This window comes from Pseudorasbora parva, chromosome 16 (assembly GCF_024679245.1).
Source record: "Pseudorasbora parva isolate DD20220531a chromosome 16, ASM2467924v1, whole genome shotgun sequence".
Classification (NCBI taxonomy): domain Eukaryota; kingdom Metazoa; phylum Chordata; class Actinopteri; order Cypriniformes; family Gobionidae; genus Pseudorasbora; species Pseudorasbora parva.
The window spans coordinates 5312733-5531908 of NC_090187.1; the positions used below are offsets into that span (position 1 = coordinate 5312733).

At 38.7% G+C, this 219176-nt stretch overlaps 8 protein-coding genes and 1 long non-coding RNA gene across 13 annotated transcripts; 5 read left to right on the forward strand and 4 right to left on the reverse strand.

Annotated features, from left to right (window-relative positions):
• The first annotated feature begins 13250 nt into the window (after window positions 1-13250).
• Window positions 13251-30785, forward strand: prx (periaxin). The gene is made up of 10 exons (XM_067420188.1): window positions 13251-13268; window positions 13954-13963; window positions 15117-15166; window positions 15270-15377; window positions 16057-16182; window positions 17212-17377; window positions 17577-17770; window positions 17908-24430; window positions 24554-25087; window positions 25271-30785. Exons 1-10 carry the CDS (start codon window positions 13251-13253, stop codon window positions 30223-30225), a joined length of 12684 nt encoding a protein of 4227 aa, XP_067276289.1. The 3' UTR covers window positions 30226-30785.
• Window positions 30786-32183: 1398 nt separating this feature from the next.
• On the forward strand, window positions 32184-42345 carry si:ch211-14c7.2 (uncharacterized). Its single transcript, XM_067420299.1, has 6 exons — window positions 32184-32337; window positions 33666-35504; window positions 38646-38845; window positions 40877-40998; window positions 41367-41490; window positions 41744-42345. Exons 2-6 carry the CDS (start codon window positions 33692-33694, stop codon window positions 41870-41872), a joined length of 2388 nt encoding a protein of 795 aa, XP_067276400.1. The 5' UTR covers window positions 32184-32337; window positions 33666-33691; the 3' UTR covers window positions 41873-42345.
• A 3691-nt stretch (window positions 42346-46036) lies between these two features.
• kcnk6 (potassium channel, subfamily K, member 6) lies at window positions 46037-53763 on the forward strand. The gene is made up of 3 exons (XM_067420300.1): window positions 46037-46470; window positions 49894-50289; window positions 52764-53763. Exons 1-3 carry the CDS (start codon window positions 46155-46157, stop codon window positions 52997-52999), a joined length of 948 nt encoding a protein of 315 aa, XP_067276401.1. The 5' UTR covers window positions 46037-46154; the 3' UTR covers window positions 53000-53763.
• Window positions 53764-55811: 2048 nt separating this feature from the next.
• On the reverse strand, window positions 55812-58689 carry sertad3 (SERTA domain containing 3). The gene is made up of 2 exons (XM_067419733.1): window positions 58543-58689; window positions 55812-57286 (listed from the first exon to the last, which is right to left on the reverse strand). Exon 2 carries the CDS (start codon window positions 57278-57280, stop codon window positions 56444-56446), a length of 837 nt encoding a protein of 278 aa, XP_067275834.1. The 5' UTR covers window positions 57281-57286; window positions 58543-58689; the 3' UTR covers window positions 55812-56443.
• A 109-nt stretch (window positions 58690-58798) lies between these two features.
• On the reverse strand, window positions 58799-65750 carry blvrb (biliverdin reductase B). Its single transcript, XM_067419734.1, has 5 exons — window positions 65503-65750; window positions 64553-64716; window positions 61790-61877; window positions 61568-61699; window positions 58799-59502 (listed from the first exon to the last, which is right to left on the reverse strand). The coding sequence occupies exons 1-5, from the start codon at window positions 65585-65587 to the stop codon at window positions 59348-59350; spliced, it is 624 nt and encodes a 207-aa protein (XP_067275835.1). The 5' UTR covers window positions 65588-65750; the 3' UTR covers window positions 58799-59347.
• Window positions 65751-68930: 3180 nt separating this feature from the next.
• On the forward strand, window positions 68931-182604 carry LOC137043856 (spectrin beta chain, non-erythrocytic 4-like). 4 transcript variants are annotated; one of them, XM_067420331.1, is made up of 37 exons: window positions 68931-69295; window positions 86065-86232; window positions 87867-88018; window positions 89373-89546; window positions 98439-98530; window positions 98652-98732; window positions 98844-98959; window positions 100909-101021; window positions 101123-101310; window positions 105289-105406; window positions 106294-106452; window positions 106543-106845; window positions 108431-108581; window positions 110818-111688; window positions 113095-113232; window positions 116373-117129; window positions 123994-124196; window positions 127034-127124; window positions 138007-138153; window positions 160484-160747; window positions 162223-162447; window positions 162530-162619; window positions 165078-165356; window positions 167316-167446; window positions 167693-167897; window positions 168825-169070; window positions 170422-170556; window positions 170668-170912; window positions 172602-172788; window positions 173082-173166; window positions 173256-173452; window positions 174327-175120; window positions 176394-176454; window positions 176531-176790; window positions 177675-177845; window positions 177940-177982; window positions 179594-182604. In XM_067420331.1, the coding sequence occupies exons 2-37, from the start codon at window positions 86088-86090 to the stop codon at window positions 179837-179839; spliced, it is 7863 nt and encodes a 2620-aa protein (XP_067276432.1). In that variant the 5' UTR covers window positions 68931-69295; window positions 86065-86087; the 3' UTR covers window positions 179840-182604. The 4 variants fall into 4 exon arrangements, with proteins under 4 accessions (XP_067276432.1, XP_067276433.1, XP_067276434.1 ...); XM_067420332.1 differs by having other exon boundaries at window positions 177678-177845; XM_067420333.1 differs by having other exon boundaries at window positions 172650-172788.
• A 2904-nt stretch (window positions 182605-185508) lies between these two features.
• Window positions 185509-188828, reverse strand: LOC137043507 (uncharacterized). The gene is made up of 4 exons (XR_010898502.1): window positions 188358-188828; window positions 187910-187952; window positions 187359-187474; window positions 185509-186522 (listed from the first exon to the last, which is right to left on the reverse strand). It is a non-coding gene; the product is annotated as an uncharacterized lncRNA (long non-coding RNA).
• A 237-nt stretch (window positions 188829-189065) lies between these two features.
• Window positions 189066-204357, forward strand: pcyt1ab (phosphate cytidylyltransferase 1A, choline b). The gene is made up of 9 exons (XM_067419655.1): window positions 189066-189259; window positions 190862-190968; window positions 191060-191156; window positions 191250-191366; window positions 191768-191919; window positions 199818-199896; window positions 199981-200123; window positions 200906-201094; window positions 203348-204357. The coding sequence occupies exons 2-9, from the start codon at window positions 190864-190866 to the stop codon at window positions 203537-203539; spliced, it is 1074 nt and encodes a 357-aa protein (XP_067275756.1). The 5' UTR covers window positions 189066-189259; window positions 190862-190863; the 3' UTR covers window positions 203540-204357.
• A 142-nt stretch (window positions 204358-204499) lies between these two features.
• Window positions 204500-215920, reverse strand: mmp23bb (matrix metallopeptidase 23bb). 2 transcript variants are annotated; one of them, XR_010898467.1, is made up of 9 exons: window positions 215311-215920; window positions 213626-213768; window positions 213148-213287; window positions 212852-213019; window positions 210725-210889; window positions 209188-209298; window positions 208886-209012; window positions 206264-206688; window positions 204500-204875 (listed from the first exon to the last, which is right to left on the reverse strand). XR_010898467.1 is itself a non-coding variant. In XM_067419653.1 (8 exons), the coding sequence occupies exons 1-8, from the start codon at window positions 215404-215406 to the stop codon at window positions 206493-206495; spliced, it is 1146 nt and encodes a 381-aa protein (XP_067275754.1). In that variant the 5' UTR covers window positions 215407-215920; the 3' UTR covers window positions 204500-206492. The 2 variants fall into 2 exon arrangements, 1 of the variants encoding a protein (XP_067275754.1); XM_067419653.1 differs by having other exon boundaries at window positions 204500-206688.
• Between the last annotated feature and the right edge of the window lie 3256 nt (window positions 215921-219176).

Consider the following 219176-nt stretch of genomic DNA (forward strand, 5'->3'; position numbering starts at 1 on the left):
TGTAGCCCTACTTAAAGGGAAAGTTCACCCAAAAATGAAAATTACCCCATGATGATTCAGATTTACTCACCCTCAAGCCATCTTAAGTGTATATGACGTTTTTTATTTCAGACCAATACAATCAGTTATATTTTACAAAAAAATAAAAAAATAATAATAATAATAAAGCTTTATAATATCATTGATTGGCAGCCCAAAATTTGAAGCCCCAAACAGGGCATCCATCCATTATAAAAGTGTTCCACACGGCTCCGAGGGGTGAAAAAAGCCTTCTGAAGTGAATCGATGGATTTGTGTAATAAAAATATCCATGTATCTTTCGTAAGCTTCAACTTGCTGAAAAAAACAGTATGACATCAGATGTAGCGTAAGTGTTTTGAACTGCGAGAGGCGTTACACTTGCGTTGAATATGGAAGTCGGTCTGACAGAAAAAAAATATTTAAAGGGGGGGTGAAATGCTGTTTCATGCATACTGAGCTTTTTACACTGTTAAAGACTTGGATTCCCATCCTAAAGATAGACAAAGTTTCAAAAACAAATGTTGGACGTTTGATGGAGTATTTCTTTGTCAAAAATACTCCTTCCGGTTTCTCCCAAGTTTCGGCGAGTTTTTTTCGAGTATGGCTCGGCTTGACGTTAACAAGAGCGGAAGGTCCTTGTATGAGCTGTACGGGCTCTTCTCCCGGTAGGGTGCGCGCGCGTGACTAGAGCGAGAGAGGAAATGCACACCCATAAACACTCTCAGCTGCAGATCCAGTCGTCCGTGAACACTTATGACGCGCCGCGCTCCACTTTATTCTTATTTTTGACATCAAGCGACTTCAACGCTTCAACACAGCATTCCGGGAAGGCAGCGCTGCATTTGAACCGATTTGAACGCAAAAATTACGGGAAGCTTCACAACATTGCGGATTTCCACGGTCACTGCTGTTACATGACTTCAGCAAATCATACCAAAGAAGTGTGTTTTTGACGGAGCGGTACTGCTTTGGAAGCAGCCGGTGAGTAAAACTGCTTCAAATGTCTGTGCTGTTGCTTATCGTCGCGTGAGTAAACATCAGTAAACAACACTATCGCGTGCTTCGTCATTCAAATGCGCTAACGGACTCTATTGTTGTTCTATGTATGACGTTACACTAGTCTGACGTGCAAAACCGTTTTGCTTGCTACTTCTAAGGTTTAGTCGCATACAATAGTCCATAAACCGAATCATGTCCTCATAAACTGAGAGCAAACACACACAAATGTTGACAGGCCACTAAATACAGTACATACCACAGAGACGGACGTCCTGCTGTTGCTGTTTCTCCTGTTCAATTTATTTCAGCTTCCGAATGATTCTGGATCATATATCTATTAGCTGAGCACGATAGCCATGGGTTTCTCCACGCTTGAGGACGTTTCTGCTTTGCGCCCTCGTCATTCTTTAGCTCCGCCCACACGATACGCCTCCAAGCGCTCAGTTTTTTCCGGAAAGACTTGGTACAGCCCATAGTTATTTTATAAATATAATAAAACTAAAGACTTTTTTTGGAGATATGAAGGATGCAATTCTACTCTATAGGTACTCAAGATTGACATGAGATTGACTGAGTGTTTCACCCCCCCTTTAACATTATACATTTTTTGTATAAACTCCAATTATTCATCAGAAAGAAAAAAGTGTTATACACCTAGGATGGCTTGAGGGTGAGTAAATCATGGGGTAAATGATGTCAATGACATCAATCACTTAAAAGTATATTATTTCTGCAATAATTATTCTGTAAAAGTATGCTAATTTGTAAGTATGCTCTTTTTTTCAAAAGAAATACTATAAATATAAATGTACATAATACAGCGCTGACCTTTTGGACACTGCATAAATCAATTACTACATGTTTAGTAAGAGTCAAATTTCTAGATTTAGTCAATGACATGTAAACAAATGTTGATCTTTGGTGTCGTAGCTGTTACTGTATTACATGACTGATGTTTTGACCAATCAGGACTGGATTTATCGATTTAAAAAAACAAAAACAATCATTGCATATTGTCACATGTATCCTTTCACGGGTCCTCTGTCATGGATGTAGAATCTGGGAATCAATGGCAGTTAAGGAAGTGCTGGCAGCTGGAAGTGCTGAGGCCTGTGCCGGTTCGGGCCTGTTTGTGACTGCGTGTGAGGGAATGTGTTTTTCTTTTAATTATATTGTGGAAGCTGTTGAGCTCTGTCTGACAGAAGCCCTGATAGCTGTTTCTCACTAAGCCTGATAACAAGGCCAGGACTAAAGCCACCGTATGGATGAACAAAGGGCAGGAGCTTTAGTCAGGGGCTGCAAACTGCTGACTCTCAGTGCCAGTTAATGCAGCATTCTGCCCTCTGTCTCCCTGTTGTCGGCCTCTGTCCATCCATCTCTTTTTTTTCTCCACCCATGACCACATTCTCGTTCACTTTTGACACCAACATGCCCCCCAACAAAGAAAACCGAATTCACACTCTCTGTTTGGATCCCTGACCCCCTCCTGAATCTGTTTTGCCTCTTTCCCCGAGTCAGTGACCGTCTCCCCTTCATGCTCTCTGGAAGTGATCTGCTCAGAGACCCAGGCAGAGACCCGGCCCAAGGTCTGACCCGTAGTAGTGGTGTGTGTGATGCATGTTCAGTGAGTGTGTATCTCGTCATCTGCCATGTGTGAGTGTCTGCGAGGGATCTTCCGGATCAGCTGGACGCCCTCTTCAGATGCAGGTGGGTTTGCTGACACAATACCCCTTGAGAAAAAGAAGTGTGCTTAATTGAATTGAATGTGCACTTGTAGTGTATACTTCAAATAATGGAAGTATTGTTCATTTTTTTAAGTGATTTAAGAGAATATATTATTGAAATAAAAGGTAGCACTTTATTTAAAAGTGCCCTTGTTACACGTTACATGTACTTACCATAGTAATAACAGTAAATTATTTGTGCATAATTACATGCGACTAACGATACACCTAACCCTATAGTAAGTACATGTAGTTAATCAATATTACCCTGTACTTAAATATATAGTTACACAGTAACAATGACACTTTAAAATAAAGTGTAACCCATTGTTACAGATACATTTAAGAAATAAACTACATGTACTTACTAATACTACTATATTACTGGGTTACGCTGTGGTTTATGGTTAGTTGCCTGTTATTAATACAGTAACTACAAGTAACCTGTGTAACAAGGACATTGTAAAATAAAGTATTACCAAGTTTTACTTTAAAGTACATTTTAAATCATTATGTTTTAAATAAGTACACTTAGTTTGATGTGTTAAACTAACATACTAGCATACATGTAATGTAACTGTAGTGTGTTATTTGGTATTACATTTAAGGTTAATATATTTTAAATGTACTCAATTACAATTTTTTCAATTCAAATGTTTAATTACATATATTTTTAGATACATGACATTGAATAATAGAAATGGCATTAAAGTATTTTTAGGTTACAAAAAATGCTTGTGTTCAAAGACAATAAAAGTAATTATGAAATTCCATATGAAGATGTACTTTAGTCCAAAAAACAGTTAAAATAAATGTACACTTTTTATTTAATTAAAAAATAACATGCAGTTAAGTGTCAGAAAACATAAGATTCAGTTTGCACTTTTCTTCTTTATAAATACTAAGCTAAAGTTTTTTTCTCACACAAGCAACAGCATGTTTAAATTATTCAGCACGACAGTCCATTCATTAATTTAATATACAAAGGATCAGAAGTCCAGTGTTGTTTTGTTGCTATTGAATCTTTTTACCTGCATGCCTTACATTAATTTGTCAAGCACTAGTAGCCTTTTTTAAAGCATGAGATTTAAAGTGCATATGGGTGACATTGGTGTATAATAGGCTCATTATCCATGCAATGTCTAACTAATGAGATCTGCAGGTATAGAAGTGTGTGGCTGCAATACATTGTCCCTGGTTTTATTTTCAAACTTATTTTATACACTGGAATTTGAAGACAGCATGTCGTTTAATGTAGCCTCTCATTAGCTCATTTTAATGTATGCAGTAACACACACATATATAGTGCTAGATCTAGATCAGAAGTTGTTTTGGTGCCATTCTCAGATTTCGAATACATTCAGTTCACACTTAAAAGAACACGCAGACCTTTTGGGACTTTAGCTATTTCATCGTATCCCCCAGAGTTAAACGTATCGTTCTCATCTCTGTGTGTGCCATAACTCTGTCTGACACTCAAAAAAAGCTTAAGCTAGCCTAGCTTAGCACAAAGATTGGAGGTATATGGCTCCAGCTAGCCAACAGCTCAATAAGTGACAAAATAACACCAATATTTTCTTATTTACATGTTGTGATGTGTATAGTTACATCATGTACTAAGACCGACCGAAAATTAAATATATGGCTAGAAACTATTCTTTCATTCCTGCGTAATAATCAAGGAACTTTGCTGCCGTCCCATGGGTGCAGGGCACTAATCAGGAAGTCAACCCATTGACCCAAGTTATGATCAGTGCCCTGACTGCTAAACTAGGGAGCTGATTGAGATGCACACAGTGAACGCAGGTCGTCATGTTGGTTATGTTGACAGAAGTGAGCCTATTTTCAGGCGCTGCCGTGCTGCATAATATAATTGCGACAGAACAAGAATAAGTGAATAAGCTAAAGTCCCAAAAAGTCAGCGTGTTCCTTTAAGTATATTCTTTTAAAGTTCTTAATTTGTGTAGTAAGTATTTGTGTAATACGTTTTTTACAAGTAATACTTCTATATGTTAACAAGGAGGGCTCGACTTAGACACCTTAACGTTATTAATTATAACTTGGACTTACACAATCACAAGAAAATCAACGGAAAATAAAGAGCTAAAATTAGCAATTGCTCATTGAGGGACAAAGAGTTAGCTAATTAATTCATATGAATTTTAAACAAAGGCATTTAAATAAAGATTTTTGTAATTATATTATATAGAATGATGTTTTCATAAATGTAAATAATTAAACCCATTAGTATCACAAAACATCACAGAAATCTTTAAACTAATACTTTAACTGATTTTTGTTGTTTTCCTGCCGGTGATGATGTCACTTCCTGGTGGATGATGTCATTAAGGACTGGGCTTTTTTAGCCAAGTGTATATAAAATATTATGAAATGTGAAACTGAGGACACAAGAAAACCATAATGAATAATAAATAATAAATCATTATTTATTAATTGACAGTTTCCCTATTTCCCTAAATAGTCCTTATTTTCACTTAATTGTGACAAAAGAATGACCTAACCATTGTTTAAACTAATCTGCTCCAGTTTGTCAGCTATAAAAGAAGGTGAAGTTCAAAAGGGAAGTTGTTTACATGGTAAAGGTTTATAATGGGTTATCTCAGCAGGAAAGGAAGTATGTGAGATCTATATTTGCTTATCCTAAACAGGATTTCAGCGATGAATCAATGTCGAAGACCTAGGATATGAATTTGTGTGACAGTATACACAAACATACATTTTTCTTTCCTCTGGCTTGCTTTGCCATGTGATCACACTGCCTGTCTGTTAGTCCATCGGTGTCACATGACGTCTACGGCCAGCTGCTCTGGATTCTTGGCTGTTATTCTGCTGATAGGTGCATTCGCTAATAAACCGGACACCTCACCTTGTGCCAGAGAAGCCTCCCCTCCTCAATCTGAGCCATTATACTGCTTATCCTACTAAACAATAACAGAATTACAACAATGTGAACAGGCAGATGCCCGGCTTGAGGCTTTAAGTGCTGTTTTGACCCTGTCGATCCACCTGCATGTCACGCTGAGGGGCTAATGAATTTTGGCAGCGTCTTGTGACCTGTTTGAGTTGGGCATCACCCCTGCTCGGTTTTTACTTGGGCAGGATGCCTAAAAAACAAGCAGACACGCATCACTGCTGGACAGAAAGCTACTTTAAACTCGAGTGTTAATCTCAAGACAACAGCTGCCAGACCAAAAAAGTGAAACTGATTTTATTTCCATCTTATTTTTGGCTTCAGAGGTCCAAAAATACCTCTTTACGACTTCTTTTCACTATACCATATGTTCAGATATTGTTTGTTTGAGTAGATTTTAATGGTTTCACAGGAAACCTCAGGCCATATTCTTTTGTGTTATGATAGTAAACTGTTTGTGTTCGTACTACCCTGCCAATTGAGACTCTCTAACCCTCATATGGGGCATCCCGCTGGCTTTATCCAATTGGCTTGCTGACCGCCTCCCCTATCAGAGTCCATAATAATACTGCAAATGTCCTGGTCAGTGCGCGTCAGTCAGAGAATAAGCTGGCTGAGAGTAGGGGGGGAGAAAAAGAGAGTTTGTTACTGAGGGAATAATTGATTCTGCACAAGGAAACGCTCAATAAAGGTAGGTAATAGATGACTTGTGTTGGGTTACATTGGGTGGTATTGACAATGACAAGACTCTCAGATTGACATGGACAGCACTTGTACAGCCTAAATATGAATCATGTTTAGGTATTACGCTTGGCTCTTGAATGGAGGATTTGCACAAACTTTAAGATAGTTAAGCTACTTTTGGCGCTGTTATTGTTTTTGCCTGCTGTACATTTCTTTCATTTGTGCTAATCGAGTTATTAGAAGTTCATAATAGAAGAAACTCTCAATGCTGATAACGACAACGGCAGACAGGACGAGTCTTCTAATGCTCCTCATACTTGCTAAAGGCACTTTAGTGTGTGTGTCCCCTGGTATTCCTTATGTTATGTGGGCCAAATGTCAACACAAGGATAGCGATAACAGCAATTGTTGATCTTGTGAGGACATTTTGGTCCTGTTTCTGTGATAGGTAGGTTTAAGTAGGGTTATTGTAGAGAGATAGAATTGTGTGTGTGTGTGTGTGTGTGTGTGTGTGTGTGTGTGTGTGTGTGTGTGTGTGTGTGTGTGTGTGTGTGTGTGTGTGTGTGTGTGTGTGTGTGTGTGTGTGTGAGTGAGATCCTCCTGTATTAGTCTTACACGGTTGCAACAGCTGCAGCTCTGGTCATAAGATCGGTCTCACGGTACTGTGTGGAGTTCATGGCCCAACATGCCATAGTTAAGATAGCAGCATGTGATGTGAGAGTTAAGGACAAGACCCTTCCTACAGAATCAGATTCATCAAGAACCAATATCATAGGCAGTCATTTCATAATGACTTGTATAGTTTTTGAAACATCCCGAACGGACTGACAAGCATCTATGGTAAACTAAAATATACTTCGTCATTTCTGTTGTGTATTAAAAAATATATATTAAATTAAACATTTAAGATGTTGTAAATACAAACATTTGATATATATTAACTTTAAATTAATATTAAATATCAAGTAAAACCTTAATTATGACATTATTACAAAGTGCATTTGTTTACACTTTTATTTTAAGATATCATTGTTACTGTGTAATTACAATTTAAGCACTGAGTAATATAAACAACATTTACTTACTATAGGGTTAGGTTTAGTTGCATGTAATAATGCATAATTTACTGTTAATACTATGGTAACTGCTACATGCTAACAAGGACACTGTAAAATAAAGTCTAACCCTTTATCCTTGACATTTACTGTAATTTGTGGTTAATTACATGCAACTAACTCTAAACCAAACCCTAATTTTAACCCTGCATTCATTGATATTACTCAATAATGGGTTACACTTTATTTTAAGGTGACGTAGTTACATTAAACTTCCTCAAATAAGTACTGAGTAATATTAATAACTACATATACTTATATTAGCGTTTCAGTTTGTTATGCATAGTTAATTATGCATAACTTACGGTTATTATTTACTATAGTAAGGAGCTACATATAGTAATGTGTAACTACTTCACCTTAAAATAAAGTGTTACTTGACACTGTCACAAGGACACCTTAAAATAGTGTAAACATGTATTTTTGTTAAGTGTTAAGAAACGTCATGAAAGTGTACTCTTAAGTGACCTTTCGCTTCATTAATATTGCATTGTGTTAAATTCAGCAAAAGATTTGAAACACCCCCCAGGGGAACTTCTGCTCTAAATGACTGGCAGACTCTGTCAGCGATGTTTGATATGTTTTGATACTTCATGTGCCTACAGCCAGCTCCTCCCAAAACAAGTATGGGAATAATGTCTGTGTGTGTGATACTAGTGCCATTCCTGCCACGTTTCAGGAGTCAGATGTGTTAATGGGACACCGGTGCACTGAGGAGCGAGTCGGGGTTTGGGGGTTTGGAGTCGAGACGCTATAGATAGGCTGTGATGCCGCTAAAATATGCAGACTCTTACACGCGAGTCAGATTCGGTTTGGAAGAGGAACAACCACAATGTTGTTGTTCAGACTGATGCATTTGTTGTGGATGATATGATGTAACTTTCACACATTTTGTCAATTATTATATACAGCATTGCCAAAAAGTATAGGCCTGTGTAGTGTCATTGCAAAAAGTGTCCAAATACTTTGTATATCTTCATTTAGATAGCTTTATCATTATCCTATATTTTTATTGATTTATTATATGCATGTGGGCCAGTGCTGCATCATCACGGAAGTTAATAGTTTGTTCATTTTTAAGCCTTGCCAATTTAAACATTTATGTGCAAGTAGACGTGATAGTAATCCAAAGCGAGCGCCCAGAACGCCACATCTCACAGCACGTGAATACTCCTTCATGTCTACGAGTTTAAACCATAGACATTTTTAAAGCTACACTGTGTAACTTTTTTAGTTTATTCTTAGCTAAAAACACTTAGTTCTTTCAAAAATATATGTGCTCATTAATGTATATTTACTTCTTTCAAGTAATAAAGTATTCTCGTAAGTTTATAATATGCCATTGAAAATACATACGGGTGAGGGGTTCGAATGCCGGTCGCCATGTTGCCCCTCCATCTTGAAAGTACTTTAGCCAAAGAGGGACATACCCGTAAATTCAAGCTTCGCCTTTCGCGTTTTAACACTCGATGGCAGTCATGAACAAGGTTGAACTGGAAGCCATGTTAATCTTGGACTAAATCGGCCACCGTAGGAGTTAAAACGAAATCGGAATTGAGAGGAATAGAAACTAATATTCACTGGATTGTCATATACCTTTACACCGCTAGATGGGGGAAAATATCACACAGTGTAGTTTTAAAAGAAAAAACATTGCGACATGCCTTCACTCTCTTCCTTTGAAGTAAGTGAAGCCATCAGTGTCCAAATATGGTGCTGACATTTCGAGCCTGCACAGTAGTGAGCGTGAAGTGGAGCTGCGATATCAAGGTCTCGTCCTCCAGAAGTTCACAAAAACGTTTTTGGGCACCTCACTTCGCTCAGAGAAGCTCAGCTGTCAATCAACGTCACACACGCACACCACCCACCCCCCGTTTTATAGCATCAAATAACCAACTAAAAACGTATTTAAAATACAAACACTTGAACTAACATCAGCGTGATAAAAATATGACAGAAACCATCTTTAGAAAAACTCGTGCAGCATACTTGCTTTGAATGGACAAGTCACACAAATGTGTCAAAATGCCCCACTACCCTAAACCTACCCAAGAGAGCGTGTCATATATACGCCATAAAGTGCGTATCATATGCACGCGAAAAACAGCGTATCATATGCACGCCAAAATGAGTTTTGGCGTATACATTCCACGACATTGCACACTTGTACTATTTATACGCATTTATGTGTGATCGGGTTGATCTTGCTGAGTATCATCGTAATCATAGTCTGTCATATCTTAAGTGAACATAAACGTGAGAAATTCAATGCATGTGTAACTATGGAAAGCGTGCAGCTCCTGAAGTTACAGCATCCTAATAACATTTTTGGAAGGGCAAGTAAAAATTTGAACCACATCAGTAGAAAAAATAATTAGCGTTGAGACCTGACATTGCAGTGAATGAATTACTTGTTGTCATGTTAAACCAACAGTAAAAAAGTTCCTGGGATATTTGGACCTTGTATCTGGGTTTTTTTTATATAGATATAAAGTGTTTTCTATAAAGTAAAATAATAATGCACCAAATTGTTACAAATTGCTAAATATTAGCGGTATTCAGCTTTTGCACAAATTTAATTAAATTATGACTTTCTTTCTTTTTTTTATTTGGTGAGAAATTCAATTCTAAAGGGAATGGCTAATCATGCATTCCCAAGGCTTAAAATTAACGTTTTGCCATACCTGCCAATGGCTTAAGAAAATTTACTGGCAAAAAACTATTTTTTACCAGCCATGAACATTCACAATTCTCTATATAAATGAAATAAACAGAGCTCTTCAGGCAGGTCTAATAGTGTTCAGGTACAGAAATGTAATAAAGTAGGCTAATTAAATGAAATACACTGCATAGGCTTCATATCTTTTTAACGTTCAAGACTGTAGCAGGATTATTAGGATGCTGTCACTTTAACATCAAATCTGGAAATAAAGCAAAATAGCCCTCAGATGGCATATCCATAATTTATAGCAAAAAATCTAGCATTAATTAGATCTCAGATGGATTAATTAAGTAAGAGATAATGTGAATCCAGCCTGTTGTTATCGCAGAATAAACCATGACAGGGTGATCAGTCGACAGTCTGAGGGGGTTTATTCTGCGATAACTATTGGATATTAGTTGATAGCGAGCATTAAGTTCAAACTAGACAGACATTTAAGGGATACAGTGCAGTCATAACACTTATTACACTATATATTCAGGGGGCCTTTTACCAATGTGGTTAAACGTCAAATTTGTGTCAATACAGTTTCAGGAAACAGGCTAGTTGATTTCTTCAACAATACATCATACTATGGTAGTTACACACCCCTGCTCGTCTGGACTACTAATTACCTTGTTTTTCTCTCAGATTTGGTGTTGGATGTTATATTATCTCAAGAAATATCCTAGTTTCCTGTTTAAAGGGAGGCATTTCCTCCTTGGCCTTGCACACCCTCAGGAGAGGGCAGTCCATCATGTGTACCTCCCCTGAGGCCGGACGTACGTGCTGAGTAAAAAATACTCTTAATTCTGACAAATTGAGAATGGAATATTTTCCTCTGCATATTTTTCACTTGTAGAAGCTACTTTTACCCACACAGATAACAAAATAGATATTTTTACATTTTGTAAATATATCCGTTTCTCATTTCTTTGAATCTGATTAGTCACCAATATTTTTTGCTCTATTTTCCTGTAAGAGAGAAAGATTGTCTTTTTTATCTGAGAGCATGCTAGAAATGAATTGACACAAACTTGACCTCAAAGATGTGCACATGTATTAAAAGTTAATGTTGTGTCTGCAGTAGGAACAACATTTGTTTTTCTAATGTACTCTCAGTTTTGCTCAATTTAACCACCAAAAATGATTTTTACACTTTAGCACATGTTTTATCAATCACAATCAAAACTCGTATTCTGAGCATCCAGAGAGTCTTAGACTGTCAGCAAACCATCCGTGACTTTAACTGAGTGGTTGACGTTATCGGAAACAAAACAAAAAATGCAATGTAAAACTTACATTTTTGTGTGACCCTTCACAAAGTTTATTTTGGACCATTGGAACTCAGGACACATACTTATCCTTGTGTCTTTGTTTGGATTAGGGATGTATAATAGTGGCAACTGCTGGGCTCATGGCATTGGTCAGTTGTAGTTCTTGGGTCAATATCAAGTGCCTATTCTCATACCAAATGATCTTGTGACTGTATTGAATCAACAGCAACAGAATTGCATCCCTGTCCTCTGCTTTCCTTGTAAGTGGCAGGCATGTGTGTTCAATAGGACATAATAGAAAAGAGGAGGTTGAGGCAGTTGGTTTGAATCAGAAGTTAACTTTTTTTTTTATAATTTAATTTATGTGGAGAGAATATTTTAAAAGCTCCGTTTTATATAATCAGTCAAAAGTTTGGCCACACTCAGTGTTGGATTATTTTCAGCATTTTATCAAAACTATTAAAAATACAAATGGAAATATGGAAATTAAAAGTGTGTGTGTGTGTGTGTGTGTGTGTGTGTGTGTGTGTGTGTGTGTGTGTGTGTGTGTGTGTGTGTGTGTGTGTGTGTGTGTGTGTGTGTGTGTTATACACATTATATAATGTAAACAGTAATATCAAAAGTACAGTATTGGCCAAAAGTGATATCCTGAAAGAATATTAATAGTTTTTTTAATAACCCTACAAATTCAATTCAATTATCAAGATGATATTATATATAAAATTCATATAGAAAAACAAAAAGCTGACAGGAAAAAAGCATATAGTCCCTCGTTTCTTGTTTTTGCATGCATTTCATTGCAATATTAAAAGTAAAATAATTGACTCCAAGCACAACTACACAATATGCTCACAAAATTAACACATTTTAAATAATATTTGATTAAAGGGTAAAGATTTTCCTAGACTGGGCATCAATTTTGGCCACTACTATAGGTCTTAGATCAAAAATTAATTAATGATAAACAAATTCAATTAGGTGTATTCTGAAGTGGAAAGTCACATTTTAATCTCCCTATGTATCACTGTTCTCAATATTACGCATCAGTTGGGGCCATTAATCTATGTATGAATTAATGTTTCTTCTTTTCTCACAAGTACATCAGGTATTAAAGGGTTAGTTCACCCAAAAATGAAAATTCTGTCATTAATTACTCTACCTAATGTCGTTCGACACCCGTAAGACCTCCGTTCATCTTAGGAACACAAATGAAGATATTTTTGTTGAAATCTGATGGCTCAGAAAGGCCTTCATTGACACCAATGTCATTTCCTCTCTCAAGACCCATAAAGGCACTAAAGACGGCGTTACAAAGCCCATCTCACTACAGCGGCTCTACAATCATTTTATGAAGCGACGAGAATAGTTTTTGTGCGCAAAAAAAACCCTGAATGACTTATAAAGGGATAACCGATTTCAAAACAAAGCTTTCTGAAGCATCGAGGCATTATGAATCAGCGTATCAATTCATGTTTCAGGTCGCTTGTCAAACCGCCAAACTGCTGAAATCACGTAACTTTGGTGATCCGAAACGCTGATTCATGAGCTCCGAGGCTTCAGAAAGCTGTTTTGAAATCGCTATACAAGTCGCTATTCTGTTGTTGTTGTTTTTTTTGCGCACAAAAACTATTCTCGTCGCTTCATAAAATGATTGTAGAGCCGCTGTAGTGAGATGGGCTTTGTAACGACGTCTTTAGTGCCTTAATGGGTCTTGAGAGAAGATGTGACATTGATGTCAATAAAGGCCTTTCTGAGCCATTGGATTTTAACAAAAATATCTTCATTTGTGTTCCGAAGATGAACAACAACATTAGGGTAAGTAATTAATGACAGAATTTTCATTTTTGGGTGAACTAACCCTTTAATTACAAAACGGAGGCATTCGTTAGCAAGTGATAAGTGCCGTTGTGTTTGACTGATGTGTACCTGGCTTGCCTGTTACATGTATGGCACCATTTGTAGGATCTCTAGAGTTAACAACTCTGTCATTAAAGAAGCACATGTAGGTCAGGCCAGCGCATGTTTATATAAAGATCAGTTATGTGCAGCTCCATTCCAGTCTTCTGTCCACTCCTCTGGACACATAGCATCACTGGGGAACAGCTGCCTTTTTCACTCACAAACAGAAACACACAAATACACACGCACACACACACACACATCCATCCATCCATTTTCCAAACTCTTTTCCTATGTAGGGTTGTGGGGTGTCAGGACGTAGGCAGGGAAACTCTGGAATGATAGACAGTCCATTGCTGACATGCATATACCAATATAATTTTGCCGGATTTTTGCAGTTACTTTTAAAGGAAACCAACAATGTTAACTGCTTTTATTTTATAAAAGTGACTGACATATATAACAGTAGTATAACATGAGTTACATTCATGGGGTTGTGGGACTAAATAAGACAAAAAATAGGAAAGCACCCAGCTGGTACAGTGATAACAGAACACCTGCTAGCTAGCGCTATGTTATGTGTTCCTGTCTTGTGTAACAGGTTATCCAATGTGGGTGTCTGAGCCCATTAGAAATAACCCACTCGCTGGTCTGCAGATCTCTTGATGTTGCTACGCACTCTTACGGCAGAGACAGATACCAGACACCACTGCCGAATGAGGAATGAGAACCATGCAGATTGAGAGAGGACACCAGGCCTACTAACCTGATGATCTTTTTTAGTCTCATAGATAACAACACAGTTGAGGTTTATGCTAGCCAACGCTGAAGACACACATTAAGGTCTGGAAATATCATTCAAAGGGTTTAATACGTTTCAAGAGGATCACGGATCAAGGCTTAAATATTATTTTGCACATCATAACCATGCAAAGAGGGCTAAGCAAGTATTCAGTCATGAAATTAGACCCCCTTTACCCTTGGAATTCAAACACAGCATGTTAGCCACAGAAGACACATTTAAGATGAATTTTACAACCAGGTGTAAACTGTGATGTGTGACAGCAAATCAGAAGCACAAAATACTTCTTAACACCCTTGCACTTAATTATATTGGATGTGCATAGTAAATTGTAGTACTCCAAATCTTTACAGTATTTTTAAAAAACTATGTACAGAAAATATAACATTAATGAAAAGGCAATGTAAGTAATTATGAAATACAAACAAAGATGCACTTATAGTCTTAACCCTTTCCCTGCCATTGATGGAAATTTATGACTTTCTGTGTTTTCACTGTTAAAGAGTAGAGGCACTATTGCACATCTTCTGACTACTGAATTTCCAGATCAAAACACAGGCGAAGAAGCAGCAGAAACAAGCAATAGCATATGTAAAATAACACAATCATCAACATTAAACAGCATATAAAACAAAATTGCCTAATGTTACTGATATGTCGACCGAGGACGAGCTCCAGGACTGAAGCTTTGGGGATGTTGATGAACTCAATCTACTCCATTTGTGTTTTGATCATCGTTCTAAATCTGATCTCATTCACTCATTTTGCTCAAAATGTTGCTTTTTTATGAAACCGCATTTAAGTGTTGAAAAAAAAAAAGCAGAGAGTCTGCATGATATTGCATGTTCAGCTTATTCATACAACAAGATATTCAAGAGGCCATGACATTTTGTGAAAATTATAAAAAATGCTGGCATTGTTGACTGACAGCTGCTGACACTGTAAACTTGCTCTAATTTCAGACTCTGACAGAGAGGAAAGTCATGGGAATACAGAAGCCAGAGATTCACCCGTAGGTAGCCACTTGCCAAACCATTACCACTTTAAAGCCAATAGAAGGTGGCTGTTTTATTTTATTGATCTTATCTCTGCCTTGTTTGCCACTTTACAATTAGGTAAACAGCAAAAGACGCTCTCCCCCCTCAGATAAACCACCCTTTGGCCCTCATCTAAGTACACACCACAGCATCTCTGCTGATGAACAGGACAGCCCAGAGCGAATTGTGAGTATTACAAATATAATTCCAAGCTCTGGGGCTCAGAGTAGGGTATAACCCAGTACAATAGGAACCACCAGTGACGTAAGTGTACGCTGATTGGCAAAATACACACAAAGCACCAGTACCCACCATAAAAAAAGAAGCTGTATACACACACAGATTATAAACTATATATTTACTCCATAAACTGACTCTATGACTATGAAAACAGTGATAGATGGACCTATCAACCTAAGCTAAGGAGAATATCCAACGCAACTTTGAGGTGACCGAAGGAAAAATGATGTATTTCTGCTCAGCTAGCAGCAGTAATATTAGCAAATGCTAATATTTTTTCATACACTGTTTACCTTCTACTTTGTAACAGATATATCTAATAGCATATTAGAAAAGACACTTAAACAGATCATAAACTAATGAAGACGGAGAATGTGAGAGTTGTTTACTCAAGCTCTGGCATGCTCAGCGCTGTCAAAATAAAAGTCACAACGAGTTCCTAATGGCGGTGCCAATGCAACTGGGAAAACAGCCCTAGGGGAACCTTTAGTTCCTGGGGAAACCCTGGTGGCTATTTCCTATTAAGTTGCTAGAACTGCCCGGTGCAAAAAGGGCTTATGTGAGCCAGCCATTTGGAGATGTGGATTTCTAACATCTCAATCTTAATTCCACATTTGTTTCTAAGGTTCAGAAGGAAAAACTTCATGCAGAACTAAAACAAGTTTTGAGTCGGAAGAGAAGCCAGCTTAGAGCCACACAATCCACCCTCACAGACATGGAGGAACCCTCCAACACAGACATTAAGAATGGGGTAAGAAAAAAAGCACTGTTGTGAAATACAGTGTGAAAATCTTAAGCTCATATGAAAATATGATGGTATACCACTCAAAGCAATTATTAGTGCTATGTAAGACTAATAGCTTTTAGAAACCCTTAGGGTGTGTTCACACTTTTAGTTCGGGTTCACTTGTTTCATTGGTAACACTTTACAATAAGGTTCTTTAGTTAACATTAGTTAACTACATAAGTTGACTTGAACTAATAATGAACTGCACTAATAAAGCATTTATGTATTTATTTATTTATTTATCTTTGTTAATTTCAACATTTACTAATGCATTATTAAAATCTTGTCAACATTAGTTTAGCACTGTGAACTAACATGAACAAACCATGAACATCTGAATTTTTAACAGAGGTGTTGTTCATGGTTAGTTCATGTTAACTAATGCATTCATTAATGTTAACTTATACAACCTTAATGTAAAGTGTTACCGATTTGTTTGGTCCAGACCAAAAAATACAAAAACATTTCGTCCTAGAACTGCTTAGCAATCATATTGACATTTTCATCAACGAACCTAAAGGCAAAGGAATACGTTCACAACCTGATTGGTCGGCTTTTATGAAGTATTGCCTATTTTGGGATGGAAATTACTGAACATCCAAAACAAAGCTGTGTGCTGGGCTAAAATTGTGTGTGTGTAGCCTACATATGATGGTATTTTGACCCGCTGAGAACTCGTGAAGAGCTTATAAAATGTGTAAAGGAGTCAAAACAGCCACAGGAATCCCTCCGTCACACACACAAACGAAGACCTGCTGTCATCTTTTCAGCAGTCTCAGCCCGCTTGTTTGGTGCCCACTAGGGTTCGGATGGCAGCATTCACACTTATTCAAATGAACTGCACTTACAGAGCAATCTCCAGGGTTCGTTTTAAGCGAACCAAACATACCAAATGTGAACACATCCTTAGAAACCGTTTTTTGAAATGAAATTACTTATTTGACCCTCACCCTTCACCATTGTGCATTTTTACTTTGTAAATGTTATGAGCAGGTGGAAAAGGAAAACCAGTTGTCAGAGCTCGTGGAAGTGGTTGTTGAAACACAGGCTGAAGTTGGAGCTAGTGGGTACAGTGTGGTGGGTGGAGGAGAGCATGGCATCTTCATCAAAGAGGTCTTGAGAGACTCCCCAGCAGCGAAGCACCTCAGCCTACAGAAAGGTACCCAGGGATTGTATTTTACATTACAAAGTACAACGTCAAATACTCGAGACAAATGGGAGGACCAACTTTAACCTCACAATCTTTAAAAATACACATTTCCATGCTGTATACGGGTGTACTGAATTCATTGTGTTTCCTGATGTACTAAGAGAAATCATGTAAGTTATAAATAATTTTTGATGATGTGTTATTGCAGGAGATCAACTGCTAAGTGCCAGGGTGTATTTTGATAACGTGAAATATGAGGACGCATTAAAAATTCTTCAGTGTGCAGAACCCTACAAAGTGTCCTTCTTTTTGAAGAGGACTGTGCCAGGAAGTGAAGTCAGCATACGTCCAGGTGCACAAAATCTTGAGCTCAGAGGACCTAAGGCCAAGATGCAAAGAATGGTACATGCTGAAATATTGCTATACAATAGAATGACTTTTTGAACATCCACAGTATTTCCCAAAGTGAATTCATATTAATATACAAAAGTAATTACAACAGTAGAAAACTAGAAGGAATGATAAACTTTCTCTTGCAGAGCGTCAAAAGTGTGAAACCATTCAAAGCCAAGAAAAGGAGAGGAGGAAGATTTGGATTGAAAAGACTGAAAGAGAACAAAAAAGCAAGAGCACGGGCAGAGCTGGACATTGAGGGCTTGCCAGGCAAATCAGACCTCAGTCCAGTTGATGTTGAGTTTGTTTTTCCAAAGTTTAAGATGAGGAAAGGTGAGAGGGCCACTACAGATGTATCAGGACATCTGGAGGGCGTGATCGCTAGTAGCAAGAAGAAGAGGAATATCAGATCTCCAAAAATAAAAGCCACAGATGCTGCTCTTGGTGAAAGGAATGTCAATGTTGATGTTGCAACAGATGAGGGAGAGGCCTCTGGAGCAAAGCTGAAGATCAAGGCAAAAGGTCCAAAATTTGGATTGAATTTCCCCAAATTGAAAAAGTCAAAATTAGAGGTACAATCTTCAAATGACAGTTTTGAGGTGAAAGACCTAGAGGCCAAAATTAGGCCTCCGTCAGTAGAGAGTGATTTGAATACGCCTCAAGGCAAAGCTCAAACTAATGTTCCTAATCTTGAGGTTCATGTTAAAGGAAAAGGAGAGGGTCAGGTGATAAAAATGCCGACAATGAATCTGGATGTCTCAGATACAAAGATGACAATCCCAAAGTTCAAACTGCCAAAGGTAAGACTTTCTTGTCATTCTGATGAAATTGATGGAGAGACAAATAAACAAAATGACACATATGAAAATAAACTGAAAATGCCCACGATTGACATCACACCACCAAATGTGGATATGGACTTGCATCTCTCAAAAATGAAGGGCACAACTGAATTCAAAGATGCTGACCTTGACACATCATTGCCAAAGCTAAACCTTGATGCAAAACAAAAAATTGGAGATGACATTGATGGATCCATGGTCAAAGAGCATATGATTTCTTTCCCCAAACTTGACATTGCAGTGCCCAAGATAGAGACATCAGATGTGGACATTGGTCTTCCTACATTAGATGTGTCATTACCAAAGATGGCTGCAAAAAACATTGATACTGAGGGACATGCAAGTACAGGGGTAAAATTTGAAGTGAAAAAAATAGACATATCTCTTCCAAAAATAACGCCCCCTGAGGGTGAAGTCATGGTTGAAGTACCTGAAGCAAAAATGGGAAAATTTCACAAGCCAAATATCAGTATTTCATTACCAAAAGGTAAAGCAGAAGGAGCAAATGTTGACATTTCTTTACCAAACCAAAATTTACAGGGAGGTGCAGATACTGAAGGCCAGTTTAGAAAAGGGGGTAAGTTTAAAATGCCTAGCATAGATGTCTCCTTACCTAATGTGAAATTACCTGAGCATGGTAATACTGAGGGGCCTGAAATAAAAGCAGGAAAATTAAGTAAGCCATCAATAGAAATGTCACTTCCTAAAGGCAAAACAGAGGGAAATGTTGAGGTTGGAGAACTGTCTGGGAAAGGGGGCAAAGTCAAAATGCCACATTTAGATGTTTCACTTCCCAAAATGAAATTATCCACAGGTGAAATCAATACTGAGGACCCAGACAAATTCCAAATGCCATCTGTTGATATATCATTACCAAAAGGAAAAGTAGATGCTGGTGTTGAGGTTGAGGGTCATTCTGGAAAAGCAGAAATGCCCAAAATTGATCTAAAAATGTCATTGCCAGAGGGTAAAATAATTTCTGAAAATCATGATGTAAGAATTTCTGGAGTTGATATTTCATTACCAAAAGGAAAAACTCATGAACACATTAATCTTGAGGTTGAGAATGGAGATAAATTGCAACTTCCTAAATTTGATTTAAGTCAACCTAAGCCCAAATCAGGAGACATTAGTTTTGAAGGGCCTGACAACAAAAGATTCAACATGCCATCCGTTGATGTATCATTTTCAAAAGTAACAGGCACAGGTGTTGATGTCAAGAGACATTCTGGAAAAATAGGGACATTTGATATGCCAAAACTGGATATTAACTTGCCACAAATGAAATCAACGGGGACTGAAATCAATATTGAAGCACCTGAAGTTAAGGGTGGAAAGATAGATACGCCAGATGTTGACATTTCTCTTCCTCAAGGGAAAGTAAAGGGAGATGGCACTGTCAAAAAGGGAGGAAAGTTTCAATTGCCCAAAATAGATCTTTCACTTCCAAGGATTAAATCTAAACCAGTGAAAGTCAATGTTGAAGGACCTGAGTTAAAAGGAAGCAGAGTTCACACACCTTCCATTGACATTACTTTGCCTAAAAATAAAATTGAGACAAACATTAATATGGAATGCCATTCTGGAACAGATATAAAGTTTGAAATGCCAAGAGTTTCACTGCCAAATGTTAAAGCTCCCGAAGGAAAAATGAGAGCTGAACCTCCTCAGATCCAAGGAGAAAAGATAAATATGCCATCAATTGAAATGTCCTTTCCAAAAGGGAAGGTGAAAGGACACACTGACATTGAAGACAAAAATATAGTGGAAAGTAAAGATGGGAAGTTTCACATGCCCTCTATAGATATCTCTCTGCCAGAAGGAAAAGCAGGAGGAGATTTAGATGTTGAAGGACATGCAGGAAAAGGAGGAAAATTTGAAATGCCTAAATTTGACGTTTCCTTGCCTAAAATGAAACCATCAGGAGGTGAAATCAATGTTGAAGGTCCTGATATCAAAGGTGGAAAGTTTCACATGCCCTCTATAGATATCTCTCTGCCAGGAGGAAAAGCAGGAGGAGGTGTAGATGTTGAAGGACATGTAGAAATAGGAGGACAATTTGAAATGCCGAAAGTGGACGTTTCCTTGCCCAAATTTAAACCATCTGGGGGTAAAATCGAAATAGGAGGTCCTGATATCAAAGGTGGAAAGACTCATATCCCCTCTATAGATATCTCTCTGCCAGAAGGAGAAGTGGGAGGAGGTGTAGATGTTGACGGACATGTACGAAAAGGAGGACAATTTGAAATGCCAAAATTTGATGTTTCCTTGCCAAAATTTAAACCATCAGGACGTGAAATCAATGTTGAAGGTCCCAATATTAAAGGTGGAAAATTGCACATGCCCTCTATAGATATCTCTCTGCCAGAAGGAGAAGCAGAAGGAGGTGTAGATGTTGAAGGACATGCAGGAAAAGGAAGGAAATTTAAAATGCCTAAATTTGATGTTTCCTTGCCAAAATTTAAACCATCAGGAGGTGAAATCAATGTTGAAGGTCCTGATATCAAATCTGGAAAATTGCACATGCCCTCCATAGATATCTCTCTGCCAGAAGGAAAAGCAGGAGGAGGTGTAGATGTTGAAGGACATGCAGGAAAAGGAGGAGAATTTGAAATGCCAAAATTTGATGTTTCCTTGCCAAAATTTAAACCATCAGGAGGTGAAATCAATGTTGAAGGTCCCGATATTAAAGGTGGAAAATTCCACATGCCCTCTATAGATATCTCTCTGCCAAAAGGAGAAGTGGGAGGAGGTGTAGAAGTTGAAGGTCATGCAGGAAAAGGAAGGAAATTTGAAATGCCTAAATTTGATGTTTCCTTGCCTAAAATTAAACCATCAGGAGGTGAAATTAATATTGAAGGTCCCGATATCAAAGGTGGAAAATTGCACATGCCCTCTATAGATATCTCTCTGCCAGAAGGAGAAGCAGGAGGAGGTGTAGATGTTAAAGGACATACAGGAAAAGGAGGAAAATTTGAAATGCCTAAATTGGACATTTCCTTGCCAAAATTTAAACCATCAGGAGGTGAAATCAACGTTGAAGGTCCTGATATCAAAACTGGAAAAGTGCACATGCCTTCTATAGATATCTCTCTGCCAGGTGGAAAAGTAGGAGGAGGTGTAGATGTTGAAGGACATGCAGGAAAAGGAGGAAAATTTGAAATGCCTAAATTTGACGTTTCCTTGCCCAAATTTAAACCATCAGGAGGTGAAATCAATGTTGAAGGTCCTGATATCAAAGGTGGAAAGTTTCACATGCCCTCTATAGATATCTCTCTGCCAGAAGGAGAAGCAGGAGGAGGTGTAGATGTTGCAGGACATGCAGGAAAAGGAAGGAAATTTGAAATGCCTAAATTTGATGTTTCCTTGCCTAAAATTAAACCATCAGGAGGTGAAATCAATGTTGAAGGTCCTGATATCAAAGGTGGAAAGATTCACATGCCCTCTCTGCCAGAAGGAGAAGCAGGAGGAGGTATAGATGTTAAAGGACATACAGGAAAAGGAAGAAAATTTGAAATGCCTAAAGTGGACGTTTCCTTCCCAAAATTTAAACCATCAGGAGGTGAAATCAATGTTGAAGGTCCCGATATCAAAGCTGGAAAATTGCACATGCCCTCTATAGATATCTCTCTGCCAGAAGGAAAAGCAGGAGGAGGTGTAGACGTTGAAGGACATACAGGAAAAGGAGGAAAATTTGAAATGCCTAAAGTGGACATTTCCTTGCCAAAATTTAAACCATCAGGAGGTGAAATCAATGTTGAAGGTCCCGATATCAAAGGTGGAAAATTGCACATGCCCTCTATAGATATCTCTCTGCCAGAAGGAAAAGCAGGAGGAGGTGTAGATGTTGAAGGACATACAGGAAAAGGAGGAAAATTTGAAATGCCTAAATTTGATGTTTCCTTGCCTAAAATTAAACCAAAAGGAGGTGAAATCAATGTTGAAGGTCCTGATATCAAAGGTGGAAAGTTTCGCATGCCCTCTATAGATATCTCTCTGCCAGAAGGAAAAGCAGGAGGAGGTGTAGATGTTGAAGGACATGCAGGAAAAGGAGGAAAATTTGAAATGCCTAAATTTGATGTTTCCTTGCCCAAATTTAAACCATCAGGAGGTGAAATCAATGTTGAAGGTCCCGATATCAAAGCTGGAAAATTGCACATGCCCTCTATAGATATCTCTCTGCCAGAAGGAAAAGCAGGAGGAGGTGTAGATGTTGAAGGACATAAAGGAAAAGGAGGAACATTTGAAATGCCTAAATTTGATGTTTCCTTGCCCAAATTTAAACCATCAGGAGGTGAAATCAATGTTGTAGGTCCTGATATCAAAGGTGGAAAGTTTCACATGCCCTCTCTGCCAGAAGGAGAAGCAGGAGGAGGTTTAGATGTTAAAGGACATACAGGAAAAGGAAGAAAATTTGAAATGCCTAAAGTGGACGTTTCCTTGCCAAAATTTAAACCATCAGGAGGTGAAATCAATGTTGAAGGTCCCGATATCAAAGCTGGAAAATTGCACATGCCCTCTATAGATATCTCTCTGCCAGAAGGAAAAGCAGGAGGAGGTGTAGATGTTGAAGGACATGCAGGAAAAGGAAGGAAATTTGAAATGCCTAAATTTGATGTTTCCTTGCCTAAAATTAAACCAAAAGGAGGTGAAATCAATGTTGAAGGTCCTGATATCAAAGGTGGAAAGTTTCACATGCCCTCTATAGATATCTCTCTGCCAGAAGGAAAAGCAGGAGGAGGTGTCGATGTTGAAGGACATACAGGAAAAGGAGGAAAATTTGAAATGCCTAAAGTGGACATTTCCTTGCCAAAATTTAAACCATCAGGAGGTGAAATCAATGTTGAAGGTCCCGATATCAAAGGTGGAAAATTGCACATGCCCTCTATAGATATCTCTCTGCCAAAAGGAGAAGCAGGAGGAGGTGTAGATGTTGAAGGACATGCAGGAAAAGGAAGGAAATTTGAAATGCCTAAATTTGATGTTTCCTTGCCTAAAATTAAACCAAAAGGAGGTGAAATCAATGTTGAAGGTCCTGATATCAAAGGTGGAAAGTTTCACATGCCCTCTATAGATATCTCTCTGCCAGAAGGAAAAGCAGGAGGAGGTGTCGATGTTGAAGGACATACAGGAAAAGGAGGAAAATTTGAAATGCCTAAAGTGGACATTTCCTTGCCAAAATTTAAACCATCAGGAGGTGAAATCAATGTTGAAGGTCCTGATATCAAAGGTGGAAAGTTTCACATGCCCTCTATAGATATCTCTCTGCCAGAAGGAAAAGCAGGAGGAGGTGTAGATGTTGAAGGACATGCAGGAAAAGGAGGAAAAATTGAAATGCCTAAATTTGATGTTTCCTTGCCCAAATTTAAACCATCAGGAGGTGAAATCAATGTTGAAGGTCCTGATATCAAAGGTGGAAAGTTTCGCATGCCCTCTATAGATATCTCTCTGCCAGAAGGAAAAGCAGGAGGAGGTGTAGAAGTTGAAGGACATACAGGAAAAGGAGGAAAATTTGAAATGCCTAAATTTGATGTTTCCTTGCCCAAATTTAAACCATCAGGAGGTGAAATCAATGTTGAAGGTCCTGATATCAAAGGTGGAAAGTTTCACATGCCCTCTCTGCCAGAAGGAGAAGCAGGAGGAGGTTTAGATGTTAAAGGACATACAGGAAAAGGAAGAAAATTTGAAATGCCTAAAGTGGACGTTTCCTTGCCAAAATTTAAACCATCAGGAGGTGAAATCAATGTTGAAGGTCCCGATATCAAAGCTGGAAAATTGCACATGCCCTCTATAGATATCTCTCTGCCAGAAGGAAAAGCAGGAGGAGGTGTAGACGTTGAAGGACATCCAGGAAAAGGAGGAAAATTTGAAATGCCTAAAGTGGACATTTCCTTGCCAAAATTTAAACCATCAGGAGGTGAAATCAATGTTGAAGGTCCCGATATCAAAGCTGGAAAATTGCACATGCCCTCTATAGATATCTCTCTGCCAAAAGGAGAAGTGGGAGGAGGTGTAGATGTTGAAGGACATGCAGGAAAAGGAAGGAAATTTGAAATGCCTAAATTTGATGTTTCCTTGCCTAAAATTAAACCAAAAGGAGGTGAAATCAATGTTGAAGGTCCTGATATCAAAGGTGGAAAATTGCACATGCCCTCTATAGATATCTCTCTGCCAAAAGGAGAAGTGGGAGGAGGTGTAGATGTTGAAGGACATGCAGGAAAAGGAAGGAAATTTGAAATGCCTAAATTTGATGTTTCCTTGCCTAAAATTAAACCAAAAGGAGGTGAAATCAATGTTGAAGGTCCTGATATCAAAGCTGGAAAATTGCACATGCCCTCTATAGATATCTCTCTGCCAAAAGGAGAAGTGGGAGGAGGTGTCGATGTTGAAGGACATACAGGAAAAGGAGGAAAATTTGAAATGCCTAAAGTGGACATTTCCTTGCCAAAATTTAAACCATCAGGAGGTGAAATCAATGTTGAAGGTCCCGATATCAAAGGTGGAAAATTGCACATGCCCTCTATAGATATCTCTCTGCCAGAAGGAAAACCAGGAGGAGGTGTAGATGTTGAAGGACATGCAGGAAAAGGAAGGAAATTTGAAATGCCTAAATTTGATGTTTCCTTGCCTAAAATTAAACCAAAAGGAGGTGAAATCAATATTGAAGGTCCTGATATCAAAGGTGGAAAGTTTCACATGCCCTCTATAGATATCTCTCTGCCAGAAGGAAAAGCAGGAGGAGGTGTAGATGTTGAAGGACATGCAGGAAAAGGAGGAACATTTGAAATGCCTAAATTTGATGTTTCCTTGCCCAAATTTAAACCATCAGGAGGTGAAATCAATGTTGAAGGTCCCAATATCAATGCTGGAAAATTGCACATGCCCTCTATAGATATCTCTCTGCCAGAAGGAAAAGCAGGAGGTGTAGAAGTTGAAGGACATACAGGAAAAGGAGGAAAATTTGAAATGCCTAAATTTGATGTTTCCTTGCCCAAATTTAAACCATCAGGAGGTGAAATCAATGTTGAAGGTCCTGATATCAAAGGTGGAAAGTTTCACATGCCCTCTATAGATATCTCTCTGCCAGAAGGAAAAGCAGGAGGAGGTGTAGATGTTGAAGGACATGCAGGAAAAGGAAGGAAATTTGAAATGCCTAAATTTGATGTTTCCTTGCCTAAAATTAAACCAAAAGGAGGTGAAATCAATATTGAAGGTCCTGATATCAAAGGTGGAAAGTTTCACATGCCCTCTATAGATATCTCTCTGCCAGAAGGAAAAGCAGGAGGAGGTGTCGATGTTGAAGGACATGCAGGAAAAGGAGGAACATTTGAAATGCCTAAATTTGATGTTTCCTTGCCCAAATTTAAACCATCAGGAGGTGAAATGAATGTTGAAGGTCCCAATATCAATGCTGGAAAATTGCACATGCCCTCTATAGATATCTCTCTGCCAGAAGGAAAAGCAGGAGGTGTAGAAGTTGAAGGACATACAGGAAAAGGAGGAAAATTTGAAATGCCTAAATTTGATGTTTCCTTGCCCAAATTTAAACCATCAGGAGGTGAAATCAATGTTGAAGGTCCTGATATCAAAGGTGGAAAGTTTCACATGCCCTCTATAGATATCTCTCTGCCAGAAGGAAAAGCAGGAGGAGGTGTAGATGTTGAAGGACATACAGGAAAAGGAGGAAAATTTGAAATGCCTAAATTTGATGTTTCCTTGCCCAAATTTAAACCATCAGGAGGTGAAATCAATGTTGAAGGTCCTGATATCAAAGGTGGAAAGTTCCACATGCCCTCTCTGCCAGAAGGAGAAGCAGGAGGAGGTGTAGATGTTAAAGGACATACAGGAAAAGGAAGAAAATTTGAAATGCCTAAAGTGGACATTTCCTTGCCAAAATTTAAACCATCAGGAGGTGAAATCAATGTTGAAGGTCCTGATATTAAAGCTGGAAAATTGCACATGCCCTCTATAGATATCTCTCTGCCAGAAGGAAAAGCAGGAGGAGGTGTAGATGTTGAAGGACATACAGGAAAAGGAGGAAAATTTGAAATGCCTAAATTTGATGTTTCCTTGCCTACAATTAAACCATCAGGAGGTGAAATCAATGTTGAAGGTCCTGATATCAAAGGTGGAAAGTTTCACATGCCCTCTATAGATATCTCTCTGCCAGGAGGAAAAGCAGGAGGAGGTGTAGATGTTGAAGGACATGCAGGAAAAGGAAGGAAATTTGAAATGCCTAAAGTGGACGTTTCCTTGCCAAAATTGAAACCATCGGGAGGTGAAATCAATGTTGAAGGTCCCAATATTAAAGCTGGAAAATTGCACATGCCCTCTATAGATATCTCTCTGCCAGAAGGAGAAGCAGGAGGAGGTGAAGATGTTGAAGGACATGCAGGAAAAGGAAGGAAATTTGAAATGCCTAAAGTGGACGTTTCCTTGCCCAAATTTAAACCATCAGGAGGTGAAATCAATGTTGAAGGTCCTGATATCAAAGCTGGAAAATTGCACATGCCCTCTATAGATATCTCTCTGCCAAAAAGGAAACTGACAGAGAGTGAACTTAAAGTTGGGTCAGAGAAGAAAGACATAGACATCTCAGTACCTAAAATGTCCTATGATTTTGATGCTAGGGCCAAAGTTACTGATGCCAAAATTAGTGACTTAAATGTCCCTGAGCCCACTTTAGGTGGTAACATCAGGCTGCCAACTGTGAAAATACCAACTGTTGACATATCCGCTCCTAAAGTTGACCTGGACTTTACTTTTCCAAAAGCAAAGGGCAGCGATAGAGAAAATATTGAACTTCTTAAGGCTGAGAGTGGAAGACCATCATCTGGGGCTAGTTTTGATGTTCCAGATGTCTCTGTAAAAATTCCCAAAATTTCTCTCCCTAAATTTGGCAGAAAAATTAAAAGTGGAGACAAACTAGAACTAGAGAGTCCTGGCTTATCAATAGATTTGGACATAGAAAAAACATCACCATCAGTGGAAACAAATGCCAAAATGAATAAGTCTAAAATTAAAATGTCATCCATTGGAACATCTAAAAAGGATATTGAAATAATTGGACCTGAAGCTGAAATGAAGATAAAGGCAGGCACTGGAGAAATTACAAAACCAGAAATCAGAGTGGAGGGTCCTGATGACAATGTCAGATACAAGCTCAAATTCCCCAAATTCAAGACCACTACTTCAAAAGCAAAGATCAAAGATGTAGAAATGGAAAGGCCTGCAGTGGATAACAAAGGAAAGGTCAAAATGCCAGCAGTTGAGATATCATTGCCAACAGCACATATTCCAGAATGTGAGGTATTGCTTCCAAAAACTGAGGTTGATGTATCTGAAGCAGATATTAGAGGTTATGAGGGCAGTTTAAAAATTCCTAAGATGCCAACTATTGACATATCAGTTCCGAAAGTTGATTTAGATGTTTCCTTGCCTAGGGTAAAACATTTTGTATCAGGAGAGTCTTCTGACTTAAACATTGAAAGTAGTAGAGGCATGGTAAATTTCCCCCATGTTAAAATCCCTAAAGTAGACCTTTCACTTCCGCATGGAAAAACAGGTCACACAGGTCACCATGAGGTGGAGATTGGAAGGGGAAATAAATTAAGAATGCCAGAAGTGGAAATGTCATTACCTCATGTGACAAATGACACATCGAACACTGACATTGATATTAAAGGTGAAAAATTAAAGATGCCAACAGCTGATACATCCCTTTCAAAAATAAAATCTAAAGACATTGCTCCAGAACTTCAGGCAGGTGAAGGAAAAGGTAAAGGAATTGAACTTCCAACAGTAGATATCTCATTACCTCATGGTAAAATAGAATACATTGACACTCTTGAACTGGGAGCATGTGGCAAAGAAGGGAAATCCAAGGTGTCTAATATCAAAACTCCAAAAGTAGATATATCATTAGAAGGACAACAAGAGGATACAGAAAAACAAGGTGGCAATATTCAATTACCAAAAATAACAATGCCTAAAGTGGATATAGCACTACCCTATGGCAAAACAGGTGACGCTGAGGCTTCAGGATCTGTGGAAGTAGAAGGTGGACAACATGAAAAAAAGCCTAATATTAAGAGTCCACAGGTACACATATCTTTACCAGAAGGTAAAACTGGAGAGTCAAATGTTAAAATCCCAAAAGTAGGCCTAGATATGGAAAAGTCAAGACAGGCAGGCATGTCAGTTCCTTCTGCTAATGCAGGTCTTAAGGATGCACATAAAAAGGGTAAAAAGATGAGGATGCCAACTACATCTATAGAGGGCCCTACTGTGGATCTAGAGTTATCAAAACAAGGAAAAAAGAATAAAAAGAAGACTGAACTTCCAGAAATGGATCTTAGCCCCACTGCACCAAAAGAAAAAATGAAAGGGCCCAAAGTTAAAGGATCAAAATTTAATATAGGACTGCCAAAATTAAAAGTATCTGCTTTGGAAACTGACACAACCAAGCCTGGAAAAAAAGACGCTACATTTTTAAAAGAAGGAACTGATGCAAATTTGAAAGTTGATTTACCAGCAGCAAAAATTCCCGAACTTGACTTTGACATTGAGACTACCCAAGTTGACACTAATCTTTCTGAAGGAGATAAAAAGCAGACGGGTAAAGTCAAAATTCCAAAGTTTGGGATACCTCTGCCATCTTTAAGTGCACCTGAAGCTAACATAACTCAGCAATCAAAAAGTCACTCTATAAACGTAGACTCTGAGGTAGAGTACGAGGGCCCACGTATGCCAAAGGTAACAAAAGCTGTATTTGTTATGGTGAATCCACAAACAGAGAGCTCTGCGAGTGTAGGTGGTGAAGCAAGTGCAGAAATTGGAGATGAGAAGCACAAGCTGCCAAAGATAAAAATGAAGCAGAGTTTTGGCAAGTCTCGATCAAATGAAAAGGGAAAAGCAGTGCATTTGGAAGAGGAGGTGGAAACTGAAGGAAAGTCAAAAACTGGTAAGCTTAAATTACCCAAAGTCACATTTTCATCTGGGCACAGAGGATCGTTTGATGTAACACCAAGTGGGTCTGATGATGGAACAAGTCCAAGTCAAAATGATGACAAAGATGAAAAAGCAATGCTTGGAAAGCTTAAATTGCCCAAATTGGAATTTTTCTCACCCTACTCGAAAGATATAGTTCAGCAAGAGGAAATGGAAACAAGCATGACACATCTCAGGAAGGAGACCTCATGGGAAAGCACAGAGAGAGAGACTGATACTTTAGTGTATTCAAAAGCAAGGACTGAAATGCTAGCAGAACGGGAGGGATCAGAGTCCCCAATATCAACAATATCAGCTGGATTTGTCTCCGTAAATAAGAGTGAAGAAAGAGAGGAAGCAACATGGTTCAAAGTACCCAAGGTTACCCTTAGTCCCCATTCTACTGGCATCCTTCACATCACACCAGAAAGTTCTCCCAAACCAAGCAAGTCCTCTCTTCCTTGTTCAAGCGAGGAAGCCTCTGGAGGTTTCTATATGAAGATGCCAAGTGTTGAATATTTGACCCATGAAATGTCCTCAGAGCATTTGATTACTAAATCAGAGGGAACTCTTACTGTAGTGACTAAGACAACAAAGTATACAGAAACAAAAAGTAGCAGTTCTAAACCGTAAGCTTCTCAGTTACAGATTCAGAACTATGACATACAGCTGCTAGTGTAATAATATATTGGCCATATAAAGTGGCAATTGTTTCAGTATAATGTATTATTTATATATTTTAATAATAACAAAAAACACAACTTATGCATAAAGAAAATGTTGCTACAAAAAGAGTATTTTTAATAATTTTAGACCTTATTTTCATGCCACTGAATATTTCTCTGATCAAGCATATTTTGTTGTAGATAAGAAACATACAACACAGGCACAAATCTGTGCAAAAGATACAGTCATTTAGACATATTACTTTTTTTTTTTTGTTGCTTTTATTGTGCAGTCTTAGCACAGTATGCCATTTGAATTGTAGAATTTTACAGCATTTTGGAAATATTGCTTTGCTTTTTTTTGATGCCTGGTTTGTCTATGTGGTTGTTATGGAACTGTTTATTTTAGATGCTGAAATATTTGTACTATTTTTACATATTTATATGCATGATCTGTACAGATAAGACACTAAAGAGGAAGCCTGTGATGTTGAGTATTTTTGTAATGGATACTTTTGTGATAAATTCAAAGTATATATATATATATATATATATATATATATATATATATATATATATATATATATATATATATATATATATACACCAGATTGCCTTTTTCTGTTCAAGAACACTGTGTGAAAAAAAAAAGCAAAAAAAAAAAACCCTTTTTAAAATGAGCTCTTGTGTTGGTGGATTTAGCCTAGGATACATGCTAGGATTATGTATATGTATATTATTTTTAAGTAAGGTTTCATTACTGAACTGCATGTTTGTAATGTGTTGCTTTTCTGAAACCATCATTTAGATGATGCTTATCTCCATCTTATGCAAAAATAGAACACTTAAATAAAATATTAATATTTTAATTTGTTTTACCTAATTATTTCCTGATGTTTATCATTTACATTTTTTTCACACAACTACAGCAGAACAAGTAGTGGTTCAATTCTGAAACTAACATGGCAAACAAAATTACAAACAATACAAAGTTTGTATTTTCTCAAGATTGCAATATACAGTATTACTGAACACATCTAAAAATGTTTTTTGAATGACAAAACTGACCAAATAGTGAAAGCATTAAAAGGAAAAATTACTCAAAAAGTTTATTTCAGTCGTCATGTACTAGCCCTATGTGTTGTGTTGTTCAAACCCCATGTTACTTTCTCCCATGAAAACGCAAAAGCAGACATTTTGAAGAATGTTGTTTGTTTTTGTCCATGCAATTACTTTAAAAAGGACACGAGTTGTTAGGCTATACAACTAAACACCATAAATATCTCTTCAAAAATAGCCCATTTAACTTATGTGTTAAAGGCCTTATAAGTGATTATTTTTATTTTTACGTTCTGCTAAGGAAATGTTACAGGAACAACATGAAGATGGGTAGCCTATATTTTAAAGGTATAATTAAAATAAAAAGCCTATATTTTAAAGTGCACCATCCCTTTAAAAATTAAAATTGAAATATGAATGATTGTAATTATATTTAAAGTGCTTAATATGGTTACCACGTTGCAGGTCTTTGAATTGTATTGAGTGCAGTTGAACTACCATAGGTTTAAAGAAAGAAGTCTACCAAAAGAGTAAGTGCAAGAGGGTTTTAGACACATGGTAAAATATACTTACCGGAACTGACTAAAAGATATCAAATGAATAAGCTCTAATGAAGTATGATGTGTCGGCGCGTGTGCGAGTCTTCTTCGTGCGTAAGCATAAAAGCACTGATATGACAGCGTGCACGCGCGTTAAGCACGCTCGGCTATTGGTCAGCCGATGGCACGCACTAGATTGCGGAGGCTCTGCGTTGCTTTGCCAGTGCGCTATCAGGAGACACGGAGGTGTAGCGTGACGTTCACTTTAATGGAGCACATGAAATGTACATGGGATTAATAGGTTACGCTACAAACCTACGCTACGACGTGGTGATATGGATATCATAATTTCTAGACAGTCCAAAATCCTGTTGAAGGTTAAATCCTTCAGCGCAGCAGCATCTTCACAGCGGACGACAGCTGGAATTGTGTGATTCGTGACATCGCATCAGCTTGAGAAAAATGACTGGCACGTTGTAAAGGTAAGAGGATACAAAGAAACAAAAGATGGGCTATTTATGATTTTAAAAGATTGATATTGGCATATCAAACCACAAAAAGAATCGATGCACATAATTCCCGAGGTTACATGTAAGACAGGCTGCATCTGTGCGGGCAAGAATTAGTTAATGATAGACTCCCGATTTGGTGCAAGTGATGTGACCACGTATTGTGTGTGTAGACTACGTAACGCAGCGTCCTCCGATCATCGTGACATAGTTTGTGACATACAAAATACATTTTGAGAAACAAAGAAATTAATAGTAAAAGTATACAATATAAGATAACATGAAGTATTAGCTAAAGCCTAGGCCTATGCTACTAATAAAATACAAAATCAAATAAAACAGTTTGCATAAAATACAGTCAGTTAGGCTTTGATTACAACCTCTATCTATCTATCTATCTATCTATCTATCTATCTATCTATCTATCTATCTATCTATCTATCTATCTATCTATCTATCTAAACAAACTTATGTTAGATACAATAATCACAATTAATCTATTTGACAGCACTAATATATAAAGAGGTAGGCATATATATATATGTGTGTGTGTGTGTGTGTGTGTGTGTGTGTGTGTGTATAGGCCTATATATATATATATATACTGTATTTATATACTGTATTTATATACTGTACATATATATATATATATATATATATATATATATATATATATATATATATATATATAATACAATTAAAACAGAATGAAAAAAAACTATCTTTTCGTGGTTTGATATGACAATATCTATCTTTTAAAGTATACTTGTAAGTATACAATTAAAATTCATTACATATATTGTATATGTATTTTACTAAATATTACAATATTCAACAATTACTGTGTGTATATAACTATGAAACAATAAACTATAATAGAAATTGTGGTATAAAATTACAGATTAATAATTACAGTACATATTACAGTTATACTGAATACAAGAAAATTATATATTTTCTATTTTAGTATATATATATATATATATATATACATATATATATATATATATTTTCTCAGAAATTGAGAACTGAACGACTGATGTGAAATCCAGAATAAAACACAAAGCAAATTCATTTGAAGTTAAAAATGTATAGTAAATAAATTATCTCTATTTTTATATAAAGCCAATTTTCCGTAAACTAAATTAATATTTGAGCTGGTACTTTTTCTTATTAACCTTTAATGCTCAGCTTACATAAAGATAAATTTATATATTTTATATAGCTGGATGATAAAAGATGTGCCTTAATAAAATATTTAAAGATTTTGACATCCTAAATGTCATTTTTACCCAAAACAGCATCTGATATTATTGCCCCAAGAAGAATGCTGCAACAGAACAACAACAATAACTGTTTGGACATGGCCCATCGGGAGTTATTGCATGAATGCCGAAGAACCAATGTCTCATTGACCAGTGCCCTTGAGTTTGGAGCCATACCCCTGATTAAAGGCCTGAGAGCTTGGGCTGTGAGTGGTGGCTACTCTAAAGCCAGGAGAAAGGCTGCTAATGGATCTCGGGCACAGAGCGCATGCCAACAGCTTCCTGAAAACAGGGTGGGGCAGAGAAGCTGGTCAGGTCAGGCTAGCAGTTGCTATGGGCACACACTAGACGGTTCAAATAGTACAACGAGAACTCCAGGGGTCAGGCAAGGCGGTCTTGGTGCTCTTGTAACTGTGGCCACTTTGAAAGGCACTGAAGGGGGTGGCAGGCAGACTCAGACACGCTGCCTCTTTCTCAAGGCCCAGGGACGAGGCAGCTACATCTGTGCTGTTGGAAACCGAGGGGCTGGGGCGAGAGTCACAGGCCCACGGACTCACACTGTCATTCTTGAGGGGGCAAAAGAAGAGCTTATATGTTCCTCTAGGGGACTGAGGGTGAGCCAGGATGGGACAGACGATGGAGGACTATTTAAGGCCAAGCCCAGGGCCATAAGAAAATGGAGAAAGTGCAGTAAAACAACAGGCTTGGGGGAGAAAAGAACAACGGCTCACGGCAAAGAGGAAATCGCCAATCAGCACTCTGAGCCGGAACATGGTGACCAAAAAAATGCAGTCATTACAGACACCCAGCCTCCAGGTAACACAATAACACAAAACCAGAAAGGTACCAGTGCTAGCTATCCAAGCCAGGAAGATATCAAAGAGTTGGGCAAAGACAAAAGGGCTGTTGCACCCGAGAGCATGGACCTACAAACCTGCTGCTCTTCTGCCAAACCATGTGCCAAACCAGGTGAGCAGGTTGAAGCTGCGATGAGTATTAATCAATCCGATAACTGTTCTGAAATAGATGAAGGATCCAGTTGTGCCAATAGTGATGCACAAGGAGACACTAAGTTTAGTGATCTTGAATCAAATGATCACCAGAACATTCATAACTTTGTTGCTGATGTGCCAAACCTAGGATCACCTGTAGCATCTGACGCTGCTCAGACTAGCTTTGAAAGTCTAGAAATAAAATCCCCCTCTACAAACTGTAATAATGAGTCAAGCATAGGTCATTCTTCCTTTAAAACTCCCTCTGTCAACATTCAGAGGAATCAAGAAACCATGCCAGATGAGCGAATAACGGACCGTGAGAATCTACATTCGGTGGAGCCACGCGTCCTTACAACACAGAGAGACGGATCTCCAGACACAAAGAATACAGTCATGCTGGAGGGCCGCTCTCCAGTGGGTGTTGAATGTAGCATTACACAGAAGAAGTGCAGGCCGCCCATGTGCTCACCTCAGCAGTGGGAGGAATTAATCACTGAGCATGGGGAAGTTCAGCAGTCTGACAAATCCTCTTCACGAGGCTTTAGCACACCAACAACCAATATAACTGTAACCACAATTCACTCCCAGCCTAATCCTGCCCCTACCACCACTGCAGCCATAGCAACAGCCATCCCAGCATTAAGCAGTGGGGAGGTGGGGGCTAGAGGTGGAGATTTGCTGCCTCTGGTGAACTCAGAGTTGCTATCAGAGCCAGCAAGAGTTGACGACTGGGACAAGGTGGCCGCTGACGAGGGGTCTCTTGATGTGGGCGAGGAGGAGGAGGATGAGTTTGGGGCTTTCATGCAGGCAGGTGGGGAGCAGTGGATGCTTAGGTTCGGAGACGTCCAACAGTCCGCTGCGGGAGAGGATTACAACTGTGGTAAGTAAACTGTCTTGAAAGTAGAAAGGTAATAAATACATTTCGTCACTTAAGAAAGGAGGAACAGTAAGTTCTCTTCTGGAGCAGGAACCTGGCTTTGTTTCGGTTTGAGTGCTCAGATAAACATGCAGTCCCAGTGTTACAGTACTAAATAGTCTGTCTGGTTTGACCTGGATTCCTGCAGACCCCCTCGCTTCACCCGACCTCATGTGAAGATATTAATTATTTAAAGCGCTGCTTGGAATTCCTACCCCCTCAACCCATCACTCCCCCTGTTGCTGTGTACCAGCCTATGGCAACCCTCTACAATCAGAGTAAATCACTCACATATATGCAAGCAAATCTTCCCTCTGGGTGACTTAATAATATCTATCATTAGCCATATCTATCATTAGCCATTGCCACTAATAAATGCTTTCCAGTGTGTGTGTTAGAGGTTAAGAATAAGATATATTTTCACACACTGAACACTCAGAGAAACGATCTGCGATCTTCAAGCGATTTCAGTTCAGCTCAACGGATGCGCAGCGTAGGCCTACCTGTGTCTGACGTACTGTAAACTCGCCGTCGCTTTTCTGAGAGCGCTGTGTTTCTCACACACACACACACGCAAAGAGAGAGACACAGGGAGAGAGTCTTAAATACCAAGCAGAACCAATGCGCTACATGCAAACTATATTCCTTGTTGTATTTTCCTGTCAAAACAACAGCGTCCATTTGGTATTATTCCGCTTTTAAGAACAAGCAGAAGATATGCGGTTTCTCCGGTAGTGCGCAAACGGCTCATCTAGAAAGAAATTATAGCCTATATTAAATTTTAAAAAAAAATCTAGTAAAAAAATGCTCATCTATTCCCTTCACTGTTTGATTTCAGCAAGTCAGTTTGAGGGAACACAGACAACGTGATTAATATGCATGAACCCATGCAGCTCATCAAACCTTAGTGCTCTGTATATTGTTATTAGTAGTAGTAGAATTAGTAGTAGTAATATTATCTTATTAATAATTACTGTTATCTATTACTATTATCATTTTTTACAGAAACACAGTGACCAACAATATCTTAAGCACAACCACCAGTCTTAAGTTCAATTAAAATATCTAATATGCATTTATATAATCACGATATATAAAAGTTTGTTTACATGATGTGTGTGTACTGTGTTTATTATATATATTTGAATACAAGTATATATTTTACACACACACACACACACACCCACACACACACACACACACACATATATATATATGCTTTATATATATTTATATACATTTTTTATATATGAAAAAAAATTAATTCTTAAATATATACTTGCATGTGTGCGTATTTACATACACATTTACATACACATTTACATACACATTTACATACACAATAATGATACACAGTACACACACATTTTTTTATTAAGTAAACAAACTTTTATTTTGAATGTGGTTAATTATGATTAATCAATTTTACAGCACTAATATAAATAAAATATTATATCAGTCTGGCAAATAGACAAAAAAATGAACTAGTCAATGACGATTCTATTGCCAAGATGTGCGTAGAGGGTTGTACGGCAGGAGGCAGCGTTAAAAACACATGCAAACACAGGGCCATTGGGCAAGAGGGGAGGCCAATGCCAACGGCAGTGTGTCTTGATGAAATGGCTTGATCAAAATAGAGGACAAACACAGCATTATTTATTCATCTACTATGTCTTCTACCCATAATTCTTGGTCAAAACTGAATGGTTTTCCACTTTATAATCTTATGGGCTTAATTTTTTGTTTTTTGGCAGCCACTGTGTAATCATAATCCACAGGATTACTCCTGCTCTCTAAAAAGGTGAAAACCAAGCAGCTTTAACCTACTTTTTATTTTTGAAATTAGGTCATGTAAGTAAATCTTTTATATGAGAAGTTATTTGTGGAAGCCATTTAACATATCTCATTGGAATAATGTGAGTTCTTGGCTTTTGTGCGTATCTGCAGTGAGTGCGGCTAAAAGGTTAATGCTTCTAGGGTTAGTTCACCCAAAAATGAAAATTAGCTCATGAATTACTCACCCTCAAGCCATCCTAGGTCTATACGAATTTCTTCTTTCAGCCAAACACAGTTATGAAAAATATATTAGCTTTTCCAAGCTTTATAAGGGGAGTGAATAGTAACTTTGATTTTTAACCCCAAAAAAGTGCATCCATCCATTATAAAAGTATAGGTGTGTGTGAATACAGAGTGTGAATAAAGACGAAACCATTTGTTTTGTAGGAAAAATATCCATATTTATAACTGTATGAACTATAAAGCTTGAAAGAGCCAGGGTATTTGTGTTTGTGTGTTGCTGAAAGAAGAAAGTTATATCCAGCTAGGATGGCTCTAGGGAGGATTTTTGAGTATTTCAAGTATTTGAGTAACTATTCCAGTTTCAAAAACCACCTTCATTCAACCTAACCAATAGTGTTAACACAAGCAAACGTGAGATAAAAACACAGTTTCTGAAGCAACCATGCCATTTTAGATTGCTTCTAGAAGTTCTTGAGATCTTTTATCATGACTTGTTTTACGGGACTCATACAAGTGCAATGCCTGGTGAGCAACAAAGAAAGTTTACAATATCAGAAAAGCCAAACATATGGAGCTGGTGATGTGACACCACAATATATTAGTTTACAAATCCTGCTCTCTATGTCTTTTGAGGTCATACCATGCTAGAACCGTGAGAAAAGTCTTTATTAATCATTGATCTGCCCCTGTAATCATAATTTGTGTGAAATGGATTAAAAGTGGTTGGTGTTTCACTGCCACTCGTGATAATTTCACCTGGAAAGAGTGAATTGTACTATATGCTGGAACTTGAGGCACATTTTCCCAAGTGAGCCTATGCTGTACCTTTCAACAAGGGTCTAAAAATAACTAAATATACACTTTGTTCACAGTGCACAAAAACGGAGAACTGAAGTATGAGTAAACACTTTCACTGCCTGTCAGTTATTGCACATGTCATGTTGCTGAGTTTGTGAAACCTTTCCACCGCAGTTAGCAGAAGCTCTTTCCATCAACATAATGACTACTGGCCTTGTTAAGAGATTTTATATTAGATTCAGGAAAATGAAACTCTAAAGACTTACATGAACCCTTATCTCCTCTCAGAGGCATGCACAAGTTCCACTGATGCAAATGAACCTGCATCCTGGGCATCTGATTGGATGGCAGACCAGTCATTCCAGCAGTCAGAGAGCACATGGATTGCCTTCAGCCAGGAGACTGTGGAGCAGAAGACAGTGCCTGATGGCCAGTGGTGGCCTTCTACTGAAAAGCCAAACCTTTCCCTCTCTCCTCTCCATAATGTGGTAAAGATTTATACTCTGTGACAATAATTATTTTTTCAGATTATTTTCAAATATTAAAGGAACTGTATGTAAGAAATGTATTACAATTAATCATAAAATGGTCCTGATATATCACTAGACATTAAGAAATCATGTTCATTTCACATACTTATATCACTGACAACAGTAGTCCGGCCAGGATATTGTCATTATAAAGTTGTTGTTGCAGCCCTCAACTGATGTTGATGTTGACATGTTGTGTTTTGGCCTGAAGCTCCGCCCTCCACCTATCGACCAATCATGAGTCAGTAGTGTTTGGGCATCCGGGTTGCCAGATCTGCTCCAGTTACCACAGCTGCAGCTACAAACGTTCCTGCTGATCCTGCAGCATATCTGGCAACCTCGAGTCAGGGGAGGGGGATCCAATCACATGCTCTCTAGAATCTGAAGCCCCGCCCCTGAAGCTGTGGCTGAAATCAGTCATTTGTTCACACATTCACTATTTTCTACATGCTGAATGACACATAGTGCACTATATAGGTGATAGGGAGCGATTAAGACGTAAATTATAAAAGTGTAAATATGCTTTCCACTGTGAAGGACGCAGCACCAGTCCAGAGACACAATAGCACAGAGCGAATCATATCGGCGCAGACCACAAAACGTACCGGACCCATTTGAATTCTGCACAGAGTGCTATATATTAAAACAATATGGAGGAAAAGCAGTTTGAGATAAAGGGTTAGTTCACCCCAAAAATTATTTAATTAATTACTCACCCTCATGTCGTTGGACACCAGTAACACCTTTGTTCATCTTCATCTTTCAAACGCGGAAGAGAAGACAATGCTGAATAAAGTCGTAGTTTTTGTTATTTTTGGACCAAAATGTATTTTCGATGCTTCAAGAGATTCTAATGAACTAACTGACGTCTCATATGGACTACTCTGATGATGTTTTTATTCCCTTTCTGGACATGGACAGTATAGTGTGCATACACTTAGATACACTCTCAGACTAAATATAAAATATCTTAAACTGTGTTCTGAAGATGAACGGAGGTCTTACGGGTGAGGAACGAAATTATTTTTTGGAGGATTGAGTCATTAATGACATCAATTTCATTTTTGGGTGAACTAACCCTTTAAGAGGAAACTGCGGCTTTACCGAGTTCAGCGGCTCTAGCTGAGCTGTGATATAAACAAAATGCTATTGGCTATTTAAAAAAGGGGAGGGGCTGTTTGATATGTCCTGCCCTGTCTTTCTGTTTCAGTGGAAATTCAACAACACACTGAATAACTCTTAAACTTGGGTATTGAAATTATTCCCGAGCTTCCCAGTGTTAAATACGTCTTGACAAGGCGTTCATGGCCACTTTTAACTAGGAAATTCGTAATTACAATAATTTGTACGAATAATAGCACGTGAAGGCAGCAAAAGTAGGCATATGCAGTGGTGCAGGGATGACGTCAAAAGCCATAAGACAAATTCGCCAGTGGTTCCCTTTAGGTTTTCCTATGGGGTTTATAATTGGGTTTTTCAATTTATTGAAGAGTAAAATGAGGCCTGTGGTAAACATAACTTGGCACAACGTTTTACAAAAATGTTTTACTCTACAATGTAAATGACACTGACCCATATCGAAAACACAATTTCTGAAGCTGTTATTTGTAATTTAAAGAGCAAATAAGTGACTAGATAAGAACGTGTTGGGTGTGGACGGTGTGCAGTGTACATTTTTCATCAAGTTATGATTACCACAGACCTTGTTTTATTAATACATTTAAACACTAGCAGAATAGCAAAATGTCTAGGGTACCGGCGAATTTTACCAAAAATATGTCACAAATATCCCAAAGAGCCATGTGATACAAATTCTCAATCTATTCAAGCATTAATTAAAGGCTTGTTTTATGATTTTACTATCACACTAATGTATCTTAATACAATTCAAGAATGTTGTTGCAAGCTTATGAGTGTTAACTGAAACCTGTTCAGAACTCATCACTGTTGATTTGTTAATGATTATTGATCTTTATTGTTTGTGTGTAGTCAAATGTCTTTCTAGAGGCCTTTCCCTCTGACATGTCTCCCAGTGAAGATCCTCAATACATTCCTACACTAAAGCAGCTTTTGCAAGGACCAGCTGAAAACAGCAATATAGGAGCGCACAAGTATGTTGCATTATTTGTAGATGGGCTGCACTAAATATGCTTTTATTATTTATTGAGCTATTAGGTAATTTTAGATGTAACTCATCAGCTGGTAAGAAAAACATCCTAAATGTGCAGCGCTGGGGAGGAACAGATTGAAAATTAATCATCTATTGCCACCTTGTGGTAATACAAGATACTACTGCATTGCATCAGATTAAAAACAAAGGCCTGACTGTTTTGCATGAAATTCTGTATTTCATCCTCTTAAGATGTCTGAAAATGTAAAAACAAATCTTTCTTTGACAATTTCACGTACAATTATGGTATTTGTTCTTCTTTTTACATGCTATAAAATTCCGAGTTAATCATTTTGCTTTGGCCCAAAGGGAACAGAGCTTACTTGATGGCCTCCAGGATCTGGACCGGATGATTGGTGTGAAATATAAGAGGGCGGAGTCTCTGTCCTGTAAACTTCTCCTTCAGTCAATGCATTTGGAACGTCCCAGCTCTGTGAGTTTGCTGTAATGAATGACGAAAACACTTGCGAAAACTTCCTTGATATCAAAACTGAAGCTTTTGCCACATCGGTTACTTGTAATATTATTTTAAGCAGCAAATATTATATTTACATAGACCTACTAAAGTATATTTACCATAAATAGGGCTTGGTGTTGGTGTATTTGCAGTATATTATAGTATATTTAGCATAAATAAGTGTATATTTTCAGTATTATAACCACATAATCATCATTTTCTCCCTCAGGAATGTGTGACAGTTCGACAGAAGACCAGTGCCAGATTTTCTCCAAATCTCCCAACGTCCAACCAGCAATTGGCTGCAAATGCTAAGAGAAGACTGTCATATGACTTTAACAGAAACATCATGACTTAGTCTCTATATCTGCTGAATCATCTTTGACCTATGCTTCCTTGAAAAAAATGAAGTTCAGGGGAGAGGAATAATACACGCTGAAAAACTGAATTTCCCTGGATTGACTTCTATTCAAGGTTTATTTAAAATGTATTTCTTCTTTCAATGTCTGTTCTCAGTGTCTGGTAGATTCTGTTTCTCATTCAGCTGTGTATCAAGAGACACAAGACAAATATATTGTTTTTCAGTACGTCAGCATATTAGGGTTAAATTAGGACAAATATACTAAAATGTCAAGTAAAAAAAACATTGCCTAATTGTTTAGTTCAGGTGTGAGGAGACTTGTGCGGCATTGAGTCTGGTTATCAAATATGACTGTACGCGTTTTTGTATTGCTTTCAATCTATGGATTACATTAGTTAGGATAAGATATTTTTGTTGGAGAACCTGTAGATTCAAATCTGGCCTGTCACACCCCAATCCCATAGCCCAACTTTCCTGTATGACACAATAAGCAAAAATAAATTACATAAACAAAAACAAACAAAAAAATATATATTTTGATAGGGGGAGAGAGGTTACTTTCTGCTCCCAAAAAGCTCTCCTTAACCTGAAAATTGTCGAAAGCTAGCAAATTTCCACAAAATGTATTTTCATACACCACCTCACAGAGAAATCCATTTTCTTGTTTCCACGTCTTTTCTCCCTGTGATTGAAGTACTAAATATGACACTGTAGTGTACCATTTTTAACTCCTGAAGAATAGAGACCATATTTTCAGAAGTGTTTTAAAATGAATGTTAACATTTTAAATTGAACCTGTAAGCTTGTTTGTTGATTGATGTAATTAAAACACCTTTGAAGGACTGAACAAAGCGGATATCTGAGGGTTTAACCATTCAGTGTTTCTTAAGTGACCTGAGCCGATGTGAATAGTAACAATTTATGAACACAACACATATTTAAAATTGCTGATAAAAGTGCATTCTTTGGTTTCGGTTATGCCATCTAAACACTTAAGGGCATCTCCTTTGGACCGAGATGTAACAAGAGGAAGCGTTGAATTGTTTAACTTTGTCTAACCAGAGTGACTTGGCTTCTTGTTTACCAAGATAATAGTTGACTGTCTCCAGTGGTTCACACTGCTGTCCTCATCGTGAGTTTATATGAGGTCTGTTTACTTAAGTATGGACAATATGAACAGAGACTGCAGCTATTTTTATCCTGTCAGTGACATGTGACTCTCCCTCACTTCTTCACAACAGACTCCATCACGAGTTTGTTTTCTTTCTGTGTTTTTTGTATTTCAAAAGAAAACTATAAAGTAGGATAATTTGGAAACCAATCAAGACTATGTTGACAAGATAGCTGTGTCGTCACGTGTTTGAGGTCTCATTTATATGTCTGAACTAAGTGTGTGTGCAAAAAAATGTCCCATATACTGTAATACACCCTATGCAAATTAATCCAAATCACTGCATCAGTATGTACATAATGACATATGAATAAACTTTTAGAGGCTACCTATAAAACCAATGGCTTCTTAAAGCAAGACACCCCATGGCATGCACAATATGTCATCCACCATATCGGTGTCGGACGATATATGTTCATTTTAAATGTTAACGTTATTGGCCCAATGAGAAAATTTGGCTGATAAGTAATGTAGGGTTATTATAGCTGAGACACTTCAGATGAACACTGTTCACCATGATGGTTTTGAATTTCTTGAAATATGATTGTAATCACTTCAAAAAGTGCAACATGTGCAGCACAAGTCTCTCATATAGGCCACATAAAATGATGAGAACATTAATTGTGTGCTTGGGACATGCCTTTTAATTAGGAGACTTTTGTTTTTGTAATCAGGTTCTCAAAAATTATATACATTTGTATTTAGAAGTTATTGGCTTTAAATATAAATAATTAGTGGTTATCTGTATCAGGCAAAATTCATCCCCTCCCTACACACCAGGTGAATACGTTTTTTTTTTTTTTAAATTAACTAATAAATATCTCCATACTTCCCCATGATTAATAATAAAAAAAAGTAGTATTACACGTTTTCTGAAATGTTATGTTTAAATGTGCAAATGAGGATTTTTTTTTTATAAAAATGTTAAGCTAATTAAATATACACCAATTTGCATAAATATCTAGAACAAAAAACTGAACATTGGATAAAGCCAGGTTTAAAATTCTTGTTTCATTTTTTTTTTTTTTTTTTTTACATCTTTTAGTCAATGTGTTTACAGAGGGGATTTTGAACATCTCTTATCACTTTAAAAAACAGCCAGATACATTTTCACAATTTGTTTAGAAATAAAATGTATAACATCATATTTTATAAATAAATTATATATGAACAATCCCCTCCATAAAAAACCTTCAGATTATAGGTAGGAATGATACTGTACAGATTGGTGTATGTGAGTGCTGCTAAAGTAGAGATTTCTGACAAGAGAAGCAAGAGAAAAAAACTTGAGAAAAATGCATTTAAAGATGTGCTATGTACAGACGCAAATAGGTGAAATGCTATAAAATATACACTTAAAACTGTATTTTGGATGTTTTCTTTCCACTAGTCTGAACACTTTATGAACAGCTAAAAAGCCCAAATTCTCAAAATGATGGAAGCTTGCATGTGTTCGCTATGTATGAAAAATAAAAAAGGTATTGCAACTTGCAATTGTGAGTTATAAAGTCAGAATTGCGAGATATAAACTTAAAATTGTGAGTTACACCCTTAAAAATAAAGATGCCAGGAAGAACCAAAAATGGGTTTTCAGTTTTCACAGTGATGCCATAGAAGAACCATTTTCAGTTCCCCCAAAGAACCGTTTTGTGAAAGGTTCCTTAAAGAACCCTTTTTTCCTAATCATTTTATATTCTAAAGAACCGTTCTGCAATACAAACAACCTTTTGAACAATAGAAAGATTATTTGGATATTAAAGGTTCTTCATGGAACCATACACCCTGCCAAACAGTAATTTAAGAACCTTTATTTTTAAGCAGTGACGCCAGTAACACGTTACTCTAATCGGACTACTTTTTTCAGTAACCTTAGAGTAATCTAACGCGTTACTATTTCCAAAGCAGTAATCATATTAAAGTAACTTATCCAAGTCAATGTGTTACTATATTAGTCATTTTCCTTAGTAAAAAATTAAAATATATATTTTTTTGCTTTCTTCTTGCGTCTCAGGGAGAGTATTTTTTCAGGAAATATTTTTTTAATTTCAACTTAAAATGTCAGGAGATACATTTTTGACGTTACTGTTAAAAATGCACTTCCATTAAAGTGACTGTTGACAAAAAAGTTTGCCATTTCTATGTTGAGGCGGCAGGGGTTTTGTCGGCAACTGCTGAATGTAACTAATAAAATAACTTGTAATCTTATAGTTACTTTTAAAACCAAGCAATCTGTAAAGTAACTAAGTTACTTTTTAAAAGAGGAATCAGTAATCCGATTACTTTTTCAAAGTAACTGTATACACTCTTACAACAGTGTTGCCAAAGTCATGCGAGGTATAAACTTGCAAATGTGAGTTATAAAGCCAGAATTTGCGAGATATAAACGTACAATTGCAAGAAAAGTCAGAAATGCAAAATAAATTTGCTATTGTGAATTATAAACTCAGAATTTCGAGAAAATACAGAATTGCAATAAACACTTGTAAATGCGTGTTATAGTCACAGTTGCAGGAAAAACTCGCTATTGTGAGATAAAAAGTCGCAATTAATTTTAAAAATGTCTTATGCTGTTCCGGAAACAAGCTTCCATACAAATTGACAGATGCATGAACAAATACATTGTTTTTGCTTGTAGTGTCTCACACTTTAAAATACACACTCAGTAAGTTTTTGCTTAGTGATCTCAACATGGTGGAGAAACCCACTCAATGCAGGACAAAACAGCTTTTTCCTAGAAGACTGAAACGACTGATCATTTTAAGACATTTTTTTTGTCAATTTCTGTAGGTTTAATACTTTTTAAAGTACTGAATAGTGCACCTTTAAGACTTTCGTGAGCTCTTAATGGTAATCTCACACAGTTATGTGTATAATGGGTTTCTCAGTTGGGTGTAAATGAAAGAGCTCGTGTGAAGAACGGTAAGTTTGTGCTGCACCTTGCAAACCCCATGTGACTGAGTGAATGAGTACAGTTATTTCCTGGCCACCGTGGCCAACTTTTGTCAAAGAGGGTGGAGAGTTGTTTGAGGAAGGGTGGAGTTAAATCAGTCGAACACATCACTGCAACAAATTGAGAATCGCTTTCATCGCGTTACAGAAGACCCCACCATGTCCACGGCGTTCAGGTCTTGCTTTGTGCTCTGTGGCTTCATCTTAGCGTACATCACTTATTTGATATTGGGAGCGCTTGTTTTCTCTGCCATCGAGCGGCCCGTCGAAGACACTCTGAAATCAGACCTGAACTCCCTGAAAGCCGAGTTCCTCAACCTGAGCTGCATCAACGCCACGGCCCTTGAAAGTTTCTTAGAACGAGTTTTAAAAGCCAATAAATACGGCGTGTCCGTCCTTGAAAATGCCTCGCTCCGGACAAACTGGGATTTGGCGTCTTCTCTGTTCTTTGCCAACACGATGGTCACGACAGTGGGTGAGTTTCACAGGAACAAAGTTGAATTGATGCTGCGCCCGTTTGATACATCCTATCGGATCTTTATACGTTTAGCAGCTCCTTGTAGCTGACGTGAGTGTATTATACTGTAGAACTCCACAAACATTCGAAGTTCCAAACGTTCCAAAGTTCGCCGCCAGAACGGAACATACAGTCTACTGTCAAAACAATAGTCAGTAGCATTTAATAAAATAAAAAAAACACAGACTTTACAAAGACTGTGAACTTAAAATAGCTTTTTGTTAATGAAATTGATTGATTTCTAACCAGTGTTTGGACTGCATAATAAAATATCCTAGCCCAACAGGATGAAAATGGAGCTGGCTTTAATTAAAGCAATTAATTACCATATTTTTATTGGACAAAAATATATAAAATCCGTATTTGGATTTTGCTTATTTGATTAAACAGACCATTTAGATTTATATTTATTGTTCAAATAGAATGAAATAAAGTTTATTCAAATTATAATGAGTTTAGTGGTTTTCTGTAACAAAGGAACATCACAAGCTGGAATTAGATTTTAAATCGAATGTTGAACTAAAGGAATGGTTCACCCAAAAATCTAACTCTCAAGTTGTTCCAAACCTGTATGAATTTCTTTCTGTTAATAAACCAAACGGTTTATGAAACCATTGACTTCCATATAGTATTTTTTCTCTACTGTGCAAGTCAATAGGGTCCATAAACCATAAACTGTCTAGTTCCCCATATTCTTCAAAATTAAAATATCATCTGTGTTGAGAGAGAGAGAGAGAGAGAGAGAGAGAGAGAGAGAGAGAGAGAGAGAGAGAGAGAGAGAGAAAATTATGACAGAATTATGACAGAATTGATTTTTCGGTGAAATAGTTTAATGTCTTGTTTGTTTAGTTTTTTTTACACCGTTTTTTTGTTTGTTTTAAATCTTACTGGTTAAATGACATTGAAGGTTTCCTTTGTTAGATCTAAGCATGTGGTTGAACCGGTAATGGAAGTTAAGCTAGTGTGGAATTTAGGGTGCCTTGTGTAAATAACTTAAATATCTTTCATGAACTTGTGAGGCGAGTTTAATTAGAATAACAAACATGTTTTAGTAGTGGTGCGAACAAATACCACTTCATTATTTCATAAAGTTATAAATGACTCTTCCTGAGTAGTGAGTTTTCATAGTTCAGTGATATAGGAAGTGTAAAAATTTGCATGGGAGGCAGATGCGCTGGCATTCAAATTGCAGTGTGGGTGAGAAATTTGTTTGTGGTTGCATATTACATACAGTTTTGACAGAACGCAGTTCCTTTTGTCAAACACACATTCGACTCTTGAGTTTAGGCATGGTGCAGGCTTTATTTGCTTTAACTGGGCTTCTCGGTTTATGTCCTGTAAACAGTATCATGGGAAATCAATCCTTTGACCTGTTTGTCTGTATAAAGCTTTCCTTTCATCGAGCATGTTAACCTGTGTACTATGTAGCTGACCCCGCTCTGTATTAGATTACACTGAAGAGTTATGCAGTCAGGAAATCACATGCGTTGTATAATTAGCAAGATAATCACACTCATGTATGACTTTCTTCTGTACAACACAGAAATGAGAATTTGAAGTTTTTTTTTTTTTTTTTTTAAATCCATACAATCTAAGTGGGGTCAAAAGTTGTTTTTGAACTCTATTGACCTCCATTGTATGAACATGATGAAACAGTTCAGTATATCATCTTTTGTGCTCCACTGAAGAAACTGTCATACATGTTTATAACGACATGAGAGCGAATGATGTAAGAATCGTAATTTTTGGTTAAAGTATCCCAGATGGAAGTCAGAGCATCTCGCATGAAATCTCACATGAAAATTTTGTACCGTGAGGATATAAGTAATTGTCATTCCTTAATGTCTTTAAAATTGCAGTATAGTTCTTCTGGCTAAAATCAGAAACATTTCTAATTGAAATGAATCATATCAAAACTCTTTGAAAACCAGTTATTTTCACCTAAAGGTGCACCATGTAACTTTTTCATCCACTAGAGCTCGCCTATTCTAAACAAAGGCGTAGTTTCAGTGCAGAATCTCGGGACATGTGGTCTTTCCCTCACCGCCGGTGGGAAAGATTCAGGATAGGACTCGGGCAGAAATCATGTTCATGAATGTGTTTTATTAACGTTACTGTGGTATGAAGCAGAGCAGGACCGAGTGTTGAGGAGCTGAGCACGGCTGCTGGAGCGATTGTTACGCAAACACACGGCTCATGAGCAGCGGGACTTTTATTTTGCCACAGTCGCCGGTGCCATTTCTGCTTTTAATAAAAATACAGCTGTTCATGGTTTGTTCATGTTAGTTCCCATTGCATTAAATAATATTAACAAGATTTTATTAATGCATTAGTAAATGTTGAAATTAACATTAACGATGATAAATAAATGCTTTATAAGTGCAGTTCATAATTGGTTCATGTTAACTTGTGTAGTTAACTAATGAAACTTATTGTAAAGTGTCACCTGTATTTTTCATGTTTATTCGTACTCTAGTCCCTATTTTATTTATTTATTTGGGGTATGTTTGGTCAAGATGTTTGGTCTGGAAACTCACCATTGACAGCTCAATCCGAGGGGCGGATAAACGGTTGTCTTTAAAACTCCCTCTCCACGCGATTGGATAGTGCTACAACCAACCGGAGCAACGAAGGTGAAGTGGAGCTCATTGAAAGATTAAACTTTTGCCGTATCTGGTCAGCTAAACTCCGAACACATCTTCCCTTCTTAAGAATGACTTCAGTGCCGTTCTTTGTTCTTTTCTCAGAGAAAAGCTCAACTCCAAGTCTTCCAGAATCGCGATCAAAGCTGATTCGAAAGACCGCCGCCGTTCGCCAGTTTCTGTGTTTACTAGAAGCACGCAAACGCAACTCTGCCGTCACTATGTTAAGCCCCACCCACCGACTCTATACACGATGTGATTGGCCCAACCAGAGTTTGGCATTTACAGCTCAGAAGTGAATTAATAGTTGCTAGACGACACTCGCGGGAAGATTAGATTTGCTGCCGCTAGGGTGCGTCTAGATTTCTAGGCTAGTATTGTTCAGTGATCATGTTAAAACTGAATAAACATGTCAAAAAGAACATATACTGGCCAATATAAATATCTTAATTTCCTTGAATGCTCTGAGGCACTGTGGCACAGACAACCCTATACATGCAATATAGCTAGATCTAAGTCACTCATATCATTGTTCTATATTGTCATATTGCCCAGCCATAAAACCTGCTCTATGGGCATTATATACATACGTTGAAATGATATAGCCTACTGCTTTGAAACAAAATATATTGTGAAAACCACTAGACGGATAAATTTGACTTGACATGAAGTATCAGTCCCCTGCAAATATTCTTTTTTTTTCTCTCTCTCTCTCTCTCTCTCTCTCTCTCTCTTCTAGGATACGGCCACACTACGCCACTCTCTGATGCGGGGAAAGCTTTCTCCATCGTGTATGCTTTGATCGGCGTGCCCTTCACCATGCTAGTGCTCACAGCCTGCGTGCAGCGCCTCATGCACCCTCTGACCTACGGGCCGATCTCCATGTGCCAGCAGAGGGCAGGCCTGCACCCCCGCGGAGCCAGTGTTGTGCACTTCATCGTACTTCTGATCCTGGTGGTGCTCGGCTTCTTCGTGATACCTGCGCTGGTGTTCAGCTCCATAGAAGAATCGTGGTCTTTCTTAGACGCCTTCTACTTTTGTTTCATCTCCCTCTGCACCATAGGACTGGGGGACTTTGTGCCAGCGGAAAAGCCTGGACAGAGACTCAGAGCTTTGTACAAGATCTCAGTCATGGGTAAGAGACTGGAATCTCCTCGTGTTTCCTTTCAGAGAACTTTTGCTTGAGCTCAAAAAAAGGTGAGAAAGGTGTGAAGGCTTTAACCCAGATAGGGCTTTATAAAGTTTTCAACAGAAAAGGCTATATTTTACAAAGACCTGTATTTAACATAACATCAACTATAAACTTTACAATGTAAACAAATGTACTATTTATTCTATATACCAGTAGTTTAAGTAAATAAATTATTTATTTGTGAATTAATTATTATTAAGAAATATTAATTTCTTAATAATGCTTTTAGAGTCAATATGACCTGAAGAGTAATTTTCATCTCTTAAAGCTACACTGTGTAACTTTTTTTAGTTTATTCTTAGCTAAAAACACTTATGCAATAAAGTCAGAATCCCATGTACTGATAATGTGTCTCGTAAGACTCACCCCTCGGTTTCAAAGACGGCCCGATTACCAAAAATGCCCGATGTCCAACCTGGGCGTCTGGCATTTAGTATAAATGCCTTTCCTGTAGTTCAATGAGTAGAGCATGGCGCTAGCAGCGCCGAGGTCATGGGTTCGATTCCCAGGGAAAGCAATAATTGAAAAAAAATGTTAAATGTGTACCTTGAATGCAATGTAAGTCGCTTTGGATAAAAGCGTCTGCCAAATGCATAAATGTAAATGTATACAGTATGATGCGTATGCCAATACAAACATGATTAGGTATAAGGAAAAATATTAGGAGTAAAAAGTGACTTTCATTGTTGTATCCAAGTAAGTCTCATCTGAATGAAACATTAAAAATGCCAAGCAAAAAATTTCATTGAACAGCTGAATTTGTATTAATGTGGTATAAGGTCAGTTTCTGACCTCACAAATGCTCTTCTTGATGAATATTCCCAAAGAAACACTCCCAAATCTTGTGGAAAGCCTTCTCAGAAGAGTGGAAGCTGTTATATTCGCTAATATAATTGAATCTATCCTAGGAAACATGGATGCAATTGTCAAATTTACTTTCCCCCCCAAAAAAATATTTTATCCATGTGCCTGTCCATGTTATTATTGCTGTGGAAAGCTTATGCATATCATACCAACTGCCAGTGGGCTGGCATACATAATTATTTATATTTATAATATAATATATATTCCCACTCTACAAAGCTCTGATATACACTATATTATATTCAAGGTTTTGGGATGCCTGCCTTTACATGCACATGAACTTTAATGGCATCCCATTCTTAATATAACAGCTATCACCTCTTCTGTGAAGGCTTTCCACAAGGTTTAGGAGTGTGTTTATGGGAATTTTTGACCATTCTTCTAGAAGCGCATTTGTGAGGTCAGGCACTGATGTTGGACGAGAAGGGCTGGCTCTGTCTCCGCTCTAATTCATCCCAAAGGGGTTCTATCGGGTTGAGGTCAGGACTCTGTGCAGGCCAGTCAAGTTCCTCCACACCAAACTCGCTTTATGGACTCGTTTGTCTTTATGGACCGACACTTTGTGCACTGGTGTAGTCATGGTGGTATAGGAGGGGCCATCCCCAAACTATTCCCACAAAGCATGAAATTGTCTAAAATGTCTTGGTATGCTGAAGCATTAAGAGTTCCTTTCACTGGAACTAAGGGGCCAAGCCCAACACCTGAAGAACAACACTTTACCACAATCTACCCACCACCAAACTTTACACTTGGCACAATGCAGTCAGGCAACTACCGTTCTCCTGGCAACCGACAAACCCAGACTTCCCCATCGGATTGCCAGACAGAGAAGTGTGATTGGTCACTCCAGAGCACACGTCTCCACTGCTCTAGAGTCCAATGGCGGCGTGCTTTACTCCACTGCATCCGACCCTTTGCATTGCACTTGATGTAAAGTTTGGATGAGCTGCTCGGCCATGAAAACCCATTCCATGAAGCTCTCTGCGCACTGTTATTGAGCTATTCTGAAGGCCGCATGCAGTTTAGGGGTCTGTAGTTATTGACTCTGCAGAAAGTTGGTGACTTTTGCTCACTGTGCACCTCAGCATGAGCTGACCCCTCTCTGTGATTTTTACATGGCCTACCACTGCAAGGCTGAGTTGCTGTCGTTCCCAATTGCTTACACTTATATTTACCAATTGCTTATAGTTATATTACCATTTAGTAGTGAGGAAATTTCACGAATGGACTTATTGCACAGGTGGCAATCTATCACGGCACCACGCTTGAATTCACTGAGCTCCTGAGAGCGACCCATTCTTTCACAAATGTTTGCTGAAGCATCTGCATTCCTAAGTGCTTGATTTTATACACCTGTGGCCATGGACGTGATTGGAACACCTCAATACTTGTCCCAATACTTTTGGCACTAATAGTGATTATATTATATTATATTATATATTAATTATATTATTAAAAAAAATATTCTACAAAGCTCTGAAATATATCGGCTTCACTTTTAATGTTATTTAAAGTTGTTTAGTTACATGAGTTCTTGTTCTCTTCTCTTGCAGTGTACCTGTTTGTGGGCTTGATGGTCATGTTCCTGGTCCTTCGCACCTTCCACAAGCTAGCAGATGTTTATGGGTGGACAGCTTTCTTCCAGCTGCCAAGCTGCGAGGAGGAAGATGAGGACAAAGCGCCAATAATAGAACGCGGGCCTGATGACGAATCACCCGAGGCTGAGAAAGCCTCAATCAAGCCGCAGGAACCCAGCTCTCAAGTGTCCTACAACTCCATAAATGGATAAAATACTAGATCTTTCCTTATTCACATAAGGTCACTTATTTCACTTGTAATTTGTCTTTAGCAGCTTGCCACTGCAGCACCGCCAAAGTCAAGACTGTCGAGTATGAACGCGTGCAATACAGTACCCCTAACTGTTGGGCAGAACAGCTTCTGATGATATGTTGAAACAAAGAAGCTGAGCAGATTGATCGTTTTCATGAACCAAATGATTTTTTTCTTCAAGACTTTAGTAATGTTGCCATTGCTTTTAAACTGAAAACTTGCTCATTGTGTCCTAAGTGTGAATCTTGTCTTGCATTGTTTTTGTGTAGGATTTATAACTGATGGCTGTTTTCATATTTAGATATATTTCCAGACTTTTTGTTGTTGCTGTTTGGACCAAGACCGCTCTGGACCGTAGAAACAGGAAGACAATGCTGCTGTTTGCCACCCTTCCAGTATTGTATTGTTTATCAAGGAGTGTGAAATGAAGCATTGTTTTCATAGCTAGTTAATGCTGTTTTTATGTCCAGACATGTGGAGAACTTCAGATGCACTTTAAAATTGACTTTTTACACTTTCTAATTGACAGTCAATGACCATTATGCTGGACACAGTCGTCTTGTCTTTTATTGTACTGTACATTCATCAATTATTCTTTGTATTTTTGCCGTTGGATGGTAGGGAACAAAAAAGGGTGCCTGATATTCACGTCAGAACAAAAGGTGTTTTAAGAAATGCATGCAGAAAAATCAAATAAAAGCTGTTTTGATAATCTGTGATGTTGTATGTGCTTTGTTAGGTTTGATGAAATGCATCATGAGTCTGTAGCTGTGGAGTTATAGGAAGGTTTCCCTTTACACATGCTGTTTTATTCTTTTTAAGCACTCAATAGCCAATATAGTGTTGGAGGTTACACACCTTTTTATGTGCGGCCTGGTGACTAATCTTTGTTAGTTTGCGCAGACTGAATGGGTCATTGACTATGGATTTGAGGTCTGGAGTGATGAGTTGAGTTTTGTGTGGAATTGTGTTTGAGCGAATCAACTGGAAGATTCATTTGTGTTTGGTTCAACCTCAAATTCTATATATTGGTTACTTATGCCAATGCCAAATGTTGGTTTCAATCCGTGTAAATCTTAGGTGAAATGAATTGTTCTCTTTCCCTGTGTGAGTAACAGTCCAGAGGAGCCCCAAAGAGGCTTAACCCAGTGATCGTTTGGGCTGCAATACCATGGCATTCCCTACTGTGCTTGATGGTTGCGTCACTGCCAAGGACTACCGAACCATTCTGGAAAACCATGTCAACCTAATGGTTCAAATATTTTACCCTGAAGGGGCTGCCGTGTATCAGCATAATACACCAATACACACAGCAAGACTTGACAGAATGGTTTGAAGAACATTAAAGGGGTCATGAATTGAGAAATCAACTTTCCCTTGAGCCTTTGATATAAAAAAGGTAATGGTAATATAAGAATATCCTATAAGTTTCAGAGCTGAAAACTTCCCTGTTTGTAAAAGAAAAGCTTTTATAGACATCAGGCCCTGAAAAGGAGGCTCTCTAATCAATGAGGTATTAGAAGGGGTAAACGCCTGCTTCTGTAGCCCCGCCCACCGACTCGTGGAGCTCGTTTGTATACAAGTCTCAGGTCGACACTGGATTTGCAGACATAATGAGATTAAAACACAATACTGTCTCTTCTATATTGGATACGACAGGAATGGTGCAGCACACTTATGTGAGTAAAACATGTTTTTTTATATGCGATAATATTGCATTGTTGCAGATCGTACTGATTATGTGTATGTACACGTGTCTAAGCATACCAGCACGCTGTCACAGGCTGGAGAATCCCTCATTTGTTGTTTCATTGCGATTAGGGATCAGACTCCCAGGGCTCGCAAAGCCCAACATCCCGGAGCTGTGTTTTGCAGGTCGGTTAATCTTAAATAGTGAAATAAAAATAATTTCTTGATCTCCTTTGAGTTTGAAGGGCGTTCACGTGTGTGTGGTTCGCGCTTATATCCACCGATCGGGCGGGCCAGGTAATAAAAAAATAAATCAATTGTAGGTGGATGAGAGATAAATCATTGTGTTTGTTTGATAAATACGGGTTGAGAGCCTTGTCAGATAATTATTCCAGCCGCTTTCAAATCAATCCCTCCCTCACGTGAACTGAGTCTGACAGGGGAGCTGAAGCTCATGAAATATGCAAATCTTATCCAAATCCTAGCCGTGGGCGTTTACTTCTAAGTAGTCCAGTGCGGCACGCCCATCAGAACCCAGCGTTCAGGAGAGAGCCAAACCAGTGTAGAAAATAGCCTATTACTTAATAGATATTGTGTTTTTGAATGTAAAAACCAGATTTTAAAAATCAGACAACAGTATAAAAAAATTAAAAAGGCAGTTCATGACACCTTTAAAGTGAATTTGAACATCTCCCATTGCCTGCAGTCACCAGATATATTATTGCATCCCGTTATTTGGAAGGTGTGAATCAGAAAGTGTTTCCTCCACCAGCATCACGTCAGTGATATATGAAATTATAAACCCTTTAAGGAACATTTCCTAAAGAATCTAATGGCTCATCCTTGTCCTCTAGAGTAGACTTTTAATGGTTTGAGAATGGTATGGATGTCTTATTTTGTAATCTGCTAGAAGTTCCAGTAAGTTTATTGTTGGAATTTCTAAACGCCTTTCATACCATGAAACCATTCCTATTCAAATATTAAGTCATCTACATAGCATTTGGCATTTGATTAAAAAGGCGTTTCACTCGTGATTCACTTTCTTAAACAAATTCCTCATTTAGCCACATGATGTCATCAAGTAGCACTTTATTTGAAGTATAACAATAGTATACAAAGACAGATAATATTCACATTAGAATTACATATTGTCAATAGTAAATATTTTGCATAGGCATCTCCATGCCAGTGTATTCATAATGCTCATGTACGATAATAACTGCATATTATATGACCTTTAAACTAAAAATATACACACTCATATTTTAATGACCGTAGTCAAAATCCAGCAGGGGCACTCTTAAAGATAACCTGCAAACGACATATCAAAAAATATCATTTTGTTTAGGTGGAAAGTGCATTATCTTAGAGAACAATATAATTTTGAAAAGTACAAAATATATATAGAAACATTTGTAAAAACTTCAAAATAACTGTTTAAAAGTCCTGTGGTCCTTTTCTGTACTGTTAATTGACACATCCAGGAATGAATCTTCAACAGAACCGAACTAGAAATCTGTATTCCATCAAGAGGACTAATGACTGCTATTAACTATCAGCTGACACTGAACATGACAAGTTGGTAGAAATGAGGTAGCAAATCATAATCGTGTGGAGAACAGTCTTGTTCAATCCCTTGTTATATATCAGTGAAAATGTCATCAGTACACCTTTAAAAAAGAAAGTTTATCATCAAATAACTTTAATATCATAATCAGCTCTGCGGGTACGTTCGCATTAGGATGTCCATAACATGCTCTATGTCCTGGATTTCCCACGTGGCCTGACCACGAGAGTCTAAAGATGAGGAAGAGGATGCTGAGGGAGGTTTGGACAGGGACGGTAGACACTTCACTAAATCGTCGGCTGTGACGGAGAAGCCTTGCAGAAGATTCACCTCCGGTTCAAACACAGATGTGTCGATGTCCAGGAGAAGTTTATCTAAAGTTACATCCTGAGGATAACCTGGATACGCCGCCTCTGTTTTGATGGATGGTCCCACGTTGGATGTTTTTTCAGTTCTTGAACTCGACAGAGGATACTGTGTGAGCCTAACATCTCCTGTTAGATTCTCTATAGGGCCGAGCGGAGCCCGCTGAGGCGCACACGGCCCCTGGCCGGCATCCATAACTGTATCTAGGTCTTTGAGAATGGCAGAGATGGCTGAAGATAGAGACAAATCGTCTTCTGAAGTCCAGGCCATGAAGCCGTCCTCCAAATTTTCAGCATTCAGCGAGAAAAGAGGTGCATCATGTTCTGTTGGAGGGGACCCTATGGGAAAACCGGGCTCTGACCCAGAGTGAGTTTGTGATTTAGCAGTAATTTTTACAGTGGACAGGGACTCTACCTGTGCCCGGACCTCGGACTGAACCTGCCGCAGTGTGTTGTTGATAAGAACCGAGTGCAGTAAGCTGGGCTCCTTGAGGGCCTGGTCCCGATGGAACTTATCCATGGAGATATCCAGCACAGACTGCAGCTGATTTTCCCACGCTGCACCTCTTCCCTCGTCCTCCCTGTGGAGGAGCTTACGCTTCTGTCCTTTGGCCACCATTTCACACTGCAAAACAACAGTGAGTTTGAGTTTATTGTGCAAATATAAGACATGTTGAACTGCCCCTAACATTAAACTAAATATATAAAATACATCAAAACGAACAGACACTTCGTACAGTTGAATAATATGCCTGCTTAGGAACAATATACTACATATACTTTTAAATTGTAACATATTTAGATACAGGTTCAGCATGAGCAGGATGATGTTGCATCAGCTAATATTTGCTAATTAGCCAAAAAAACTGCAAAATGACTAAAGAGGCCATCTTACCGCACTACTGGGTAAGCGTTATAACTAAAACCTTTTAAACAATATGTTAGCTAAAATAAAATATATAAAACAAACATTTTATTTCAGCAAGTTCAACATTTATCATTTTAATGTACTAAATTAACTAAAAGTGAAATAAAAACGAATACAAAAATGATTAAAATGACAAAAACACAAGAGAATAAACATGAAGATATAAAAATAAAAAATGATTAAAAAATAATAAAATGTATAATAGTATCTCAATTATTATCATTGGGCATACTATTACATTTGCAACAAGATGATAGATAGATAGATAGATAGATAGATAGATAGATAGATAGATAGATAGATAGATAGATAGATAGATAGATAGATAGATAGACATGTGTTTTAGCATGTGCAGGATGATGATGCATCAGCTTATATTTTCTAATTAGCAAACTAAATTGCAAAATGACTCAAAGAGGCCGTCTTAACCCACTACTGGATAAGGGTTATTATAAAGAAAACCTTTAAAAAAAAAAGATGTTAACTGAAATAAAATATTTTAAAAAAGCAAGTTCAACACTTCTCATTTTAAGTGATGTACTAAAATTAACTAAAAGTGAAATAAAAACAATTTTTTAAAAATTATTAAAATGACAAAAACAACAGAATAAAAATCAAATATATTATATATATATATATATATATATAACTAAAATCTTTTAAAAAAAGGTTACCTGAAAGAAAAATAATGAATATTAACTGAAAACAAAATATATAAAACATATTTTATTATTTTTAATTTACTTATAATTTACTATTAACTTATTTATAACACTTCTCATTTTAATTTCGTTTAACTTGATGTACTTAAATAACTAAAACAAAACGAATTTAAAAAAAGAATAAAGCATAAAAACAGTTACACAGATAGATTGTGTAAGCAGAAATCGGTGCGCTAGCTTAGCACGGTGAATAACTACCCACTGTTACTGTCTGCATGACGTTTCACTCACCTGTAAAGTATGTATACCAACTCCAAAATCGATGTAACTATTGTTAGTTAAACAGACATTTGACCCCTAAATTACAGCATATAACGCTGCTGAAGACTCGGAATCGTTTGCTGGAATTTTTTTGTCCCGCCAGTGATTCAATTGGTTCTGACGTCAGGCGCAACTGGAATGCTGGGTATTGTAGTGTAGTACTTACTAGTTCTTAAAGGTACAAGTACCTAAAGAGGTTAAAAAAAAGTTCTACACAACATAATAATACACATAATTAAAAGCATATTTATTTAAAAACAGAAAACTACATTATTAAGCAAAGACAGTTTAGATTTTAATTAAATGTTTCTTAAGGCAAAACAAAAAGAGAGGAATTCTTTAATCCAGCCATCTGATTTTCAGTAAGTACAAAACATTTAAATAAAGTTTTAAACTATGATTAACTAAAAGTACACTTATTGCTGGGCAGCACATGTGTTCATTTAAAACAAAAAAAGCAATCAGAATCAGATTTTTAAGTTTCTCTAATATTTGACACTAGCATAATTAATCATGGCTGACTGTGAATAAAACATTTCTACAATAGCATCAGTCGCAACCTGTTTCTTCAACTGCAATAATAACAAATGGTGCTCACTGCAGAGCCAAATGACATCCAGCTCTCCTCTAATGGGTGAAGCTTGACCTAGTCAGGGATAGGGTTAGGGTGTGGATATCAAGCTCCACCCATTGTCTCTGCAGTGAACAGTCATTTTTGGACAGTGCAAAATACACAACATTTACTGACAATAGATTAAAAAAAGGCCTGAGTAGATTAACTATAGTCTCCACAAACTCCAACTGTCTTTCCATCCCATTCAGAAGTGGAAAGGCACTTCACAAAGAAATGGCCCAGGTCATATTTGGAGATGACTCTTCCTTTTAACATGTTCTCAGTCACAGTGTATTTTTCTGTCAAAGGCTTGTCATCTAGAAAGACAACAAAATGACATGTTCTTAAACATACAGTATTTCTTCATAAACTGTTATAAATATAACTATATACAGAGCCCTCCACAATTATTGGCATCGCAAACTTCTAAAAATTATCCTTTTTTTTTTTTTTTAAACAACATTGAACCAAAATGCAAAAAAAGAGAAAAATCCTACCTTTCGTTTAAGTACATTACTTTGGTGAAAAAAAGAAAAAAAAAAGAAAGAAAAAAATCACAGATTTGGAAAAAAAAAAAAAACCTTGAAATCATGTGTCCCACAATTATTGGCACCCCTGATACTTTGTTCCACCCCCTTTTTCCAACAAGAGATCACTGAATCTTCTCCTATAACATTTCACAAGATTGGAGAACACAGAGAGAGGGATCTTTGACTATTCTTCTTTGCACAATCTTTCTAGATCATAGTGTCCTGGGTCCTCGATTGGGTTGAGGTCTGGGGACTGAGATGGCCATGTGAGGGCCTTGAGTTTGTGACTGCTGAACCATTTTTGTGTAGATTTTGCCACATGTTTTGGATCATTATCCTGGTGATGATGACCTATCTTCAGCTTTCTGGCAGAGGCCATCAGGTTTTTATTTAAAATGTCCTGGTAGTTCAAAGCATTCATAATGCCATGCAACCTAACAAGGTTCCCAGGGCCTTTGGAAGAGAAACAGGCCCACAGCATCACAGATCCTCCATACTTCACAGTGGGCATGAGGTGCTTTTCGGCATACTAATCTTTTGTTTTACGCCAGACACACTTAGAGTGTCTGTTGCCAAAAAGCTCAATCTTAGTCTCATCTGACCAAAGCACACGATCCCAGTTGAAGTCCCAGAACCGCTTAGCCTCCCAAACAGCTTGTTGGCATGTAGAGAGCATCTGATGGTTGTTTTGGAGACTTTGTGACCCAAAGATTCCACTCTTTGATGCAATTCTGTGACAGTGAGCTTAGGACATTTTTTTACTTCACTTACCATCTTCCTCACTATGCGTTGTGGCAAGATAAACTTGGGACCTCTTCTGTTTGTCACTGATTAGTTGTTTTAAACTCCTTAATGATTCCTCAAACTATAGATACGGGGAAGTTAAGGTGAGTGGCTATTTTCTTGCAGCCATTGCCTGACTTATGAAGGTCGACACACATCTGCCTTTCTTGAATGGTGTGGTTTCTTGTCTTTGCCATGTTGACAAATGGGTGAGAGAATTAGGCCTCTGTGTCACATCATATTTATACCCCAGGGAAGCAGGAACTCATGAATTACTAATTAAAATTTCCTAGATACCCTAACCAACTTTAGCAACTACATAAAAATATATTTAGAAAAAAATAAATTACATTTTTCAGAGGAATTGTTAGGGGTGCCAATAATTGTGGGACACATGATTTCAAGTTTTATTTTTTTTCCTAAATGTGTGATTTTTTTTTTTACCACCAAAGTAATGTACTTAAATGAAAAGTTGGATTTTTCTCTTTTTTTTCATTTGGGTTCAATGTTGTTTTATAAAAAGGGAGAATTTTTAGAAGTCCATGACCACATCTTAAACATGGGTGCCAATAATTGTGGAGGGCACTGTATAACTGATACAATATAACTAGCCAAAACATTCTAAACATAATTAAAACATGGCAACTCTCTGAATAAAATGTCAATGTAACTGTAAATGTATTTGGTCTCAGACTAGATCTGCTACGCTACTGATGTTGATTATTGCTGATGCTGTATTAGCAGTAGCAAGTATGGACACACTGCTGTGAGCATGTAAATATGCTGCAGCTGCATAAATAGACATAAATCCAGTAGCAGATTTAGGCAGGTGGTTCTGGGGGATGTGGAGGGTAACCAACCAAACAAACAATGAACCAGACTATTTAAATGTTGAGCAAGAAATCTCATTGGCAGCAGGATAAGCAGAAGCCAATCAGCTTGTGCTATGTGGTAATGATGTAACTGCTTGCAGATTGCATGTTAAAGGACCCATCATCCTGCGCCATAGAGTTTCATGACTGAACTAAAATTCATATTTTAGGGATGTCGAACATTTAATGCTCATTACCAGCAATATGTGGAGGCATGGCCGCCACATAGTCCAGTCCTGACTCCTTCAGGACAGTGTACATTCTGTCATGATCTTCAGTGACCGGCACCAGACGAGCAGGAACTCTGGCACGGTCCCACAGGAGGAATGCTGTGAAAAGAGAAAGAGAGAGAGATGGGAATTTCTTCATAAAGTATGCACTTATCCACTAATGATTGGAAACGCCTCAGACATTGATACCTGACATGCATGCAACAACTTTGCGGATTCCACGGGATTTCATGACCTCCAGAATGTTCCGCGTTCCCTCAGACATCATCGTTGTGGGACCAACAAACAAAATTTCAGAGAGCAAGTAAATAATGTGCACTTACTTTACCGGTAAATGCAATACATTCCTAATGGATAAAATCAAGTCTATCCAACTTTTTTACTCTAAGATTGTGTTCACACTTGTAGTTCAGTTTGCCTAGTTCGTTTGGGCCGGACCAAAAAAAACCCCAAAAATATTTAGTCCTGGTCCACTTATGTTCATGTTGGCATTTTTAACACCGAACCTAAAGGCGAAGAGATATGTTCACAACCTGGTTGGTCATCTTTTATAATGTATTGCCTATTTTAAGACTGTGTGCTGGGCTAAATGCACTCATTGGCCCTCATTTATCAATCTTGCGTAGAAACGGGTGTATATGTTGGCGTAAGATTATGCTTACACTCCTCTCATCGCCTGATTTATGAAGCTGTGCGCACCTCTGCAGTCCAGGTGTATGCAATACCTGCCCTTGATAAATGCGGTGGCTGAAAACGATCGTCATTAGAATAACACGCCCCTATATATTCAAGTCTCCGCCTCCCCCGCGCCCTCATTTTACGCCATGGACAAACAGAAGATGGCAAAGAAGCGAAACTTCTCCGACGTGGAGATCGGGCGCGCTCAATCATCTCACTAGTCCACTAGTCAGGGCACTGATTAGGACATAAGACAATGGGCTGACTCCCTGATCAGTGCTCTGACTACTGAACTATTGAGGTGATTGAGACGCGCCCATCGAGACCATCACCAGGGAAGTGGAAAAAACCCCCGAAGAGTGGGAATAAAGGCACCTACAAAAACAAAATATGGACACAAATAACGAGTACTGTTATAGTGTGGAGGTTGAGAAGCGCACTCCAGCAGTTTAAAGCTGTTTGGATGATAAATTACCGTCACAATGCATTATTTTACAGTACGTTTTGAAAAAATTAGCATTTAATTTCGTATCACGGCACATGTATTGGGGTGTACAATAGTGATGATGATGTGGAGTAAGATTCATTCACATTAATAATTACATGACAATTTGTAAGATTCTTAGTATTATTATGATTATTATTCTTAATGACACTTGTTATTTAGAAGAAGAATGTTGTTTTTATTGATTTTATTATTATTTAAAAGAAGAAGGTCATTTTTATTATTTTGTCAGTCTGAATTATTTTAGTCCCAGTGCGTGCACAGCTGCCGGGCCAGGCGGGCCTGAAACGTCAGATAAAGCGCTCAGGCTCGCGACTGGAGGAATACATATGCCTACAAATCAAACGCTTTGGTAAAGTCACACAAATTAAACATTGACGTTCATGTTGCACAAAAATAAACACTGAATGTTGTTGTTGTGGTTTTTAACAGTGGGTCATATAGCAGATCTTGCCAGTGCGTTTTGTGGTGTTAGGAATTGCTTTTCTGCACATTTTCCCACTAACTCAAACGTGCGTACACCACCTCCTGAGCTGGCGTAGGATTTGAGCGCGCCGTACGCCAACGTCCATATTGATAAATCTCAAAGTCACCGTGGGTTTGGGTGTACGCAAGGTGTACGCAGGAAATTTGCTGTACGCACTTTTGATAAATGAGGGCCATTGCGTATGTAACCTATGATGGTATTTTGACCAGCTAAGAACTTGTAAAGAGCTTATAAAATGTATAAAAGTCAAAACAGTGGCAGGAATCCCTCTGTCACACACACAAACCAAGATCTGCTGTGAGGAGACGAGGTGATGCGAGCTGTGATGGGCAGCATCACAAATATGATGAGAAAAATCAGGTAAGCATTTGTAAGAATTGTCCATTTTAGGGTCTCATCTTCGTGTTTTTGTTTCATTTGTATGTTTTTGGTGTCGTGTTCACATTTCATTCAAACCGCAGCAGAGTTTGCTTGGAGAGATCCATCTTTTTTTTGGTCTACTTTTTTGGTGCACACTAGGGTTCAGATGGCAGCGTTCACACTTATTCAAATCAACCACACTAACAGAGTAATCGCACCCTAGGGGTGTGTTCACACTCGGCATGTTTGGTTCGATTAAAATGAACCCTGGAGTGATTGCTCTGTTAGTGCGGTTCATTTGAATAAATGTGAACGCTGCCATCCAAACTCTGGTGTAAACCGAATAAGCGGACCGTGACCACAGAAAAGAAAGTGTGTTTTCAAACATACTGGTGCGGTTTGAATGAAATACGAACACAACCCAGACCAAAGACATGTGAATTAATCAAAACCGGGACATGTCACAAGATGCGACCTAAAAAGGACATAATGCTCACACACTCTCATCATAGTCGTGATGTTGCTCATTACGGTCTTCTCACAGCAGATCTTGGTTTGTGTGTGTGATGAAGGGATTCTTGCTGCTGTTTTAACATGTTCTCAGCTGGTCAAAATACTATCATATGTATTTATTTATTTATTCCAGCACACAGCATTGTTTTGGATCTTCAGTAAGTTCTGTTGTGAAATACATTAATATACATACACATAATAAAAGTATTTAGACCAATCAGGTTGTGAACATACAGTATCCCTATGCCTTTAGGTTCGGTATCTTTACGTGAAGTGAACCAGGAATAGGACAAGTGCTGACCTTACTTAAAATTTTGAGTGAAATACATTCATATCTTGTAATGGTGTGTATATGACCAAGAACAAAAATATTTACATTAGTGAATTTGTTTTTAGGTTAAGTGAACTCACTGAGATCATTTCTAGTCCCCAGAATGATGATGACTGCATCCTGACCCTCCAGGGTCTTCTTGACATCATCTTTGTTCAGAACGTCGCCCACCACCACTCTGGAGGCCTTGTGGTCTGGAGGAAGCCTTGCAGCGTCTCTCACCAGCACAGTCACATTGTAACCTGCAACAGCAAATAACCGGAGACATGAGAAGATGAAGAATTGGTCAGATAGGTCATGCAACTTTTGCCATGTCTGTTTGGTCAAGATGACCATAAGATTTCCCAACTATCAACCAAATTAACAATCACGCTAAGTAGAGTCAAAATAATAAATTTTTATTCTAAAATCAGCTCATATGATATGATTAGATGATTAGACAATCATCATTTTCAAAAGACTGCACACTGCTCACACAAATTGATCACTATTTTAGCACTAATTTGTATGATATTCATTGAAATTGCCTGCCTTTATATATTCATATATATTTACTCTAAACAAAAGTGACAATAATCCAACTAAAGGGGAGGCAAATGGATTAAGACCTCTGCAATGCCCAGATAAAAACAGACAAGAAGGTTTATGCTTATCTTTAAAATGCATGGTATGACTCAGCAGATTAGTTATTATGCATGACTAAGAAGTTTCATAAACGTCTCGTGATCTCAATGCATAAAGTTGAAGCAAAATATTTCAGCAAACAAAAATATCATTTTAACAACGAATTAACCCACAGAAAATGCAAGTTCAACATATTGTTAATATTCAACTCTTATGCAGACAATGTTAATCCTTTTTTCATTCACTAACGTTATATAGCACAACTTTCGACACAACATTTTCTATTACTTTGCTAGGTCAAAGACAGTTGCTGCACTGAAATATTGTGAAGCACAGGAGAAGAAGAAACGTTTAAAATAACAGCTCTTTTCCAAATGTCATTGTGTAAGACAGTAAGAGTCTACCTGCGGTCACTGCAATAGGTAAGGTCGCTAACCCCGTCATCCCCGTGCAGCCGAATATTGCCACATTTTTAATAGCATCAGACATATCGACGAGTAGAAGGTGTTTGGTCGATTCCACCTGGAAAAAAGAGTTTAATGTTAACCCCACGCTGGGCTAAGGCACTAGCAGTATATCTAGCTGAAATCCTGATCGTTAGTGTCAGTGCAGTGCTGTCATGTAACGCCTCTTTAATGAAAACTAAAGGGGCGGTTTTTTGTCCCCACTAGATTTCCGATAAGCCCCGCCCTTGATCTGATCTCTGTTTGCTGTTGTTGCTACAGCTACATGAATGACTTCTGATCTGTCCAATCGCTGAATGCTTATAGCTAGCACTAACCAATCATAGCAATCAATCATGTCAAAGGCGGGTCTTGTCGGTGGGTGTGAATGAATGTAACCAAACCATCTGTGATGTTGTAAGTAACACACGCCTATAACTGAATAATCGAGCTCCTCCTAAAACGTTTTTAAAGGTAAAATGACTAAATAGCTAACTAAAATATCCTATATCATTTTGTGGTTTTTGAACTTTTTTTTAACATTTAAAATAGTTCATTTTAATACCATCATTTATAACTAGCTATAGGTTACGTTAGCATAGTTTTGTGCTACTGTTCATATTGTTAAATGTTAATTAAGGATGGGTTAGTAAATTACATTGTATAGGGTACAACAGGGCTAAAGATACACCTTATAGATACCCCCCCTGTTGTTCAAAACCCATAAGACTTTAATTTGTCTTTGGAAGATCTTTTTGAATAAATTTGTGTCCTTCAAAGTGGCACAACAACCTTGATGCATCAAAAATGTGTTCATAAAGAGATCGTAAAACTAGACCAAATTTTCTGAAGAGACTTGATCGCTTTACAGTATATGATGAAAAGATTGAATTTAGGCTTTTTTTCACATTATAATAAACAGAACCTCAACCGGACCTGCTTGATGCACAAGAGCAAATCTCATTGGTTCTTGCTGAATCTCAAACGTGCTAACATGAAAATGAACCTCACTGGTTCTTGCACAAGCGTAGACGCTTAAGCTTCTGTTTACCACAACTAGTGTGTGCGTTGATGAATGTTTATGTGAATAAAAGCCTAAATTCGATCTCTTCATCATATAAAACAGTCTCTTCAGGAAATCTTGGACTAAACTGCCCAATGCATATGGATTATCTTCATGATCTCTTTGTGAAGTTTCAGTGTCAAAGTGCCAGTGTCGTAGCTGTCAATGGAGGAAAGAAATCTCTCCGATTTAATCAAAAGATCTTCATTTGTGTTCCAAAGATGAATGAAGGTCTTACGGATTTGGAACGGCATGAGGATGAGTAATTAAAGAAATGGTTCACCCAAAAAAAATTATTACCCCATGATTTACTCACCCTGTCATCCTAGATGTATATGACATTGTTCTTTCAGACGAATACAATTAAGAGTCATATTAAAAATGTCCTGGCTCTTCCAAGTTTTATATATAATGGCAGTGACTGTTTTTGAAGTCCATAAACATCACACGGCCCTGGGGGGTTAATATAGGCCTTGTGAAGCAAATCCACGCGTTTGTGTAATAAAAATATTAATATTTAAAACTTTATAAAGTAAATTATCTAGCTCCCAGCGAATCGCTTTCTGTGTTCAACTTACGGAAAAAGTGTAGCCTCTCACATTTCAAAATGCTGACGCTACGTCTGACAACATTGCACACTCTTCTGATGTAGCATAAGCATTTTGAACTGATTTTCATTTTTGGGTGAACTGTCTCTTTAAAGAAAGTTCTGAGGTGAATGTTTGTGCCATCTAGTGGTTTGAAGGAGAATACAGTCAAACTCTACATTTACCTCGTTATACCATGCTATCATGTTTTGGTTCTTGTGTATACAGGTCATAGTTATATAGGCTATTTGATGATAATATGATAGGTGTATATACCCTACCAAACTACTGGAATCTGCTTTATTCAGTAGCCCATAATAATGTATGATAAAACAGGTGACCACATGTCAAGATGACTGATCCTTGTGAAAAAAAACTATAATTGAAATGTGCTTAATTGAAATCTTAAAAGTATGCTTAAAAACAGTTCTTGCAAATAATAGTATAATAATAATGGAGTAAAAGGCCACTTAAGTGTACTTAATAAAATTAGAACTGCATGGCTGTTTCTTAACACACTTGAGTACACTTTTAAAATTTGCACTTTGTAATAACATCAAATTAAAAGTTTTACTTTAAAGTAGCCTAAATTTTAAAATTAATATTTAAAATAGTATTTTTTATGCTTGTAGTGAGTTCAATGCTACATTAAAGTATTTTTTTTATTGTAGCCTACGAATAGCAACACATATAATTTGATAACAAATATATTTAAATGCTTAAAATACAAGTATCAACAGAGATTACATTAAAGGGGTGGTTCCGTGTTTTTTTTTCCAGGCTTGGTTGTGTTTATGGGGCGCAGTATAACATGTCTTAATACTTCTTTTTTTTTTCTTATATTTTACCTTTATTCCACACCGCTGTCTCCACTGTACTTTGAATGCCTCATTTGCTTCCTGCTTCTATAAAGCCCATCCCTCAGAAAAACGCAATGGTCTGGTTAGATGGCCATATGTAGATTCCTGTATTTTTATTGGCTGAAGTGCCAAGCACAGGTTGCCGGAAACGCCACGCCCCTTACCATTACGGGCAGAAGTCACATCTGCAGTGACTAGCAAGGGTTTATGATGTCACCAACCCGGGAAGAAGCTCGTTGTAGTCCAAACCGGACGTTTTTGTAGGCAATAAACTGCCATAACTTTAAAAGACAATATCTCCGTTTGCATTGAACTCTCAGCACTGTAACTTTGCAGACACTGTTTATGCTCAAGCAGCAACTACAAGCACTAACTAAAGTTAAAAAAGTGAAATCACATACAACCACCACTTTAATGTATATTTTAATTTAATGCATTATATATATATATATATATATATATATATATATATATATATATATATATATAGATTAGACAGTAGGCTACATTTGGACCAAGACAAAATATTAATTCAAAATTATAATTAAATACGTAATTTTGAAATTGCATGTAAATATCTAAGTCCATGGGCTAGTTTTAGAGGGGTTTGGGGCATTTTTTTATCTACCCAGTCAGTGAGACAACCCAGCAAACCAGTGTAGGCTAATTCATCCTAATCTAGACCGATATTTTGATAAGACTGGTAGTGTAAAATTGTAATCAACTTAAATTAATAGCAACAGGAGGCTATTGGAAGTCCTCACAAAAAGATAAGTGTACCAGTGTGTGTGCGTGTGCGCGCGCACGCGTGGCTTCCCCATCACTGCTGTATCCTCCGCGTTATTGAGAGCGCAGAGAGAGAGAGAGAGAGAGAGAGAGAGAGAGAGAGAGAGAGAGAGAGAGAGAGAGAGCGGGCGCGTGTATCCGGTGCACGGGATATCCGAGCACACCGGCGATCTTACCGAGCAAGCAAATCTGGCCTCAGACACATTTTGAATGTGATGCGTGTGACATCACCCTGTAAGAAGCCGCGTACTGACCGGTGGCATCGAATGTACCGACTGCCGTTTTGCGCCACGCATCCCCTTCTTCTCCTCGCATCCGCGCGCCGTGTACCTGACTGAAGTATGCCAGAGAAAAGAGACAGCGCTGAATCCATCCGGGATTATTCATATACCGCATGAGAAGCATTTTACTGCATTGATCTGTGGAATAATCATTCATCCTCAGGAGTGTGTGTGCAGGTAAGGACGCAGTGAAGCGCGTATGTCTGTGCTGGAGAACAGTGATTCACACACACATTGTTGTAATGTCCGTTGATTCCTGTATGGTGAATGCAGCGACCGGCCTGTGCTGGCCACACACTGCAGTCATTTCTGGGCCGTGTCTTGAGCACATATTTCACTGTCGCGTGTCTGTGGTGCTGGAGTGATTATTTTAAATGTCAGCTGCGTTTGTTTTGTGTTTAAGAAAGGCCTGGTATTCATATCTGCACGGTGCTGCATTTTCCAACACACTGCACATTGGACCACACTGAGGAAAGTTGCTTGTAAGCTCAAATAAGTGGCTATGTAAAGTGACAGGCCTGAATGGAAGGGAATATTAAATAGGTGGCATGAACATTAGAAATGCAAAAAGCGCTGGGTGTAAACGCTGATGGGAATATTGGTCAACAATGCGGTAAAGGCATTTAAGAAATACATCATCCATGCTATTGCTGCACCTACAGCTCCAATCATAGTAGAGGAGCAGTGTACATTTTGTGTAAAACATGAAACACTTGCTGTCATTCATGACCTGTCTGCAGCATACAAAGAATAGACAGAGGCGAGGATGTCTAATTTACAGATATTAGTTACTATCTGAGGGGAGGACATTTCAGTCGTATTAAGGTTAAATGCAAACAGTAGGTTATGTTGGTGTCTGCATTGACCATGCATTGCAACCTTACTGTATAGTATTTAGACTGCAAAGGAGGCACAGAAGCTGCACCTACAGCAGCATATATGCCACAGAAATGTCTAATTATACTACTCATCTATTTAAGAGCCCATGAAATCAAACATTTTTTTTTTTTTGGCTTTTAGTATGAATAGTCTTACTGTCATCTATAAGCGAGTGTGCTTCAAAACAATGACAAAATTCACATTTTAAAGATATAAGCAATTAAAACGTAGTCTCTCACTTTTGCCAATATTGATCAATAATTGTTCACGCTGCACTTTAGGATCTCATCGGATTTTATGTCTAATCAAATGCTATCTAGAATCTGAAGCCCCGCCCCCCAAATTTAAATAGACGCTGAAGCTTAAAGGGATAGTTCACTTTGAAATTAAATTCTGATATGTTTTAGCTTACCTCATGGGCATCCGAGATGTAAGAGTATTTGTTTCCCCAGTAGTTTCAATTTTGATCATTTTAGGTCAAACCGTTCTTGTCTGTGCCTCACATAATGCAGGTCTATGGTCACCACCTCAAAGAGCATACACAGAGAAGTCCAAATTAAAGAATCCCCCATCGTAAGTACACACTGATGGCCTAAGACACGAAACGAGCGGTTTGTGTGAGAAAACGAACAGTATTTATATCGTTTTTACCTCTTGTACACCACTACGTCCGACTGATCCGAGGGCGCGCGTGCGTGTTTCCTGTTGAGACATTCGCGCATTCTGGCTTTAGTCTGTGCCAGCGCGGAAAGCGCCGGAAGTGGATCTCTCGCGCGTGTACGTCTTTGTTTACACAGAAATACTAACAGACTAAAGCCAGAACGCGCAAATGTCACAACAGGAAACACGCACGCGCGCCCTCGGATCAGTCGGACGTAGTGGTGTACAAGAGGTAAAAACGATATAAATACTGTTCGTTTTCTCACACAAACCGCTCGTTTCGTGTCTTAGGCCATCAGTGTGTACTTACGATGGGGGATTGTTTAATTTGGACTTCTCTGTGTATGCTCTTTGAGGTGGTGACCATAGACCTGCATTATGTGAGGCACAGACAAGAACGGTTTGACCTAAAATGATCAAAATTGAAACTACTGGGGAAACAAATACTCCTACATCTCGGTTGCCCATGAGGTAAGCTAAAACATGTCAACATTTAATTTCAAAGTGAACTATCCCTTTAAGCTAAAATCACTCACTTGTTCACACATTCACTATTTTCTACAAATAGTGGTGAATGGCACATGATTCAAACAGTGTGAATATGCTTTCCATTAGGGTGAATGAACTCTGGTTTCACGTTAGTGTCATGCAGCAGAGCACACATAGTCTACTCCGGTCCTGAGACACGATAGCACAGAGCGGATAATATGTTCGAGTCTCCAAGTAAGTATAGCTGCAGACCGGAAATCTCCAAAATTGGCCATCAACTCCAAGGGGGTAATCTAGCACTTGGAAAGCGTTCCACCCCTAGGGGCGGCCATTGCTAACCAAGCCATCACCTGCTGTTAGCATCCCATTGACTCCCATTCATTTTTGAGACACTTTGACAGTGAATAGCTTTACATCTGAGGCGTTTAAAGACTTCATTTGTCCATTGTTTATTTCTAAAGAAACACGACAATGCATAAAAGGCTCCATTACCTTGTATCTTACACTATCGCCCCGTAGAAGCTGTTTTTGTAAAAATAGGCTATTGATTGCGTCATAGAGAAATTACCACAGACAGAAGGAGACGCTTGCATGCAATCTTTTACTGTCTACGAGACAGTGGAGACATACAGTGGGGACGTGGAGACATAAAGTCCGATAAAGTCAAGGGAGAAAAATGGGGAGAAGCCCATAGTGAGCCAAAAGCAACGGGACAAAACATTTAAACAACGTGATTTTAGATTTCACTTTCCACAACTACTAGAAGACTTGCAACTGTCAGACAGGTTGCTCACGTCACATCTACGTCGTCAAGCTCAGTCTGAGCCTGCGCAGTTCGCTCAGCCATCAGGAAGTGAGTGCTTCTAATTGACTTCACAATTTGCCGTTGAAGTCTATGGGAACGCTCTCTTCATTTCTTTTACTGTCTATGGTTAACTCCAAAAGTGGGACGGGACGTTAGCCTTTTGCTCTGGCTTCAGTCAATTGACTTGCATTTCAAAATACAAGTTTGGAAATTAACTATTGTTTCCCTTTGATCTAAAATAAAAAGTTATAAAATATGCTATATAAGTAAATATGATTAGTGAGAGAGCAGTCCGAAGCTTGTGGCCAGTGGTGTTTGGACTGGAGTTTGAACCTTTCCATGAGCCTTCCCAGTGCAGGGTGTGGGAATGTTTTACTCTATCGCCGTGTTTAAGGAACTGATGTGTCCCGGGGCTCGAGATTCGCAGTGTAGAAGGGCATAGTGATGCTGGGTGCAGCTAAAAAGGTTCCATTATCCAGTGAGGTTCGGTTGGGGAGTTACGTGCGGCCCGGCTTGGTGATCTCATGTCACATGATCTTAATAACTGCTCATCTCCTGAAATGCCATTTTCTTTAGCTCTATTCAAACCCCTCCCTGCAGTCAATTTCACTGGTTAAGGTTAGGGTGTAGGGTAGATTTAGGGTAGATTTAGTATTTGTTTTAGCATAGCATTGTGTAGGAATTAGGAAATCAGCAGTGTGATTGACATGAATCTGCTGTTGGGAACTGTTTGTGTGGAACTAGATTGGGGGCAAAATAATGCATGCGTGTCATGCATGCAAGCTATTTTTGAGCTTCCACCCCCATTTGGAGATCTCCAAGCTGCAGCTATACTCTTCTCCGAATCGGCTCAGAACACAAAACGTATCTGACCCATTTGAATTCTGCACTGAGGAGATTAGGAGGAAACTGCAGCTTTACTGAGCTCAACAGCTCTTGCCAAACTGTGATATAAATTAAACGCTATTGGCTGTTTTTAAAAAGGAGATAGGACTTTTTTATAGGCCAATTTATACAGATGCACTGAAAGTTGAATGTATGCCGTAGCTACGTCGTAGGCTGTGTATAGCACGCGTAGCCTATTACGTACCTTGACGTGCACCTTTCCAAAAATGTAACGAGTCAATTCTACGCGGGCCGCAAGCGATGTGATTGGTCTGCCAGAGCCCCTCCTTAAGGGTACACATGCTCCCTCTGCATGTGCAACTGAACATCGACGTGAACAAAGACGCAGAAGCATAAATGGAAAGCATCTTGTAGCCCACGGCGTAGAGGCTACGGCGCAGGTCAGACGGAGAAGCATAAATAGGCCCACTAAAGTTGACTTAATTTCTTATTGGAAATTAAGTCAACTTTAGTGGGCCATTAAATGCAGCACATATAGTAGGTGGGATAAATGGAATTATAATAACAATAATAATGTTTTAAGATTATTTAAAATTGGTTAATGAAAATATAAAACAATGCCAAAAAATGACAATAAAATGCATATATTCAATTAATAATCAATCATTTTAATTTAAAAATAAAATTTTGAAATTATTATTTGTAAATTTAAAATATTAGGGACTGTTTATAGGCACCAAATGGTAATATGAAACCAAATGTCAGGGCATATATATGTGTCATTATATATGTTAAATGAAAAACAAATATGTCATTTATTTTAATAGTTATGCAATATAGATTTGTTGATTGATGATGTACAACTGTGCTTAGAATACAGAGCTATAATTTTATTCTTTGCAACAAACACTTACTTTTAGTTTTAAATCCAGTTGGTTTGACGCAAATGCATAATTTTTTAAAATAAGAGGTGTATGCATGTGTCTTTCACAGTGACAAGATTGAAGGCTATAGTTTTATTATTAGCAATGGATTTTGTAACAACAAATGTCTGAACTGCGAGTACAGTGTGATGTCATAGGCCTAACGCTGAAGGCTGATTTACATTCCTGCTTTGGACCTGCGCCGTAACCTCTACGCCGTGGGCTACACGCTGATTTTCATTTATGCTTCTGCGTCTTTGTTCGTGTCGACGTTCTGCTGCACATGCCGAAGGAGCATGTGTACCCTTAAGGAGGGGCTCTGGCAGACCAATCACAGCATTTGCGGTCCGCGTAGAATTGACGCATTGTTACATTTTTGGAAAGGTGCACGTCAGGGTACGTCATAGGCTACGCGTGCTACACACAGCCTATGATGTAGCTACGGCATACATTCGACACAGAAGTATAAATTGGGCTTGACTGTGGTGCTGACGTTTACTTTTGCACCTTCTAATATTTTGTCTTTTAAAATCAATCAAATCATATTGGGTTTCTGAAATTCTAGTCAAAGAGATTTGTGTATGTAGTCCAGTTCTTCGGATGTCATTGATCCCCAAGCAGATTTTTCAGTCAAATAAATTTAACAAGATGTCTGCATTTACTTTATTCAATCAAGAAATGAAGGAAGGTGGCAGCAAGCGGAGAGAGAGAGAGAGAGAGAGAGAGAGAGAGAGAGAGTCCTCTGCCCAGGGAGTGACGGCCTTCATGTTAATGCAGCATGGCATGATCTCCCTCAGGTCCTTCTCGGCTCTTCGAGGACTGGATCACTTTTTTATCCCCCTGAAAGCAACCTTACAGTCTGGGAAGAAGCACCAGCTCCTGATCTATATCTGACCTATTTGAGTTTAAATGTAGAATGTCCTTTTTAAAGGGCAATCGCCGTTCTTCGTTGAGGCAGATTCTTCCGTCAGATTATCCTCGTCCAGCCCGTCTGTCCCTCACTCACACATTGTCTTGAAGATGGAACCTGATTTAGGAACATGAGGATGTTAATGCAAATGTATCCTATTATGCTTATATATTGACAGTGAGGCGACAGGGTGGCTGATAACTGCTGCTTTGATAAATTAAAAACAGCTAATTAATTATAAGCAGCGTCCAGACAGAACCGTCAGTATTTGTTGTCAGCACAGATTACAGATGCACTGAAAAAATTATACTTTGTTTGGATCAACTTTCAACCTACATAACCTCTTTAAACCTTTTAACCTCTGTCTGATGATGAGTTTTTAAGGCGCGGTTCCTTAAAGGGTCATGAAACCCCAAAACACTTTTTTTGAGATGTAAACAGATATGTATAGGCTGCACATCATTGAAAACACTAAGGGTACTCATTAATGGTATTCATATGTGAAAATAGTTATTTTTGCATTTTTCAGAGCGATTTCTGTCTTCCGGTTTGAAAAGCTTAGTCGGAGCAACGTCACAAATGCTGACGTCGGCACGGCCTTTTCGGCCCAAGTATGGGGTGCTGGGCACATGCTGACGTCGACCGCTCCGAGCGATTCTCGATATATATTCACGACATAAAGCTCATTCAGTCCAATCCCTGCGCTGTAGTATGCGTACAAGATAATTTAGTTAATATGCATGAGACAGTCACTTCTGTCAGGCTCGTCTTACATCATTATTGTAGAGATATGGTGGGGAAGTTTTGGAAGCAGCGTGCGGAAAAGTCACGGAGGAAAGCTAGGCGTTGTGCTGATACGAAATAACGTAAAGGGCGCCGAGCAAGCTGTAACCGGCGCCGTCTGTGGAAGCCTTTGCTACAAAGGCTCGGTAAAGTAAAATTCACCTGAGGAATCGCACGCCGAACCTCCAAGCGTTGACTATCTATGTCAGGAGTGCAAAATAACCAATCTGTAATCTGTAGGCTAATGAACAAAAGCCACGTCCTCTCCGTTTTATTTGTGGTCACTGCCATGCACTAAACCGCTTGTGTTCGGGCTCTTAGTGAAACAGTGTGCTGCATATTTGGACAAATATAGATTTAGCTGCCGAGTGACCGTGCGGATCGTCACGGCAACCCAGCGCGCGTCGCTCTGTGCTTCAGATGCGCGGTCGAGACTAGCCTCAAACCCCTTCGCTTTTACCCCGATCTAGAATTACACATCTCTATCACATCGCATGTTGGGTGGTTCACGTTCTCTTATCACGTCGGCGCGTTGTTCATCTTGCCAAACAGCGTGCATATTTGGACAAATATAGTTTTATCACGTTTGCAAAATATTTCGTCATGCAGAATAACATTTATTTTCATTTCTCACTGAATTATGCTGGTTTGAACTTTGAAGAGCTGAATGATTTGCGATCTCTGCTGCACGCCACTCATAGCTCTCTCGTTCGCTGTACTCATCCCTCATTTAATCTCACTGTGGTAAACTATGCCAACGTGAACCAAGAACATGTCTCAGAACCGCTGTCTGCTGCTGCTATATCTCTAATCTTAATGCACCTATACTGACAGACACTCCCCTATTTATGCAAACCATTCCCTCTTTCCACACAATACCATCCCACCTTTTCACAGTCGACCACTCCCCTTTTAACAAGCTTTTTCAAATCGAAGGTGTGAAAAAACACCGCTGCAGCAGGGGGGTTTCATGACCCTTTAAAGGCTTAATTGTCAGTAAACGGCCACTGTTATGATTGGTTAACGTCATTGCATAGGAAACACTATCAACACACACTAGCTATTGCACATAAGTACGTTTTTTGAAAACATTATCCATATGAAACTGTCATTTACAGATAAAGCGTTATGAACTCATTTACTCGCGGTTTGTGATGCAGCTGTCAGATGCTGTACAGTTGGCTGCTTTGTCTGTCAACAATAGTTTCTTTGTGAACTCTTCATTACAATGACAAACAAAATGCTCTGAACAAACATATAATCCTCTGACGGGATCCGGAACACCATTTAAATTAACCATCCACTGGTTCCTGATGCTGGGATCGTTCTGAAGCCTGTACCAACAGAGCTGTTCAAACTGGATGAGTCAAAGATAGCGATCGTTCCTTTGTGCTTCCATTTACTCTTCCATTTGTTTTCTCGTTGGCAGACTCAGGCACAGGCATCTATATACTTTATCCAGTGTAGACAGTGTCAGTGTTTATAATGGGTTCTATTTGCTTCAGACTAGATGCTTGCATTTAGTGCAGGCAAATGTCAGTTTAAGCCAATAAATGCCAGTGGGTGGGGCCTGTGGTGCAATGATGTATAACTATTCATTAGTGTCTTGCTCTGAAGGCAGACATATGCAGATGAATTTGCTTGTGTGAAGTCACAGATCCCTCAATATCCCCAAAAAAAATTTTTAAATGAGGAGGATGTTTTAAACTGAAAATTGCAGGATGTTTTATTGGTACAAATATATTTTATATGTCAAAACAAAAGGTCAATGTAAATTGGATTTCTCATGTTAGGACCCCTTTAATATTAACAAAAAACATTCCTAAGACACTACAGTATAAAACATATATTTTTTAATTTTAGTAAACCAATCTTACTGTACACCGTTTATCCAACTGATTTGTCCAATGTATTTGAATTGACAAAATAAAAAAAAAGTCATTTCTACTTTTGGGATGCAAGTTAAACTAAAAAAAAAAAAAGCTAAACAAAATATAGTAAGTTATAGTAAGAGTTTTTTTTTTCAGTGTATTTTTTTTTTTTTTTTTTGGTCAATGTTTAATTATCTTAATATAAATAATATACTTAATATAAATAAAGACAACTTCAAAAGACCTTAATGGTTATTGTGTGGTATTTTTACAATACGCATTACATTTTCTGTTATGTCCTAAAAAACACCACCAGAAAAACTGGCAACTACACTGAGGAAGGTCCAGAGCACAGCCAAAGCTGTATAATAACGAGCAATGCCCTGCAAGAGACAGCAGTAGAATAAAGCCTTCAGCTGCTTGATTTACCCACCTCCAAAGACAAACAAGCCTTTTCAACACATCTGCAGTCCATCAACCAGAACTACTGATTTTGCCTTAAACCTCAGAAGATAAGTGACCCGAATCAAATGTACTCGTTGTGTGTGTGCGAGTGTGTGGTGTGGTTGTGTCTGATTCTTTTTTAACTGCTTGCGAGGAGTGGAGTTAATTGTGAATGTGTGAACGCCTGAAGTCTTGTGCTTCTCTCACAGATGTGTTTGTTTGTCAGAGAGAAACACATGCCAGTTAGATCCTGCAGTCTGTCATGTCCGTGGACACCAGGTGCCGGAGAGGAAAAACGGCCCAATAGGCCCAGTAAGAACAAGAGAGCCTGACATGAGGTCAAACTGTTATTACTGGTGCAGAAAAGTTGGAAAGGAAACCCTGGGTACATTATACTGTTATCTGATACAGAGGTTGTGTAAAAGATACATTGCAAATTTGTTTCATACACACGCAGAAAAAAGATACAAGCTGTCACTGGGGCGGTGCCCTTTCAAAAAGTAAACTTCTAAATCATACATTTTATTACCTTTTGAAAGGGTACCACCCAAGTGACAGCTTTTGTACCTTTTTTTCTGAGAGTGTACCTTAATTTGTGTGTAGTTTTAGTCTATTATGTGAAAGCTTGTGAAAAGACAAAACTGTACTTAAAGATAATAAAAATGGCCACCTAAAGAGAGTACACTTTCATGACTGTTTATTAAAGTGTTAGTTCAGCTAAGAATGAAATCTAGGTCCAAACTCATAAGACCTTCGTTCATATTCAGAACACAAATTAAGATATTTTGATGAAATCTGAGAGCTTTCTGAGCCCTTCATTGACAGCTACACAATGACCACTTTCAAGAAAGGTAGTAAAGACATTATTAATATAGTCCATGTGCCTCCAGTGGTTCTACCTTAATGTTATTAAGCAAATACGTTTTGTGCACAAAAAACAAACAAAAATAACGACTTTATTCAACAGTTTGTTCTCTTTCGTGACAATCTGTTCTCTTTCTCTTCTACTCGATTCACGAAAGCACCACAAAGCATGCATGTGGTGCTCAGCCAATCGTGAGCCGCCGTTCTGCTGTAGAACCCAGAAGCGCTGCATTGTGTGAATAGCGTAAGAGAGTGACAGGGAAGAGAAGAAATTGTTGAATAAATTCATTATTTTTATTTTATTTTTTTAATTTTGCGCACAAAAAAATATTCTCGTCGTTTCATAACATTAAGGTTGAACCACTGGATTTCATCAAAAATATCTTAATTTGTGTTTTGACGATGAACGAAGATCTTACGGGTTTGGAACGACATGAGGGTGAGAAATTAATGACAGATTTTTTTTAATGGGTGAACTAACCCTTTAAAGGAGCTATTTGTTGAAAATATACCTTTTGTTATTAGCGACACTGGTGGCCAATAAGTGAACTACAGCCAGCAACTTATTGCTCGTGCTCACACTCGCACTCAACGTTCTTTTTCATTCTTTGCTTACAAGTAAAAAGGAGTCAAAAATACCTTTGCAGTGATATACTATTAAGAAACATCCCGACGCCGTCCATGCTGCTGAGAGCGATGAATATGAATATTTAGATGAATATGTAAATGTGTGCTGAATATGTAAACAGAATAAACACAACAAAAATGAAATGGTGAGAAAACAGCAGTTAAGAAAGTATCTCATCATAGTGATGTGGATTTGTTTACACAAGCTCTGCAATTCACCGGCATCGTGTCGAAAAATGAGGTAACTAAAATAGCACTGTTCATTTAAGTACAATATGTTTGTCTCCTGAATTATATAGATCTGGCTATCTGAGACTATAATTTGAATTAAACCCTTTTCTTTGCATGACACATTAACATTCAAGGACAGAATAGCTCTGTTGCTATTATCCTGAACATTGTATAAGCATTCATTTCATAATGTGTCATAGAACGGAAGAGAGGCTCTTGGGAACATGCATAAACAATTGAATTCTCAAACATTGATTTGTCTCTCAGCCAACTGATTGCAAAGGAAATGGCTGGATTTTTTATTTTAGTTTTAAAAGTGTCTTCATTGCTTTCATCCAGAGCTCAAAATGTCAAGTGAGGTTTTTCTAGGTTGGGATGTAAACTAAAGGCTACTTGGCTGTATAAAAAGGTCAATAAGATCATATCTGATCATGGTTTTGACAGAATGTAATGTAAACTAAATAGTATTAGCTATAAGCCCCGTGAGTCGCGACCTAGCTTCAGTAGGATAAATGTCAACATAGAAGGAAGCAAAATAATTTTTGTCAAACCATTTGGAAATTGACGCTTATGGACTTTGCTGATGGAACTGATGGAATAACTCTTGTGCCATAATATGGATATATGTGGGGAATGGGATGTTACAGACAGGGTTTCTCTCTGATGTGCTTGGTTGTCTGTCATCCCACATTTAATCAAATGAGGTTGCTGAAGGATCTAAGGGTTCTCAAAAGCAACCTGTGTGTGTGCATCACTTTTACGAGAGCAACCATACATCTGTGTTGTTTCATTATTAATTAAAAAAAAAAAACGATTTAATTTTAATAATCATTTATAATTAATAGTCATTTATGTAGAAATGTAGTCATTTGATTTATAATTTTTATTCATATTATTTGATTAACATTTCTCATTTATTCATAATTTAATTTTTTTTAAATATGATTTAATTTTAATAATCATTTATAATTAATAGTCATTTATGTAGAAATGTAGTCATTTGATTTATAATTTCTATTCATATTATTTGATTAACATTTCTCATTTATTCATAATTTTATTGCTATTAATTTATAATTTTCTATATTATAATTTTCTTTCTATTGTTGTTTAAGCTTATGATTGTGTGGTTTCACAGAATGTGGAATATTTGTCTTCATGAATAAGAGATAATTTCCATTTCAAGGTTGTATGGGATGTTGTTGTGAAACTGCTTTGTAACCACCCTTGTATTTGTAAATCTGAGCATTGAAACATCAACTAAGATTATTCAAGAAACCAACTCTGCTCATTGTATAATAACTATCACTTCGTCTCCTGCTTTCTGCTCTTCTTGTTTAGTTTTTTTTAGTTTTGAGAACGTTGTCATCTGTACACGAAAAACCTGATGGAAAAACAATAGCGTTTTTAGTACATCATTGTCGTGGAAATATACCACCATTTATATCATTCTGTTTTAGGTTGGTTTTGTCCAGTTCCTCTTTGCCTGAGAGTATGTTTACATGACAATAAAGTAGCCTACTAAAAACTGAAAAGTTAGCATTTTCATTGTACAGGCGCTTATTTTAACATTTAAACTGTTAACCGTTTATTTTACTCACGTTTTCACAGTTTCCACTATTAAATATTATTAGGCTTTTTTTGCCGCTCAGTCTGGCTGAGGGGGCGTGTTCTGGAGGGAAAGTGATGTTAATGCATAACCTTTATAGACTGAACACGTAACACGCATGTGCATGATGTCACCGTTTGCACCAATTTGTGTTTTTTGTTGTTTACATGGGGACGATAACTGTATTGTAAAAACCTTGTATTTTTGAATCCCATTTTCAAAAGCTTGTGTTTTCAGGCCTTGAGTTGAAAACGGTCATGCAACCTTTCCTGTCATTGTTAGTTTTACATGGATGTTAGAGTTGCACACCTGTTCCATGTTAAGGAACACTGTAGATTAACTGAGCAGTGTTGATTAACTTCCTGTGTGTTTAAGACCTGAGTGTTCCTTGTCTAGTTCTAACGTTATGTTCAAGCGTGTACTTTGTAGTTCTTTGTTCGTCTTCTTGCTTCACATGTCTATTTTTGATTATTTACTGCAGCTTACTGTAACAACTCTCCAATGGTGAGACTCCAATGCTTGGCTTATTTCACAAAAAATTTGCTTAATATGATAAGAAAACTTCCATATGTCTCTTACCCATTCCTTTGAAACTATCTTTGGTATCTCTCTGTCATTCCTTTTGAAATAAGGTGTATTGTGTCTTGGGTGTATTTGAGATTTTTTATTTTTTATTGTTTGTTCTAAAAATGATTTTTAAAGTGTCTATTTTGGGTATATTTGTGTTATGAATACGTTCTTAAATCAAATGAAAATTCAAAAGAATGGGCTGAGTGGATTGTTTTTGTGGATTTTACTTTGACAAAAGGGAAGATGTCAGCATGTCTAAAAGACATGAATTCTGTTTTGCATAAAACACATGGTCTGTATACTGTACCTCCCCATTAAATCTCACGAATCTGAGAAATTAGGACACCTGTAAAACACTTCCATATAACAGACAAGTGCATATATATTAGATTTTGGACACATACATATACAAACATATATTTACAATACAATGGCATAAATTTATCACACAAAAAAATATCTTCTTATCTATTGATGTGCCATTTGGAATATCTGTCAGGAGGGTGTTGAAAACAACCCACTTTGTGTGTGTGTGTGTGTGTGTGTGTGTGTGTGTGTGTTATGGGGGATGGTGCCAGTGAGATTTTGGGTTTATGAAAACTGGGGGAGGGGAGCGCTATGCATTTTGTGCTGCATTCACTCGAGACAATAATGACTGACTTCTCAATGAACGTATAAGGCAAAAGAGCTGATCACACCTGTCAAAGAGTCTCTGCGTTTGTTTATAACACGAGAACAGTGACTGTATGGATAGAAATTCATATAATTGCACATATGACACACAGCACACCAATGAGGGTCTGGTTGTTCACCGGCCGGCAGTGTAAAGGGTTCTGGAAGGGGGATGGGGTGAAGGATTAGCCTCCTAAATGAATTAGAAATTCATTCATACTAAATTCACTTATCAAGACGCTGAGGAAAAAAGCTCCCTTATATCGGTTGTGAAGAGTAGGTGAATTTGACCCAGTTGTTCTGTATTCCTGTAAAAAGGTCACTTGACGTCATCCTCTCATGAAGCTACTGTACATCAGCTTGAGGGGAATTGGAAGTTATTTGTTGTGGATTCAAAGGAATATCTGTCTCATATAACAAATCATTCCGGTCCTGGATGCTGAATAGACTCAATACAGAGTTTCTGTGCTACAATAGACAACATAGTAGGCTAACATTCAAAACACCTGTTAAGTTAGCTTTCACAGCACACAGGCTTACCTTAGTTTACATGTCAGGAACCATGGTTACATTCCAGTCGCTCCATAGTGGACTTCACACTGACAGGCTATTGAGCCATTTCAAGTGAGACTTAAAATTATAAGAAGATTTTAGGATCAGTCCGATCTTCCCTGTTGAAATATTTTTGGTTATGCTGGTTAGGTATGTTTTGAAGCATGGCAGCTGGTTTTAACTGGTCCTTAGTTAGTCATGAGCTGGTTTAAGCGGGTTCTAAGCAACTAGCTCCAACTCAGGACCAGCTGCCATGCTTCAAAACATACCTAACCAGCATATGCTGTTTTTTTCAACAGGGTTTTATTTTATATTTAATTATTAGTCATTGCACACTACCTCACAACTACTTGAAGTGAGTAAAATAACATTAAAGCTGCAAGCAGCGATGAAAGGCCCCTCGCACCCGGGCTTTAGGAAAACAAAGCATGTAGGCAATATGAATTTAAGTATATAAAAATAGTCATTTATATTTGCCAGCTGGTGGCGCTATGACTATAACCTATAACTACATTTTGGCTTGTAGGTGTCTTCAGGCCAGGACTATTATCAAATGTGAAGTTTGGGGCAGATCATACATGCTTGTTACAACAACTTGCTGTTTTGAGGCGTAACTCGCATACGTTAGCACTTAGCCAAGTGTTGCATGATTTAACGTGTTTCTAGCATGTTTGGTATTTCATGGCATATTTAAATGCGTTTCTGGGAGTGAAATGCAGTGTAAAGCATGCCATTTCCTGTGTCCAGCAGGTGGCACAATGACTAACTGAATATTGGCATGTAGATGGATGGATTCAGACCAGGACTTTTATCACACATGTGAAGTTTAGGGCAGATCAGACATAAGCTGTGTCTCATTTCAGAAGGCTGCGTCCTCCGGAGGTCGCATTCGAAGGCTGCATACGTCATAAGGCCGTCTCATTTCAAAAAAGTGAGTAGGGCACTCCAAATGCGACCTTCGAATGCGTCCTTCTTTCACAGGAATTCGGAGTGTGCATGAGGTGTAGCCTTCACGGCTGGAGATAACCCACAATTCTTTGCGTCTCCGTTAACAACCGTCATTATTTTTTTAATATTATATGAAAAAACGGCACCACCGCCAGATATACATGCGAGCGTAGGTGTGGTGTTTAAAATAAATAGTTCAAGCTTTTTTTCTTGGTTTTTTTTAAGGTCTATTACCTCAAACAGATAGTTTTGGTAAACAGGATTACAACTGTTTAGTGCATTTTAAACATTTAGAACAGTACATTGCTGTTAAGACAAGAAACATTTCATAGTTATTTTCAAGTTATAAACTGCCGTGAGAGCGCAACGAGGCTGAACTTGTTGGGATAGCAACGTGATACTTCCTGCCTGTGTGTCCTACGAAGGACGTTTAATTCTGATTGAGGACACTCCGTATACTGCATCCTATAAAGGACGTGTCCTCCGGAGGACGCAGCCTTCGAAATTTAACGAAATGAGACACAGCTATTGTATTCCTGACTTACAGCAACTTTCTATTTCATGGCAAAACATTGAATTTTGTTAGGGCGCCATGGACTTCAGCGAATACTCAAGATCTTAACAATTTAACATTGCAAAGTGCTTATGATTAGACTGACCAAATATGATGTTGATCTGTTTAAATATCTCGTAGGTGTTTGTTAAAGTACAATGTCTGGAAATGGGAACAACTTTATCAAATATTCTGTAGAGAATACTAGATAATATTATGTGAATGCACAAGATGTGGCCTCTACAACACATTTATCATAACCCAAAAGTTGACACATTTATGTTCATATTAAACTTTGCAACAGTCATGTTTTGCTGTTGGTGGTATTTTTGTAAAACTTTAACTTTGTGCAACTTTATGTGTGCAAAGTCCATTTAAAGGGTTAGTAAAACTAACCGTATGAATTGAGTGGTTTTATCCAATCTTTTTGAAGAGACATGATTGCTTTATATGATTAACAGATTTAATTTAGCCCTTTATTCACATTTTATTGATTATTAAAGACTGATTTTCACATGGTTCTTTACACAATGCTATATTGTGACCTCAAAACACTTTTGCCATAGTAGTGCATGATTTGTAAACTAATACATGGTTGCAACACATAAACAGCTCCATTCATTTATGTAAGGCTTTTTCTAACAGAAAACTTTCTCGGTAGCTGAACTGGTACAGCATTGCACATGTAATGCAGAGCGCTTGGATAGAAGTTTTGTGAAACATAAGTTATGATAAAAGAGCTCAAAGACTTGTAGAAACAAGCTAAAATGGCATGGTTGCATTAGCAACTTCATTTCCCCTCATTCCCCCTACATTTGCTTTTGTTAACACTTTAGCCCTATTTTAATAATCTGAAGCACAATGACGTGAAAATGATGATAACTGGGGCTGAAACTAGCAAAAAACACTTGCGTCGTGCTTGGTGTCTCATTGCGCCGGGTGTATGATAGGGCCCTATCTGTCAGGTTTTGTGAAGGATTTAGTTTAGTGTAGGTGGTACTTAATATTAGCATGAACCCTTTAATGGCACTTCTCATTTAGAGTAACCGGCTTGAACACCAATCAGTGTAATAAAACGTTGCCAGATTCACGTTCATATGTTTCGGATTGCTTCTAGTGCCACTCACTGGACTTAGAAGGTGTCAAGAAATGTGCCAGAAACAACAATATTTAGCAGTCTATGGATGAAGTAGGGGTTTAGAATGACATGAAGGTGAGTAAATGATGACAGAATTTAAAGTTATAGGTGAACTATCCCTTTAAGGCAAGTTAGTTCACTCGGTGGCCATCTTGGTAATGCTCCATGGGCAGCTACTTCCTAGTCATGCTACAACAGCACTTTTCTACTTGAAGGGGAAACGACTTGAAAATCCAAAACTGCCTTCCAAATTTACGTCTAAATAAGACATGACGAATCAGCAATAAAATCTGACAGCAAAATGTCAAAAATGTATTTGGCTGAAGCCGAAGTTGCAGACGTTAGCTGCCATGTTGAGTTGCCATTTCTTCCATTTATTTGTCAGCGAGTGCCCTGCCTCCCTATACGCTATCTCTTTAAAGCTATATCTCTGTGTATGTGTGCATTTTGTGAACTGGATTCTGTTAGGTGTGTGTGTGTGTGTGTGTGTGTGTGTGTGTGTGTGTGTGTGTGTGTGTGTGTGTGTGTGTGTGTGTGTGTCTGGATATTGACTTTTACTGCACTATATGCAGGGCTGCTTGAGGAAGCAGGCGCGATGGCCAATGCCTCAACAGACCTGGACAATGCTGAGGCCCAGAGACAGCTCAACAACAACAACAGGCCTGCAAGCACAGGATTCTGGGAAACAGAGACCACCAGTGCCAAACTATTTGAGTGCTCTCGCATTAAAGCGCTAGCAGGTACGTGGAAGGTCTCCTAGTTCTGTGGCTGTGAGTGTCTATATGTTGAGCATATATATATATACCATTTACTACAGTTTAAAACTTTAAAAAAAAAATAGTTAGAAATTAATACTTTACCAGTAAATGCTGTTCTTTTGAACTTTCTAGTCATTAATGAATCCTGAACAAAGTTATCACATTTTCCACTAAAATATTAAGTAGCATAATTTTTAAATTTGTAAAAAATGTTATATTATATTGTAATAATTATTTCACAATATTTCTGTTTTACTGCGTTTTGGATCAAATCAATTTTGCATGGGTGGGCCGAAGAGACTTCTTTCAAAACATTTGAATGGTAGCATATATATTAGTGATGCTCTCTTATACATATTAAAATTCTGGCTAATAATACCTGTAATGCTAATGCTGCCTGCTCATTATTTTCTTGTTATGGCTGACAGGTTATAAATGGCTAAATTAAAATTCTGTAACACTTTGTGAAGAATGTGCAGCATGATAATATATTCATTCTTAGATTTTACATTTATGTATTTATGTCTGCTTGAATATTTTATCATGCTTGAAGGTTCAAAAAACAGCCAGTAATGCTCTATTTAGTTCCTGTCTCTATGAAGCCCCTCCTTCTGAAAAGTACAGTGTGTTCTGATTAGTCAGCTGTTTCGGTAATGTGACGCCAAATAACTATGTAAGATCGTGGTTGGAAAAAAAGAGCATCTCTTGGACATGGTGACAAAACACTACTATAGCAACTCAACCAGGCCCACCTTTTTTGTGTATACCTAGGCGGGAATTATCTAAATGTGAAATATTGTCAACTCAAGACTACAATGGCCTCAAGGAGCTCAGAAACAGTGTGCACTGATATAGAGAATAACATTTAGGGGGACTTTGTGCTTTGTAACTTGCAGATATTTTTAATGCTCAAAAAGCAACATTGCACAATTAAGAAACATGAACATGTAAAAAATCATAATAGCTCATCTTTAAAGATTGATTATTTAGTGGCAACGGCAAAGATAATCCAAATGTAAAAATAGGAAAAATGACATTTTAAATAATGTATCCTTAAAGGGGTGGTTGCATGCGATTTCACTTTTTTAACTTTAGTTGGTGTGTAATGTTGCTGCTTGAGCATAAACAGTATCTGCAAAGTTACAGTGCTGAGAGTTCAATGCAAACGGAGATATTGTCTTTTAAAGTTATGGCAGTTTATTGCCTACAAAAACGGCCGGTTTGGACTACAACGAGCTTCTTCCCGGGTTGGTGACATCATAAACCCTTGCTAGCCACTAATGGTAAGGGGCGTGGCAACCTGTGGTTGGCACTTCAGCCAATAAAAATACAGGAATCTACATTTAGCCATCTAACCAATCTAAGACCATTGCATTTTTTGGAGGGATGGGCTTCATAGAAACAGGAAGCAAACGAGGCGTTAAAAAAACAGTGGAGACATCGGTGTGGAATAAAGGTAAAATATAAGAAAATACACCATAATTGTTAAAAAAAAAGAAGTATTAAGACATGTTATACTGCGCCCCATAAACACAACCAAGCCTAGAAAAAAACACGGAACCACCCCTTTAATATAAATATGCATTTTTGTTTGTGTTTTTCTGTGATCCTACCAGATGAGAGGGACGCAGTACAGAAGAAAACCTTTACGAAGTGGGTGAACTCTCACTTGGCCCGTGTGTCCTGTCGTATCTCTGACTTGTATAATGACCTGAGAGACGGCTACATGCTCATCAGACTGCTGGAGGTGCTGTCAGGAGAGATGCTGGTGAGTTCTGTTTAATGATCATAAAAAAACTGCCACAGAAAACACCCGTCAACTTTTTCCCAACTGAAGGTTTTGACTTTCTAAAGTTGTCATGAAACGGAAGTTGTGATTTTTCTTTTCTTCACTATGTTGTTGTACACTTAACGACCACTTAATTAGGTCCACCTATTCAACAGCATGTTAATGCAAATATCTAATCAGTCAATCAAATGGCAGCAACTCAATGCATATAGACATGTAGACATGGTCAAGACGATCTGCTGAAGTTCAAACTGAGCATCCGAATGAGGGAAGAAAGGTGAGCATGGCATGTTTTTGGTGCCAGACTGGCTGGTCTGAGTATTTTAGAAACTGCTGATCTACTGGGATTTTCACACACAACATTTCTAGGGTTTACCTTAGTTTACATGTTACCTTAGAGAATGGTCAGAAAAAAAAAAAAAATTAGTGAGCGGATGTTCTTTGGGAGAAAAAACCATGATGATGCCATAGGTCAGAGGAGAATGGCCTGACAGGTTCAGCTGATAGAAAGGCAACAGTAACTCAAATTAGCACTCGTAACGACTGAGGTCTTCAGAAAAGCATCTCTGAGCGCTCAACATGTGCAGGTTTCTGCTGGTGTAATGGTGAGATGGATATTTTCTTGAGACACTTTTGGTCCCTTTGTACCAACTGAGCATCGTTTACACACCACAGCCTATCTGAGTATTGTTGCTGACCATGTCCATCTCTTTATGACCAGTATCCCATCTTCTGATGGCTTCTTCCAGCAGGAGAACCCATCATGTCACAAAGCTCAAATCATCTGTCTCATTTACCCTGGACTCTCGGTTGATTATTTTGTTAAAAATGCATAATGTACATGAGGAGATTGTTTATATAAGGTATATCACATTATGTATTTTATGTGATTACCTGCTTTTTATACTTCATTTGAACAAATTATTATTGCGTCATTGTTATTTTATATGGTAAAATTAGGTTTATTTTTATTACCACAAAAATCTGATTACTCAATTAATCGTTAAAATGACAGATTAATTTATATACTATTATAGTTTGTATTATTATTTTTAATTAGCTTTTAGCTTTGTTTATTTTTTATTTTATTAAAGCTTTTTAAAGTTTTTTTTTGTAATATTACTATTTAAATTAAATTTATTTTTATTTCAGTTTTAGTTTTTATTTATTTTCCAGTTAGTACTTGGTGTGTCTCAACTTTCAAGTTAACATTTATATTTTTAAAGCTTTATTTCAATTACCAAAACCCTTCTTTTAGCATCTGTGTTATGCTTTATGAATTGTCTTTCGAGGGATGAATATGCTCACGCATTTGATATGTTCTTGTTTTAAGCCTCGGCCCACGAGAGGCAGGATGAGGATTCACTGTTTGGAGAATGTGGATAAGGCTCTTCAGTTCCTCAAAGAGCAGAGGGTTCATCTAGAAAATGTTGGTTCTCATGATATAGTTGATGGAAACCACCGCCTCACTCTTGGCCTCATCTGGACCATCATCCTTCGCTTCCAGGTAAGAGTGGCTTCAGGGTTTTTTGAGACTGCTGCCACCATATCATTTGACTTTACGAGACAGCTCTGTGTAATGAACTCTGGGCCATCTTTTCTAGTATGCTAGTGCTGGTCTGGATTTATGTGATCTGATGTGGTCTGATCTGTAAAGAGGTGGGCATCTTTTGATCTGTGGGGGTGCTTGATCCCTGTCTGCCCTTTATGGCCCCTGTTGGGTGTGTGATCACTGTCTGTGTGGTGCCTGTATGGCTGATTGTCAATACCTACATTACGTACAGATAGATAGCAGTAGAGATGGCAAGATACTGTAGAGCAGGGAGGGGCAACTTTGGCCCTCGAGGGCCACACTCCATGCCTGTAGCTTTCCAGCAATCCTTAAGACCTTGATTAACTTGTTCAGGTGTGTTTGATTAGGGATTAGGACAGTGGCCCTCCAAGACCAAAGCAGCCCATCCCTGCTGTAGATCCAAAGTCCCCGTCCCAAATGACACACTTCATGTGTACTTACAATGGCCACAGTAGACGTGTGGTCATGAAGTCTACAAGACCATAGGATGACCAATTTCTCATTTCAAATTTCAGAAGGGTGCTTGCAAATGCTATCCCTGTTGAAAAAAAGCATATGTTATGTTTTGAAGCATGGCAGCTGGTCCTTAGCTGGTCATGAGCTGGTTTAAGCTGGTCCTAGGATACTAGCTTCAGCTCATGACTTGCCTAAACCAACTCATGACCAACTAAGGACCAGCATAAACCAGTTCAAACCAGCTGCGAGTTTTGCAGCTCCTGGTCCCGATATGCTGTCATTGTGTGAAAAAGAAGAGCTTGGGCAGTCTGCTAAAGTCCTCTTTTGTGGTTGGGCATGAGGCTTTATAAATGATACAATTTTCATTTTTGGTTAAACTTTCACTTTACTCTGATCCAACATCAGCCAAGGGCAACCCTGAGAAGAAGAAGTGCACTGAATTGTATTGAAATTAAAGGTAAATCTTTAAAAAACTTAAGTGTGTACTTAAAGAGGGTAGCCCATAACACACTAAACGTCTTGGCCTGGTTTCAGAGACAGGGCTTAGATTAAGCCAGGATTAAACCTTAGTTTAAAGGGGGGGTGAAACACTCAGTTTCAGTCAATCTCATGTCAATCTTGAGTACCTATAGAGTAGTATTGCATCCTTCATATCTCCGAAAAGTCTTTAGTTTTATCATATTTATAAAAGAAATATAGGCTCTACCGAGTCTTTCCGGAAAAAACTGAGCGCCTGGAGGCGTATCGTGTGGGCGGAGCTAAAGAATGACGATCGCGAACAAAGCGGTGACGTCCTCAAGCGTGGAGAAACCCATGGCTATCTCAGCTAATACAGATAATGATCCACAATCAAATCTGAGGCAGAAATAAATTGAACAGGAGAAACGGCAACATCAGGACGTCCGTCTCTGTGGTATGTACTGTATTTAGTGGCCTGTCAACATTTGTGTGTCTTTACTCGCAGTTTAAGAGGACATGATTCGGTTTATGGACTATTGTATGCGACTAGACCTTAGAAGTAGCAATCAAAACGGTTTTGCACGTCAGAGTCAGACTAGTGTAACGTTATACAGAACAACAATGGAGTAACCGTTAGCGCATTTGAATGACGAAGCACGCGATCGTGTCGTTTACTGATGTTTACTCACGCGACGGTAGCCGACAGCACAGACATTTGAAGCAGTTTTACTCACCGGCTGCTTCCAAAGCAGGACCGAACCTTTATCGCTGGGACCGCTCCGTCAAAAACACACTTTGGTATGATTTGGTGAAGTTCGTGGATATCCACGATGCTTTGAAGCTTCCCGTCATTTCTGCGTTCAAATCGGTTCAAATGCAGCGCTGCCTTCCCGGAATGCTGTGCTGAAGCGTTAAAGTCGCTCGACGTCACCCATAGGAATAAAGCGGAGCGCGGCGCGACATAAGTGTTCACGGAGGACTGGATCTGCACCTGAGAGACTGTTTACGGCGTGCATTTCCTCTCTCTCGCTCTAGTCACGCGCGTGCACCCTACCGGGAGAAGAGCCCGTACAGCCCATACAAGGACCTTCCGGTCTATTAACGTCAAGTAGACCCATACTCGAAAAAAACTCTCCGAAACTTGTGAGAAACTGGAAGGAGTATTTTTGACACAGAAATACTCTATCAAACGTCCAACATTAGTTTTTGAAACTTTGTCTATGTTTAGGATGGGAATTTAGGATGGGAAAAGTCTTTAACAGTGTAAAAAGCTCAGTATGCATGAAAAAGCATTTCACCCCCCCCCCCCCCCCCCCTTTAATTAAGACATTAAATTAACATTTTCCTAGAAAAAAACATTACTGGTGTGCATCTTGAGACAAAGTACACAAAGTGCAAAATGTAAACCTGGTAATAATGTCTGATTTATGCCCTTTTTCACAAACAAGGTTTAGGCTAAGCTATGATTAGGCATTTAAGTAGCTTTTATAAACATGCCCTAGAAAAAAAAAAACATTACTGTTGGGCATCTTAAGACAAAACAACACTGACATAATTTAAGATAATTCAGTGCAAGTTTAGTTAAAACAACTCAAACATGCATTTTAGTCTGGGACTAGCTTAAAGGGGGGGTGAAACACTCAGTTTCAGTCAGTGTCATGTCAATCTTGAGTACCTATAGAGTAGCATTGCATCCTGCATATCTCCGAAAAGTCTTTATTTTTTTAATAATTATATAAGAAAGATGCGCTGTTCTCTTTTTATTTCTCTATCTTACTTAAGACCTTGATTAACTTGTTCAGGTGTGTTTGATTAGGGATTAGGACAGTGGCCCTCCAAGACCAAAGCAGCCCATCCCTGCTGTAGATCCAAAGTCCCCGTCCCAAATGACACACTTCATGTGTACTTACAATGGCCACAGTAGACGTGTGGTCATGAAGTCTACAAGACCATAGGATGACCAATTTCTCATTTCAAATTTCAGAAGGGTGCTTGCAAATGCTATCCCTGTTGAAAAAAAGCATATGTTATGTTTTGAAGCATGGCAGCTGGTCCTTAGCTGGTCATGAGCTGGTTTAAGCTGGTCCTAGGATACTAGCTTCAGCTCATGACTTGCCTAAACCAACTCATGACCAACTAAGGACCAGCATAAACCAGTTCAAACCAGCTGCGAGTTTTGCAGCTCCTGGTCCCGATATGCTGTCATTGTGTGAAAAAGAAGAGCTTGGGCAGTCTGCTAAAGTCCTCTTTTGTGGTTGGGCATGAGGCTTTATAAATGATACAATTTTCATTTTTGGTTAAACTTTCACTTTACTCTGATCCAACATCAGCCAAGGGCAACCCTGAGAAGAAGAAGTGCACTGAATTGTATTGAAATTAAAGGTAAATCTTTAAAAAACTTAAGTGTGTACTTAAAGAGGGTAGCCCATAACACACTAAACGTCTTGGCCTGGTTTCAGAGACAGGGCTTAGATTAAGCCAGGATTAAACCTTAGTTTAAAGGGGGGGTGAAACACTCAGTTTCAGTCAATCTCATGTCAATCTTGAGTACCTATAGAGTAGTATTGCATCCTTCATATCTCCGAAAAGTCTTTAGTTTTATCATATTTATAAAAGAAATATAGGCTCTACCGAGTCTTTCCGGAAAAAACTGAGCGCCTGGAGGCGTGTCGTGTGGGCGGAGCTAAAGAATGACGATCGCGAACAAAGCGGTGACGTCCTCAAGCGTGGAGAAACCCATGGCTATCTCAGCTAATACAGATAATGATCCACAATCAAATCTGAGGCAGAAATAAATTGAACAGGAGAAACGGCAACATCAGGACGTCCGTCTCTGTGGTATGTACTGTATTTAGTGGCCTGTCAACATTTGTGTGTCTTTACTCGCAGTTTAAGAGGACATGATTCGGTTTATGGACTATTGTATGCGACTAGACCTTAGAAGTAGCAATCAAAACGGTTTTGCACGTCAGAGTCAGACTAGTGTAACGTTATACAGAACAACAATGGAGTAACCGTTAGCGCATTTGAATGACGAAGCACGCGATCGTGTCGTTTACTGATGTTTACTCACGCGACGGTAGCCGACAGCACAGACATTTGAAGCAGTTTTACTCACCGGCTGCTTCCAAAGCAGGACCGAACCTTTATCGCTGGGACCGCTCCGTCAAAAACACACTTTGGTATGATTTGGTGAAGTTCGTGGATATCCACGATGCTTTGAAGCTTCCCGTCATTTCTGCGTTCAAATCGGTTCAAATGCAGCGCTGCCTTCCCGGAATGCTGTGCTGAAGCGTTAAAGTCGCTCGACGTCACCCATAGGAATAAAGCGGAGCGCGGCGCGACATAAGTGTTCACGGAGGACTGGATCTGCACCTGAGAGACTGTTTACGGCGTGCATTTCCTCTCTCTCGCTCTAGTCACGCGCGTGCACCCTACCGGGAGAAGAGCCCGTACAGCCCATACAAGGACCTTCCGGTCTATTAACGTCAAGTAGACCCATACTCGAAAAAAACTCTCCGAAACTTGTGAGAAACTGGAAGGAGTATTTTTGACACAGAAATACTCTATCAAACGTCCAACATTAGTTTTTGAAACTTTGTCTATGTTTAGGATGGGAATTTAGGATGGGAAAAGTCTTTAACAGTGTAAAAAGCTCAGTATGCATGAAAAAGCATTTCACCCCCCCCCCCCCCCCCTTTAATTAAGACATTAAATTAACATTTTCCTAGAAAAAAACATTACTGGTGTGCATCTTGAGACAAAGTACACAAAGTGCAAAATGTAAACCTGGTAATAATGTCTGATTTATGCCCTTTTTCACAAACAAGGTTTAGGCTAAGCTATGATTAGGCATTTAAGTAGCTTTTATAAACATGCCCTAGAAAAAAAAAAACATTACTGTTGGGCATCTTAAGACAAAACAACACTGACATAATTTAAGATAATTCAGTGCAAGTTTAGTTAAAACAACTCAAACATGCATTTTAGTCTGGGACTAGCTTAAAGGGGGGGTGAAACACTCAGTTTCAGTCAATCTCATGTCAATCTTGAGTACCTATAGAGTAGCATTGCATCCTGCATATCTCCGAAAAGTCTTTATTTTTTTAATAATTATATAAGAAAGATGCGCTGTTCAGAGTCTTTCCGAAAAAAGCCGAGCGGGTGGGGGCGTGTCGTGTGAGCGGAGCTAAATAATGACGTGTGCTCGCTGCTGCTATGTTGCGTCGAGTGCGTCGTAAAGCTGTGTCATCCCTAACAGCGGGAAAAAAACTTTATTCAAAATAAAAATATGGCTTTTAATCAGATACAGCCATACATCTATGATCCGGAATCAGACCCAGAGGCTGCAGTTGAACAGGAGCAGCAGCAAAAACGACTAGAGCAGGACGTCTCTATGTGGTACAAGTTATACACTAACTATATAATATGCTGAGCGACTTGTGTTATTTACATATTTATACTTGAATTATATCGTCGTATTTTTGTCTTTGAAGGTGTACATGTGGGAAGTGCAGTTGTGCACGTGTGTTTGTGTGTTTACGCGTGGTTTGTGTAGACAGTAAGCGGACTAAAAGCAGTCTCACTCACCCTTCTAACGTTGGGACTGCTCCATCCTTCAGCATTAGGCGATCGGGAAAATCCGGCGTCGAGCTGGGCCTTGTTTATGAAACAGTCGGCACCGAAATGCAGCGAACAGATATAAACATTCGCGCAACTCAGTTGCTGATCCGGAAAAGCAAATTACATCCACTGTTGCCTTAACGCGGGGTTTTGGGGAATCTGTGCAGGACTGTCTTGGTCTGGCAACCAAAAACGCACTTTTTTTGGTGACATTGTTATGTGCACATCACCTGTCCAGCATCCTACAAGCCAGCGCTTTGATGGGCGTAGCCTGTTACTTTCACTCTCTCCCTCTCTCTCTCTCTCCCTCTCTCTCTCTCACGCGCTTCCGGTAGAATTGTCTGTAAGGCCCATACAAGGAAATTCCGCCCCCATTAACGTCAAAGGGGACGCATGATCTCAAAAAACTTGCCGAAACTTATGACTAACCGGAAGTAGTATTTTTGACAAAGAAATACTCCCATCAAACGTCCACCTTAACTTTTGAAACTTTGTCTATGTTTAGTATGGGATTCCAAGTCTTTAACAGTGTAAAAAGATCAGTATGCATGAAACAGCATTTCACCCCCCCTTTAAGCCTTGTCTGTGACACTGGGGGTAAAAGTTTTACTTTACAGTATGTTTTAAATTATCATACCTTAATTATATTTTAACCATGTTTCAAAGACAACAGAAATCATTATTAAATAGCATAGAAAGATGTAATTAAGTAGCCTAGAAATCTAGACACACCCTAGCGGCAGGAAATCGAATCTGTCGCGAGTGTCGTCTAGCCACTCTCAATACACATCTGAGCTGTAAGAACCAAACTCTGGTCAGGCCAATCACATCGTGTATAGAGTTGATGGGCGGGGCTTAACATGATGACGGCTGAGTTGCGCTTGCGTGCTTCTAGTAAACACAGAAGCTGATAAAGGGTGTTCTTTCGAATCAGCTTTTACCGCGACTCTGGAAGACTTGGAGTTAAGCTTTTCTCTGAGAAAAGAACAAAGAATGGCACTGAAGTCATTCTTAAAAAGGGAAGATGTGTTCAGAGTTTTGCAGACCAGATACGGCAAAAGTTTAATCTGTTAACTAGCTCTTCACATTACTCTGGTTGGTTGTAGCGCTATCCAATTGTGTGCTGAGGGAGTTTGAAACTCATACCCTTTATCCCGCCCCTCAGATTGAGCTGTCAATGGTGAGTTTTCAGACCAAACATCTTGATGTGGGTCTGGCTTCTCAGGGTAGTAATTAAGTCCTACTAAAAAAAAAAGCACTAAATTGAGCTAATTGCATTTAATATAAATTTAAACTATAATACATTTTAATTTAAATGTACATGCAATTAAGTGTATGAAAGCATTGCATTCGTTTTACACTTAAATATATTGTTTAAAGTATATTATTTCAATAACAAGTAAGCTAAAGTGTACTTCTTTTTCACAACATATACTAGGATCATCTCGCTCCCATCATCTCCTTGAATATTTTAAAAGAGCTCTGTGTCCATGTAACTACAAAGTGCAGAGCAGCTCTGGGTTTGTATTGCCTGTCATCTCTTGGCTCTGTCAGTAAAGCAGTGGCAGGCTACCCAGAATGCCGTTCGACTGCAGCCCAGTAAGTTGATGCTGTGGTGATTCTGGATGCAGGGACTGAGAGAGGTGGAGTGTCACTCGATCCACCAAGCGTGCCGTAGAGATCACGGGGTGGGGCTGTCGTTCACGTAACCTCTTGTCCTTTCTTGATTCTTTCTCTTCCCCTCTCTGTCGTTCATTCTCCTGCCTCCCTCCTTGATATTCCTCTTTATATCCTGTCTCCATGTATGCCGGAATATCTCTCCGCTCCCCTATTTATCTCATTTTCTACCCTCCCCATCTCTGTTGGAGTTCACTCTGCTCAGTCAGCAGGTAAGGCCTAACACTGCAGCAGCCGAACAGAGCGGGGGGGATTAGGAAGAGGGCTGATGGGAAAGCAGTGAGGCAAACATTATACATTATAAGTCTGTTTACACTTCCTTTCTTACCTTTGTATTTAGCTTCATAGCTACTCTTGTTTTAAGCATTAATCTCTTTAAGTTTTAGTAACATTTATGCTTAAAGAAAGAAAAACCCAACAGTGCAAGAAAAATAAACCTAATTCAAGATATATTATTAGAGGAAAATTCTTCTTATCTAACCCAATGTTGCTTCTCAGGTAAATCTTGTTTAAAGGATGTGTGGACATTTTTACTGTAAAACAAGACTAAAATACATAATTTTGCAGTGCTGTTCTTTGAGGTTGTAGATATTGATCATGTATTGACTGCTTGATGCAAGAAATTCAATATGACGAATGATCTTGGGACACTCAAGAGACAGTGTAGTTTTATAATGTGCTTACACACAAATGTATTTGGGTCTGTGTGTGTGTGTGTCTGTGTGTGTGTGTACATGTTTTTCTGTCCTGGTGGGGAGTTCAACCTGAATGCACACAGACTCATGGGGACTCGGGTCATCGTTGGGACTTAAATTGAGGTCTCCATGAGGAAACAAGCTTATATATCATACAGAAGCAGTTTTTTGAAAATGTAAAAATGCTGAACGTTTTGTGTGATGGGTAGTTTTAGGGGTAGGACGGTTGGTGTAAGGGGAGAGAGAATATTGAGTTTGTACAGTATAAAACCATTACATCTATGGAGAGCCCCTACAAAGACAGTAAACCTTTTTGTGTGTGTGTGCGTGCGTGTGTGGTTGGTCCTGGTAAACAATACATTGCCCGTCTTGCATTGTTTTGGATTTCAGTCCTGTGTTTAAGAAGTCAAAAAGAGGGGATCTTTGCTATGTTTTTGCTTTGGGAATTAAACCCCTCCTTTAGCGTTTACTCATGATTTTTCTTGGGAAGGTGAAGCCATCTCCAAACCAAAACGTCTTTTTCAAACTGCCAAACGTTGACATCTTGAGTGTTCGTGTTCTCTTACAAGCGTAGATGAGTCAGTTTCCAGAACCAATAGCATCCCAAATGACATGGCTCTTGTTTATGGTCCTGGATTGTTGCTACTGTTTACAGTAAAAATAACTTTTTCGAAAAGCTTCAGATTGGGATACTCCATGCTGCTCCTGGTGTACTATCGATTCTTTCAATTCAATATGCATAGGACGTTTTTTGGCTTCATGATCCCATCAGACGTGTGTTAAAGTGTTAAAGATGTTGCTTTATAAGGCGAGTTGAGAAGAAAAGCCAGTGATAGGTCTCTTAAAGAGCATGCAATCTTTCAATGTCTGTGCATTTCAGATTGCAGTAAAATGTTATTGTTGCTTCCCATAACAGATTCAGGTGATTAAGATCGAGACCGAGGACAACAGAGAGACACGCTCAGCTAAAGATGCCCTACTTTTGTGGTGTCAGATGAAAACAGCAGGGTAACTTTTTCACAAACAACCCAGAGACAATCATTTCACATAGTCTTTATAGAAAAAGACATGGTTTACTTACACATGAGAAGTTTTTCATGATAGTGTTATGTGTTTCCTGCTTCTCCAGCTACCCTGAGGTCAACATTCACAACTTCACCACCTGCTGGAGGGATGGCCTGGCTTTCAACGCTCTTATTCACAGGCACAGGTTAGTGGTCAGACAGACTCACACTTACCTCGTACATCATACTGACTTTGCTTTCTTTTATGCCATTCACATCATTGATAGATAGTTGATGTCTGCTTGTATTTTTCACAGGCCTGATTTAATTGAATTCCACAAGTTGACCAGATCAAATGCAACACACAACCTCCAGCAAGCCTTTAACATAGCTGAACAGAGTCTCGGACTCACCAAACTACTAGACCCTGAGGGTAACAAACGCCATTTTACTCTCAAACTGAAATAAAATCCTCTCAGCATTTACTCATCCTCATGCCATCCCCAACGTATATGACTTTCTTCCTTTAGATAAACAAAAACAATGATTTTGAGGAAAATGATTAATCTCTTTGAGTCCCTATACACAGCAATCGTGAGGGTAATCCATACGATAGTGGTTTTCCAAAGTCACTAGAAACTCAGCATTTTAACTGGCCATAATTTTGACATTGATACCATGGGGGGAAACTACCATAAAGATATTTTTTATATATTATCTCATAATTTGGCATCAGGTATATAAGGCTGCTGTCACTTTAATACCATTTTTATACAACACATGCATTTTCTTTTTCAACTGGTTACTAGGGGTGTCCTCGACTAAGGATTTACACATTCAAATCAGAATTGTCGAATCTTTCTATGGTCGACCGATAGTCGAATCATCTATGTGTGTGTGTGAATGGGTTGGGCGGGGCAGGATACTAGTCTACTAATAAACTAAACCTAATAAACCTAAAAAAAATTAACTACCTAGAGAGGAAAAGAGAACTTTGAGTGCGTTTACATGCATGTTCCTAAGCCGATTGTGCCTAAAGGCACACCGCAAACGAATATCAGAGCCGTGTCTCAGGATCTCACACCAGACGCGCACATTATATATGCGCAAGCTCAATTTTGAATCGACTTCTGACAGAAGAGCTGCACGATCTTGTAGCACATGGTGAAATCAGTATACATTGACGATTTGAGGGAAATATAAATTAAATATAAAACCTTGAAATGGTGCGGCAGGATTTTAAACAACTTCCTGAGTCGCCTCGGACAGGCACCGAATGCCGCCACCGGTGTGTGTGTGTGTACACTCATTGAATGTGTTTGAATTTTAAAGGCGCAGCGCGGCCAAGCGCCCTTAAAGGGGTCGCACACCGGACATGAAGCTCCTTGCCGTGCCTGCTTAACACCTGCGAAGATTCGACCGTGAGATCGGTGGTCGAATTCAGCAACGCATATCGATGCATCGAATCCTCGACTATTCGGGGTCACCCCTACTGGTTACATTTACTTAAAACATAAATGGCTGTGTTTAGGAGAATACTCGGCAAGACCAGAATTTTGTCATAATTTTGTGTGTATTTGACTATTTAAGTGCAATAAACAGCGAAAAAGAACTCAGTTTAGTACTCAGAGGCAGCTTTATGTGTGCACACTTTGGGTGTGAGCACAATATCTGCGGAAATGAGTAAAATTGCAATCCCACAGTGAAATTCAAGCCCAACAATATTCATCCGGAGCAAATGCAACGAGTGAGTAAGGGGAGGCGGGTTTGTGTGTTAACTCACTGACGGAGAGATATATAGTAAATAAAATTCAACCCACCGAAGTAGCTAGTAGGATCACTGCGTTAATGTCAAGCCCAGATCTTGACGGTAAACCATATACAAACCTAGCGGCACAGAGGACCGCCACTTCTCCCGCGAGCTTCACAACACAATTAATGCATCTCGTGAACGGTTGTATAACAGTAGACCCAAAGGAATGATTTATATTAGTATTAGAAAATATTAGTATTTTACCTACACACTCCTATCGTTTTGCTTCATAAGACATTGATTCATCCACAGGGATCATGTGATTTATCATCGCCATCGCTTTGTGTGGTTTTTCAAGTGTCACACACTTGAATTATATGAACTGGCATTATATGAACTCACATAGATTGATTATTTTCCTTTAAATGTTTTGTTTTGTTTGTGTTTATCTGAAGAAAGAAAGTCATATGCAATAATTTTTGGGTCAACTATCCCTTTAATACTAGATGAACCTTTAAATGCCCTAGTTTAGAAACTGATTTGATATTTGTTGCTATTGATTCAGCTAAGCAGCTGCACATTTTATGCATGATTTGATCACTCAAAACTATAACTTTTCTCCCATCCAGATGTAAACACAGAGAATCCAGATGAGAAGTCAATCATCACTTATGTAGTATCCTACTATCATTACTTCTCCAAAATGAAGGCACTTATTGTAGAAGGGAAGAGAATTGGAAAGGTAAGAGGTTTTTGTACCTTTTGTTAAATGCATTATTACCTCATTTCAGTTATTGGATACATGCACACTATTTGTCTCGTAACACTTTTGATTTTTTCTAGGTGCTGGACAATGCTATAGAAGCCGAGAAGATAATTCGGCGCTACGAGGCTTTAGCATCCGAGCTGTTAGAGTGGATTGAGAGAACCATGAGCATCATTAGCAACCAGAAGTTTGCAAACTCGCTATCGGGTGTTCAGCAACAGCTTCAAGCCTTTACCACCTACTGCACCATTGAGAAGCCTATCAAGTAAGAGAGAGTAATTGAAACAGGGGTCTGAGTGTTGGCAGACAATCCATGACTGCCAGGAAAATACTCAAACTATGACTGCAAATCATGTGGTTCTTTCAGCCCTTTCTTAAGCTACCATTTAAGGGTACTAGTTACTGTGTTCTTGGACGAAGGTGTGCCTATACCCTTGTGAAAAAGAAGTGTGCTTAATTGTATTGAATGTGCACTTCAAATCTTAGTCAAGTTTTTTTTTTTGACTGAACTTACTTGCAGCTAATATAATATTCATGAAATAAAAGGCCACTTAAAGGGGGGGTGAAACACTCAGTTTCAGTCAGTGTCATGTCAATCTTGAGTACCTATAGAGTAGTATTGCATCCTGCATATCTCCGAAAAGTCTTTATTTTTTTAATAATTATATAAGAAAGATGCGCTGTTCCGAGTCTTTCCGAAAAAAGCCGAGCGGGTGGGGGCGCGTCGTGTGAGCGGAGCTAAATAATGACGTGTGCAGCAGCGCGCTGTGTGTTGAGTCGAGTGCGTCGTAAAGCTGTCATCCCTAACAGCGGGAAAAAAACTTTATTCAAAATAAAAATATGGCTTTTAATCAGATACAGCCATACATCTATGATCCGGAATCAGACCCAGAGGCTGCAGTTGAACAGGAGCAGCAGCAAAAACGACTAGAGCAGGACGTCTGTATGTGGTACAAGTTATACACTAACTATATAATATGCTTAGCGGCTTGTGTTATTTACATATTTATACTTGAATTATATCGTCGTATTTTTGTCTTTGAAGGTGTACATGTGGGAAGTGCAGCTGTGCACGTGTGTGTGTGTGTTTACGCGTGGTTTGTGTAGACAGTAAGCGGACTAAAAAAAACACAGACATTTGAAGCAGTCTCACTCACCCTTCTAACGTTGGGACTGCTCCATCCTTCAGCATTAGGCGATTGGGAAAATCCGGCGTCGAGCTGGGCCTTGTTTATGAAACAGTCGGCACCGAAATGCAGCGAACAGATATAAACATTCACGCAACTCAGTTGCTGATCCGGAAAAGCAAATTACATCCACTGTTGCCTTAACGCGGGGTTTTGGGGAATCTGTGCAGGACTGTCTTGGTCTGGCAACCAAAAACGCACTTTTTTGGTGACATTGTTATGTGCACATCACCTGTCCAGCATCCTACAAGCCAGCGCTTTGATGGGCGTAGGCTGTTGCTTTCGCTCTCTCCCTCTCTCTCTCTCACGCGCTTCCGGTAGAATTGTCCGTAAGGCCCATACAAGGAAATTCCGCCCCCATTAACGTCAAAGGGGACGCATGATCTCAAAAAACTTGCCGAAACTTATGACTAACCGGAAGTAGTATTTTTGACAAAGAAATACTCCCATCAAACGTCCACCTTAACTTTTGAAACTTTGTCTATGTTTAGTATGGGATTCCAAGTCTTTAACAGTGTAAAAAGATCAGTATGCATGAAACAGCATTTCACCCCCCCTTTAAGTGTACTTAAAGAGAGTACACTTTCATGACTTCTTGTTTCTTAACACACTTAAAAATGCATAGTTGTCCAATTAAATGTTTTACTTTAAAGTACATTTTAAACCCTTGTTTTAGTAATATTTAGTTTTACTTTAAAGAAGTACTCTTATTTTGATGTGTTGACTAACATACTAAAGCACATGTAAAGTACTTGACTTGTGTTATTTGATATTAATATTAACTTAATTTATTTTAAGTGGCTACAAATGTACAATTACAAATATATTTAATTAAATATATTTAAATGTAGCTAATGTTTGTCAGTACATTTGATAATACAATTATTTTAAAGACAATAAATGTAATTATGAAAGTACATATAAAGATGTACTTAAAGGGTTAGTTCACCCAAGAATCAAAATTCTGTCATTAATGACTCACCCTAATGTCGTTCCTCACCCGTAAGACCTCCGTTCATCTTCAGAAAACAGTTTAAGATATTTTATATTTAGTCCGACAGCGTATGCAAGTGTAGGCACACTATACTGTCCATGTCCAGAAAGGGAATCAAAACATCATTTAGAGTAGTCCATATGAGACATCAGTTAGTTCATTAGAATCTCTTGAAGCATCGAAAATACATTTTGGTCCAAAAATAACAAAAACTACGACTTTATTCAGCATTGTCTTCTCTTCCGTGTTTGTTTTCAAACCTCAAATAAAGATTTGAACGGTCATGAATCAGTGGATTGATTCATGATTCGGATCGCCAATGTCTCGTGATTTCAGCAGTTTGACAGATGATCCGAATCATGAATCAATACGCTGATTCATGACCGTTCAAATCTTTATTTGAGGTTTGAAAACAAACACGGAAGAGAAGACAATGCTGAATAAAGTCGTAGTTTTTGTTATTTTTGGACCAAAATGTATTTTTGATGCTTCAAGAGATTCTAACTAACTAACTGATGTCACATATGGACTACTCTGATGATGTTTTTATTCCCTTTCTGGACATTGACAGTATAGTGTGCCTACACTTGCATACGCTGTCGGACTACATATAAAATATCTTAAACTGTGTTCTGGAGATGAACGGAGGTCTTACGGGTGTGGAACGACATTAGGGTGAGTCATTAATGATATCAATTTAATTTTTGGGTGAACTAACCCTTTGAGTGGGTCAAAAAGCACTAATTACATTTAATATAAATTTAAACTATAATACATTTTCATATAATTTTGAATAACTTGCAATTAAATGTCTGAAGACAATACATTCAAGTTTTTTCTTTCAAAGTAAAGAATGCTAATGTGCACTTATTTATCACAAGGGTACTGCTGGTTAATGGCAGGAAACCATAACTAGTTAATGTCTGACCACACATAGTGTTCTTGCCGCTTAACATTCTGTTGAGAAAGTGTTTGCATATTCATATCATGAACAAACAAAATCACTAACTCATGTTGAAAATAAAAGATTTCTGGTCGCCCTTTTAGAATCAGCCATTTGCATTTGAACACAAGGTATCGTAACTTTGACTGATGTGTTGATGTTTATTGGATGCCTCTACTCTGTGCGTCATCATGTTTCTGAAGCTCTGAGTTAATTAGTCCGTTTGACATAAAGACCTGTTCTTACTCTTGCTTTCATCAAATATCCCAATCAGGGGAATGTGCTGAAACTTCAGAGAGATGTTACTTTCACTGCGAGTAATGCGGCTTGTTTAACACCAAGAGCCCCATTTTAATGATCTCAGCGCATGGTCTGCACTGAGGGTGTGTCTGAATCAACTTTTCCTAGTTTAATGACGGAAAAAAACGGTCGGCACACCAGGCGCATGGTCCAAAAGGGTTTAACCTAGTCTCTTAATGAGTCATGGATGTGTTCTGGGTGTAACGTGCAATAAACCAATGAGAGTCTCATTTCCCATTCCCTTTAAAAGCCAGTTGCGTTTGCACCATGGCGGATTCGCTATTTACATGCTGGAATTTGCGAGTGAAAATACTGAAAGCTTCTCCAGAGAAATTATTTTATTTTTAATATTTAAAAAAAGGTTAGTGTGCTGCTGTCCTGTGTGTGTAATAAATGTGCACACGCGTTGTGCACCCACCTATAGCCGCATATTATTAACGCACCCTTTAAATAACAAAAAAATAGTAATTCTTCCTCAAAATGCCAACGAGCCTAAACACACCTTGCTTTCAGACTCACGGGCGAACTGATGGGCACGAATGCATTTGCTATTTAAACAACATGCCGCTGGATGTGAAAATATTAACTGTGTCGGGCTGAAACTAGCAAAAAACACTGATGGTGGTGCCTTCCGTCGCATTGCCCCGGGTGTATGATAGGGCCCCTACTGACTGAAGTTGATGTACATTGATAGTCACATACAGTTTGTTATGTAGTAAATATCTGTGCAGCTTTTAGGGCATCTTAGAAAAGGGATTTGTATGACAGATGTCTTGCAGTTTCTGTGGTTATGTATGGTGTTGGTTGTTGTTTTGCCAGATTCCAGGAGAAAGGGAACCTGGAGGTGCTGCTTTTCACCATCCAAAGTAAGCTCAGAGCTAACAATCAGAAGCCATATGTGCCTCATGACGGGAAACTTATCTCAGACATCAATAAGGTTTGTAGCGCTTAGTTAAACTGATTTTCAACTGGTTGCAAAATCTATAATATTAATTCTAATTAGCGTTCAGAAAAAAAAGGTTTTGCTGCTTAAAGGCACCATATGTAAGAATTTTTAGATCAAAATATCCAAAAACTACTAAAATATTTTATATTTTGTTGACTTGTGTACTTACGTTATCCCAAATGTTCCAACAATGGTTAAAATAGCTGCTTTCTCTTGATTTAACCAGCATAACAGCCAGTGTCATTGTGTCGCCTGTCAGTGACATATCTGTGCTTCCTTGATTTACGGTTTTACTTCTGTAGAAGTGGAAACGCCGGAAACATGGAAAGACGCTTTAATATAGTATGCATTTTATTAGACAGATAAGGAACTGTTGGAATACTTAATAAAACTTTAAGTTACCTCCCCCATGAGTCCCACCAGATTGCTTTCCATCTTTGTGACTTCTAGCTACGAAACTTACATACTGTGCCTTTAATATTTTTCTTGAAACTATGATATATTTTTTCTTTAATTAATAGATATTTAAAAAAAGAACAGCTTTTGTTTGAAATTGAAATATTTTATAAATGCCCCTTTCTTGCCTTTAAATCTTGCTGAATTAAAGTATTACTTTCTTTTGTTTTACTGTATTGTAATCAAATAAATGCAGCCTTGGTGAGCATAAAAGACTTCTTCCAAAAACATCTTAATTATTTACTTTTTTTAACTGGTAGTGTATAATATTATAATTTTTGTGAACATTATTAATGGAACTTATTGTTATATTATTGTTAGTTATTCACATTGTAGATTTTTAATGAATTAATTAAAATTATTGTATGGTTATTGACATTGTCCCACAGAATTATCCTTATATTTTGTTTGTCTCATGAAAGGCGTGGGAGAGACTAGAGAAGGCGGAGCACGAGAGGGGTGTGGCTCTTAGAAAAGAGCTGATTCGCCAGGAAAAGCTTGAACTTCTTGCTCAACGGTTCGATCATAAGACCACCATGAGGCAGGCTTGGCTAAATGAAAACCAGCGTCTCGTCTCACAGGTGTGGAGAACGAAAAAGAAAAAAAAGATATGTAGTGAAAAAGATACAATAGGTGAAATATGACTTAATCGGGTGCTGCGTTTCTCCCAGGATAACTTCGGCTATGACCTGCCAGCGGTAGAAGCTGCCATGAAGAAACATGAGGCGATCGAAGCAGACATCTTGTCATACGAGGAGCGCATCAGTGTCGTGGTGGAGCTGGCCACAGAGATGGAGTCAGAAGGGTACTATGACATCCGTCGCATCTCAGCACGCAAAGAAAACATTCTCGGCCAGTGGAGCCTTCTGAAGGAGCTGGTGGTGGGACGCAAATCCCGTCTGGAGAAGAACCTCGCCCTGCAGAAGACCTTCCAAGAGATGGTCTACATGATTGATTGGATGGAGGAGATGCAAGTGGGTTGGCTTCATCAAATTTAGATCTGTGATAAACCACACATATACACACACACACACACACACACACACACACACACACACACACACACACACACACACACACACACACACACACACACACACACACTTTCCATAGGCGTAATGGACTTTACACTGTAAAAAACTGAACATTCTTTACCCCTACACTGCTCCTGCCCCTAAACCTACCCATCAAAGGAAACATTCTGCATTTTTACATTTTCACGAAAACATAATTTAGTATGTTTATAAATCCATTTACATTGTGGGGACCGCTGGCTGGTCCACACAATGTAGGTAATCTCAGGTTTATATTATATTGTGGGGACTTTTGGTAATATACACAATGTAATATACATAATTACACCACATACACACACACCTCTGTCTTTTTATATCAAGACTTCTACTTTCAATGTATGTCACGGTCCTGTATTAAAGGGGTGGTTGCATGCGTTGTTGCTGCTTGAGCATGAACAGTATCTGCAAAGTTACAGCGCTGAAAGTTCAATGCAAACGGAGATATTGTCTTTTAAAGTTATGGCAGTTTATAGCCTACAAAAACGGCCGGTTTGGACTACAACGAGCTTCTTCCTGGGTTGGTGACATCATAAACCCTTGCTAGCCACCGCAGATGTGACTTCTGCCGGTAATGGTAAGGGGCGTGGCGTTTCCGCCGGCAACCTGTGCTTGGCACTTCAGCCAATAAAAATACAGGAATCTACATATGGCCATCTAACCAATCTAAGGCCATTTGGTTTTTTGGAGGGATGGGCTTCATATATAGCCTGACAAGCCAGACCCACATCAAGAGGTTTGGTCTGGAAACTCACCATTGACAAGGCTCTATCCGAGGGGCGGGATAAACGGTTGTCTTTCAAACTCCCTCTGCACGTGATAGGATAGCGCTACACCAACCAGAGCAACGAAGGTGAAACGGAGCTTGTTGATAGATTAAACATTAGCCGTATCCGGTCAGCAAAACTCCAAACACATCTTCCCTTTTTAAGAATGACTTCAGTGCCGTTCTTTGTTCTTTTCTCAGAGTAAAGCTCAACTTCAAGTCTTCCAGAGTCGCGGTCAAAGCTGATTCGAAAGACCGCAGTTCGCCAGTTTCTGTGTTTACTAGAAGCACGCAAACGCAACTCGGCCGTCGTCATTATGGCCCCGCCCACCGACTCTATACACGATGTGATTGGCCCGGCAAGAGTTAGGGGAAAACAGCTCAGAAGGGTATTGAGAGTTGCTAGACGACATTCGCGGGCAGATTAAATTTGCTGCTGCTAGGGTGCGTCTAGATTTCTAGGCTACTTCATATAAGCAGGAAGTAAAAGAACCATTTGATGGACAGTGGAGACAGCGGTGTGGAATAAAGGTAATATATTAAAAAAATATGGTGTTTAAGAAAAAAAAGAAGTATTTAGACATGTTATACTGCGCCCCATAAACACAACCAACCCTAGAAAAAAATCACGGAACCACCCCTTTAAAACAAGCTGCAGTATTCAGGGTGACACAATCGAAACACACTTTTCTTGACCAAAGTGCTATGTTCTCGCTCCAGGTTAAGCTGCTCTCCAAGGACTATGGTAAACATCTTCTTGAGGTGGAGGACATGCTCCAGAAACAAAGTTTACAGGAGGCTGACATCTCTATACAGGCAGACAGAGTTCAAACCCTCAACACAGCAGCTCTCAAATTCACTACTATTGAAGGTGAGTGCATCTTAAAACAGTAGCATGATGAATATTAATGCAGAAACACTCGTCTCAGGTCAAGGTGTGATGGAAGGTTGTGATATAACAGTTACTGGATCTGTTTCTTTCACTGAGATGTCCAGAGACCTCTTCAGGGTAGAGTGTTTAAAATAGTATGACATCTGGAACTTGCAAAATGCTCCACAAGAGGGCTGCTGTTTTGCTCTATTCCATTACACTACTATTTGTGGTTCAGGACTCAACAATAAGGTTTTTTTTTCTGCTGATGCTGTAAAAGAATGATATTGTTTTTAGCTATGTATTTTAAAATATTTACTTTCTTTAGAAAAAAAATGCTACGTTTACAAAGAAGTCTCTTATCCTCACCAAGGCTGTATTTATTTAATCAAAATACAGTAAAAGTGTGAAATATTATTACAATTTGAAGTAACTGTTTTCTATTTTAATATATTTTTAAATGTAATTTATTCCTGTGATTAAAGCAGAATTTTCAGCATCATTACAATTTTCTGCATCTTTCAGAAATCATTCTAATATAAAAAAATTCTTATTAATATCAATGTTTGTGCTGCTTAATATTTGAATGAAAACAATGATCAATTTGTTCCAGGATTCTTTGATGAACAGAAAGTTTTAAAAAAATGTGTTTGAAATAAAACAATTCAGGTTTTTATTACCTATTATTTAGCAGTTGTCTATTATATATATATATATATATATATATATATATATATATATATATATATAATTATATAATTATATTGTTTTTAGCGATGTATTTTCTTATTAGCTATAATTAATAGTAAGACTTTTCAACAAAACATTGTTTTCTTTACAATCTTTTTCCTTTATTTTATTTTATTTTTTACTTTCGCTACCATTACAAAGAAGTCTCTTATACCCACCAGGGCTGTATTTATTTGATTAAAATACAGTAAAAGTGTGAAACATTATTACTGAATTAACTGTTTTCTATTTGAATATATTTTAAAATGTAATTTATTTCTGTGATGCAAAGCTGAATCTTCTGCATCATTCCTCTAGTTTTCAGTGCCACATGATTCTTCAGAAATCATTCTAATATGCTGAAACATTTCATATTATTATCAATGTTGCTGCTTAATATTTTAGTGGAAACCATGATAAAACATTTTTTCAAGATTCTTTGATGCATAGAAAGTAAAAAAAAACAGCATTTATTTGAAATAGAAATCTTTTGTAACATGAATGTCTTTAAAAGTATTATATACCTGAAAATAGCTATAATCTGGGCTTCACTGTGGCTAGCTACTCAGCATTTTTCACTGGACACAATTTTGACATTGATACCATGGGGAAAAACTGCTATAGAGATATTTTTAATATTATTTTATAATTTGGCAGCAGGTATATTAGGCTGCTGTCACTTTAAGACTAGACACATGGATCCATTATACCGTTACACATGCGTTTTCTTTCTCAACTGGTTACATAACTGTCTGTGTTTATGTGAGACTGGCATTTTTACATTATTTTAACTGTATTTGACTGTTTAAGTGCAATAAGCATTGAAAAAGAACTCAATTTAGTACTGAGAGGCAGCTTTATGTGCGCACACTTTGGGTATGAGCACACAATCTGCGGGAATGAGTAAAATTATGCACAATATGCACCATCCCAGGCTGAAATTCAAGCCCTGTAACATCAACAATATTCATCCGGAGCAAATGAAGCGAGTGAGTAAAGGGAAGTGGGTTTGTCTGTAACTCGCTGATGGAGAAATGAGAGAGAGAGAAAGTGCAGCTGGTATCTCTGCGGAAAATTTGTATTAGAAGCATTTCAAGCAAGATATTCGATAAGTTTTGAAAAATCTTTATTTTTTATGAGTACATTGCACTTATTTTATTATTTTAGATGCCTTTTTAAAAGACTACAGTTAATTTTTTTTTATATATTATATATAAAATGTACCCTACCAAAGTGGCTAGTAGAGGGACTGCGTTACACGCCACTGCTAAATTACACTTGCAGTTTGCAAGCCCTGGCTCTAATGTAAATCTATAAATTCATAAAAACTCAGTGTATGATGCAGAACATGCTGATTAATTAGTGTAATTAATGTAGTTTTCTACATTTTCTTATTGGTGCTTACTGCTTATAAGTCAGTCACAAGTCATTTTCTCTTATTTGACCAATTATCTGTTGGCAAATTAGCATTTTATTTCATACAGTTTTATTTCATACTTTGTCTCAGGTTACCAGCCGTGTGACCCTCAGGTCATTTGTAACCGGGTCAACCACGTCAACACCTGCCTAGAAGAATTAAAGCAGTTGGCTGCAAAGCGCCGCTTGGAGCTGGAGGATTCACGCGAGCTATGGGCCTTTTTCCAGGAGGTGGAGGAATCGGAGGCTTGGATCCGGGAGAAGACATCCATCTTGGCAACGCAGAGCTGCGGAAAAGATCTGAGCAGTGTCCTGCGACTGCTGCAGAAGCACAAAACTTTAGCTGGAGAGCTGTTGGCACGGCGTGCACTACTTCAGCAGACCATGAAGAAGGGCAAGCAGATCCTCACCCAGAAGAGCTTCGGTACAGCAGGAATACAAGAGAGACTAATGGAGGCCAAGGCCGAGTGGAAGAGACTGGAGGACCAGGCCACACAGAGGCTGTGTAACCTACAAGAGGCGCTGGACTTTTTTCAGTTCAGCACCGAGACGGACGATGTACTAGCTTGGCTACAGGACACTTACCGGCTCGTTTCTAGCGAGGACTTTGGTCATGATGAGTACTCTACGCAATCTCTTCTTAAAAAGCACAGAGGTGTCCGAGAGAGTATTGATAAACACCGCGTACAGGTGGTGGGCCTTCGGAAACACATGGTTGCGTTGCCGCTGTATTATCGGGAGCTGGATGAGGTTCGAGCACGCATGTCAGAGACGGAGCAGCTCTACACAGAGGTGGCGGAAGTTGCCGTGTTGCGGCAGCAGTGGCTGCATGACGCGCTGGCTGTGTATCGCATGTTTAGTGAAGTGAATGCCTGTGAGGTGTGGATCGATGAGAAAGAGCAGTGGCTGAACAAAATGGAGGTTCCTGAAAGACTAGAGGATGTGGAGGTGATCGCACACAGGTAGGAGCAGGAGTTGCTTGTCTACTTTGACCCCCAAAAATAATTATGAATGTTCAGCGCTCCAGCCAGCAAACCTTTTTCCTGCCATTAAATTTTGCTAGACGTCGCACTGGTGTAAACACCACGTTTCCAAACTGATAAGAGCTTCCATTTATGTTACATGAGAAATGGCGAACGAAGCGAAAGTGAAACGAAACCGCACTATTTGTGTGAGATGCGCGAGCGCCAGCTTAGAGCAGGTTTACTCGTGGGCCGATCTCGATCATGTGCTTCACACTTTCCTCAGCACTTCAAACCTCTAAATATTATCCAATTTCAATGTTTTTTTTAATGTGGTGATTTGTAAAACTAAATGTTTAACGATGTAGGAAAACTAACACAAGACATGAAATGACCACTATAAGCAGATGGCAGCAGAGGAGCCCCTCCCTAATATATGGAAAAAGTAGGTCTCATGTCAAAAAGTCTCATGAAAAACTGCCAAAGCTTTTCTTTAATTCAGTCAAAGTTTTACATAGAAAACAGGTAAAGAGCATCCATTTTATAATCCCTGAAGCTGTCATCAATTCGGTGTGATATTGCTACAAAAAACACATTTAAGAGTACAATATTTACATTTTCCCTATAAAATGGGGATTTGCATGTTACTATTGTTAATAAAAGTTCATTTTATCTGCATATAAATTCAAGCTCGGTGCTTCAGTATTTCCAAACATGCACAATATTATTAGTAACTGCACTTATTAATGCAGAATAATAGTGATTTTATGGTTCAACTAACATTATGATACATTTTCCTCCATGGCTACCGAATCATGTGGTGGTGCCTACCATCTGTAGATGCCCTGATGTTCCCGCTTTAGATAACAAACACATAATTTCACCTTTCTGAGCCATTTTTGCATATCTTGCAAATTTTTTGACACTTTCAAAGTGAAATGTCCAGTGAGTGTCAGTAAAAGTGCGTTCAGTTTTTTCAGAAACAGTCGGTGTACATATCAATGCAGTTCAGATTTTTTTTTTAAGATGAATGCTCTACCGCCTTTGAAAATAACGTATCACCTATCGTTTTAGTATTAACAAAAGCAAATGTGAAATAAAAACACATTTGCTAAAGGCACCATGCCATGTTATTAGGCTTCCACATGTCTTTGAGCTCTATTATCATTACTCACGTTTCACAGGACTCGTACCCGCTCTGCATCACAGGTGCAAGTTTACTACGCTGGAAAAGCCATACCATAGAGCCGGTTATGTGATGCAAACATCAACATGTATTAGTTTACAAATCATGCACTATGGTAAAAGTGTTCTGTGGTCATAACATATAGTGCAAGGAACCGTGTGAAAATAATACTTTATTAATCAATAGTCTACATCTCTTAAGTTGATTCTCTGCATTTTAGGTTTGAGAGCTTGGACCAGGAGATGAACAGCCTGATGGGAAGGATACTAGACGTTAATCAGATCGTCCAACAGCTTTTAGACAGCGGCCACCCCAGTTCCACTGAAGTCAGGGGCTGTCAAGATCATTTAAACAGCAGGTAACTCCACATTATGTACAGTTTCTCTGTATTTAATGGCAAATACTGTAGAGAAAACTTGGAAGTAAAAAATCCATTTTATTTTCTCCTTAGAGATTTTGAAACATTGCACAGAAACTTTTCAAGGCAGGCTTACCACGTAATAAATAGTCACATCAAGCCCTGAAAACTTAATTCATACACACTCACCTGCTACTTTATTAGGTCCACCTGTTCAACTGCAAATATCTAATCAGCCAATCATATGGCAGCAACTAAAGTCATCTAGACATGGTCAAGATGATCTGCTGAAGTTCAAACATCAGAATGGGGGACAAAGGTGATTTAAGTAGTTAAGTACTGATTCTGAGTAGTTCAGACAATGCTCATCTACTGAGATTTTCTACTAGGGTTTACAGAGAATGGTCAGAAAACGAGGAAGTGCCTTGGTGATGCCAGAGGTCAGAGGAGAATGGCCTAACAGGTTCAACTGATAGAAAGGCAACATTAACTCAAATAAGCACTCGTAACAACTGAGGTCTGCAGAAAAGCATGTCTGAGCGCTCAACACGTCCAGCCTTGAAGCAGACGAGCTACAGCAGAAGAAGACACACCGGTGACACTCCTGTCAGCTGAAAGCAGTAAACTGAGGCTACACAGGCTCACCAAAACTGGACAATAGAAGATCGGGAAACCGTTTCCTGGTCTGATGAGTCTTGATTTCTGCTGCGACATTCAGAGGGTAGGGTCAGAATTTGACGTAAACAACATGAAAGCATGGATCCGTCCCGCCTTGTATCAACAGTTCAGGTTTCTGCTGGTGTAATGGTGTGTGGGGTATTTTCTTGGTATACTTTGTGCCCCTTTAGCAAAAACTACAGCCTGAGTATTGTTGCTGACCATTTCCAACCCTTTGTGACCACAGTGTGCCCATCTTCTGATGACTACTTCTAGCAGGATAACGTGCCATGTCACAAAGCTCAAATCATCTCAAACTGGTTTCTTAAACATGAAAATAAGTTCATTAAAATGGCCTCCATAGTCTCCAGATCTCAATCCAATAGAGCAGCTTTTGGGATGAGCTGGAACGGGAGATTCGCAGTAAGGTTGCGCAGTTGACAAATCTGCAGCAACTGTGTGATGATGTCATGTCAATATGGACCAAAATCTCTGAGGAATGTTTCCAGCACCTTGTTGAATCTAAGTCATGAAGAATTAAGGCAGTTTCTTCTTCTTTTCTAAAAAGTTTCTAAAAAGTTTTCTTGTTATTTTGGTTCATTTCTTAAAATTCTTTATTGTTTAAAAAAAAAAAAAATCTCATTGTATTTTTTATGGAGATAAAGGATGAAAAACCAAGGCTGCTATAAAGTCCATCCATCCATCTTAATTATTAAATATAATCATTTTCTGTTCAAATATCTCTGGCCAATAATTAATTTTATTTTTTACTAGTCTTCCATTATCCTGATATGTATTTGCTTTAATTTGATCTAATTTTTTTAAAATTTTGAAATGATTTCATCAAGAAATCCCCGCACGTTTCTGGTACTGCTGCTGTTCATCACTTTTAACACACGGCTCTACATGAGCGTCTTTAGAAAATGGGCTGCTGCTTTCACAAGCTTTCACTGAAACTGGCAAGCTGTGACGTATGTGTGAAAAACTCCAGTGATCCGTTTTAGACCGTCCTTGGCATAAATAGCTTTTCTCAGCGTGCTGCCATCTGCTGTGGCTGCCACACACAGGGCGCGCCTGACCCGGCTCAAAACAGAGCACTATGGGCCGTACCCAAACACATTCACAGCTATTGTGCTCTTTAATATATAATGTCACCGTGTATTTAAAAGAATGCTTTGTTAATGCATGCCCTGTAGCTGCTGTGTGTTTGATTTGTGATATTGTGTCTCAGGCCTTGAGCTGTGGCCCGCCGGTGCACCCTTGAACCGTATTTTTGTGTGTTTGTGTGGGTGGGTCCTTAATGTGTGTGTTATCCAAGAAATGAGTGATTCAGACTGAGTCATGTTTTCTGGAAAAAAGTCAATTTTATGATCTATCATTCCAGGCTACTCTAGATTGCCAAGTGGAATGAAATGGTATGATTTAAATATGAACTTAATAGCGGTGTAACGATCCATCTTTGAGGTCACTATATAAAAATGTGCCGATATCATTAAAGTAAATGATATCATTTGTGATGTAGAGTTTATCCAAGGCTAAGCTTACTGTATTTATAAGTTATAATTAATCCAAAAATGTAAAATCTGTCATAATGTACTCACCCTTATGTTGTCCTGTTTAACTTACAAACACAAATGAAGATATTCTAGTAACACTTTAGAATAATGGTCATTAGTTAACATTAGTTAACTACATTAGTTAACATGAACTGCACTTATAAAGCATATATTTATCTTTGTTAATGTTAATTTCAATGATTAATTTCAAACATTAGTTAATGCACTGTGAACTAACATGAACAAACCATGAATGAACAGCTTTATTTTCATTAACTAACGTTAACAAGGATGAACTAATACAGTAACACATGTACTGCTCATGGTTAGTTCATGTTAGTTGATACATGAACTAACTTTAACTAATGACCATTATTCTAAAGTGTTACCGATATTGTTTATGAAAGCTTTGAGATTTTTGTCCCTCCCTTTAAAGTACATTCCTCTAAAGTTTAAAAGATCCAAAAAATGTCATAAAGGCATTATAAAAATAAGTAATCGAGTGGTCTAATCCGAATCCCAGTCTTCTGAAGAGACACAATGCTCTTTACAGATTTACAACGTCACGCATACTGTAGTAAACACGGACGTTCAAATGCTTGCGTTATGCGTGGAGACAACATGTGTGTGTAAATGCAGAATTAAAATATATGGATGAACCAAACATTTATAGTTTGGGAATAGTCATTCAGATGGTTTATTCTTATATGTATAGTGCATTAATAACAGGAGAGGAATGACATAGCGAGCACCGGGCGAGTCTGTGTGTGTGCGGCTAAAGAGATCCAATGCCTGCATTGGAATAACTTCTGTCATGAGTGTACTAGTATATGCTAGTACAAGTATATTGATGACCTCAAAGATGACCTTTAAATGCAGTGATCAAATCAACAATAGGCTCAATTGTTTTCTTTTTGCACATCTCAGGTGGAACCGAATCGTCGAGCTGGTCGAGCAGAAGAAAGATCACCTGGACTCCATCCTGCGCATCCAGAACTACTTACTGGAATGCACGGAAATCAAATCCCAGATTCAGGACAAACGGAAAGCCATAGATGCCACGCAGTATGTGGGCAGTGACCTGGGTAGCGTTCTGGCCCTGCAGCGGCGTCTCTCCACTATGGAGGGAGCTCTGGCGGTTCTTGAGCCTAAGCTCCTTCACCTTCAGGAAGAGGCGGAAGAGCTCGCCACATCCCATCAGGACAAGGCCGTGGACATCCTGGTTCCCTTCGAGGGCATCAGCGTGGAGTGGGAGGAACTAAAGCGTACATTGCAGGGCTGTGAGGACTCTTTAACCGTCGCTGGTCGGTTGCAACAGTTTATCCAGGACTTGGACTCCTTTCTCACCTGGTTGGTGCAGACTCAGACATCTGCTGCTTCAGATGAGCTTCCCAACGCTTTAGAGGATGCGGAGCGGCTAATAAACCAACATGCCGCGCTGAAGGAGGAGATCGGGAGGTATGAAGAGGACTACGAGCGTCTTCAGGCTGTGAATGAGCTCTTGGAGTCTGAGGAAGCGCCCTTGCCTCATGGAGCTCTGCAGCAATGGCTGCACAAGCTGGATGTGGGCTGGAATAAGCTGCTGGAGATGTGGGAGAGCAGGAGGGAGGTGCTAGTGCAAGCTCACATCTTCCACCTCTTCCTGAGGGACGTCAAGCAGGCTGAGGCTTTCCTCAATAACCAGGTGAATCCCTTCACACCTCTTTATGTCAGTTGCACTGTTGAATGTAAGAAATGTATTTCAATTTATCATAAAATGGCCCTGATATGTCACTAGACTTTAAGAAATCATGTTAATTTCAAATACTTATATCACTGACAACAGTAGTCCGGCCAGGATATTGTCATTATAAAGTTGTTGTTGCAGCCCTCAACTGATGTTGATGTTGACATGTTGTGTTTTGGCCTGAAGCTCCGCCCTCCACCTGTCGACCAATCACAAAGTCAGAAGTGTTTCAGCATCCGGGTTGCCAGATCTGCTCTAGTTACCACAGCTGCAGCCACAGACGTTCCTGCTGATCCTGCAGCATATCTGGCAACCTCGAGTCAGAGGGGAGGGGGAGAGAGTATAGTGATTGTAGTACCATTTTTGGCCACAATCTTACATACACTTCCTTTAAATGTGATTGCTCAGACTGAGGTTGCTCTTTCATAGCTAAGACATCTGAATGGAAGTCTCATTTATGCTCATAACACACACGTGATACATTTTTCCAGGATTCTTTGATGAATAGAAAGTTCAAAAGAGCATTTATTGGAACAGTATAAATGTTGTTACTGTCACTTTTGATTAATTTAACTACTTGCTGAATAAAAGTCTTAATTTCAATAAGTTTTATTAATCATAATTACAGTACCTCAAACTTTAAAATAATTGAGCAGCAAATCAGCATATAATGATTTATGAAGGATCATGTGACACAGAAGACTGGAGTAATGAAGCTGAAAATTCAGCTTTGATCACAGGAATACATTACACTTTAAAATATATATCGCAATAGAAAATGTTATTTTAATTTGTAATAAAATTAATTTCTCAATACTACTGTTACTTTACCTTTTGATCAACATAAATGCAGCCTTGGTGAGCATAAGAGACTGCACAATTCCGATTTGGTGACTTTATCCGATTTTTTTTGACGACCCGCTTGCATCATCTTTTCAAAAGCGACCCGTATCCGATATTTGCATTTACACTGTACACTGGGAAAACAGCCCAAGACGTTCTTAAAGGGATCCCATGGTGTTGAGACTTGTATGGCTTAATATAACATAAATGATGTCTCTTACTGAATTATGTGGTAGAAAACCCATGAAAGATCTACGTTATTTAAAAAATCGATTTTATATTTGGACCATGGGCGGCGCCATTTTGTTTGCGTTCTAGGTTGATGACGTAGAGTGGTTGAACTCCTCAATCAGCTGGCATTACCCGTTGCTATTTTTACCACAACGCAACTCGAAAATTGTTTCAGAGTTAAACAAAACAAATGAATTGCTTTGTAATTGTACTTAAAACACACTCAAACATACATGTGCACACAAACTCACCTACACAAGCCACAAACAGATCGGCGGGCGCGCACACACACACCTGACTGCTCTGTCTCAATCGCATGCATCATCACCAAAACATCCTGCCTCTCTTCCTCACGTTACTTTATCCCATCGTCCTACCTAGATATTTCCCTCTGCTGGTCACATTAGGCATTATAGTTAATCTACTATCAACAGTCTATCTAGGGAACAGGATGTGTTGAACAGGATATCAACACAGGGAATAGATTGAGGGTTATGTATGCGCGCGCAGTGCGTGCGTGTGTGTGTGTGTTCGCGCCGATCTGTTGGGGTGTGTGTGTGTTCGCGCCGATCTGTTGGGGTGTGTGTGTGTGTGTGTGTGTGTGTTCGCGCCGATCTGTTGGGGTGTGTGTGAGAGTCTGTGTGAGAGAGAGAGTTTGTGTGCACATGTATGTTTGAGTGCGTGAAGTCGGACAGCTGTTTGTAAATCGGCTTTACTCGTTATTGCGGTGGAACGTGAGACTGCACTCGAACATGTCCACTATGGTGTCGGACAACACTACAAATGTCCGTCCCTTCAAATAATGCCCTATTTAAGGGTATAGGGGGTCGATTTCAGATTCAGCCCCTGTCGTGGAGACTGAGCAGCCCAACATCTCGATTGAGACAGAGCCTGTCGTGTGCGCGCCCGCCGATCTGTTTGTGACTTGTGTAGGTGAGTTTGTGTGCACATGTATGTTTGAGTGTGTTTTAAGTATAATTACAAAGGAATTCATTGGTTTTGTTTAACTCTGAAACAATTTTCGAGTTGCGTTGTGGTAAAAATAGCTACGGGTAATGCCAGCTGATTGAGGAGTGCAACCACTCTACGTCATCAACCTAGAACGCAAACAAAATGGCGCCGCCCATGGTCCAAATATAAAATCGATTTTTAAAATAACGTAGATCTTTCATGGGTTTTCTACTACATAATTCAGTAAGAGACATCATTTATGTTATATTAAGCCATACAAGTCTCAACACCAGGGGATCCCTTTAACCGGTGAAAGGAAGTAAAACAGAGCGATATGCAATGGACGCAGACAAAATGATTGCACAATGTTTTGCTGTCTGCACTGTTCCACACATCTTTAAAGTCGGCAAAACATTTCTCTCTTAAGACGAGCCCTTGATGGGGTTGCCAGGTTTTCACAACAAAACCCGTCCAATTGCATCTCAAAACTGTGTTAAAGTAGCCCAATTCAGCATGAAAACCGCAGACTTGGCAACACTGGATCGCAGTTTGTGTCCACCTGAGTTGACGTCATTCGCCTCCGTCCTTTTTTCAATGACGTACAGCTCGCATTTACTGGGGGATATCCGATTTGACAGCTTACATGGCAGACGCTAATGCACGCATCCGAATCATATCGGATTTATTACCACATATGAGTGAGGCCTGAATCCGATCTGAGGATATCGGAATTCATGCGTTTTTTTACTGCTTACACGTTCACATGTCATATCCGATCTGTGCCACATGAGAGGAAAAAATCGGAATTGAGTCACTTGAACCATGCAGTGTAAATGGGGCCTTAGGCATAAGTCTTAATGCTCAATTCTGATTTTTTGCTCAGATCTGATTTTTTGTTTGGCTGTTCACATTACCTTTTAAAATGTGGCCTATATCTGATTCCAATGTGAACTGTTTGAGGTTTCAAACTAACCCGCTTGTGCAAAAGAACAATATCAATGACATCAGACACAGCACGCTGTTGCACTAAAGTTCGGGAGGTTATAGAGGAAGTAAGCAAAAATGTTTGTGTAATGGAAGCCATAACATTAATGAGCATGTGCTGAAGAGGAGAAGAACGAAAAGAAAGAGAGCAAAATTGGTTATTTTGGCCTTTTGTCACATTCCTTTGGCATTGAAGCCACATTTTTCTGTGTCCCCGTTCTTCCATTTCGTGTGCTATTTTTTCAAAAACAGAGCGGTTACGGTAGGATCCTTCTAGTGTAGCTTTAATTGAAGTATCTCCCCATATACTAATTAGGTCTAACACCTCACTCTCCCTCCATTGACTCGCTCCATCGCTGTTCTCCATATCTAGTCAAGTTTTTAATGTTACTGTCTGTGTCTGTTGTGTCTAGGGCTAACTCGCCGGCACATAATTGTAACAAATGTCGATATAGATTGACGTAAAATCACATCAAATCCGCCTTGGTTGTTCACACTGCGGCCGCTTAGGAAAAAATCAGATCTGGGTCAGATTCAGGACCACATATGTGTGTGGTCTAAATCTGATTTGAAAAAATCAGATCTGGGCTAGATTTGCGTGTTCACACTACCTCTGAAGAAGTCTGACCTGGTCACTTGTACCCAAAAAAATCAGATTTGGGCCACTTTTGCCTGCAGTGTGAACGGGGCCTTAGAGACTCTTCTGAAACTGGTATCAAAAGATGATCAAAACATAGCAAGTTTGAATACTGCTGTGTCTGCTATAGTGTAAACTAATTTACCCTCGAAAATTAGGAAAAACTCAGGGAAAATGCTCTCCTTAAGGTCTTCTTGCTGTCTAAGAAAAGCAATTGATATATTAAAGGGCTTCATGTATGACTTCTTTTCTGTGGGTTAGAATTAGCTGACAATTAGGAGACAAGAACTGATCTGACTGATCTGATCTTTTCAGGGTCACATTTGTAAATGTCAGTGGCATCAGGGCAGCTTAAGGTCATTGCTCAGTTCTTATTCTGAGACTTTTGCTGCTTTTATGTTAGGTCATCACTTCATAAAAATATCTTAAATGCAGTTTAAATGTCAGAGGACATGCATTTCCTCAACCCCGTCTGGGTGTATGTTAGAAGCTGTGTCTATTCTGGTTGCTAAAAGCCCAGAGTCGCTTTCTGTTGCCTGCGGGCACAGGATAAGAGCCCTCTGAATCCACACTATAATACATATCATCGAGCATGAACGGGTTTGTGCTAAACACACACGGCAGTGGCATTCATTAGCCTCTTTCTTTTCCTTAAGAATGCTTGAGATTCACCTTTCTATGGGAGAACATTGTAAGAACAACTAAACAGCTGGCAGTTATGCTTTTAAAGACTATCATCATCAATATTGTTTTGCTTTATTTAATAGCTAAAAAATATTATTTTATTATAACAAGAATTTGCAAGAAAAATACATTTAAATAGACTGTACTTGTAAAAACAGTGCATCTTAAATATGTAGAATTATAATATAAAGAACATTTTAAAATAAATTAAAATCTGTTCTTTTAAATTGTAATAATATTTCACAATATGAAAATGTAAAAATTATCAGATTTATCCAGCTTAGGAGACTTCTTTTAAAAATGTTTATTTCAAACGTTTGAATTCTAGTTTAGCTACATTAAAATAATTGCTTTGAATGACAGGGCTGCAGAGATGTTAAATATAGTCAAATACAGTTATATTTAGTATACTGTATAATTATGGTAACACTTTAGGGTCCAATTCTCACTATTAACTAGTTGTTTATTATCTTGCATATTACTAGAATATTGGCTGTTTATGAAGCACAAATTAATGTCTGCATAATCATATTCTACGTCCCTTAATCCACCCAATACCTAAACAACTACCTCACTAACTATTAAAGGACAACTCCGGTGAGAAATGAACCTAGGGGTAATTAACAGATGGTTACAGAGTGGATCGTTCTCTGGGATGCGTTTTCATGGAAATCGAATGTAAAAAGTTTTATCTTTAAAAACAGATTAGCTTATAACACTAGTCTATGGGGCACACAGTAGTGAAATTAAATCGCTAGTTAATACCACTAACAAGGCTCAAAATAGCCCCACACTAACACAGTAGCATAATGAGGGTCCCTACATGCAAACTGAAGCATTGAGAACTTTGTAAGAGTACAAACAGTTTAATAAAAAGACACTTTAAAAACATAGTACATTACGCGTTCACGGACAGGCGCCATCTTGGAAAACAGTCTCGACTCATCGAGCCATGAGCGCTCTGCTAAGTGATGAACTGTGACTTGGAATCTCATATGGTCCGTTGTTTCCGGAAGTAAACACTGAACACAACAGAGAAAATAAATAAATAAATAAAAAAATGTCCATGTTATTACATTTCACAAACTTAATTCCTATCGACCAGCTCACTTAGAACAGCGCTCGTGGATCGATTAGTCGAGACTGTTTTTCGAGATGCTGCCTGTTCGTGAACGCGTAAGGCACTATGTTTACAACGTATCTTCTTATTAAACTGTTTGTACTCTTACAAAGTTCTCAATGCTTCGGTTTGCATGTAGGGACCCTCATTATGCTACCGTGTTAGTGTGAGGCTATTTTGAGCCTCGTTAGAGGTATTAACTAGCGATTTAATTTTACCACCCTGTGTCTACCCTATGCCCCATAGACTAGCGTTATAAGCTAATCTGTTTTTAAAGATAAAACTCTTTACATTCGATTTTCATTAAAACGCATCCCAGAGAACGATCCACTCGGTACCATCTGTTAATTACCCCTAGGTTCATTTCTCACCGAAGTTGTCCTTTAATGAGCAGTTATTAGGAGTGTATTAAAGAAAGTCATAGTCAGTAGTTAGTTGATAGTAATTATTGGACCCTAAACTAGTGTGACCATAGTTATATTTAATTGCCAGCTTTGTCTTAAATGCATCTTCAATCTGTAGAATTGACAGTTAGAACATATTCGTGGAGTCATCACAAGTTATGTTCCCATTTGCCTATATTTACTCACATTTTGGAATATCATATAAAAAACGCTGGATTGAAATGTAATTCTATAAATTTGCGTCAAAAACTTATGCGGTTCATTGAGGTTGATATTTTTTTATCTGTTAAGAAGACACTGATACACTACGATGGAAACATATTTACCAAATAAATTCTTTGAATGGCAGCAAAAAACTTGAGTGACTTTGCCTCAACCGAGGATGTGATTGGAAAACTGGACTAACTGGCGGACCAATGGCATTACGGATTTCAAATGCTGCGAGCATTTCAAATGTTGTTTTGGTCGTTCTAAAATGCCTGAGCCAAAGTCTGTCACAAAAAAATGATTTGGTATAATGACCTTTCAGAACTGTCTCAGACAACTGCATTCACAAACATCAGACATTCGAGCGCAAGAACATGACAGCGTTTATTGCACTTGTCTGCGTGCTCTGAGAGGCAAGTCATTAACGATGCAGAAAAAAGTTCCACAGTTTCTTCCCTGATTGCAGCAACTTCCCTTTTTATTATTGTGCCAAATTCATAGGAAGTTAAATGTTGTTCTCGCTGCTTTATTCGCAAATGATTTATGTGATATTCCAATTTTGCATATAATTTAAACTCGTAGCTTTAGAAGGAAACATAGTTACAGAAGAAAATGGGAGCATCAATATCATTTTAAAGTGTTTATTATTGCAGTACAACATTTGCCACTTTTATGGATTTGTTTTAGTCTAACTGATCTGGCCTCATTTTAAATGCTTTCTGTAGATTTGAGCCTATTCTTCTCTCCTCTCCTCTCCCCAGGAGTCGGCGTTGGCCCATGTGGAGCTCCCCACCACAGTGGAGACCGTGGAGGCAGCCATCAAAAAGCACAAGGACTTTACCACCACTATGGAGCTCAACCTGCACCGCATTAAAGCTGTCATAGAGGCGGGAGAGAGCCTCATCAGTCAGAACAACATCTATTCCGAGCGCATTAGAGAGAGAGTGGATCTACTCGCTAACAGGTCAAAACTAAACCCCTGTAATAACATATAAAGGGATAGTTCACCCAAAAATGAAATTGATGTCATTAATGACCCTAATGTCGTTCCACACCCGTAAGACCTCCGTTCATCTACAGAATACAGTTTAAGATATTTTATATTTAGAGAGATTCTGCCTCTTCATTGAAAAGTATTCACAGTATACTGTCCCTTTCCAGAAGGACCAGAAAGGGAATAAAAACATCATCAAAGTAGTCCATATGTGACATCAGTTAGTTAGTTAGAATCTCTTGAAGCACCGAAAATACATTTTGGTCCAAAAATAACAAAAACTATGACTTTATTCAGCATTGTCTTCTCTTTCGTGTTTGTTTTCAATCCTCAAATAAAGATTAAAACTGTTATGAATCAGTGTATTGATTCATGATTCGGATTGCTGAAATCACGTGACATTGGCGATCCAAATCATGAATCGATGGATGAACCAGCGGGATCACTCTCAGGAAACTGGGTGCTAATTGTACCCAAAACTTCCAGGTTTTTCTTTCTTTCTTTTTTTTTCATGTAAAAAATCATATTTTTTCTATATCTGGTCAAGTACAGTAACCTAAATCTATGGTTACAATAGTTATTACTAGTTACAATGTATAAGCATATGTATTATTAATCCATGCAGGACTGGACACCTGTAAACCCACCAAATGTGGGTGGATTTCAACAGTGGCGTGTAACACAGTCACTACTACTAGTCACTTTGGCCGGTGAACATTTTTCAGTTGTAGTCTTTTAAAAAGGCATCTGAAATAAACTAAGTGCAGTGTTGATACTGAAATATCTGAAACTCTTCTAATGCACTTTTCCCTTATTATACACACAAAGCAGCTGCTCTTTCTCTCTCTCATCTCTCCGACAGTGAGACACACAAACCCGCCTTGTTTCATTTGCTCTGGATATTGTTGGTGTTACAGGGCTTGCGTGGGTTTGGACATACTGCGCATAATTTTACTAATTTACGCAGATTATTCAAAGTGCGTGCACTACTTTTTCGATGCTTATTGTACTTAAACAGTAGCCTGACAAGCCAGACCCACATCAAGATGTTCGGTCTGGAAACTCACCATAGACAGGGCTCAATCTAAAGGGACGGGATAAACGGTTGTCTTTCAAACTCCCTCAGCGCGCGATTGGATAGCGCAACAACCAACCAGAGCAACGAAGGTGAAACAGAGCTTGTTGATAAATTAAACATTCGTCATTTCCGGACGGCAAAACTCCGAACTCCGAATGACTTCAGTGCCGTTCTTTTCTCAGAGAAAAGCTTAACTTCAAGTCTTCCAGAGTCGCGGTCAAAGCTGATTCGAAAGACCGCCGTTCGCCAGTTTCTGTGTTTGCTAGAAGCACGCAAACGCAACTCGGCCGTCGTCATTATGGTCCCGCCCACCGACTCTACACACAATGTGATTGGCCCGGCAAGAGTTAGGGGAATACAGCTCAGAAGTGTATTAAGAGTTACTAGACGACACTCGCGGCAAATTAGATTTGCTGCTGCTAGGGTGCGTCTAGATTTCTACGCTACTTAAACAGTCAAATACAATCAAAATAATGTTAAAATGCCAGACTTGGTGAGTATTCTCGAACGCAAACAGTTGAGAAAGAAAATGCATGTGTTACAGTATCATTGATTGATTGATTGATCTGTGCATTCGTTCTTAAAGTGACAGCAGCCTAATATACCTGCTGCCAAATTATGAGATAATATTAAAAATATCTATATATCAGGTTTTCCTCATGGTATTGATGTTAAAATTGTGGCCAGTAAAACCACTAGCCACAATGCATGTGGCCCTGTTACATTCAAATGATTTGGATTCAACAGACCTTGGGAAAAAAGTGTGCTTAAATATATTGAATGTGCACTTCTTTTCAAATCAAAAAAGTATGTTTTTTTTAAAAACTGTACTTGCAGATAACATAATGTTAATGAAATAAAAGGCCACTTAAATGCACTTAAATCACACTTTAAAAAAACTAAACAAACTCTTTAACACACTTACACACTCACACGTAAGTTTACGTTTTAGTAATAATATCAAATTTTACTTTAAATTATGTCCAAAAACATTACATTCAATTTAGGTATTATTGTTTGTTTATCCCATCTAATCTAAATACAGTTTACTTTTACATTCAAATTAAATGAGTGAAAAATATTGATGTATTTTCAAATGGAGAAACTATTTTTATTTTATTTTTTCACATTGTTCTCTGACTTTATCAAACAGGATGACCAAGCTTAGTATACGGTTAATTTTATCTGTAGTGTAAAAGGGACATACGTGATTCAGAAATGGCACCATTTTTTGAAAATGACCTAGTTGTTGTATTGTGTTCAACTGTTTTTCATTCTTCTTTATATCAAAACTTCTAATCTGTTATCACTGAGTATTTGTAATCCAAACGTGTTGCACTTTCATTGTATGAGCAGTGCTGTTGTTCTTCTAAGACGACCTACCACCTGACATCTGCATCTGCCCTTCTTTTCACTGTGTTATAGAACGGGCACCTGCTCCTATAGACAGCGTTGAATTTAAAATGTTTTTTTCCATAGAGGCATAACAAAGAAACTCGCAGAGAATCCGCGGTCAATGATCTGAATGCAGTCTCAGTGAGAAGCGTGAAATTGGATTTTCAAAGCGCATTTGTATATGGAATATGTTATGGCACAGTCTACCTTCTGTTTAAACAGAGACTCTGCTATAAAACACTGTTACAATTCATTGATAATACTTTATTATTATTATTTAGCTCAAATAATACAATAATTTCTAATATTTTCCGTATTTATGTGCACCTCACAGAGGGAGCCAGAACCGTGAACATGCTCAGCAGTGGCTTCATAAACTCAATGACCAGTGGGAGCTCCAGAGGTTTCTACAAGACTGCCATGAGGTAGGATGAGTGCCAACTGAGCACAAACAATACAGACTGTGTCATACTTTGTCTTTGGAAAATGTGTGAAGATTGTGTGAGAGATGATTTTAGAATCAAAAGATTTATGATTCTGTAAGTAAATGATCGGTTTGCACAGATGCATGTGTTGGTACTCCACAGTGCAGGTTTTTGAAAGCAAGACATTTTTTCTTGCAAGTAGCATAATGAAAATATATTGCTATTACAGAGTGTACTAACCAAATGTGAAGTGATAGTGATATGTTGTTTTTTTTCGCGAACTGGTCAAGATAGTCATTTTAATATTCACTTGGTTTAAACTACAGTGGCGTCATTCTGTGTAATCCCGCCCACAGTGAAATGTCATTGGTCCAAAATCCTGCTCCATATGTTTGTATATTAAAATAGTCATATATGTTTGCTTGACTGTGATTGACACAGACTTCAAATTGTCTCTGGAAACTTTGTTGACCCATGTGAAAAAAGTGCACTTAAAGGTACAGTGTGTGAATTTTAGCAGCATCTATATAAAAATGTGCCTGACAGTTTTTTCCGTTATTTAACTAGCAAAAGTGGATTCGGATATGCACTTCTGCGTTCAGATTGCTAAAATAGTGCCCAAAAAAGTCTGAGATCCCATTACTACTTAAAAGAAGTGTATGTAAGATTGTGGCCAAAACTGGTACTGCAATCACTATCACTATATAATATATATTTTATATATTTTTGTGTGCATTTCACCGTTAGAGTTGGTTAGGAAAGGAATGCGGCACAGTTGTTTTATCTTAATTATCTCGTTTTCATATCTGTTGGAAGCCAGAAACAAAATGGAAACAGAGATTCAATTAATCATACAGCCCTAACGTGAGGCATCTTGTTTGTGTCTTGGGATGATTCTGAATAGCTGAGCATTGTGGGTAAATGCTGTGTAAATGCAGTTAAACAGTAGGAGGCTCCCAGTGTGGTCCAAACCTGCAGGTTTATTTGGGCTTTGCTTGTTCTTCCCTTCTCACGTTCAATTATTTAGCATGTCTCCTCATCACCCATTCAGTTGAGAGAGAGAGAACTTCAGCAGTGTGTGTGTGTGTGTGTGTGTGTGTGTGTGTGTGTGTGTGTGTGTGTGTGTGTGTGTGTGTGTGTGTGTGTGTGTGTGTGTGTGTGTGTGTGTGTGTGTGTGTGTGTTCGTTCACTGCAGGGCTCAGGGCAGATTTCTGCCTTCACTAAGAGCTGTCAAACACGTGTGGAGACTGAGAACAGCATGATCAGAGTGTGTTGAGTCAGTTTCTCTTATGCACTGTGGAAATACATCCAGTATATGCAATGCCTTATTGTTTATGAAAAGCATAGGCTGTCGACTTCATAGTAACAGTATATTCAGAATGGGAAGTATTCAGTAAAAATGTTGTGCAATAATTTTGCCATGTGTATGCAGTTTGTATGCATACATTTTCTTTTTTGCATGGAAAACATGAATAACCAAGTGCCTGCTAAAATCTTAAACATCGAGTGCTTACTATATTAAATATTGTATCTCTCAATGCATTGCATTTTGATGAACACGTTTTGTTCATCATGATAACGTTTATTAATTTAAGGGGGGTGGGGGGTGTTTAAAAAAAAATATATTAAAAAGTGTTAAAGGTGGGGTAAGTGATATCTGGTAACCGTTGTTGGTATTTCAAATCACCAAAACAAACGCCCCTACCCCCAAAAGGGTGTGCATATTAATGATCCTCAGCGGTTGCGTCACTTGTGGCGTTATGTTAAGAATCACTTATTTTTCCGTGGAGTTTTTCATGCATGAGATTTACATAAGAAGTAGGAGGCGATGGTGTTTGAGACTCACAGTATGTAATGTCCATTTACTGAACTCGTATTATTTCACTATGGCAAGGTTAATTACATGTTTCATTCTATGGCACCTTTAAGGGCCCTATTTTAACGATCTGAAACGCAAGTGTCAAAGCGCAAAGCGCAAGTAACTTTGTGGGCGGGTCTCGGCGCTGTTGCTATTTTCCCGGCGGGATAAATGGCTCTTGTGCCCGGCGCAAATCTAAAATGGGTTGGTCTGAAGTAGCTTCATTATTCATAGGTGTGGTTTGGGCGTAACGTGAATAAACCAATCAGAGCGGCATCCAACATTCCCTTTAAAAGCAGCTGCGCAAGTTCCATTATGGGATTGCTATTATTCTGGCGTATTTACCAGGCGCACGTTCTTGTAAGAGCAGCCCTTACGAAACAAAAATATATTGCTGTATATTGGAAAATTTCATGCAATACATTAGGCAATATATTCACATATATGGGAATTAATATTTATATCTTTCAATATATTGCAATATATTGAAAGCGGCAATCATTTGTATATTTTGCAACATGAATATATAATATATTTTATAATACCATCAATATATTATTCCATATATTTACGATATATTAAAATATATTTCAAGTAATATATTGGTAAATATATTTTCCTTTCGTAAGGGAGTGAAAGACAGACGTTGTGTTGTATGGGGATGGGAGAAACCCACCCACAATAGCGTCGGTTAAACAGTTTTTTAGTTTTTCAGTTGATTTTTTTTTCCTGGTTCTTGACGGACAAACCAATTTGTCAGATGTCCTTATATACATATATGTCTTGCCAATATTGGGCAAACAGGTCTGATCCTTAATTACTACAATAAGAATGAATAATTTGTAAGCTAGATTTATGTCTATTTTTTTCACATCTTCGTGGCACACCACAATGTGTTAATTTTTTTTAGTGTAACAATTTATGATTTGCAAAAATAACTGTTGCATCTGTGTCGATTTCATGAGCAAAGTGTATGCGCGTTGTACACGCTATACATTTTGGTCAAGCATGCGCCCTTAAAATAGCATAATGAACAACGCGCAACTGTTTAATGGAACAGCAAAATAGCACCAGGGATTGTTTGCGCCGGAACACGCCTCCTTTTTTGCGCTGAACCGCCCAGGGAGCGCAAGTTCATTCACTAGTTTAGCGACGCGCTTCTGTGGAGGGAAAAGCGCGCTTTGTGCGGGTGCAAAATAGGAATGACACATGCGTCGGGGTACAAAGTCAATTGCGCTGGGTGCAAGATAGGGCCCTTAATATGACTTGTTTATTGTTTTAAATAGTATCTGAAACAGAACATGCTATGCAACAGTGAATATTTTAAATGTTGTATTGTAACCAAACTGCACTGCATGTTTAAATCAGCAAGTGGCATCTAGAAATACAATTGATGTTTTGCATTTTAAATCCATTTTGTGTAGTAGCACCTTTTATCCTTTATAGTCCAATCAAAAAATGAATTAAAAAAAGTCACAAATCACAGCTGGCATTAAGTCCAGTTAATTTTTCACACTGGATGTGGATAGTCAAACCAAGTGCATTGCATTGTGGGATGAAATACTTGTTTTGACAACTGTAGTCTGCCAAGTATGGAGTGCTGCAACGATGTATTTTTGTCGGCCAACCTGGAAGTTAGCATCACCCTGGTTACCTCGACAGAAACAGTAGGATTTTTTCATTGGCTTTTGAATTATTGCAGAAAATAAGCTTTGTGACTAATTCATGATAATCTTCACAAATGTCTTCACCAATACTTGAATTTTGAAGCTTAAATACAATCACTGGAAGTAAAAAGCTAAACGTATCTATAAACTAACTACACCACAACTTCTAAGCTTGTCACCTCTTTCAGTCTTTATTCAAAAAACATTTTCCCTGAAAGTTTGAGTCTTAATAGTTTGCAAGAGCCGACTATAAACACAACGAGGCCGTGAACGCGGACTAGATGAGTTTACCTGTTCGGCTGCTGATGTTTAATGTCCTGACAACCTCTCATTTTGCCACTTGTTAGCAACGTCCTTTTACAAGACAAGTAAAAGCTTTAAAAAAGTCAGAAGGCTGATGTACATTGTTGTAGAATAAAATATGAAAATATCTTGAGTGTGTTCACCACAGACCTTATTTCAGGCGTTTAGCTAAAACCCTTTTGAAAAACCCACTGACGTAAGGACAATGGAAACAGAAATGATAGTTTTAGCTAGAAAACTAGTTTTTAGATTTTGGTCTACAAAAATATGTCATCCCTTCAGCATTTCATACACTCCAAAAATGTGCATCCTGTGCAGGACACTATAGTACTTTTGAATCCTATTATAAACTTTGTATGTGACACTCTTTCTTAGGGATGCACCAATATGAAAATTTTGTCTAATACTGAAAATATTTCATATTTGAAAGATGATGACCGATATATTGGCATCTAAATCCAAATTTGTATATTTTCGATAAAGATAACATAAAAAAATTAACATATATTGCCAGTACTGATATGGTGGCAATTATATATTGCACACTCCTACTTTTTCTTATTTGCTTTCTGTTGTTGTTCCGTAGAGATATTTCCTGATCTGAAATATCACATTATTGTCTTTGGTAGTTTAAATGTCTCTGTGGTGTTGGTGGTGTTTCAGTTAACCATCAGTTAACTGGATAATTAGTTCTTGTGTCCCTTGATGGTCATTGTTTTTTCTTGGATCTATTGCTTCATTCTCCCCAGGGTCTTTTTGAGGAATAACTATGATTGACCTAAATGTGTTTATGGGTGAGAGCGCCAGGTGGATCATGAGGGCAGAGGTCACTGTACAGTTTAGTAGGTACTAGAGAGAGTTACATTTAGTCCTAAACATGGCTGTAGCCAACTATGAGGTCACTGGACCTTGGTATTTTTCTGAGGTGTATATAATAAAGGTTGTGAAAAAATGACCTAGTATTAACTCCACTTTAGTGCTGCAAGGATAATCCACAGCACCAAGATCATCTTAACTGAGCTGTCAGCGGTCTGTCACCACTTGTCAATGTCAAAATATTTGATATGACCGATCAAAGTAGGCGGGCTTTATGTTCATAGAAGCTGCTGAGCGCACATTCCAGCGTGTTCCAGTAAACGCAGTCATAAAGTGCGATATAAGATTTGGGTATCTAAACTGTTTTAGGATAGAAATGTTAAATGACAGACAAAAATAATCAGGCAAACAAATTTAGTCTAACTTAATTAAATTTAGTCTAATAATCAGGCAAGATAATTTAGTCTAATTTCGCCATTTTTAATTGATGATACAGGACAGGCCAAAAGTTTGGACACATTACTATTTGTAATGTTTTTGAAAGAAGTTTCTTCTGCTCATCAAGCCTGCATTTATTTGATCAAAAATACAGAAAATAGGTTCAAAAGAACTGCATTTATTCAAAATAAAAACCTATTTTAAAATAATATAAAATAAAAAATATATATCTCCTTAACTATCGTTTTTTAATCAATTTAACACATCCTTGCTGAATAAAATTATTGATTTTTTTTTTTTTTAAAAATTTAAAAAAAAAAAGACTGACCCCAAATTACTGACCAGTAGTGTAGATTGTTGTTACAAAAGATTTCTATTTTTAAAACAATTTTTTTTTTTTTTACTTTTTACTTTTTAATCATCAAAGTAATATAAAAAATCACAGGTAATGAAAAAATATTAAGCAGCAGAACTGTTTCCAACTTTGAAAATAAATGATCATATTAGAATGATTTCTGAAGGATCATGTGACACTGAAGACTGGAGGAATGATACTGAAAATTCAGCTTTCTATCTCAGAAATAAATGATACTTTAAAGTATATTAAATTTAAAACCAATTATTTTAAATTGTAATATATCAAAATATTATTATTATTATTTGATCAAATAAATGCAGGCTTGATGAGCAGAAGAAACTTCTTTCAATAGTAATGTGTCCAAACTTTTGGCCTGTACTGTATATGTACTAACTGTATACATACATGTTATATAAAACATTTAGGTCCAGTCTAACGATTCTGATTGGATTGTGTTGGTAATAGACACTTACCTTGAGCTAAAATAAGTGTTGTGACTAATAAGTGCTTTTGATCCCATTTAAAAGTTAAAAAAGCGCGTTTTGCGAGCATGGAGGCGCTTGAAGCATTCAGTTGCGTTGTAAATGATGGAACAACTCTGTGGTAAACCTTCAGTATTTCCCGCATATTATTTAAAGCAAAAAGAAGATCAAAAGCACTTATTAAAGGCACAACACTTGCTTTAGCTCCAGAAAAAAAGTGTCTATTACCAACATAATCCAATCAGAAGTGTTAGACTGGAGCTGTTTTATAAAACACACACACACACACACACACACACACACACACACACACACACACACACACACACACATATATATATATAAAAACTAGCAGTGGGAGGAATAACTCGCTTTACTTACAACGAGGTTACTGTGGTGCGTAAAGCGAGTTACTCCTCCCACTGCTAGTTTTACTGAGATGTCTTATCCCGTGCGAATTACCCATTAATATTACAGACGTCCTGAGGTAAAATTACTTTACCCCCACCTCCCCATGTTAAACGAATCCCGTCTGAATAGGGCTTTAGCAGGGACGTGCACAGGATTTTTGAGGGGCAGTTGCTCTGACCTAAAAAAGGGAACCCCCCCCCCCCCCCACCCCCCCACCCCCAACCGAAACCACCCCCCATGATCTGTCCAATTACATATTATTGTTATTGCCATTATCATTATTATTTCAATGCCCCCTAGTGGTATTTATGTTCTGGTCAGGAAAAATATTATAGGTGGGGCTATTTTTTTTCCCGGGGGGTCTGGGGGTTTCTCCCCCAAGAATTTTTTTTTATTTCGTAGATGTGATTTCCTGCATTTTGGTGCGTTTGAGGCCATTTCCCTTGCCTATACCAATAAAGAACTCAAACCAGTCAATATCAATAGTCTAATAAAAAAAGACAATATTAATTTAACTGCCATCAACAGTTTATGATCGTCCGTTTGTTATACCTTTCCGACAACTTTAAGTCTCACCCGACAACCGCGACAATCTCCTTCTAGTGCCGCTCATGCAGGCTCAGCCAGGGCGGTTAGAAGGAATTTGGGGGTCCCAAGCAAAATGGACATGGCTAACTTTCTACAGATAAACGGGTAATGATTAAAAAATGTTTGTAAAACTTTAAGAAACCATTTTTTAAACATCTATAAACATTGCATAGATAGACAGACCAAATATTCCTAACACTTTGTTAAGGGTTACTAGTTGGTTTGTAAACTGTCTATAAACATCATCTGGATGGTTATTATGAAGTTGCAACAGATGACTATAATACCTGTTAAATAGTTAATAAACAGTAACAGTTAAAACATGTGGGTTGTCCTGATACTGTACTTCAAAATGCAACAGTGTAAAAATTGCCACACCGAATAAAGTAACTGTTCAAGATCCATTGGTAACTTATAAAAATAATATCATATTTGCATAAACTGTTACTACCATATATCCCGACTCTAGCACATTAAGATAAGCTATGAAAAAATCATGTTCCTCTGCCTCTTTCTGGTTAAATAATGTTTATAATAATAGTTAATGCTATATTAACTATTCCAGGTTATTTATGCATAGCATAAAAATAGTTAGTATAGCATGCTATGCCACTTTCATCAAAACCTATTACAAAGCTATAGCAATTTTATGTCATTAAATACGATAAACAGTTATTCTAGAACAGATGTGCGTCTTCTTTATCCATCCGTATTCCATCCGTTCGAAAACAAAGTTGCACTAACTGTTCGTTACAAGCAGCATTTGCCGTCAGTCAGGTAACGTTAGCTAATATAAACATATTTTTGCTAGCCTACCTGCTGCAAAATTACACCATTTTTGTACAAATAAAGCTATTTTATACAGTGTAATTTATCACTTACCACTATCTTGTTTTTTCTCTTTTTTCTTTTCTGGCTTCCTAAAGCATAATTCCGCTTCATTATCGCCGAGGAGGTTTTGTATTTTGCCGGCAGAGATTGCGTGGTTGGGTGGCTGTTGTCAGCGACGACTGAGAGGGCCCCCTTAAGGGGGATTCCGATAACAGTGTCATTGCACTTTACTGCATTGACTATCAAAGGGGCGCTCAAGCAGTTTGTCGTTGCATTTTATTCTTAACTTGTCGCTGTCTTGAGGCCCCAGGCCAGCTCGGTGCCCCAAGCAATTGCTTTACTTTCACTTTCGGACGGGTACCCGAATATGGAAGTGAACGAGGCTTTGCGATTTTTTTTTTTTGTATCTTGGCCTACGTGAAATTCTGCATCCATTGTACGATTTTTTTTATTTATTTTTTTCCACCTCGGACGGGCACCGTGAGTCGAGAAGGGCATATGGGCAGTTGCCCGGGCAACCTGAGCAACCCCCCTGTGCACGTCCCTGGGCTTTAGTTTCCCAGCTTTCCTGGTAGCCTTCAGTAAATTCATATAGTGGTGGTTCTCATAAATTCAGTCAAAACATATCATTTGACACTGTGTTTACTTTCACTGACACAAGCAAAAATGAAAATATTCTCAGTCAAAGGTCAGCTTTTGGAGGGAAAGAGACAGGGCAAGATAAGGACACTGAGAGAAAATAAAGCGTGATGGTCATGAAGAAAGAGCATGTATTGACAAAAAATCTACTGCCCATTGACATGGCTTATATTGTTATCCAATTTTGGGCTTTCAAAACTTAAAATGCACATATGTCAGGGAAATCAACATTTTCTCAGGGGAACATATGCCCTCAAACCCTTGTCTGGCTATCACCACATCACATCTGCTCTGTATTTTCTACTGCACAAGAGGCGTGATCAACGAGCATAAATTAAATGACTGTACGCAATTGGATAGTCCTTAACCAATCAGACCACAAGAGGTCTGATCAATGGGCAACGACCCACCGCTTCTCTATCCGTCATCGTGTTAATGGTGGATAAGACAGTCTGTGATTGGTTCCTGCAAAAGTTTAACAGAAGCAGTAGAAATGAATGTTCAGGTTTTCAGACTGAGCTGCAGGGCAAAATTAAATCACCGACAGATCAGGCTGGGTTTACCCCATCTACCCGAACCCCGCTACCTAGCTCAAATGTGGCCCTCTGTGATTTATAAAACCCTTTCTACAGCTCTGGTCCAAAAGTATGTATGATTTTGAACTGTCATCTTTCAGCTATAAAAATAAATGGAAAAGTTCCATGGATGTTAATAATGAACCTTTATCATTCACAGAGCCTTTGCATTCCACAAAAGGTTCTTTATAGTCGGAAAAAGATTATTATAATGTTCTTCACACTAAGAAGAATATTTTCTTTTTAAAAGCTGCTTACTGAAAGGTTCTTTGGGAAACCAAAAATGGTTCTTTTGTAGCCTTTATTTATTAGAGTGTCGTGATCTGTCAGATTATGAGCGTTTTGGACACTCATTCCCTTATTTTTGGACCTCAGTTTCTGTTTCCCTTCCATCCGTTTCATTCCCTCATTCTTATTCGCTTCCCTGCCCGCTTAAAGAGACTAGTGTTTTCCTTGTGACGCTTGGATCTACGTAGGCTCCCTCTCTCTCTGTGTGTTTCTCTCCCCCCTCCCTCCTCGTCTCTCTTCCTCACTTCCCGTCTATCTGTCTCTCCGTATGCTTTTCTCACATCGTGGATGCTGCAGCGGGAGAAATTGTGTCTTTCAGCTCAGGCAGAAGAGGAACCGCAGTATTGAGTCAAGCTTATATTACAAAACAGGAGAGGAAAGAAGGCGGCATGGACTGAAAGAAGACCATATGGATTTGTTTGAGATGCAAGACGCTGTACAAACGGGGTGAAGAGTGTGTCTGGGTCGCTCGGAGGAGGGGAGGGAAAACAGTCCCCACATCCTCCCTCTTGACAGTCTACAACGCCCACTCTCTCTCTCTCTCTCTCTCTCTCTCTCTCTCTCTCTCTCTCTCTCTCTCTCTCTCTCTCTCTCTCTCTCTCTCTCTCTCTCTCTGTCCATCCGTCCGTGGCTACATTTGTAACATCAATAATCACTGCTACTGGGCTCATTTCTCTCCTCGCTGTAACTCTGTCAGGCCTCTGCATGGGCTCAAGACTGCAAGTCTTTTGTACCTTTTTTGGGATTTTCTTTGTTTGTAGACCACTTCTTGTGTTCACTGGATTTATTACAGTCACTTAAGGATTTAGTTTGGTCCAAAAATAGTGCACGCTGCACATGTCCTGAATATTTCATCCAGCACATTTTTTGGACTGCTCGTCTGGTTCTGGGCTGTGTTGTGTTTTGCTGCTCACCTGGGCTAAAAGTGAACAATGTGGATTTGGGAACTTGACTGACAGATTCTTCACAGCCTGATTCAGGTGGTAATTATAACATGGCATAATAATGTATCTCTAGTTTTCAAATAACATTCATGAAGTTATTTTCCAGATTTTTATATTGCACTTTTTATAGCATCATGAAATGTGTATATGTATATACAAATAAAGTGTATATTTTAACTGCTGTGACTTGTAATCATACAGCAGGAAACTGCTTGGCATTTACTTGAAGAATTTAATATATAATATAATAAAAAATATGTGATATACTGTGTTTTGTACAAGAATGATAAAGTGGTACACTGTTTGGATTATTTGTGCGTGGGAAACTTTTTGAGGATCTTTTTCTTAGTCTTTTGTGCAATTAGTTTAACAGTGTTTTACTGGGTTAAATGTTTTGAGTTGTTTTCTGTGTTGTTGTAATATTATAATTATACGATCTGGTAGAAGCTCAGTGTGCTGATCATATACTGTGCATGTTTGCATTTCAATAAGGTCATTTCAATATATATACATTTATTATATTAGAGGTGTATTCAAGTTAGTATATGTCTGAAAAAATAAAATAAAAAAAAATAAAAAATTAATAGATGTGAAAAACGAGAATCATATCAAGTGAGGATCATTGAGACATGAGTTATGAGTATGATTCCTAACAGGATGTGTATTTTTTTCTGTGTTTCATAGATTGGTGATTGGGTGGCAGAAAAAATGCTAATGGCTCGCGACACCTCCCGCGACGAGACTCAGAAGCTTCATAAGAAGTGGCTGAAGCATCAGACCTTCATGGCAGAACTTGCTCAAAACAAGGAGTGGCTGGACAAGATCGAGAGTGTAAGTTATGCTGTGCTCACTATCTTTGCTAATAGTAATTGATAATGTTAATATACTGTATAAGCATTTTCTGTGTCAGATAATTGTGCGTGAATGCTCAGTGCCATTCTTCATTTGGCTTGAAAAATGCCATTGGGCACCTTGAAATGAAAACACAACTCATCTAAAAGTCTTTCTCTGATGTCTAAATACAACGTCCTTTTCAAGGACAGTCTGTTCTCTCGTCAGCCATAGTTACAACACATCCGGGCGGCTATTTCGGGCATACAAGTCCTATCTATTTGAATGGAGTAATCTTAAATCTTAAATCGTAATCTAATTAAGTAAATTATTTCAAATCAGCAACAAAATCTGACATGACCTGTCCCATAAATATAGTTTCTTATGCTCAAATTGCGTTAAAGGGTTAAGGGGGTCGCACACCGGACGCGGAGCTCGGCGGCGCTCGGCGGCGCGCCACGTCTTTAAAATTCGAACACATTGTTTTCAATGAGTGTACGCACACCGGTGGCGGCATTCGGCGCCTGTCCGCGGCGACTCAGGAAGTTGTTCTAAATCCTGCCGCGCCACAGAGCGCCATTTCAAGGCTTTATATTATAAGTATATTATCGTTAAGGTATACTGATTTCGACCATTGCTACAAGACACATTTGTTTTACATTCTGAGTTCAACAGCTTGAATAAAGTCTAAACATATTTTGGGGAAATGTATAATAAACGTAGCCTTTTAAAATCCTTTGAGAATGTGCGCGTCCGGTGTGCGATACCTGAGACGCTGCGCGGCGCGCCGCCGAGCTCCGCGTCTGGTGTGCGACCCCCTTTAGTTCACCCAAAAATGAAAATTATTGAATTAATTACTTACCCTCTTGTCGTTGGACACCCGTAAGACATTCGTTCATCAGAACACACATGAAGATATTTTTGTTGAAAGCTGATGGCTGAGAAAGGCTCCAGAGGTCTCCATTGGCATTCAGTACATTCCCACTCACAAGACCCATAAAGGCACTAAACACATCGATACAAAGTCCATCTCACTACAGAGACTGTACAATAATTTTACAATGCGACGAAAATAGTTATTGTGCGCAAAAAAAATCTAAATAATCACTTTATCTGCAAAGTTATTGTCTTCCGTGTAAGTTATTATCCTCCTCTTCCAGGTCATGTATCTGAACAACGTCATATACTCGCGCATGTGTCGAGTTCACGTCAATAACTTGGTGGATAAAGTCGTTATTTAGATTTTTGTGCGCACAATAACTATTTTCGCCGCATTGTAAAATTATTGTACAGCCACTGTAGTGAGAAAGACTTTGTATCGATGTGTTTAGTGCCTTTTATGGGTCTTCAATCAAGCTACGCCTTTGTTTAGAATAAGCGACCTCTAGCAGTGAAAAATGACTCATGTGCCTTTAATTATATTATTTTATATTATATTATAGCTTCTATAACTGAAAGTGTTTCTGAAGTGCACTGATGTCTGTTTGAAAGACTGATGTTGCTTAATCTGTCAGTTAGGCTGTTTTATTGAATTTGAATTTGTCAAGGTTTACTATACAAATGTATGTAAACTGTGTTTTGGGGTCAGTAAGGGTGAGATACCAGAAACATTTTGTGAATCGGAAACACTGAGAGGACAGATGATATGGATGTGTGATAGGCTTGCTGACATTTTTTGAAAAGGTATATTTAAATATTTGTGTATATGCTCTGAAATTACTTAAAAGGCATCAGAGATGTGTCTCTCTTCTGTAGGTGTATCTTTAAATGTGGTTATCACTCCTTAACCTTGCAGTGTGTGTGTGATATTAATTATAATTTGATATTGATACAGTATTTGATATTGCCCAGCCAGAGTGTGTGATAGTATGTAAGGCTTGTGTGTGAGACGTTTCGCTCTGTTCTGTCTTGACCTAGTATTTCCTGTAGACAGCTGAATGCTAGGGCCCATTTCTCTGTCATATAACCTTAAACTAGTTACCAGGAATAGAAATATGCTGAACTGCGCTGCCTGCGCCCTGGATTCATGTACCACGCACTTATTTTCTGCTGAATTTGGCTTGTTTGGACAGGTTTTCCTTACTTTCCAAATAATTTACATATTCACAGTTTTCTCAAACATCAAATCAATCTTTGTTTGGGGTTATGAAAAGGAAAAAAAAAAATACTTTAACATGCTACAAGCTGTTTTATGCATTAAAAAAACTTTTCTCATGTCCATCACTCAATCACAGTCATCTCTCAATCACATCACTCAATATATTTTAGTACAGCATTTTTAGGAATTGTTTTATTTAAGTGCTCAGTGCACTTTTTTGGCATTACAGGTATCCCTACTAGTATGGTAATATGAAAACAAAACATTACCTTATGATCCTCATGGATGTGGCGGTGTTTGACATTTAGACATGCAGAAATGTCAAATTCATGGTCAGTCATATTGATGCCTCTGAATTAGGATAGTCGGAGAAGTCGTTTTGGTTGAGTTTCCATTATCTGCAATTAATTTTATTTTCATACACATTTTTGAATTGGTGAGTGGATATATATATATGATAGTGTTCCTTATCTTTGAGAAACTCCATAAGGTTTTCACAGTATTGCAAGTATTTTGGGTTAAAAAAATGTCCCGCTTGCACTATACAAGCGTGCAATATATATATATAAATATACATATAAAGGCAGTAAATAGCGACCAGCATCAAGGTTTTTAAAAAAGAAGCAAAAGTATCACAGCATGATCCCATTTGACACGTGCCATTATAGCCCAAGTGTTCTGTGGGTATAAGATATTAAATTGAATGTATTATTTAATAAAAATCCTGACCTTGGCCATTGGTTTTCTGTGCATGACTGTGCGTTTATGAGCCTCTAATAGCACCGCACCGCACTTATCACCCTGAAAGAGCACACAAGTTGAAAGAAATCAAGATTAACAATAATGTGACACGAAATCTAAAATCGAGTACTGTACTGAGGTGAATATATCTGTTGTGTTTGTTGTAAGTTATCAAGTTCACTTCTGTCAATTGAAAAGGCAATGCTGTTTTACTTTGGCAAATCAAAACAGCATTCCCTTTTCAGCTCCATATTTTGTTTGTTCTGACCCCTTGACGTCACAAGTGTTGCTGGTATATTCATTCTGACTGTCATCGGGCCCCCAAAGTTCAGATACTTTTTGGTATTTCTAGGTGTTGCATTTCATGTCATGCTTTTGTTAATCTTGATTTCTCACAGCTTGTGTGCTTTTTCTGGATGAGACGGAGTGAACCACGGCACTAGTAGAGTCTCATAAAGCACAGAAGACCAATGGCCAAGGTCATGATTTGTATTAAATAATAAATTCAATTGAATCCCCAGAACACTTGGAATAAATGGCACGTGTTGCATGGGATCATTCTGTGATACTTTTGTGCCTTTTTTTAGTATCATTGTTACCTTATTACTCAGTACTTAACTGTATAATTACAGTGTCACAAAGACACCTTCAAATAGTGTAACCCTTTATTTTAAAGTAATGCAGTTACATTGTACTTACTCACATATGTAATGATTAATATTAATTAACTACATGTACTTCCTATTGAGTGAGGGTTAGTGTTTGGGTTAGGGTTAGTTAATTGTAAATATGCATAATTTACTGTTATGAGGTACATACCTGTAGTAACGTTTAACTTCGTCCCCCTAAAATAAAGTGTTAACTTTTCCTTTTGTTGTCCATAAAAGAAAGAAGGGCTACTTTTTTGCATTAACAACACCAGGGTGAGTAAATGATGACTTAATTTTCCTTTAGGGGCTCCTTTTCTGAAGCAACATGTTCTTCACATGCTCATTGTCAGAGCTTCTGCTCATTAGTCTGTATTTTCCAGTAAACAATGATGTGCAGCGATTCACCCTTGCACATGCGTAATAATTACAACATGCTGTTTTGACTAGTTCTGCTCCAGTGTCACTAACCCGGCAGCTGTCAGATAGAGCAGTCATGCCAAGTGAAGTGAAGGGAAGGGGAGTATCTGTTGCTAGGTAACGTTTTCCTTCATCACTACCCCCAACCCCAATCCCAGAGCTCCCATGTTTGAAGGTCATTTTTACTGCCTTTGCACATCACAGGAAGTGATGAGATGCACTTCCTGGTCAGAATGAACCGGAATAATGCTGGTGCCAGAAGGGGAACAAAACCAACACGTTTTGCAATTTTATACAATAGAGATATCCGGTAACTTTACAATAAGGTCCCATTAGTTAACAGCAGTTAATGCATTAACTAATACTTTGTTAAAGTATTTATTAATCCTCATCATCTGTGCCTGTCTTCTGTGCTGTGACCCAGGGATCCATTTTGGGTCCTTTATTGTTTTCCCTTTATATGCTTCCCATGGCCCACATTTTTCAAAAGTGCAACATTTCATGTCACTGTCATACGGACGATTCTCAGAACTAGTAAGGCTTGACACCATTTTTCATTCAATGTGTTATTGAAATGTATTTACGTAATGTTAACAAATTGAACCTTATTGTGAATGTTACCAGAAATCCTCTATACAGAAATGGTTCTTCAAAAAGCAAGGAATATTGCGATAATTATGTTTTATCTATTTGTTATGAAAACTTTTTTTCTTTACTCAAACCAGATGCTGTGTTTATCATGGCAGATAATTAAACTATCTCATTATGTAATTGGGATTTATCTAGTAAGCATGTCCAATTAACCACACAATTTCCTGGACCAGTTTGTTTCGAAGCCTGAGGGAAGATCTGTGAGTGTGATCTGTCTCTCTGTTTACAGCCTTCTCCTCCATGCAGTAGCTTTGTTCTCGCTCTGGTTTTCTTGTTTTTTATATCAAGGGTACACTTTATAAACTAACATGCACTATATTGCCAAACATTTTGGGACATCTGCGTTTACATTCACATGTAGAGTTGGCCCACCCTTTGCAGCTATAACGTCTTCAACTCTTCTGGGAGGGCTTTCCACAAGGTTTAGGAGTGTGTTTATGGGAATTTTTGACCATTCTTCTAGAAGCACATTTGTGAGGTCAGACACTGATGTTGGGCGAGAAGGGCTGGCTCTCAGTCTCCGCTCTAATTCATCCCAAAGGTGTTCTATCGGGCTGAGGCCAGTCAAGTTCCTCCACACCAAACTCGCTCATCCATGTCTTTATGGACCTTACTTTGTGCACTGGTGTGCAGTCATGTAGGAACAGGAAGGGGCCAACCCAAAACTGTTCCCCCAAAGTTGGGAGCATGGGAGTCCAAAATTAGCCTAGAAATCTAGACGCACACCCTAGTGGCAGCAAATCTAATTTTTAGCCAGGGTTGTCTAGCAACTCTCTGTTGGCTTGCGAGCTGGAAAAACCAAACTCTGGTCAGGCCAATCATATCGTGTATAGAGTCGGGTGGGCTTAACATAATGACGGCAGAGTTCCCACCACCTTCCAGATTAAGCTCTTCCAACAGTGTGTTCCCAGACCCAGTTTCATCTTGATGTGGGTCTGGCTTGTCAGGCTAGTCCAAAATGTCTTGGTATGCTGAAGCATTAAGAGTTCCTTTTTACTGGAACTATGGGGCCAAGTCCAATCCCTGGAAAACAAACCCACACTAAAAAAACCCTCCACTAAACTTTACACTTGGCACAGTGCAGCCAGGCAAGTCCATTCTCCTGGCAATCGTCAAACCCCAACTCGTCCGTCGGATTGCCAGACAGAGAAGCGTGATTGGTCACTCCAGAGAACAATGCTCTAGAGTCCATCAGTGCTTTACACCACTGCATCCCACGCTTTGCACTTGGTTATGTAAGGCTTGGATGAGCTGCTTGGCCATAAATACCCATTCCATTAAGCTCTCTATGAACTGTTCTTGAGCTCATCTGAAGGCCACGCAAAATTTGGAGGTCTGTAGCTATTGACTCTGCAGATAGTTGGTGACTTTTGCTCACTGTGCGCCTCAGCATGCGCTTACCCCGCTCTTTGATTTTACGTGGCCTACCACTTCGCGGCGGAGTTGCTGTTGTTTCCAATTGCTTCTACTTTGTTATCATACCACTAACAGTTGACCGTGAAATATTTAGTACTGAGGAAATTGACAAAGGGACCCGTTCTTTCGCAAATGTTTATAAAAGCGTCTGAATGCCTAGTGCTTGATTTTATACACCTGTGGCCATGGAAGTGATTGGAGGGGTGTCCCAATACTTTTGGCAATATAGTGTTTCTGCATAATATAAGTAATGTGGTACCCACCCAAACACATATCTCAATAGTTGGTACACAATAATGGTGGCATTCGTTGGATCATTTTTGAGTATGAATGTCATTTTGAGTCGAAAATGAACTCCAGATGTCAAAACAGCAATGGAACACCAGTATCGGAAAGTTGAGAAGGTTTTACTAAAATTTATAACGTTGATATTTAAGCTTTCATTTCAAGTTCTATTATAGAAGTTACTTTTTTTTCTTAGCTGAACTAATATTCAGGTAGAATAAAAAAAATATTACTTCAAAAGTATTTACTTCACCACAGAATCATTTTATCAGTGTCATCAATTACAAATTATCCCTTTAAATTATTAGTCTAGCTTACAATTAGTGCTACTCCATTTCTGAAACTTGTCTTTAAATGATTGTTTACATCCTTGAAGGACTTTTTTGATATTAGCATAATAGATCTCCAGCCCTCTGCCAAAACACTGTTTCCTAGAGGGTATTTATTATGGTTGGCTCCTCTGGGAAGCATGCTTACAGCTGGGCCTGGGGTTACTAATTCCCAGAGCAATATGGTACCCAACTAGTTCAATGTTATGTATCATCGGTTCCTTGTGTACTCACATACACGTGATTTGCTGGTGTTCTGCATATTAATTGCCAACATTTGAATAATAGGATTTTAGTTAGCTGCCATCTTGAAAGGACATGCAAAATCACAGTGACAACATCGCTTTGATGAAACTTCAAGAGTCCTTCCTACATTGTGACTCATTACAGACTCAGACACAGATTATGTCTTATTCCACCCACACCAACTCTTCCTTCAAGTGTTCACTCTTTAGTGTTTTGTCACCGCCATTGGACGGTGACACAGAAGTCACTGATGGGACTTTGTGCACATCCAGTGCATGTTGGAAGAGCTCAGGCCAGATTCCTGAGGAGGCAGAGAACGAGAAATGCTGTCATCAAGAGAGAGATGTTACATAAAGCCTCACGCAGATCCATTTTTAACCCATTTCTGTTGCGTGAAGCAGCTCTGCTGCAGACCAAAACCAGTCCTCGCCTCTATTGCCTTTTAAAGGGATAGTTTACCTAAAAATGAATAAAGAAGTTAATGTTGCCCAATTTTTGGTTACCCACATTATTCAGAATATCATCCTTTGTGTTCAGCAGAAAAAAGAAACAGATTTAGAACAACTTGAGGGCGAGTAAAGGATGATGACAGAATCTTTGGGTGAAGAATCCCTTTTAAAATAGGTGGTTTTTCACAGCAATGCCATAGAATAACACCTTTTTTGATTTTTGATTGTAAGGAAATTAAAGTCAAAATGCAAACATAAAAAGGGCTTTACCTGTACAGTCTTGTTCTTTTTTTTATCAGACATACAGAAATATGTCTGAATCCATTTCTAACACCACAGCTAATATAACCTTTAGAGATCACATGTCCTATTTCACAGCTCTCTTCTCACATAAAAAAGGCTTTGTCGCAGCTGTTGCAATGTGACTGGGACAGACTCCCATCAGATAACACATATACTGTGCCCTCCACTAATATTGGCACCATTGGTGAATATGAGCAAAAGCAGCTGTTGAAAATGTATCTGCATTGTTTATCCTTGTGATCTTTCATTAAAAAAAAAAAAAATCACAAAATTATAATATTTTATTGAAAGTGGGAGGAAACATTATGGACATAAATGTTTTTCTCTAGTTCACATCGGACACAATTATTGGCATCCAATTATTCCAACATCCTTTTCTCAAGATAACAGATCAGATCTCTGCAGATCCTTCAGATTCCCATTCCTCATTTTCTACAGGGTTCAGGTCAGGGGACTGAGATGGTCATGGCTGAAGCTTTATTTTGTGCTTAGTGACACATTTGTGTGTTGGTTTGGATGTTTGTTTTAGATCATTGTTCTCATAGAAGATCCAACCACGGGCCATTACAACATTTCTAGCAGAGGCCATCAGGTTTAGATTTATTATCTGTTGATTTGCTAGAATCCAGGATTACCATGTGTCTGAACAAGATATCCAGGACATCCAGCAAAAAAAAAAAAAAAAAAATGGCCCAACAACATTATCTGTGGGCATGGGGTCCTTTTTATCCCTGTTTGCACCAAAACGATCTGGTTTGCTGCCACAAAGTTCTTTTTTTAGTTTCATCTGACCACAGAAACTGGTCCCATTTGAAGTATGCTGGAGTTTGTTTTTGGATGAGCAGGATCTTTTCTTGAAACCCTCCGAAATAACTTGTGCTGATGTAGGGGCTGTTTGATAATTTGTTTTAGGCTTTCTGACCCCAAGAAACTCACCCTGGAGAGTCTTTGTCCACTCAAACTCTTCTCCCCACCGTGCATTAGGACGATATAGACACACGTCCTCTCCCAGACAGATTCATAACTTCTTTAGTTGATTGGAACTTCTTAATTATTGTCCTGATGGTGGAAATGTTGGGAAGCTTAACAATCTTTTGCTGCTCATCAGAAGTTCAGAACTATATTCTTCGGTTTTACTCAATGTGATGAATGATTAAGGGAATTTGGCTTTTGTGTTTCCTCATTTATACTACTGATCAAAAGAATAAACAATGCAGATTTATTTTCACAGCTGCCTTTGCTCATATTTACCAGGGGTGCCAATATTAGTAGAGGGCATGTACAACATCACTGAGGGGCACTTATAATGTAGACACCGCCGTTGTAGACACTAAAATGTAGACACATCATGCATCTATGTAACGTTACATGCACTGGATATAAATCTCATGTGATCACCTCAGACTCACAAGCTTCCATGTGGATAATTAGTAATAGAATAAAAAAAAAATGTTCAATGCAGTATCATTTATTTTCATTATGTAAGTCTGTAGGAGCTAAATGTTCCCGTCATAGTCATTATTCTGGATTAAGCTGTCATTTACAAATTTAAAGAAATGCATAAATATTTAATTAAATAAGCATGGTTTAATTTTGCAATTGGGGCAAGACTCATAAAGGTGCTAACCTCTTTTAAAATTACTAATGCAACTAAACATTGTTTAATCCAGTAATGAAAATGTCTGAACCCATGTCTGAACTTTTTAATACAGGTCAAGGGTTTAATTAACTCATTTTTCGATATATTATGTAATTATGCTTTAATTAGATAACATATTGTTGACAGCACGCAGATTATTGGAGTATGTTTTACAAGAAAATAGTCTTAGTTTTAGTCTTTATTTTTCAAAATGTTGCGTTTGATTCTGTTTTTACTTGCTGTTTCTTTGTTATGGTTGTAATGTGAAATTTACTAGCAAACCCTGATTGAAAATTGTTTTGAAGTAGCTTAGCTCGCATAGCTCCACGCTTCCATCTTCCTCTTTTTTCAGTCACACACACCTCAGATAGCCTGTGATGTCGATGATTGGCTGACGGCGTGTGTGTGTGTGTGTGTGTGTGTGTGTGTGTGTGTGTGTGTGTGTGTGTGTGTGTGTGTGTGTGTGTGTGTGTGTGTGTGTGTGTGTGTGTGTGTGTGTGTGTGTGTGTGTGTGTGTGTGTGTGTGTGTGTGTGTGAGAGAGAGAGAGAGAGTGAGTGGGAAGCAGCCGGTCTGATTCCTGTGCTCATGGGCATCATTTCCATGGTCACTGCTATATCGCTGTACCAACCCCCTTCCCCCTCACCCAGTCCTGACAGAGAGGATGAATTATAATGGTTCACTGTGTTGGGGGAGGAGGGACGCTGCATGTATGTGCATGTGCGTTTTAGGATCCCATGGTCTGTGTGATGATCAGGTGGGGGAGGGACTATGTGTGTGTGTGTGAGGTGTACCAGTTTATTCTGCACTCATGCCAGCTTCTGTAGACCTTGGCACTGTCTGTAATATGGAAAATTGTTCCAAAAACCTGCCTGTGCACTAGAGTATTTGTAATGAACGAGGAACTAAAGTATTTGTAATGAATGTGTTGAAAAAACAAACATAAACAATGAAAATATGTGTGGTCCTTGACCTTGCCCTTGTAATAGTTGTCACCATTGTGCTTGGCAGTTTCCAGAGCATTGCTATGTGATTGGTTAGATGTTTCGAGTGTTTTTTAGCATGTTGCGGTGTGATTGCTGGGGTGTTCTGATGGAAATTACAAGTCAGATCTTAAATCTTTCACTCTGTGGTGAAAATCAAGTTTTTAATGCTGTTTATGACTATGTGGTGTTTTTAATACGACGGACTCACAAGTCAACTCACAAGTCAACACTATTGCTGAGTATTTTCTCCTTAAAACTGCAGTGAACTAGCCTGGATGCCAGCCGAACTTAGCCCCGCCCACAACATTTTTAGCTCGGGCGGTTCGGTCTGGCCTCGCTCCATACGTAGAGGAGTAATTATGCCCCAACAGAAACTGTTCGGACCAATGAAATCATCAGGGCGGGCTTTAGACGATGATGGACAGATGATCAACAGTAACGTAATCATCACGTCCTCAAAGGCGCTTGGATTATATTTGTTCAAATCCTAAACGGAGAGCTTGTTTGTACGTATATGCATTCACCTTCACTATTTCTCTCAGAAATGATGATCATGTTGGTAAGTAGTCTGTGTATTGTTAGGGGTTAACAGCTTATGACCCAGGACCAGTAGTGAAGAAATGAAGACAGAGTCAGGATTTCAATTAAATAAAAGAAAAATTTACTTAAGAATAGTTTGCAGTTTCAAAAGCAGAAGCCAGCTTCAAGTCTCACAAGGAGTTCGTAGGCCGCGCTCCCTCTCTCACCGTCTCGTTGCCTCGCCCTATCGTACATACAATTGTCCCAACAGTTATACCGTTTTCAAGGTCTTATCCACGTCATTACTGCAATGTGGATGATTCTGATTGGCTCAGAGACAATGCACAGTCATGGTAAATTTCCACTCGAGTCAGTTAATCTGATGCACGTTTACACTGACGTGTCACTTGTTGATGCTTTCACCCCAGAATTAGGCCCGTAGTGACCTTCCAGATCTGGAGCAGGCGCCAGCTTGCCCAGAACAACAAGTCCACCCATCTCTTAGGGTGCCCATTGAACACCATTCGGATCTGTAACATAGAATATTGCGCACATACACAGATACACAGTCTCTCCAAGGCTGGAGCTGATTAAGCTCCAGTTCTAACTAGTTCTTACCAAAACATACTGATAACATGTGCTTTCTTTCAGTGAGAGGGACACCCAATAGTACAGGCAATATTCATCTTGAGTCTTTAGTGTTGCAGTAAAAGAAAATATAAAAGGAAGAAAATATAATAAATTAAATGAAAGACAAATCCATATTTCATCTCTGGAAGCCGGGCTAAGTGAGTAAACCCTGTTACTGCACTCCTGACATGTTAGGGGTGTGTGATACCTCAAATCCAAACACACGACCTTGTTGATCAAGTGTTTAGTGACACATCACACATCTCTAGGCCAGACCCTCAGTCACTCCTCAGAGACCAAATACACACTTTAGAAAACAAGAAACTAAAACAAAATCATAACTGGATAGAATCATTATAATAATATAGGTAATATAGGAAGATAAATATTAATTAAGGTTTTGATTATGAAGTTAATTAGGATATAAATATATACAGGTATATTGAAGCGGCAGTGGATTTCAAAATCCCCCCTTCACTCCCTCCTAAAGGCCAATTTTGGGGTCCCAATGACCCCCTAAAGTTGGTCTACCAATTTAGGCCGCTTCATAATGTTCAATGCCCTCCCCTTTTTACTTCATAATCTTTGAAAAAAAGAAAATCTCTTTTCCCCTCAGGGATTTAACTTCAACCATTATTAATCTCATCTAATTTGGTTTTATCAATGGCTTGATTGATTACAATAAGCACACATTCATCCTCAGGAGGACATACTACATTAGCACCCCATGTTAAATACCACCCCATTATAAATACCAAGATATCTCATCTAAAAAGAGGGATTTTAAATACATTTCTTTCATCTTCAAAACAATAGTGGTCTGAAATAAAAATAAACAAAATAAATAGGCATCATAATCCATCCAAGTACATTCAGTCTCTGCATAAAACATCCTTCAGTTTACAGTCTACATGCATGTACCATCTTAATTTCACATTCTATTCATTTCATTCCCAAACATGTTCATAACATCCATTTCAATCGCTTTTCCCTGATTTTACTCAAGAACCTTCTTGTTAAACCCATTTTCATAACTCATCTTTTTCTTTTCCACATAGATTTCCACATACTCAAACCTTTTTGTTACACTTGCTTTTTCCATCAAATCCAGTTTTCACTCATGATAGCCCACATCATTTTTTTAAACTTAAAATTAACATAACCATAAAATTGTTAATGTTGAAAACTTCATCAAAGTGACATATTTATCCATTTGTATTACATTCATTCAGCTTGTTCACATCTTTATCTTGTGACATTGTGCTTAATCATACTCAATACAAATTATTTTTCAAAATATATTTCCAAACCCATGTTATTTAGTAAACCATTCAAAATCCATTCATTAGGGTTTCCTTTAAAGTAACATTTTTCTTTCAATGTCTTGTCGATTAAAACTCTTTAGGCGTAAGCTCCAAATGACCAAAATCTTAACCCTGTTGATTTGTCATCTGGCAGTGATACTTCTCATCAAATCCTCACTAGCCTTCCTTTGCCTCTTACACCAAAATTGTTATAATTTTACCAAGAACTTACAAATTTTCATTATCTCCCATATTACTTTATAAAGTATTCAAATTTGTACTGTCATCATCAATTTATTTAAAACTGTTCTAAAACAATCTGTATTTTGAAAATCATTCAATGTATTTAATTTGACTTCAGGTAAAATAAATTCTGTCAGAAGTTTTATTTTCACAACATTAATCTTTAGGGCTATTTCTCTCTCGTTTTAACTTGTCAGATTATTCTTTATCAAAATAGTAAGTCTCCAGTGCAGATGCACCATGTGATCGTTATTGTTTCAGTCTCATCTCTACTGCTCTACAGAAACCAAAATATTATTTTATTCATCTTTCAATCCCAGTCACACCGAAAAACGTAAAGTCACTTGCTCCTTTAACATTAATTAGACATTATTACTAGACATCTAATGTCCTGCATCCATTTAAGGGATAAACAATAAAAATAAAACTTTCTCTTTTTAGAAGTGATCTTTTTGGTCGCCCTTCTGCCTTCAGAAATATGAGGGAATCTCTGGATAATTTAGATAGTGACTTCAGCCAATTTGTCACTTTGTCTCTGCCGTCAAGTTTCTAACATTTATGTTTACCATTTCTAATCAATTGAATATTTCAATTTAAACCCTCAGTTAAATTTGGAGATGGGTTTTTAACCCATTAAGAAACGGCAATCTTTAACTTTATAATTCCACTTCAACTAATCCAGAGATTAATTCAAATCAGCATCATAAATGACAAAATTAGTCATAATTACCAGTAACGGACAGAGCTGGATACCAGTCCACTTAAAGCTCGTCCCATGTTCTGGATCATCTTTTCACCAGATTCCTTCAGAATTAGCAGTCTCTTTAAAAGTTGTTGTTTGCCTTAACCCATCTGTAATGATAAACACTCATTCCAGAGGTTAATGACCTCACACACACTATCAGGACAGAACAGTTTCACAAACCAACACATACAAAACATAAAGTGCAGTCATCAACAAACATACGCACATTAAACATATAACTATGAATTGCTCATTCTCAAAATTTGCTTTTAGTGTTTAACCAAAAAATATTTAAACTCAGTTCTTACATGGTTTCTTAACCAATTTTCAAATCATGTCTGTTCATTATTCCTTCATTTTTAGTGAAGTCAGCTGGTTGTTTTGGTTCTGATATCATTGCTTTTGTTTAGTTTCAGCTTTAGCACGACGATAACAGACAGAGCACCATTCCTCCTTCTCAAGCAGTCTCTCTCTTACACGGATAGTCTCTTATATTCAATTCATTAACCTTTAACCTTCACAAAGTTTATCCTTAAAGAATAAATTTGTGTCAGAAATTTAAATGTTTAACTTTCCAATTAGAGATATATAATCATCTCAAAATAAGTTATGCTATGAATTATTTTCTTCAAGTTACTTTAGTTAAATACCTTTTGTTATCCAGACCTCCTCTTTAAACTTCAACAGCTGTCCTCATCTTTAGGCACCACCATGCCTTCAAATTCTCCGCTGCCATATCTAATGACCTGCAGGATTAAACTCATGATATGGAAATATTAGTTCAATATCACACAGTTTTACTGATTCAGTTAATGCATTTTTGTTCTGGTCTCCACAAAAGTTATTGACAATCACCTCATGGTCTCAGCTGGCTCTTGAATGACCTTTACCATCATAACTTTCACTCAGGGTCTTCCCTGGCATTCACAAACAATGCGGTACTTGAGTGAGCGGTATAGAGGAGCCATTATTAGGGCAGGCCGTGCTGTGTCCTGTCTGGACTCTCGGCCCCTACAACCACAGCGTCCCCCCTTACTGATGCTGCTGGCCTCACAGTCATCGGTTCAACTCTCATACACACCTCACATAAAACACCTCCCTTCTTGGAAGTGCCCAATGCCGGTGACCCCCATGTCTTAGGTCGTCCCCCGTTGGCCAAAAGAGGATCTTACCCGTCTTCGGCGAATCACCCTCATTCACATTGGTCATCGCTTGAGATCTTTGACCCTTAAAATGGATCAGATGCTTTTCTGGAGCCTTGGGGAAAGTGCATTCAAGAGTCACCAGAGCCATTTAGTCTGCTTACTATAGGTAGAACATGGAGACAGGTTAATCATAACACTACTTAATCACTGATACCAATTACATCTTCCAAACCGCAACATAGTGCGTAGATTATACTCAGTGAATTTAGCCATAACCACTGTCCACTCAATTTAATGTCCTGCATGTCGACTCTGACCTGATCCATTGGTCCTGTGCATGGTGGCGGCTAAGATTAGACAAAGATGTCACTGGTCATGGGATAATTTATTTAAAAAAATTCAGTTCATTAAAATTCTGTATTTGAAAACATTTGATACTTTTATTATTGCCCTCCTAATGGCACTTTCACTCTTTTTAACAAATCACTGTCTCTATGATTTTCAACTGATGCACTGTGCTTTTACTAGAAATATCTTATCACCTATGACACAGGCTCAGATAACAGCTTTGAGCTGGTTTTGAATGAGAGAGAGAGACTCTGAGTTATTCAGGATGGTTCACTGTGTTTTCATAAACTTTATACTACTCACACTAGCTCAGCATAAGGTCTGGCTAGAAATTAAAATTGTTTTCAAATAAGACATTAAACATTTCCTTTAAACTCTATCCCTAGACAGAGATCACATTTTCCATTAATCATAAGTTTATATTTGTCTTTTTTTTTTCTCCATACAATTAATTTAGAAACTACAAATTTCTCAGATTAAGTCTCTGTTACTCTTGCAAGTTTGGCCATAGCACCAGAAATGGTGGGGCCAGATTCAGATAAGCGAATTGTTTTATTACAGCTCAGCACCAGCTTATCTTTTGAAACTAAAACACCAACAATCTAGGGTTTTTAACATATTAACGCCAATTTATCTTATAAAAATGTTTTGTTTTTTTTGTTTTTTTAACCAACATTTAGGCAAATTAACATTATTAGAATTTCTCAAGAGTTAGAGTAACAGGAACAACCTTTTTCATACATTTGTCATTTAAACCTCTACATTACTATTTATACATTTTCTTGCCTCACGTTTTTCAGTCAATGTCTTTAATTTTACCTCATAATTTTAATTAATTTTCATAGATCTTTCCTTCAAAAATACTTAAGATGTTAAAATCATTAACATTATTATTTCTTATTTTCTTAGAGTGTAAATCTTTGTTTCTTTTTACTTTGTTTTATCTACAAAATTTAATCTGATGGGCTGATTTGCCACCATTTCTACACCTTATGGGTGGGTGGTTACAGTTACATACAAAATGGCCCTGCTGACCACAATTAAAACACTCTGTCATTTAGCAACTGGCATGTTTCAGTCTAGTTCCCAGTCTGTAAGGCGGTGCCTAAAGCGGCACTCGCTCGGACAGTCAGAGAAGAGCGCGCGAGAGAGGAGGGGGCAGATAAGACTGGCTGCTCACACATCTTGGTGTTTTCGCTTTTTCAAAAACAATCTCAAGCCCTTTTTTCAGACTACAACTCAATTCCAGTAATTTCAGACAATTTATTACATTTGGCAATTAGAATATACCATCCCTCAGTAATCTCCTGGGATTTTTCTTTCAGGGTTTAAAACCCACCCATTCTACAAATTCATTAATAAGCACTCTTTGTTTGTAGTTAGTCAAGTTGCTATTTAACTTTTCAGTCTGAATTAAAACCTTGCTGCCATGTTTTAATTTTTTTTATATAAATATGCTCTGCAAATTTCTTTTAAGTGAGGGCTTCAGAGCAAAGCTAGTTACAGCGTTTTCTCTTTCATTTCAACATATTATCAAGACTGATCAAGTTACTGATCGTCACAATTTATCAGTCATATGTTGGTCAAAGTTCATACTCACCGAGACAGCAAGAGATGGAGGCGGCGATCTTTACCCAACACAGCTGTGGCTTCTGCGTGATGAAACTGCAAAGGACACTTGTACAAAAACGTCACATACTGGTCCGTGCCAATTTGGGTCACAATTTTTTATTTTACTCGGGATCGTTCCAGATGCATCCCTGGCAAAAACAACCCTGTATCTTTTTTTATTTTGTTTAACTAATTACTAAATTTCTCACTACCTAATTCTCTAACCTCGGGGCGCCCCTGTCTGAATGGAAGAGTCAGAGAGCTTTGTTCGGAGACACACACTAGTAGCAACTTTAAGCCTGGCTTACTAGTGACCTCATACCCTTCCATAGGTATGAGTAGGAGTTATTCTGACACCTTCTGCCAGTGATGGCTTCCAGTGTCCCTCCGACCCTTCAATGGGTGGAGTCCTCCGACCCCTAATGGAGTGGAGTTATCACCCACCGTCTGCCTCTGAAGGCTTTCGGCGTTACACCAGCCTGCCAAGGATCTGGTGTTCCACACTCACGTCTGAGTGTGTACGTATACTCACAGTCTCACTTCCCAATTCTCCAAACTCTTCCAACCAGACAGCCCTAACCAAAAATAATTCAAATCTGCCTACCTTGTTTTTAGCCAGGGATGTCACCTAAGAATGATTGCTCGCGCATCCTCCACCAAAACTGTTAGGGGTTAACAGCTTATGACCCAGGACCAGTAGTGAAGAAATGAAGACAGAGTCAGGATTCCAATTAAATAAAAGAAAAATTTACTTAAGAATAGTTTGCAGTTTCAAAAGCAGAAGCCAGCTTCAAGTCTCACAAGGAGTTCGTAGGCCGCGCTCCCTCTCTCACCGTCTCGTTGCCTCGCCCTATCGTACATACAATTGTCCCAACAGTTATACCGTTTTCAAGGTCTTATCCACGTCATTACTGCAATGTGGATGATTCTGATTGGCTCAGAGACAATGCACAGTCATGGTAAATTTCCACTCGAGTCAGTTAATCTGATGCACGTTTACACTGACGTGTCACTTGTTGATGCTTTCACCCCAGAATTAGGCCCGTAGTGACCTTCCAGATCTGGAGCAGGCGCCAGCTTGCCCAGAACAACAAGTCCACCCATCTCTTAGGGTGCCCATTGAACACCATTCGGATCTGTAACATAGAATATTGCGCACATACACAGATACACAGTCTCTCCAAGGCTGGAGCTGATTAAGCTCCAGTTCTAACTAGTTCTTACCAAAACATACTGATAACATGTGCTTTCTTTCAGTGAGAGGGACACCCAATAGTACAGGCAATATTCATCTTGAGTCTTTAGTGTTGCAGTAAAAGAAAATATAAAAGGAAGAAAATATAATAAATTAAATGAAAGACAAATCCATATTTCATCTCTGGAAGCCGGGCTAAGTGAGTAAACCCTGTTACTGCACTCCTGACATGTTAGGGGTGAGTGATACCTCAAATCCAAACACACGACCTTGTTGATCAAGTGTTTAGTGACACATCACACATCTCTAGGCCAGACCCTCAGTCACTCCTCAGAGACCAAATACACACTTTAGAAAACAAGAAACTAAAACAAAATCATAACTGGATAGAATCATTATAATAATATAGGTAATATAGGAAGATAAATATTAATTAAGGTTTTGATTATGAAGTTAATTAGGATATAAATATATACAGGTATATTGAAGCGGCAGTGGATTTCAAAATCCCCCCTTCAGTATCCTTAAATTCTTTTTTTTTTACAACACTGGCAAAGATCGTGTATTGCAGCGTGCGTGTATACAGGGTTGCCAAATTTTTACAACAAAACCCGCAACTACTAGCCCTAAACAATAGCTTCTCGAGGGGGTTCTTTCTTGTTTCGGTTGAAACATATACCATAATTATAGCCCAGTATCAGACTCATATTCTGACTAGAATTGAGCATGACCACGTCAGGCTAGCAGTGAACAACACTGTCTCAAAAATGTGGTTTAAAAGCGTCTGTGTCACAAACTACCTTAACCAATCACGTCAATGTGCAGCCGGGTTTTTCCATATCATTTAATTTAGCTACACATTCTTAGTTGTTTGATAACTTAGTCAAGCAAAAGGCTAATCATATTAATTAACAGAATGTGTCTGATGTTGTAAAGAATGATACCATTGTGCAGTTTTTACAAGCTTAGCATTCCCTTTCCCGCAACACTCAACACTCAAGTCTTGAGTGTTATTATATTCAATGGTTTTTAAAAACATACATTAAGCACACAATAAGTGCACATTCAAGACAATGAATGACACTTCTTTTCACAATAAAACTTATGATAGTATTGATAATAATGATGGCAGTAACAGACCTCAATGCCAGATGTACCTTCTTTAAAACTGTGTTCTGTTTGTATAGTTCTAACCTTTAAAGGTAAATGTGGAGCACAGATGAGCGACTAACAAATAGACTTCAGCAGTTTTATAATCTGTGTGTGTCTGTGATGGAGCATCTGCTCTCATTGTTAGATCAGATCTGTGTGTCCTGAGCTGATCTGAAGTGACGCAGGTGCAGTTTTCTTTTAGATATGATGAAATCCAGACCTGGCCAACTGTACTTGTGTGAATCAGTCCTCAGCACTCTGTTAAACTGAGCTGTGATTATTGTGATGTGATGATAACTAGTTCATCTCTCAGAATTAGCCAGTGCATATTTTTATTGGTTTTTTTAATGATGTGCCGTTTTCTTTGTTAGAACTTGTTAGGTTTTCATGAGCTGTGTCTTGAGAGTGATTTGAATCTTTCAGTTTAATTGAACTGGTTAAAAAACAATTCACTGTTTCGATTAATGGCTTGCCCATTTTGCTGTACATGCTCATTTTTTTGTCAAATACATACTTATATATAATAGGTGTGTCAAGTCATACAGATTGTTTCAAAGTAGCTTTACAGAGATAACAAAAGGATGAATTTTGTCTCCGTGTTGATTCAGGTCCATTGTGTCATCAATTATTAAATTAGTTCATTTATTCTATAAAGCAGTTCTGCAGAAAATGATGACATCATCCAGCTAGTGTTGATGTCATCGTGTGTGCAAGTGTTTTTTTATAGTGCAAAAATACTACATCAAATCATGAAAGTATTATTAAAAAAAATACTCAAAGATAATATATAATATTAATGAAATAAAAGTGTTCTTAAGAAGAGAATGTATTATAATGACTTATGACTTATTATCATGTGTTTCTTAACACACTTAAGTGCACTTTTAAAAAGTAATAAGTAAGTAGTAAAGTAAAAAGTAATAAGTAAAAGTAGTAATAATGTGCAATTATATATTTAAAGTACATTTTAAATCATTATTTTAGTAATTGTTTTATTAACACTTATTTTGATGTGCTGAATAAGATACAAAAGCACTTGATTATAAGTTTAACAGTAGTGTATATTATATTTAAAATATACTAAATTGTAACTTAATTACAAATGTGTTGTTACAAATATATTTCATTACATGAATAGTCCAATCAATCACGGGTCGATGAGAAATAAAACATTGTGTTTGTTTGATAAAGATGTTTACGAGCCCTGTGATCGAGAAAATCATTCCGGGTGTCGCTTTTCTCTCAATCTCTCCTCTCCGTCATGTGGACGGACAGGGGAGCTTAAGCTCATTAAATATGCAAATCTTATCCAATCCTAGCCGTGCAGTGGCGTAACTTACTAATGATGGGCCCCAGTGCAGGCTATGCAGTTAGGCCCCCCCTAACCTAGCATGTAACACTTTAGGTTTAGGTTTCATTTCTATATCAGGATATCGGTTGTTTATTATTATTTACAAATCAAATATTAATGGCTTTATTCTGTGTCACCGTAGGGCCTACATCCCTTAATCGTAAAAAAGACACTATTTTATAATCACTAAGATTCCAAATGTGAGTTATTTAGGTTATTTAGGGGGGTTCGGGGGCATGCTCCCCAGAGAAAATTTAGATTTCTAGGATCTACATGTGCATTTTAAGATGTTCTGAAGGCCAAAAAAGTAGATAACAATATTACTAGAGAATCATCAAGATGGACATGTTGACATAGGCTACTTTTTTTGTGAGTTTGTCCGTTCAAACGCAAGACTTGTGAGAGAAATCAATATTTGCGCGCGATGTGAGACTGCACGCTTTCGGATGAGCGCACAGAGACAGATGTTCCCATTCGCGTCTTCTGGCACTACACGCGGGTGATGATGGTGAAAATCACTGTCCATATTCGAACCTAAGGCAGCACTCGCATGCATTGAACAAAGTTTATAAAGAGAGACCGTTTTGCCCACATTTTTCTTTAATAATCGCTGGTGTTAGTGTACCACTGAGGAGCCCCATCACGAGTCATGACGGGGGATAGCCTATAACTCGCAATACTCCGTAATTTTTGGCCATACAGATAAATGAGAGACATAATTATAAACTATTAATTGTCTACTTTTATTTGTGTACACTCACATGACAACAAAACTTTGTGCTTTAGTAAAATAAATAAAAAAGGTGCGCTTTCTATCTGCGAGAATCTGAAACTCGGTGAATACATGACATAAACATGAAACATACGTCTAATGAAAGCTTGAAATCGCTAGATTTAAATCAAATAATTCACATTTTATAGTGAATTGTGGAGCTCACTGGCATAGAGCGGAATATCTAGCGGAGCGTCACGCAACTGTGCTCCGCTCACATGCTGAAAAAGGTGGTCAGTAGCCTATCCTAAGCGTAATGGTAGAGCGCGACAGCCGTGTGAAATCTGAAACCAGTGCTTTTCATTTGAAATGTGAGTGTCACAATATTCTGCGAAGTCACTTTGTCGCCATGGGCACGTTTGCAATGTGGGCATGGGCACGTGTGCGCTGCGGGCCCCCCTGCCGCACGGGCCCCAGTGCGACTGCACTGCCTGCACTGTCTATAGTTACGCACCTGTAGCCGTGGGCGTTTACTTCCAAGTCTCCAGTGACACGCCCATCAAAACCCAGCGTTTTGGATGATATTTGGATGATATTTTTGAATGTAAAAACAGTATAAAAAAAATTAAAAAGCAGTTCATGACACCTTAAATCCAGAGAAATAAGCAATTTTAACCAGGAAAAGGGCCGTCCGTGTCTGTGCGTCGCCTATCAATGCCATCATAGCCAAGTTATCCTCTATTTTATTTAGTAGAAACCATGAAACGACTCAAAGAACCACCGAGGGGACATGAATGCAAACTTTCAACACATTTAAATGTATCTAATATGATAAAACAGCGCTGTGTTACCACACATACGCATGAGTGGAAGAAGCGGAAGCGCTCATCAGAATCAAGGCGTCATCAAGCTACGTCTGTTTTTAATAAGTGACCTCTAGCAGCAAAAAATTACATATTGTGCCTTTAATTATATTATTTTAAATTTCCGCGACAAGTCGTGTTTTTAAAAGTCTGCTAAAGTATGCTACTTTGCACAAGGACAGTAGTATTTGGGAATCTTGTTTGGGAGTCATGGTTATTTTTGCAGTTGCCACGAGTGGATCAGAAATGATAGTTTTCACCTTTGAATATACTGATGGTTCTCTCTTCCTCTCTGTGTTCTCAGGAGGGCCAGCGGTTAATGCAGGAGAAGCCGGAGCTGAGCGCGCTGGTGAAGAAGAAACTGGAGGAGATCCGTGAGTGCTGGCAGGACCTGGAGAGCACAACCCAAGCCAAAGCCCGGCAGCTGTTTGAGGCCAACCGGGCCGACCTGCTGGTGCAGAGCTACTCCAGCCTGGACCAGAGACTCCAGCAGCTGGAGGGACAGCTGGCACATGTGGACTACGGCCAGGACTTGACCACTGTCAACAAGCAGCTGAAGAAACTACAGGTCTGGATCATCCTCCTTCTTTACAGACACATGCGTCAGCAGCTTTCAGTTCTTTCACCATCAAGAGGAAGTTTCCTCCAGAACTTGCTTTTATCAGATTGCTAGTTTCCAACATGCCTTTAATTTGCTCTTTATTTCTTTCCGATTCCTGTGCTGAAGACTTTAATTTTCTTTTCCACTGCTGCATTTACTGGTAATATGAGCCTCATCACTGTCCACCGTATGAGTGTATTTCATGTCGCTGGTGTGGCTCTCCTCTCTGACAGCATGCCATGGCTCTCAGCTGATCTGAGTTCAGTTTCAGCTCTGTCCCCACGTCACTCCACCCACATCACCATCAGCGGTATTGTAGCATCTTCATTTCGCTTTCATTATTTGCACATGTCCTCTCTTTCATTCATTTTGTTTTCTCTCTCTTTGAATTCCCATCAATCTTCACCAGAATATATTTCATTTGTGCATCATATGCGGTCCTATGTGTGTATGGGAGTGTGTGGTTATAGTTCCTATCCTTTTATACATCAGCATATTTCAAATGGTCACTAAAGAAACATATGCCTTCAGTAACATCTACTGTTATTAAAAATTAAACTCTTATAGTTTATTAGCTCTCTGTCTCTCCAGGTGTGCAGGTTAATCTAATTTTTTTAATCTAATCTACACTCTAAAAAATGCTGGGTTAAAAACAACCCAAGTTGGGTTGAAAATGCACCGACCCAACAATTGAGTTGTTTTAACCCAATGGTTGAGTTGTTTTAACCCAGTGGTTGGGTTAAATGTTGCTTAAGACAACCCAATTGCTGGGTAAGAACAACTCAACCATTGGGTTAAAACAAATAATTTATTCCTGTGATAGTAAAGCTGAATTTTCAGCGTCATTACTCCATTCTTCAGTGTCACGTGATCCTTCAGAAATTATTCAAATATAGTAATTAGGTGCTCTTCTAAATATTATGTTGAAAACAGATGTGCTGCTTATTATTTTTGTGGATACCGTGATGCATTTTTTTTAAGGAGGTTAATAAAAATGGCATTTATTTGAAATAGAATTATTTTCTTGCATTATAAATGTCTATACTGTGACTTTTGATCAATTTAATCCATCCCTGCTGAATAAAATTAATAATTTCTTTCTCCAGAAAAATCGTACTGATCCCAAACGATAGTATATGTGCTGAAGATATCTTCAAACTATACCTAGTTAGCAATTTTCAATGACTTCCACTTAATTTTAATAAGCCAACACGTTTTCTTTGGAAGTTTGAAAAGTTTATGATGATGTCATAACTCACTTCCTGTCACTTCTCGTCTTTCTGGTGTTCTTCCTCTCCTCTTTCCCACTATCTATATTGTCATAATGTTGAACTGTGTATTTCTCTGTCCCTCTCTCTTGGATGTCCACTTTGTTCTCCTGACTCCTCAACCGTTGCTCATTCATCATGTTCACTCCTCTTCCACCTCTCTCTTGCTTACAGACGATGGAGTGTCATATGGAGGAGTGGTATAAAGAGGTCGGAGACCTGCAGGCCCAGGCGGCCTCCATCCCTCAACAGGGGGAGGTGATGGAAAAGGTGTCGGAGAAACAAGTCGGTGTGGAAACGCGGATTGTGCGACTGATTGAGCCTCTAAAAGAGAGACGTCGCATCCTGCTGGCCTCTAAAGAAGTACACCAAGTTGGCCGTGACCTTGAGGATGAAATTGTGAGTATAACAATCTCATTACAACCGTTAGCTTTCATATATTTTGATCTTTTCAACATATGGTGTACGTGTTTGTCCACAGTTGTGGATACAAGAGCATCTTCCAATGGCCACTTCTCAGGAAAATGGGGCAAGTTTACAAGCTGTACAGCAACTCATGAAGAAGAATCAAGTAAGACAACATCAAAATCTCCATCTGTATGAGAATGATGCCGGTTTAGGCTAGTCTGGTTCTGGTCTAGCTGGTTGACCTGAGGCTTGAATTACACTACATGACTTTTGGCCAGATTGTTGCCCCAATTTTCAGTCTGGACTCAATATTAGTTATCAAAAGTCAGAGCCAGTCTGCAGATTTTAGGCAGTCGAAGTTGACAGATTTCACAGAAAATCGCATAGTGATGCCCACAGACCTGTCTCAAGATCAAACATGATCCCATTGTTTTCATTCGTCATGTCTTCTAGTAACGAGGCACATGTTTCTGTGTGGGTTTGGTTCTGTTTACACCTGGCATTAATAAGTGGTTTCGTCAATACGATCATAAGGGAACGATGCTAAATATAAGTGTAAACAGGCTCTAAGTGTGTGTTCACACTTGGTATGTTTGGTTCGATTAAATGACCCTGGTGTGATTGCTCTGTTAGTGCAGTTCATTTGAATAAGTGTGAACGCTGCCATCTGAAAAAGAGGAGTGAGATCCTGAACAGATGGGTCTCAGTCTGCTTCCAAACAAACTCTGGTGTAGTTCGAATTAAATATGAACGCAACACGGACCAAAGACGTGTAAATGAACCAAAAACAGGACATGATGTCACAAGATGTGACCCTTAAAAGGACAGAATGCTCATGCACACCTGTTTTTCCTCATCATATTTGCCCATCACAGTTAATCTCCTCACAGCAGATCTTCATTTGTGTGTGACGGAGGGATTCCTGCCGCTGTTTTGACTTCTTTACACATTTTATAAACTCTTCACAAGTTCTCAGCTGGTCAAAATACTATCATAAGTAGCTACACACACAGCACATTTAGCCCAGAACCCAGCATTTATTACAATATTTGTAATAAAAGCCGACCAATCATGTTGTTAATAAATCCCTATGCTTTGGTATCTTTAGTTTTGGTATTAAAATGTGAATTTTAGTCTGGGCCAAACGAACCAAGCGAACCGAACTGTAAGTGTGAACACACCCTAAAATGTTTTGAGCTTGTCTGCCTTCGACCACTTCCAGAGGTAGTCAAAAACGCATTTGACCAGATCGCTTTCAAAGTGTAAACACTCATTAGTCAAAAGCCTTCGAACAGCCACAAAAGACATTATGGGAAGTGCGCTAGCCAGACAGGATTAAACTTTGTCGGCTGAAGACCTAAGTCATTTGAAGATGAAAAAATATCAAGCACAATGTTCTCTCATCATTCCTGATTTCTAACACACACTCAAGCGTGGTCTTGCGGCTGTCAAAGCAGAAACAAAAGCTGTTTGTTTTCCATCTTCTCCTTTTGCATTCATATGTATATTGTGCAATTGTGTATTTTGTCCATTAGCTCGAAAGATATGAAAAAGCTCATACATTTAACCACCCATAGACCCTCCCCTCGAAGAAAGCCGGACAGAAGTGGTTAAATGTGGACAAAAGAGACGGGAATGTGTCTCCCTCATCTACTTGTGATCTAATCAACCAAAACGCATCTTAAAGGAATACTTCACCGCTTTTTCATATTAAACTATGTTATTCCCTTAACTAAAACGAGTTGATACGTACCTCTCTCGTCTGAGTGTGTGCACTTAATTACTGCATCTAGAATCTGAAAGTCCCGGCTGAAAAATCCTCCCTCACATCTCCCTCTCACTCTCTCATTTCTGTCAATAGGAGGGAGGGGGAGATGTGAGGGAGGATTTTTCAGCCGGGACTTTTTACTGCGCTGAGTGAAAAGTACTCTCAGAAGTGCTATTCCGCCATACATTATAGTTCTCCTTTTAAATCCGCTTAGAAAAGCGCCAAGTTTTATTATATGTCATCATACTTGATGGTTCAAATATTCGTGTAACTGTATTCAAATACGGAAAACCTGGAGGTGTTTGGTCACTTCTAACTTGATCTCTGTTTGGTACCATAGTGAATGAACTGGGCTTAGTGGGCTAAGCTAAATGCTATCAGATCGTCACCGCGCGTCAGAGAGATTAAGTGCACGCACTCAGACGAGAGAGGGATGTATCAACTCGCCTTAGTTAAGGGAATAACATAGTTTAATATGAAAAAGCGATGAAGTATCCCTTTAATTCCAGGTGTAAACAGAGCCTCTGTTATGTTCAGAACTACTTGAAAGTCTGTTCATGTGTGATCTTCAGTCGTTTAGTGTTATGATGCCTACTTTTTATCTGAACCATTTATGTCGCCGAGTGTATGTTTTAAAACCTGTTCCTATGTGTAGTATATTCCAGCCTTTAGTCTTCCAGCATAATCTTTTCTAGTGAAACTGGATTATCAAAGATATCCTGATGGTTAGGCTAATTTAAACGCCTGTTAAGATCACCAGCATCCTTGTTATTTTTGTCTCTGAGTTCTCAACAGAAAAAATTTAGAGATGTGGATTTCTCTGAATCTGTTTTTAATGGTAATTTCCTCTCAGAGTCTGCAGAAAGAGCTTCATGGTCACCGTGCGCGTGTGGAGGATGTTCTGGAGCGGGCAGGTGTGATCGCATCCATCCGCAGTCCAGAGGCAGACAGCATCAGGGATGGCATGGAGCAGCTCCATCACCTGTGGGAGGCGCTGTGGGCCGAGACAGAGCGCCGGCAGCTCATGCTGGATGCCATGTACCAGGCGCAGCAGTATTACTTTGATGTGGGAGAGGTGGAGGCCTGGCTCAGCGAGCAGGAACTGCATATGATGAATGAGGAGACTGGAAAGGTAGGAGAGAGCAACAGAGACGAACTCCAGACAGCCATTCTAACAGGATGTTTCTATAACTCTTAAAAATATAAAATGCTAACACTTTATAATAACTCAGTGTTGGGGTAACTCATTACAAGAAATCATGTAATCAGGTAATTACACAATAACACTTTGTTAATTACAGTGACAATTAATGAATTTTTTTGCAAAAATAAAACATAATAATTATAGTGTTAATAATTAATGATATGCCATATTAGAAAGCTAGAATAGGAAACAAGTAAAAGCACAGAGAAGAAATGGTGAGAAGAAAAAAAGTGAGAAGAAATAAATTAATTATAATAAATTTATATATAAATAATTTAAAAAATGAATAGTTACACTATTGTGGTGGGAATGCGAAAATGTTGGCAGGATAAGTGCAAAATTTGAACTACTGGTCCCGCTGGGTGATTAGAAAGAAAAATCCTCATTAGGTGCGTTTACATGGAGCACTGTAATCGGTTTAAAAGTCCAATCCGAATGAAAATGCTCCATATAAACACCCCAATCGGAATAAAAATGCCCAAACCGAATTAAATTGTAATCGGTTTGAGAGGGGTGGGATAAACCTTTTCATGAACCGATTAAAACGAAAAATGTAACCATGTAAACGTCCTGACCCGATTACTTTTCAGTGTACAGTCCTTATATGACGTGATACACAGTGTGCGCTTAATTTTAATTCATTACATTTATATAGCGCTTTTCTAGACACCCAAAGCGCTTTACATATAGAAGGGGGGAATCTCCTCAACCACCACCAATGTGCAGCATCCACCTGGATGATGCGACGGCAGCCATATTGCGCCAGAACGCCCACCGCACACCAGCCGATTAGTGGAGAGGAGACAGAGTGATTAGGCCAATCAGGATATGGGGATTATTAGGAGGCCATGATGGACAGATGGGCAAATTTGGCCAGGATGCCGGGGTTACACCCCTACTCTTTATCGAAGGACATCCTGGGATTTTTTAACGACCACAGAGAGTCGGGACCTCGGTTTAACGTCTCATCCGAAGGACGGCACTCATTGACAGTATAGTGTACCCATCACTATACTGGGGCATTAGGACCCACAAAGACCACAGGGTGAGCGCCCCCTGCTGGCCTCACTAACACCTCTACCAGCAGCTACCTAGTTTTCCCAGTTGGTCTCCCATCCAGGTACTGACCAGGCTCAGCCCTGCTTAGCTTCAGTGGGAAACCAGTCTTGGGCTACAAGGTGATATGGCTGCTGGTATGAGAGAGAGGATGGCACGCTTCACCACTGACCGTGCGCCGCACTCACACGCAGGCTAAAATGTTGAGAGGAAAGTTAATTTTTCTGTGGGGTAAACCTTGTTATTTCGTTAGAAGTTATGAAGATAATGTTGGCATAATGAGACAGACATAGCCCGGCTACATCCTCTCATCTTGACAGCGTTTGTCCAAGGCACTTTTTACTTCAACTGCGCCTGACAGAAGAATACATTTTTTCTGAGATGATTACACTATACAATAAATAAATAGCTTTTATGAAACGGTATAAGTCCTGGTTGCCGTTGAGAGTTGCTATGGCATCCGTAAACACATTCCAGCTGCTGGAAAGGAAAGAGATTGACATTTCTGATGCGGCAGACAAACTGCTCTGTGATGATTGCGATTGAAAGTCAGCACATGTAAACCCCAGATCGGTTTAGATAACGTCTCTCTCATGTAAACAGTCCACTAAATCTTTCATTTAGAATGATTTTAATCGGAATGACAAAAAAGTGTGCATGTAAACATGACTATTGTTGAGACTTGTGTAGACAGCAGTTTTTCAGGGACCTTTAGTTTCTGGCAAGGACACCTGCGGTTAGATCGTTTTCTGGGCTGCTGGGATGTTAAAGATGATGGCATACAGTAGGAGCAGGATGAATGTATCTGAGCTGTGCCCTGTCTCTGTTAAGGATGAAGCCAGCACTCTGCAGTTGCTGAAGAAACAGCTGGCGCTGGAGCAGACCATAGAGGACTATGCGGAGACCATCGGACTGCTCTCTCAGCAGTGCAGACAGCTGCTGGAGCTCGGACATCCTGACTGGTAAATGCTCAGCAATCGCCTTACAGTCGAAGAGAAGCACTGATCTCTTTACTGCCATTATAAAGAAAACTGTAACTGTTCAAACATACAAACACACACCACTCGGCTTTTCACTTTTGAGTAATGTCATTACCATCAAACATTTCTTTGTATGCCAGTGATAAAACCTTTCAAGAGTAACAGATTTCACTGATTTTTTTTCCTTTGAATGAAATCCAAGTATGTGTGTGTATGCTTGTGCCTCAGTGAGCAGATCAGTAAGCGTCAGTCTCAGATCGACAGGCTGTACGTGTCTCTGAAGGACCTGGTGGAGGAGAGGAAGTCTCGTCTGGAGCAGCAGTACTGGCTCTTTCAGCTCAACCGAGAGGTGGATGAACTTGAGCAGTGGATAGCGGAGAGGGAGGTCATTGCCAGCTCCACTGAACTCGGACAGGACTTTGAGCATGTCACGGTCAGTTTTACACCGTTGCATCAGCTATTTCAGATTTATCTGATCAACTGTAGCTTGTCTGTTTCTGTGTCCCGGTGAAATCAAAATAGTTTTTTTTTTGGCCTTTAGTATGAATATGTTTGTCTTACTGTTATCTATATGCGAGTGTGCTCCAAAACAAAGACAAAATTCACATTAAGAAGATATAAGCAATTAAAACGTATAGTTTCTAGCTTCAGCCAATATGGAGCAATGATTTTGATGGCATAAATCTGCACTTGAGATTTTTTGTCCAATCATTATCTCTTGAATCTGAAGTCCCGCCTCCTACATTATAAATAGGCGGTGTAGCTGGGGCTGAAATCAGTCACTTCATTCACTATTTTCGACATGGTGAATGACACGTAGTGCACTATATAGTTGTGAGGATATATAGAGTATATCGTGTACACTGTATATACGATTCCCTGGATAGGGAACGATTTAGACAGTGTAAATATGCTTTCCATTGGGGTGAATGAAGTTCACCCTGGTTTCATGCTAGTATCAAATGAACTGCCGCAGCTCCGGTCCAGAGACACGGTAGCACAGAGCGGATCATATGTGAGAGTCGGCACAGACCAGAACACGTTTCAGATCCATTTAAATTCTGCACAGAATGCTGTATTTTAAAGCGATATAGAAGAAATAAGGAGGAGGAGCGGTTAGAGATTAGGAGGAAACTGCGGCTTTACTGAGCTCAACGGTCTCTCTGGTGGCGCTGTGATATAAACTAAACAGAAACGCTATTGGTTATTGGTTAAGAGGGAGGAGCTGTTCGATATGTCCTGTCTTCGTGTTTCAGTGGAAACTACATCAACACATTGAATAACTCTGTGGGTTTCGGGGCACTTCAGTGGGCCTTTAAAACTTCTGTCCCGTCATGATGACTCTTTTCCTGGTCCTCAGATTCTGCAGGAGAAATTTACAGAGTTTGCATCGGAGACAGGGAGCTTGGGGCAGGAGAGGGTCACAGCTGTCAACCAGATGGTTGATGAGCTCATAGATTACGGTCATGCGGATGCAGCAACCATTGCTGAATGGAAAGATGGGGTGAACGAGGCCTGGGCAGATCTGCTGGAGCTGATGGAGACACGGGGACAGATGCTTGCTGCTTCACACCAGTTACACAAGTTCTTCTCAGACTGCCGAGAGGTATGTAGAAATAGGGTATGCAGACCATCTGATTAAGCAAAGTAAGTAAGTAAGTACATTTTATTTATAAAGCACATTTAAAATCAGCTTACACTGACCAAAGTGCTGTACAAAACAATCATAAAAATACATTAAAAGAAAAATAATAATAAGAAAATTAGAATTACAAAACAGTTACTAATCCAAAAATTAATAAGCATTCTAAAATGTAAAGATGTGTCTTGAGTCTAGATTTAAAAACAGAAACAAAAGGAGCACACTTAATGTCATGTGGCAACTGATTCCATAATCGTGGAGCAGCAACTTCTGAAGCTCTGTCACCTTTTTTTTTGGCATTTAAAGCATCTAAATGAGTGGTGTTTGCAAAGGATCATCATGGCAATGACTATTGCTCATACTTAAATATCACTTGCTGCTCATGAGGTTCTTCAAATGACTGATTATTACACTCATCCTGCACTATTTGTTATGGACATGCATCCATCAGAAACACATCCGCAACCACATAGCAATGCATTAACAACCACTTAGAACACCATATCGATGCCACCCAGATCACTTATGCACAAACTTAAAATAACACATAAATCATTTGCAAATAAAGCACCGTTTCCATCCCATGTGTTCAAGAGAACAGTCACTTCTTGGGAAATTGGGGCAAAATATCTGTAAAAAAAATGGATGTTGCTGCAATCCGGGAAGCCACTTGGGCTCATAAATTACTTGCACCTCAGAGAGTGCAGACGGAACGCAATAAACACTGCCATGCTATTTTGCATTTAGATGCATTAAGTTTGGGAACGCAATCATGCAAAATGGTTATGAGAGGTCATTATATCCAACCATTTTGATGACAGACTTTGGCATAGTTTATCCACGTCGTCTTATATGATTAAAAAAAATCCACCTAAATTGAGTGCATGTTTTTTATGCACATTTTTGCTCATCTTTGCGTTTCCATACAGCGTTTTTTAATATGATAACCCAACGTTTGAGAAATAGATGGATGGAAAGCTATTTGCGGTGCCAAATTTGCAGTAGCAAGCAGTGTACTTTTATATTACTGGTTGAGTAACAATTCTCCTTGATGTCCTGGATACTCTGTATTTAGTTTTTAATTTATTACAGTGGTATTTGTGGGATAATGCTGAGGTGTGCTTGTCCTTCCACTGCAGGTGTTGGGGCGACTGGCTCTAAGCTCTATTAGTGTGTGTTAGTGTGTTTACTGTGCATGCAGGATAATTAAGAGCAGAGCAGGTATATGTGCTGCATCATGCTGCCACAATGTGTCTGCAAGTGTGGAATAACACCAGTCTGTGTGTGTGTGTGTGTGTGTGTGTGTGTGTTTCAGGTGTATGCACAGATTGAGGATAAGCAGCGGAGGTTACCTGAGGTCCGCGCCTGTCAAGGAGGCACTTCAAATACCAGCACACTACAGAGACTCATGCAGACTTTTGAACATGACATTCAGCTACTAGTTGCACAGGTGAACTAATACAACACATCGTAGTGCAAGGAATACAAATGAAATAGTCATATGTAAAGTTTGGGTTCATGACAGTGGCAACATTTTTATAAAAAGGCTTGTTTTCTTCAGGTGAGACAATTACAGGAGAGTGCAGCCCAGCTGCGAACTGTTTATGCCGGCGAGAAAGCAGAAGCCATCGCCATGCAGGAACATGAAGTGATGCAGGCATGGAAAGAGCTGCTCATATCCTGTGAGGACTGCCGAATGCAGATCACCACAGCGACAGACAAGCTACGCTTCTTTGGGATGGTGCGTGATCAGCTCATGTGGATGGAGAGCATCATCTGTCAGATAGGAGCTGGGGAGAAACCAAGGTAAGAAACAGGCTGGGACACCCGCGCTCTGCTTATAGGAACTCATTAATGTGCTTTAACATTATAATGCATGAAGGTTTGCGTCAGGTCAGCTGGAGAGCAGCCCCTGTGGCCGCTGGAGGGTACTATAGGTATCATACCACGAGCACAAATAAGTGATAAGTTGGTAAGTGCATGAACCACAAGAGTATTTACACACATTACAATTAAGTGTAATAGTATCTATTAAGAGCTCTGTACAGGATTTCTGTTAAGAACACAATAGGTATGTTACAAAATTTAGTGAGCTGCTTTGCTGTCTGCTGCCTACTAGGGTTGCAAAATTCTGGAATTTTTCAAAGTTGGAAATTTTCCATGGGAATGAACTGGAATATATGGGAATTAGCGGGAATCAGCATAATCTTGGTTAAAACCAGATTTAATGCAAATTCATTTTTACCTTCACATGCACACTACTTACAGCAAGCTATTGAGGCCACACCCCCTGCATGCACTGTGCATTCATTCATCACATGCATAGATAATTTCTAGAATCCTGCACACTACAGCAGGACTATTGAAGCCACACTACTGCACATGAGCCCAAGGACTACATCCAGTCATGTAAGTTTTGATGATATTACTAGGGTAAACATATTTGCTCAAGAATGTAGGTTATAGTTTGATTTAGCTTACTGATTGAGGAGTGTTCATCTATTCATCTAGCTAGCCTTTTCTATTCATTTGTCAAGCATCCATTGTAAAATATTTGTACCATTCCAGAATATTCCAGCTCTTAAGCTGTTTATATAGCTGTGCATGGCAGTGCATAAGTTTTTAAATGATGATCTGATGTGTGGATACATTTTACCTCGGCCAGTGTAGAAGGAAAGGTTGTGTACATTTGCAAACATGTTTATTTTGTTAAGCATTTATGCTTTTCTGTTGTTCAATGAAAGATTTGATTACTGTTCTACTCACAAATAAATTAGTCAAACTTTTTTTAATTAGTTTTATTAGTTTACATGCATGTCTGCTGATGACCAAACAAAATGTTTATATTTGTTTGTATAAATTACCCTTATATTTCCAATTAATTCCCTTTTAATTCCCATAAAGTTTATAACCTGGAATATTTCCAAAATTGTCATCTTAAATTCCCATGGAAAGTTTCTGGAAATTTTCCGCTCCTTTCCTCCTACCTTCTTAGGCTACAACTTAACTAAAGAGAATTTGAAATGCTTTTCAAGTGGCACTTTGCATTAAAAATTCACTGAGCACTTCACTCTTTTGAAATCGATTCCAATAGAGGGTGACGTTGCAAGTTGCTAAGCTAACACAGTATGGACAATAATTAGATAAAAATAACTTTTTATTGATACTTTTTAGTATTTATTTTCAACATTTTCATTGACTTATCCACCATCTTTCCACCACCGAGTTGTTGCCTTAGAAGGCATTTGGCCATAAGACTTTATATTAGAAGGCAGCAGCCTACTGAAACAGCATTTGCTATTAAAATGCTGTCTAGGTAGACAGCTCACTAGGTTTTTTAAAACACAGCAATAGTTTTTTATATTTTGAAAGTCTTAATAAAGAACCTTTAATACTGCAAATTTGTCAAAATGGCCCTGTGTTGCGGTTTCTTTCTGTGGGCAGATTTGGCCCATGTATTCTTGCTGGAGTAACTCTCTCTCCTTTCACTGTCAGCTCTTTCCTCAGAGCTTTAATGGGATATGGGCTCTCTGGTGCTTGCAGGGATGTGTCATCCGTGGAGGTCCTGATGAACTATCACCAGAGTCTCAAGAGTGAGGTGGAGGCCCGCAACAAGAGTGTCCTACAGTGCATCGAGATGGGGAAGACTTTACTGGCCGCCCGTAACCCTGCATCAGAAGAGGTGACACACAAAACAGCCAGCATAACCTGCTTAGGAACTACTGTGACTGTAAATCACTGCAAGGAGCAAAACATACTATATGCATGTTCAATTTCACGCATTGTTGCAATCCAAATTGTGTCAGACCACAATTACACTGCATTCTCAAATGTGTATTAACATAAAATATTTTTCTGTGTTAGTGTACTTGCGTAAAGGATATGTCTGGCCTAAGTGATGATGAATGAATATATTATTATTATTTCAACCTGTCTTCTGTCGGTACCTTACAATGGAGTTGTTGAATGTTTCAGATTAAAGAAAAGCTGGAGAAGGTTTTGGCCAAACAGCTGGAACTGACTGAGAAATGGGACAAACACTGGGAAGAGTTGCAGCAAAGTTAGTTAAATGAGGATAATACAGAACGAACATGCATACATTATATAATCAGTGTCCCAGCATCTCACTGTCTATCTTTGTCTTCATAGTGTTGGAGGTGCATCAGTTTGCTCAGGAAGCAGTGGTAGCAGAGGCTTGGCTTACTGCTCAGGAACCTTTCCTAAGTAGTAATGAACTAGGTGCCAGTGTGGATGAGGTTGAGCAGCTGATTCGCAGACACGAAGCCTTCCGCAAAGCTGCTTCCACATGGGAAGAGCGCTTTAGCTCTTTGCGTCGCCTTACCACGGTAACAGCGACCAGCAAACTAAGCCCAAGGGGCAGGGGTGTCCAATTCTGCTCCTGGAGGGCCAATGAGCTGATGGCTACAATCTAGCCAAACACACTTGCCTAGAAGTTTTAGCTGGTTCAGGTGTTTTTGATTAAGATTGGAGATGAACTCCAAAGGTGCTGTTCAACACTCAAATTGATGGTTCCTCGTTTCCTCGCTCCTTCGTCCTCCAGCCTGTGGCCCGTAAAACGATCAAACTCAGCCATTTTGAAGGACATCTCAATTTCCTCATTGTACTATGAGGTGAGGAACGAGTTCCTATGCGGAAGTCTTTCTTGTCGAGAAAACGGCAACAGAACCAAACTTCAACAACATAAGGGCAGATTCCTTGAGAGCAGCTTGATGACGTGAAGTGATGCTTGTGACCAAGAAAATTCTGATGTACAAATAAGATTTCCTTCGATTACTCTGTCCTCATTTTCTTCCCTTACATCCTATAGGGTGGAGCTGAAACCCAAGGAAAGTAAATGAGGATACACAAATAAGAATGGGAAGGACCCCAAGAATAATGGCCCTGCAGGAGCAGAATTAGACACCCCTGGCCAAAATTCATAACAACAAAATAGCTCCATACTGCTTTGTTGTTAATTAAAGAAAAAAATTACCAATACTTTTGACTACCTTTGACTGATGTGGCGAATGCCCTTTTTTTAACATGAAGTTCTGATGGACAATAAGTTGGTGCTGTCATAAAATTCCACTAAATAATTTTACCAAATTTTTTTAAACTCACAATATTTTACTAAGATATGAATTATGTGAAAGGCAAAATATTACATAATGGAATTGTGGGTGTATAAAATATAACAAATTCTCTTGTTAAATGGTTTAGGTAGAGAAGATAAAGGCAGAGCAGAGTCAGCTTCCCCCAACTCCTTTGTTGGGACGGAAAGTTTTCTTGGACCCTCAGGACTCTTCTCCTGCTCGCAGTAGCCCTTCCTCCATCATAAGACAGACCATTTATGAGCAGGGTGAGCTCCGGATGGAGCGCATCACCCCTCAGCCCTCTCCCTCTTCTGTGGCCCGCAGACTTGGTTCTACTGTGGCCAACTACACTCCCATCATGAACGGAGCTGCTACTCATCGCCTTCAGGAAGCCAGGAATGCTGGGATTGTTGGTGTGGCTGCAGGACTGGGCACTGCTATGGAGCACAAGGTCACCCAATTGCGAGCTGAATTCAAGGCTCAAACCCCACATCAGAAGATCGAACACATCCATGAGGTGGTCCACCCCCTACTGGAGAGGGAGAGGGAGCGATATCATGAGAACGTGATGGCAGAGGTGGTGCTTCAGGAGCCAGGCGGAGGAAGGGAGCGGCTAAACAGTGTGGTGGGAGGGAGCGGGAGCAGTCGCTCTGAGCTTCTAGTGGAGCAGCATCCCCCTCCGAGGGAGTCGCGGTTGGAGAGACAACTATCTACTGAGCAGCTGATTCAAGCACGGAGGGACGAGCTGCCTCAGGAGGTGTGGAGGGAACGGGCTGAGAGGGCAGAGAGGAGGCTGGAGAGACAGACATCCAGTGAACATGAGGGTCATGAGGTGCGGCGTAGGGACAGACATCGACTGGAAAGACAGGAGAGCAGTGAGCACGAGGCCAGGGAGCAGTCGGACAAACGCTCTGGTGGCGGGTGAGTGACTGCGAACAAACCATCTTAGAAACAACTTCCATTTTCTGCGTCACCTTAGATGCACTGATCCATGTTACCCATTATTAGCCAAAGCAAAACAGATTAGAAATTGATTTAGGCTACTTAGCCATTCTAAAATCTTGCCAATAGTAAAAATAAATAATTGAATTCCCATGAAATTTATTGAAATGCAATGTATTTGGTCTTAAAAGGTTAGTTCACCCAAAAATGAAAATTCTCTCATTAATTGCTTACCTTAATGTTGTTCGACACCCGTAAGACCTTCAGAACACAAATAAAGATATTTTGAAATCCGATGGCTCAGACAGGCCTTTATTGACACCAATGACATTTCCTCTCTCAAGACCCAAGATCGATACGCTGATTCATAATGTTCGAAACTTTGTTTTGAAATTGGTCCATCACTATATAAGTCGTTATTTCGTTTTTGTTTTTTTCCCCCACAAAAACTATTCTTGTCGCTTCATAAAATGATTGTAGAGCCGCTGTAGTGAGATGGGCTTTTTAACGACGTCTTTAGTGCCTTTTATGGGTCTTGAGAGAGGAATGGCATTGGTGTCAATGAAGGCCTTTCTGAGCCATCAGATTTCAACAAAAATATCTTCATTTGTGTTCCAAAGATGAACGGTCTTACGGGTGTCGAACGACATTAGGGGAAGTAATTAATGAGTGAATTTTCATTTTTGGGTGAACTAACCCTTTAATAGATCTGCTACGCTGATGCAGATCAAGTACAGAGACTTGCTACTGCCAATACATTCACACACATTGCTGTAAGCATGTAAGATATGCCGCTGCTGCTGCACATTTAACATACATGAATTAACCCCCGTAGCAGACCTATACAGATGGAGCTGGGAAGTTTCTGAAAGTGTGCTGCAAGCTGCTTACAGCAACACTACCCAAATTTGTTTAAATATTGAGCCCCTGCTCATTGGTCATTCTGTTAAGGGTGAACTTCACCTTTAAGCTTCTACATGCTACCACTAAGTCAGTTCACTGCACAAAAAAATGCAAAAAAACCTAATTGTAAGGTATTCACTTTGCACTTAATCCAGTTAATTCACAATATATAAAATCCTCCTGTCGCACACTGTCTTGTTGAACATCCTGATTCATTCATTGCATTAAGGAAGTAAAATAATTGAAAATGCCTTCCCATATTGACTTTAAATGGGCTATGAAGTAGCACTTTCTCTGTTTATGCAAAATAGCATTTCCAGGTCACAGATTCCCCTTTTTTTGTTGGCAGGGACAAGAGGTCCACCCTAGCTGAGATTGTGGAGCAGCTTCAGGAAAGAGAGGCAGCACAGGTGTGTGAACAGTCTAAGGTTTGTCTTTTGTTTTAAACTAAATTTTATGTCACATGACCATTGCTGTATGTTTCAGGCCCGAGGAGAGATTCCACGTCTGCCCAATGGTATTCCTGAGAAGTCTTCCCGACCGGACCGGCCACGGGCTCGCGACAGACCCAAACCGAGAAGAAGACCACGACCCAAAGATGCAACAGCTGGCGAAACGCGCCGCTCGAGGTCTGCGCCGGCCCAGAGCAACCCAGCAGTTCCCCTGCCACCCACCCACACGGCCCAGCGCGAAGGGTTCCTCTTCCGCAAAATAGACATCGATGGCCAGAAGAAGAGTTCAAACAGGTGGGGTTTTGTGGTCTGAAAATAATGGGCACATGGCATGTAATTAGCATGTAAACAGCTAAATCAAATATGCCAATCGGTATGATTGGTTATTCAAAGCTATGCTAATGTTGTTATTAGCATTGTGTACTTATGCTTAGAGCACTAACATTTATTAATACAAGGCAGCTCTTATTTTCTTTCACCAAGTTTCAAGTCAAACTGGGATATGCTTGAATGCTTTACAAGCCTAAAATGGTTCCTGAAGTTGCAAACTGAGGAGCAGCTGTTTGGCTGTCATTACCGATTACAAGTTTCATATCATGCAATGGCAGAAAATAGCTAGCTGTTAGCGCTGCTTTCCACTTGCATGGTAACACTAAAATCATCCTGGTGCTGTGTCAGAAGACCAACAGATGCTGGGTTTCTGAAGCCATGGCTAGCAAGGTATGAAGCCTTCACCCTTCACAGCTTTATTCAGCCATTTTATACAAGACCGGATACAGCCCAAGTCACAAAACAACTCATTGCATTGAGGAGTTTAAGGAACTCAAAAGAATGGCTATCTGTTCTTTTGTAGCATGTATGTGCACATAATTTGCCTGTCCACTGAAGCCTTTTTTATGCTAGCACTTGCATCTACACTGCAGTAGATCTCACTAACCAAAATCTCTCATCTTTTTTTGTGCTCTCTTTGCCGATGACTATTCTTCTCCCTCTCTACAAAGGTAAGCCATGGTCTGCCTGTCTATGTCTAAAGGTCTTGTAATGATCTCTGCAGCAGTTTGGTCTTGCTCAGTCATAAAGGCTGGTCATCCCAGACTCGGTAGGTGAGTAGCTAGTTGGCACATGGTATCAGATGGGCTCTGATGGCCAAATCTTCTGTTTTCTTTCCCACATTACAGCAGATCTTGGGTGAACCTGTACTGTGTGCTGAATAAAGGTGAGCTGGGCTTCTATAAGGACGCGAAGAACACCGCCACACCTTACAACAACGAACCGCTTATCAACCTGAGCCGTTGTGCCTGTGATATCAACAATGGTTACAAAAAGAAGAAGAATGTCTTCACGCTCAAGTACTTCATTGGCTTTTTTATTAGCTTTTCCAAACAGATTGTCTACCTGTGTAGTGCTCACTTTTCATACCATCCGTTTGCTTTATAATTTTAGAACTAAGGATGGAAGTGAGTTTCTGTTCCATGCTAAAGATGAGGTGAGTTGTTTGTTTTGTTTTTTAATCCTAGTTGGTTTCACGTTTTTTGGGGCGCCAAAATCTGTGTAATTAAGTAGGTAATACATTTAGTCATAACCAGGGCTTGATGGGATCTGCCAAGTACTGTAGAAGCTGGTCTGTTGCAGTTTTAAGATGGTTTACCAGATTAGCCCTGTTCTGTGTTGTGATGTTCCCAGTCAAAAATGACCAGCCTGCAAAATCTTTTGTTATGCTATCTTATTACCAAATATGGGATTCAATCTTTTCATTTCCTTTAATTAGGACAGGTTTTGTGTTTATTTTTTGGACCTCAGTTTTTGGGTGAGCGTTATTTGTGGATAATTGTATACATTTTATATATTTAACAAATATGAAAAAAGGCACTGTTTTTCCACATTATCCAAATAGGAAATTTGTTTTTTAATGCTTTTATTTTGTACAAAATGTCACAAACAAGTCACACTTTTGTTTCCCGGTCAACAAAAAATAGCTTGTTACACTATTTTATCACCAAATATTGGATTAAATTTGTTTTCTTTCAGTTAAGACTTTATTTTGGAAACTGATTTATTGTAGGCCTCATTGATCTGAGCCTCACTGATTTGAGGAGATTCATGAAATGCAGATGGTTGCTCTGACCATAAAATATCAGATGAAGTGAGTTGTACTGTTTTTATCCACTTTTAACTTTAATATTTGGTATGTCCACCTTTTACAGCAACTACAGCTGCACGTCTCACTGGCATAGTGTTATAATATATTTATATATATATGGTTTATTTTCCAACTTTCCCCAAATGTGCTCAATGGGGACTTTGGGGACTCTGGACTTTAAGGTCAGTCCATCCTTTTTAATGTTCCAGCAGATTCCTTCTGTCACAGGTGGCTTCGGCAATAGTTAGAAGAATGTTTTGGGTCACTGTCCTCTTGGATAAATAATCCAGGCCCAATAAGATGAGTATGTGCACGGATACACGAGTATGCATGTATCCACACATGCAAGCCCACATGTACATATGTGAACATGATTCTGAATAATAATTGCTTCTCTGATTTTTGATTCCCATTTATTTTCAATTGCCGGTCATTTTTGACAACAACTTGACAAAAAGATTTCACTAGCAATAGCATAACAAGAGACTTTTATAAGTTTTTTTTTGTAGCCCAGTAATTTTTTACCATGAACACCACAAGTGTGACTTTGTGCCATTTTGTACAAAATTAAAATATTTCAAAAACAAAATATTATTTAAATATTAAAACACACTAGTGTGATAAACAGTGCATTTTATTTAGCATGGACAAAATTATCCACAAAATAATTCCATTAACTAGGATTTTCGGGTATGCGAAAATCCTCTCCGGGTTAAACCAGCTTGGCCAAGCCATTCCTCCACCCTGTAGCCCAGTTGACCAGCGATCTAAACCAGCTTGGAAAGGCTAAGGATGACTATGGGTGACAAGCTTGGACCAGTTGGAATCCATGTAATACCATGTTTCCTGAAAGCGGCTTTCAGTTGGACTTCCCAGGACAATTCAACCAAATTCGTTAAATTAACTTTTTTTGCATGAAAACATGTTCTGAGTCTTCAATCTCTCTTTGGCCTGCAGGACGATCTGAAGATCTGGACCACAAGTATAGCCGCCAGTATAAGCGAGCATGAAGAGATTGCCAAACGGGGGCAGACAAACCCAACTACCTCATCTACTGACGAGGGAACGCGCAGGGATGGCAGCAGGGCAGGCAGCAGGGCGGGCGGTTCGGAAAAAGGCGAAAAGTCAGACCGAGCCGACGTGGGATCGGTGCGATCAGACAAGGGTGAAAAGCCTGAGAAAAAGACAGGCAAGAAGAAATGAGGCACCCGATAACAGTGAGACAGGAGCCAGGACTCCTGGAAAGTGCTCTGACAGAATCAGGAGGCGAAGGCGTCACTGTGAACTCCCTTTATGTCTTGCTGTCCAGCCGAGTTTGGAACCAGGCAGTGCGGAGGTGCACGGAGCTCATGTGTCAGTGAGCGCCCTCTAGTGGCTGCCGAGGACTATGACAATTCAGGAGCTCCATATGGGCCAAAGAGCTGATAGCATAGGCAAATGGAGGATAAAAGAGAAAGATGTTATAGTAAAGTAGCTCATGAAGATTATTTTCTAATCCGTCTGTGAAAAAGATGACCCATATGTATGTGTACCCGTCTCTCTCTTTGTATATTGTACGTCTCGACATCACAGTCTCACGCTGAAGAGAATGGAAATATGCCAAATTCTTTCTCAAGGTTGGTCTTTTTTCTGAAGAGCATGTTTCGTCTGTTAATTTGTAAGTTGTTTTGCTCTTTTATACTATTAACATGTTGATTTGTATTCATTGGCTCTTCCACACGATTTTGATTCTCGTCTTGCCACTTTGTAGACCACTTCTGACCGCCATATGACATATCAGAGCATGCCTACAAGGTTTAACATTCAAATGAAGAACGGCATAAACGGTTTGTTTCAAATAAAGAGAAGCAGCTCATCTGCCGTGAGCGTGTATTCTCAGATCTGATTTCTAGGGTTTGTTGGTTTCGTACATGATTTTTCCTCTCAATGTGCTGGAAAGTCTCAATCATTAATCTCATATTATGCATTAAATGTTGAGTGTGAGTTCATTTACTCTTTTAATGACCAAATCAGTTGTGTATGTGTCTATGCATGTACGCATTGCATCCGTCATCAAGCTGTTCTGAACACGAGATCGGGTTTACATCATTTTATTCATACCCAGAAGTCTTCCAAGCACAGAACTTGATTGTTTTGTAAAACACCAGAACTTTTTTTTTTTTGTGTGTCAGTTTAACCTCTATTTCCAAGCATTGCACTGAGGACTGAATGGATGTAGGCGTTTGACTTGACTGGGGATGTATGTTTGTAGGATATCAACTGAATGCCATGTAGATGTTATGTGATTGTCTTTCCTGATTGGCAGAAACCAGGTGAAAAGCGTCTTTTGATTCGTGTAGTTCTGCAGGTAATAGTATAGAAAGCCCATAGCTAGCAAAAATGCAAGGTATACAGCAAGTAAAGCGGTATATGCTTTAGACAGCTCCGCAAACGATGACACAAATCCAATTTTGTTTTTTGAGATCCATGCACAAACTGCAGTTGAAAATTATTTTTCATGCAACATAGATGGTTGAAACTAAATGTCATAGTATGTTAAATGGAAACGTAATGGTTTCAGGTATCATATTTGTGCCTCATTATCCTAAAGTCTGTCCGCTGTAGTCCTTTAAATGTAAAAAAGGCTAAATAATGTTAGAAGCAATGTAAACCAATCGCCTAAGGGCAGAGATGATGATGTTCATGTAGGTTTTGTTCAGTCAACAAGTTGTTTTCTCTGCAAGTTCATGTTTGTTCCTTTATCTGAACACAGCATCATGCAATTCTTTTGTAATGTCTCTGCTTTGAAATATACAATTGTCAGCTCTCATTTCTCTATACAATCTCAAAGCATTGTGTACTGTACATATCTAAAGAGTTTTCTGTGTCTGAATTTCTCTTCCTTTGATGCCCTTGGTTTTGTCTCCAAGTCTAATTTTTGGTACAAAAAAATCCTATTTTTATGCAATAGAAAAACTTATACAGGCAGAGGGTATGCAGTTAAAGTATCCAACGTGGTGGTGAATGGAAATAATGTATACACTTGCAAGTAGAAAATTTATGCAACTTTTCCTTTGCACTAAATTACTGCCCCATTGCACAGTGCTATTGTGAGCAGAGGATTGGTGCTTGAGGGTCTGGGACGAGCATTACTATGAAACAATGCGCTCATTCAGCAAATTATTTTAGCAGAAAATTCTGCTCTAATGCCCCCGACTCACTCTCTCATTCATACGACTGCACACACACATTTATACCTGCTGCTTCTGATGGACATGAATCTGTTGAGTGTGTAATTGGAAGCATTTGGAAACGTTTATAAAATGTTATTAAAATCCAAGAGGGATCTGATCCATTAAATCAACAGAAAGCACAACCCCAACAGTAGATATTTGTCTACTTCAGCTCCTGCTCTAATATTTTAGGGGTTTATTGTGATGTCTGTATTCTTAAAGTGCTTTAATGACTTTTATATATAAAGTATTACACGTTATGTGGGTTTTACGGAAGATGAACCCTCGTAGTAATATTTGTATCTTCTTTAAGTGTTTGGGTACGGCTGAAACTCACTCCCCATGCCCTGTAGTGTCAGACCCTTAAGCACCACTGGTTTTAGCTCAGCAGCTCGATGACCTGTACAAATTGTAATTGCTTCTGTACAGACAAAAATGCTCTTTTTTTCTGCTGTGAAATAAGAACATTTTATGGGTTTTAATATCAGTTTTGAATATCAGCGGGGTTATTTCTCCAAAGCTCAAAGGAAAGAAATTGAAAGGAAACTGGGCAATTCAGGTTGCATGAATAACATTGTCCTTGTAATGGTACTGCTGTGCATGATGAAACCACTGTCATTCTCACTCACAGCCACTGTACAAGGGTGACACTAATACACATGGAAACAGTGAATGAATGAATGCTGTATAATTCAGATCCTGACTGACTCTGTACAGTTAATTCCTTGATAAATACAGCTTGTGATATGTCAAAAAGTCTCATTTTCATTTGTTCTTTAATTGGCATCCTCATGTCCTTGCTACAGTTAGAGCTGCACGATAACATAATTTACTTAATGTGCTGACCATATGTTAATTGCTGCAGTCTATTTAAAAAACAAAAAAAAATTGAATGATTTGTTTTTTATTCATCGGAATAATAATTTGAATGACTTGCTCATAAATTCTTCACTTGTTTCATTAATGAAAGAATCTACTGGTGTAATTGATACAATCGTTATTTTAAGCGTCAAGATATTTTCATACATTTTGATCGCAACCGAAGACATTTTTATTGTAAACTTTTATCCTGTCGGCTTGCCTTCTTAACATGGTGCATCCTGGTGCCACGTGTTCCCCTGGTAAGCAACGCACACACACTCGGCCAACCATGTGATGTCAAATAAAACGATTCGTCAGACCAGGCCACCTTCTTCCATTGCTCCGAGGTCCAGTTCTGATGCTTATGTGCCCACTGTTGGGGCTTTTGGTGGTGGACAGGGGTCAGCATGGGCACCCTGACATGTCTGTGCTATGCAGCCTAATACACAACAAACTGTGATGCACTGTGTATTCTGACACCTTTCTATCAGAACCAGCATTAACTTCTTGAGCAATTTGAGCTACAGTAGCTCCTCTGTTTGATTAAACATGCCAGCCTTCGCGCCCCACGTCCACCCATGACCCAGACCTGGTTGACCACTTTTGATAGCCGACCACTGCAGACCGGGAACACCCCACAAGAGCTGCAGTTTTGGCGATGCTCTGACTCAGTCATTTTGGCATCACAATTTGGCCCTTGTCAAACTCACACAAATCCTTACACTTTCCCATTTTTCCTGCTTCTAACACATCAACTTTGAGGACAAAATGTTCACTTGCTGCCTAATATATCCCACCCACTAACAGGTGCCGTGATGAAGAGATAATCAGTGTTATTCACTTCACCTGTCATAATGGTCTTAATGTTATGCCTGATCGGTGTATATTTATAGCTAGGGTAGGCAACATGTTTTATAAAGACTTTTTGAAATACAGGTTGAATCCCTACACATCCTGATAGCAAGCAATAATAGAAATGGTCTAAAGATTAAACCATATTTTCCGTGGAAGTATTAGGATAAAAAAAAAAAAAACACTCATCCAATCATTGCATTTAGTTTGATTTGTTTTGTTGTTGTTGTTGTTGAAAGGCAGGTAGGAAATCGAACCAAATGCAATGATTGGAGGAGTGTTTTTCCCCTACCTTTACTGTATTTCCATACCTGATATCACACGTCATCAGCGCATTGTAGACACAGTCACTGGGCACCATAAACAGTAGTCACCTTATACAGTTCCTCCTGAAACAAAACGACACAGCATTTCGTAACCATAGTTGGCAATCTGTGACTGAGCTTCTAAGACTCTGACTTATGAATTTCTATCTCAGCGCTATCAATGGCAAAACGAATCTGCTGCAGTCAGGTGGTACAAGTAAGAGCTCTGTAAGCTGTTTCATTATTATTGTAATGTTATATGCTTTTAGACATGAGACATTTACCAGCATCTCTTGTCTCGTGCAAACTTTGCTGTGTGTGCAGTGTGTTGAAGGAGGCATGACTTTGGAGACGCTCTGAAGGGAGGGTGGGATCTCATGCTATCCTCAGAAATCGCCTTCCCTACCTTTAATCCAAACTACAGAAGCAACAGTTGATGTTGTATCAATATACACCAGTTTTGATCAACAAGAATGTAAGATTCTTACCTTTTGGACAACATGCTAGGCTATATTGGGTTCATTCACAATAAACAAATAGAAATAGTAGCCTACATAGTGCAATAACACTCCTTAAATTTAATGTTAAACGTTGATATTGATCATGTTCTATTCTGCAATGTTAATATAAATCATACACTCTCAGAATAAAAAGGATGCATTTTATGGGTGGAATTGTCCCGTCACTGGCAGTCCCTTATGAAAATGAACCATGGATTATTTTGTACTAGTATTTGTAGATTTCAATGGTTACCACTAAGCCTACAAGTAAACATTTTAACCATGTGTAACAAAAATATGAACTAATAAGTTGCAATTAAGACAGTGAATGTTAAAATACCTTTCAAATATGTCAACTGTGGCAATCTTTACCCATTTTACTCTTATTTGAGTAATAATTAAAAAGTTCAGTTTGGAAATATCGATATTGGTATCGATGATACTGGCCTTAAAAGGTATCGTATCAAAAACAAAATAAGTGGTAGGCCTAGCTATCGCCCCCCTATCGCCCATCCCTATTTGATTTGGCACGGGTTACGCCCATAGACCGTAATCCGCCGGATACTCTTCCTGCCACAACCCAGAACTAGAGCACAATTTGGCATATCCAATCCAATCCACCTAACCTGTCCTGCATGTCTTTGGGAGAAGGGGTTCAGCGAAAAATTGGCAGCTGGCAGCAGGAAGTTGCTGCCAATGGCAGCCGACAGTACCTGCCACTAAAACCGGACGTCGGCTGCCGTTTACTACCAGAAGTAGGCGGTACCTGTCGCTTTTAGCCACCGGAAGCAAGGCAAATATAGAACGAGTGATTTAATGAATATCAGCCTTATCATATTTGTGATATTAAATGATTAAATCTTGCTATAGTAGATAGGCTAGCTGACTTTTTATAAACAAAATATATGTATATCGTTCATTGCTATATGTTGAATTTGGTAGGTTGTTAGAAAAAAAACAAAGTGTGATGAGTTTCAAACACATCCCACAAATTGATTCATGGTGTAATTCAGAAACACTGAGCTAGTCACAAAATGTTAACTATGTTTTATTGAGAGTAAATTTAAGAGTGGAACTATAAAGACAGAATAAATAAAGAATCACTTCTCCAGCAACTAGCACACGTCACTTCAGAAACCTGGTTGTGTGTGTTTTTCAGATCTAATCACTTTTATTGTCACATAAGCAACAGCACATGCACTGTGGTAAGTGAAAGTCTGAGAGCAGTGCAGAATACAATTGGACATACTTAACAGGTAACAATACACATTATACACAATAAATAATGTACATATTATACACACAATGCATAATAAGATGAATGAATGAATGAATGAGGCACAGTGGTTTCATATGAACTGATGTACACCCAAAGTGCTTTACAACCATGTCAGGGGTCTTTCCTACCACCACTAGTGTTCAGCATCCAATTATACACATTATACAGTTACAGAGGTACAGCGGGTTGATAAGTAGGTGATGGCAGAATTGATGGTGTTAAAAGTGCAGTGCATAATACATTAGGTTCACGTTTGGTTGAAATTGTGTAAAGTGTGGAGTCTAAAGTGCAGTGTATGGCATAGCATAGAGTGGGGTTGTAAGGCACATCAGTTCGGGTTGTTTAGCAGGCCTGATAGCCTAAAAGAAAAAGAAGCCATTCCTCAGTCGGCTTGTGTGGGACTGGTGCTGCAGAGAGAGCAGTCCGTGGCTCGGGTGGCAGGAGTCACTGATGATCCTCTGGGCTTTATACACCGTCTGGACGGAGGGAAGCTCAACTCCTACAATGTGGTTTGTAGGTCACCTGCAGTGCAGTTTATCTACCAAGTGTTCTTGATGCTCTCCACAGTGCAGATGCAGAATGGTCTAAGGATGCTGGGGTTCATTCCAAACTTCCTCAGGCACCTGAGGTATAAGAGAGGTGCTGACGTGCTTATGTGTGCGGCTGTGCGCAAACCATGTGAGATCTTTAGTTATGTGAACTTAAAGCTGTTGACCTGCTCCCTACAGGCGTCAAAGGTGACAGGGTGTGTTCTCTGTCCTTTCCCCTGAAATCCACCACCAGCTGATTATGTTGTTGATGTTGAGTTAGAGATGGTTCTCCTGGCACCAGTGTGTTTCTTGAAGCATCTCTCTCCATTTTCCTCTTCCAGTGTAGCCTAGAGGATTCATAAGAAAACTGTGACACGAGATTTACATGACCTTATTAACAGTAGTATACATACATGCACATCCATGTGAATACTATTCTTATTGCATTTTGCAATCAAATACCTATTAAACCGTTATCGCCAGATAAGCCGTGTTTAAAGGCTGCATTCTCCGGCAGTCGCATCTGAAGCCTGCATACGTCATAAGGCCGTCTCATTTAAAATAAAAGTGAGTAGGACACTCCAAATGCGACCTTCGAACGAGTCCTTCTTTCACAGGAATTTGGAGTGTGCATGAGCTCTATCCTTCACAGCTGGAATAACCCACAATTCTTTGCGTCGCCGTTAACAACCGTCATTTTTTTTTATTTTATGAAAAGACGGCACCTCGCCAGATATACATGCAAGTGTTGATGTGGTGTTTAAATGCAATTAGTTCAAGCTTGTTTTTGTTTTTTAAGCTCGATTACCTCAAACAGATAGTTGTGGTAAACAGGATTACAACTGTTTAGTGCTTGTTTAAACGTTTAGAACAGTACATTGCTGACAAGATAGGAAACATTTCATAGTCATTTTCAAGTTATAAATAATTTCTCATTCATATAACTGGCGTGAGAGCGCAACGAGGCTGAACGTGTTGGCATAGCAGCGTGATACTTCCTGCCTGTGTGTCCTACGAAGGACATCTCAATTCTGATTGAGGACACTCCATATACTGCATCCTACACAGGACGGAGCCTTCGAAATTAAACGAAATGAGACACAGCTACTGTCTACAGGTCTCTGATTCTTTTTGGTCGACAAATGTAGCCTCGGAAATGAGACAGCTCCTGATAAAAACTCACCTGCCTGTACTTACTAACCCTGAAGACGCTGATCAGCTGGTTCAGGTGTAGTTGATCAGGGTTGGAGCTGAACTCTGCAGGACTGTGACCGAAACTGCACATCTCTGCTCCAAGGCCTGAAATGGAGAGGTCATATAAGGGAGACATTCAAAATGTTTACCTGTTGGTTTGCCTCCAGGAACAGAGTTGGGAAACACTGGTCTAACCAGCAAATGTGTGCTTTCACAAGAATGAGTTCCCACCAGAATTTGTAATGCAAACATACAAGACCCAAGTTTACAAAAGCAGGATCACAGCACCTCAATGAGCACATGAAGTAGCATTTCTCTGGCAACAGTGAGGCATACAAAACTAACAAAAATGAATGACATTGTCATTAAACACTATTTTCTAAACATCACTACTTACAGTAACGTTCCTTAATACAGAATGCACATCCTATGGGTGCAGTTAGTACTTAAGAAAAACATTTATTCTGTATTTTATTCAGAAAGATACTGTATACGGGGGAAACACTTGAAATTAGCCCGTCACACTGAATGTGCTGTTACCTTGTCTGTTGTTTCGTCTGCATCAAATATGCCCTGTGTCTTCCTAGAAAATATTATTTGGTTATTACTAATATTCCAAAATTTAAGTCAAAAATATCTTGAACTCACATAATCCATTCCTTCACTTCTTTATGACTGACACCAGCAGATTCACTGGTAGGAGTCATGCTGAAGCACAGTAGATACATTCAAAAGGATATTTAAAACGTCCCAAAATACTTTTGAATAATAATTACAAAATGTATTATGCTTAGTAAAGTCAAACCCCCAGTCCAGCGCAATATTCAGTGTAGTAGTGTTTTTTCCCCCCCCATTTTTATAACAATTATGAATATAAATCAAACTAAATATTTGAAAACACCTAAATAAGGAATATACCATTGTTTTACAAATGATTAAACATGCACATCATTAATGTTGTTTTAGAAAAGCCTGCTCTTTTACTTACATTTCTTAAACATACATATTCCACAGTCTCCAGTGTTGACTCTTCTGTTTTGACAAGTTAATGTTTGAAAGACAATACTGCGGCCGGTGATGCTAATTAAATGTAAAATACAAGACGCAGCTCTTTAAACAATTAACTCAGGTATGTCGGTCTCTGATTTTAAAGTTAACTAACCTAACGATTTTTCGCGAATGCCAGGTGTTATTTATTTATGATGCCTATCAATTTACTCATTCGAGCTCTGCCGACATCATCGCTGTTTACTTTACACCCTGCAGTCACCGGTCATCATCTGATTGGTTGGTGTCACTCTTTGGGGGCTAGTGATTGGAGATCGAGAAGTGGCAGGTGCCGCCTACTTTGGCAGGTTGCCTGGCTGCCAACGACTGACTTCCGGCTGCCAATAACTGTCTTCCGGCTGCCATCGGCAGGTACTTCCTGCTGCCAGCTGTCGATTTTTTTTCTGAACCCCTGCTGGTCTTTGGACTGGAGGAAACTCCACACATGGGGCGCGAACCGAGACCGAATCGTTTGGAATCAAATAATAAAAATACTCTCTTACAAGACGCAGTCACTTGTCCGTGACGACTCATTATATGATATGATATGATATGATATTGTCTGACTCTGCTTATTGTAGTTTTATTAGCGGTTGTTGCAGTAAGTGACCGCTAGATAGAGTGATTTCAAAGCGGAAGTGTGACCTAGAATGAGCGGAAGTGTGCGTGTTGTTACTGAGCAGTGATGATGACGATGATGATGTAGAGAGAAGGCAGAGCTGTCATATCAGCAGCATATGGAGTTTCATCTCTGTAAAGTCTTTAAAGCAGAAATGGGTTGTTCAGACGCTCATAAGTCAAGTGCTGTCTTCAACCCATGAGGAAACCGGCTTCCGAATTGAGGTTAGTAATGTAACGTTACATCTTTTATGGTTTAAAATGAAATGCACATGTTTACATAGATAAAGACTTTATTTGCTATTGTTAGTTGTGTTTGCTCTCATCTGCATTGCGGAAAAAAGTCCTTTTCATCGGCCATACGCTTAAGATACTGATACTTTTGTCCAGTAACAGTTTAAATTTAGTTCTGTTAGCTTGTTGCCTCTGCTACGTTTGTTGTTTTTATCAAAATAAAGTAATTAGTTTAAAGTTCAACATCATAGTTAAAAGAGCAGTGAACAAGATTTGAGGTCCAGGAGATTTAAAAATAATAATGAATATAGTCATGGTTATATCTACAGTGGATATGCATTTGCTCAGTTCAAGTCCAGTCACTTTAAAATGTTTTTGCAAAAAAGCCTTCATTTGAAAAAATACAGTCATTGTCCACAATTGTCTGGACAATACATTGGTCAGAGTTATGGGAATCATGGATTCATGTCTGGGGTTTATAGCTGAACATATTGAGGACATTTCAGTGAACAATAGAGCAATTTAGAAGGAAGAAAGGGGGGGTCAAAACATTGATTGTTTTCCGCTCTAGTGCCACATCCCTGACTGTCCCACATCATCATCATCATCATCATCATGATGGGATGATCTGGGTCAGCGTGGCGAGCACTTTACTGTTCATGTGGATCTACTGACCCATCAATAAAGAAACTTTCCTGGTTAAAAACATTTTACAGCATCTGAGACATACTGGACTGATTATATAATTGTTCCTCTAGCTATAAACTTCACTGTTTATATTTCAACAATAAATTGGCATAAAAACATAATCAATAAAAACTATGTGCAATTTAAAATGTTTGTACACGTTTTTTTTTTTTTAGTGTTGATTATTGTATCTAAAAAATAAATTGCAATTGAATTATGATTCTGTTGTTCATTTTAACCTTTAATATTATAGAAATGTACCAAATGACAGGCTTCCCTGTATAGTTTACAGGTTTAGTACATATACAATTTTACTTTACTTGATTTATATTGAAATTAATTAATTTAAATTTGAATCAATATCAGATTTAAAGTAATTTAAAGAGTTTGTGAATTAAAATGGATTTGATTTGTGATATCTGTGTCAATACTGTGCCCTAATTTAAACACTCTTTTATAGTTTAATGGTCCATATTTATTATTTCTGAAACAGTTATCTTAATAAATATTTGTTGTAGGCCTACATATTCATGACTTTTTGGCTTTCATTTTTTTTACTATTTTACAATGTTAAAATTGAAAAGTGATTATTTAGTTTTATGCATATGTATTTAATAATTCACTTTTTTAAATTTAATTCACATATATTCACAAACTTTTGATATTTCTCATCTCATTTGGAATTTTATTTAATTACTGCTGTCTCCAGGTATATAATTTGCTACTAAAAAACTGATTTTTACCAGTCCATTAAAACAAATCAAAAGTAGCTGGGAAGATTTTCAGTTAATAAATACTTGAAGTTGTCTGTTCCATTCCTCACACAAAGCTATTGTATGACTTCAGATCACTGGAGCACATGAGTCGTATGGGAAAAATATTTTTTCTTAACGTTTTTCTACGCAGGGATGGATGCGCACAGTTCAGGCCTCGGCAGGAAGAGGAAGAGAGAGGAGTCGAATGGCGCAATTTGGGAGGCAGAATGTTTCCGGAAAATTCCAGCGAGAACTTTGGTAAGGTTGCTGTCAGTCAGCACTCGAGTATAATTACATACTTTCCAGTGATGCACTTGTTTTGAGGTGTGTGTGTGTGTGTATGTTTCAGGGGTTGAGTGAACCTGCGCCGTTCTCTGATGAGCTGATGGCTGCAAAAACACCATACGTTCGCGTTAGCATGGAAGAAGCCTGTCGTGGCACTCCAGGTGCCTAAATAGCAATTATTTTACCCACACTGACCCTCATTGTATACACACACTCTGTATAACCTCTCTCGTCTTCAATCCTGCTCTCTTTAGAGGACCGTCCAGTACGTGTCTATGCTGACGGGATCTTTGACATGTTCCATTCCGGACACGCTCGTGCTTTAATGCAGGCCAAGTGCCTTTTCCCCAACACGCATCTCATTGTGGGCGGTGAGTTTCGACAAAGGCCCTTCTTTTGTCATAGTTTACTGTAACCCATCATCTATCACCAGGACCAGGAAATCAGCTCATTTATGTGCCACTAGTATTACAGAAGTAATGTGGGTAGCACTTCATGATAAAGTTCCATTAGTTAGCATTGTTTATAGCATGAAATAATAATGAACAATACATTTGTTACAGTATTTATTCATCTTTGTTAATATGAGTGAAAAAAATACATTTGATTAAAAAATTGTCAGATCATGTTGGTGTTAATAATGTGATAGTAAATGTTAAATTAACATTAGCTAAGATTACTAAGTGCTTTAAGTATTTAGTAATCTCATTTTACTCATGTTAAGAAATGGAGCATTACTGTAAAGTGTTACAGGAATGTGTTTGTCTTTCAGTGTGCAGCGATGATTTGACACTTAAATTCAAGGGTTTCACTGTCATGAACGAGGATGAACGTTACGACGCGGTGAGTCACTGTCGTTATGTCGATGAGGTGGTCCGCAACGCTCCATGGACGCTGACTCCTGAATTTCTGGCCGAGCACAGAGTGAGTTTCCAGATGGCAATGTCATATTTCCATTCCTGTAGCTCAACCAATAAACCATGGCACTAGCAATGCCACGGTCATGTATTCGATTCCCTGGGAATGCATGAACTAAACAAATGTATAGCTTGAATGCTTTGGGGGAAAAAAACATCTGCCAAATGTATGTAAATGTAAATTTCCCATGCCTAACACAGGACATTCTGAGGTGTGTAACTGATGGCATGTTGTGGGTAAAGGGATAGTTCACTCAAAAGTGAAAAATGTTTGTTTTTTTATTTACTCTCATTACTCACTATAGGCCTATCAAGAAATTCGTGAACATTACACTGTGAACACGTCTGTTAAGTAGTGATGGGAGTTTGATGAACTCGACCAAATTATTCACTGTTCAAAACGCTCAAAGCATAAAAGCATATTTTACAAACCAGTTGCAAATGTTTTTTTTAAAGTGCAAACTATTAAATGCAATTAGCAAATAATCTGATTAATACTATTAAATACAAATACAAGTAAATTGTAAGGCTAATTGTTTTTTTTAAGTTTTTTATGGCAAGCTTGGTCAATCAGGCCAATAAGAGTCGATTAAAAGGATAGTTCACCCAAAAATGAAAATTAGCCAATAGCCATGATTTACTCACCCTAAATGTACCCTAGGTGTATATGGCATTCTTCTTTCAGACGAATACAATCAGAGTTATATTAAAATATGTCCTGGCTCTTCCAAGCTTTATAATGGTAGTGAATGGCAGCCAAAATTTGAAGGCCAAAATCCTGGCCAAAAGCAGCCATCCTTCATAAATGTACTCCACACGGCTCCGGGGGGTTAATAAATCCTTCTGAAGTGAATTGATGGGTTTTTGCAAGAAAGATGTCCATATTTAGCACGTTATAAAGTTAAGTATGATAACAAAGCATTTTCAACTGGGAGAGGCGTTATACTTTCTTCATAAGTTGAATACGGAAGGCGGTCCAAAGCAAGATATTTTACCTTATAAACTTTGACTTTATATTACTTTTTAAATATGTGTAGCAAATTAGCTCAAAGGGGAAATATTTTAATAATTATTCATAACTCATTATGGTTAATTATGAATATTTGAATCAGTTAATGATAATAACTTGATGCAGCTACATTAACATTACAATCAAACAGGCAGTTCATCCTGTGAACACTCAGTATTGATTATTATTAATTCTAAGAAAAGTATATTTTTCCTTGGTATTTACAGCGCTTGGAGCGCATAACCAGATCAATCCTTTAAGTGACAATTTGTTTGCAGTCAGAACCAAAGATATATTGTGCATATGTTTTCTGTATAAGTTTATTAACTAAATCACGGACAAGACTAAACTAACATAAAAGCAAACATACACATCACACATACATGGTAAGAGGGAAGAAACTGAGTCAAAACAAAGAAAATTAAACTATAGAAAGACCTGGGAGAACCATCATTGACTACAAGTTCTTTTGTCTGAACAAAGGGGTTTATATAGCCTGACAAGCCAGACCCACATCAAGAGGTTTGGTCTAGAAACTCACCATTGACCGCTCAATCCAAGGGGCGGGATAAACGGTTGTCTTTCAAACTCCCTCTGTACGCGATAGGATAGCGATACCACCAACCAGAGCAACAAAGGTGAAGCAGAGCTCGCTGACAGATTAAACATTCACCTTATCCGGTTGGCTAAACTCAGAACACATCTTCCCTTTTTAAGAATGACTTCAGTGCCGTTCTTTGTTCTTTTCTCAGAGAAAAGCTTAACTCCAAGTCTTCCAGAGTCGTGGTCAAAGCTGATTCGGAAGACCGCCGCCGTTCGCCAGTTTCTGTGTTTACTAGAAGCACGCAAACGCAACTCGGCCGTCGTCATTATGGCCCTGCCCGCCGACTCTATACACGATGTGATTGGCCCGTCCAGATTGAGAGGAATACAGCTCAGAAGGGTATTGAGAGTTCCTAGACGACACTTGCGGGCAGAATAAATTTGCTGCCGCTAGGATGCATCTAGATTTCTAGGCTAGGGTTTACAGGTTTACTAACTACACCACGATTTGTATATCGTACGTTACTTGCATTTAGCCTGATGAAAAGGATATGATGAACTTGCATGGCTTGCATATTTTGACTCCATCGAGGTTGAGGAAGTTGCACATGGCTTGAGGTGTTGGGCCTGCGGGCCCAATGGCCATGTGATGGCATCGGGTTTCCTGTCTCACGCACGCACATGGCTTGAGATGTGTAGGCCTTATCAGCCTTGCCTACTTGGCCTGGCTGAGAGACAGCCAAGATGACTTGTTAGTTCAGCCAGAGAGAGAGGGAGAGGGCAGGTCTGTGCATCTCTCTTTAAAGGGTTACTTCAGCGATTAGCATATGGCTTTGTATCAGTAGAAACCCTGGATTATAATCAAATGATTGTGCCTCCCCCCCCAAAAAATAATGCCATATGTACACGCATAAAATGCCCGCGCGTGTAATCCGCACACAGCATTTTTTTGAATGTTCGGTAAGCGAGCTCCTACGTCATATAAGCCGACCAATCAGGTTGTGAGTGTCTCCCTATGCCTTTGGTTCGGTAACTTTAGGTTCGCTGTTAAAAATGCCTGTGTGAACGCTAAGTGGACCAGGACTATTATGTTTTGTTTTTGTTTTTTGGTCCAGACCAAACGAACCGAACTACAAGTGTGAACGCACCCTTAGTTTCAGTCAATCTCATGTCAATCTTGAGTACCTATAGACTAGTATTGCATCCTTCATATCTCAGAAAAGTCTTTAGTTTTATTATATTTATAAAAGAAATATGGGCTGTACAGAGTCTTTCCGTAAAAAAACGAGCGGCTGGAGGCGTATCGTGTGGGTGGAGCTAAAGAATGACGAGTGCGCACAAAGCGATGACGTCCCCAAGCGTGGAGAAGAAAACGTTACCTTAAATCAGATTCAACTAATACATATATGATCCAGAATCAGATTCGGAGGCTGAAATAAATTGAACAGAAGAAGCAACAACAGCAGGACGTCCGTCTCTGTGGTATGTACTGTATTTAGTGTCCTGTCAACATTTGTGTGTCTTTACTCGCAGTTTATGAGGACATGATTCGGTTTATGGACTATTGTATGCGACTAAACCTTAGCAGTAGCAAGCAAAACGGTTTTGCACGTCAGACTAGTGTAACGTTATACATAGAACAACAATGGAGTAACCGTTAGCGCATTTGAATGACGAAGCATGCTTTGTGTGAATGTCCCCTAGGTTTATGTTTGGGTGGTTTTACAATAAACAAACTGACACCTATAGTGGTCAGCTAAACAAATGTATTTAAACACACACCATAGATCGCATGCTCCATTGATAAATTAACTATACACGATCGTGTCGTTTACTGATGTTTACTCACGTGACGATAGCCAAGAGCACAGACATTTGAAGCAGTTTTACTCACCGGCTGCTTCCAAAGCAGGGCCGAAACTTTTTTGCTGGGACCGCTCCGTCAAAAACACACTTTGGTATGATTTGGTGAAGTCCTGTGACAGCAGTGGCCATGGAGATCCGCGATGTTGTGAAGCTTCCCATCATTTCTGCGTTCAAATCGGTTCATATGCAGCGCTGCCTTCCCGGAATGCTGTGCTGAAGCGTTGAAGTCGCTCGACGTCACCCATAGGAATAAAGTGGAGCTCGGCGCGACAGAGGTGTTCACAGACGAGTGGATCTGCAGCTGAGAGTGTTTATGGCCGTGCATTTCCTCTCTCGCCTTTGGTCACACGCACCCTACCGGAGAAGAGCCCGTACGGCCCATACTAGGACCTTCCGCTCTGTCGACGTCAAGTAGACCCATACTCGAAAAAAACTCTCCGAAACTTGTGACAAACCGGAAGGAGTATTTTTGACACAGATATACTCTATCAAACGTCCAACATTAGTTTTTGAAACTTTGTCTGTGTTTAGGATGGGAATCCAAGTCTTTAACAGTGTAAAAAGCTCAGTATGCATGAAACAGCATTCCTCCTCCTCCTCCCCCCCCCCTCCCCCCCTTTAATTTGATAGGAGACATGACAAATATGAGGTTACATCTAGTAGTTTGCTCATAAGAGATGCATAAAACAAAATACCATACAAGAGATGCTTTACAAGACAGTTATATTTGTACACACAATGTCCTGGGGTGCATGCTCATTAATAGAACTGTTTGACTATAACTTGAGGCAAAAAACTTGTGTTTTTACAGGCTTTGTGTCTTAAATGTGGCCTTTCCGTTTTCCACGTGGCCAGATTTTTTAGAGCAATAAACCGTTTTATCAGTTGGTATCCGTGGTAACTGAGGCCCTCCTTAGTGGTATGTCGGGGGGAGGATGGTTCTAAAAGACCACAGAGCGAGTTTCAAAGATTATTTGTTAAATAAAACAAATATTTGTATCTGATTAATTTCAGTTGTTACATATGGATATTTTTTTTTACACAAACCCATATATTCTCTTCAGAAGGCCTTTATTAACCCCTCTGAGCTATGTTGAGTACTTATATAATGCATTGGGTGCACTTTTTTGGGCTTCAAATTTTGGGCTCCCATTCACTGCCATTATAAAGCTACACGTAGGATGACTTGATGGTGAGTAAATCATGGGGTAATTTTTCTGTGAACTATCCTTTTAACTACAACTCTTCATTTTATTCTAAAGATGTCATTAAAAATGCCTACCTACCAAATTATGAAACTGAGATCAGGTAAAAATCATATAGACACTGTTTTGGTTTGTGGGTTCATGAGTTCGACCCCTGGCAGCAAATTATTACAATTTTGAAACCGTTCTCACATTATGAAACCTTGTTTACTCAAATCACACTTTGGCAGTTTGATACACAATCCGAATCACTCTTTCGAAACGAATGACTTTACAAAGGTTTTGAAAGTGCTTATCACCAGTGTTGGGGGTAACGCATTACAAGTGATTTTGGTTACGTAATCAGATTACTTTTTCAAATAAGTAACGCAAGTTACTTTTTCACATTTATTGACTGATAAACTCTCGTCTCAATGTTGAGAAAAATCAGAAGTGCACAAACGCGGTGTGTGTAAACTAATCTTTTATAATCTCTCTTGCACAAAAAAAGAATCATTGTTCCTCAAATTTAATAAAAACTGTGAAATGCAAAAATAGAATACTATGCAAACCTCCACTAATTAAATATTCTACATTCAAGTTCAAGTTCAATTTTATTTATATAGCACATTTCCCACAGCCCCCAGGCTGACAAAAGTGCTTTACAGAAGGTCAAGAATAGCATACATACATAAAAATAAAACCAGAACAGAGTAAAAAATAAAAAGCACAACTTTTAAAAGTCAAACACATCAGGGTAATCAGTACACTAAAGAAAATAGAAAAGTTTTTAACAGTGACTTAAAAATAGACAGGGTAGGGGCCAGCCTGATCTCTAATGGCAGGGTATTCCAGAGTCGAGGCCCTGCTACCGCAAATGCACGCTCACCTCTACGCTTCAGTCTAGCGCGTGGAACGACCAGCAAAGCATGATCACAAGAACGGAGTCTTCTGGAAGGAGTATAGGAGTGAAGGAGTTCAGATAGATAGATGGGCGCTTTGTTATGAAGTGATTTATAGACGAAGAGGAGAATTTTAAAATCTATTCTCTGACAAATCGGCAGCCAATGAAGTGATCTAAGAATAGGAGTGACATGTTCATATTTACGACGCTTTAAAAGAAATCTGGCAGCAGCATTTTGGACAAGCTGAAGTCGTGGAATTTGAGATTTAGATATACCGCAATATAAAGAATTGCAGTAATCTAGACGCAAAGTAACAAACGCATGAACAGCCATTTCTAGAGTTTTCGGGAAGAGAAAGTTTTTAATTTTAGACAGAAGACGAAGCTGATAAAAACTAGATCCAATGACAGAGGAGATATGTCTGTCAAATTTTAAATGCTGGTCAAAAATAATACCTAGGTTCTGGACCCTTGTCGATCTAAAAGCGGATAAACTTTCTAGCTCAGGGCTTATATGCTGAGTGTTGTCATTGGGACTGAATACAATGAACCTCAGTTTTGTCCTCGTTTAAGAAGAGGAAGTTTTGGGCTAGCCATAATTTAACCTCCTCTAAACAATGGAGAAGAGAGGTGATCGCAGTTGAATTATTAAATAATACTAAATACTAAATAAAAAATGTATGTATTTAACATCACATTATTTACCAATGTACTTGCTGCTGACCTTCGATGATGTAGTAAAACCATAAGCAAAAATTACTTCCGATTTTTTGTTTTTATTGCTGAAGTAAGAGTGTTACATTTGCCCCAAAATATAACTTTTGTTATAAAACCCAGTCCAGGTGAAAAAAAAAAAGTAACATTAACATTACTCTTCCTTAAAAATAACTAAGTAACGCAATTCGTTACTTTTAAAGGGAGTAACGCATGATTGTAATGCTTTACGTTTCAAAGTAACTTTCCCCAACACTGCCCATCACTACTACTGAAGCTCCAAACATTATCAATATGACATGTTTGAATCATTTTGGGTCTGGCGGGACTATACTATAGTCCTGTAGTCTAATACTATAATACTAATACTATTTTGGAACATGAAGGTGAATGACCTTTTTCATGTTTGGGTGAACTGTTATCAGTGTTTCAACTATATTTGAAGGTGTTGTCCTCGTTACAGTGTGATTACACAAATAAGAAATGAGGGTTTCACTTTATTTTAAGGTGCCATTTTTACAGTGTAATTCTATATGTAAGTGCTGAGTAATATTAACTACATGTACTTACTATAGGGTTAGGGTAGGATTAGGGGCTGAGGGTTAGTTGCCTGCAATTATGCATGTAAAATGTACTGTTATATTACTATGGTAAGAACATAGAACAAGGACACTAAAATAAAGTGTTACTAAAATTAGTAATATTAATTAACTACATCTACTTACTATAGGCTAGAGTTAGGGTTTGGTTCAGGATTAGTTGCTTGTAATTATGCATAATTTCCTATTCATACTATTAGTAAGCTCAGGTATTGTGTAACATAGACAGTGTAAATTAGTGTTAAAAATAATTTACAACAAAAGTACAACAAATCATGACAAAAAATATTGATACCTGGGGCCCATTGCACAAAACTAGGATAAGGGATTAAGCTGGGCTATCTTGGTGATGCTGGCTCAATTTATCTGCTAATATGCAGTTATCTTCCGTTATCGTTCTTGGTGTGAGTGTGCATTCAGGGTATGTTTACACGACAGCGGAATACTAAATTATGCATACAGATGACAAGATCACCAAGATATCCCGGCTTAATCCCTTATCCTAGTTTTGTGCAATAGGCCCCAGATCTCAGATTTTGAACTCGTGTTACTCTGAATGTGGTTCAGTATTGCTGTCTCACTCAGTGGAACAGAGATGGGCCGCATCCGAAATCACATACTCTCGAGTAGATACTTATTTTAAATAATTACTTCACGAGCACTAAAAAAAATAATATTCTGTATAGTTTAAATGTGTGTTTTACGAATGTAATCTGGACGTACTACATTCACCATGTTGGCCTTATCACATGACCTACCAGTGTCAGTTGTGTCGCTTCACTGCCATTCACAAATCCTCTCCTGTGGCCTCATGGGATAGTAAAGTGTCCATCGCTTCAGAATCTCGAAGTACTTTTTGCCTACTCTTCTATGAGCACTGTGATTTCGGACATAAAATACGAAATACTTCTTTTGTCACTGTTTTTCTCCTACAATATATATATATATATATATATATATATATATATATATATATATATATATATATATATATATATATATATATATATATATATATATAAGTATGCGATTTCAGATGCAGCCATAGTCTTAATAAACACTGATATGATGACATGTTCTCCCTAGATAGACTTTGTCGCTCATGACGACATTCCATACATCTCAGCAGGAAGTGATGATGTTTACAAACATATAAAGGACGCAGGTAGATATTAAAAACTTCTGCATAATAGTTACGGTGGCCATAAATTATCACCAGATTTGTTCTTGAAGTTCTCTCTTTTTAAAGGTATGTTCGCACCGACTCAGAGAACAGAAGGCATCTCCACATCCGACATAATCACACGAATCGTACGTGATTATGACGTTTATGTGCGCCGTAACCTACAGAGAGGCTACACTGCGAAAGAGCTGAACGTCAGCTTCATCAATGTACGTGGGCCTGACTACACCTTCAGTCTTTTATTAAAGGAAAGGAAATATTTCAGTAACGCTTTACAATACGGGTGCACTAATATGCATTAATTCATGCTTAACTAATGCATAGATAATCATTATATTTAATGTGTGTTACTGTGTGACTCTTGAAGAACTAAACCATTTATTAATGATTACTGCATTAGCAGCTAATTTAGAGTCTGTGTGATTAATAGATTAAGTAATTAAATTGTTAAATATGTCATAATGTATTAATTCCCTAATAACATATTACATTAACTAATAATGTAAATTCACGTCTTAATTACCATAACGGGTCAAAGCCATGCATTTCAACTTTACAAAGGTATCATAGTCATGTCCCCCAACAAGTAAACTCATAACATAATAATATCTTTGCCAATCGTAAGCTAATGGTTAATTAAAGCAGAGAACTGGAAGTTGAAATGCATGGCTTTGACCCGTTGTGGTAATTAACATGTTAATTTATATAATTAGTTAATGTAATATGTTATTAGGGAATGAATACATTATGACATATTTAACTAATGACAATTGAATGATTACTTAATATATTAATCATGTAGAATCTTCATTAGTTGCTGATGCAGTAATCATTAATACATTTAGTTTAGTTCACCATTAGTAATACTTTAACTCATGATTATCTGTGCATTAGTTTAAAGCATTAATTAATGCATATTAGTGAACCCGTATTGTAAAGTGTTACCAATATTTATTTGAAAGCAACTTAATTCTGTTATCTTGTTTCCCAGGAAAAGAAGTATAACCTCCAGGAACGCGTCGATAAGGTGAAGCAGAAGGTCCGAAATGTGGAGGAAAAGAGTAAAGAGTTTGTGCAGAAGGTGGAGGAAAAGGGTATCGACCTCATTCAGAAATGGGAGGAGAAGTCACGCGAGTTCATTGGGAACTTCCTGCAGATGTTCGGGCCTGACGGGGCGCTGGTGAGTCTGGACATATGTATCTTTTCTATACATCTCTGAGGTTGTTGTTGTTTTAGTTCGTAAAGCTTGGGTTCTTGAGTTCAGCTCCAACCTTAATCAAACACACAGAGCAAGCTAATCGATGTCTTCAGGATTACTAGAAGGCAGAGATGGTCTTATTATTGGGAGATATGAGGGTCCCTAACTCTACCATTGGAAAAAAGCGTAACGACTAACTTAGATCATGTGTGCCTTGATAACCAAGCACATTACAGAGCCTTGAATCAACCAGTAGCCATATCACCCTGTAGCCCAAGACTGCTTTCCCACTGAAGCTAAGCAGGGCTGAGCCTGGTCAGTACCTGGATGGGAGACCAACTGGGAAAACCGGGTTTCTGCTGGTAGAGGTGTTAGTGAGGCCAGCAGGGGGTGCTCAGTGCTCACCCTGGGGTCTGTGTGGGTCCTAACACCCCAGTATAGTGATGGGGACACTATACTGACAAAGAGCACCGTCCTTCAGATGAGACGTTAAACCGAGGTCCTGACTCTCTCTGGTCATTAAAAATCCCAGGATGTCCTTTGGAAAAAGAGTAGGGGTGTAACCCCGGCATCCTGGCCAAATTTGCCCATTAGCCTCTGTCCATCATGGCCTCCTAATAATCCCCATATCCTGATTGGCTTCATCACTTGGTCTCCTCTCCACCAATCAGCTGGTGTGTGGTGAGCGTTCTGGCGCAATATGGCTTCCGTCGCATCATCCAAGTGGATGCTGCACATTGGTGGTGGTTGAGGAGATTCCCCCCTTCAATGTAAAGCACTTTGAGTGCCTTGAAAAGCGCTATATAAATCGAACACACTAAATTTTGTTGAGAATTGCGCAACAGTCAATCATTTTGCGGACACCGTAGAAATGAATGAGAAGTACTGTAAACTGAATTATACCTGTCACACAATTATGCATGACATCTCTTATAAAACCATATTTTGGGGTGTAAACTAAAAAAATAGATCAAATCAAAACAAATGTTTAAGAGCAAACATGTTGAAGATTAGCCAATGGGCTAAAGCGATTTCTTCACAAAAGCGTAGTGGAGCTTCCCCTTCATTAACGGCCTTTTGACACGTACTGCAGCGTAAGTAGGCGTTGTGCTTTCTTTTAGGCTAGGGTTGCAGGCTTGCCTTCGAGTGGCTTTGCTAGAAAGTTACAGAAGGGTGATTTTGATCAGGGTTGGAGCAAAACTTTGCAGAAAAGTGGACCTCAAAGGGCCAGAGTTGAGAACCCCGGTCGTAAAGTAATAGTTCAGCCAAAAATAACAATTGTCATCATTGACTCACCGTCATAAAAAAATATTTTCTGTGGAACAAATATGTTTTCCAGAATGTCCAAGCTGCTAAAAGTGTTATTTTTTGTTTTGTCTTGTTTTTCTCTGATATAAATGTGCCTGTGCTTTAAAATGCAATGTTTAAAAAAAATTGTAAGACTCTATACAAAGATTCTTTATTGTGATTTCTATATCAATAGGACTATACAATCATAATACAGATGGAGTTCATGTGAACCGAGTCACTGTCAGACACTGAAAACAAAGCGGCGGATCATGCGTGTAAAAGAACAGTGTTGCACTTCACTCTGAAACACAGCTCTTATATTTATTCAGTTAAATCACAGCCTTTGTGTTTTGATAATCATACTGATCTATATCAGAATCTCGCTTTTATTTTGATTAATGGTAACACACGAGCTATCAATGCGCAATACATTTGTTACAGTATTTATTCATCTTTGTTAATGTCAGTTAATAATAATAAATGCTGATCTTAACTAAGATTACTAAATGCTGTAGATGTATTGTTCATTATTAGTTTATGTTAACTAATGAAACCTTACTGTAAAGAGTTACCCGATTAATCTCGCAGCTTAAAAAAAATAAAATTAAATAAAATTAAAAAGCACCATAAATCTGTATTCATACAATAGCCGAAAATAGTGTCATCTGATAATCCTCAAGAATTAATAACATATGGTGTTATTAGATACGTTTCCATTACCCTTCATATTGATGCGTTTCTATTGGCCGAATTTCCAATTTGCACAATTTCGTCAAACTCCCATGTTTTCAGGCAATACAAATATATGCTAATTCAATTTAAGCACTTTAGTGGAGGGGAAGCTTTTTAGCAAATAGGAGGGCATTTTCATTTCATGAATTTCTTAAAAAAATGTGCTTGTCCACAAGTCTCAAATGCTCTGATGTCATGTATTGTGTCTAACAGAAGCACATATTGAAGGAGGGAAAAGGACGAATGTTACAGGCCATTAGTCCCAGACAAAGCCCCAGCAGCAGTCCCGTACGCGAGGAGCGCTCTCCGTCCCCCACCTTCCGTCTTCCCTTCTTCACCTCCTCGCCATTCTTCTCTCCTCATCATCATCATCACAGCAGCACACACAAAGATGAAGATGACTAGGACGCTAAAATCGGTTTCTAAAAATCACGCTTGATGTTTTTTTCCATGTCGTTTGTGTTTTATATGCTTTCTTAAAGCCATTGTGAATAGCCGAGAATGTAAATGAAGGATGGACTAGCTTAAGATTTATTTGAATAAGGAAAATGTATTGAACTACTGTTTACGAAATGCACAATAGTGACCAAATTATTCCACCCGTACTTTCTAAAGGGTTTGATCCCACGTCTCCCTCTCGCTTCAGAGAGATTTGCCACACACCACTAAACCTTGTTGGCCTATTCCTTGGATACATTTCGTATTCAGCCTGGACCTCGAATAATTATGCATCTTTAGTGCTTCTCATTTTTTGGACCGCTTGCACATAATCTCATTCTCGGTTGTGCATAAACTCACCGTCACCTGCCTTCCCTGTCTGGATCTTTTCATACTTGAACAGGGGCCAAATCTGAGACTAATTCTGGGATAAGGGTGGGATCCCAGGATCAGTCGCCTCTGTATAGTTACTGTATTTAGTCTTCGCTTATTATAACTCACATTGAAAGTCTGCGTTTATTTTTCACACTTTTTCTTTGTCTCTGCTGATGTTCATTATCTGTTTCTCCTCATCTGAACTCTCTCTCAGACTCCGATGTGAAGTAATAATTTTGGGGCCTGGCAGTGACAGCGTCTGGCACCTCCATTTAAACCCTGTGCTATTCTGTGGCACGGGTCCCAGTCTTTTTGGAAAGGATTTGCCTGCTGAATGTTTACATTACCCAAGCCCAGTGAGGAACAGTGTTAACACGGAGGACCTGTTGGTTTACATGTTTGTATAGGACAGGATGACGACTTGATTTGTTTTAGATGATCATTGGGAATAAAAAGAACTCTGTGAACAATGCCAGTGAATCACTAAACCACAATCAAAGAACAACACAATTGTCTTGTGGCATGTTATTCATTCACAGGGACCAAAAGACACACACTATGAACCTTTAATGTCCAATAATATAAGCCTTTAAAAAAAGATGATTAAAAAACACTAACATTAACTGCGCCCACTCAGAAATGTGAGGGTACAGTCAAGTTCAGTCGCCCCGTGTGTACAGTAGGAATCATGCAGCACATCTAAACAAAGCCATATTTCCTACTGCAGAGCACATATCCTTCACAACATGTGTGTCTGAGCTGTTTGCAAAATGTATTTCATGTCTTGTGGGAAGGCATTAGTGAGTCCATGACATGGTAGGAAAGGTTTCATGAGCTACTTTTCCAAATTCTGCCAGTTACAGATCCACGTCTGCCTCGAAGTGCTGAAGGGCTTCGATTCAGTGTCGTGAGTGAACTTCAACAAGGGCTGCAACACAACTTCACTTTGTTTAAATGAAAACTAAAATATTAATAACAAAATAATCAACAAATAAAAGGCTAAAGGCCCATTCACACCAAGAACGATAACTATTTGGCTCTACAGCATCATTCTGTTTATTATACTGTAAGTGCTCTGTAGTTTTGTCATCTGCTTTAAAAGCTTGAGCTCTATAAAGTCAGGTTTATGCTGAGTGTTGACCGCACAGTGAATTCAGTTCAAAATTATACATTTTATGAACTGCATTGTGAAAAAACGTGCAAAGTGCATGTGAATTAAAAGCTAGATTTTATTAAACGTTTTAGTATACCATATTTTTAGCTAGCTAAGAAGCTTTTAATTCACATGCAATTTATAAAATAAAATTGTTAGACTTTTTCCAGTCAGTACTGAATTCAGTGTGTCAGCAATTTTCCTGCTTGTTCGTAATTATTTAGCCTCTACACACCTAAAGCAAAATCATTTTTTACCTATTTGCAACAAATTTTCCTAGTTTACTGATTGGCTGTCAAAACGTTTATTGTTCATCAGCTGCTTTCTGAAAATTATTCCAATTATAGTGTTCCTGTGCATAAAGTTAAATTTAATTCAAAGTTCAATTATTTTATTATATCCAACTTTATCCACACACAGTACACTCTCAGAGTGGGTACACACACAAAATCTCAAAATCTCGATAGCTTTTATCGTCTCTAAACGCAAACTATATTAAATCACCCAAAAATGTTTTACTAACGTTCCCATTAAAATGGAAGTTATTTCTCAATGTTTTCTTAACATTAAAAAAAGTCCAGTTTTTTAAAGTTATACAAATGTTAATGGAACATTCTATTTTATCGAAATATGGAAATGTTACTTTTGAATGTTCTCTAAACATTCTGAAACAAGAAGTAAAAAAAAAATTCATATTTGAGAGAATCTTGTCAGAACATTAGTTCTGAGAACATTCCCTGTTAGCTGGAAATCTGCTGAATGCAAATGAATATTAAAAGATATTAGCATTTTATAAACATTATGAAATTTTTTATAAAGCTGCTTTGAAACAAAGTGTATTTGTGAAAAGTGCTATACAAACAAATGCAGTGGTGTGGACTTCCATATTCTCATAGAATTTGAGATTATTCCTTGGTGTGAACAGCCCTTAAAACCACTAAAAATTGGAAATGTCACATGAACCACTGATCTCGTTTCACTGTGGAGAATGAAATTTTACCTTTGCAAACAGATTTGAGAAGATTTTGATTTAGTTTTCCCCTCAATTGATCTACACTGTTTATAATAGCCCATTTGTTTTTTCACCTTTAGAGATTTTAAGCACCTATGAAACTATTTATTCACCTCAGAATGGGCATTCACGTTAATAAAAAAGCAAGCACCTTTGTTGTCGCTGCAGCAGAAGTACAACAAATCCAGTTGAAGGTCCTTCCAAATATTGTCTTGGACAATATGGGAGCTCAGCGTTACAGAGGTCAGGATCCACTGTTTGTGCAGGTCGTCCATTACGACTCCGACCGCCTGATGGAGATGTGTGCGCTGTGGCGGAGGAGAGCCAGTCTGAGTGGTGTTGAGCCCTGGAGGTAGAGCGAGAGGTCAATACGTCCAGTGTCAGCTGTTGTTGGAGGATTGCTCTGGCTTCAGCCGGATGGCCCAGGAGTTGGCAGAGACGACGGTACCGCGCCGATGGATGCGGCAGGTGTACGTGCCTTCGTTGAATTCGTTAGCCACGAGCCGCAGGTCCCGATCTTTAATTACAATATAGCCAGGAATGGATGTCAGCAACTGCTCTCCGTCCTTATACCAGCTGCCGAAAGACGAAACAGAGAAACTCAATCTAAGCTTCAAAAATGATGCAGTCCATAACGGTTACACTAAACAAGTAAATGTATCAACATAACACTACATTTGCACAAGAATGCTGCCTATTGGATGATTCAACAGTTAAATGTTCAGCTTGAAATATTAAAAACAATATAAAAGACATTTTTACGTTTACTTTAAAATATATTTTTTTTAATCAGCAAAAATTTCACAGCTAAAAGACACATGAACCACGACCTGAAACCTTTTAATCAGACAACAGAAGGCAAGGCATGTAGTGGATTGTGTACACCAGGTTCAGTTATCATGTTAAACAGGTCATATGTGAAGTCTTGATTTTGTTTTGAGGGTGTACTATAATGCTTTCATGATTGTTAAAAAAACAACATTATTTTGACAAATTATACATTATTACAGCTCCTCTCTCCCCAGTCTGGCCAAAACACAGTTTATTTCCTGTTTTAACGAAGCCACTCCTTCCAAAAGATGAAACGAGCTGTGATTGGTTAGCTGGGCCAGTGTTGTGATTGGCACCACTTAGGGCTCTATTTTTAATGGACTGAAGCGCATGGCACAGGTGCACTTAGGGCGTGTCTGAATACACTTTTGCTAGTTTAAGGATGAGGAACAAAAATAGTCCAAAAGGCTCATACCTAGACTCTTAATGAGTCTTGGGTGTGTTTTGGGCATAACGTGCAATAAACCAATCAGAGTCTCATCTCCCATTCCCTTTAAAAGCCAGTTGTGCTCGCACCATGGTGGATTCAGTATTTGAGGAAAGACGCGAGAAATATTTAAATTATCAATATTTAAAGCATGTGTTGCATTAGTATAGGGTAAATAAATTAATTAATAGGGGTTAAATAAATAGGGTAAAAAAATAAATAACACGAAAAAATACAGCGCTTTTGACTTTAGGGGGCCTATCATACACCTAGTGCATTGCGACGCCATCTGTTCTTTGCTAGTTTCAGTCTGATACAGTTATTTTCGTCCAGCGTCACATTGTTTAAATAGCAAATGCACTCGCGCCCATCTGTTCGCCCATGGGCGTGCTGGTCTGAAAACAAGGTGTTCAGGCGCATTGTTGGCGTGTTGCTATTTTAAGGAACTGAAAACGACTGCGCCATTGACCAACAAAAACCTGCTCTAAAATCAATAGTGCCGTATTTATTGTGTTATTTAAAGGGTAAAACCGTTTTAAACTTATTGTAAAAACTTATTACGCACACAACAACACAAACGTGGCAAATATTAAAAATAAAAGGATTACATTGAAAGAATTATTGTGTACATAAAGATAAAAATGCCTACATGTCATAATGGATCATCATTGCATTTTCATGAAGAATGAAACTGGCTAATTATTTGACCAATCGTGGCAATACACACATGTATTTAACTTGACTCGTCAGGTTGAGGGTGTCTATATTATGCCATGCAAATAGCGAATCCACCTGGCTTTTAAAGAGGATGGGAGATGAGACTCTGATTAGCTCATTGCATGTTAAACCCAAAACACACCCATGACTCATTAAGAGACTGGGTACCAGTTTAAGAACCCATTTAGACCGTTTTTTCCTGCAATAAACTAGCTAAAGTGGATTCGGACAAGCCCTAAGTGTACCTGCGGCATGCGTTTCAGACCATGCGACTAGACCGTTAAAATAAGCCCCTAAGTCCGTTGGGTTTTGGAAACAAAGTGGACAAACGTCTCTCACAACACTGCCTTCTCTAATGCTCTAGTGCCTCTTTGCTTATTTGCATATTTCATGGGTGGAGATTATTTAAATGAGGAGCGTTATGACTTTATAAAATCCGGAAAAATTGCATTGTAGTCCAAACGAGTCATTTGTTGTAGTTCTTGGAAAGGAGATTCTGCTAAACATAATTCTCCGTTTGGAGTGGACTTTGAGCTTTGGAACCTTGCAGATATTTTTTTATGCTCAAACAGCAACAATACACACTAACTAAAGTTGAAAAAATGAAAGCATAATAGGTCCCCTTTAATAATTTAAAGGCCTTAGACATTTGTGTACCAGATATGATACAGTAGGCTTATAGCAGGGTTCCTCAAAAAGCAGCTAATCAAGGTCTTCAGAGTTTGCAGCTTGGTGAGTTTGATCAGGGTTTGAGCTAAACTCCGCAGGACAGCGGCCCTCCAGTTAAGGAGACTCTACCTGACTTTTGGTGGCACTCTGGTGTTTTTTGTCCCACAGCGGAAGCCTACAACTTTTCCACGAGGCACAATTTTGATCTTCACATTTTCAGGAGGAGGGGTTGGGGTAGACACTGCATCCAGAGGCTCTGAGGAGCAAACAAGCACTTTAAAGAGTGTGTTAGTCCATAATATTCAATACCTTCTAGTTTACAATGGTTTATCTAAAGCTGACAATGTCTGTCCATCTGCATAGAGAAGAATATTGTGTGTGAGAAGCTAGCGCTGCAGGAGATGTTGGAGGAGGATGTTTGAGTGTCTCACCGTAGCACAGGTCACACCGCTGCGGGCAGTTTTTCTTCATGAAGCTCCGTCTCCTCTCACAGAAACCCAACCGGGCCCAAGGATCACACACACGCTTCTTGTCCAAGCATCCTGAAGCAGATAATAGAAACAAGCTGAAGCTCCAAAACTCTGGAGAGATGAATTCTCTATATTATAAATTGCAATCTGACTAGTGATTTCAAACATGGGTTTATACAGCCTCTTCTTAAAAAGCCTGGCTTAGATCTACATCATTTTTGGCTAAAATCTAAGCTACCGTTTTTCATCTGAAATATGAATTGTGTTTTTAATTCATTTTTGATACATTTAAATCTGGTTTTAGATTCATAAATAGGAATCTAAAATTATAGGTCATAGCACAGAATCAGCTCTTCTGGGAGTAGAAATGATTTGTTTTGCTGGATCTTTTCGCATCATTTGACATGGCTGACCATATTTTTCAGCATGTGGAAATCCCAGAAACTGCCCTAAATTGGTTTGCCCTATATCTCCAAAATAGAACCTTTTCTATTAAAATTGCACATTCCTCTCATCTCTAGATTCCATTGCCTGTCCCTCAAGGTTCGAGTTTGGAACCAGTGTTATTTTCATTATATATAATTATATGCTTCCTCTTGGTTCTATCTTTAAGAAATACACCCAGATGTATTTGCCAATAAGGTCTGGCAATGAGAAATCCATTAAATCAAGCAAATTTAAATGTCTAAAATACTGGATGATGAATAATAACTTTCTCCAGTTAAATTAACAGAAAATTATATTTGGCCCTAGTAGCATATAGCAACGAGTCTAGGTCCTATGTCATCCAAACTGCAAACTTATGTCAAGAATCTGGGATTTATTCATGGTTTATATTGTAGTCTCAACATTGTCATTTTATTAATATGCTACATACAAATATTGAGTTCTTCATTCATTGTCACCTTAATTAACAAAATTATTAGTTTCATGAGCTCATATGTAAAGAGTTAGATTGTTTTTTATGCTTTGTTAAGAACTTACTAATCATATAAATGATGTACAGTATTTTAAACCAGTAGTAAAGGAATTATTAATTGGTGTTATTATTATTAGGAGTAAATAATTCTCACTTTAGATTAGGTCACAAAGCATCGGCCTTTAAAACAACCTTTATTGGACAATAATTGCATTCATATTCAGTTGTCTTTAAAATGCCTACAAATATATTAAGCACGTACACATGTTGGATTTTTGTGTTTTATGAGGACTTTCCATATAAAATAATGACTTCTGTACTGTACAAACTGTATTGTTTTCATCCCTCTTAGTATTTTAAGATGATCTCATGATTTTTTGTATGTATTTATTGTCAGTTCATCTGCCACACCCACAATTTAAACATCCAATCAAGAAAATGCATAAAAAACAACAACTCCCCATTCCAAAATGTTTTACCCATTAACCCATTAAACTCTCATATACGTCACAATACAGAAGAAAAGATCTGTTGCTTCTTCCATTTCATCATATCTTTAAACACCTATATTTTGCTTACCATAAAGGCGCTGGATGCCCCAGATATCATCTTGAGCGATGTTCCGCTGACCCGTGTACGTGGCATTGGGGTGCATTAATGCATTAGGGTCCCGTGAATGCCAGAGGCCTAAAGCGTGACCGATTTCATGAGCAGCTACCTGAACCAGGTCATTCAGCCACACACCTGTGCGGAGACAAAGTACACACACACAACACACTTTTATGTAATTTTTGAGTTTAAACATTTCACATTTTTGAAACACCACTTAATGAAGCATCAGAACATTTACAGCGCTTGATTCGAGTCAGTGGTTTGGAGCTTCAAGTCACATGATTTCAGAAAACAAGGCTTTATTACATTATCATACAAAGCATTTCAAAAATTCAATGGTTTGCCACTAGATGATGTTGATCTTGTGAACCTAATTTGAACCTAACCTAACCACAGTCAAATTAAAGCTTTTTTATTTACAAAATGGCACATTTCGACCAGTCAGGTCTTCATCAGGCACAATGGCCCTCATTTATCAAAAGTGCGTACACCAAATTTCCAGCGTACACCTTGCGTACACCCAAACCCACGGTGACTTTGAGATTTATCAATATGGACGTTGGCATACGGCGCGCTCAAATCCTACGCCAGCTCAGGAGGTGGTGTACACACGTTTGAGTTAGTGGGAAAATGCGCAGAAAAACAATTCCTAACACCACAAAACGCACTGGCAAGATCTGCTATATGACCCACTGTTAAAAACCACAACAACAACATTCAGTGTTTATTTTTGTGCAACATGAACGTCAATGTTTAATTTGTGTGACTTTACCAAAGCGTTTGATTTGTAGGCATATGTATTCCTCCAGTCGCGAGCCTGTGCGCTTTATCTGACGTTTCAGGCCCGCCTGGCCCGGCAGCTGCGCACGCACTGGGACTAAAATAATTCAGACTGACAAAATAATAAAAATGACCTTCTTTTAAATAATAATAAAATCAATAAAAACAACATTCTTCTTCTAAATAACAAGCGTCATTAAGAGTAATAATCATAATAATAAGAAGAATCTTACAAATTGTCATGTAATTATTAATGTTAATGAATCTTACTCCACATCATCATCACTATTGTACACCCCAATACATGTGCCGTGATACGAAATTAAATGCTAATTTTTTCAAAACGTGCTGTAAAATAATGCATTGTGATGGTAATTTATCATCCAAACAGCTATTTAAACTGCTGGAGTGCGCTTCTCAACCTCCACACTATTAACAGTACTCGTTATTTGTGTCCATATTTTGTTTTTGTGGGTGCCTTTAATTCCACTCTTTAAACTCCCAAATAAAACAATTTCGGGTTTTTTTTCCACTTCCCTGGTGATGGTCTCGATGGGCGCGTCTCAATCATCTCAATAGTTCAGTAGTCAGGGCACTGATCAGGGAGTCAGCCCATTGACTTATGTTCTAATCAGTGCCCTGACTAGTGGACTAGTGAGATGATTGAGCGCGCCCGATCTCCACGTCGGAGAAGTTTCGCTTCTTTGCCGTCTTCTGTTTGTCCATGGCGTAAAATGAGGGCGTGGGGGAGGCGGAGACTTGAATATATAGGGGCGTGTTATTCTAATGACGATCGTTTTCAGCCGCGGCATTTATCAAGGGCAGGTATTGCGTACACCTGGACTGCAGAGGTGCGCACAGCTTCATAAATCAGGCGGTGAGAGGAGTGTAAGCATAATCTTACGCCAACATATACACCCGTTTCTACGCAAGATTGATAAATGAGGGCCAATGTGATTGGTTGATACGTTGTGCAGTTTTGTAAATAAACTTTCTGAATATGCACACCAGGGGCCCGTTCTTCGTATCTCGCTTAATACATCCGAGATGACTTGGCGACACACGATCGACAAACTTTAAACTATGCTACGCTATATTCTGTTGCCCACTGTCATACTCAAGTCTTTTTCAGTAACCTTGTCTTTATTTGAAAAAAATATGATTCCCCGAGCACACAAACTTTCTGAGTTGGCTACACTTTCTTCGCCACTGATTAAAAGTAATGTAAAAATGTATGATCATTGAGCAGAGTGATATCTGTATTCTGACCGGCACATCCACCCACTTTCATAAATAAAGGTATTAGATCAGCACCTTGTTTCCAGCTGAAGCGGGACTTTCCCAGAATCCAGAATTCATGGTTGTCAAAGTGGATCTCTCCACGTGGAGGAAGGAAGGCGTGGGCCAGCTCACCGTTCAGTCCGTCAAAACACGGGTGCAATGGAGACCACCAGCAATCGGTGTGATTGTACGTGTAGAATCCTGTCTCAGAAAAATGAAAGTTTCATGCAAAAATGGGAGATTAAAAAAAAAACTGTATAAAATCCTCAGTCAGCCTGCCAAAGTGCACAAGCCTGATGTTTTGGCTCTTTTCCCGCAGATTTATTTACCTATAGTGATGTCAGCACTTTTGTTGAGGTTGGTGATTTCAGTGAAAGTCAGAGGAGAAACATCACTCCATTTTGTGAAGGCGATGCTGATAGCTTTGCGGGTATCATCTTTATTCAGTGTGTTGGGGAACTTTGTGATCCTTTAAGAGGGAGAAACACAAATTACTTCCAGCCTTAAAAAAAAAAAAAAAAAAAAAAAAAAAAACGGCTGACACGCATTTCAAAGAGTCTTTGTGTCTGCTATCAATCAGAAAGCACATTTACAAAAGCTCAACACTCCTGAAATCAATCTGCTGTTCCCAAAATATCCATTATCATCAGAACCCCGATTACTTCTTTTGTCCACCTCCTGTTCATAATTTAAGCATTTACCAATCATAGCCATTAATAGAAAAGCTTTACTCCAGAAAGTCAATTATAAAGTGTATTAAATGAATGTGTTTATTGATTTCCTGGTAGTCTCCTGTGTCTCTCTCACTTGTAAGTGACGTTGAAATGCTCCCACTTGTATCCCAGTGGGTTGATAGCATAGCGTTTAGATCGGGCCGGACCTCGATGAGCCCTCGTGTCCACAGGTGCCGGTACCCGCACACATGGTTTATGGAGCTGAATACTGGTCACCTGAAAGGAAGATAGAAAAAGAGAAGATTATATATTGTGCGTTTTATTTTGTACACCGTTAACATGGCGTGTTCAAGTCATATTTACGAGTTGGGAAGTCGTGTTTATGATGACATCAGGTGTCTTCAAGTCATAATTTAATGATAATTTCAAGTCATAATGAAATGAATTTAATCAGTGCAAGATGGAAGTGTACCGTCTCTTAATTAACTACACAAAAATACAGCAAATAGGCCTGCAGACAATTTCACTGCTAAATAACTAGTGTGTTATTCTGGCATATAACACTAGAAAGAACCTCATTGGCTCTTGCGGAAGCTCAAACGTGCTGCGTAACACGAGAATGAACCTCATTGTTTTTTGGATGTCAAGCAAACCAAAACTGATGTGTGTGTTGTTGAATGCTCATATGTGAAAAGCCTAAATTCAATCTGTTCATTATATAAAGCGACACAGTCTCTTCAGAAATCAATTCATATGGATTCGTTTTACAATCTCTTTATGAACTTTGTGAAGGCTGTCAGTGAAAGGACAGACAGCGCTAACTGAAGAGGTTTGGTACAACATGAGGGCGAGTAATCAATGGCAGAATCTTCATTTTTGGGTGAACTAACCTTCAAGTATATTCTTTTAGTATATTATTTTCGTAAAAAGTACTCTTATGCTACAGTGTGCTTATTTTACACAAGTGATAATCTAATCTCAGATATGTGAACAGAGATATTTGATCAGGGGAGCAAATGACAGCTGCTCCCTCAGTCTGCTCAGATGTTCAGCTGTTGTGTTTTGGTCTCTTCTACCTGCTCATCATATCAGTAGCTGCCGTCAGGAGCTCCACGCAGCCGGAGGTTTGGAATATCTGTCACCCATATGCGAAGGCCCCGCTCCCCCTCCCCATCCCCCATGACCTTCAACACTGATCCTCCTCCTTTTGATCTTTGCAAAGATTTTACAACTTTCTCCAGAAAAAAATTTATGCACGTTTCAGTATGTTCTCATATGTGAAAGATTTTAGGTCAAACATAGGCTACTACAGTAAAGGGATTTTTTTTTTCTTCCGAAGTTGCAAATAAAACATTGAGGACGAAAAAACTTCAACCTTGCAATGCCAATAATCACGTCTAATTCAATGTGCTAGATGCACATATACTTGTACTTGTACATATACACATGTACTTGCAAGTATTTCAAAGTGAAAAATGCATCTTGTAAATCCTGCACCATGTTTGTTTTCAATGCAGTGTTAAACTAAGTAAAGTGTCACCATCTATTTTAAGATATTTCTTTCTGCGGTCTACTTCAATAGTCCTCAATAGACAAATGCATTTTTAAAAGTAAAAGTAAATATATATATATTAGGCTATATGCATAAAAATGCACATAAAAACAATATTATTTTTTTTTTAGAAAATGCTGTTTAAAATAAGTAAGGACAGGCATGTCAGATGTCACCGTACACTTCTGCTGAATGTCCATTTTCAGATATTTTATAAGGACTGGACCAAAAAGCTAAATATAAAGTTGGCATGATTGAGGTCTTACCGTGTGTTTTGTCCACGCAGGCACAGCCACCGCGTTATCCAGCACCATCAGCAACAGCGCACAGGAACAGACCCAGTGCATATTTAAATCACACATACAAGTTCCACTTTTTTACCTTCCACTTTGTGTTTGTGTTTCATCCATAAATTCTTGAGTAAGAAAGTATTCCCACAGAACTAACCGCCTCCAGACACGCGCGCATCCGTGCTGAAGACAGATGTGCCCGCGCCGCCGGACAGACAGACTACTGCGAATTTTTCAGTAAAATTTACTTTATTTAATGCACTTCTGCTTCTTGCTCTGAACTTTCGCTCTCTCTAGGGTGAAGGAAGGATCCCGCAGGAGCATAAAGCGCCGCCCTGCTCCAATCTGATGTCCTCCTCCTCCTCCTCCTCATCTCCTCCCTTTACTCTTCAACCGTGTGTAGCGCATGTTTATCCACTCACGATAACATAATTATCCGAAATGATGCGAGTATATTTCCCTTAGCGTGTTAATTGTCTTCAGAGCGAATGCAATTTTCCTCACAGTGACCGGATAAACAAGCAATTAACAGCTTTTTTTAAGTTCCCAAGTTCGGGAACGCCAATATTCATATCACGTCACCTGAGTGATGTCACCACGCCAATGTCATATTTTCTCCCCTCCCCCCCTTTTTAAGCCTTTATTTAACCATTTAACCAGGAGAGAGCCTCACTTAGATTAAAAAATATATTTTACAGGAGTGTCCTGGCCAAGGCGGCCCAGATATAAACGCATAACAAACCCACTACAAATATGAATAAAGGTACAGCCTTAGAAGAATTTGCAAATCACACAATTTTTCTCTAGTGCATGTGCAAGTGTTTTAAAATTACTAAAAGACGCCAAATGATTGTCAATCTTTAATTTCACCTGAAAAGAGTTCCAGTCTAAAGGGGCAGCAGTTTTGCCTAATTTAGCTCTAGCAGGAGGAGATTATAAGATTGTGAATGCAATAAATAGTTACCAACTGCTTTTGTTGGATAAGACAACAGAGATAAGATGGTAAAAAATGCTTTGTACTCTATATTGCCTAAAGTAGGACACTTCTCCAAATCATTGAATTCAGGTGTTCCAATCACTTCATGGCCACAGGTGTATACAATCAAGCACAGGCATGCAGACACTTCAGCAAACACATTTGTGAAAGAATGGGTTGCTCTCAGGATCTCAGTGAATTCAAACATGGTGCCATGATAGATTGCCACCTGTGCAATATGTCCACTTGTGAAATTTCCTATTATTGGTATTAAAACAAAGTGGAAGCAATTGGGAACAACAGAAACTAAGCCACGAAGTGGTAGGCGTAGGCCACATAAAATCACAGCCACTCAGTGCATGCTGAGGTGCACAGTGAGCAGAAGTCCCCAACTTTCTGCAGAATCAATAGCTGCAGACATCCCAGCTTCATTTGGCCTTCGGATTAGCTCAAGAACAGTGTGTAGAGAGCTTCATGGAATGGGTTTCCATGGCCGAGCAGCTCAAGCATTACATCAAGTGCAAAGCAAAGCTTTAGATGCAGTGGAGTAAAGCACACCACCGATGGACTCTAGAGCAGTGTTCTCTGGAGTGACCAATCACGCTTCTCTGTCTGGCAATCCGATGGATGAGTCTGCCAGGAGAACGGTAGTTGCCTGACTGTATTGTGTTGTGTAAAGTTTGGTGGAGGGTAGATTGACCTCAACCCGATAGAACACCTTTGGGATGGAGTAGAGGAGCGACTGTGAGCCAGCCCTTTTCGTCCAACACTAGTGCCTGACCTCAAATGCACTTCTTGAAGAATGATCTTAATGCAAATTCCCATAAACACACTCCTAAACCTTGTGGAAAGCCTTCCCAGAAGAGTTAAAGCTGTTAGAGCTGCAAAGGGTGGGCCAACTCCATATTAAACCCTACAGATTAAGAATGGGATTTCATTACAGTTCATGTGCATATAAAGGCAGGCGTCCCAAAACCTTTGGCAATACAGTATATAATTGTCATTTCAACAGCCAGTAGAAAAGACCAAGCACTTGATGACACAGATGATTATAAAAGTGAAACCCTGCATTTTTAATATTAATGTCAAGATAATTTAAATATATAGTAAATAATAATGGTCCTACAGATCCTTGGGGGACTCCATTAGCCACTTCCATTGGGTCTGAATTACCTTCCACCTGCACAGAGTTACATTGAGTGCTTCCTTTTAAATAAGCATTAAAGCCACAATATTAAATTTTTCGACACTAGAGGTCACTTATTCAAAACAAAGGCGTAGACATTTGAGTGTGTTTAAAGTTATGTTATAATGCTACTCTGTTCGTCAGCATTATTGTTCACACTGCAGTGAGCTAGATCGATATTAGGCATGGTAAAACATGGTACTCGCGGTAAACAAAGAAGCCAGATTTAAACAATAAGACTAACTGTGTTAAGCTATAACAATAATTAGTTGTCTGTCGATGAATGCATCCAAACAGTTGCTCACCTGTCTAATAAAACACATCATATATTAAAGCGTCTTTGGCGTTTCCATGGTTTATACAAAATAAAAGGGAAATCGAGGGTAACGTCATAGATAAGCGACACACTGACATGGTCCGTGTCCTGGTTAAATTTGCTCATTTCTCTGGATTTAAACATTCTTGGCGATAATACACAAGTCAACAAACTTAAACTATATAACATTGTTCAAGTGGTTTTTGAATATTTTAATCTAAAAATCTAACACATTGTGCCTTTAAAACACACAACTACATAGTCTGATAAACCAGCACTTCTAAGCCTATCTATCAATGTATATTCAATTTTTCTTGAACATTTTTTTAAAGGTATAAATCATTAGAAAGAAAAAAGCTTACCTCTCTTTCAACACCAAAAGGTAGTTTTCTCATTCCTGCCGTTTCATTGATATCATGCTCAAATTCCAAGTCAACATGCAAGGGAGCATTTTCAAAGGGCATCAAATTAAGCATGCTTAAGCTGTGCTCATTAAAAATCCATTGTGTAGAATCGCAGATTTTGGCATAACACATGGCATTCATGGCCAAATGGCCCTCAGTCTCTACCCCTAACCTCATTAGTTTGGTTGACCTTCAGAGGGTTCTGGGGTTTTTTTCCACAGTGCTTTACTTTAACTCTCACATCACTATGGAGAGAAGTCAGGAAGTCGGTCTCTTATGATGGATTTATTTCTTCGACCTGCAGGGTCAGTGTATAGGCTGTTCAATGCTGTTTGGCTTCACATTCATGCGGCAGCTTTTTGTAGACATCCAATAGACGCATACAAGCCTTGTGTACCAACAAAGACCATTCAGACGCAAACTGCTAATCTGATACTTTAAAATCAAATTACGACTGCGTACACATATAGGCTACATAAACACACGTACATTGAAAGTTTTTCACTCAATCCTACTCTGAAGACAGCGTCACATTTATTTTTATAGCGCTTTACACAACACAGGTTTCAAAGCAACTTCACACAGGAAAATTGCAGTGTTAAGGCTCGTTAACAACATAAAAAATCATAAAAATAAAAATCATAATAGCAGAGTCCACACCACAGGTCTAACTATAACAGAACGGTGAAACAATATAGTTGAAATCACTTTCCGAACTATGGTGGATTATAAAATGATTGACAGCCAATCAGAATCCATCCTGCTGGATCTGGAGCATTTAAAGTGACAGACACAGGCGCTTAGAAAAAACAATATCCTTCCACTGGTGTGGACATTATCTTTATTCATGCCCATTCACATAGAGAATGATAAGATAACGATAAGGATATTGTTAAAAAAATTCTCTCAATATGAAATTTTTTTTCTCCAGCTGATGAACGATAAAAACATTGACAGCCA

Coding starts and splice junctions, on each gene's coding strand:
- prx (XM_067420188.1), top strand. Junction 16,183..17,211: donor ACACAGACATTAAGAATGGG/GTAAGAAAAAAA, acceptor TGTTATGAGCAG/GTGGAAAAGGAAAACCAGTT. Junction 17,771..17,907: donor AGGCCAAGATGCAAAGAATG/GTACATGCTGAA, acceptor TTTCTCTTGCAG/AGCGTCAAAAGTGTGAAACC.
- si:ch211-14c7.2 (XM_067420299.1), top strand. CDS start 33,692: ATGCTGCAACAGAACAACAACAATAACTGTTTGGACATGGCCCATCGG. Junction 35,505..38,645: donor GGGAGAGGATTACAACTGTG/GTAAGTAAACTG, acceptor ATCTCCTCTCAG/AGGCATGCACAAGTTCCACT. Junction 38,846..40,876: donor TCTCTCCTCTCCATAATGTG/GTAAAGATTTAT, acceptor GTTTGTGTGTAG/TCAAATGTCTTTCTAGAGGC.
- kcnk6 (XM_067420300.1), top strand. CDS start 46,155: ATGTCCACGGCGTTCAGGTCTTGCTTTGTGCTCTGTGGCTTCATCTTA. Junction 46,471..49,893: donor CACGATGGTCACGACAGTGG/GTGAGTTTCACA, acceptor TCTCTCTTCTAG/GATACGGCCACACTACGCCA. Junction 50,290..52,763: donor GTACAAGATCTCAGTCATGG/GTAAGAGACTGG, acceptor CTTCTCTTGCAG/TGTACCTGTTTGTGGGCTTG.
- sertad3 (XM_067419733.1), bottom strand. CDS start 57,280: ATGGTGGCCAAAGGACAGAAGCGTAAGCTCCTCCACAGGGAGGACGAG.
- blvrb (XM_067419734.1), bottom strand. CDS start 65,587: ATGTCTGATGCTATTAAAAATGTGGCAATATTCGGCTGCACGGGGATG. Junction 61,700..61,789: donor AGTTGTTGCATGCATGTCAG/GTATCAATGTCT, acceptor CTCTTTTCACAG/CATTCCTCCTGTGGGACCGT. Junction 59,503..61,567: donor CATGCCTCCACATATTGCTG/GTAATGAGCATT, acceptor TTGTCTTTCTAG/ATGACAAGCCTTTGACAGAA.
- LOC137043856 (XM_067420331.1), top strand. CDS start 86,088: ATGGCCAATGCCTCAACAGACCTGGACAATGCTGAGGCCCAGAGACAG. Junction 160,748..162,222: donor AGCAGCTGAAGAAACTACAG/GTCTGGATCATC, acceptor TCTTGCTTACAG/ACGATGGAGTGTCATATGGA. Junction 173,167..173,255: donor CTGGGAAGAGTTGCAGCAAA/GTTAGTTAAATG, acceptor TTGTCTTCATAG/TGTTGGAGGTGCATCAGTTT.
- pcyt1ab (XM_067419655.1), top strand. CDS start 190,864: ATGGATGCGCACAGTTCAGGCCTCGGCAGGAAGAGGAAGAGAGAGGAG. Junction 191,157..191,249: donor AGCCTGTCGTGGCACTCCAG/GTGCCTAAATAG, acceptor TGCTCTCTTTAG/AGGACCGTCCAGTACGTGTC. Junction 200,124..200,905: donor TGAACGTCAGCTTCATCAAT/GTACGTGGGCCT, acceptor CTTGTTTCCCAG/GAAAAGAAGTATAACCTCCA.
- mmp23bb (XM_067419653.1), bottom strand. CDS start 215,406: ATGTGTGATTTAAATATGCACTGGGTCTGTTCCTGTGCGCTGTTGCTG. Junction 213,288..213,625: donor CATTTCAACGTCACTTACAA/GTGAGAGAGACA, acceptor TCCCTCTTAAAG/GATCACAAAGTTCCCCAACA. Junction 209,013..209,187: donor GCGGTGTGACCTGTGCTACG/GTGAGACACTCA, acceptor TTTGCTCCTCAG/AGCCTCTGGATGCAGTGTCT.